Here is a 288358-nt window from a genome sequence, read left to right on the forward strand (position 1 = left end):
TGTGGTCTGAGAAGATACATGGGATAATTCCAATTTTTTTGAATTTATTGAGACTTGATTTGTGACCTAATATGTGATCTATCCTGGAGAATGATCCATGTGCTGATGAGAAGAATGAATATTCTGAGGTTGTTGGGTGGAATGTTCTGTAGATATCTGCCAATTCCAATTGGTCTAGAGTCTTGTTTAGATCTTGTGTTTCTCTACTGATTCTTTGCCTAGATGATCTGTCTAATATTGACAGTGGAGTGTTCAGGTCCCCTGCTATTATGGTATTAGTGTCTATTTCCTTCTTTAGGTCTAATAGAGTTTGTTTTATAAATCTGGCTGCTCCAACATTGGGTGCGTACATATTTATGATTGTTATGTCTTCTTGATGGATCAGTCCTTTTATCATTAAGTAGTGTCCCTCATTGTCTCTTTTTATGGTTTTTAGTTTAAAGTCTATTTTGTCAGATATAAGAATAGCCACTCCAGCTCGTTTTTCTTTTCTGTTTGCATGGTAAATCTTTTTCCATCCTTTCACTCTTAGTCTGTGTGAATCTTTATGGGTGAGGTGGGTCTCTTGTAGACAGCATATAGTTGGGTCCTGCTTTTTGATCCAGTCAGCCAGTCTGTGTCTTTTAATTGGGGAATTTAAGCCTTTAACATTAAGAGTTGTTATTGAAAGGTGTTGATTTATTCCTAGCATTTTATTGGTTGTTTGGTTGTCTTAGGTGTCTTTTGTTCCTTGCTTTCTGATTTACTGTTTGGTTTCTTTGTTTGGTGGTTCCTTAGGTTGTAGATAATGTTTTTGTTAGCTTGTTTTCTCTTCATGAGTGCCATTTTTATTGTACTAGCGGGTTTAGATTTTTCTTAGGTTTTTATGGCAGTGGTAGTTCTTTTTCAGGAACCAAACCCAGTACTCCCTTGAGGATTTCTTGTAAGGGTGGTCTTGTGATAGTGAACTCCCGCAGTTTTTGTTTGTCTGAGAAATATACTATTTGCCCCTCATTTCGGAAGGATAGCCTTGCAGGGTAGAGTATTCTTGGCTGGCAATCTTTGTCTTTTAGTATTTTGAAAATATCATCCCATTCCTTTCTAGCTTTTAGGGTTTGTGATGAAAAGTCTGATGTTAACCTGATTGGGGCTCCCTTATAGGTGATTTGACGCTTCTCTCTCGCAGCTTTTAAGATTCTCTCTTTGTCTCTGAGTTTTGCCAATTTGACTATGACATGTCTTGGAGAAGGCCTTTTTGGGTTGAATACGTTTGGAGATCGTTGAGCTTCCTGGATCTGAAGATCTGTGATTTTTCCTATACCTGGGAAGTTTTCTGCCACTATTTTGTTGAATATGTTTTCAATGGAATCTCCATTTTCCTCCCCTTCTGGAATACCCATGACTCGGATATTTGAGCGCTTGAGGTTGTCTGATATCTCTCTCAGATTTTCTTCCATGTCCTTGATTCTTTTTTCTTTCTTTTTGTCTGCTTGTGTTATTTCAAACAGCCCATCTTCAAGTTCAGAGGTTCTCTCTTCAACTTCGACAAGCCTGCTGGTTAAACTCTCCGTTGTGTTTTTTATTTCGCTGAATAACTTCTTCAGTTCAGCAAGTTCTGCTACATTTTTTTTCAGGACATTGATTTCCTTGTATATTTCCTCTTTCAGATCCTGTATACTTTTCCTCATTTCATCATGATGTCTAGCTGAGTTTTGTTGTATCTCATTCAGTTTCCTTAGAATTATCACTCGAAATTCCTTGTCAGTCATTTCAAGGGCTTCTTGTTCTATAGGATCTAGAGTATGAGTTTTATTAACTTTTGGTGGTGTACTTTCTTGATTTTTTGTATTTCTGGTGTCTTTTTTTTGGTGTTTATTCATTGTGGCAGGGGGTTTCACAGTCCACCGGTTTGAGACTAATGACTAACTAGGATGTTGCTGTGGTTGCCAATTTGGTATGGCTCCCGCCGTGACTGCTCAGTTGGCTTCTAGTGTCTTGTGTGTGTGGTTGCCTCGGGTCTTGGGCTTCTCCGGGGATCCACCTTTCTGGTCAGCTTGTACTCTGCTGGGCTGGTGGATCACGTACCACAGGGTGTGTGATCTCTGTTGAGCTTTCACTTCCTGTACAGGACTTCTCCCCGTTCCGTGTGCTCTGGCCCAGGCTGTTAGATCGTGCAGTGGCGACCCCACCGGGTGTGTGGTTTCTGTCGAATCTCCGCCTCCCTGGCCGCACGTCTCCCCCCTCTGTGCACACTGTGCTGGGCTGGGTTGTGTCTTCTGCACCCCTCGTCTATCAGCTGGGCCTTCAAGACCCTGCTCAGCACCGCCTCGCCCAGGAAGTCTACCAGGTTTCTGCTAGGCACAGACGACCGGTCTCTCTGGGTGCCTTTGTAGCACTGTGTAGCTCTTTCTCGGGTCTTGTTCACCTTTGTATCCCCCCGGTATAAACCGAGTCTAGTGCCCGCCTGCAGCCTGCTCTCCGGCAGGTTCAAGCGGACCTGGGAACTCTCCTACCACACTATTCCCAACCAGAAATTCGTTAGGCTTTTTTCCAAACTGGTGGTCGCAGAGATGTTATCTGCCTCCCAGTAACAGGAAGTTTACCGGGCGGAGTCCAGGGTGTGGTGGAGTGACAGTCGGCCTGCCCGTACTTTCTAGCCCTCCCAACACTGGTCAGGACGCCCCACACCCCCAGCCCCGCCAGAGAACCGCGGAGGGAGTGGGAGAGGAGGCCGGCCCGCAGGGTCTGGAAAGCCCCGCGCCAGGCCAAGCAAATGGGCTCAGTGATGGCTGAGCAGGGCAGAGCTGCCCGCACCTGGGAAAATGGAGGCAGCACCGGGGCAGTGAGTGGCCTGGTGGTGCAGGCAGGAGCCGCGTGGGCATCCACCCCCCGAACAGAGCTGTGCCAGGGATCACTCACAGTGCTGTGCCAGGTCGGGCGCTCGCTCTGTCTCTGGTTTGTTGCCTTCCGTGTTCTCGGCGCTGCCGCCTCGGGCTGTTCAGTCGCGGCGCCGCTCGGGCGCTCCCAGGAGTCTTCTTTAATGCCGGCCTGAAACCTCGAATCCTGGATAGGGCAGCTGGCCGCCTTCAGTGCGGCCCCAGCCTCCGGGATCCTGGCTGCATCCACAGCAGCCCTGGCGCCGTGTTCCCTGTTTCAAGACTCGCTTTTGCAGCTAAGAATCAGTTCTTTTCCTGCTCCACACTTCAAAGCTGTTGCCTGTAAATGAGGCAGCCTCTCCTGCCGGGGGCAAAGTGGCGTTGAGCCCCCACGACCGGCCAGCAGCAGCAGTCCTCCCTTAAGAGATGGCCAGAGGAAGGTCCACAAGTTTCCCGGCTGCCTGAGGCCCAGTGGCCACCTTTTCCACCTCAGCTACTCCGCGCCAGCTGCCGCAGCCGCCGCCATCTTGAAACCTCATGGATTACTTTTATTGTGTGGAGGTAAATTCCTTCTACACCTGGTTTGTTGGGTTTTTTTTTTTTTATCATGCAGCAGTACTGGATTTTCAAATGCTTCTTCTGTATCTATTGGAATAATCACATTTTTTTCTTGCATTGTGTTGACGTGATATATCACATTTATTGATTTGTATATAGTGAACCATATTTGCATCCCTGGGATGAATCTTACTTGATCATGGTGAATGACCTTTTCCATGTGTCGTTGGGTTTCTGTTTGCTAGTATTTTGTTGAAGATCTTTGCGTCTGTGTTCATGAGGGATATTGGTCTGTAGTTTCCTTTTATCATTTTGATTTTTTCTGGCATTGGTATAAGGGTAATACTGGCCTCATAGGATGAATTTGGAAGTATTCCCTCTTTTTAAACTTTTTAAAAAGAGTTTGAGAAGAATTGTTATTAGTTCTTTAAATGTTTGGTAGCATTCAGCAGTGAAGCCATCTATTACTGGGGTTTTCTTTGTTGGGAGACTCCTTATTACTGCTTCAATCTCATTACTCATTATTGGTCACTTTAGGTCTCTTGTTCATCATGATTCAGTCTTGGTAAGTTGTATGTGTCCAGGAATTTATCCATTTCTTCTAGGTTTTCCAGTTTGTTCAGATATAGTTGTTTGCAGTAGTCTCTTATGGTCCTCTCTACTTCTGTGATATCTGTTGTAATGCCTCCTTTGTCATTTCTGATTTCATTTATTTGAGTTTTCTCTTTTTTCTGCATTAATCTAGCTAATGATTTATCAATTTTGTTTATCTTTTCAAAAAACCAACTCTGTTTCATTTATATTTTGTATTTTTTTAATCTCCTTTTTTGTGTGTGTGTGTTCTGATCTTTGTTATTTCCCTCCTTCTACTGATTTTGGGTTTGGTTTGCTCTTGTTTTTGTTCTTGTTTTTCTTCCTTGAGGTGTAATGTCAGGTTGTTTATTTGAAGTCTTTCTTCTTTTTGATGTCACACATATTGCTATAAATTTGCGTCTTAGAAATGCTTTTACTGTATCCCACAGATTCTGGTATATTGTGTTTTTGTTTTCATTTGTCTACAACAATTTTTAAATTTCCTTTTTGATTTCCTCTTTGTCCCATTCATTGTTTATGACCATGTTTTTAATTTCTATGTATTTGCACATTGTCCAGTGTTGATTTCTAGTTTTATTCTGTTGTGGTTGGACAAGGTAGTGGATATGATTTCAAGTCTTTAAAATTTGTTGAGGTTTGTTTTGTGACCTAACATATAGTCTATTCTAGAGAATGTTCCAAGTGATGCTTAGAAGAATGTATATTCTGAAGCTGTTGTATAAAATGCTCTGTAAATATATGTTAGATATATGATAACATATAGAATAGGCCTATAGCAGAGACTGATTCTAATATTTCTTAATTTTCTGTCTGATGTTCTGTTCTTTACTGAAAGTGGGGTATTAAAGTCCCCAACCATTATTGTGCTGGATTCTATCTCTTCCATTAGGTTTATTAGTAATTGCTTTATATATCTAGGTGCTCCAGAGTCAGGTACATATATATTTAAACTGTTATATCCTCTTGTTGAATTGACCTCTTTATCACTATATAATGACCTTCCTTATCATATTTTACTTTCATTGGCTTGAAGTCTATTTTATCTGATATATGTATAGCTGAGGGAGGCAGCCACCCCCTCTGCCTGGAAGCAGACAAGAGAGCAGTGCCTCAGGTTCTAGGCAGGAGCTGAGGGCAGCTGTCTCCTCTGCCCAGAAGCAGGGAAGAGAGCACCCTAAAAACACCACTTTTGCACAGGTGGACTACCACAGCCAACACCACAGCCATGGCTGTTGCAAATGTGACTCGATGCCACATTAGTGGTCACAGTCACCATGCAGGTGGCCTGTTAGACACTTGACTGCACTGACACAAGGAAAGTCACCAATGGAAACTGGAAAAAGAAGAGGACATCTCTCTCCTCAAAGCCCACTCCAAGTGGTAGAAGAAGCAACTGTTCTATCAAATGACCAGACACCAATGTAGAGAAAATATAACACCACCAAAAGAATACAGTAATTCTCAAATACCAGACCCTATAGAGCAGGAACCCTTGAAATGACTAAAAAGGAATTCCAGCAACAATCTTAAGGAAACTTATTGAGATAAGAGAAGAATTTTCATTTCAACTAACCCCAGTCAAAATGAAAACCAATATAGCATTACAGATTATAGTAGAATGAACAGGAACAATCTAGCTGCTGATGGTGCTGAGAAACTGTTCTTTTGTACAACTATACTAAATTTTAAAATTTCGACTACTAAAATATGTTTTAAAAATAAAATCGTGATCATTGCAATTTTTTATACAATTTATATTTATTTCTATATACTAAAAGTTCTTTCTGTGATGGTGATATAGGCTTGGGCCATTCAACATTCTGCTGCAGTGAGTATTCTATATACCTCTAAAATTAAAACAACTTGGTATTAATATAAGAATAGCAAGATAGATCAGAGAAATAGAAAGTCCAAAAACAAATCTAAAAGCATTTGGATATGTAGTATGTGAAAGAGATGTTATTTCAAACCAGCCAAGTTGGTTACTAAATAAAATGTGTTGGGACAATTGGTAGCCCTCTGGAAAAAAATGTTGGCTCTCTACCTCTCATTATTTGCACAAATTAATTGTAGATAGATTAATAATTTAAATAAAAATATTTTTTAAATTACTAAAATAAAACATAGGTTTAAAAAATTCTTGAAATTGGGAAGACTTTCTAAGTATGACAAAAAGTCCGCAAAATCTGATATAGTCAACTACATAAAAATAAACAAGTACATTGCCAAAAATCATCATAAATGAACTCAAAAGATAATTGTAGAAAAGTATTCCATTTCATAGCTACATGGCTATTTGCCTCCATTGTTAAAGAACTCTACAAATTAAAAAGTCCAGCAACCTAATAGAAAAATGACCAAAGAATAAAGTTCATTGAAGAGGAAGTGCAAATGACTATTAGACAAATGAAAAGATGCTCAAACTCATTCACAAACAGGAATATTCAAAACCACACTGAAATAGCATTTTTCATCTATTTGGTTGGCCAAAAATGTATTTGCTAAAACTGTTAGGGTGTGGGAAAACAGGGTCTCATATTGCTGAAAAGAGTGAAAATCAATGAAATTTATATAAAAGATAATACCTAAAAATTAAAAATGCTATTTTTTGTAGCATTTCCACATAGACACTTTTATTAGTCCATTTATGATGCTATAACAAATCTCTGAGACTGGGTAATTTATAAAGAACAGAGATTTATTTGGCTTACGATTCTGGGTCAGCTGCATCTGGCACAGGCCTCAGGCCACTTCTACTCATGGAAGAACGTGGCAGGTAGCCGGCGGGTACAAGCAGATCACATGGTAAGAGGAAGTGAGAGAGAGAGAGAGAGAGGAGGTGCCAGTGTCCTATGAATAACCAGCTCTCATGGGCGCTAATAGAGCGAGAACCCACTCATTACTCCCCCCACCTAGGGAGAGCATTAATCCATTCATGAGGGATCCGCCCCAATGACTCAATCAGTTTCCAGCACTGCCACATTGCAGATCAAATTTCCACACGAACGGGTAAAGGGGCATGAAAATTAAGTACAATGTATTTTGAGAAGTAAAATAAAATAAATTAAATTTTAAAAAATTTCCACATGAGTTTTGGAGGGGACGGCACATCCAATCTCCATCAACATTTATCCTACAATTATGCTTGAACAATTGTAAGTAAATTCAATTCATGTTGCAAGGATATTCATCGCAGCAATGTTCATAAAAGGAAAAATTTAGAAATTATTGATTAGAAGCAGAATGATGCTGTGATTTTCATAATCAGATGAAAATCAGATTTGTACCTTTTCTATATCATTGATATAGAAAAGGTACAAATCCTTTATGTAGGAACATAACAATCTCACAGGTTATTCAAAAATACTTTGAAAATTAAGTGCTAAAGCAGCTGCAGTAAATAGTAGAAATAACACCTTTCTTGTACGATATATGTCTTTGATTTAACAGTGAGTGATTAGTTATTATGGTTGCTCTTGTTATGTGTCTAGCATTGTGCTGAGCAGTTTAAAAGATTATTGAACCTGCTTTTAGTATTATATGCCCCTCAGATGACTTTCCCAATGCCAATGACTCTACTTATCTTGTTCAAGAAATCATGTAACACAAATAGACACTCTAATAACTGCTTCTAGATTAACATCATTACTGTTACTGCAATCCTAATTTACCTTCCTATCTACACAATAAAAATAGTTTTTGTCTTATTCTATTTGGGTTGTTGTAAAAAACTACCATAATCTGGATGGCTTATAACTAACAGAAATTTATTTCTCACAGTTCTGGAGGCTGAGAATTCCAAGATCAAGGTACCAGCAGGTTCAGTGTCTGGTGAGAACCTGCTTACTGGTTTATAGAGAACTATCTTCTCACTGTGTCCTCACATGGCAGAAGGGGCATGGGAGCTCTCTGGGGCCTCTTTTATAAGGCAACGATCCAATTCATGAGGGCTCTGCCCCCATAACCTAATAAACTCCCAAAGGCCTCACCCCCTAATACCATAAATTTGGTGGTTTAAATTTCAACATATGAATTTGGGGGGACATAAACATTCTATAGTAGTGTCCTCTGCTCCAGAAAGAATGGGTGGCACTTTTCCTGTCAGCTCTTTATGCACTTGGGACAAACAACACTGAGACCAAGCCTAACTTTGAGAAAGAAACAAATGTGTAAAAATAGTCAAGTAGTGCTCTCCCCCAGTCATGACTCTACCCAAACCACACCAGAAAGTTGAAAAAAAAGCCAAACAAATTCCCACTTCTGAAGAACTTCTAGGATAGGCAATTCTATGTGATTAAAAAAGAATTAAGCATCTTCCATTTCTTGTCTGTAAAAAATAGCTCTTATTAATTTAGGGATTCTCTCTGATGTTGGCGAAGTTTGAATTCATTTTGAAACTGGATAGATAGGTCTATGATTCCATAATTCAACACTGGAGAGAAAAGTAGTGAATGCTATTCAGGCTGATTACATTGCAAAGACTTGCTACATAGGCAGAAAAAAGGAAACAAAGACGTTCAGCACTTACCACATGACAAGCACTATTTTTATTACGAGTGTGTGCATTTAATCCTTTCTAGTTAGTAAGATACATAACATCAGCATTCTTGCAGTTGAGAAGGCAGATGTTCAAACAGTTTAAGACATTTGTAAAAGATGACTCTGTATGGCAGAGCCAGTTCTGATGAACCTACTCATTTACTAATCCAATAAACAATTACAGTGTAGCTATGATAGTATTTCATTAAATCTGAGACATTGTAAAGCACATTATATTTTATATTCCTTTGAAAAAATGTAACTTGGCAAACCACACCATAATGTATGCACTGTACTATATTATCCTGTAACAAACTGCAGGTGAATAAAAGTTCAGCATAGCAGAATGTTTCTAACAAATTTGACATTCAATGTCTTAATGATAATCCTTCAAAAATTGATTACACCAGCTTTTCATTGTCTTTGAAATTTTTCCTTCTATTCTGAGAATTTCAGTTATATAATTAACTCCTCTTTATGTATTTCACTAGCAAGACATAACACGGCTTCAACTAGTTATGAGCATCCTTCTTTCTTAGGTTTAATAAAGCACCTGATGGTTGGTTATTTGGCAACACACATACAAATAAAATTGTGACTATTTCTTAAAAGACAAATATTTGCTTCATAAATATCAATTGTACGCCTCATTGCTATTGCAGTGCACATAGAGTAAGTTTTTATTTCAAAATAAATTTGCTATAACACTTTTGAAAAGAAGTTAAATAGCATTTAAACTCAGCACACTTAATAGCAACAATCTGTAAAACAATTATGAGTAAGTAAATCATGGATATCTGTCGAGAGCCATCCTGCTGTAGGGAACGAGTTGGGAGCCTGAGGAATGACACTCCTTGTTCAGCTAGGCTGCAGGGGATCCTGTGTGTGTGTGTGACACAGCTGCACGGGGATTCCCTGTTTGTTTCACCTTTGCTTGACAAGACTTTTCACAATTAAAGGCCTAACTTTTTGGCTTAGTGTGGCTTTGAGGGATTCCAAGGGCCCTGGAGTTTCTCAAAGCCATACTAGCATGTCCTTCGGAAGATTCCAAGGGCCCCGGGGTTCCTCGAGGGACGTGTTAAAAATTCATCAAAATTAAATGGTTTATTTAAAAGGCATTGTCAGTACTAAAGGTGTTTTTGATGCATGTTCCTAGTAAGGGTTGCCTCAATTTAATTTTGTTATTAATCTTTCTTGTTAGTGATGTGTGCATTAACTTATTGTGGCTGTGGTCATGCTCTTGTACGTGTGGAATGAAGTTATTATGTTGGATTTCTATCCACATCCCCCAGGGAGATGGTGGGCCTGAGTGCAGTGGTGTTGACAACTATTTGATCATAACCAGTTACAGTTACAGATTTCTTTGTTTCTTCCCATTCCCACAGTTTCACTTGATTTACCAAGAACATGTTCTTTCCTTAGTAATAATAAGAATGATATAGTGTGTTTTTGTTAGCTTGAGTAGGATCATTTCATTTTTCATTTTGCTCCTTGTACTGTTCCCATAGTCAATTGGCAAGGAAACAGAAAATTTTGCTGTAGAGATTGGATAGGTAAAATAGTAGATATACATAAAAAGGTTTTGATATTAATAGATTTTGTTTAGATTAATTTAAAGTGTAATAATTTTTAATAGTAGTACAAAATATAATAGAACATTATAATTAAGTTTCATTATATAAAATCATGTTATAGACATTGTGATTTGGGGTAAGAATTAGAATAATTAATATAAAACATAAAACATTAAATTGTTAGATATAAGTATAAGTAAGATTTCATAGGAATTTAAAATATAAGTTTATGTGTAAGTTTAAAAGGTTAAGAATTGTGATTCAGACCAAAAGTCTGACGTTTTAAAGCCAAGCATGTTGCTATTGTAGAGTTTCCTGGCCACAAGCCACAGGCTTTGGGGTGAACTATTGATGCATGAGTGGGTGTTTTTAATCACAGCATGAGTGCTTCGGAACGTTCTGATTTTTCTTTTTCTATAGAGACGAAATAAAAAATGTTTTGATTAAAAGATAAATCATCATGTAAAAGGTTAAGTAAAAAATATAAATAAAGCAAGATTCTTGTGGTTGGTGTCCACACTTGCACTAGACATCTGTGATCCGTCTCTTCCTTTTCAGCAAATCCGCACCACCTATTCAGGTCCAACGAATCCTGCAGAGCTGGTCTCAGACAGATAGCTGTGACTGAGTTCTCTTAAGTCAAAGCAATGACAGTCATGTTGTGTCTTCTATCTGGCTGACAATAATTGTAAGACTTCATCAATTATAACATACATCCTGATTTATTTATTTATTTATATGTTAAAAAAAGTCTTAAAATGAATGGAAAAGGTATGTGCTTAACATGGTGTTACGTACAGAAAATAGCAAAAGTAAAAGTGTCTCTTCTCTCACGTTGCTCACTGCCTGGCATGGGCAGACAAGGACACTAACAATTAGTACTCAGTGTGATGATAACAACAAACATTGATGTAATTCTTTATACACACAATTTATATATGTAAACTCATTTAATCCTTATAAACATTCCATGAGGTGAGGACATTATAGAGGTATGAGCCTGTCTGGACACTGAGGAAGAATCTCTAAACTATTCTGTGGGTGTGGAAATTTTTTTGTAGGTGGTTCCACATAGGCATGAGTGGTGGGGGAGAAGGGACGAAATGAAATTCAGGCAGTAACACTCCATAAGCATAGCCAGAGAGGTCAAGAGCCTCTCAGGAACACCTAGGGTAGAGGAGTAAAGTTATTGTGGCTCAGAAGCCTGTTGCAGGCGGTGGGGAGGAGTCAGGAGCAAGGCTTTTTGTGCCATGATGAAAGGTTTAGACTTCATCCTACAGAATGAGGAATGCCTTTGCTGCATTAGAGGCAGTTGTGATTGGGACCAGAGAGATCAGTCAAGAAAACTATTTCAAAAAATTCTAGTAAAAAAAAAATACAGACTTAGATTAGGTCAGTTGCAATTTGTGAAATATTAAAAACTGATATTAAAGAGGTAACATCAACAAGAAATGGCAGAGTAAGGAATTCCAAAGTTCTGCTCCTTCATAAACTCAATGGAAAAACTGACAAAACTGTGAGAATGTACTTTTTTGGAACTTTGGAAATTAACCAAAGTCCTGAAGCAACCCAGGAAGAATTTATTCAGGGACAACAGCTGAATCTCAGTAAGAACGAAAAGCTTTGCGACATTGTAATTTACGTCAGTCAGTCTCATCCCCTTTTCCCAGCTCAGACGTAGCCTTGAAAATAACAGCCCCTATCCCCTGATCCTGGAGGATTCAGGTCAGACTATTGGTCTTAATGGTCCCCTGGAAGACCAAGTCAAAAGGCTAGTCATTGTTTTACCTGTGAACTGGCTTAGTCCTAAAGCTGCTATTTGGGGGGAATTTGTCTAAAACATTAAAAGATAAACATTTTGGTCTCTGCTGCCTGAGTAGTGGGGCCAAAAAATAGGCTATCTAAAAAGCTAGGGAGGGAAGTCTGAGGAACAAGACCTCTGTAAGAGATTTGCAAAGCTCTGACACACTCCTGGAAATCTAGAAGGCCACACATATTCCCAGGACTGTGTGCATGCTTGAGAGAAACCTGTAAAGAACATAAGCTCTCAACTCTTGCTCTTAAGGCTCTGTGGAAGCAGAAAACAAAAGCTAAGATAGAGTTGTAAACTGCTGTGGTTCAGAATTGAAGGTATACCTCTTGGCCAAAACTGGGAGATTTTGTGATTCCAGGCATTTAAGGAAATCTCTGTCTAATCATTACCTGACCATTAAGCTAACAGAACAGATACTTCAGTGGTCACATATGACAAAGGATATTCACTTTGCACAATTAGCACAGAAAAATCATTGAACACACAAACAACTATGATAGCCAGCAGCAACAATAAACCTGGGTAGGGAGAAAAGAAAAACTGATTTCCAGATTTGCACCACTATAATATTCAAAGTGCCCTGTTTTCAACTACAACAAAATATTATACTGCATGCAAAGAAATAAAAAAGTATCTCTGTGGAAACTCTGACATTGGACTTTCTAGACAAAACTAATTCAGCTATTTTAAATATGTTCAAAGAACTAAAGAAAACCATGTATTAAAAACTAAAGGGGGCCAGCCCATGGCTCGATCTGGAGAATGTGGTGCTGATAACACCAAGGCCACGGATTCGGATCCCATATAGGGATGGCCGGTTGGCTCACTGGGTGCGCGTGGTGCTGACAACACCAAGTCAAGGGTTAAGATCCCCTTACTGGTCATCTTTAAAAAAAAAAAAAAAAATCTAAAGGAAAGGATGAGACCAATGATTCATGAAATAAAGGATATGAATGAAGAACAGAGTTATAAAAAGGAACCAAATTGAAGCTCTGGAAATGAAACTGAAATGAAAAAAATTCTTAGAGAGGCTCAAAAGCAAATTTAAGCAGGCAGAAGAAAGAACCAGTGAACTTGACAATTGCAGTTACTGAGTCTGAAAAACAGAAAGAAAAAATGAAGAAAAATGGGTCCCCTTAAAGTATACCAACAGAGGCAGAATGGAAGTTTCAGGAGGAGAGAAGAGAGAGAAAAGGCCAGAAAGATGACATGAAAAAATAATTGTCTTAACTTTTTAAATTTGACAAACAATATTAATCTGTACATATATAAAGCTCAATGAATTCTAAGTAGAATAAACTCAAAGAGATCTGTCCCTAGACATTCTAAAATCAAACTGTCTAAAGAAAAGGAGAGAATCTTGAAAGCAGCAAGAGAGATGTGTCACATCACATAGAAGAGTCTCAAAAAGATTACAGCTGTTTCTCGTTAGAGTCCATGGAGACCAGAAAGCAATGGAATGATATACTCAAAATGCTGAAGGGAAAAAGAAACAAAAAAACAACAAACTTTCAATCAAGAATTCTATATCTGACAAAACTATCCTTCAAAAATGAAGGAAAAATTAAGACATTCCCAGATAAACAAAAACTGAGAGTTTGTCACTGGCAGATCTGCCCTACAACACATGCTGAAGAGAGTTTTTGAGCCTGAAATGAGAGAATGTAATACAGTAACTCAAATCGATATGAAGAAATAACACTAATAAAGGCAACGATATGTAGGAAAATATAAAAGACAGAAGTGTAAATGTATTTTTTGTTTGTGATTCATTTTTCATGGACTTAATTTTTCTAGAGCAGTTTAAGATTCACAGCAAAATTGAGAACAAAGTGCAGAGATTTCTTATATAGTCCCTCTCCCATACTTGCATAGCCTGAACCCTGGCAACAACTCATCTTTTTACTGCCTCCATAGTTTTGCCTTTTCCAGAAAGCCATATCTTTGCAGTCACATAGAATATAGCCTTTTTGAATGGAATTCCTTCACTTAAAAATATATGTTTAAATTTCCTTTGTGTCTTTTCATGGCTTGATACCTTACTTCTTTTTAGTACTAAATAGTCTGGATTGTGCCATAATTTATTTATCCATTCACCCACTGAAAAACTTGGTTTCTCCCAAGTTTTTGCAATTATGAATAAAGGCCTATAAACATCTGTGTGCAGGCTTTTGTATGGACATAAATTTTCAGCTTCTTTGGGTAAATACCAAAGATTGCAATGGCTGGGTCATATACTAGAAATATGCATAGTTTTGTAAGAAACTGTTAACCTGTCTTCCAAAGTGGCTGTAGTACTTTGCATTCCCATCACAACGAATGAGAGTTTTTGGTACTCATTTTTTTCTATCTGATTTAAAAGATAACTGTGTAAATTAATAGGTATAAATGCATGTGAATGTCACACAATGTAATTTCTGGTAATAAAGCATGAAGGTGGGAGGCAGAGATATATAGGAGCAATGTTTTTATATACTATCGAAATTAAGTTGGCATTAATCCAAACTAAAGAAGAAATAGAAAATCTGAGTAGACTTAGAACAAGTAGAGAGATTGAGTTAGTAATTAAAAAAAAGACAAGCAGAGGACCAAATACCTGATCTGAAACTTGAACCACTCATCTTTATGAAAAGCAAAAAAAAATAGTTATGTTTGTGGCTTCTGTTGCTATGAGCAGGTTACTTGAATGACTTCAACAGATTTTTTAACTGAAAAGAAATTGCTTCCCACTCAGTCATAATTTTACCATGCAGAGGCTAGAAATTGGGTATAAATAATGAAAAAGTTCATTCAGGGTCACATTTAATGTTCTCTGTGGGATGTAGCTGATGACTGGAGAGGAACACATAACCTAGTAGTAGAAGTATCTTGCTTTATCATCTAAAGGAAACTCTAGAAGCTCTGGATTTAATTTTATATAAGTGAAAGGGAGGGGGGAGCCTGTCATGAAGGAATAAATATGGTTGATAAATCAGTGCCTTTAAAGTTGTTCTCCACAAAAAGGAGGAAATAATCACCAATAAAGAAAAGCATAAAACGTGGAGTTCTTGCAATCTGATTATGACGGTGGTATCATTTGTCATATAACAGGTATATCATTGAGATATCATTGAAGAAACTAAAGATGCAGAAAATGTTCAAGACAAATTTCATGAAATCTATAGCTTTATTTATTGACAAGAAATTTGGTGGGTGTATTAGTTGGCTCAGGATAACAAAACAGTATAGCTAGGGTAGCTTAAACAACAGACGTGTTTCTCACAGTTATAGAGGCTGGGAAATCCAAGATCAGGGTGCTGGTGTTGTCAGGCTGTGGTGGAGACCTCTTCCTGGCTTGCACACAGCCATCTTTTTTCTGTGTCTTTACTGTGTCCTCATATGGCAGAGAGAGACAGATAGACAGAGAGAGAGAGAGAGAGAGAGAGAGAGAGAGTGAGCACGTGCCAGTGAGTGAGCTCTGGTGTCTCTTCTTATAAGGACACTAATGTCACCATGAGGGCTCACCCTCATAACCTTATCCAAGCCTAAATGACTCCCAAAGGCCCTATCTCCAAATACCATGACATTGGGGGTTAGAACTTCATGTAAATTTGGGGGGAACACAATTTAGTCCATAGCAGTGAATTAAAGATGACCATGATTTATTTGTAACTTTCTCCTTTGAGAAGTGGAATTTATTTTCCCTCAGCCAGAATCTAGTGTGGCTCTGTGACTGCTTAAGCAATGGATTATGGCAAAAGTGACAACGTGTCAGTTCTAGGCATAACCTTTTTGAGGACTGACAGGCAGCTTTTGCTTCTGCCCTCTGGATACTCTCACTCTTGGAACGCTACCTCTCAGAACCCAGCTGCCATGCCTTGGGGGCCATGTGCAGGTGCTGTGGTCAACATCCCCAGCTGAGAGCTCCCAGCCTTCCTCCAGCATCAACTGACCGCCCTGTGAGGGAGCGGTCTTGGATCATTCAGCCAATAGAGCCTCCAGCTGACTGTGATCCCAGGTGGCATCATAGGACTAGATTGCCCAGGTGATTCAACTGCGAGGAATAATAAAACGGTGTTTCAAACTCTTCAATCTTAGCTGATTTGTTATATAGCAATAGCTAATCAAAATGTTCATATTGCATAAAGATTATGTTGTGTTAAAAGGTAAGTTTTACCAATGGCAGTGTGAGTTAGAAAATTAGTAAATCTGACCTATATCAACATTTGTGTCTGCAATCTAATGGTCTCCCCAGAACTTCCCCAAGAGAGTTTTAGCCTTCCTAAAACCAAATTTATATTTCACTGGGTCCTGAAAAAAAAGTACTTGAAAACTATGAATTTCTCCAATTTAACAAATTGAAATGCTATCTCCTTCCTAAACTTTAAGCATAGAGGCAAGATTTTTACTTAGAACCTTACTCAGTAAAGATTGTCCGTTCATTTTTAATGAGAACAGAAGAGTGTCGAGTTACATCGTTTCGACATTGAACTTTCATGTTTTCATTGATATATCTTAAGATAGATTAAAAACAAAAGAAAACAACCCCAACAGACAATAAACCTAGTCACCCTAAAATAAAACTTTTAGATTTTAGTAAACCGTGAACAGTAATCTCTATCCATTGAATTAATTTTTCAATTTGGTGTCTGAGTGTTTCCATCAGTATTTGGTCAGGATGAATCAGTGATATAAAACTGCATTGCTTTGTGCCTTTTAGGTTCTTGGATTTTATCTTAGATCCTTGAGTTTAATTAACTGTAAACACATGCTACTGTGGATTGATAAAACAAGTTTTCCAGCGCAGTCCACCGAGAAAGAAATACAGTGCATTTTGAATTAGGAGGCCTGTCTTTGAGGAAAAGCTATTAGCTATATGATTTTGAGCAAGTCTCCGACACGCTCTTTCCTCAATATCTGAGCCAAGGAAATAAGGAATAATAACCATCCTTGCCCTGTTCATCTAGAAGAACTGTTATTCAAAATCAAGTGATCATATATGCATGAGTATATTTAAGGAGCAGATGGCTTTTTCTCACAACTATTTTATTGTACTTTTCTGAGTTCCAAAGCTGATCATTTGGTAGATTGTGGTGTCTTTGTCTGCTTTTCTCATAAAGCCCTCTGAAGTTAACTTATATTTAGTTGGGACATAAACCATGGCAGAAATATTGAAGAAAGAAGAGAAAAAATAATTACCCAGACAAAAAAAAGACATGACATTTTAAGCATTTAAACCTCTAACAAAACCTACTTTGTTTCTAGCTCATTTCAACTCATCCAGGAGTTATAATTTATAGATCCTACCTCCAATTTACTATTCATCAGTTCCACATGTCCTCAGTTTCTTTCCACACCCAGCTTAGATTTCATGCTTTACTATTTTAACCACACTCTTTTGCATACCATTATGCCCTTGCTTCTCTTTTTTATATATTGCTCCTGTAAAAAAAAGAAAAAAAATGCACATATTTAGTGTGATGCTTAATTTTATGTGTCAACTTGACTGGGCTAAGGAATGCCCAGACAGCTGGTAAAACATTATTTCTTGGTGTGACTGTGAGGGAATTTCTAGGGGATGTTAATATTTGAATTGGTAGGCTGAGTACAGAAGATGGCCCTCCCCATTATGGAGCCATCACCCAATGCATTGAGGACCTGAATAAACAAAACAAAATAGCAGAAGAGGGGTGAATTCTCACTCTTTTCTTTAGCTGGAACATTCATCCTCTCCGGCTCTCAGACATTGGAGCTCCTGGTTCTCAGAACTTCAAACTTTGGAACTCACACCAGTATACCCCCACCCTACCCCAGTTCTCAGTCCTCTGGACTCAGACCACCAGCTTTCCTGGTACAGATGGACATGGCAGAGCCTTTAGAGAAATCTGGGAAACCAAGGACATCCAGCCACCACAGTAGGACCAAGAAGAGGAAGATCATAGAAAGGCCTACCAGAAGTTGTTTCCTCTCTGTAGCTACCACCTTTGTGTGTCCACAGTTCAGTGTCTGATGCTAGAACTGCAGCAGCTGTTCGTCAGTAGGGCCACTAGAAGATGAGTGGGAAATGTGGCAAAATGAGAACATGCTGTAACCCAACAGACTACATTTGCATTGTATATGATATGGACAATTTTTTTTTTTTGGCAGCTGGCCAGTAAGAGGATCCAAACCCATCATCTTGGGGTTACAAGTCAGTGCTCTAACCAGCTGAGCTGACCAGCTAGCCCTGATACTGACAGACTTTTGAGAGTAATGGCCACTACTTCACCTATGTGCTTTGAATCTTAACACGAGTTCCTCTTTTGGCCAAATCTAAAACAGAAAGGGAAATGCTGGGAAATGTAGTTCTCAGTTTAACCGGATTGACATAGAATAATCCAGAATGTTATTGCTGGTCTTATTTTTTAATATTCAGCACTGTAGTAGTTTTGTAGTGTATCTCATTGGGTTTTAATTTAAATTTCCCTAATGGCTGTGCTTATTGGCCACTCATATAGCTTAGTTTGTGAAAGTAAAAGTGCTGTGCCAATTTTCAGTAGGTGGTTGTCTTTATATTATCAAATTTTAGAAACTCTTTTTATTGTATATTATAAATACAAATTCCTTGTATAAACATATTGTAATGATTTTATCCAGTTGAGGCTTGCCTTGTCATTTTATTAATAAGGACTATTTTTGAAAAGAAGTTTTTGTTTTAGTGAAGTTCAGTTTATCAAATCTATTATGATTAGTGATTTCCATGTTCTAAGAAATCTTTGAATTCCCTAGGGTTGCAAAAACATCCTTCTATATTTTCTTTTGGAAATATTTACACTGAACTTTTATGTTTAGATCTAGAATATACCTTGAATTAATTTTTGTATGTGAAGAGAATTATAATCAAGTTTGTTTTTTTGTTCCCACATATTGAAAAAACACATATAATCTTCTATAACCATTATATTGTTAGTAGTGCAAAACATTTAGGAAATATTTTTCCAATCTGCAAAAACTATTACCTAATTCAACAAGAAGTTTCCCATGCCAATGATAAATGAGTCAAGTTTTTATATACATTTTAGTTGCTTCACTTTTATCTGCCTCATTAATGAAAAAGAAAATATCACCAAACATTCATGCTGCGACTACACTCACAGTTAACTGCAATCATAGTTATCTTATGGATAGGAGAGTTTGTCCACTTTAAATTTCATTGTTGCCTTTGGAAAAATAAATTTACCACATTTTATTGTGTGTGAATCTATTTCTGGACTTCCTATTTTGATTAATTGATCTATTTTCTTCTATTCCATACCAATAATTATTGTAGTTATATAGTAATTCTTAAAATAATGCTAATATTTCACATGTGTTCAATTTTTAAAAAATTATTCCAAGTCATTGGCATTTTTATATAAATACATGAATACTTCAAAAAGTTTGTGGAAAAATAGAATTAAAAGAGAATACAATTTTTTTTAATGAATTTTTTGAAGTACCCTCGTATTAGTACCAGTCGGTCAATTTTTACCAAAAACGAAAAAAAACAAAAGCTGCTTGAATTTTGATTGAAAATGTATCGAATCCATAGAATTTTGGGAAAATCAACATTCCTATAATACTGAGTCTTCTAACCTATAAAGACAACACATTCCATGTATTTGGGTCTTTGATATTAGCAGTAAAATTTTCAGGCAGGAGACTTGTACTTCTTTTGTGAAGTTTATCGCTAAGGTTGTTTGATCATTTTGTTTTGCTGGTTTTGTAAATAGTATTGTTATTTCCCCCACCCCAACCCAATCTACTGTTAATACGGCAGCCAGATTATTACTATTCAAACAAAAATTAGATAGTCAATCCTTGTTCCATTCTTCTTCATGACACCTATCAATTATCTGTCATATTGTACAATTGCATGTTTATTTGTTTTCTTTCCCCCAAAGGGACTGTAAATTCCACATGATGGTCTTTATCTCCAACCTTTAGAATATCATCCAGCACATAGTACTTCGTAATTATTTGTTGCATTAAGTAATTAATAAGTTCACTAGTTATATATAACTTTGGGAAAGTCAATTCATCTTTTGAACTTCTGTATTTTTTTTTACCCTCTCTGTAATGAGGACCTAGATTTAATGAAATCATAAATTTAAAATCCAATAATTGCTTGTGAAACCTCCCTCCGGTACAGCACAAGTTTCATTTAAGTCAACAGTTGCTCTGTGTAGAGGGAGAACATTAGAGCAATGTTTTTAATAAGCTAGAGTAATCATCTAAAGCAATAAAAGACATTGTTCAAAAGTGGAATTTCATCTAAGCAGCATCAATTGATCTAAAAATAATAATCAGTATGACTTTACTTGCAAGAAGAACTCAATTATACATGCCTATTATTTTCTGACTTAAGTGAGGTTTTTTTAATGTTCTTATAAAATTGAAAATATTTTTATGGTGTGGGTGAAGTTATTTAAGGAGTTCGTGTTATGGCAATGACCCCAAATTTCCACCCCTAGCCCAGTCCTATTCCCTGAACTACAGACTCATATATCCAACTACCTCCAAGAGACCTCTGCTTGGGTTTCTAATAGGTGTCTCTAACCTAACACGTTCAGATCTAAACTCATTTTCTGCTAAACCTTATATTCATTTCAAAGTTTTTCTCATTTCAGTGGATGGCAATTTTATTCTTTCAGTTGCTCAGGCTGAAGTCTCTGCTGCCACCTTGATTCCTCTTCTATCTCATACCCCATAACCAATCAATCAGCAAATCCTATAGGCTTTAAAATACAGCAAGAATCAGACCCGCTCCCGTTCTCCTATGCTTTTACCCTAGTGTAGCCAACATTGCATTTCTCTGGGTTCTTGCTCCAGTATTTCAATTTGCTTTCCCTGGCTTCAGCCCTCCTCACCTCTCAACACCCACCCATGTCTATTTCAAGCAAAGCATTCAGAAAGGTCACTTTAAAGCCTAAGTCAGATTGCATCACTTCTTTGCCCCAAATCCTTTAATTGCTTCCATCTGACTCAATAAATACCATGTCCCTGGGAGGGGCCTATAGGGATCTGCCACCCTGCACCTCTCTAAAGTTATCTTTTACTACTTTTCTCTTTGCTGTTTGTTCCACTCACAGAGGCATAGAACACACAATGTACCCCCTACCTCAAAAACTTCACTTGTTGCTGACCTTGCCTAGAACCTCTACTGGAATGTAAAACCATGAGCACTAGGGTTTTGTCTGTTCTGTACCTTTCCTGTATTCATATGTCTCCATCCCCTGGAACTGGACCTTGAACGTAGCAAATGTTCAATAAATATGTAGTAAAGGAAAGAATGGATGAATTGGTTTATTAGATGAGGCTTTCATTACCCGATGTTCTTCCTCTTCCAGCCTTTAACTTTAGCTCTGTATTTTTTAAATTGACTTCTTGATAAAGCAAACTCATTTTAAATGAGTTGCCTTTAAATTAACATGTATTTTTAAACTTTTTTAAAAACCTGGTTATGAACTTGAAGTCAGGCACAAACACAGTGTAAGATGCCCAATCACACTTGCAAGCACCATTCTTCAAATGACTGACATGTGCCTGGGGTTTAGGGAGATGACAAGGTTGGTTGCCAATCCTTCTCAGCCCTCAGACGGGACGGGTCGGGCAAAATCAGAGGGACTTAAATGCCTTTCCACTTCTGTCCCCAGACCTCTGCAACCGCTCACTTCTTGCTGTTTTAATTCTGCAAAGAGCCCACTGGGTGTAGGTCTTCAGGCTACCTTCTAGTTGTTCAGAATTCCCCAGTGCAGTGCCCTACTCAAGACCATTCCCACCAAAGTGCTCCTTAATCCTGGAAAGGCTGGTGTCTATATGTTAGCACTAACAGGGATCTGGAACTTTCTCTAGTCTACCTGACAATTTTCTACATGAGGAAACTGGAACTTGGAGAGGTGAAATGACTTATCTAAAACTACTCAGAGCTGAGCAGAGTCCAGGCCTCCAGTTGCTTGTTCCCGTTAATCTCTACCTCACTGTATTTCATCAGCCTATCATTCGCATTAGTTCCACACAGGAAATAACTTACTTAAAAGTCCAATAAGAGGACAATGGTTTAAGTGTGTTCATGTGATGGCTTACTATACAGCTATTAAAATTCATGATGTAGAAAGCCATTTATATGGCATGGGTAAATATTAGCAACATAGCTAAGTGAAAAAAATCAAACAGTATAATTTCAATATTATAAAATAATTGTGTATATGATGGGAAGGCTCAAAATGTTATCAGTGGCTATTTCTGGAAATTGGAATAACAGATATTTTACTTATATTACACTTTCATATTTCCAAAATTTACACGTTCATAATAAAAGAATATTTTAAACTTTTCCTCTGCTCCACATTGCTGATTAATTTTGTCAGCATTTTCAAACACTAAAATATATTTATAAATGTTAAGTTTTCTTGTATAAATATATGTGTAAGATATATAAGTATGAGATATAAATGTGTGGAACAATGAATAAGCTCCATAAGTGTAAAGAGTTGCTGGCCAGTATGTCAAAAGAGAGAATGGCTTCTAACTATCCTAACAGGTTTGTAAGGTAAAGATTCTTTGGGGAGAATAATATACCTTACTGTAATCACGAAGCTTTATTTTTTCTTTTTAATTCTCATTTTAACACAATATACTTCAAATTAATTTCTTATTCTCCCAAAAGTTTTTAGAATTCTTTGATACCCTCATAGATCATCAAACACAAAATTCTGCTAGTCTCTTCTTTGCAACTTCAGTTTTTGCCAAGTTATTTTAGAACCTTCATATAGACTAAGTAATAGTGCCTCATAGAAGAACGACTATGCTGTTTTCTTTTGCTTTGTTTTTGTTTAACACATGCATCTCAATCCGTCATCATGATAATCAGAAGAGGAGTGAAGTTTATAACCATTTTTAGATGAGTAAAATGAGATTCACCATATTTAAATATCTTGCCTAACATCATACATCTAGTTTGTGATGGAATTAGGTTGAAGCCCAAGTCTCAACACCAGTAAACTCATGCAATGCTCCCTATATATATAATTTTATATATATATAGTGTTTTAAATCAATTTGGTGGCACTTCTTTGCCCAAGTGAGAAAACAGGAAGTTCATCCTAGTGTTCTTTAATCTGTTCTTCCCCTCGTGCTAGGCACCTCGAAACACCACCTCCCACTATCCAGAACTTCTTGCTGCAGCAAGTCGCCCAGGGTTGCTCCATGATCCAGATCTGAATTGTCACTCTCATCCTCTTAGCATGTACCTGTCCCGTGTATGTGCCCCTGTCTTCATCACAGTTAGAGACTTTTGTTTCCAGTCATAATATGCTATATGTCCCCTTGGATGTCTTTACTTGGGATTGCCATATGGTTGATTCACAACTCTCTTATAGAATTCACTGCATCACTTTGTACATATCAGTTCTGGTTTCTGTTTTCTCTACTAGATTACGAGTTCTTCAGGGACAGGGACCAAATCTTAGTCATCTTTTTAGAAATACACAGTACATAAAATTAAATCTCCAGATAAACTACACCTCCAGGTGAACAGAATTAAATTAAAGCCAAAAAAGAAACAAAAATTAGTATTTATAGTGATAATATCAGCACCAAACAAGGTAAAATTCACAATGTCTTGTAGCTAATTAAAAACGTAGCAACTAAGGCGAAAAACTCATCCAATTAGGAGGAAAATAAATAAATCAACTGAAACTGACACGGAAATGACACAGATGGTAAAGTTAACAGATAAGAACGTTAGAACAGTCATCATAATTATATTTCATATTTTTAAGTTGGCAAGAGCAATCCAGTTTCTTAGTCCTTATAATTACTATTTCCCAGAACCTGTTATGGGCCTAAGATAGTATACCTGTTAGTGCATTACCTTCCAATGATATCCTATCCTAATTTACCACAAGGCAAAGTGTATCAGTTGCACTGCAATCCCATACCAGGGATGGACTTCTCATCGCCTGCTGGTCAGCTCCAAAACTGACCTACTTTAAGATCTTCTCTTTAACTGTGGTTTTAATGAATTTGATTCTGATGTCCCTGGGTGTAGTTTTTTCATGTGTATCGGAGTCGGGGTTTATTAAGTTTCTTGGATGTATGGATTTACAGCTTTTATAAAGATTCGAAAAATTCAACCATTATTTTTCCATACATCTTTTTCTGTGTTCACTGCCCTACCCCCTTCCCCAGCTTTACCCCTTTAGGGATTCCAACTACAAATATATTAGACAATTTGAAGTTGTTCCACAGTTTCCTGATGCTCTGTTAATTTTTTCAGCAGTCTTTTTCTGTGTTTCATTATGGATAGTTTCTATTGCTTTGTCTTTAAATTGACTAACTTGCTTTTCTGCAATGTCTACCACGCCATTAATCTCATCCAGTGTATTTTTTAATACGGAAATTGTATTTTGCATTTTTAGATGTTCCTAAGATGAACTCAGCATATTCAGTCTTTCTTCTAGTTTCTTGAACATATGGAGCTCAGTTATAATAACTATTTTAATGTCCTGTCTGCTAATTCTATCATCCATATTTTTTTCTGAGTCATTTTCGTTTGGTTGATTTTTTTTCTACTTTTTAATGTTTTTTAAAGATGACTGGTAAGGGATCTTAACACTTGACTTAATGTTATCAGCACCACGCTTTCCCAAGTGCGTTAACTGGCCATCCCTATATAGGGATCCGAACCCATGGCCTTGGTGTTATCAGCATCACACTCCTAAGTGAGCCACGGGCCGGCACTGATTTTTTTCTACTTTTAATGGGCCATATTTTCCTACCAAGTAATTTTTATTGGATACCAGTAATTGTAAATTTTACTTTGTTGGGTGCTGGATATTTTTGTGTTCCTACAAATATTCTTAATATTTTTTTCTGTGATGCTATTATTTGAAAATAGTTTGATCATTTGAGGACTTGCTTTTAAAGTCTGTTAAGTGGGACAGGTGGAGCATTTAAACTTTTCACCACTACGAAGGACAAAACTCGTCTGAGTATTCTACCCTATATCCTATAAATTCTGAGAGATTTTTTTTTTTTTTTTTTTTTTTTAGTCAGGCTGATAGGAACAGTCGTCCATTCCCAGCCCTGTGTGAGCTCAAAGCAGGCTGCTCCTTCTAATCCTTTCAGGTGGCTCTTTCCCTGGCCTCAGGGAATTTCCTCACACGCTGGTGCAGATCAGCACTCAGATGAATTCTGAGGGCCTACCCTCTGAAGATCTCTCCTCTGTGCAGCTCTGTCTTCTCCACACTCTGCTCGGTGAACTCCAGCCCCATCGGGCTCTGCCTGGGTTCCCCTGCTCCTTGTGCCAAGACCTAGTAGTAAGCTGGGACAATTAAAAGGCTCACCTCTTTTGTTTTCCATCTGTCGGGGGTCACTGCCTTTTCATTATCTGATAGCCAATTTCTTCATATGTTTTATTCAGTTTATTCATTATTTCATGCAAGAAGATAAATTCAATCTCTGTTAGTTCCTCTTGTTTGGAAGTGAAAGTCTTTCTAAATCCCACCTTAGAGTCTGAGTCTGCTCCTAAAATCACCCCTAATACTAATTTTTGTAGGCTACTTCCCAGGAAGCAGACTCTGGCGCTCTGAGATTTGCATGTTTGGTGTTTATTAGTGAGTATTCTCGATAACATCTATAAGGAAGCAGGACTGGGCAGGAGAAGTCACACTACAAAGCAGATGTAACAGAGGTCTTCACTGGTCATTCGGGAAGTTCTGGAGAGAAAGAATCTTTCAGAGCTGTCCCAACTGTATCTCTTCCCTTACACAAACTAGTGCAATTTATAAAACCATTTTCTTTTTTTCTTCCATTTTTTTTTTATTGTGGCAAAATATACGTAATATAAGAATTACCATTTTAAGCATTTTTAAACACACAATTGTGTGGAATTAATTTCATTCACAATGCTGTGTAACCACCACCTCTATCTATTTCCAAAACTTTTTCATCTTCCTAAACATAAACTCTGTACTTCTCATTCTCACCACCGTCCCCCCACCACCCCCGTTTCTGGTAACCTCCAATCTACTTCTGTCTCTGAAACTTTTTTCTTTTTGTTTTTTTCTTAATTGACTCATGATAATCATATATATTTATGGAGGACAATATGATATTTGGGTACATTATACAGCATGCAAAGATCATTTCAGGGTATTTAGCATATCCATCACCTCAAACATTTGTCACCTTTTTGTGTTAGGAACATTTAACATCCTCTCAACCAGCTACTTGAAGTTATATGGTAATTTTTGTTGACTGTGTCACTATAGAACACTGGATTTTATTCTTCCCATCTCTGTACAATTTTGTATCCATCAACCACCCTCTCTCCATCCCCATCCCCTCCCTTTACTAGACTCTAGTAACCACTATTTTACTCTCTTCTTTTTTTATTTCATTATTTATTTATTTATTTAGATAATTTATTATACATACACGTGAGGCGCAACACTGATTTTCAATAATTGTGTAGAATGTGTGGTGGGTAGATCAGTACAGTTAGCTTATTCATCATTACAATACACAATCCTTCTTTGTGTCTGTTGACCAATTCCTCATTAGCCGCCAGCCCTCTCCCCCTCCCCTCCCCTTTTCCATCTCTAGTTTTCTAAAAGTTCAATGAACTACTACGATTGCTGTTTCTTTCTTTTTTTCTCTGTCTCTCTTTATTTTTCATTTGTTTATTTATGAATTCAGTTCCTGGTTACGAGTCAGAACATGTGGTATTTCTCTTTCTGTACCTGGGTTGTTTCACTTATAATAATTTTCTCCAGGTTCATCCACGTTGCTGCAAATGGTAGAATTTCATTCTTTTTTCTGGCTGAGTAGTATTCCATTGTGTCTATATACCACAATTTCCTTATCCAGTCATCCATTGATGTACATTTAGGTTGGTTCCATTGCCTGGCTATTGTAACTAGAACTGCAATAAATAGGGAAGTGCAGGCATCCCTTCAACCTGATGTTTTCCAATCCTCTGAATATATCCCCAGCAGTGGGATGTTACACTTCTCACTATGTAATGAAGATGAAAAAAGGATTACTCAAAGCACCATGAATGCGATGAGAAGCCCAAAGGGACTGTACTCCAGCAACTCCCCTGTTAGAAGGAGAAAACTGGGTACAGCCCCAATTAAAAGTTAGCTTCTGTTTTTTATTGTAAAGACAAGGAAGTTTCACAAGAAAAATCAGTTGATTCAATCATTAGGAAAGGACACAAAGATATGGGCAGTGTTACAAAAGTTATCTATTGCTAAGTATAGCTTAAACAATGGAAACTAGCAACATCAGTAAAATAAACAATGTGACATTCCAAAGTACAATTAGTGAAAAGCTAAGTTGGTCAAACTGTGCTCATTATCTCAAGTATAATCTCTCCTTAAATGATATAAGCAAAAGTTGCATTCTTTTGATAAAATTTGAGTATAATTATCTCTAAAGTTTCCAACAACAGACAGCTTGCCCCTAGCAAACATTTTTTCACATATTTCCCTACAGCAATTCTTAAAATCTCTTAACAGGATCAGTATGACAACCACCTGTTAGCTCTAAAATCTTTAAAGTATACAATCCCATATCTAAGCAGTGATTAGAATTGATTAGATGGGTTGTTGCCCTCTGGCTGCAGGCTGTGGCCTCCTACTAGGGAGCTTTTGCTCCATACATGTATTTACCTAAAAACCCTATTCTAAAAATCAAATGAGAATCAAGATTTCTAACCCTCTACAGTGGGATTGCTGAGATCAATATTTTAGCTGAAAGAGTGAGAACATGTGGTATTCTCTTTTTATGCCTGTTATTTACTTATAGCGTTCTTCAAGCTCATCCATGTCAACGCAAATGGCAGAACTTCATTATTTTTCATGACCAAGTAGTATTCCACTGAATATACATACCACATTTTCTTTGTCCAATCATCCATCAAGGGACATTTAGGTTGGTTCCAAATCTTGGCTATTGTGAATAGAAGCTGTAATAAACATGGGAGTGCAGGTTTCCCTTTGACTTACTGATTTCCTTTCTTTTGGGTATACTCCCAATAGTGGATTGCTGAATCCTATGGTAGTTCTATTTGTAGTTTTTTGAGAAGCCTCCATACTGTTTTTCATAATGGCTGTACTAATTTACATTATAATATGATATTCAGTGACATAAGTAAACATTTTTTTAACTCCTTCTGTTTGAAAGAGGCAGTGCAGCACAGAGTTTAGGACGGTACACTCTGAAGACAAACTGCTCACATTTATATTCTGCCTTCACTTTCTACACACTTTGGGTTTAGGACAAGTCGCTTTGCCTTTCTACAGCTCACTTTCCTTCTCTATAAAACAGGCTGATTTTAACATCTCATACGTTGTAATCATTGAGGATGTCAGGGGCAGAATCATGGGTTATAAAGAGCTTGGGTCTAGTGCCCTAACGCATGGATTTGAATCCGTCTTACCACTTACTACCTTCATTTAACCACTCTGCCTGTTTCTTGTAAGGATTAAGTGAATTAATACAGAAAAAGAGCTTAGGAGAGTGCCAAGCATATAATAAGTGCTCAACAAATGTGAGCTCTAATTATTAGGGGTTCAAGGGCTTCAAAAGTTGGGACTGAATTTGGTGAAAGAAAAGCAGAAGAGTTCATGCTTTGAGTAGCCTTACAGTCCAGTAAAGGGGAAGGGCCAGGGCACAAGTAATAATGAAAATGAAGTAGACTATTACAGAAATTTTAAAAGATGAACAAATAAAGTTCGGTGGAAAATAAAGGAGAAGGGCGTTAATTTTTGAGGAAACATAACAATTAAAATACAGAACTTGAAATGACAGTTAACCTCAAGCTTATGCTGGACATATGGAATTTACAATTTCTTATTCAGTTGGTTAAATTCCAAGCACTTTTATAATTGAACTAATTGCAAAGAGGTGGCTGAGCAGCACCATCTATATAACTCCCTAAGGCTATGGAATCAAGTGTCTGAAACCTCTTGGAGTGCGGCTTTAAGAAACAGAAATATTGCCCCTCTGCCCCTCCCCTCCCACACACTCTCCCCACCAGACCCATTTTCAGTCATCTGGACTCCCAGTGGTGGAGGGAAAATTGGCTACCTAAGCTCACTTCCCCATTTAGGCAGATCCCCAAGCAGAGAGGCTCCAGCCTGTTTTAATCCTGCTGACTTGGGGAAGTGAGTATCGCTAACCACTTCCCTATGGCCCAGTGGCTACTGCTGCCTAAAGCCAAACATCTCTTCCCCAAAAAGTAAGTACAGATTACTGATAAGCTCTACTCTGGGCAGCTCTAATAAAAATGTAAGCCCTTGTTTCTCAGCCTTTGAAAGTTGTTAAACAGCAAGAAAGTTTGGAAATCCCTGAACTGAGACCTAGGGCAATCATCCAGAAGGTTCCAGCATGCACGGTTAGCCTGGAGTACTAGAGAGAGCAAAGGCTTTGGAGTGGCCAGTCTTGCTCTGCCACTACCACCTGCTCCATGTCAGGCAAGTCCTCTCTGCATTTCAGTTTCTTTACCTGTGAGATAATAACATTAGCTATCATTCTTTTTGTGCTTATGATATGTCAAGCACATTTGAGGTGTTATTCCTCCCTTTTCACAAATAAAGAAAATGGAAGTTTAAATAACCTACCCATGATTACCCAACTAACAAGAGCCAGTATTTAAATTCAGGCCTGTCTTTAAAGGAGCTGTCACCCCTCCCTGAACCTGGTATGCAGTAGGCACTCAATAAATCACAGCTTTTATTATTATTATTCCAAAGTGACAATGATTGTGATTATAAGAATATAGGCTTTAAAAAAAAAGACAGCTATAGAACCAATTTTACTTTTTGCACAAATGAATAAATATTCTCTTAAGCTTTGTAGGTGTTTCATAGAGGAACACATTGGCCTTTTATAATCATTGCCTGGCCAGAGCTTTAGCTTCAGAAAGAGAAATTCCATTTATGCATACTGCATTCTTAGTATAACAAAGGAGAAAGAACATTGGACTAGAAATTAACAGGCAGTTTATACTTGCCAAAACCTTTTTATGATTATCTCATTTCATTCTGATGATAAGCCCCTTATTTTTAACTTAATTTAATAGATGTTTAGAAAGCAGGCTCTGAGTGGAGCAGTGATATGTTTGGCTTAAACTAGCACTCTTGACTTTAATGCTTTTAGTCCAAACTCAGTCAATAAGTAGCCCTGCAACTTTGGCAAGACACTTTACTTCCCTTGGCCCTGAGTTCTTTATCTATAAAATATGGGGGGGGGGGGATAGATCTTTTGATTTCTAAGGCTCTTATTCTCTAATGGTCTTGGCATCTTGCAGCCATTAACAATGGCTTCAGGGATATTCCTTGGTTGAGATGAAACTCACCTGTCTATGGAGATAGCTGCTTAACGTGCTATTTTTATCCAAGTCTTTATATATGCTTATGGCTATGTTTCTGATTACTCTCTTAAGATTTGGTATTAAATAATATTTCTCATCATTTAGTCCTCTACTCTCATTCAGGAGAGTTCACTGGAAATTCCAATCATGAGATAAAAGAAGTGGAGCTCTCAAGATGTCTTCACTGTCCTCACATACACAGGAGATGTTCGCAGGGCACTCCTACGGTCATAACATTAACACTGTTGACTTTAAACTAATTTATTTTGCATATAGAAATACAATAAGGTTGTTGTCTGATTGCTATCTTTGTATCTCCCAATAGCAATAGGATTGGAATAGTCTCACAAATCATAGGTTATGCTGAGTGAAAAGGGCTGGGCATTCATTTGTCAGAGAAATTGAAAGATTTGCTTTGCAGGAAGTTGCTTCTCACCCATGTGGGTACTCTGAACATGTGCCCAGTCCCAAGAGTAGATGAGATTTCTTTTCTTTAAAGATGTTGCTTAATTACTTATAGGCTCATGGGTGAGACTAACTAGTGGTAGGGGTCCTAAACCTCAGAGATGTGTGTCGAGTATCTCTGAAGTGAGGTTACATTGGACCAGCACGATATTTTCTTTTGTTTTAATGAATTTGAAAGTTTTTCCAATCTAAGCATTTCTTAGTTAAGCATAGGATCCACTATTTTATATTTAACTGGTCGACTTCATTCATTCATGTTATCTGTCTGCTCCTTGAAAGCATTAAGGCTGTCATCTCTAAAAGAGTGGCTTCTATTTGCTGTGCTTTCATAGTGTGCTAAACACTTCACATGCTTCTCATTTATTCTCAAAACAGAACTGTGTTAGGTATTAACATCTTCTATTTACAAATGAGTAAACTGAGGCTCAAAGGGAAGAATTCGCCCAAACAACATAACTAATAAATACCACCACTGATCGACTGAGAGTTAAGCCCGAGACTTAACAGGTCTTATTTTACTTGGATCTATGTTGTCTGGTCCCAGTGTCTTTTCTAGAGAGCATATATATCAAAGGACATCTGATTCCACGACTTGACTTTATTCCTTCATATGAACAACCAAGACACCGTAATTGTTTATATCATAGACATTATCATCATCTAACCTTAAGCAAGTCAGAGTGTCTTGATCTTGCATTCCCTGGGGGGTTCCCCCTACACCCACAGTATTTATTTCTGGACCCACGGTTTTGATGCCATCGACAAATGTAGTGTGTCCATAATGCCTCCTTAATAATTATTTAAGGAACCTGTTATGTTCAGCCAAGAGACCTGGGGTGGGACTCACATAATATCCATATTCGAAGAGCTGAGCAGCCAAGAGAGAGACCATGTATGTCTGTGGATCCCAAGGGTAAGGCCAGGCCCGACAGAATTCCAGTTCCTCACAGCTGCCCATTAACCCTTCGCGGGCTCCCGATTCCTCTCCGGACACCAGCTCAACCCCTAGGACTCCACCCGGATGTGGGCATCTGCGCTCGGCCCGCCCGCGCCCCCGCGCAGCCCGCGGCCCCAGAGCCCGCCCCCTGCGCATCCAGGCGCCGGGCGCCGTCTCCTGGCAACGGCGGACGCGGAGCCTGGGGACGCCCAGCCCGCTCTTTTCTCCGAGCTCAGCCCGGCCCGGGTCAGCCTCTGCCATGACCTCCAAACAGACCAAGAAGAAGGAGGTGCATCGTATCAACTCGGCGCACGGATCGGATAAAAGCAGAGAGTAAGGGACCTCTGTCTGCCCATCCCGCCCCTGGCCTAGCGCCTTGGCCTTCCCGCTCCTTCTGGGGCTGCCTCCCGGCAGCAAACTCTGCCAGGACAGGAGTTCGGCTGGCCTCCTCGCAGCTCCTCAGTCTTCCCTGCGGTCTTGCTCCCTTCCCTACCCCAGGCCTGGCTCGTCCGCTCCGTTCCCAGAGCCCCCGTCTTCTTGCTTTGGATGCTCGCCCGGACTTGTGGCTCCCGTCCCTGAGTCTCCCACCCCTTCCCACCCTTCCTCTCCTTCGTAGCCCTCTCAGGCGGTTAGAAAGATTATAGCTTCCTTGCAAAAGGGGCACGTCTCAAAACTCAAGACTTTCAATTAAGACAACATCTGTCTGGCCCCAATAATGAGAGAGAGAGAAACAGAGGAGGCAGAGACACTTTTATCTTAGTGATACTTCCCTAGTTTGTATCTGCCCCGTCCCGCCACTAAGACCTTTAATCAGATGAAATCAGACATAGCAGGCTTCAAAAAGTTAAAACAATATAAATCCGTAGTTCATGGTATTATTAGTGTTGACTCTGAGAAAGTGCACAGACCTTAATTCATGGAATCTTTATGTTGCCCCTCTGTCCTGGGCTGACTTAGGTGTTGTGTCTTTGTGTGTACACCCTTATTATTAATATGATTTTCTTTGATCTTTCCCCCCTCTCCTTTCCAGAGATATCCAATTATCAATAGCAGAGGATTTGGGCTATTGTTGGAACTTGTGCAATTTCTAAAATTCACTCCAGCTGTGAGATAATGCCCGCTGCCAAACCCTGCATCGGTGGGATCCTTTCTGTTCTCCATGCTGTGGCTGTTGGAGTTGGGCAGTGAATGTTTTTTAATTGGATTCTCACATCTTTGATGCCTGCTTCTCTGGCTCTTTCCCTGCCTAAAGAATCCCACGCTAGGCGTCTGTTCACAGATCCCCCATAACTGGCCCTTTCCCTTTATGAACTCTTCTCCCAGACTCATTTCCATGTCCATAATTCTCTACTTCCTTAGTCCTGTCCTCTCTCATACGTAAGCTTCCAGCTACCTGGCAGATAATGCATTCATTTTATTAGTTTAAATTTCAGAAACTATATTTCATATGTAAGTGATTTGAACAGAATTGCTTTACTTCTGAGTACCAATGTAAGTCAGCATCGTTTAATGACTTTCATTCTTTATAGGTCCAAAGCCTACAAGGCCTTTCAGGACCAGGCTCTTGTTACTTCTCTGGCTTTATGTTCTGCTTGTTCTCTAGCTTCAGACACACTAGCCGACTCTCCGTTTCCTTGAGTACCTCAGGCGTGTTTCCAGCACAGGGCCTTTGCCCTTGCTGTTTCTTTTGCTGGAAAGATCTTCCTCCCATATAAACATATGGTTTTCTCTCTCATTTATTGCAGGTGTTTACCTGAATGCCATTTTTTCCGGTCAGCTTCTTTGGCCACATGATTTAAAACTGCAACCTCCACTTCCTTGGCAAAACCAAAATCAAAACAAAAAAACTCCGTGTTTTTCTTCACTGTTTTGTTTTCTTCCTTTGTTGATTTTTTTTTACTTATTTTACATACTATGTATTTCATGTTTTAAAAATTATGCTTTCTTCATTTTTCATCGCAATAGAATATAAATTCCATGAAAGCAGGGATATTTCGTTTTGTTTTATATACTGTTGAATCCTTATTACCTGGAGTTCTTCCTGGGTCATATGTAGTAGGCACTCAAAAATGTTTATTAAACGAATGAATGAATGACAGTGATTAAGAGATTTTAGCAGGGGCAAAAGAATTTTGAATACATCAAAAAAAAATCAATGATGGTTATAATTAATGCATGTGAAGGCTGACAACTATTTAGGAGCATGGGGAAAATCTTTGACTTTAAAGAGTTTATATCCTGAAAGTGATGAAATTGTTAACTCCCATAAAGAAACTGATTAAACCAGGTACAATAAAACACATTATATGGCCTGATCCTGTGGTAAATGCATCACATGATAGAGAAAAGGACCCTACTGGTAAGATGCTAGCTCTTCCCTTCCTGGGACTTCTCATTTCTTTCTGAGATGATAATGTATTTCTAACATGTTTCTTCTTTCTGGAAAACACATGAATTGAATTATATCAATAAAACATCTGTATATATTGTATGAAAATAGAAGATGAAGGGCAAACAGTTATAAAAAAGCTAGGGCTTTGCTAGAAACTATCTAGCAAGCATTAAACACCAAATCATTAGATTTTGCTGTAGCATTAAATAATAGGACATGAAGTTCATTATAAATCAAGTCTATCCTCTGACTTTTACTGATGAACTAATCATGGATACCTGGCTAGGTCATAGAAACAAGACAAAGCGTTGCCCAGCATGAGGTGTAGGGATCAAAGTCTAGCAAGGCTCTAGTGTGATTTTCATTTGAAATACAGTGGGGAGATTTAGAGTAAGATTTTATGTCATTTTGCCACACCTTGTGGTTATATATCCAATAATGCAACCTACTCTAGCAAGGTTATGGATAAGGAAATAAAAGAAAAAAGTCTTTAGAGCCTTGAAAATGGCCATTCTGTAGAATCTTATTCTCTTAGAGCTGCCTTCTGTAGCTTGTCTCTTTTTGTCCTAAAATCGTGTGTCAGACTGAGAATAAGGACCATGTCTGGGTTTTGCCTAGTATGGTGACTAGCACATAGTAAGCATTTGCCATTGGTTTATTTAATGAGTTTATAGTTTAGTTACCTACCTTGGTTTTTATTCCTTCTGAATTGATTGAAGCCCAATTCTCCTTCTCTTTCTTATGTTATCTGCTAAGGGCAAAGTTCAAAAACTGAGATGTTATAACCAATAACAGCAAAATCATCTGTTTCCAGCTATGACCAAATTCATAAGTAAACATGACCTGAATCAGAAAAAAAAAAAAGATGCCAGATAACTGAGCTGTCAGTTTTTACAATAGATTAAACTGTTTCTGTCTTATGTATTCTCTAGTTTTCTGTATCAGCCAGTATGAAAACTTTGTTCTAGGGTTCACTCTGGTACCAATTCTTCTGTGGCATTGGATGAGTCATTTTCTATTCTGACATTCGGTTTTCTCTTCTTTAAACGAAGGCCGTCTGATCACAATTGCTCCCACCCCCACACTCTCTGTCCTCCCTCCCAGTTTTATTTACCTCCAGCTCTAAACTTCCATATTCTCAGATGTTTTTTATCTCCACTGGGTCCATAATAAGTGAGGGAATTTTGTTATGATAAAGTGTTTAAAAACCTTGATTTAACTGATTTTTCTATTGTTTTTTTTTAACATAACAGCTGTTAACATATAACAACTGTCACAAATTGTAACTCTCATTATCAGTATCTGTCTTAGTTCGAGCTGCTTTAACTGAATACCTTAGACAGTGGTATTTATTTTTAAATTTATCTCTCACAACTCTGGAGGCTGGAAGTCAAAGAGAAGGTGCTAGCATGGTCTGATTCTGGTGAGGGGCCTCTTTTTGGTTCAGTGATGACTGTCTTCTTCTTGTGTCTTCACATGATGGAGAGAGAAAGGGCTAGTTCTCTTCCTCTTCATGTAAAGACACTAATCCCGTCATGAGGGCCCCACGCTCATGACCTAGTTGCCCCCAAAAGGCCCCATATTCTAATACTATCCCGTTGAGGATTAGAGTTTCAACATATAAATTTGGGTGTATACAGATGTGCAGTCCATAACAGTATCTAGTAATAATTAGCAGTTTTAAACAAATTTAAATGATTTTTTTTAAAAATCTAATTGATTTGAAAACTAATATGAACTGCAAAGATTCTCTTACCAGTTAGACTGGAAGGATTTGTACTGATATTAAGACAAAAATTTTATCTACTTGGAAGTACTAAATATAGGTCTATGTGTAGATTATGGTTAACTCAACAGAATCAAAAAAAAGTATGCAATTTAAGTATTAATAGTCATAGAAGCATTAATGCAGACACTTTATACACTAAAATATTTGGAACTCTAACGGGCACTTTGAGATAGGAACACAATTTTGTGTTTATAGTCATGAAATTTTGTTTCACTGCCAATAGCACATTCAAACCAAGATTGAAAAAACAGATAATTTGTTAAACAAGAATCATGCAACCTTCTAGATTCATAATAGTGGTGAAATATTAACCTCTTTCAAAAGCAGAATGAAATATACTTCATAGTCCTCAAGTTAACCTATCTTTCTGACTGAAATGCACATATAAATTTCATAGAATTAAAAAAAATGATCAATATATTTTTCCTCATGAAATTTGAAAACAGGACTATTACAAAATCTGACTTATAATTAATTCTATGAAAGCAACATAAAGTAGAGGAATACATATCTCATTGAGTATTAAATTAAGTGAGTTCTTGGTTTATCTGAGGTTCAAGAGAGAGTTGGTTCAATGAAACCATTCAACAGTCATTGGTAAGCCTTATATTTCTCTACCTGCAGAAGTCAGAAAAATAAACAAACAAACAAAAATTAAAGAAAGCAAGACACAGTAGCTGTCATTTATAGCTCCAGGTCCAGTCTTTATGGTCCACATTGAAAGCAAATGTAAGAGGAAGAACCGCCAAAGAAACAACCCAGGGTCACACTGACTTTTGTGATTGCCCCAGGTGACCTCTGTGGACCTCAACAATTAAGATCCATTAACAAATTTAAAATTTTAACTTTAGTGACAGAAATATCTCCAGAGGAAAACCAACTTTTTATGTTCATTTCCTAACTATTTAATGAGCACTTCTCATGCCCAAGTCACTGGTGTGTCCCAGAGGATAAGATATTGCAAAACACACCACCTTCTGTCAAGGGGTTTGTAACCTGGGATTGGGGGTTGGGGGAGGATGGTAAGATTTATACAGAAGTAACTAGGAAGTATATGGTAACATCACATTTATCAGGAAGATCTGGTTGGAAATCTTAGAAGGACTCATGCATAGGTATGGGATTAGGTTAATCATGAGACTACTAAAACGAGGGCTATATGAATTAGAGGGCAGGAAGAGCCTTTCCAACTAGAGCTGTCTTTCATCCCTCCCTCAGCTTCTAAAGGCACAGGTTATGGAGAAGGTTAGTGTAGGCAATGGGAATGTTTGGGGCACAGAAAGTCATCGAGGTTGGCTAAGGCAGAGGGTCTGCGTATGAATGTACTGGCACACAGATTATTTAAGGTGAATATGCAGCAGAATGAGAAGAATAAGTTAAGGAATTTGAACTCTATGAAGTGAGGAAGCATGGAATTTATGCTGGATTAAGAATCAGGGTAGTAAGAAATGGGTGATTGTATTAGTCCGTTTTTGTGTTGCTATAACAGAAATACCTGAGACTGGGTAATTTATAAGGAAAAGAGGTTTATTTGGCTTATGATTCTGGGACAGCTGCATCTGGCATGGGCCTCAGTCTGCTTCTACTCATGGTGGAAAGTGGCAGGCAGCCAGTGGGTACAAGCAGATCACGTGGTGAGACGAAGCAAGAGAGAGGAAGCAAGAGAGAGAGAGAGAAGGTGCCAGGGTCTTTTAGATAACCAGCTCTCGTTGGAACTAATAGAGTGAGAACTCACTCACTACCCCTCCTCCCCCAGGGAGAGCATTAATACATTCATGAGGAATCTGCCCCCATGACTCAATCAGTTTCCAACACTGCCACATTGGAGATCAAATTTCCACATGAGTTTTGGAGGGGATAACACATCCAAACTCCATCAGTGATGGCCTGGGATAATGGGGGAATGCCTGATTCTGGGCATTCCTGATGATAGGGAGGAACATATGGAAAGGGAGTGGGTGTGCAGAGCAGATGTGTGAAATGATTGTGGTCAGAGACTACACCAGCCAAGTTTCCAGTCTTCAGTTGCAACATAGTGCATGATGGTGATGTCCAGGTGATGATGCTTCCATGTCTGAAAAGGAAAGGAAAAAATGTGTAAATGAGATTCAGTGACAGATTTCTGAATGCCTCACCTTATTTATTTTGTGTTCTCTTCAGGGCCTGGCCCAGTGCGTATTTAATAAATGCACACATGATTTAATTGAGTTGAACTGGAAACCTGGTGTGGCAACTGGGCCATAATACCCTCTGATACAGAACCAGAGAGACTGAGAGAGCCCAGAGGGAACAGAGCCTGTCGCTGTCATCCCAGTGCCCAGGGCAGCATGGCACAGGTTATGACATTATATAAATGTCCGTTGCATGTTTTAAAGCATAAAAATCTCAGCCCAAACACCCTGTTTAATGTGCATAGGAATACCCTTTAATCTTAATAGGGTCTGCCTTTGAAATAATCTTAATCTGAGCATTTTTTTTTCTAATAATTTACTAAAATTTGACATGGTTTAAGAATCGTCTTTGGCAGTGAACCCTTTTTTTTAATCACTCAATTTTTAGTTTGTTTAGTTTTGAGGTAGAGATGGTTCCCTTTAAGTTTACTCCATAGAATTATTAGAGGGGTAGAAAAAGTTAGATTGAAAAGATTTAAACAAACTCATGGAATTAGTACTTCATTGTCACCTACAAACATAATTGAATTTATTCTTTGAAAGTAATAGCATTGTTGCTAATGCTTCTAGATGAGCAAGCTAATAGTGGCACAATCAAGTGATTATTTTAAAGTGTTTTAATTGACTTTAACATTACTTTCATATTTACAAGTTGCAGATTTAAATCAAAGAATTAGTTTATGCCGCTTACTGTGTGATGAAAAGACTAAAAACCGTACCCAAGACTGATTATAAATATAGCTATGACAAATTTGTATAATATGAAACATTGGATAGAAATATTACTAATTTTTCTCACTTTCACTTTTGATAAAGAAGATATGTATATGTTGTCATGACATGGTAATGAAGTACCTGACGAGGTGCTTTGAAATTTTACTGTTAACATTCCTTCCCAGGGTAGGTCCAAGCTAATTAATTCCAAGTTCTGGAGCTGTAGCCATGCTAATCTATATGGCTGAATTAACACATAGTACACTTTTAAGTAAATAAATACTTTTTTTTGGCTGGTGTCAGAATGAATGCCACAGTACAAATATTATGTAATTATTTTTATTCCATGCTTCTGACCTAATGAATTTTACATATGACTTTAGCTCAGTTTTTGAAATATCAGCTCACCTTTTAAGCCCTGCTTTCCCTTACCTCTCAATCTCCAGTCCAAGGTACCTGGCTCGTGTCCGCAGCCTCTATGGAGACACTCTCAGAGGCCAGGGTCAACCCAGTGCTGCCTCTCAGCTGTTCATCTTCAGTCTTTCTGCAGCATTTTTTTTTCCAGTGTTATTACTCAGAAAGTATCACATTTTTTGAGTATAGGGAACATTCAGAGGAGCTATCTACTGAATTCAAGGGGAGGACGTGTGTCTAGGATAGTGTATTAGTCCATTTTCTGTTGCTTATAATAGGATATTTGAAACGGGGTAATTTATAAAGAAATGAAATTTATTTCCTACAGTTTTATAGGCCAGGAAGTCCAAGATCCAGGGGCCACATCTGGTGAGGGCGTTCTTCTTGGTGGGGGCTTGGTACAGGGACCTGTGGTGATACAAGGTATCACATGGCGAGAGTGGCAAGAGCTCCTTCTTGTGCTCTCCTAAAGCCATCATTCTGCCTCCATGATAATCCGCTAAACCACTAACTCATTCATCTATGAGTCGATTAATCTGTTCGTCACGATCCAGTTACCTCTCAAAGGCCCCCCCTTTCAAATACCATAATTGGATTTTCTACCTCCTGTTACGATGTCACTTACAATGGAGATCAAGTTTTCAACCCATGAACTTTTGGGGGACACATTTAATTCATAGCAATTAGATATTAAATTAATTAAAAAGGCTACAAGGTCATCTAAACCTTGTGGATATACAGGCAGAAGGAGAGAAAGTAAGAAGTGTGAACTGTTTTGCTTACTTTTGACCCAGGTATGAGCCAGAGACCCAGTGGGACTTTAACCAGGTGGGGTTAGGGTCAAGTGTTAAGGCTGTGTTGCACAAACTGGCAGCACGGTCCTTTCTGCATACTATTCTAGTGAAAAATGCAGATGAATTAATTAGAAATTTGAGACAAAGCCACATGCTTATGCCACCTTGGATCAAGGTCTAAGAAGATGACTAGCCTGCATCACAAAGAATGAAGTTATGAGGAAAATAGTTGAAGTTGTGTAAAGAAGGGATTAGTTAGAGCCTATGCATGTACCAGACTTTGGTTCCTGCAGACCTGCTGTTTCCTTCATGGATTTTGGCTAAAGTCACTATGGATACTATTTCATGGATTTCATACCATATATTCTGTTGGCTCTTTATAAATATCACCTTTGCTGCTGGAAGGTTCATATCCAGAAAGATGGCAGTAACTTAAGATCCTAGCAGACTGTGTACATTGGCTTGGCAGCAGAGCAGCAGAAGCAGCCGGCCTCCCAGGCTCTCTCCTGGTCCCTGCCTGTCTCTCAAGGAGGTTCAGATGCCCACAGGGAAGTACATGGCACTGCAGTTCGATCTCGCCTCTCTTGTCATTTCCTGGAGTTCTCTTCTCTCTCCCATCTGCCCCCTGCCTTGTTCTTTTTTTCCTTCTGTCCCCCAAATTAAGTCATTCTCCTATTGTTCTACGTAGCTCCTCTCTTCTCTCCCTTTTGATTGTGTAAAACAATTATTCCTGATTTTAGAGGACTAAATTAACATCTCTGACCCTTATCATGCAATTAAGCTCATGTTCACATGGTCAAATCCACTTGGACGTGTTCTCTTACTCCAAATTAATTCTGTCCAAAATGGAGGTCATTATTTTCTCTCCCAAATGTACTCACTTCCCATGTTGCTCATTTTAGAGAATGTTTTTACTCTTTGCCCTGTCACCGTAACCCTAGAGACCAGTCCTCTGACCCCTCCCTCTCCTTTGCCCATCACATGCAGGTGATTTCCTTGTTCTTTTACCTCTTCACCTTGGCTCTGCATTTATTTTCTTTCCTACCATCCTCTGCTTGAGGCCCTTATTAACTCTGGGTAGTACCACTGAGGAAACATTCAAGGTATTTCTGCTGTTGGTAATCTTCTTAATACACCATTGTGCTGATAGGATGTTTCTCCTTTTCTGTTTTCTCCAGGGAAAAAAGACATTACTTTATTTAATACTGCTTTTTTTTTTTTTTCTGTGAAGCTACAAGTTTACAAGCAAGGAGAGAGCTGCCCCAGGCCCCGTGCCTCCCACCTCCCCACTCAGCACACTCCCAACCTGTCCCCCAGTCCTGCCCAGATCTTTGATGGGAGGGGTCCCCAACTCTGACAGGCTTGTAAAATCCTGAGGATGTTTTAAAATAAAGGAAGAATGAAGGAATGGAGAGAGGGTAAGAGAGAAAGAGGGAGAGCTCCTGTGAACAGCACTGCAACCAGCTTCTGCTCCCTCCTCATTAGGAGAATAGAATAGTTTAGTCAGGTCCCTCACCTTAGGGCCACTTGGGGGTGGTTCACTAAACAAATTGTGTGTGGGGGGTGGAGTTAGTGCAACTGTGCAGCGCCGCCACTTTGGCTGGAGTTGACTGCCTCAGGCAGCCACCACACATGCAGCCATGCTCTCCAACCTATGGCTTCCAATTCCATTCTTGCCAGTATGTAATAGTTCAGCTTATTTTTCTATATTATCTTGTATCCTTCAACATCGCTAAACTCAATTATCACTTACAGGAGTTTTTTAAATGTCATCAGATTTTCTACATAGACAATCATTTCATCTGCACATAAAGACAGTTTTACCTCTTCTTTCCAGTCAGGGTTTATTTCTCTTTCTTGTTTGCATGGACTAGCTTGAGCCTTCAGTAAAATATTAAATGAAAGAAGTGAGACTATATATCCTTGTCCTATTCCTGATCATATGAGTAAAGTGTTTCATCACTAAGTGTGATGCCAGCTGTAGGTTTTTGTAGATGTCCTTTATCAAGTTGAAGGAGTTGCCTTCTATTCCTCATTTTCTGAGACCAAAATCGGGTGTTGAAGTTTGTCAAACCTTTTACTGTCTGTCTTTTCAGATGATCATATGCATTTTCTTTTTCATTTTGTTAATATGGTGAATTACATTGAGTGATTATCAAATGTTGAACTAGCCATGCATTCCTGGGATAAACTCCACTTGATCATTACGTGTTTTAATTTACATATCACAGAATTTGATCTGTTCTATTTCTGCTTACAGTTTTTTGCCTCTATGTTCGTGGGCAATATTGGACTCTAATTCTCTTTTATTACAATGTTTTGTCTGGCTTTGTTTTTTGGGTAATGCTGGCCCCATGGAATGAGTAAGAAATTTTTCCTTCCTCTTCGATATTCTGGATGAGTTACTGGAGCATTGGTATTATTTCTTCTTTAAATATTTAGTAGACAACCAGTGAAGCCATCTGGATAAGGAGTTTTCTTTTAGATAAGGTTTTTAATGACAAATTCACTTTCTTTAATAGATATAAGGATTGTCAATATCTCCATTTCCATCCATTTCTTCTTCAGTGAAAATCTTTAAGCAATTGATCCATTTCATCAATCATCAGATATATGGACATAATGTCATTTTTAATATTTTCTTCTTATTTTTTAATGTCTGTGAGACCAGTAGTGATGTCCTCTCTTTGATATCTAATGTTGATAGTTTGTGTCATCTCTCCTACATCCCTGATCACTCTGACTACTGATTGACCGATTTTCATAATCTTGAAGAGAATTTTGGCTTTATTTATTTTTTTCTATTGTTTTTCTCTTTTCTATTGCATGGGTTTCTTCTCTAATCTTTATTATTTCCATTTTTAAAAATTTTCTTTAGTTTTAATTTGCTCTTCTTTTTCTAGTTTCTTAAGGTGGAAACTGAGTATGTTATTTTGAGACTCTGACTGATCTCATCTAGGTATCTTGTGCTATAAATTTCATCCTTTGTATTGCTCTAGTGGCATCCTGCAAATTTTAATGTGTTGTGTTTTCATTTTTATTCAATTCAAAAAACTTTCTAAATTCCCTTTGATTTCTTCTTTAACTCATCAGCTAATCATAATGTGTTTATATAGGTTCCAAATATCTTGGAATTTTGCAATTTTTGTTTTTGTTGTTGTTAGTGATTTCTAATGTAAATTTCTTAGGTCAGAGAACATAATTTGTATGATTTAAATTATTTTAAATTTACTGAGACTTGTTTTACAGATCAAATTATGGTGTACCTTGATAAATGTACTGTGTGCACTTGAAAGGAATGTGCATTCTGTTGTAATGGAGTGTTTTAGAAGTGTTAATTAGGTCAATTTTGATGGATAATGTTCTTTATTCTTTATCTTCTATAGCCTTACTGAATTTTGGTTGGCTCGTTATTTGCTATTCTCTACTATATTTATGAATTTGAATATTGATTCTTGTACTTTTGTGTTTGCTTCATGTGTTAACAAGCTGTTATTGGGTTCAAGAAAGTTTAGGATTGTTACATGCTCCCAGTGAATTTTCCTTTTTATCATTATGAAATCACATTTTTTTTATTCCTGGAAATATTCTTTGTTCTCAAATGTACTTTTTATAATATATGTTTTGATTAGTATTAACATCGTATATATTTTTTCCTTAATTTGTGTTTTGATATTTAAAGTGAATTTCATATAGATAGCACATAGTTAGGTTTTGTTACTTTTTATCCAATCTGACAATGTGTCCTTTTTATTGAGATGTTTAGGTCATTTACATTTAAGATATTAATATTGCTAAGTTTAAATCTGTCATTTTGCTACTTTTTTTGTTTTTGTCTTGTCTCTTCAGTGTTCCTCTTGTTTTCTTCCTGTGTTATATTATGGATAAATTATTATATTATTTTATTTATCAATATACAATGAAATTGATTTTTGTCTCCCTTTACCGAAGCCTCCCTCCCCCCTCCCACTCCGCCCTCCCTCCCATCAACCTCATATCTGTTCACTTGTCTTAACAACTTCAAGGAATTGTGGTTGTTTTGTCTTCTTCCCGCCCCCCCTCATTTGTTTGTGTATTTCTTTATTCATCTTTAGCTCCCACAAATAAGTGAGAACATGCGGTATTTCTCTTTCTGTGCCTGACTTGTTTTACTTAATATAATTTTCTCTAAGTCCATCCATGTTGCTGCGAATGGGAGTATTTGTAGATATACCACATTTTCCTTATCCATTCATCTGATGATGGACATTTGGGCTGTTTCCAACTCTCAGCTATTGGAAATAGTGCTGTAATGAACATTGGAGTGCAGGTATCCCTTCGACATGATGATTTCCATTCCTCTGGGTATATTCCCAGCAGTGGGATAGCTGGGTCATATGGTAGATCTATCTGTAATTGTTTGAGAACCTCCGTACCATTTTCCATAAAGGCTGCACCATTTTGCAGTCCCACCAACAGTGTATGAGAGTTCCTTTTTCTCTACCACCTCACCAGCATTTATCATTCACTGTTTTTTGGATATTAGCAATTGTAACTAGAGTGAGATGGTATCTCAGTGTGCTTTTGATTTGCATTTCTCGAATGCTGAGTGACATTGAGCATTTTTTCATGTGTCTGTTGGCCATTCGTATATTTTCCTTTGAGAAATGCCTGTTTAGCTCCTTTGCCCATTTTTTAATTGGGTTACTTGGTTTTTTTTGCTGTGAACATGTTTCAGTTCCTTGTATATTCTGGAAATTAATGCTTTGTCAGATGTATATTTTGCAAATATTCTCTACCACTCTGTTGGTTGTCTTTTAACTATTAATTATTTCTTTTGCTGTGCAGAAGCTTTTTAGTTTGATATAATCCCATTTGTTTATTTTTCCTTTGGTTGCCAGTGCTTTTGGGGTCGTATTCATGAAGTCTGTGCCCAGTCCTACTTCCTGGAGCGTTTCCTCTATGTTTTCTTTAAGAAGTTTTTAATGTTTCAGGTTGTATATTTAATTCTTTAACCCATTTTGAGTTGATTTTGGTATATGGTGAGAGGTATGAGTCTAGTTTCATTCTCCTGCATGTGGATATCCAGTTATGCCAGTGCAATTTGCTGAAGAGACAGTCTCTTCCCCAGTGTATAGACTTGGTGCCTTTGTCAAGATCAGATGGCTGTAGGTGTATGGGTTGATTTCTGGATTCTCTATTCCATTCCATTGATCTGTGTTTCTGTTTCTATGCCAGTACCATGCTCTTTTGGTTATTATAGCTTTGTAGTATAGTTTAAAGTCAGGTAGTGTTATACCTCCAGCTTTATTTTTTTTTGCTCAAAATTGCTTTGGCTATGCATGGTCTTTTCTTATTCCATATAAATATTAGGATAGTTTTTTTCCATTTCTGAGAGAAATGTCATTGGAATTTTGATGGAGATTGCATTAAATTTGTATATCACTTTGGGTAGTATGGACATTTTCACAATGTTGATTCTTCCAATCCAAGAGCATGGATATCTTTCCATCTTCTTGTGTCCTTTCTAATTTCTCTCAGCAGTGGTTTGTAGTTCTCATTGTAGAGATTTTTCACATCCTTGGTTAACTTTCTTCCTCAGTATTTAATTTTTTTGGTGGCTGTTGTAAATGGAGTAGCTTTCTTGATTTCTTTTTCTGCATGTTCACTATTGCAGAATAGAAATGCCACTGATTTTGGTGTGTTGATTTTGTATCCTGCAACTTTGCTGAAATCATTTATCAACTCAGAGGTTTTTTTTAGAGGCTTTAGGCTGTTTGATATATAGGATCATGTCATCTGCAAACAGGAACAGTTTGACTTCATCTTTTCCAATTTTTAAAAAATTTCTGCTTATCTCCTCTGTTGGATTTTAACTATATCTCTTTGCTTTGTTTGGTGACTTCTGTACCAAATACGAGTTTATAGTACACATCTTTCACCTATCACAGTCTGTGCTCTTATGATAGTATATCAGTTCACATATAATTAACAGAATTCTAATAGTATATTATTTGCCCCCACCTTTATACTGTTGTTGTCATACATTTGATTTTATGTCACAGACGTTTCATTACATTATGTGTCTATGTAAGTAATTAATTATACTACAAATATATTTTAAATATAAAATAGCCATGTAGTTACTACTTCTATTTTTTAAAAATTTCTTTGTATATATTCATATTTCAATCTGGCATCATTTTTTTTTTTCTGCCTAAAGGCCCTTTTAAATTTTTTTTATTGTGTTGAAGATTTTTGCTCATAATGCTACTAGCTTTTGTATGTCTGGAAAAAAGTGGTTATATTCATTTCATTTTTAAAAGATATTTTCAGTAGATGTACACTTGTAGCTTGACGGATTTTTTTTTTCAGTTCTTTAATGATGTTCCCCATTAACTCTTCACTTGCGTTGTTTTTAATGAGAAATTTGCTGTTTTCCCTTTTTTGTTCTTCTGCATTTAATAAGTGTGTGTGTGTGTGTGTGTGTGTGTGTGTGTGTGTTTTCTTTAACTGCCCTTAAGATTTTCTTTTCACTATTACCTTTAAGTTATTTTCTTATGTTGTATATAGGCATGGTTTTGTACATGTTTCTTGAGTTTGAGGTTCATTAAAATTCTTGAATCAGTGAGTTTATAGTTTTCATCAAATTTTAAAAAATTTTTGACGATTATTTCTTCAAATAATATTTTTCCTGTGTCCAATCCCTCCTTTGTTGATACTCATTACACATAGGTTGCTAGAAGTCATCTCAGAGGTCACTGATACTCTGTTCATTTTTAATTCTTTTTTTTTCTTTTGGATTATTTCTTATCTCCTCAAACTTATTCATCTTCTTCATTGTCTAATCTACCTTTAATTAATACCTTTCTTGTATATTTTTTTCCTGTTATATATTTTAGTTTTCATTTCAGGTATTTCAGCCATCTTTTTTATCTTCTTTGTCACTACTTAACATTTTGAAAATATGGAATAGAGCTATAATACCTATATTAAATCCTAATTAGGTAATTTTAACATCTCTGTCAGTTATGGGTTTAATTCAATCCATTATTTTTTCTCTCCATCAATTTTATATTCGTGTTTTTTCTCATGCTTGATTGCATGGCAAACATCGTTATTTTACCTTGATGGATATTTTTGTAGTCCTATAAATATGGGGAGCTTTTTTCTGGGATGTAGTTTGGTTGCTTGGTCCTTTCATATCTAGCTTTTAAGATTTGCTAATTGGAACCAGAATCATGTTTTATACAGGGCCAATTATTCTCCCTGACTGAAACAAAATATGTCTGAATACTTTTCCCAGTGTCCCATGGGTATAGTAACAATAAGAATAGTCTTGGCTTTATATGAGTCCTCCACTTTTTTGCAGTACTTTTTTCTCTGGCCTGGGGTAGATTGCCCATATGCACATTTGCTAATAAATACTTTGCTGGATGATCCTAATAAATACTTATGGTTGATCTTCTGAAGATCTCAGGAGTCCATTTACTTAGATAATATATTTAGCTTTGAAATCTTTTATGCAACTTGTAATTTTAATAAATTAAATCATTTACTAGTACTTGGGTATATTGCTATGTGAATAAAATAACTCTGTGAATAACTTTGATTTTTCAGTGTCCCAAGTTTGAATTTTCTTAAATTCGGCAACCTTTGTTTCATAGTATTCCCAGTTCCTAAATCTTCCTGGATTACTTTTGTGTTTTAAAATGATCTCATTCTCAGAATTGATGAGACAGGAATAATGTGCTTTGAATACTCAAAGGATTCCAACCACGCTAGAGCAGCAGGTACATTCTGCCAGAAAACTTCAAAGTCATGCTGTGCTGAGAGTTTCAAAAGCAACATTTTACATGGCCATTTGAAGTCTGCAGCATATTTGACACTGGGCTGTATTTGAGCATTCTTTATATTGTGTGCATAGCACTATTGATGATCTTGTTGGGTTGGTATAAGACACCTCTAGGAGGGTGTTTTTAAGTAATCTTCAATACAGATGGAAACAGATTTGATGTGTTTCAAGGAAAGTAGGCCAATTATTGATAAAACTTAACAGCTTAAAGGAGGATGCTAGAACATTTACTTACACTTGGCAGAATGAAGAGGAAAGGAAAGCATAATCTGAGGGGAGCCATTATTTTTTAAGAAATTAGATCTCCTTTTTAAATATATAGATTTTAGGATTTTGAGTGCCCTGAATGAGGTAACTTTATAATGATTTTGATGGATACAAAACTACCATTTCAAAATGATTGCATTGTATAATTATAAATATAGTAATAAAAAATTAAAAATCAATTTCTTTGTATCTGTAGGCTTATACCAAAGCTTAATAAAACACATTATAATGTGCTACTTCCTGTCTTGATTTTTCTATTAACATTATGAAAAATGTTCCATTTTTCCATGAAAACTACTCTAGTCATCTTTACCTCTTATATATTCTTACATGCTACTTAGGAACACTCCTTGATGATTATATATTCTCGGACATTTTTTCCACCAAGATAATGAATTGAGATTAAAAAGTAATTATAATACCTAGAAATACTTATATAAAGAATAAAAATCCTCAGGATCCAGAAATGAGGAAGAAATTGAAGAACAGAGTGTCATGGCTCTGAAGAAAGTCTTATCAGTTTTTTGAAACTGGAATCTTTTAACATTTTCAGGACAAGATTCTTGAGCCAAGTGAAGGAAGAAAGTGCCCCAAAGTTAGATAAAGGCATGGATTTCCACAAGTTTCTCTTTATAAAGGTGAATGAGAAAAATCCATCTAAGTGCAGGGAGATTATAAGAAAGCTACTTTTCTCTGCCTTATGTCAGGCTGAAAAAAAAATTCATTCTTGAGAAATGGACACTGACTGAGACTTGCACAGGTTTGAGACTTGCTTTTACAGTATCTATTGGTTCCTGGATGGCTTATTCATTTGGCATTTCTGACAAAAGAAAACTTAATATTATATTGAAAGAACATTCTTTCAGCACAGGATTGCCTTGGAGAAAGGGCACTGGAGAAGAAGAAAACCCTGATCAGGATGAACTTATACAGCAGAATATAAAAAAGATAGGCGAAAGTCATAATAAACAGGCAAATCACGTGTTATAACTTTAAGGCAATAGAAAAATAATCTGCAAATAATGTAGTATGTGTATGCTTATAATGATTAAAGGTAAAAAAGAGGAAATCCAAATCCTGAGAGAAAGATTACAGTCTTTATATCAATCGATGCTAGTACTCAATGCTAGCTGTAATATCAAACAATCCCCAAATCTCAGTGACTTACACAACAAAGGATATTTCTCATTCATACCAGAGTCTGATCACGTGTTTGGTGGTGCCTTCGCATGTGCTGACTAAGGGTTCCTGGCTACATCTATCTTCTGATATCACCATTTTGTAGGTGGTCCACACAGGATTCAGCCATACATCAAGCAGGAAGAAAGTGAGAAGTATCTCAAAGAATGCTCTATGAGCCTGAACATGGGACACAACATATCTACCCACATTCTTTTTTCCAAGACACCATCACACAGTACCAGCCAAACTAGAAAAAATGAAAACAGGATTGTTGAACATCTGATTAATCTCTACCTACACATAAAAATTGAAAATAGTTCTCATTAGAACTTATACAAATGTAAAATAAAGACATTCATTCTTTTATTTCATATAAAGAGATGATAGATTTCCTACCTTGTCCCAGCACTGTTCTGGTTGCTGGAGATAGAAGAAATGAAGAACAAAAAAAAACAATGTTCCTACCACTGTGCAACTCACCAACTTACTTGTGGAGACACACAATAAGCACATAAAGTATTAGTGAGAGAATTGTCAATTGCTATAAAAATAAAGCAATATGAAAGGATGCACAGAGGTGAGTGTTGCTTTAAGGGAGAGGTGTTCAGGAAAGTCCCTCTGCCAGCCCTCACCCCCAGGAAGTGCTATTTAAGAGAGACTCTAACCTCCTTGTTGATAAATTTAGCATTTAGTTGTTTTTACTTCATCTTTGCTTGATCTACTAGCAGTGTTTGAGTCTGTTGCTCATTCCCTCATTTTTGAAAAAATTGCTTCAGCTGGTTTCCAAGGCATCACCTTCTACTGTGTTTTTCCTACCTTACTCTATTAGTTTTCTACTGCTGCTATAGTAAAATACCCCAAACGTAGTGACTTAAAACCACACAAATTTATTGTTTTGGAATTCTGGAGGTAAGTTTACAATGGTCTTGCTGAGCTAACACCAAGGTTTCAGCAGGGCTGTGTTCATTTCTAGTGGCTCTAGGATAGAATCCGTTTCCTTGCCTTTTCCAGCTGCTAGAACCTGCCCATGTTCCTTCATTCATGGCATCCTTTCTCTGTCTTCACAACCAGCAATTTTGCTTCTGTCCATTCTCCAGTAGTTATGTTTCCCTTTGATGTCTTCTGTCTCCTTCTTGCAATTTTGAGGATCCTTGGGATTATGTTTGGCCCACCCAGATAATCCAGCATAATCTAACCATCTCAAGACACTTATCTTAATCACACAAACAAACTCCCTTTTGCCATGGAAGGTAACGTATCCACAAGTTCCAGGAACTATGATATGTATATATTTGGGGGCCGTTATTCTGTCAACCACATTCAGTGACTGCTTTTTTCTCCATTTTCTTGGATGTTTCCTCCTTATCTCTCTGATCTTTAAGTACAGAATACCAGGACAGATATACGGCTGTGCTGACTGTTAGAGTATTGAGGTATTTTTATACTTATTGGTAAGTAGCGTCAAGAATAACCTTACCAATAACTCTGAGACTGAGACATTTTTGCCTCTTGCCTTGAGTCCCTGACCCATCCTGAAAACTTTACATCCCTGCCCCCACCACTAAAAGTGAGAAATGAATCAAGTCTGGCATAGCGGGAGGCTTTGAAGACACTGGCCCAGCATTGGGGCCAGGCCTCATTTAGATCGGTCAGTGCTCAGTCCATACCAGTTGTTGGGTGTTCTGAATAGCACCCCTGGGAGTGCCTCGTCCTTAAGTAGTCATTTTCTTGGTGATATCATCCCATCTTCAGACTTTAAATACCATCTAAATGCTGATGACGCTCAGAGTTTCATTTGTAGTCCATTTTATTTCCTCCCAAACCTCAGAATCATATTTGGATGTATTTTAGGCATCTAAAACAGTTTGTCTAACACTGAACTGCTTTCTTTATCCCCCCCCCAACCTCAATTTTGCTCCACCCCATGGTCTTTTGTCAGGAAATGCACACTCTATCTACTTGCTGTACGTTAAAAATGAACACAAAATCTGACTATTTCTTGCATTCTCTCCAGTTACCAGCCTGGTCCAAACACCCATTTGTTCTCACCGGTTACTTCAAAGCTTTCTACGTTGTTCCTTTATCTTGCTTGGTCTCTGCTCAATATAGAAACAAGAATAATTATCAGATTTTAGTAATATCACGTTGTACCCCCACTCAGAGCCCTCCTTTGGCTTCCTGTCTCACTCTGACTAAAGACCAACACCAATCCCTCGGCTTAGATCAGCTTTATTACAATCCTGGCATCGCCAGTTACCTCTCTGAAATGATCTCCCTTTACCTCTCCTTCCACTCTCTTAGCTTCAGCCCCACTGACCTCTATATTATTCTTAGAATAAGCCAGCATGTTCTCTGAATCTTCTTTGCTGTGTACACTTGCTATTTCCTGTGTCTGGAACATTCTTCACGTGGATATCCACATGGTTTGATCTATCACTTTCTTTTGCTATTTATATCAATATGACCTTATTGTAGACACTTTCCTTAACCATTGTTTTAAAAATTGACTACTTTAACTCTTCAGTTCCCCTCCCTTGTTTTACATTTCACCTTAGCATAGTGAATGTATACATATATTTTCCTATATGTTTTACTTAATTTATGCTGTTTATTTTGTGTCTAGAACTCACTAGAATATGAACTCTGAAAGGGTAAAGATTTTAGTCTGTTTTTTGGTTTTTTTTTTTTTTTTTCAACTGCTTGTCCCAGGGTTTGGAACAGGGTTCCAGGGTTCTAGCCTCCCAAGTAGTTAAAACTTGAAAAATTAAACAAAGTTTCTATTTTAGACTTAAAAATTCATAAGAATAAACAAAAAGTAATATTCAAGGTTTAGAGGTATAATAACTATAATATGCTAATGGTGAGAATAGAAAACAGGTCCAACTCCAACATTTTTGTAAAAAATTTATCAAAATATGCCATAAACTTTATGTATATACATCAATAGAGTAAGGCTCTTTATTACAATTTATCCTAAGGAAATAATTAAGAATATGTGCAAAGATATAGCAACAAGGACAGACAACATAGTCTTTTATAAAGGTGAAAAAAATTAAAAATTAAAACCCTCAATTTTCCAAATATAGAAGCTTTAGTTATATGAAATGTAGTGTATTCATACAGTGGAATATTATGCAGTCATTAAATTTGTGTTTAGATAAACATTTATGGACGTGAGAAATATTAACAATAAACTGACAAGTAGGAAAAAGCAGTCTGTAAAACATATGCAGAATGATTTTATTTTTGAAGAAAAAATCTATATCCTGTATATTGGTCTGAGAAGATATAAAATTGTTAACGATGTCATATCTAGAGTGGGGTGGGTATGTTTTCTTCTTTATCACAGTTTTCTTTTAAAATAATAATCACCTAGTACTTTTACATGAGCAAAAATCAAAATTTATATTTGTACTGATATTCCAAAAGCTATTGCTAGTGTAAGTGTGAAGGATTTTCTTTAAATGTGAATTGTACATAAATATTCTTCTGTGTTTATAATAACAGACAATACTCTGTATCTATTTTTTAATGTCCTGTATCACAAAGTAGTAGCTAATGCTCAAAATTTGCTTATAGATTAATCTCTTTGGTGTCATTTTAATCTTTAGACACCTAACGTGGAAACTGTCTGGCCACAGGTATGACATTGAAAAAATGTGTTTAACATGACTCTGCCAGTAAGATGATTACATTTATATCATGCAGTTAGTTCGATATGTTAGCTCAGAGATTTTAATTAAAATTAACCCATCCACTCTCTTTCTCACTAGTCTGTACCCTTTTGACAGTTATGTACAACCTACTTCTGTTGAACAGAAGAAAGGGAAATTCCCAATCTGGCCAGAGTGGAGTGAAGCTGACATAAATGCAGAAAAGTGGGATGCAGGCAAAGGTGGCAAAGAAAAGGACAAAACAGGGAAAAGCCCTGTGTTTGTAAGTAGACTTGAATGTGACTGGATTTCACTTTCATTTTAAGTTTTATAATGGAATAAGATTTGTTAACATGAGAGTATATTCATTTTTCTTCCCCACAATCTCCATTTAAATGAGAAATTTTGTCTTCGTCCACCTGCCCTCCCTGCATCCCCAACCACCACCTCCACCTTGTCTTTCCAAGTCTTAGTCCTGAGCTTTGGTGAATCACATTTGGGTAAATGGGAGGAAAGAGATATGACCAAAAAGTCATATTGATATAAAGGGGAAATTAAGATATAGAACAGGTTAACCAACAGATTTTGGACAGAATTGGGAACCAGGCTTTTAGAGAGGGTGTTTTAGAGAATGAAAGTCCACAGCAGACTGGTAAGCTGTTACCTGGAGGTTATAGGGAAGATGTTTTTTAAAAGGGATGTTACTTTGAGATAAGAATTGGATCTCTCTTAATATCCCCCAAAGACATGTGTGTAAAAATCTGAGTGGCTATTTGTTTAATTTTGGTCATGTGAACATGATGTGTCCTTCAGATTGAAGCTATGTGGAGCTCCTACATTTTCCAATTATATTATTTTAGATTCTTTTGCCACTTTGAACATTTGGGTATGGATTGCATTCAAAATACGACCTATTTATTTGGTGCTGCAATTCATTTTAAAAATGTATAGAACATAATATAATTTTCAAAATACAAACAAACCTGCCAGTATGGCTAGGTTGAACTCTGGTGTCCTTCTTTGCACACTCTGAAATGGCAAATATTAACATTTAAATTTTGTTCACAAAATATAGAAGCACAAACTACATACTTCATATCAATGAGTTGTTTACAAAAGACATTTAATAAAGGTAACCAATTGCTGACGTTTTTAGAACTCAAACAATTTCCAAATTAGATATGTGAGAGGTGATGCATTCTTTGTACCATACCTAGAGTGATGTCGAGTGATTACGGAACTTTTAGATGCAAAGGGTTTTTGAACTCTCCAGGTTCAAATGAAAATGGTCATATCCTGTGTATTTTTAGCAGCAATTCAAAACTTACAGAGATTGTGTGTGTATGTATGTGTGTGTGTGTGTGTGTGTGTGTGTGCAGCTTTCAGAATTTATATCAGGAGGATTGTGCAAATCCTCAGTTGGTCAGTTGAGCTTTGAAAAAGACCTAGAGATGAGTCACTCCAAATTGTGAAGATACAACAGGGAAGTGAAGGGCACAAATGCTTGAAAATTTTGAAAAGGATATAAATAAGAACATTTTAGGGAGCTTGGAGTGCAAGCATGCCTTTATCAGATGACTTTGAAAAAAAAATCTTACAAACCTCTAGAAAGGCGCGTATAAAATTCTGGCACTTATCAGTGTTTATAAAGCAAAGGCAAGTCTGCTGGAAGAACATTCATTTAAGGAGAACCAGAGTGACTGGAGCAGTAGTAAGTGAGCTTGTTTCCTTATGTTCCTTTCATTTGGGGCAGTGTATACAAATTAGGCTGGCTGAACATCAGATCCCAAAGTAGAACTGTGGCCCTTGGACTAAGGAGCTCAATAAAACTGCATAGTTAGGGAAGCACTAGACCAACTTGTGCTATGAACCGGGCCTATCCAAGGGAGTGTGACACTGCAGACCCTTAGCCACCATCGCATTCTGCCACTACAGCTTTCAAAGGTAGGAGAGCACCTGTTCTAACTAGAGTGCAAAGTTCTAAAATCTGGGATAGAACCATGCTCCCCACTCCTGGTCCTGTCCCACAACCCGAGAATTCACGACTTATAAAGCAGCAGCCCCTCCACTGGAGTGAGTGGTGGACAGTGTCCAAGCCTTGTAATGGCATCTCTATGATGTGGGGCTTGGTATCTCTTAGCCCTGACTTGCAACATTCATATTTTACCAGGATTATACCAGGATTAATTGTCTTAAGCATCCAGCCATAGCAGATATCCTTGGAGTTTTGCAGAAGACCATAGATGGTGGTTAGTCATCAGAAAATCAGCCTCAAGTCCAGAGTAAGGTCTTACTTCTTCAGCTAAGTAGAGGCAACTGAAGGATACAGCGAATGAACCAAATTGAAATGTATATGATGGTACCTCACAAAGCTCATGGAAAGATTTGTATTATCTTCTAATTCTATTTTTCCACGAACTTTTTGAAGTACCCTCATATGGTGAAGAACTGTAACGTAGAGATAAGAAATACACCTGAAGCAAGATGACATGGAAAGATTACCATTAACATTTAACGTAAAAGGCTCAAATCCTGGAGGAAAGGGAATCACAAACAGGTAATTTCCACATTCTCCTTGGGATTTTGTTGTTGTTGTTTTTGTTCTCAAGAACATTTATAAATTCAGGCATGAAGATTAGAGGTCATGCAGATTGTAGTGGCCAGGGGCCTGTGTCAGTGTCTCTGGGCATGAGAGGGAGAGGATTGCCTGGGACTGCAAAAGCAAACAGAACTTAAACCAAAATCCAAGGGGTAACTGCAGAGAAGTGATCTGAAAATTCTGCATGTATTATTTTAAGGTATTTGTTCAACTCCTAAGCTCTGTGTGTGGAGGGCAAGCCTCTGAGCAAATCAGCAAAAAGCAGCAGGTTGGAGACTAAATAACAGGAAAAGATTTTATGGTGCTATGGTCAGAGACTGGAATTTAGGGTGCATGATGGTCAAGTGACCCTGATAAACGCTCCAGCCATTCAGACAGTGCCACAGAATGGCCATGGCATTCTTTATGAAGTGAGGGAAAACCAAAGTTATAGCAGCCCTATCAAACCCTGAGGCCCAGTGTTGACTGGGTAATGTTCGTCTTGTACTCTGCATACCAAAAGAGAATAAAACCCTCCTATCTGGAGGAAGACATCATTATCTAGAACCTGTATTAATCTTTATATCCAATGTGTATCATTCAATCAAAAATTACTAGGCATGAGGAAAAATAGAACAAGTGACTAAAAACCAAGAAGAAAAAATCAGGTAAATAGAAACTGATCCACAGGTGACTCAGATTTTGGAATTGTCAGATAGGGGACTTTAAAATTACTAAATTAATATTTTCAAGAAAAAGGAAAAATCAATGTGAGGGAATCCCAGCAGTCTAACATAGCTCCTGGAAACCTCAGTCAATTTTCCAGTTCTTTCGACAATCTGGCTGGATGTTGAGGTGCCCTTGCCTTTATTAAAATTATCCCAGTGTCATAATTGTGACAATAAACCACATGTTACAGATAAACATGTACACTTGTAATGTTTAAAGCTCAGACAATACCCTCAAATATAACTCATTTCTGAGTCTTCACCAAACTTAGGGTAAAAATATGATTATTATAAAAACCATCAAACAATGTTTATTTGTCCCTATTCTTATTAACTCAGGTGAAACTTAGTTAACTTTCTTTTCCCCATACAGATGGTTAATATCCCTCAAGCATTTTATTTGTAATCCTAGCACTTTTCATGTTATTTGTTGTAAGGGTATTTCCCCTCTGGTTCCTTATGAATTCTGAGAACTCTTACATAGTAGCTAACCAAAATATCTAGATTGCTAGCAATTGAGAGTAGACATTTGGATATCATTCTTTCTCCAGGGCTCACTAACTGACCTATAAAAGGGGTTCAAAACTTAATAAATTAATTGCATTTGGGGGCATTTATCCCAGAGAAATAGAGATTTATGTTCACACAAAACCATATAATCTATACATTAATGTTCATAGCAGTTTTATTAGTTAACAACCCAAACCCCCAAACAGCCCAGGTGTTCTTCAGTGAGCAAATGGAAAACAGACAAATATCTATACCATGGAAGAATACTCAGCAATAAAAAAAAAACAAACTACCAATACGTGTAACAACCTGGATAAATCTCCAGTGGAATTATACTGAGAGAAAAAAAGTAAATCCAATAGGTTTCATACTGTATGATTCTATCTATATAACATTACTAAAATGGCAAAATCATAGAAATAGAAAACCGATTAGTGATTGCCAGGTGTTAGGAGTATGGGATGGGGAGTGAAGGGTAGGCATGGCTATGAAAGGGCATAGGAAGGATCCTTGTGATGAAACTGTTCTGTATCTTGACTGTGTCAAGGACAGTATCTTGATTGTGCCACTGTACTATAGTTGAGCAAGATGTTATCATTGGAGAAACTGGATAAAGGGAAGCATGAACCCTTTGTATTATTTCATACAACTACATATTAACCTATGATTATCCCAAAAGAATAACTTCAGAAGTTAATAAATCAAAATCAAGTCAAATGTCCAAGTTCAATTTATATGAAATTCTGTTTATGATTTTAACAGTTGAAAATCAAGTAAATATTTTTCAATCTTCTCTACTCGGGTAAAAAAAAAAATATGGTGAAAAATATGGCCTTATCTGGCTCATCCAAAAAATAGTTTTCCCACCATACCTAATTTATATTCCAAAGCAAGCAGTTCATACTTATTTGGGCTGCGTCCTCTACAATTCAAAATGCTACTCACCAGTCAAGCTTCTGTTAATGATATATTGTTTTGTTAAATTCAGTATTCTCCAAACACTCCATGAATTAGCTCTGAGGATGCACACACACTCTTCTGTATTAATGCTTACTGATTGATCAATCTTTGCACTTATTTGTTTTTATCAGGATTAGATTGTCTTAATAAAACCACATAGAGAAAAAGCTCAATTTATTTTTTATATAGCATTTTTTTGAAGACCCTGAAGGAAAGATTGAATTACCACCATCATTGAAAATTTATTCCTGGAAACGTCCACAGGATATTTTAATTAGTCGGGTAAGAAATATTTTTGCTATTAGACAAAATACATATTAACTTTTGGGATATAAGATCCTGGTCATTAAAACATTTGGGGAACAATTTAGGGTAACTTTTCTTGTGGTATTCATCAAGAAAAAATAATTGCTTTTTGGCATTTAAATCAGAAATAAATGTTTATTGGTATAGTTTAATATTTCTTTTACTGTTTTCCAAGAGAGTATTGAATTTTTGTTTAGAACCTTGAGTTTTCTTCTTCTCTCCAAAATATCAAATAGTAGCATAAAACATTGTGCAAAGCTATTTCTTAATTTCAAATGGGCAGACTATCCTTTCTGCTTTTTAGCATGAACTTACACAGCGTGGAGGTCTGTTTTCCCTAATGTTTATTAGCATCAGTTTTTCAACCAAAGAGGGATTTCTCTATTACAGAGATTCTTGAAGCATTTTCCAAAGCCCACCTTCATTTCTAGACCCCATGACCAACCACTTGAATCATTTTGACTGGGACATCAGCCCAGAACCTTTCATTTTAAATAGCAGTTAAAACTTTAGACTAGTCTATCTTCTTAATAGCTGTGCCAGTTTGAGTATATTTGGTGTTTCCAAGGGCTTAATTATCACTAACGCATTTTTTTTTTTCCTTTTTGGATCTCGTATTATTTTCATCAAATACATAGAAAAGCAGTAGGCTAAATTATTTAGTGCTAGTGGAATTGATTCTTCCACACATTTATGGAATCTATGGAAGCTGTGTTTACAGAAAGTGATTTTATATCTGAAAGTTTTAGCCTCCATCAGCACTGCTACTAATGCAAGAAAACACAATTAGTCCACTATATTTTCTAAATTACCTAAACTTAAAAATATTTACCAAAATGAGAAAATAAAAAAGTGCATCTCTGCCCACAGAGTGTTTTCATATGCTTACTTGTAAGACATTTTAAATAAAATAACTCGAATATACATGAACAGTGCTTTTAAATTGCATATAACGTTAGATAACATTGACATAAAGAATATACATTTTGTGATGTTATATAATGTACTTTGTATCAATGCATTATTGATAATATTTAGTTTCTGCTTGATGTAAGTATATGGTTTACATATTATGCAAATAAAAGATAACCAATTCCATGGGGTGTGAGTGTTGTAAATTTGAATAAGTAGAAAAGTTTTATGAACCATTTCTTTAGCATATCTTAGTTCTGAGAAATGTATTTGCAATAAAAATGAGTTTATTCTTTGTTATTGATGACACTTCCACTTACGTTATCGTAATGCTGCCATCCACCTCCATACCTTTCCTCTCCCTCTGCACTACCCGCTCTCCTGGTCCATCATGCTGGCATATGTACCAGAATAACCAGAACTGAAAGTCTGGGTAAGTAGGAAAGTCCTAGAATAGTGCTTTTCATACTTTAATGTTTAGGTGCACAGCGATAGCTACCTTTTACATTAAGACTCATTAAATATGAACATACATGAAGTTGAAACCAAAATCCCACAAAATAATAATGACCTTTCTGTGTGAGACTAATTCTATTTTATTACATCTCATGTATATATATATATAGTCCTGACCCATTAAATTGATTTTATGAATCACTATATAATTCCAGCCCACAATTTAAAAAACACAGTCTAATCTAGAACACACCCCAAAATGCTGAGCAAAATCAAAGGGTATGATTTAAGTCAGAATGAAACTAAGTTATTAAAGACCTTGAAATACTGGGTGTAAAATGTCAGAGTCAACACGGGCCATTCCAACCAAGGGGGTTAAACTTTGATCACAGAGTGACTGATCAGATCTCTTTGTTTCTGAAAACTAGAAATTAATGGCCCAGCAATGATTGTATTGAACAGATGTAAGATGTCTGAAGATTTATTCTGCCCTGGGTATTGGTATAGGGAATAGAGATGCAAAAATGCAGTTGTAGAGATCTCTACATTAGTATTTTGTCATCTTCTACAAATTCAGTTCCTGCTTTTCTTCTGTCGGCAGGTGACTATTAAGTCAAACACCTCAAATTTTAGATATCTAATACTTATTTAATAAATAACTATTTAATTTTACTGTATGCACATTGGTACTTGCTAAAACTACGGACATTTTAGAAGTGTTATATCACAGTCAGTCAAACCAGAATAAACTATGTTTATAATTTATGATCACAAGAGTCAGTTCAGACCTTCGAGGTAGTTTTGGGTAAATTGTTCTCAATTATAACAGAAATTATTTTATTGACTTTTCATGATGCCTGTTGTACAAATGACTGAGAGTCATTGATGGCATTACTTTCCATAAAAATCGAATTCTGTAATCAGAACTGTTTTTATGTTAATGTGACATGTTAAATATGTAAGCTTCATATGAATTGTAGCTCATTCTTTTAAACATATACAAGTCATATTTTCCCTATTATTTTTATTTTATTATATATAGGAGCACAGTAATGACCATCAAATTAATTTTAAAATATTACAGGATTTAAAGTTGGACAAGATTTTAAAAAGCTGTCATAGCTGATATTTTTCATCCAAGATGGAGACATTTTCCTGGCTACCAGATGTTAACTAAGCTTCAGGTTTAATTTGAGTGGTTAATTTAAATTTCAAATCACTTTTTAAACTCTCAGTTTGTGTGTGTGAATGCTAAGTTTATCTGCATATATAATATATGATAATATTTTATTTGTATATTAAAATACTGTATTTTATTAGCATTACATTAAAGTAATGTCACCTACAGCTCTAACTAAGGATATTTTTAGGGAATAATATGCTTATTTTTTATTTCTTCTCATTTGTCTCATTGTGAGAAATGAAATCAGGTTTGGCCTGTTTCCAGCACATGAATCTGTGTTTCATTAAGATATATTTCCTTTATTTTTCTTATAGAGTAATCTCTCTCTTTCTCTCTCTCTTCTATTTTTTATTTCAGACTCCTGTAGTTGTGAAGGATGAAATCACATTTGACTTGTTTTCAGCAAATGAACATTTACTCTGCAGTGAGGTATGGGGGGGAAGTATGAACTAAAGTCTCATTGAAGAATGCCTTCCCCACCTGCTTATACAGTTCCCAGACAGCCAATTTCATTTCTCCTTTGCTCACCTTTAAGTTTTGGAATAATTGAGTATATATTTTTTCCAACTTTATTGAGGTATAGCTGACAATTAAAAATTGTATGTACTTACGGTGTACAACTTGATGGTTTGATACTTGTGAAATATTCCCCACAATCAAGCTAATTAACATATCCATTATCTTACATAGTTACTATTTTTTGTATGTGGCGAGAATACTTAATATCTACTTTCTCAGCAAATTCCAAATATACAATACAGTATTGTTAACTGTAGCCAATTGTTGTAAATAGATCTTCAGAACTGATCTTGCATAACTGAAACTTTGTACCCCTTGACCAACATCTCCCTATATCTCCTGCCCTCTAGACCCTGATAACCAACATTCCACTCAATGTTTGTATGAGTCTGACATTTTTAGATTCCACATATAAATGAGATTGTGCAGGATTTGCTTTTCTTCCTCTGGCATATTTCACTCACCATAACTGAGTATTTTTTACATCAGACATTCAAAAGGGAAACGAAGCAACTTTAATTGAGTTAGCAAATGGTGGGAAATCAGCACTGCTCATGCCCCTATTCTTCTGCCCAGGGTCACAAGTTAGCTGGGTTCTCACAGTCTGGGCATTTCCCATGCAAATTCACATACCTAGCAATGTACGTACAGTTGCTGTCTGTCTTGCCCTGCACTGTGTCCACAAGTAGGGTGTTGTGATGTTGTTTGACTTAGCAATGTAGGGGAAATCTTTAGGGTGCAGTTGGACTGCAACACCTTTTCTAAACAAGCAAGGTTTTCAGCCCAGAGGTCCTTTTTCCCGTGGGAGAGCGTGGGTAGGGCTTACCTCTCCACCTTTCCATCCCCCCACCTACCACCTCCCATCTCCCCACCCTGGGTTTTATCCATCACGAGCAGGTCTGTTCCACTCCCCTAAATTAGTTACATCAGAAACAAGGGCTTTTTGATCATTTTCTTGTAAGGCTCAGTCAAAGGAGTGGGCCATGGTCATTACTGATGCAAATACTTTGTCTTTATTACCTTTAATGTCTTGACCAATATTAAAAATTAAAACATTTATTTCTCCAACTAGCTTATACTGATTGGTATAAAATCATCTCTGAGTTGTTTTATATTTTGTATTATGGTCTAAAATATACCTATGTGATGAATCCTAAACTTACATAGACTTTAACTTTTCATTTTTCAATGGAAGAAAAGTATAAAACATTCAGATACAGAAGAGGAAATCTGCTTTACCTTTGTCAGCCAAACTTTAAGAATTTCCTATATAACTCAAATTGAGAAAAATTTAAGTCTTATGAGGTCAGTGCCAAGTAAATTTTCTTATGAACCAGGCAGTTTAACTTGAGAGGCATGATATAAAAAATCCGATACTACTGAGGTAATAATGGCTTTATTCAACACGAACTACGACCCAGAGATTTCTTACACCTTGTTGCTATTCTTTACAAAAATGCTGAGAAACAGGTAGTATTTCCTCCATCCTATAGATGAGGAACTGCAGTGCAGAGAGGCTGAAGTCACTTGCCCGAGTGCAGAAGCCTCTGGAGGATCTGCGGAGGATTCAAATCCTGGTCTCCATTCTACACGGAAGCCCACCTTCCCACTGAGCCTGCTGCCCGTTAAAAACATTGCACGTGGGAGTTTTACTCAGAGCATTTCGGCACCTACAGATCAACAGCACATATGAATATGGGATTTAGAGGATATGTACACGTCTGTGCAAGCATCATTCTTTCACTTCTCATTCCTTCTCTAATTGGTCCTAGTAATGTAAAAGATAATTTTCTCCTCAAGTTTCTCAGTGTTTACAGGACAGCAGCTCTCTCGTTTCTCTCAAAAGTACTCAGTCTTTCTCTTTCTCTCTGTCTCTGTCTCTCTCTCTCTTTCCCACACACACAACTCATGTGAAAGTCAACGTCAAAGGAAGGTCAATGCTAAATCACTCACAGTTGACTCCAAAAGACAACTTTTTAAGCTAAAAGCATGTTTAATATTAGACATTTTAGTTTGCCTTGTGACTATATTTCCTCCAAACAAAAGCAAAACCTGTGATTTTATTCTGTAGGTCAGAAGTCAAAATGCAGAATAAATTACATGTAAAAATGAATATTACTATTGAAAGTAAATTTTTTACTGTATTAACCCCTAAATTATAGCACCTATGTCTGAAAAGCAACCAATTAACACTAATGGTTTTTGTCTCTAGCTGATGAGATGGATTATCAGTGAAATCTATGCAGTGTGGAAGATATTCAATGGAGGAATTTTGAGCAATTATTTTAAAGGGTCTTCAGGGGAACCTCCACTTCTCCCTTGGAAGCCGTGGGAACACATATACTCTCTGTGCAAGGCTGTGAAGGGTCATGTGCCTTTGTTCAATAGCTATGGAAAGTATGTTGTGAAACTTTACTGGATGGTAAGTTAGTTCAAGTTTATGTGCATAAAATTCATGTGTCTTCCAGATTGAAATACATTCATCTTGCAAGCTGTTACCTAGACTAATTCAAGGTAAGGCCATTTACACAGGATGTCAGTTGTGTGGCTACTGGGGGAAACTGTCCCGCATATGTAATTTATGACTAATAGGAAACATGGTTGTTTCTCCTGTGATGCCAGTCCCATGTGCTTTTTAAACTGATGCTGCCCAGACCATGGAGGCATGGCCGCTCTGTGTAGAAGCTGGTCCTGCTGCTGCCTCTACACTCTCGGGCTGTGGTGAGCTGGGTGGGCAGATGGAGGCACAGAGCTTCCTCCCTCCCTCTTTCTCTGGTGTGTGGTATCAGAGTCATGGGCAGGAGAAAGTGCTTGACCATCGTCCTTTCCTTCTCCCTTGACTTTTGCTGCAACTGAGGGCCCTGATCCCATCAGTTCTTTGTCGTAAACTTGAGATTTGTCTTCATATTAACAAATCTTACTCTGGCACAAAGAAGATTTTACCTCTGCCTAAAAGGAAGCAAATGAGATAGTAAGAAACACAAACAGAGAATTCAAAACCCCTTATGAATATGGCAAAGTAGACTCACACCACATTTAGCAGTGCTAGATTATATTAAACGCCTTTGGGATTTTACTGGTCCAAGTGACTGGGAAAGGATGTTCTTGAATATTTGAAGGAATGTGAAAAGTATAAAAAAGTTAGTAATTCCATTTTATATTTCTAGGAACATGACTTTTTCCTTAATGGGCTTGAGCTACTTATCTTCCTAGGATGGGGAATGTTGAAGGGCCAATAAACAGAAATTATAGTGGGAAGGTAAAGATAAGGAAGATAATATAACCACTAATATCCAAATAGGATTTTTATTCTTTAAATATTCACAGCAAGACAATAGACTTGGAAACTTTGTTAGGAGAGACAATACTTCTAAATTCCTTTTCTCACCTTTATTTACCAATCAGGAGGCCTATTTGGCAGAGTAGGCTTTAGAGTTTTAACTGTGTGCAGAGTAGTAAGCAGGAGGATGTGGCACTAAGAAAGCAGAAAGCCCAGTGGGTGATGCTGAGTGATTATAGAAAGAAGAAGGTAAACACAGGAAGCGTGAGGAAGTCGAACGCCTGGGTCCTTGTCTCCCATCCCCCTGCATTTGCCAAAACTGGAGGTGGGAGGGAGTTCAAAACTATTAAGAATTTCAAAACATTAAGCCAACCCTGCTACTCTCTTTCTCATTCTCTGTGCTTCCTGACATCTCTTTTTCTTCTCAAATCTCTTTCTGGATAGGGTTAAACATTCATTCACACAGCATTTCATTTTGCAAGGGAAATGTGACTTATTTCTCCTTCAGTGTACTGATCCCTCACAAGCCCAAACCTACTTGATTCAGCAATTTTTAAAAAAATGTATTTAGTACACTTTGGAAATCTCAGTCTGTTCCAATGATGTAGCCCATCCCTTTAGAAAATTTAGCCATTTAGGGAAGAGCACTAGGATTGTGGCAGTCAGATATTGGACCTCAAGTCCAATGGCTTGCTCTGGCTCCTCACTGGTCTAATCTAAGGAATGGCTTGTGTGGGGTGCTGTTAAGCTGTGAGCACTGAGATACCAGTGGTTCCATGTGAATTGTTTGGAAGGCATGTGATAGACAGGTGGCTGCCTCATTTTCTGGTTGGTAAGAATCTGCTCTCTGGGGGAGGGGCGGAAATTTCTACCTCTTTCTACCAAATTCCCAGCTAGTAGGGCTGAATCAATACCTCCTATGTGTATATAAGCACTAGTAAAGGATTAGAGTAAATTCTTTCTGACAAAATATACTATATATTTTTTTTCTTTTCTTGTCCCTTTCTACACACACAAAATTTAATTTTTGATTTCTTTTTTCTATTCCAATTTTATTTCACTATTCATAGATGTCTATCCTTTGATTTTCTCTGCAAATACTTAGGAAACTTGTTCATAAGAATATGCTTTGTTACCTTCTATTGCTTGGTTCTGTATGACACACTGCAGACCTGTCTTATGCCCTATGTTTATTTTCTTTCCCCTTTTATTTCCTGTTCACCTTCAGTCTCCACTGTTTTTCTTCTTTGATTTTTTTGATGCTTCCCTATCTTTCTTACTGGGGATTGATTTTCCTTCTCTGCCTTATTACAAATATTCTTCTCCCCCTCTTCCATTGTCCAATGAAGCATTTACCTTTGTCACTTCTTTGAGGCACATCACAGAGCCTCTCTGCATGACATTTAAAATTCTGATTTTCACACCAGCATATCATTCTTCCCATAAAAGTATTCCCATTATTTCCAGTTTGGATTCTATATAAACTACATCAAGTTCTTTGACATCAGCCAGATAAAAATTGATTGAGTAGCATTAAGACCAAAGTTATAAAACAGAGAGCTGCTTTCTCTCTTTCACCTGGCAGTAGTAATGCTGATACTGGGACACATTACCGTCAGGTCAGGTACTTTCCAATTTCAGTATTCCTTTGGCTCCCTGAAAGAAACAATTCAGTCATTGCTGTCCACTTGAAATATGTATTGCTGTTGCCAGCCTTTTTCTGAGTGTTTCTATGTTTTTGTTTGCTTTTGATAAACAGAAAAAACACATATTCGACCGATAATTTTCCCTAGTTGCTATCACTATATTTATATAAAAATGTGTTAGCTTTTATTTCTGTTTGACCTTTATAGTTTTTAAGCATAATATCATTATAGAATTCAGTTTCTTAAACCGTGGAGTGCAGAAAGCCCCAGCATCAACACCATCTATCATGCTTCTTAAACCTGCTTATTGTACCCCACCCCAGGCCTCTGGAGTCAGAGTTTCTGGGGTAGAACCTGCAATCCTGCATTTTAAATAAACTATCTCTCACCCAGTGACATAATTATTTATCAAATTTGAAGAACACTGTTCTTAAAATACAAATCATAACATTATTTTTCTAGTTTTTTAGTTTAAGTTTAAAACTTCCATTTTTCCTCTCTTGTATCTTCTATTTCTTTGCAGAGATTTCTATTTTTCAATTCATTTCAAGAGTGTCTGTAATTGCTTGCTGGAGTGTTTTTATAACAGTTGCTTTAAATTTCTTATTAAATAATTCCAAACTGTCTGTCATGTTGGTGTTGTGGTCTGTTGACTGTATTTTCTCATTGAAATTGAGGGTTTCCTGGTTTTTGGTATGATGAGTAATTTTGTTTTTTTTTGTTTTTTTTTTTTTTTTTTGTTTTTTTTTTTTTTCCTTTAATAAAATGTATTTATTTTTTTTTTTTTTATTTATTTTTTTTTTTAAATTTTATTTTGTCGATATACATTGTAGCTGATTAATGCTCCCCATCACCAAAACCTCCCTCCCTTCTCCCTCCCCCCTCCCCCCCAACAATGTCCTTTCTGTTTGCTTGTTGTATCAACTTCAAATAATTGTTGTTGTTATATCTTCTTCCCCCCCCCCCCGGTTTGTGTGTGTGTGTGTGTATGTGTGTGTGTGTGAATTTATATATTAATTTTTAGCTCCCTCCAATAAGTGAGAACATGTGGTATTTCTCTTTCTGTGCCTGACTTGTTTCACTTAATATAATTCTCTCAAGGTCCATCCATGTTGTTGCAAATGGCAGTATTTCATTCGTTTTTATAGCTGAGTAGTATTCCATTGTGTAGATGTACCACATTTTCCGTATCCACTCATGATGAGTAATTTTGAAGAGTTTCCTGGACATTTTGAGGGTTATGTTTTACAACTCTGGATTCTAATTAATTTTCTATTTTAGTAGGTAGTCAACCTGTTTAGATTCAGAATACACATCCTGGCTCAACTTTGCAGTCTGTGTTTTAAATACTGATTTAGTTTATAAAGCCTCTCTGCTGGGCCACTCTTGTTTGTTACTCAAATGATAAAACTTTATCCAACAGTATCCTTAGCACCAACCAAGGAGGGCAAAGCATACTACTGGGGTATATGTATTACTGCTGGGGTAGGGGGCGAAAGTAAAAGCTCTTCCAATAGGCTCTCCCAAAGCAGGGCACCTCATCTTTATTGCAGGAGGAAGATAGAGGTAATAATTCTGCTTACTGACTCCGCTGAGAAGAACTGCCTTGTTTACTTTAGGGCAGGTATGGAAGTCAGAGTTCCACCCTCAGCTCTGCATGGGATAGGCACTACCTTGTCACTTCAGTGGAGACAGAGGAGTGAAGTCAGGGTTCCATTCCATCTGTTCAATTTTGATAGTTAAAGTATTTTCTTAAAAAATCTTTATTTACTGCATGCTCATTTATCGACCTTTCATAATTGTGATTTATGCTATTAATTTTTTTTAATTTATATTATCCTTTCAGCATGCTCACAGGAGAAAGAAAGTATGTAGCCGTTTAATTATCTTGACCTAGAATTCAAGTGTGGAAAATATGAAAATTTGAACATGGTTGCACGCTAGAGTTTTTAGTAATGTATATTTATATTAACAACAGAGGCATTCCTCTTCATTAACCTGCTAAATAATTAAGCATTTTGATGGTCTTTTAAAATGATGTGATGCTAACACCGCAAACAATTGTTAAAAACTCTAATGCATAATTTACATGCAAAAACTCATAAACAAATTTAAAAATAACTTAATATTCTATAATGAGGTCTCAAATAAATTATAAATGTGTGTGTGTGTGTGTGTGTGTGTGTGTGTGTGTATCTGTCTTAGTTCATTTGGGCTGCTGTAACAGAATGCCATATACTAGGTGGTTTATAAACAACAGAAATTTATTTTTCATAGTTCTGGATGCTGGGAAGTCCAAGATGAAAGCACCAGCAGACTTGGTGTCTGGTGAAAGCCTGCTTACTGGTTCATAGGTGGCTGGCCATCTTCTTACTGTAATCTCACATGTCAGAGGGGGAGGTCCCTGGTCTCTTCATCTTTAGTCCTTTTCAAGGACATGAATCCCATTCATGAGGGCTCCACCCTTATTACCTAATCACTTTCCAAAGGCTCCACCACCTAATACCATAACGTTGACTATTAGGATTTCAACATACGAATTTTGGAAGCAAACAAAAAAATGGAGGCACACACAAACACATAAGTATATCTACAGACACGAGTGTGTGTATATATGTGTACATATATATAATATTTATTTTCTTTATAAATTTGAAGGAAGCAACCAACCAATATATTAATATCAATGAGTCAAAAAAAAAATCCCCAAGAAAATTGTTATGTCTAGTTACATTATGTGTTGGAAATGTATGTAATACTAAATATTCATCGCTGTTTATTCTCTTTTTTTAGAATAGATTTAATGAGATACAATTCATGTACCATACAGTCCATTCATTTAAAGTGTATAGCTTAATGATGTTTAGTAATCAAAGCATTCTAAGTTAAAAATGTTATCACTGATAATCTGAAAGCAGCTGATATTTGTTGAACTGGTCTGACTTAAGTTCTTATGGCTGCTTAAAACATTATCTTCAGAGGACTGGCTGCCCCTTCAAAACTTTTATAGAAAAGTAAACTGTAGAAAGGGAACTTCTATTGCTATTTTTTTATTGTGGTAAAATATACATAATGTAACATTTAACATTTTAACAATTTAAGTGTACAATTCAGTTACATTAAGTATTTTCACAATGTTGTACAACCATCACTACTATCTATTTCCATAATTTTTCATCATTCCAAACAGAAATTCTATACCTATTAAACGATAACTTCCCTTTTTCCCTTCCCCCCGGCTCTACATAACTACTGTTTCTGCCTCTATGAACTTGCTTTTCCTAGGTATCTCAAATAAATAGAATCATGCAATATTTGTCCTTTTGTATTTGGTTTATTTCTCTGTATTATTTTTGCTCATTTCAAAATTAGGAGGGGAGTGGCTAAATACCTGTGCCTTTAAACTTTTCTTGCCCTACATCATCTGTTAAGGAAAAAAGAAAAAGACTCATAACCACTAAATAAGGTAATATAAAGTTCAAGGTTGCAAGTGTCACACAAAGAAAACATTTTTCACCTTATTGCTTCTATTTCCCTGAGAAAAATATGCTGTTACTGAAATCTTCAATTCAAAGGTCACTTTCTTTTGAAGACTTCCCCACAGCAAAATTAGTCACACTTTTCTTTCTGGTCCTAAAGCACTTTAAACATACAGTACTCTATGTTGTTTGTATATGTGCCTTTCTCCTCTAGACTGTAAGTAATTCAGTGGTATAGGCCATATGTTATGCAGATATTTGGGTTCACAATGCTTGACACCACTGCTGAAAATATTTGTTGGCAAAGGAATAGATTCATAATAAAATTTAGCATATGAGACCAAAGTTGAAAAAAAAAAACCTTTATTTGAGTTTACAATCATTAATGTTATTTGTTTCATCCTTTTAATTATGAAGAAATATGCATGCAGATAAATATGTAATAATTTTATTAAATAATATATTAATTTACTTCATTTTTTAAAAATTACATCTTTAATTAAGAGTAGGAGTAATGTGGGAATTGGAAGTGTAAGATCAGTGAGTGTATATCAGGATAAGCAATTATTACTGAAGTTATATTTGAATCATTTGTATTATGACTATACAGAGTACTAAATTGCGCCCAAGCTTATCCACGTTTTGGTTCTGCTATTTGAAACACTTTAGTTTACTGCATTATGTAGGATGGGGTACCCAAAAATGTACTCACAAGACCTCATAAATAAGAATAGGATTGATATAGATATAGATATACTATAATTATGTTAAATAAAATAGTAAGCTAAAATGCTCAGCCAGAGTAGTATTGAAAACCAGTATCTCAGTCTTTAAATGTCAGATACTAAATTAAAATTATAAGGCAGTAAATAATGTCAGTAGTATATAATGATGTATGAGAAAAAATACTATAAATCATTGATGGGTTTTTTTGTTCTTATTTTTAGGGTTGCTGGAGAAAGATAACTATTGATGACTTTCTGCCATTTGATGAGGATAACAATCTATTACTTCCAGCTACAACCTATGAATTTGAACTCTGGCCAATGCTTTTGTCTAAAGCTATCATTAAACTGGCAAATGTTGAGTATGTAGTGAGAAAATATCACTCACTTGTATAAAAAATAGTAAACAACAACTATGCATCTATATTGCATAGCTTTATTTTTTAAAAAATCAATTAAAATAAAGATTTGTTTCTAAACATTGTAAATTTTCTGGTATAAAAAAAGAATGTACCAAAGCCACTAATTTGAAGTATTGGGTTAGCCAACAATAAGACAAAACTCCCCCAAGAAGAGATACTCAAAATATTATTCTATATTTAGTGCTCTTTTAGTATTAATGGGAAGTCAATCACAGAAAATAAAATTTCAGCTTAATGGAAGAAATAAATTATTTTGTAAAGGAAAATATTGGTTCATCTAAATACTGAATAATATATACTTGAATCTAGTTAAAGTTTTAGATTCTGTGAATGCAGCAATAACTTACTGTTCTTAAAAACCCTGAACTCTTCTCAAGGATGTCAATGTGCTTCTCATGCTTTTGATAACATGGATTACTTCTGGTACATTTATGATGAGAACTACTCATATTTTCTTTAAATATTCTTGCAAAATCCTGCATGACTTGTATACCAACATATATAAGACATGCATGATATGTTATATTTCTCTCAGCTTTCACTTTCAGAGATAAGGAGTCATTTCATCCTGCCCCTTAGCAATGCAAAAAAGCGTAGCTGCTTGAGTTGGAAATGTGTGACAACTTTATGTCATCCTTCAGTGGGAGAATTCTCACATACACTGCACAGGCTTGAATTTTTATACTCTTCTGTCTCCTGCAGTGTCATAGCATCTCGATATTCCATGGAACACACCCACGTGCTTTAACAAACTATGTCAGCACTTGCTCACAGCGCAGCCCCCTGCCCTTCTATGTGCTTTGTGTGGATTTTCTCTTGGCTCAGCTTTTTTGTCTCTCCCAAGGCTACAAAACAAAAACAACGGTCTTCTTCATTTCTCTTTTCTCTTACCAGCCTTCAATTCTCTATTGTGAGTTTGTTTCACCCAGCTTTCAGCCCTTAAATTGCAATGATATTTATGAAGACTTAGAAGAGATTTTTAGGTAGCTGAATACTATTGAATATTCACATTGGTGGCAACTATGTTTATTTGAAAAAAAAAAAATAACATTCGTAGTGTTCCTAATTCTCACACCTAATTTGAAGTCCTGAGAATTAGAGTTGCAAGGCCAATGAAGCATTAAGTACATGACCTGAATAATAGGCATTTTTGTCTTTCTTAAAGCAATAGTTCAGTAAAATTTTATAGCAACATGAGTAGTAGAGTTGTTATTATTATTTAAGTAAAATAAATTCAACTTGAAAATACAGGACTGAGCTAGGTGTAATACATTTCTTAGATTTCCAGAGGAAACCTGCCCTATGTGGTACAATTTATGTTTTTCTATATTTTTTTCTCAGATTTGGTAGTATATAGCACTTATTTTCATATGAGGATTAGCTTTCAACATTAAAAAAATTAACACATGGTAGTTATTTCAATATCAATGTGAGATATGCAAAGAAAAGAGCGTGATTCCTATGAGGTTGCCAAAGTCACTTCATAAATAAAATTATCCAAAGAAGAATGTGGACTAGACTGTGAACTATCCCAACAAATATTTCATATCTTTGAGATATGTAGACACATAGAAATTCATAATCTATAAACAACAAACCAATGTAAATTTATAAATAATGGAATATGTGTCTAAAGTATTAAGTTTTTTTCTGAAGAAAAGGGCATGTGTTGGTCAATACCATCAACACCACCATTGACATATGGATTGAAACTGTGACTCCTGGGCATAAGGGAGATATGGCATTTCTGTGTATAAATGTAAATAGACTAATAACTTAGATAAAAAAAAAATTGTTTAAACTAAATGGGAGTGCTGATATTTGGTTAATCACAGCCTTGTTTGACTTTATGCTATTCTGACAGATCCACTCTTTTGTACAAGATAGAACAGATGTTTCTGGCTTCTCTGCAGTCATCTAAGGATTTCATTAAGAATTTCTGATACCCATTTTGACCTGCCAAAGAGAAGACTGATTTAATGCACAGTCTTATAGGCATCTTAAAATAATCACTGAAATTGGAAAGATAAAAGACACTGTTCTATTTAAAAAGAACATGACTGTGTATTGAATATATAAAATGAGTTATACACCATTATATTTTATGTACATGGCTGACTAATATTAATTTTAAATCTTTTTAAAGTAAAGGTTATAAATGTACTTTGTAAATATGCATGAAATTTTATCATTGGACATACATAGTGTTCTAACAAAGCAAATCATCTGGCTGTTGGGATACATCTAGCTGAATTTTCCTGTACTGTAGTGTATAACCAAATGACTCCTACATTTATTATTATACTGATATTTATTAGTGATTCTTAGTCTTTATATATCTTTCTGTGTTTTCAAATTTTGGTAACTATAGCATTGTGCATTTTCTTTTTTAGTATCCATGTAGCACAGAGGAGAGAGCTGGGCGAGTTTACTGTTATTCATGCACTCACAGGGTGGTTACCGGAAGTCATTTCTCTTCAGTAGGTTTGACCATGAAGTTGCTAATATCTATTTGTTTTTTAATTCCTTCTCAAGATTTATTTAAAATATTCTTAGTATTTATGAAAATTGCAAGAAAAATCTAAGAGTCATGCTTGATCACTCATTTTCTTCCTCTCTCATTTATAATCTCTCACTGGGCTCTATCAACAGTACTTCCCCCACTTAATCTGGATCTATTTGTTTTTCTACATCTCAGTTATTGCTATCCTAGTTCAACTCACCACCACTGCTCACAACTGGTCTCCCTGGGTCTATTTTACCCACCTCTCTTTAATTTTCCACATGGCAATTAGAATACTTTCCTAAAACATAAATCATATTATATCGATCTCCTTGCTGAAAACTATTCAGTGGTTAACCACTGTACTTGAATGAAGTTTTCAAATTTTTACCCTGGTCCTCAGGGATCTACATTGTCTGACTCTGACACAATCTCTGACCTTACCCTTGACCTCATCCCTGCCTTGGCAACCATTCACGGGCCACTCAGATCTTCTTTCTATTTCTCAAATATACAAAAATGTACAAAGCTGTTCTTTCTGCCTGAAATAATTTTCCATCAGATAACCTTTAAGTCTCACTGACCTTAACTTTCAACTCCTTAGACATTACTTCTTGACCATACAATCTAAATTATCTCTTCTTCAAGTTATGCCATATCCCATCTTCCATTATTTTATTTTGATCATAGAAGTTATTACTGCCTGCTATACTCTCTTTCTCTTTCTTGGTTGTATCCATCCACTAGAAGTTAAGGTCCATGAGAGTAGTAACCCTCTTTGTCTTGCTCAATGTTGTGTCTCCTGTGCTTAGAACACTTATGACACTGAATGACTGTCATATGGTATGTACTTAGTACATGTGTATTGAATCAATAATTTAAAAAGTATTTTTAAAGACCATACTAAAAGTGTGTAAAAGATTTTGGGGGGATTCAGAGCAGAAACATATAGCTTAACTCCTCCAGAAAGTAATACTTGAACTGACACCCCAAAATTAGCTGATTGAGGTTGGGAAGCCAACTCAGAGAAGAAAGAATAGCAAGGAAACAGAAGAGGGCAAGGTATAGTTCTGGAAAAACATGTGGTTCTGTATGACTGAATTATGTGCTACTCAATTCTAGAGGAAAAATTGATTTGGGGATGGCGAGGTAAATAAGAGCCAGATATACAAAGGCCTTTTATGCCATGTTAAGGAATTGTCACACATACTTATAGTGATAGAAAATCCTTGAGATATTTTAGACAAGAGGCTGACATTATCAGACTTGTGATTTTGGTAGGTACTCAGAGCAGTACAGCAAATGGCAAGACTGGAGCAGGGAGTCTGGTTTGTGCAGTATTCTAGTGGGGTTATCTGAGGGCTTTGGCAGAGGAAGTGGTAATAAGAATGGACAAAATGTGATCATTGCAGTGAGAGAAGGTAGGATCAAAGCAACGTTTTGTTTTATTCCTTATTTACTTGTTTTCTGTTTTCATTTTGGGCAGGCATCTATTAGGTGGTTGTATGCATGGGTCTAGGTATCAGGAGAGAGATTTGAGATGGAGCTAATGATTTGGGGATTGCATCCATGTACCGGCAAATTCAAAATATAGTTATGTTTACTCACTGAAGATATAGTATATAAAATGGAAAGAACACTGAGTAAAGAACTCCAGGGAAGCAATCCTAAATTAACAGTGAGCAGAAGAAAGGGAGAGTTTAGATGAATCTGCAAGTAATTCCTATATAATAGAACAAAAAATCAAACCAAACCAAAACAAACAAACAAAAAACAAGAATGATGTTATTGAAGCTTAGAGGAAATTTAGGAGAGAGTAACAACATGGTAGTATTGCACAGAGAAGCCAAGTAAGATAGCACCTTTTGCATAAATGATAATGCTTGGCAAAGTGCCTACCACTTAATAGATGCTAAGATACATATTCTTTTCCAGTCGTGGTTGTTAACATGCCTAGCTTCCCTGCCAGACTGAGTGACCCCTGAGATGAGGGCCATGTTTTTGGTCCCTTTGTAACAGCAAAGCCCAGCACACAGTAGACACTCCATTAAAGGCTGCTGAATAAATGAACCTATAATGATTTTTTTTTGACTAAAACTTGATGTAGCAACTGAAATTAGTCTTATGAAATAGTAAGTTGGATTTTCTGTCAGTAATTTCTTGATGTGACATTAAAAAAAATCATTCAGAAATTAATTTTGATTTCTTTTCTCTAAGCCCAGGATATATGGACAAAGTTTGGGAGCTCTTAAAAGAAATATTGCCTGAGTTTAAGGTGTCAGATGCGAACAACTCTGAAAGCAAAATAGCAGCGATAGATACCAAGTTAAAAGAACCAGGAAAAGATGTGAAAGATGGCAAAGAAGGGAAGGATGGAAAAGAAGTGAAAGACGGGAAGGAATTCAAACCTGAGGGTTCCTCGACGACACTAAAACTTCCTGAGAAGACTGACAAAGCTCCAAAGGGTGAGACATTTTACATCAAAAAGTTATTCAGTATGGACATTGCATATAAATGCTTTACAATCATTGTTGAATTTAATTTTTTTTTGTTTACATTATCATTGCTTGAGTGTTGTAAAAATAGCCATGTAATTAGCATCTTTCTTTTCTAAGACTTTAGAATTTATGATAGCATTTACTATATGTTAATTATTGTTCCATATTTTGCTTTCTCTAAAATCAAAAGCAATTTTCTGCTTTGATGGTACTGAATTAATGTATTGTTAATATAAGAAGATACATTAAGTTCTCAATTTCCATCAAACATTTCCTATGTTACCTGCAGAGTAGAATGGACCAAAGCACGCAGCAAAGGAGAAAAGTTGGCTTGTGTTTTTTATTTTTCAGTGAGTGTGAAATAAACACAGATTAGATTACAATTTTCCAATAATTCACTGTAAGCTGAAAGCTCAAATATGAAGAAAAATTCAAGTTATTTTACAAAGTGTAGAATTATATATTTAAAAATTATTTATATTTTATCTCCTAAAGTATTTCATATAGCTATGCATATGAACAATAATGCTTGTATAGTAAAATAAAATTAAATCTACTGGAAAATACTCAGCTTTTTTGTGTATGTCGTTAGTGTCTATAATGATATTTCAAATATTGACCTGGAAAAAGAAACAGGCACTGATGAAATATCTGAGAGTATATTTGAGCCAATATGAGTGACTGCAGTCTGGGAAACAGCTGAGTTGACTCAGGATGTGCCCCAAAGGGACAGCAGAGCTTTCATATTTTCATAATCACCAAAAAGAGTAACAAAGGGGAGAAAAGGGAATAGTCCCTTCATCAGTACAAGAGTTTTTCTATTAGTTACTACATAGTATATAGATTGGTGATTGGTGCCCGGCTACATTTCGCATATATATATATTTAGTAGTAAGGGTCACAAGATACACTCCCAGTTTTTAGGTTAATTTACAACTTCTTTAGGCATCAACAAGTCTGGTTTTTGGTAAAAATAGCCACGTGGTAAACATTCTCAGAATGTGGGGACATGACTTAAAACCCATTCCAGTCCTCCAGATACTTTAAAAATTTAGGTGAACTCAGTCAGTCAGAGCAGATTTTGATTTTATCACAAATATTTATGTTTATAATGTATTTATTTTTCAGAATTATTGTTATTATTTTTTATTGCGTAGTACATTTTTTATTGGTTATGAGTATTCATGAGATACAAAGGCGATTGCTACCACTCATGCCCAAGATGTGATGGCCAGATCCATACTGGCAGCATGCCCATTACTACAAATTGCAGTTATACCCTGTGTCGCCAACCAATTATCCCCGACCTCCCTCCCCATCCTCCTTTCCCCCACTCCACTTTGTACCCCTATGTATGCTCTCTCCCTCTGGAAGTCCAACATACCACTGTGGTCTTTCTTTCCTTCCTTCTTTCTCTCTTAGCTCCCACTTTTGAGTGAGTACATATGGTATTTATCCCTCTGTACTTTGGTTATTTCACTCAACATATGTTTCTCCAAGCTCATCCATGTTGTTGTGAATGTCAGAATTTCATTCTTTTTTATGGCAGAGTAGTATTCCATGGTGTATATATACCACAGTTTCCTTATCGAATCATCCATTGATGGACATTTAGGTTGGTTCCATATCTTGGCTATTGTAAACAGAGCTGTGACGAACATGGGAGTGCAGGTGTCCCTTCAACATGATGATTTCCATTGCTGGATTATATGGGTATATACCCAGAAGTGGGATTGCTGGATCATATGGAAGATCTATCTGTAGTTGTTTGAGAAACTTCCATACTGTTTTCTACAGTGGTTGTACTAGTTTACAGTCCCACCAACAGTGTAGGAGTGTTCCCTTCTCCCCACACCCTCGCCAGCATTTGTTATTCTCTATCTTTTTGATTATAGCCAGTCTAACTGGGGTGAGGCGATATCTCAATGTGGTTTTAATTTCCATTTCCCTGATGACTAGTGATGTTGAGCATTTTTTCATGTACCTCTTAGCCATTTATATGTCTTCCTTTGAAAAATGTCTATTCAGCTCCTTTGCCAATTTTTAACTGGGTTATTTGTTTTTCTACTGTGTAATTGCTTGAGATCCGTGTATATTATGGATATGAATCCCTTATTAGATGCATAGTTAACAAAAATTTTCTCCCACTCTGTAGGTCATTGTTTCACTCTGTTGATTGTTTCCTTTGCTGTGCAGAAGGTTTTCAGTTTGATATAGTCCCATTTGTTTATTTTTTTTCTTGTGTTGCTTGTGCTTTCAGGTTCATGTTCACAAAGTCTGTGCCCAGACCTAGTTCCTGAAGTGTTTCACCTATACTTTACCTTAGTAATTTTACAATTTCAGGTCTTATACTTAAGTCTTTAATCCATTTTGAGTTGATTTTAGTATATGGTAAGAGATGCATGTCTCGTTTCATTCTTCTGCATATGGATATCCAATTTTTCCAGCACCACTTATCAGAGAGACTTTTTTTCCCCAATGTAGATATTTGTTGCCTTTGTCAAATATCAGATGGCTGCAAGCCTGAAGGGTGATTTCTGGGTTCTCTATTCTGCTCCACTGATCCAAATGTCTATTTTTATACCAGTACCATGCTGTTTTGGTTACTATAGCTTTGTAGTATAATTTGAAGTCAGGTAGTGTTATGACTCTGGCTTTATGTTTTTGCTCAGGATTGCTTTGGCTATTTGGGGTCTTTAGTTGTTCCGTATGAATGTTGCGATTATTGTTTCTATTTCTGTGAAGAATGTCATTGGTATTTTGGTGGAGGATTACATTGAATCTGTAGATCACTTTAGGTAGTATAGACATTTTCACAATGTTAATTCTTCTAATCTAAGAGCATGGAATGTCTTTCCATCTTTTTGTGTCTTCTTTAATTTCTTCCAGTATTGGTCTGTAGTTCTCATTGTAGCGATCTTTCACCACCTTGGTTAAGTTGATTCCTGGGTATTTTATTTTATTCATGACTGTTGTAAATGGGCTTAGTTTCTTGATTTCACTTTCTGTTTGTTCATTATTGGAGAATATAAATGCAACTGTTTTGGGGGAATTAATTTGTGTCCTGCAATGTTACTGAAATTATTAACCAGCTCTAGGAGTTGTTTGATAGAGTCTTTACGTTTTTCTATATATAGTATTATGTCATCTGCGGACAGTTTGCCTTCATCTTTTCTAATATGGATGCCCTTTATTTCTTTCTCTTGCCTGATTTCTCTGGCTAATACCTCCAGTAATATGTTAAGTAGAAGTGGTAAGAGTGGGCATCCTTGTCTTGTTCCCGTTCTTAAGGGAAAAGCTTTTGGTTTTTCCCCATTCAGAATGATACTGGCAGTGGCCTTTACATAGATGGCTTTTATTGTGTTGAGATACTTTCCTTCTATACCTAATTTGTCAAGGATCTTTATCATGAAGGGATGTTGAATTTTGTCAAATGTTTTTTCAGCATCTAGTGAGATAATCATATGATTTTTGTCCTTGAGTTTGTTGATGTGATGTATCTCATTTATTGAATTTCATGTGTTGAACTATCCTTGCATCCCTGGGATGAATCCCACTTGATCATGATGTATAATTTTTTACTGTGTTGCTGTATTGTGATTGCTAATATTTTGTTGAGGATTTTTGCATCTATGTTCATCAAGGATATTGGCCTGTAATTTCTTTTTTTGTTGTGTCTTTATCTGGTTTTGACCTATGGGTCCAAGGGGAAATTAAACAGAAAATCAAAAAATTTCCTGTAAGTAATGAAAATATACATCATACCAAAACCTGTGGGATACTGCAAAAGCAGTACTAAGAGGGAAATTTATTGCAATAAACACTTACATCAAAAGAATGGAAAGACTTGAAATAAATGACCTAATGCTACACCTCAAAGAAGTAGACAAGGAACAGCAATCCAATTCTAAAAGTAGTAGACAGAAAGAAATAAGATCAGAGCAGAACTAAATGAAATACAGACCCCAAAAAACAATAGAAAAGATCAACAAAACATAAAGTTGGTTTTTCAAGAAGATAAATAAAATAGACAAACCACTAGCTAGGTTAACAAAAAAAAAAGAAGAAGAAGAAGAAGAAGAAGAGAGAAGACTCAAATAACAAAAATCAGAAATAAAAAGGGAGACATTGCAGCCCATACCACAGAAATACGAAGAATCATTATAGACTATTCTAAACAAGTGTGTGACAACAAATATGAAAACCTGGAAGATATGGATAAATTTCTGGACACATACAAACTACCCAGATTGAATCAAGAAGAGATAGAAAACCTGAAGAGACCAATAACAAGCAATGGGATTGAAGTGGTAATCAGTAATCTTCCAACAAAGAAAAGCCCAGGTCTGGATGGCTTTACAGCTGAATTCTACCAACCTTTAAGAAGGAATTAATACCAATTCTCCTCAAACTATTCCAAAAATAGTTGAAACAGATGCCATTCTCCCAAACTCATTCTATGAGGCCAACGTAACTCTGATACCAGAATTACTTTTATCAACAACTTGTATATTAGTAATTCCCACAATATACTTCACAGCAATTATTACTTTAGATTTTCCTCAAGAATGTACCAAGATCAAGGGTGTGAATGATATCTATAGGCCACTTTTGAAATGATCTGATGTACATTAGTTTAAAACAAGAAAGTAAATAAAGAAGCTTGACTAAATTTGTTTTGTCCAGTATATGCCAAACTAATTTTCTCCTTGAAATGCTTTCTCATGTCTCACAAATTAACATCCACCCATCCATTCAATTATTTAAATATACCACTTTCTGATGATAAAACTAGCAGTGACCCAGAAACTGGTGATATCATGGTAAATGAAGTCAGATATGGAACTCACCTGCTAGAGCTTACAGTCTAGTGAGAGAGCATAACATTAGAAATAATTCTATTTTACTTATCATTTATTTATTTATTTGTTTATTTATTTCAATTCTTATTGGATCGAGATTCATTATACGAATTTTGGTTGTTCAACATTGAGATATGTTGATCAAATCAATATTACTAGCATATATATTATTACAGATCATACTTATTCTTTATGCCCCTTGTCCAAGCTCTCCCCATCCCCCTCATCCTCCTCCCTCCCCCCTTTAATTACCCTACATTTCTTCTCTCCCTCTGAAAGAGTAATGGTTACTCTGTTCATTTGTAGCCTAGATGATATGGCCAATGCTGAGAGGTGTGATCAGATCCCCCAATACGATCATAGAGCAGATGCTTCTTCTGTCACTCTGAAATAGGCTTTGTGGAGAGAGACATCCTCTTCTTTTCTTTATCTCTGCTGGTCACTCTCCTTGTGTCAAAGCACTCCAGTGGCTGGTGGACCATCTGCATGGTGGTTGTGGCATCTAGCTGCTTTTGTGGCAGCCATGGTTCTTTATGGTGGAGGCTGTGGTGGGCCACTCACAGGGACGTGATGTTTTTGGCATGCTCCTTTGTGCTGGAAGTATGCCTAGTTGTGGGTGTGTCCGGTCCCTGAATCCATGCCTCAGGTCCCCAGGCAGGCCTTGAGGCACTCGCACAGTGTGCCTGGTTGTGGGAGGGGGGTCCGGTCTCCAGCTCCATACCTCAGGTCCTGGGGCAGGGCTCTGAAGCCCTGGCCATGTGCCTAACTGTGGAAGGGAGATCCGGTCCCCTTCTCCATGCCTTGGGTCCCCAGGCAGGCCCTGAGGTGCTTATATGGTGTGCCTGGTTGTGGGAGGGGGGGGTCCAGTCCACTTCTCCTTGCCTTGGGTCCCTGGGCAGGCCCTGATGCTCTGGTATGGTGTGCTTGGCTGTAGAAGGGGGGTCCAGTCCCCAGATCCATGCCTCAGGTCCCTAGGCAGGCCCCAAGACAATGGCACAGTGTGCCTGGTTGTGGGAGGGGGGTTCAGTCACCAGCTGCATACCTCAAGTCCCCAGGCAGGGCCCTGAGGCCCTGGTGGTGTGCCTGGTTGTGGAAGGGGGATCCAGTCCCCTTTTCCATGCCTTGGGTCCCCAGGTGGGCTCTGAGGTGCTGGCACAGTGTGCCTGGTTGTGGGAGGGAGTTCCTGTCCCCAGCTTCATGCCTTGGGTCACTGGGTGGGCCCCGAGGTGCTGGTGCAGTATGCCTGGTTGTGGGAGGGGCATCCAGTCCACTTCTCCTTGCCTCAGGTCCGCAGACAGGCCCTGAGGCTCTGGCATGGTGTGCCTGGTTGTGGAAGGGGGTCCTGTCCCCAGCTGCATGCCTCAGATCCCTGTGTGGGTCCCGAGGCACTGACACAGTGTGCCTGGTTGTGGGAAGGGGGTCTGGTGTCTGGCTCCATTTCTCAGGTCCCCAGGCAGGGCCTGAGGCCCTGGCAGTGTGCCTGTTTGTGGAAGGGGAAAAATAATTTTAAAATGTATAACCACGTACTAAAACATGAACCTCAAGAAGAAATACAAGAATCTATGGTGGGTCATATGTAGGACCCATTCTAGTCTGGGCCATCAGAGAACAATTTTCTAGGGAAATTTGAGCTTTTTTACAAAGATAAGAGGGAGTTACCTAGGGTAACGCATTAGTTTTCTGCTGCTGGTAACGGAATACCTGAAACTGGGCAATCTATAAAGAAATAGAATTTATTTCTTACATTTTTGAGGCTGGGAAGTCCAAAGTCCAGGGAGCCTTCTTGATACAGAGTCCCAAGGAGATGCAGAATATTACGTGACGAGAATGGCAAGAGCACTTTCACATGCCTACTTTTTTTCCACATAAAGTCACCAGCCCACACCCATGATAACCCATTAAACTGTTAACTCATTACTCAATGACTGGATTAATCCTCATGATCCAGTTACCTCTTAAAGGTCCTACCTTTCAACACTGCCACATTGGGAATCAAACTCCTACATGAGCTTTGGAAGGGACAAACATTCAGACCATAGCACATAAGATGGGAACTGTGGAGAGAAGAGCACTCCAGGCAGAGGACATAGGTGTAAAGATCATGAAGCAGTAGCCGTGTATTGGAGGACTTGGTATAAGACATGTTAAGCTATAGGAGAAGAAGTGAAGGGATAAAGTGATTTGAGAACAGCCTGGAGAAATAAGGAGGAGAGTGAGCAGATCAAATCTTCTAGGTAAAGATTATTGATCTTAATCATAAGAGCTACTGAAAGCCAATGGAGAGCTTAAAGTAGAATCATGATTTAATTTGCATTTTCAAAAGATCCCTCTGGCTTCACTGAGAAGAAAAGACCTTGGGTGGGGGAGGGGAGTCAGTGATGTGAGTGGATACAAAGAAATCAATTTAGTGACTGTCACATCCGCTCAGGTTAAAGACGATGGCAGATTTGAATAAGGTAATAAGGTAGTTGCTGCGGCCATGCAGATAAGGTAACTTATCTGAGAGATATTTCAGAAGTAAAAGATGGCAGGACTTGGCAACAATGATTTGTAGAATTCTGAGTTGCAAAACTGGATAGTGGTACCTATTAGGAGAGATCAGAAAATGATTTTGAACTTACTGAATTTGAGGTACCTTTAAGATAATCAAATGGATTTTTTTATGACAAAAATCCCCAAAAGTGATACACGTTTGGGAGTTATTGACCAAGGCAGGCTAAATTGAACCATAGATGATATTTTCCTAGGAGAGAGTACACCGAGAAAAGACTTTCTAGTCTTCCTAGGCTGAGACTGAGCCTTGAAGGGGCTAAACGTCTGAGAGCTTGGTACAAAACAATGAGCTGGTAAAGAAGTCTAAGGAAAGGCCAGAGAATCAAGGGAGACAGCAGCAGAGCATGTTGGCATTGAAATCAAAGGAAAAAAGTGTTTCAGGAATCAGAGAAATTGTGTCAAATATTGCTGAGATGATCTATGATGAAAACTTAAATTTCTCTTTTAGATTTGTGACATGGAGGCCACCGGGCACCGTAGAGTGAGGGAGTGGAAGATGTGTTGGAGAGCATTGAAAAGAAAGTGGGAAATAGAGTAATTGTATAAACCACCCTATGAAAACAATTGACCTTGAAGAACAGGAGAGATACAACATGGAAGCTGACAGAGAGACAGAATATATATTTGTTAATCTAATGAGGGAGAATTAAGTATCATTAAGAGACAATCGGGAAGATACAGCTGAAATGACAGCAATAAATTAAGTTTCTTGAGAAGGTGGGGAAAGCAAGATCCATGCCCAACTGGAGGACTGGCCTACTCTGGGGGAACAATGGCTTCTGCATTCTTCTAGGTGGGCACATGTCACAGGAGGGATGGTTACAGCTGTAGGTGGGTGAACAGGTTTGGTAGGGAGAAGTTGAAAATTTCTGACAGAAGACTTTGTGTTCTCTGTTTATAGGCAGGCTAGCTGTGAGCTGAGAGTGAGGTGGAGGTGTAAGATATAGATGGTCGTGGAGGTTTAAAATAGATGTGGTGAGGTTTGCAGAACTAGGGGAGGATTGTCTCCAGCAGGACTCAGCTGCCAAGTTTATTCAGAGTGGGGTTTTTCCAGATGGCTGGAATAAAATGACAGAGGAGCAACACTTATTTAGGGTATTGGCAAAAACATATTTTTGTAAACACTGTTGCATGCTATCCAAATTTCTATGTGAAAACAGTTTATTTTTTCTATTGATATATTTTTATATATTATATTATTTCTACATCAAAAATTCTGAACAAAAGTTTGAAGACTGTTAAAACCCTATTTTAAAATTATACAAGAAATCACATATTTACTGTCCAGTTACTTTTATTGAATTAAGTTATCTCTATGGGAAAACCACCAGGTAAAATCCTGACAATAACCTATTTTTAATATTTTTCCCTGTAAAATAGTTAAATGTCTCACCCTATGTTTGAAGTGGTATTTATCTTCAATTTGTATCTCATGTAGGTGTTAAATCTACTATAAAAGCTAAGATAAGAAACAGGTTTATTTTGGAGGCTAAGGAATATTATAAGTAGTGTCCATGCCCAACTGGAGGACTGGCCTCCAGTTTTTATTTATGCAAATTTTAAAAACAAATAACCTGGCTAATTATTACTACAAATTTAGCAGATGATACAGAGAATAAAATGGCAAAAATCTATAATTTCTGATTCAGAACTGGAAGGGATTTATTAGGAAATAAAAAAAGCTTGGAGAAAATTCTTTTAAGTTGAACAAGAACATGTTTCACAGAAATGTGTACATGAGTGGGAATTCAAGTGGTGGGGATAGTTCTGGGTACAGGGATTTTATTGCAGAAGCCATGTTGGCAGTGAGATGTTGGTTTGTGGATATTGAACTCTGGGCTCCACAGGAAGATATTTTGGAGAAAGAAAACTATGTTTCCTTGAGATGGATCCCCCAAACAAGGAAGTCATTTGGGACTCAACTTTTAGTACTTGCTTTGCTGCGTTTTGTTTTTGTTTTTAAAATGAGAAAATTAGCCTGACATTATGATTATATAAATAAAATATTTTAAAATAATCATCTCCAGTAAGCATAAAATTATGTATGTGTAGCAGGTAAAAGAAATGCTGCATTTCTTTTACAGTACCTGTAAATTTTCAACATTTTCTCTGGATTTATTGTGATGTTTCTAATTAGAGAGGATTATGTTTGGGGGAAATGTGGCTATAGGTTTATATTTAAATAATACAGTTGTTTTGGCCTTTTTTCTTTCAACACAATGACTGAATAAGAAACATAGCTGAGGCTTTCTGGTTAAAAGATTTATTGTGTTTTTTTAATATGTCAGAGAAAGCAGATGCAAAAGACATCGGAAAGAAGAGGAGTAAAGAAGGAGAAAAGGAAAAGGAGAAGGAAAAATTCAAATTTTCACTTCATGGTTCAAGACCCTCATCAGATGTACAATATTCTGTGCAGTCCCTATCAGACTGTAAGTTCTCAATCTTTTAGAACAATTATTTTAGTGGTCCTAAAATTCTGGAAAACATTAGAACATACAAGTATATTTCTCTTTTCAAAAAGCTAACTAAGTTTTTTCAAGGTTGCCCAAAAACGTTGGACCCTCAGATGTTATGTGTTGGGTCAAGGTCCTATATATGAGACAGAAGCCAGGTTGTTCGAGTTCATATGGTACAAATGTCACAGGAGAAGCATCCACATGTAGAGGAGGCTTCAGTATTTGTTTTCAGGTATTTTTCTGAAAAATACTTGAAGTTTAAATTTGACATTCAAATCCAAGTAAACTCAGCTACTTGCTTAGGTAGTTACATGCCAGCCACCAAATTGAACAAAAACTGTGCATCTAGCTCTTTGCTCACAGCGGGCTTCCACCTCTTTTATTATGTTGTAAAAAATACCTATGAGGCTGTAGACTCTAGAAGTAGTTGTCTGTTCATATCATGATGCTGACAATCACACTTTTTTGTGTATCACACTGTGAGAAATAGGAGATCTATTTATAAAAATCCTTTGTATAAAGGATTCTCAGGTTTCTATGTCTATCACTTCACAACATGTTGGAGATCCCTCATTCTAATAAATATATTTCCCACTTGGACTTACACATTGTCTCTAAAGATTTCTGGGTCAATGCACTTGTACTCTGTACCACTCAAAATAGTCTAGGTATAGTAACCTATAAAAAATGGTATTGGGTTGAAAGAAGATACATGGTATAAAAATATTACACCTTAGACTGTTCAGGAGAGAGATTAAAATATCTCTCTTTTAGATTTTATAGTTCCTACATTGGGCCATCTATCCTGGCGCTTCCAGAGTGTAAGTTGTGATTTTCGGTTCATCTTCATTACATGGTTGAAAACATGTCATTTAATCTCCAGCACTGTGATTTATCTGGTGAATTTCTATTTAGTCTTTCTTCTTAATATATTATGATGATTTGTATGAGGACATTTTAATAATTATTGCTTCTTATTTTTACTGAAACATATCTGGTGATATAGTAAACAGTCACTAGTTATTGTATTTTTTAATTCTATATTAAAAATTGTTCTCTGATATTGATGCCTTTTCAACAGTATTTTTGATAGCAGACAACATGACATTACCAAAGTTACTGATTAATTCTTCTTCTATGTGGAAATGGCTAAAACTTTTTTCTGAGTTTCTTTGTAAAAATATAGGTAATAATGCCTTTTTTTTTTTCAAGTCCAAGTAAAGTGCTTAGCCCTTGTTGGTAGAGCTACATTTTAGCATACTTACTGCTAAAGCCTTTGTTAATTCTTATATGTGCTAAAGACAATATTTTAGAATGAATTCTGTAGGAGTATTTTATATAGCATAAATAAAGGACCGTGGCCACATGAACTTCCATCTCCCGCAGAGTTAAATCTAAATAGGTTTTGGATGGTATTAGTATAGTTCATTTCCTTCAATGATCTGCTTTGGTTTTACCTGTAACAGATTAGGGATGGACCCTGAGCATTCAAAAGGTACCTGGGTTATAACTAAAACTAATATGAGAAAATTAACATGACATTTATATTATTGATATTTGATTTAATATTAGCAGTATAATATGTTATCATTAACTCTGAGAGGTCACTGAAAATTTAATATAAAGGATCCTGTTTTATCAATTTTCTGAAAGTAGCGTATTTATCACAGCTATCATTAAAATACAATGGCACTCAGAGTTTTAAAATGCCATAAAGAAGATATGGTTTTAAGTTGAAAGTAGTCATGTAGAGATTTGTATCTGTTTATACATGATATAATTAATATCTAATGCATATCCTAATAAGTACGTGACATTTAAGTTTTCATTTTGTTATTTTTTAAGTAAGTGTGGCATAGAATAGGAAACCCATGAAATGAATGAAAAAGAATTCATGTGTTGGATCTCCAATGCAACAGTGTTGGGAGTTTGGTCCTAATCAGAGGTGCTTGGCCATGACATTGCTGCAGGAGTGGGTTCATTATCACAGGAGTGGGTTCATTATAAAAAGGACCCCTTCTTTCTCTCTCTCTTTCTCTCCATTTACCCTTTCACATTCTGCCATGGGATAATGCAGCAAAAAGGCCCTGACCAGATGCTGGCACCTTGATCTCGGACTTTCCAGCCTCCAAAAATGTGAGGAAATAAATTTCTGTTCTTAATAAATTACCCAGTCTCGGGTACTCTGTATGATAGCACAAACCAGACTAAGACACTTATGTGATATTTTTATGTGATATTTCAGGGAGCTCCTGGTCCCCTGAATTCCGTTTATAAGATGTGTAAGACTTAGCTTAAAAATCCCTATTTCATATCATATTTCTTTCCATATTTTCCAGTGTTGAAGGTGAGGCCTAGCCTCTCCTTACTACTTATATCAAAAATTGAGAAAAGAAATAAATTGAAGGAGTTGTTAAGCAAAAAGGAACAAGAACTTGAAGATCTGGAAAATTCTAACTCTATCTATATTATAAAATATTAGAAAGCTTGTTCTGGAAAGAACACCAAGGATGTGGCTGGACAATCTCCTCATAAGGAGATGCCCCATGGAGTTTAACCACTTATCTCTTCAGAAACAAGGAATAGAAAAGGGATTATACCAGCAAACACACTGCCAGTTCGAACTAAGGAGACAGAGAAAACAGGATGAAAAGAGGAGAGGTGTTGGACTTCTGGGATTCTGCAGGATGGGACAGTAGAGTTATTTGGCTTTGAACACAAACATGCATCATCATTGAAGAAAAGGGAATCATGAACCCAAAGGTGATTCAAAGATAATCAGGGCTGCCGCTCCCACCAGAGGCCCAGGGGGCAAGGCTATTTCCTCCTCAGTTTCAGAGAGTGAGCCCACCTTCTTGGTTTCAGCAAGCAAGGTTACCCTGTAAGGAGCCACATGCCCCCCCCCCCCAAATAGCCTCATGGGTGGCGTCATTGCAAAGAGTTACTGGGCGAGGCCTCCGTACAGAGACAAGGGGATGAGACCACCATCTAAGGCTATATGAGTGATACTATTGCCACTGAACTTAGAAGGCAAAGAATTTAACCAAAGAATATTCTCAAGCCTTAAGATTTAATGAAATTTGCCTTGCTAGACTTTGGATTTACTTGGAGATTCATCACCCTTTCATCCTTTACTGTTTTTCCCTTTTGGAATGGGAATGCCTATCCTATGCTTGTCTCACCATTGTATTTTGGAAGCACAGAACTTGTTTGGTGTCACAGGTTTATAGCTGGAGAGGAATTTTGCCTCAGGTAAAATCATACCTTAAGTTTTACCCATACCTGGTTTCAATAATATTTAGATGAGACTTACAATTGACGCTGAAATGGATTAAGGCTCTTGGAATTCTTGGGATGGGGTATTTTACATGTGAGAAGGACACCGGAATGTTATGGATAGAAATGTGTCTCTTCCAAATTCATATATTGAAGCCCTTGCCCCCAATGAGACTGTATTTGGAGATAATCTCTTTAGAGAGGTAGTTAAGGTTTTTAAGGGTAGAACACTAGTCTGATAAGGGCTGATGTCCTGATAAAAAAAGGAAGAGACACCAGATCTCTCTATCTCTCTGTCTATCAATGTTTCAAAAAAAATGAGAAAGCTTGTATAGGAAATAGTACTTTAAGCCATTCATTCATTGTTTTTGTTTTTGTTTTTGTTTTTTTCCTAACAGAAATGATCAAGTGCCTTTCATGTTGCATGAATCTTATGTCTTTACCACTAAATCCATACTGTCAATCTACTGTCATCTAAGACTTTGTTTGTTACTGTCATTCCTCCTAATCTTCCACTTATGGGTCTGTAAAAGGAGCTCTTAATGGTAGATTTCAAGCCACATGTTAATGATTCTTTAACATAAAAGATTGATCATCTAAACACATTATATTTATTTGCAGGCAATACAAATCATTCAAATCCAATCCACTCTGTTATTTGCCTCACTGGAAAATGTTAGCATTTTAATTCAGTACCCTCTAGTGAAGCCCAAAACTTAGATCTAGACAGTCAATCCCAGGCTGCTCAAGGTATGACAATCATCTGCTTAATTTTTCTACTTACTATATTTTCAGTTTTGTTGTCTACAAATGTTTAAAATGATTACTATTTGTTTCCTTATGTTTTCATTTGCCTGAAATCAAAGGACTGATAGTACTGAGAGAAGCAGTGGTGTATGTTTAACATGTAAAACTCAGATCAATTTTTGCAAAGAATGACTAATGCTTCTGAGTAGCCCTGCTAAAGGGAAATCCTCACGCTTCTATTCGCCATCTCTCACCTTTTATAAATTCCTAAGGTGTAGAAGGCCAACTGGTTAATATTGAACCTGGAAAGTACCTGGAAAAAGCCTTTAATTTCTTCCCCTTTCTTGAGCAGAAAGTTCTGCAGACAGATGAAAAACTGATTTTTAAAATTTTATCCACATCAATATTTATCAGTCACCACTGTCAGGAACGTCCTCCTCTCCTTCCTCTTTCTATCCTAAAGACATTTATGAATCTTTCTTTTGACTAGAGGACTTACTGAAGGGCTTTGATTAGACGGATGAGTAAGCAAAGTGGACTGTGATTTGCTGATCACTGCTGACTAGGGCCACTCTGGTGCAATGTAGGCATAGCAGATGGCTTTATCTGATTATAGAGCATATGCAAAGTATTTCGGTTCACATTCATTCTTAAGAGGAATAATTAGCTTGTTGCATCTTTGAACCTGAGATCATTAGTCTGAGATTTAAAAACGTACTGTTTCATGCAAGGTACTTTGAGGAATAAACCAAATTATTAACTCAGACTCTGTATACACATATCTTAAAAGTTAATTGGGGAGACAGCATAGATAGACATAACGTAACTAACATCATCTAACACATGCAGTGTAGGTAAATAAGAAAAGCAGATAAGTGGTGTAGGAAAAAAGTGATACATATGTGTTGGCAAGGCCTGTGAGAAATGTACAAAGTTCAATAATTAAATGTAGAAATATGTTTCTATAAGTTTGACATATTTCACATATGCATTCTAGAGTAATACTGGGTTTTATGTAATTTATATTTTGTGACCGTAAGGTATTCTTTTTTTGTAAACATATCTAATATAGTTAAATGTAAGTATGTGAGTTTGTAAAGGAATAAAAAATTTCTAATTAAAAATATAAAGACCAAAATAAATTGACTTCTATTGATTTGTTTAGAATGTTTACAGAACAAAAGAATTCTGAATTAAATATAGTAATTTCAGGGATGTTAAGAAAAACGTGAACAAACAAGTGATGCTCAAAAGCAAATTCTACTAGCATTAAACATTTCAAACTAAATTATTCATGTTTTCCATCTTTATGAAAGGATTCATTTTATTTGTTTCTTTATTTCTGAAATAACATAGAAACACCTAGACTTTCTTTAAGTTTAAAAGAATGCTGATTCTATCTATATGTATTAGTCTGTTTCTGTTCCTTATAACAAAATACTTGGAACTGGGTAATTTACAAAGAAAACAAAATTTATTGCTTACAGTTTCAGAGGCTGAGAAGTCCAAAGCCCTGAGAACACATATAGTGCTGGTGGTAAGAGTGACCCAGAGGTCTCGTGTGGCAGGAAATGGCAGAGCAGAGAGAGGGACAGACTCTTCATGGTCTCCTTTTTAAGCCCTCAGAACCTCATCCCTATCCACCATTATTAATCCATTCACTATAGCATTGTCCTGTAATCTAATCACCTCTTCAAGGCCCACCCCCTTTCAACCCTCGACAGTTAACAGTGGGGATTAAGCCTCAATGATGTTGGGGGGCATCCAATCTACAGCACCATGAAAGCTAAGAAATGCCACAAATTAAAAATCATTCGTCTTGTATGTGTTTATTTGTGGACCATTCTATGCTACATTGACTAATAACTAGAGTATGTTTATAACTTTTTTGCACTGAGGTAAAAAAATGTCTTCAGTAATTAAACTATTAGTAATTAGTACTATTATGAACTTAAAACTAATGAGATAGTCTATAAAATAGATGTATATTTGAGATTTAACATTTGTTAAATTCATTTGGAGCCATTTACTTATTTTTCACCATCAAAAGTATGTTCCTTAAGGAATTTGAACAATCTGGGATGATTAATTGGCAAACTCATTTTGACTAGAATTTTTATGACACAATATGTTTGTCTTACAGGTTCTTCAGCAATACAGTCCCCTCACATGGTTGTATATGCTACCTTTACACCTCTCTATTTGTTTGAAAACAAGATCTTTTCATTAGCGAAGATGGTAAGCATTAAAGACCAGGAAACATAATATCATTTATGGGGGGATGGTGTGTGTGTGTGTGTGTGTGTGTGTGTGTGTGTGTGTGTGTGTGTATGTGTGTGTGTGATTATGATTACTTCTCTGGTAGAAGGTACATCAGAATTTAATTAAAGTTCTATACCTGGATTTCAGTTGCCTTGCACTCAATATTATCTTAGATGATTGCAATCATTCTAATTATAAAAAAGAAAAAAATACATATAGCCACATTTTATTTTTATAGATCCTTTTATTATATAAAAAAGAAAAGATATAGAATTTACACAGTTAAATGAAAATTATGTCAATTATTTCTGGATAATAATTAATGATCTTCCTATACATAGGTCACACCTGTTTTCTTAACATAAGATGATTTATTAAAGGAATTCACACTGAGGCTGGAGAACCACCACTATGACCTTCCTTGTATTATAAAATAATGCAAAATAAATGCTAATTGTTTTTTCTTATAAATTTAATAAATTATAGAAAATGTAATCAAAGGGAATACAATTAAAATATTCTTAGTATAAATGCCTAGGCATAGGCAGTGTTAAAATTTTGGCCTATATCCTCAATTTTTTTTCTATGCATGTATTCTATGCATGTGTGTACTTTTTCTACAGAGTGGAATTGTACTTTATGATGTTTTTGGAAGCCAGCTTTTCATTTAACAATGTATTATTATTATTTTCTCATGCTGTTAAGTTTTGTCAATATAATGTTTAATGGCTGCATAGTATTTATGCGTTTCCATAATTTTTTAAAATTATCTTTTATTCTTAGAAAAACAATTTTTCTCCTTCCCTTATTATGGTAAAGTTCATTAGGTTACTATAAAATCTATTTAGACAAATGTCCTATTGCATTTAGGGCTTATTGGATCCTAAACCTGTGTGGGACTTTAGACATCTAGCACTTTATTGCTTGGATTCCGTATGTCTTGCAGTCTCTACGTTAAATTATAAGACTAGATGGTGCAGTGAGTGATATAGTTATATATAAATATTCATTTGGATAGTTAGAGCTGAGTTTTAAACTGAATGAAAATTAGCTTAAAATGTAAATATTCTAATTGGATGATTATTATACTTTACTATGTCCTTTACTTGTGCCTTTTAGATCATGCCTAGAGGCATAATTGTTATTTTTACTCTTCTTTTTTTCCTTTTTTCCTTCCTTTTCCTCCTCTTTTTTAGATAGAAACCATTCCTTCCTACAAAGATCTACCATGTAACAGTGGTAACATTGTAAAGACAATAGGACATACGGTGCCATCATGAATATATGGATAGTGGCAGTTTCTCTATTTTTAATCCAAAATTCAATTGTGTTAGTCATGGTCAAATAGGAGAAACAGCAATTTAGACCGAATCTTAAAATCAGTAACATTCAGCAATCCAATTGTGCTTCCAAAGCCTCTATCAGATTGAGCTTCTTGTTGAAATTAGGGCTGGCCACTCATCCCTGATTTTTTTTTAAACCTCTTTACATGCCACTGGCCTAGTTGTAACCTCAGATATTCTAGAGAATAAAGACTCTACCTCCTTTGACTATTAAAGAACACCAGCCATGCTTTGTGGAGTGTCATGGTCTCACTATCTTGCCTGCTGCTTCTTTTAGGTTAGCTGTCTTCATGGTGATCTAGTTTCCTTCATAAATACTGTATCAGAATATAATAAGAATATAAAGTTTTAACGATAAACCTGTAGAAAAAAATTCTGTCTTAATGAAATTGTGTTAAATGGATTACATTGCTAAAAGTTATAGCCCCAAAGACAATGAGATCAACAAATAAAATAAAGTTGACACATTTGTTTAAAGAAGTGGTCAAGAATACAAGAAAAACAAGAACAAAACTTGGGAAGGAGCAAGATGTCATAAATTACCTTACAATATCCAACAGCTTCCTTCTCCTAGGTATTCTAAATGGTTTTAGTTTAATTTAGATGGGTGATCTGGAAGTTTTAAAAAAGCCTCCCCCACCTGCCCAAATCCCCACTCCTGCTTATTTTAGAATGTTTGAAATGGAACGGGGCGAAAAGAGTGAAGGGGGTCTTAGGAAAGGAAACTTCTAATTTAAGTCTTACACATGAATTATTCAACAAAAATTTATTGAGTACCTACTCAATGTTTCAGGCACTATTCTTAATCCTCTGCCCCTAATTCTTACTCAAGGAACTTTGAGATCCTTCAGCAAAGCTTCTTAACTTCAAACTATAACTATTATGAATAGAATTACATAATCAGAAGTGTTGCATAGTATGCTGAAAATAATATGGGGAATTGTCTTATTTAAATTTCTCATGCTTAAATCGAATTAGTACTTTGGCAGATTATTCAACGTATAAATAGATGCTAATACAATACATTGTTATTTGGACAAGTACTTTACATTTTCAAAATGCTTTAAATTGTTTTATTTTATAATGATCTATAGCTCAAAAAAGAAAGTCTTTTTAGACTAAAATGTTGGTTGCAAACATAAGGAGAAATTAACATATGTAGACTAGGAAATTATGACTGGTAAAATCTCTGGAACTTATTCCACTTATAAATATTATTTTGAGTTTGACTTCTATTTTGGATATTATTTCAATGTTAACTTTTACACTAATGCCCCTTTTAAAAATATTATGCAGAGGAATTGTCTTATTGAATAACCTCAAATTTTCCCATAAGTTTTCATTGAATAGATTACTTTCAAATGTTGACTTGACTCCTGGAAACTTCTAAAACTTGAAGTTAAGGTTAGGTTAAACTTGTAGAAAAAAGATTTAGACTTGAGATCATCTATGAAAAACTCTTTTAAAGCCATTCTAATACATAATTCCAGAAGTTTCTGCATGTTTTTTAGTGAATTGCTAAAATCTACAAAAAGGATAAAATGATGGTTTCCTTTACTTAATTAGGTCACTTTTTAAAACTGTTGAATGACTTTTTATTTTGAATACTTATGACGCTTTAAATGGCTCTGCTGGACTCACTGTGCACCGATTAACTCCTTGCAATGATTTCCGGGGACTCAGGAAAAACTGTTCTATCTCACAGATAGTGCCACCTATTTTGTGCCACAGAGAAGTACAGATTGAGCTGTAGGTAAAGACTGAGTATAGAAGTAGAATCATGAGAGCAAGGCAGTTGCCAGTTGAAGCAATAATGTGAAATAGGCTGATAGGTGGGTTTCTGGTCCTAATTTAAATGACTTTTAAAAATTTACCACCTCAATTGTTATTATTGCATAGAAATCAATGATGCCAAATCACTAGGAAGAAAAATAGTTATTGACAAAAGTGACTTTAGTGTAGTCAATATTTTATTTTATTTTACTGTAAATGTTAAAGTAAGGTATGAAAGTCAGAATTTGGCTATATTGTTAAAGGAAACCAAAAATAGTATATATCACTTTAACTTTCACATTTTTTTTTTCAATTTCTTATGGCATATTTCAGTCATCAGGAACTGAAGTTCTGCTTAAATGTTATTTTCAATTATTCCAAAGCAGAATGACTTCAGGAGATGTGAACGTTGGAATATGGGAAGTATATGCCTGGGCAAATACTCAATTTGACAGGACACAGAACAGCCTCTATCCCCTGTACTTCTATGAATGCATCCATTGTCATGAGTAATCACGGGGATTTCCTGTGGGGGAACTCACTGTTAGAGGGTGAGGGCATAATCTGTAGATAAGGTAACCTCTTACCACCTTATTGACCTGAACACACTTAGGAGAGTGGATTTTTTGAACACTAAGTAGAAATAGCTAGAATTTTAAAAGAGCAGCAACAACAGCAAAAGCACTTTGCATCTTAAGCAATAATGTTAAAACTTTAACCTTTAAAAAAATGGCTGATTAATTTTGAACCAAAACTGATATGCTAAGATTTTTGCAACCTCATAGAGTCTTAAGCTTTCAGAACTGAAAAGTGTCTTCTAGTTCTAATCTCTCATTTTGTAGGTAAGAAAAATGGGGCTCCAGAAAAATGAAAAAAAGGAAAGTAATACAAATGGTAATAGTGCTTATATTAAGAGAGGTAGAAATAGTGGTGTTTATTTTTCTTTGTTACCACTATATCACTGTTGTGGTGATAGTATTTTTTATATTGCTAAAGGTATTATTTTAAATGCAGGAGGCAATTGCAAGAATCCTTTTGAATCTACTTTCAATCTTTTAGGCAGATTCTGCTGAGAAACTTAGGGAATATGGACTTTCCCACATCTATAGCCACCCTGTGCTGGTGACTAGAAGTAGGTCTTGTCCTCTTGTCGCACCCCCAAAACCCCTTCCCATACATTCCTGGAAACTCATTCGTCCAAAAAAAGAATCTGTTATAACAGACGAAGCTCAAGGTATGTATCACATTGTCTTAAATTTTTTTTAATTAAAATTCCTCTATATGAAAGTCTGATAGTTTCATTTGTGGTGAAAGATGTATGTCAAAGTAAACCACCCAACATTGTACCTAAAACCTACATTTAATTTTATGCCCAAATTTTATATCTTTAAAGGTTTAATTCTCCATGTCTCAGAAGCCAGTTTGGTTCATGACCAGATATATCAAGACCACTTTCTGACTGAGAGCATCGTTATTATTAGTGATAGAAAAGTAGTTTGCAGTAAATAATGTAGAAACTTACATAGGATATATTAAGTCACTGGAGTAAATTTCTAATGTGGAAATAACCATAAAGTATCCCATAAAATATAATATTTGAATTACTGATTTATATTTATAACTCCTATAGGAATAGAACTTCTGCCCTGAGCTGGCTCCTGTTAATACCTTCATATACCACTGGCTGGCCTTAGAGTGACAGTTGTCCTCAGAAATAAATAGGTTCCCATGGGCTAAGGGCAATGACAGGAATGTTTCCACCTTGTTCTTATTTGCACAATTTATTTTTACATTCCTCACAATCCATGTCTAATTCTTCACTGATTCATTTTTTTTTTTTCTCTGCAAGTCTTCATTCTTACTCCTTTTTTTCATGAGCACCAAGTTTGAATGAAGGAGGGACCAAAATGGCATGGGAAGAAATTAACAAGACCATAAATGAAAAATCAGTTTCAAAGCAGAAGCATGAACAAGAGGGGAGGGGATTAAAATAAGAAACACTAATAATTTACAAATTGAAGTGTGGAAGAATAACTCATAATTTGTGTATGTTTGTTGAACATATTAGCCTTCTCATAGCTAATTTAGCAGTCGTACTTTTTAATGGAGGATGATAAATAATTGGAGTGCTATGAGTTCTATGTGTGTGTGTTGTATTTATATATTCTCATTCCAAGAGATTCAAATTATCTTTGTTCAAAACTGGCATTATTATTATTTTTTTGTATTCATTTCCTTGCTTTTCAAATACTTCATTATTTTATATTCTATTAATTCATTAACAGTATATCATGTTCTAGAGGTTATTGCATTAGGGACTGCACTCAGAAGTCTGTCATCTGAATGAACAATGAAGAAAAAGCTATGATGGACATATATGGTGCCATTTACTGAAGGCATCGCTGCTAAGCTTATAAATAAGTCATAAGTGGTTGGTCCCATGAACCATGTACGCCTATTGGTGGTGGGAATGCTTTTGAATTGCTACGGCTCCTACTACTACTTCAAATGTTGCTAAACCTTCATTTCAAGTGACAAGAGAACCTTATCCCAGTCATAGTGTAATACATAAACCTCAGTGGAGCTCAGGATCCTAGAACTGCAATAGCCACATAGATAGGAATAATTACCTGCCCCTTGGCTCCTACATCCTACCATGATTTACACACTTTTAAAATATAAATAATAACCATTAACCGTGTACTTTTCCTTACATTTGCTTTCTGCCTATATTGACACAGGCAGTACTGCTGGTCACAAAGATTTCTCTAGTGCATGTCATCCTTGCCAGACAAGAACAGAGAGTAAAGAAATACTTGGTTTGGATGGAGAACAGAAATGGTCAATTCATTTTTTTATATATAGACCTAACTGATTCTTCCCTTCCCACTTAATTATTTCAGTCATTTTTGTATGTGCCTTGAATTTCTGCAATGGACAGTTGGTACCAACAATGTGCATCTGCTGCTTTTGGTTACAATAACTTCCCAGTCTCCTTCCTTCCTTCCTTCCTTCCTTCCTTCCTTCCTTCCTTCCTTCCTTCCTTCCTTCCTTCCTTCCTTCCTTCCTTCCTTCCTTCCTTCCTTCCTCTTCCCTCTCTCCCTCCCTCCCTCCCTGTCCTTTATTGTCTTTCCTGAACCAAAGATCATCATGCAAATGACACTTGAAAGAAATTTTTTTACTTTTAAATTCTATATTTCAGTTAAATGCATTGAGCCACTTAAAACAATTGCTAATTCAGAGTATCAAGTAATGAGAGGAATAGTATTGAGCTATCTTCTAATTTTGTTGCCGATTGTTGGTGTAAATCTATGTAACTACTTTTTTTGTAAACTGGGGATGAAAATCTATTGGTGAAATTCCTTAATGGTGGTATCCCACCTAGAGGGACATGACACAATTGCCTTTCTTCTCTATTGGGTTGAGCGTTTAAAGTGAAAATTATCAGGAAATGGGAAGGGGAGATCATTTTAGAGAACAGCACAGAACAATCAGAGAAAATTTATGTATACCATGTCATAGCCTCCCTTTTTTTCCTAATAAGCACCCCTAAGGTTTCTTTTAGTGTTCACCCTGGTAATGTATGTGCTGTGTCTCTTATCCGTTGAGAATTTCTTACCTCTAGATCAGCTTCAGACTCCTTTAGGAGAATCCACAAATCTGCTCTTGGCCTGCTGCTTTCTTTTCTACTCGTGACCTTTACTTTGTTATATGTTCTGTTCTTTCACTACAATCTCCATGTATTAGTTCACATTTCCTCTTCATGTCCTAAACCATTGTGTGGTAGAGGTTAACTAAGGGCATACATTTTTTTACTAACAGACTTTTAAAGAAAGTAATTTCTGTACTTGAAATAGCAGCAAATGCCAAGCAATAACTCCGTTAGACATTGTTAACTTTCTCCCTTGAGACGCAATTGGTTCACATTTTCACATCGTAATTTGGAAAGCAACTAAGAAGCAGAAAAAAGATATCTAATATTGACAAGATCTATAAACCATTTCAATGGGAAACCTTATGTATCTTTGTACATTCCTATTTAACTCCTTTGAAATTTGCTGGGTAAATAGTTAATCTAATCAGTACTACATTAAATGTCAAGTTCTCATGCAACCCTGAAAGATTTTTTAAAATGTACAACGCACTTCCCATCTCCTACTTCGTAGATTTAATAATAAAGAAGCCTGACCAGTTTCTTGAGATTTCAAGTCCATTTTTGAATTATAGAATGGCTCCATTTACAATTCCAACAGAAACGTAAGTATATAACATTCTTTCACACAAATGCGTCCTGTTAACAAATGAAGTATTTTTGTGATGCATGTGGTTAAAAAATAACACTAAATGGGAGCATTTTGAAGAGTATTAATTTAAGAATGAGGCCAAATATATATACAAACAAATTAAAGAAAATTTTCTCAACCTTTTATTAATTATTAATTATTCACTTCATTAAGAAACATTTTTTGCTCACCTTTTATGTGTGAGTGTTATGAACTGAATGTTTGTGTTTCCCTCCAAATTCATATGGTAAAGCTGTAACCTTCAGTGTGGCTGTATTTGGAGATGATGTTTCCAAGGAAGTACTGAAGGTTTAATGAGGTCGTAAGGTTGGAGCCCTGATCTGATAGGTTTAGTGTCCTCATGAGGAGAGACACCAGGGAGACTCTTTTTCTCTTTCTCCCCTATGCTCACACACTATCGAAAAGCCATATGGACACACATATAAAAGGTGACTGTCTGCAAGCAAAGAGGAGAGCCCTCATAAGAGGCTAACCCTGCTGGAACCCACCCTAATCTTGAACTTCCAGTCTCAGAACTGTAAGAATTTTTAAATTTTTTTTAAATATGAGTCACCCAGCTTATGGTCTTTTGTTATGGTAGTTGATGGAGTTTGGATGTGTTGTCCCCTCCAAAACTCATGTGGCAATTTGATCTCCAATGTGGCAGTGTTGGAAACTGATTGAGTCATGAGGGCAGATCCCTCATGAATGGATTCATGCTCTCCCTGGTGGAGGGGGGATTAATGAGGGAGTTCTCGCTCTGTTAGTTCCTGCGAGAGCTCGTTGCTTAAAAAGACCCTGGCACCTTCTCTCTCTCTCTCTTGCTTCCTGTCACCATGTTATCTGCTTGTACCCACCAGCTGCTTGCTGCTTTTCCACCATGAGTAGAAGCAGCCTGAGGCCCATGCCAGATGCAGCTGTCCCAGAAACATAAGCCAAATAAACCTCTGTTCTTTATAAATTACCCAGTCTCAGGTAATTCGGTTGTAGCAGCACAAAACGGACTAAAACAGTAGTCTAAGCAAACTAATATAGATTTAATACCAAGAAGTGGAGTGCTGCTATGGCAAATATCTAAAAATGTGCAAGTGGTTTTGGAACTGGGCAATAGGTAGAGGTTGAAAGAGTTTTGAGGAATATACTTAAAAAAGCATTCATTGCTGTGAAGGGACTATAGGTAGATCGTTCTAGTGAGGGCTCAGAAAGGAAAGAGGAGAGTTAGACAGAAAGCCTCCATATTAGGGAATACATAATAATGGGACCTCTAAGGAACTAATTAATGTGAAGTAAAGTGATAAGGGTGGGGCGCAAAATGAAAAGGATTAGTGTCCTTATAAAAAGAGACATCAGAGAGTCTCTAAGAGCTCAGACTGAGGAAAGGCCACATGAGCACATAACTTTAATTTTCTTATGGCAGCCCAAACAGACTAACACAGATACTATTGTAAAATAATATACTATATTTTACTTGAAAATGGAAAATAACACTTTTCCCCTCATAGATATCAACTTCTGGGGAAAGCTGCATGTATAAGTAAATAATTACCATAAAATGCAATAACTGCCATTACAAAGGCATGTCCCGAATTCTATGGTTGTACCCCAAAACACCTATTCTTTAGAAAGACCTAGGACCTGAATGTAGCAACCCTGGCTTAAGTGATTGTGCAGGAGGTAGAAGAACTTGCCTTCAGCACGTGGTACAGGTGGAAGTCCTGGATATCATTGCTCCTCATCTTCCTAGTGGTTGTGAGCATATCCAGTGTTTGAATTCCATACTGTCCTTCTCATTCTCCATGACCCCTGCATAATCTTCTAATGAAAAGTTTGCACTTGAGACCAAATGGCAGCCTTGTTCTGAGGGCACATATCAGAGTCAGCTGCTGTGAAGGTGATTAGATAGCTTACCTTCCCTTGCAAACATTTCTTGCCACACTGTCCACAGCTCATGTATTTCCCTAGCCTCTGGCACCTTTAATTTAATATTCATTAAGAGATTCTGGGTGACCACACTAATTTTAAATGATATCTTTGTTACTCTAATGGAATTGTGGATTTTTCTGCTCTGCTCTTTTGCCATCAATTAGTTCTCATCTGTCTCTGAGAAATGTATTTCAGCTCTGATAATGGATTCATATTTTGTCAGTTCTGTATAATTTAGCTTTTGCTTATTAATTTCTTCTGAGCCCCAATGGGATTGTAAGAGGAAGGAGAGGGATGCATTTGTATTCAGTCTGTTACCTTAAACTGACCTCTTGTTGTGATTCTCTGCCTCGTCTATATTCTCATTTGCATTTCACCTCCCATGGCTGTTCTCTCCTGTCTTTTCTTACTTAGTTAGACCCAAAACTCAGCTTACCTTGAGTAACCACTGTTTCCTATTTCTTTCTTAAAACCAACCAACCAAACAAACCTACATTGAGAAAAATAATCATCCAAATTATTTGCATAGATAGTAGATTTTTCCGAAGGTTTGATGAAAAGTATTGTTAGGTTGAGAGAAGGATTATATTTTGGCCACATTTGAGCAACTCAAATAATTAAAAGAGAATATTAGACATTCCTGCTTTTAAATCACTTAGCCACTCCCCTATTGGGGATTCCTACTGGCACCATTATCCATAGTCTCCCAAGCTTCTCACCATGTTGAATAATCTTTTTCATCTTTTGCTCTCTCTCCTGTCCTGTTTGATTCATATTCAAGAGCACAATAGCTTGCTGTTCTTGTTTTGTTCTGCCTTCTCAGAGACTATGCCTTCAAAGCCTCAACTCTTACCTTACCTTTCCCGTCTGGTGCCTAGTGTAGCCACACCTGGGGCTTCAAAGGAGCACAGCAGTAAAGGGCAAGAATGGAGCCCATAATGTAAATCAGCATCAGGCAGTGGAAGCCTCTTCTTTGAAATTGTTCGACCCCCCAGGCCTTTACACTTTGGTTCTATGATGGGATGGTCAACCCTAATGATCTCCAGATACATTTGGGGTAATTTTTTCATTGTCTTGGACAATAGATTCTACTTTATGTTAAAATGGCTAACTAATCTCCCTATTGTCTTGATGAATAGCTTCTACCTTCTGTTAAGATGGCCAATCTATACTAATCTCCATATCAAACTTGGCCATATCTTCAGTTTTCTCTCCAAAACAGCCTTTCTTATTTTTTTCTGATATGGATAGGCTAAGAATTTTCCAGATCTTTAAGTTCTCCTTCCCTTTTGATTAACAATTCGATCTTTAATTCATTTCTGTCTTCTAGCATTTTACTATAAGCATTGAAGCCAAGACACACCTTCAACACTTTTCTTAGAAACTTCCTTAGCAATGTGTCCAATTTTATCGCTTACAAGTTCTTCCTTTCACAAAACACTAGAACACAAACATAATTCAGCCAAGTCCTTTGCCACTTTATAGCAAGGATGGCCTTTCCTCCATGTTCCAAATAACATGTTCCTCATTTCTAACTGAGACTTCATCAGAATGGCCTGTACCATCCATATGTGGACAAACATTCTGTTCACAACCATGTAGATATTCTCCAAGAAGAATAAGGATTTCTCCACAGTTCTCCTTTTTTCTTTTTGGGCACTCAACAAAATCACCTTTAAAGATTCATTCATGGCAATATAGGCATTTTCTAGCATGAACCTCAAAACTCTTCCAGCCTATACTCATTACCCAATTCCAAAGCTGCTTCCACACTTTTTGGCAGTTGTTACAGTAGCAGCCCCACTTCTCAGCATCAATTTTCTGTCTTAGACTGTTTAGGCGGCTACAACAAAATACCACAAACTGATAGCTCATAAACAACAAAAAGTTATCCCTAACAATTTTGGAGGCTGGGAAGTCCAAGATCAAGGTGCCAGCAGATTGAATGTCTGGTGAGGACCCACTTCCTCATACCTGGCACTTTCTCATTTCTTCTCACATGGTTGAAGGGGCAAATGAACTCTAGGGTCCTTTGTACATTAATCCCATTCATAAGGTCTCTGTCTTCTTGACCTAATTACCTCCCAAAGGCTCCATCTCCTAATACCATTACCTGAGAGAGTTGTATTTAAATGTATGAATTTGGGTGGACACAAACATTCAGGCCATAGCACCTCCCTTACCCCTATATCTAGCAAGTAACATGTTTTGTCAAGGTGTTTTCTAAACAAATATAATTCTTCCCTTAAGAGGAATAACCTGTGAGACAATCAAAATAATAAATTTTAGTTCTTTATTCCCTTTCTACATGAAAAATCTTCAAATATTTGACAAAAATTATATGTTCCACTTCATTACATTTTTATTATCAGGTTTCTAGATATGTAAACTAATATTGTATTATTTATTTTCCATTTTCATTGGGCATTTTAGTTAAAATAGCCAAAGGAATGTTTTTTTTTTTTTTTTCCTATTAAAGATATGATGAATTAGGCATTTTTTACTTGGGACATAAAGAGTCTTAACTGATACTGAAATATAAATAAAATGCAATGTTATCATCACTGTCATTAATTTGGTCAAAATCTGTGTTATATTAACTACTTGTAATGCATGTTTTATAAATATAATAAATAATGTCTCTCCTTCTTAAGTAGAGTATAGTCAAAGGCTTTTTTCCCTTGATAAATCATATTAAACATTAATAGCATACTGTCCTTTTTATGTCAGAGGAACTTCAAGGACTTTGAAGAACTACATTTATGCTAACATTCAGTGGCCCAAGACTACTGCCCTTTCTTGGTTTTATTTTTTTGGTTTGTACTTTTGGTTTTGCTTTCACAATATTAATAAATTTATTATCAGTGCTAACTATTGTCTGCTTCTAATAGCCTTGACTCCTCCAAATTTTATTCTTATTTTCTGGTGCAATGAGAAGCATCACCAAATTTTTAGAATTAGTTAATGTTGGCTTGTATGTACTTATAATAAGAACCTTAAAAGTTAGTATATGTGTCTATATTATACCAGTTCAATATTTAGCATAGTAACTTGGATATAACAGGTCTTCAGTAAATATTAATTGAATTAAAAATATTTTGAGGCATCTAAATTATTCAGGATTATTTTTAATGTTCTTTCCAATATGGTAGCCACTAAGCACATGGGGCTATGTAAATTTAATTTTTAAGTTAATTAATACAATATAAAATTAAAAATTAAATTCCTTAGTTGTATTATCCACATTTTAAGTCCTCAATAATCAAATATTTTAAATGCACATTTTCATTATTGCATAAATTTCTTCTAAATGTTAAAGGGAATGAATAAGTGACCTGCCTATAATTGTAGTATTTTATTATAATATTATTATTATAAAAGTTTTAGTTTTCATTAGTTTGACCTACATTTCTATTTATAGATTAAAATGAGAGAAGCTAATCCATTTATATAATACAATATAACTGGTGGAATTTTCTTCATCCTATTAAAATGGCCAATTGAATTTAAGTGTCCTAATGTGATAGTCAACACATTTTAACTTTTTCAGCCCATTTACACTTTGATGACAAATGTATCAAAATTTGTGTTAATGCAATGGTTACAGAAAAGCAATATTTCTTAGGGTCTTCATTATAGTAATAAATATTGTAAGATAAATTTTGAACTGGTTAAAATAAGGCCTACTTTGAAGGGTTTTATCAGCATAAAACTTAAAAAAAATAAATTGAATGAGTGCTTATATCCCAGGGACATCTAAATTAAGGGTGGGGGATACTGAAGATGTATTGGCAAGAGCATTACTCTTCTTGTAAGAAAAAAGCACTGACCTATTATAATCAATAAAAATTCTTACTACAAAAATAAAGAAATATGAAAACACTATACGTAAAACAAAGACACTAATGAAAAATACCCTTCCTTTCCTTCTTTACATTGTTTTACTGCTTTCATGAGATGTCACAGTTGCTAGTACTATTTTTCTAAAAGAAGTAAACAGAATGGGAATAAAAGCTGATGAAAGATTACAGCTGGGAACACAAAATTGGGAGATGGCATCTAGGTAGACGAGAGCCAGAGAGGTTTAGTATATTTAATATTTGGAATTATTCTAACAAGTAATTTTTTTTTTTCATTTCTAGTACTTTTGCTGATTGAAAAATCTGTCTTGCTTTACAGCTTTGGGTATTGTTTTAGAACAACAAAAATGTATCTTGTTTTACTTAAACATTAGCACTCATAAATATTTTTGGTTTCTACCAGCTGATTGAATTGCAAGATCAAATGGTTGACATAGAAACCTAAAAGATGACGTGTGTCACTCTTAGGAAAAAGAAATATAACTAAATTCAGCTACAGAGACCATGAAGAAGAAGGAAGAGGAATGAAGAGGAAGAGCAGGAGAAATGCAAATTTATTAATATTTGAACGTGACAATAGGGATAGAAAGAAAGACTATGAGTCTGGGCCAAAATTTTTATTGAGTCAGGAGAAGTGAGCAGGAAGTCTACAAAGAGCAACAATGAGAAGAAACAGTGGGTGATGTGAGTGCAGGATTTACAAGTGCCATTAAATTGTGGTGATTTTTTGCAACAATAGGTAATTATTACATGGATATATATATATATATATATATATATATATATATATATATATATATATATATATATATATATATATATATACACATTAATTTGTACTTTGAATTTGTGCAGTTAAATTGTACTTAAATTATTTCTTAACAGAGTTGCAAAAATATTTTAAAAACAGATTACTTCATAATATGGTTTTTAGAAGATAGAAATTCTACAACCAAGAAATATAATAACTGAAATTAAGAGCTCAATAGGTGTGTTTAATAACAGATTAGATACAAGCAAAATAGAAAATACGTCCAAAGATAATATCCAGATTGAAGCATGAAGACAAAAAAAAAAAAAAGAAGGAATAAAGTACAGTAAAAGGCATATGGAAAAAGTTGAAAATAACCAACATATTTGCCCATGATTCTCAGAAGTAGGGGATAGAGGAATTTGGAAATAATCAAAAAATAAAATTATAATGGCCAAAAGTATACCAAAAGTAAAAAATCTGAGTCAAGATTAAGGAAGTTCTGAAAACACTAAGCAATATAAATGCAAAGAATACTGCAACTAGACACATCATAGTGAAACCAGAGATGAGTAGAATGGAATAATATACAGATATAAAAGTGAAAGAAATAATACAAGAATACTTCAAAAAGTTCGTGGAAAAATAGAATTAAAAGATAATATAAATATTTTCATGAACTTTTTGAAGTACCTTTGTACTTCTACACAAAACAACATGGATAAATCTCACAAAGAAAAATTAGATTGAAGAAGTTTGGTACAAAAAGTACATTTTTTAAAAAAGTTTATTATTATTATTTTACATTCTAACATGTTGCAGTGCACTGGAAAGGGGAGGGGAGAGGGCAGTAGGGGGACAGAGGAGAGGTGGGCAGGGCTGGCCTACAGTTGTCTCCTTTGCTGACCTGGTTGTGGGGGTTGGGGGTGGGGGACATGGCTGAGGCCCGAGAGCCCCCCAACACTGACTCAGGGTCCCATGGGGTTTCCAGCCCAGCTTGTTTGTTGCTGGGCTGGATTTGAACATGGGGGTGGGACATGACTGAGGCCCTCTGCCCTCCCAGCTCAGCTCAGGGGCCCAGGAGGCTTCTGGTGGCAGGTCAGTCATCTCTGGGCTGGCTGTGGATGTCAGGGGGGTGTGGCTGAGGCTCTGGCACCCCCACTCTAGCTCAGGACCCCAGGGGGCTTCCAGCTCTTCTAGGTTTTATAGGTGTTCTTTGGTAGTGTTAGACCTTTACTGGTTAATATCAGAAATTTGTCTCTGGCCTGTGGGTGTTTTGTGTTTTCTTTCAGTTCTGTGTTGGATTATTAGCTACCCCCACCATGTAAGCTCTCCACTAGAACTAATTTGATGTTCTTTGCTTACTTCTAAAATGGAGGAACTTCCTGTGGGGACCCTCACTTAAGCCTTGTGGTTAAGCTGAATTGCTGCTTTGCTGCTGATTTTCTGGGGAAGGCTTTTTGTGCAGCTCAGGTTTTAATTGTTGACCTTTTAAGCACTTTTAGGTCTTGTGAGGTCCAGTACATCTAGGAGGTGTGGAAGCTCTGGTGTGGGCCTGAGTCTTTACAGCAAATTGCACCTCCTGCAGATCTATATTCCTGACCAGTCTATACTGAATGGACCTGTGCTGATTGGAGGGCAGATCAGCTGTCCATGCTATACCCTAATGTTCCCCTAGTGGGCCCATCTCCTTCACCCCCTGCACTCCAAACACTTCCCATAGGATGGGCCATGTGCCAGTCCCTTGCGATGACTCACCAGCCTTTGAGTGGCTCCTTTTTTCAGTTGTCTGTGGCCGCTTGCTCCTATGTGGGTCCATGGGAACCCTGTCAGTGGTCTTGCTGGCCTGCGGGCCACCAAGGCTCTCCTCTTCCCTGCAGTATCCAAGCAACTTCACACAAAAGGCACAGCTGCAGTTTTTGCCAGCTTTGGCTCCATGTGCTCATCAGGGCCTGGCTTGAAATGGCCAGGGCTCAAAACAATCCCTTTTTTCTCCCACCTTCATGAAGGCGATAGATCTCTCCTCCTCTGCCCCTGAGCTCCTGCAGCCCCAGCTTGGCTGTCTGCTTTTCAATAGTTGTGAATTTGTCGACTGTGGGAAAGAGTGATTCTGGGGACCATCTATTCTACCATCTTAATTCTCTAGTACATGGTTTATTTGTAATTATTTTACTAATACACATTAGGAAAAAAAATTAGAAAGCAATATATGGTGTTGGAAGACATGCCAGTGGTTTCCTGTAGTGAAGAGTATTTTCCATGATTGGAAAGTGCCTCTGGCAGGGTTTATGGGGACATATGAATATCAAAATCCCTTTATCTGAATAATGGTGATATGATCATGTTTATTTCGTGATGTTTCAGCAAGTGTACATTTATTATTTGGGCACTTTTAAAAATGTATTTTAAACTTTAAAAAAACTTTATTAAATTTTTTGAATGACTTATAAGTCACATGTGTAATGGCCATTAGACATGGTTTTAGCCTTCTCTTGGATATACTATAATTCATGATAGGAATATCAGCTGATGAGAAAAGCAGACAAAATTTAGGTCAGTATTCTATTTACTGTACTTCCCTATGTTTAGATTCTCTTTATAACATAGCTAGTTAATTTACATTTTTATTTGCTCTATTTAAGTTGAGAATATTGGAGATATTTTTCTAATCTTTTACCATTAAGGCTCTGTCATTTCTGTCCATCAGCAAGTGAACACTAAAATTTTGGTGGAGAGACCCCTAGCAGCTCTAGTACTCAAATATTGGCACTTAGCACTGTCAAGCCATGAGAGACAGCTTCATAAATAGAAAAAACAATTTGCTGCTACTTTTATTTTAAAAATTTGTTTTTGTTACAAATTTGTAAATCTAGTTTTGCTCAAACTTTTGTTTTCATTTATAATAAATCTTATTTTATAATCTATTAATTTCTATAAACATTTAACTAGCTAAATTTATTTAAACATTTAAAATTGCATTTACAACTTTACTGTATTTTATTTTCTCTTTAAGTATTTTAAAAACCAGAAATGAGAGCAAAAGAAATCTTGCGTATTATTAAAATAATCACTGACTAAAAAATGTAAACTCATGTATATGTAGAAACTTAATTTTTCTGTACATTTGATTAATATTTATAAACCAAAATTTTTTTAATACTTTTTAACAATTATATAGCTAATCCTAATTTGTTAGATTATGTAACATGCTAAATTCTTTCATATATTACCACACATAAGTATTAATCTTTCAAAATACCATACATAGTGTATTAATCTGTTCAGGCTGCTATAAAAAAAATACCATAGCCTGGGTGGCTTATAAACAACAGAAATTTATTTTTTGCAGTTCTTGAAGCTGTAAAGTTCAAGATCAAGGCACTGGCAGATTCGGTGTCTAGTGTAGGTCCATTTCCTCGGTCATAAATAGCTGTTTATTCTCTGTAACCTCACATGGCAGAAGGAGCATAGAATCTCTCTATGGTCTCTTTTTTAAGGGTGCCAATCCCATTTATAAGGGCTTCACCCTCATGACCTCTCACTTTTCAAAGGCTCCACTTCCAGATACCATCACATGGGGATTAGGTTTCAACGTATGAATTTTGGGGGGGACACAAACATTCGGTTTATAGCATATACACAGAATTTTTAATGACAGCATAAAAATTTTGAAGCATTAACATTTTTAAAATTAATTTTATGCTTAAAGCTACCCACTGTAGTAGGGTTCTCCAGATAGACAGAACCAATAGGATATAGGTAGGTATTGATATAGATATATAGATATATAGTAGGATATTTGCTGGGGGAATTGACTCATACAATTATGGAAAGTGAGAAGTTCCAAGATAGGCCGTCTGCAGCTGGAGAACCAAGGATGCTGGTAGTGTGATTCAGTCCAAGTTCGAAGACCTCAGAACCAGGAAAGCTGATTCAGTAACTCTAGGTCTGAGGCTGAAGCACTGAGAACTGAGGGGGCTGCTGGTGCAAGTCCCAGAGGCCAAAGCCTGGAGAGCCTGAAGTTTTGATGTTCTAGAGCAGGAGAAGGGCATTTCAGCTCCAGAAGCGAGAGGGAATTCGCCTTTCCTCTGCCTTTTTATTCCATTCAGGCCCCTAGATGATTGGACAGTGCCCACCCCCAGAGAGGGTGTATCTTTCCCATTCAGTCCACTGACTCACACAACAATCCCCTGAAGAAACACCTCTGAGACACCCAGCTGTTTTATCACCTCTCTGGGTATCCCTTAATCGACTCAAGCTGACACCTAAGATTAACTATCACACTCACTAAAGATGATAATTTTGCCATTTTAAACAATTTTTGGTTCTCTCAGCTGGGTTTGCATACTAACCAGAGATTTCATGGGTTTTAGGAATTGGGAGCTGCAGACCACCAGAACAATTTTTCTCACAATTTAAATTGTGTACCCAGCCTTTAAGAATCTCTATGCCACTAGGAACCACTAATGGGTTGGTTTCATAAGCTGAGTTACTTCCTTACTTGATTTTCTTGTACCTTCTTCCAGGTTTATTACTTGATTAAGGTGGATGAAATTCTAATACCATATGCAAATGACATTATCACTTGATTGGATTCAACTAATCTATTCACTATTTGATTCTGTTATGAATTCATTTGCATATTCATTTTGTCTGGCAGAGCCAAGTGCAAAGATAGGTGAATGGCATTTCATCCTATGTAAAAGACATGCTCGTTGTCCTGCTTTGCTGTACAGTCAGAGTTCTCAGGTCAACATAAGAGCATGCATTTCTTTGGCTAGCCCTTGAAAATGACTATTATCACAATTTCCTTTCATTGGATCACTTCTGTGTAGAAACACATCAGGTTTGCCCATTCTTGGCTCCTGGCCTTGTTTGATAGAATTGGAGCGTCAAAAATATGTTTGTGCTACCCTCTAGTGGCAGACTTATGTAAATCAGACAAGTTTAGTTACGGGTGAATTAAGTTTTACGGAACACTAACTGGAAAAAAATTCAAGTTTATGAATTCTGTATACATAGAGTTTAATTTAACCTTTGAAACACACTTACCTAAAATGTATGCACTGCAACAAATGCCTTTTTTATTTTGCCTATAAAATTCTAGCTATGGTGATACTGATTTGGGGTCATATCAGCAATTACTTGAAAGGAAGTGTACAGTACACTTGGCTACCACAGTCATAAACATCAGTGCTCAAGACTCATAATTAAATGTCTGACTTTAAGCTCTATTTCACTGACATACTACTTTGATACTTAATTAAATTCTAAATGTCAGATTTCTGTGTTTTGATCACCAACATCCGAAGATGACTACTATAGTTTTAAAACAGTGTTTCCAAAATCTTTTTATACTAATACATTGACTGATATAGAATATTTCTTCAGTAATTTATAAAGCTATTTAGTGTTTTGATATGAAGTTTAAAAATGACTGGTGGCAAAAGAGTGAGAATGACAAGATGAAAAAAAATCAGAATTTCTATTGTTGACAAAATTGCAGTTATTGATTAGTAACTTTAAACAAGATTAAAATAACAGAAGTTTTTGTTTTTGTTTTTGTTAGGCATAATGTACGATCTTTTATTAAGAAAGGGATGACTCCACAATCTGGTTTATCTTCCCTCACTGAAAATGATGAAACTGCAACCTTTAGCCAGTCAGACTTGTGTCAAATAACAGGAGCTATATGTCAGGTAACTATGTCGTTCTTACCATTTTAGTTATAGACAATTTTTCTTGAATTATGAAATATTCATACAAGGAAATGTATAACATGCATCTGAACAGTATAAAGAATACTACTGAAATAAATATATTATGCATCTATGACCAAGGTTAGAATATGGAATGTTCATCAGCTATGAAAGTCCCCTGTGTGTTTCATCTGGGTTGCATTTCCTGTTTGCCATTCAGACTTTGTTATAATCAGTTCCATACTTTTTAAAAATTTTGTCAATTGTGTATATGTTTATATACAACTCATAGCTTAGATAATTGTTATATAATTTTAATGGACTCTTATTGTACTAATTTTTTTGTGACATCTTTTACTTAACATCATGTTTGTGAAATTACATCTCTTTCGTCGCATGTCACATTTTATTTATTTCACTGGGTGATGGCATTTATTATACAAATATGCTACAAATTTTGTAATCTATCACAGTATTAATGGCTGTGTCTGTCACTTCTTGTTTCTCACTATTGCAAATGATGGAACCATGATTATTCTTTTCCACTGTGGTTGTAACAATATCCACTCCTGCCAGCACTGGAGGAGAGTTTGTTTTGCTCCATGTCCTGGCCAGTATTTACTACTGTATGACATTGGCCAGTATGGTAGGTATAAAAGGATATTTTATTTTTTAATAGATAATATATTCACATATACAGAAATAAAAAAATATATAAACTGTATTTAGGAGTATTGCTTCCCCTTACCTACCCCTCCATCCCATTTTCACTGTTTTGCCCTCTGTAGGAAACTTTCAGGATTGCTTTATGCAAATGAAAAGTAACACAAGCACATCAACACACACAATATTCTGTGACCTCTTTTTCTATTCAAAATTTAACAAATTGTTTAAGGTGCTTAACATATACTGGAGGTGATTTCTGTCTTTTCCTAAATACTATCTTCACTCTTAAAGTTGCATAATTTCTCATTATGTTAATGAACTGCAGTCTATTTCCACCAGCCTCTATAGATGGTCAGTTTGTTTTCAGTCTTTTACTATTATAATTCTTTTATGAATAAATTTATACATTAAGTGAAATCATTTCATCAACAAATAAAATAATATTGAGAACTTTCATAGCCAAATATACCCAATGGGACAAGTACTATTTGACATTCGTACTCAGAATGTATGAATGTTCTCTTACAGTTTCACAGAATGTGTGGTAATTTTTTCTTTCAATTTTTGCCAAGCAAATTGGTAAGAAAAAGTAGTTTGCTGCATTTTGAATTTTCATTTAACTGATTTTTGATATGACTAAACATCTTTTTTTACATTTAGTGCCAGTTTTGTTTGTGCTTCTGTGCAATACCTGCTTATGTCTTTTGCTTAATTGCCCTTTGGGTTGTATGTCTTGTTTTATTAACTCATAGATGTTCCTTGTGAAATCTAGATACCTATCCTTCAGTAGTTATATGGGTTGTGTATGTTTTATCCAGGTTTATGTCCTATCTTTTCACTCTTCTTGCTGTCTTTTTTTCTTTTAATTTATTTTAATCAATAAAATATTGTATATATTTGTCATGTACAATGTGATGTTTTGAAATATCTATACATTGTTGAACACCTAAATTGAGCCAATTAACATAAGCATAACCTCACATGCTTATCATTTTTTCTTTTAAAAATGATTAAAACCTACTCTCAGCAATTTTCAAGAATGCATTATTAACAATAGTCATCATGTTGTACATTAGATCTCTTGAACTTCTACCTTCTAATTGAAATTTTACATCCTTTGTCCGACATTGCCCCAACCATCCCCCACCCCAAGCCTCTGGCAACCACTATTCTGCTCTCTGTTTCTATGAATTTGACTCTTTTAGATTCCACATATAAGTGAGATTTATGTGGTATTTGTCTTTCAGTGTCTGGCTTATTTCAGTCAACATAATGCCCTGCAGATTCATCCATGTTGTCACAAATGACAAGATCTTCTTATTTCTTAAGGCTGAATAGTATCCCACTGTGTATATATCTCATGTTTTCTTTACCCATTTATTTGTTAATGGACATTTAGGCTGATTCCACATCTTGGCTATTGTGGGTAATGCTCCAGTGAAGGTGGGAGAGGATATATCTCTCCAGCATACTGATTTCATTTCCTTTGGGTATAGACACCCAGAAATGGAATTGCTGGGTCATATATTAGTTTTATTTTTTTTTTTAAGAACCTTCATTCTGTTTTCCATAGTGTTTGTATCATAATACCTTCTCATCAGCAATGTATAAGGGTTGCCTTTTCTCTACATCCTTGCCAATACTTACCTTTTTGTCTTTTGATAATAGCCATTCTAATAAGTGTGAGGTGATAACTCACTGTGGTTTTAACTTACATTTCCCTGATGATTAGTGATTCTGAACATTTTTTTTTTCAAATACCTGTTGGATGTTTGTATGTCTTCTTCTGAGAAATGTCTGCTCTGATTCTCTGTCCATTTTTTTAAAAAGTTATTTGTTTTCTTGTTCTTTAGTTGTTTGAGTTGCTTACATATTTTGGATATTTCTTCCCCCATTTCATAGGTTGTCTCTTCACTCTATGATTGTTTCCTTTGCTGTAGAAGCTTGTTAGGTTGATGTAATCCCATTTGTTTATTTTTGCCTTCGTTGTCTATGCTTTCAGTATCATATCAAAGAAATCATTGCCTAGGCCAATGTCTTGGAGGTTTGCCCTCTGTTTTCTTCTAGTAGTTTTACAGTTTCAGGTCTTATATTTAAGTCTTCAATCCATTTTGAGTTGATTTTTGTATATGATGTGAGCTAAGAGCCTAATTTCATTATTTTGCAACCAGCTTTCACAACACCATTTATTGGAGAGACTGTCCTTTCCTCATTGTGTGTTCTTGACACCATGGTTGAAAATCAACAGAGTATAAATACCTGAATTTATCTCTGGGATCTCTTACTCTGTTACATTGGTCTATTGGTCTATGTGTCTGTTCTATGTGTCTATTTTTATGCAAATACCATGCTGTTGATTATTATAGTTTTGTAGTATATTTTGAATTCAGGTAGTATGATGCCTCCAGCTTCGATCTTTTTGCTTGAGATTGCTTTGGTTATTCTGAGTCTTTTGCAATTCCACACAAATTTTAAGAATTTTTTTTGTCCATTTCTATGAAAAAAATATTACTTAAATTTTGATAGGGATTACATTGAATCTCTAGATCACTTTGGGTAGTACAGACATTTTAATAATATTAATTATTACAATCCATGAACATGAGATATCTTTCCAATTATTTGTGTCATATTAAATTTCTTTTATCAGTGTTTTAGAGTTTTCGGTGTACAGATCTTTCACCTCCTTAATTAAATAAATTTCTAGGTCATAGCTATTATGAATGGGATTGTTTTACTGATTTATTTTTGAATAGTTTGTGGATAGTGTATAGAAACGCTACTAATTTTTGTCTGTTAATTTTGTAATTCTAACTTTACTGAATTTATTTATTATTTCTAACAGCTTTTTGGTGAAGTCTCTGGGGTGTTCTATATATAAGATTCTGTTGTCTGCAAACTGCTTTCTTTCCAATTTGGATACCTTTTATTTCTTTCTTTTGCCTAATTGCTCTGGCTAGGACTTTACGTAGATGTTGAGTAGAAGTGGCTAGAGTGTGTATCCTTGTTTTATTTCTGGTCTTAGAGGAAACCACTTTTCACCACTGATTGTAGTAATGTTTACTATGGGTTTGTCATATATGACCTTTGCTGTGTTGAAGTACCGACATACTTCGTTTTATTGTGCTTCGCTTTATTGCACTTTGCAAATACTGCATTCTTTACAAATTGAGGGTTTGGGGCAACATTGGGTTGAACAGTTCTATCAGCTCCATTTTTCCAACAACATATACTCACTTTGTGTCTCTGTGACACATTTTGGTAATCAAACAACATTTGAAACATTTTTCACCATTATTATATCTATTATAGTAATCTATGATCAGTGATCTTTGATGTTGCTATTGTAATTGTTTGGGGGCACCATGAACCAGGTCTATATAAGATGGCAAACTTAATAAATGTTGTGCGTGTTCTGACTCCTCCACCAACCAGCCGATCCCATCTCTCTCCCTCTCCTCTGGCTTCCCTCCACCCTGAGACACAACAATATTGAAATTAAGCCAATTAATAACCTTATGGTGGCCTCTAAGTGTTCAAGTAAAAAGAAGAGTTGCCTATCTCTCACTTTAAATCAAAACCTAGAAATAAGCTTAGTGAGGAAGGCATGTTGAAAGCTGAGATAGGCTGAAAGCTAGACCTCTTGTGCCAAACAGTTAGCCAAGTTGTAAATGCAAAGGAAAAGTTATTGAAGGAAATTAAAAGAGCTACTCCATTAAACACACAAATATTGAGAAAACAAAACAGACTTATTGCTGATATAGAGAGTTTTAGTGGTCTGGATAGAAGATCAAACCAGTTACAACATTCCTTTATACCAAAGCCTAATCCAGAGCAAGGCCTCAACTCTCTTTAATTTTATGAAAGTTGAGAGAGGAAAGGAAGGCGCAGAAGAAAAGTTTGAAGCTAGCAGATGTTGGTTCAGGAGGTTTAAGGATAGAAGCCATCTTTAAGACATAAAAGTGCAAGGTGAAGCAGCAAGAGCTGTTGTAGAAGCTGCAGAAGCTATCCTGAAGATCTAGCTGAGATAATTGATGAAGCTGGCTACACTAAACTACAAAATTTTGATGTAGATGAAATAGCTTTCTATTGGAAGAAGATACCGTCTACCACTTTTATAACTAGAGAGAAGTCTATTCCTGGCTTCAAAGCTTCAAAGGACAAGCTAACTATCTTGTAAGGGGCTAATGCAGTTGGTGACTAAAAATGCTAGGGCTGTTGAGAATGATGCTAAATCTGCTCTGCTTGTGCTCTATAAATGGAACAACAAAGCTTGGATGACAGCACATCTATTTACGGCATAATTTACTGAATATTTTGAGCCCACTGTTGATATCTCTGCTAGAAAAAAAGATTTCTTTCAAAATTTCGCTGCTCATTGACAATGAACCTAGTCATAACAAGAGCTCTGATGGATATATAAAGGAAATTAATGTTTATTTCATGCTTGTTAACACAGCATCCATTCTGCAGCACATGGATCAAGAAGTAATTTTGACTTTCAAATATTGTTACTCAAGAAATACATTTTATAAGACTATAGCAGCCGTAGATAGTGATTTCTCTGATAGATCTGAGCAAAGTAATTTGAAAAAACCTTCTGGAAAGGATTCACCATTCTAGATGCCATTAAGAACACTCATGATTTGTGGGAAGAGGTAAAAATATCAACATTAACTGGAGTTTAGAAGAAGCTGATTTAAACCCTTATGACATTGAAGGGTTCAAGACTTCGGTGGAGGAAGTAATTGCAGACGTGGTAGAAATAAGCAAGAGAACTTGAATTAGCAGTGGAGCCTGCAGATATGACTAAATTGCTGCAATCTCAAGATAAAACTTTAATGGATGAGGACTTGCTTCCTATGGATGAGATAAGAAAGTGGTTTCTTGTGGTGGAATCTACTGCTGGCGAAGATGGTGTGAACACTGTTGAAATGACAACAAAGAATTTAGAATATTGCAAAGGATTTAGAATATCAACTTAGTTAATAAAACAGCAACGGGGTTTGAGAGGATTGGCTCCAATGTTGAAAGAAGTTCTACTGTAGGTAAAATGTGCTATCAAATAGCATCACATGCTACAGAGAAATCTTTTGTGAAAGGAGAATCCACTGATGAAGCAAACTTCATTATTGTCCTATTTTAAGAAATTACCACAGCCATCCTAACCTTCAGCAGCCATCACTCTTATCAGTCAGCAGCTATCAACATCAAGGCAAGATCCTCCATCAGAAAAAAACGTTATGACTCACTGAAGACTCAGACTGTTAGCAGGTATTTTTTTTTTTTTTTGCAATGAAGTATTTTATAATTAAGGTATGTACATTGTTTTTTTAGACATAATAATCTTGCACGTTTAATAGACTATAGTGTAGTGTAAACATAACTTTGATTTGCATTGGGAAACCAAAATATTTGTGTGACTTGCTTTATTGAAATATTCATTTTATTGGGGGTGATCTGGAGCCAAATCTGCAGTATTGCTAAGGTATGCCTGTACATACCTTCTATACCTTGTCTGTTGAGAGTTATTTTTATGAAAGGTTGCTGAACTTTGTTAAATGCTTTTTCTGCATCTATTGAGATGATCACTTGTTTGGTTTTTTTTTTTTTTTTTCTTCTTTCTCTTAATGTGATGTACCACCTTTTTTGATTTACATATGTTAAACCGTCCTTGTATCTCTAGGAAAAATCCCACTTGATCATGATGAATGATCTTTTTAATCTACTGTTGAATTCAGTGATCAAGTATTTTGTTGAGGATTTTTATATCTATGTTCATCAGGGATATTGGCCTGAAATTTTCTTCTGTTAAAGTGACCTTCTCTGGCTTTGTATCAGGATAATGCTGGCCTAGTACAATAAGTTTGGAAGTATTTCCTCTTCTTCAGTTTTCTGGAAGAGTTTGAAAAGAATTTGTACTAATTCTTCTTTAAATGTTTGGCAGAATTCAGCAGTGAAAACCTGAGATTTTCTGTGGTAAGAGACTTTCTATTACTGATTTAATCTCCTTACTCATTATTGTTCTGTTTAGATTTTATATCTCTTCGTGATTCAGCCTTAGTAGGTTGTAGGTGCTAAGAGTTTATCCATTTATTCTCATTTTAAAAATATTTTTGTCATATAATTGTTCATAGTAGTCTCATCATTCTTTGCATTTCTATGGTATCAGTTATAATGTCACCTCTTTCATGTCTAACTGTATTTAATTAAATCTTCTCTTTTTTTCCCCCAATTAGTCAGGTTAAAGATTTGTCAATTTTATTCATCTTTTCAAAAAAACCCCAACTCTTAATTTCATTGATCTTTTCTATTGTTTTTCTACTCTCTGTTTCATTTATTTTTCCTCTTACCTTTGCCTTCTACTAATTTTGGGCTTTGTTTGTTCTTCTTTTTCTCGTTTCTTGAGGATTAACATTAGGTTGTTTATATGAGATTTCTCTCTCTCTCTCTCTCTCTCTCTCTCTCTCTCTCTCTCTCTCTTTTTATGTAGACATTTACTGCTCTAAAATTCTCTTAGAACTGCTTTTGTTGCATACCAGAAGTTTGGGTGTGCCGTGTGTTTATTTTTGTTTGTCACAAAATTTTTGTTTAATTTCCCTTTTAATTTCTTCTTTGATCCATTGGTTGTTCAGTAGCATGCAGTTTAGTATCCATGTACTTGTGGATTTCTAAAAATTTTTCCTGTTTTTGATTTCTTGTTTTATAATACTGTGGTTAGGAAAGATACTTGACATAAATTTGACCTTTTAAGATATTTTAAGACTGGGTTTGTGGCCTGACATATTATCTACTCTGGAGAATGTTTCATGTGAGCTTGAGAAGAACATGTGTTCTGCTGGTGCTAGATGGATGGAATGTTTTGTATATGTTGGCTAGGTCCCCTGGGTTTAAAGCATAGTTTAAGATCAATGTTTCCCTTCTGATTTTCTGTCTGGATGATCTGTTCATGCTGAAAGTGGGGTTTTGATGTCTCCTGCTATTATTGCACCACAGTCTATATCTCCCTTCAGATCTATTAATATTGTTATATATATTTATGTGCTCCAACATTGGGTGCATATATATTTATAGTTGTTATATCCTAAATTGTTTTATTGCTAAATTGACTCTTCTATAACTTTTTTGACTAAGTCAAAACTTATTTTATCTGCTATAAATATAGCTACCTTTTGGTTTCCATTTTCATAGAATGATTTCTCCATCCTTTTACTTTCAGTCTATGTGTGTATTTAATGGTGAAGTGAGTCTCTCATAGGCTGTATACAGTTGGGTCTTTTATTATTATTATTGTTATTATTATTATTATTATGCTTAAACCATTTACATTCAAAGTAATTATTTATAGGCAAGCACTACTGTTATTTTGTTCATTGTTTTCTGGTTTTGTATATCCTTTGTTCCTTTCTTTCTCTTTCACTGTATTTCTTTGTATTTAGGTGATTTTCTTTAGTGGTATGCTTTGATTCATTACTTTTTATCTTTTATGTGTCTACTATAAGTTTTTGCTTGGTGGCTATATATGAGGCTTACATAAAATATTTTATAGGTATAACAGACTATTTTAAGGTGATAACAACTTGACATACAAAACTACACTTTTGATTACATATAAAAACTATACTTTAATTCCACCCCACACATATTTTATGTTTTTGGTATATTAAATTTGTATATTTTTGTATTATGTATCTCCTAACAAGTCATTGTAGCTATTATGCTATTATCATTCTAAATAGTTTTGTCTTTTACCTTCATACTAAAGATACAAGTAATTTTTATACACTGTTTCAGTATTGGAATATTCTGAATTTGATGGTGTGCATACTTTTACCAGTGAGTTTTATACTTTTATATGTTTTTGTGTTACTAATTAGTCTCCTTGTCTTTCAGCTTCAAGAATTCCCTTTAACATTTTTCTGAAGACAGTTCTGATAGCGATGAACTTTCTTAGCTTTTGTTCATCTGGGAAAGTCTTTATCTCTCCCTGGGTTCTGAAGGACACGTTTCCTGAGTTCAGTATTTTTGATAAACAGGGTGTTTTTTCCTTTAGAATTTTGAATATATAATTCTACTTCTCTCCTGGTCTATAAGGTTTCCACTGAGAAGTAAGCTGCTAGCCTTATTGGAACTTTCTTAATATGTTATTTGTGTTTTTTTCTCTTGCTACTTTAAGAATTCTCTTTGTCTTTAATTTTTGACAGTTAAACTGTATGTTTTGTTGTAGACTTATTTGTATTAAAATAGATTGGAGACCTTTGACCTGCCTGTATTTGGATATTTATAACTTTCTTCAGATTTGGAAAGTTTTCTGCTATTATTTCTTTAAATAAGTTTCTACCCTTTGTCTCTTATTTTTGAACTTCTATCACTCCAATATTTACTTTTCTAATGCCATTCCATAAATCTCATAAGATTTCTTCATTTCTTCTTAATCTGTTTTCTACTCTGACTGTATATTTACAAATATCCTGTCTTTGAGTTTATAGACTCTTTCTTCTACTTGGTCAATTCTCTGTTGACATTTCTATTGCATTTTTCATTTCATTTTTTTTTATTGTAGCTTTTGACTCCAGAATTTGTTGGATCTTTTTATATATAATTTTAATCTCTTTTAAATTTTTTTCTTTTGATTATTTATTGTTTCCTTGATATTGTTGGATTGGTTTTGTATATGTGGTATTTTTCTTTTTTTGTATTTTTTTTTTAGTTCATGAATTTTCTTAATTATTTTGAATTATTTGTGAGGCAGATTATAAATCTCCATTTTTTTAAGGGTTAGTTCCTGATGCTTTATTTTCTTCCCCTTTTGGGGTCATGTTTCCCTGATTGTCCTTGATTCCTGTGGCTACACATTGATGCCTGCACATTTGAAGAGATTTCTTTTGGTCTTTGCAGACTGCCTTTGTCTGAGAAATCCCTTCACCTCTTCATCTAGAAGTTCTGTAAGCTCATTTGGTGTGGTCCATGGGCACTCTTGCTGTTGGATTTTTTGGGCAGGCTGGCCTAGTGACTGGGTCATGAGGTGGGTGGGCCTAGCACCTGAATCTGCAGGACTGGGCCTGGAATCTATATCCATGGGGGCTAGCCTGAAGTCTGGGTTCATAGGGGCTGACCTGGTTCTGGGATGGGCCTGATACCTGGGTCCACATGGATAAACTTGGAGCCTAAATCCCTAAGAGCTATTCTGGCACTGATGCTGGAAATGGACCTGGAGCCTTGATCTGTGTGGGTCACCCTGGCACTGGGACTACTAGGATGTCCTGAACCCTAGATCTACTGGAGTCTGGGACCATGGGACCTGGCTTGGAGCCTTGGTCTGTGGAGGCCAGCCTGAAGGCTAAGTGCAGAGTTGTTGGCCTGGAAGCTAGGTCCACAGGCCTGACCTGGGTGTAGGTTTCAGGTGCTGTTCTGGAACCTGGATCCATAGGGATTGTCCTTGAGCTTGGGTCTACAGGGATTGGCCCAGCACTGAGGTCTACTGGGATTGGCTTGGACCCTGAGTCTGCTGAGCATAAGTAAGCCCTTTCCATGAGGGGCTAGCATAAAAGGTGGGGCCACAGGAACTGAACTGGCACTGGGCAAGCCTGGAGTCTGTGTCCACAGGTGTCCACCTAGTGCCGAAGGCTAGAGTGGGCCTGAAGTCTGGGGTTATGTGGTTTTGCTTATTCATCATAATACAATAGTTTAGAATTTTTTTAAAAAAGACTTAAAAAATGTTAAAGTGTATTCATTTTCCTTAATATATTTCTCATCTGTTAGTCTCCACTTTCTAATACTAAAAAAATTGTTCTTTATATATTCATTATATTTACACATTATCAGATAAATTATTTGCTCATATTTTCTCCCATTCTGTAGGTTGCATTTTCATTCTGTTGGTTATATCCTTTGATGCACATCAGTTTTCTTTATTTTGATGCTCAATTTATCTATTTTTACTTTTGTTGCCTATGCTTTTGGTGTCATTTCCAAGAAATTATTGCCAAATCCAAATGTCATCAAGCTTCCTCCTATGTTTTCTCCTAAGAGTTTATAGTTTGTCTCTTTGTCTTTTGTATCAACTTTACTATCTAAACTTTCTATTAAGTTTATTTCACTCATCCTATTTCTAGTTTCTAAGAGTTCTCTCTTATTCTTTCTTAATTTTGGTAGAAATTTCTTATTTGATAGGTGAATATTCTCTTATCTTTCTAATATAACTAATTTTTTAAAAATGCTCCCTATATTATTGTTTCATTTTTCTCTGAATCTCTCCACCCACACCCATTAGTTTCTTTCTTTCATATAAGGATCTTTTCTCAATTGTCTGGTGGTACTTTGTTCTATGTATATATGTAAGGGACTAACGAGCTGCTGATTAAGCAGCTTTATGGCATAGCTAGAGCTTATCAACTGATGCTTTTAACTTAGGATACTTGGGGATGAGTTGGTTCATTTGGAGGTGGTGCTGTCTCCAAAAGTCAGTGTCACTGGGCTTTTTCCCTGGCTCTGGTCGGTTTCTCCAGTTAGCCGTTCTCTGATCTTCCTCCAGGGATAGGATTACTGAGCTGGGAATTGCAATATTCTGCATGTGGACTTTCACTTAATTTCTCTCCTGTCTGTACAGTAGCCTTTCCTGCTTTCCACAGTACCTGAATTCAGATCTAGAGACTTCTCACTTAATTTATCCATTTGAAGCAATTTTTAGTGTTCTGATTAGGCAGAATAAGGCTAGATGCTAAACCAAAAGGAATTTGGGAGAACATGGGAGTTCCTTATATAGACATTCAACCCATTTCCATGTTTTCAGCCCATACCTCATTCCTTACATGCCTGCTAATTATTTCTGGGATCCTAAGGATGGGTAGGCTTGCTTCACACTAGCACTTGGTATTCAGTTATCTCTACTCTGCTATCTCCTATATCATCCAAAATATTGTTGACATCACCCATAATCAGTCTGTATTGGTTTATACCATTTGATCATTTACACTTATTTTGTGTTCCAGAGAAAACAGATTTGTATACGTAAATTCACCCTTAATTTCCCTGTTAAAATTTTCAGAAATCATTTTTGTAATTGAAACTACGCTTTCTAGGTTCTTTATATTAATTGCCAATCATAATTTATCTGTTATTAATGACAGGTACCTCATGTAGTATTTCTACTTAGGGATAGTATTGTTTTAATTTTGTTATCAGATTATATCATTTAATAAATTTACATATTCCATGTTTTAATGTTACAAACTTAACCCCTCAGCCAATTATTTAATTAAATTCATGTCTATTGAGTTTTAATGTTAGAAATAAATTCCTTATTTTACTGAATGTTTTAACGTTTTTCCAGAAATCCATTTTTTGAATTTAAAAAATGTATCAACTCTTAAAAACTTTGATGCTTTAGATAGTTATAATGTTTTGTTGAATTTAAAGTGTTTCTTTTTTTAATGTGTTCTTTTCAATTTACAGGGTAATACTGCTTCAGTTATACCTGGGAAAGGTAAATTAATAATATTCTCATAATTTTTTTCCCAGTGGACATCATGACACACCTGAGTCTCTGCTTCTTGACAGCTTTTAGCTCTCCCTTCTGGCTCTCCTCAACGTCTCCTCTGATTTATTGAGTCTAATCTGCTCTGAGCTAAGCAAAAGAATAGATAATGTGACTGTTAAATTCAAGCTAAAAATAAAAATAAAAGAGGATCTGATTAGGGACCCATGTGTAAAGTTCATGTGTTTTAATGAATGCACATTGTGATCAAAAAAATGAAACCATTCCAAATTCCTCACTTCCAAAACAAACACTAGGCCAAGACTATAATTCAAAAAAAGGTAGTGTGGCATGACTATATATATAGTTTTGGTCCAAGAAGTCTGCATGAAATTTTATGACATTACTTGATAAATATAAAATAAAGCTACACAATTACCAACTGTGTTGAGTAATTAAATGGCTTACTGGAGCACATTTAGATTTTTCAGGTTTTTATTTCCCCTTCTGTTGTGTGAACCATCTTATATAAATATGTCTGTCTATAGCAGATTCTAAGTACATGAGCTAGTAATTTTTGTTGTGATGTCACACTCTCTAAAGAATGTGTACACACATTTGTCACAGTGATTTCAAAATTTCTGAATACTGTAGTATGCATAGAAGTTATGATTAAATTCTCCTAACTGTATGAAATGTGTTTCTGTATAGATCTCCCTAAATTTGAGGCTTGCATGTAAGTGATTATATCAGTAAATGTTTCCCCCAAAATGGACTTTGATATTTGAACTCCTCTCTATAATTTTCAATATGTTAATAGCTTATTATTTAACAACAGAAGATATGTTTGACATGTTTGTGTTCTACTGTGCACAGATGAACAAATAGACTCTGGATTGAGTGACTTCCATCAAGCTGATGGATTTAGCTTGGAAAGAGATTTGGTCAGCCCAACAGCAACACAGGAAAAATCACAGGAAGAACTTGCAATAATCAATAACGGTGTTTCTAAGGAAATATGGGTAGATTTTGAAGACTTCTGTGTATGCTTTCAGTACGTATCCAAATTTTATCCATCTGACAATGTTGTAGTGTTTAAATTCTGAGCTGCATTATTTTTCAAATTCACTTCAGGATATACTTCTGTGTATTTAATACAATGGTTATATAACCTATTAATTCTTAGCTATCATTCAAAGAGTTAAGCTAATTTTAGCCTGATGTTGGTATAATATCAAATAAAAGTTTTAGAAGAAAAAAATGGATACATTCATTATCCAAATAGCACCAATAGCCAAATCAATCTCATTCCAGTTTCAGGTTTTCCTCAAAGGCTTGTTTGTTAATTAAAATGAAGGCAATTTATTCACTGAGGTCATTTTTGTCCCTTTAGGGCAACTAACTCAATATAGTTGTTATTTATTTTAACTTTCCACCTAAAATTATTTGATCCTAAGAAACTTAACATGGTAGTCTTTGCATATAGTGACAATAACCTGTTACAAATTATTTTTTTTCAGGAATATATATATTTTCCACAAGCCAAGTTCATACTGCCTTAACTTTCAAAAAACAGAATTTAAGGTAAATATATTATGATCTCTTCTCTTTTCTTTTTTATACTTAAATTTTTGGTAGAATCACACTAGTAAAAACATTCCTCCAAATTTCTCACGCATTTCTAAACTTGTCACATAATTATATTTAAAAATTTAATTTTCAGTATTGTACTAATCTCTTGTCCAGACAATAAGCAAAATTCTGTTAGCTTGTGTCCCCAAATGTGATCCATCTGACTATGTTGCAGAGTTTAATCCTGAGCTGTGTTGTTATATAAATTCACATCAAGAAAATTTGATTTATGAATAAATGGAGATGCACAAAATAAACTAATTATATTTGGTTCCAAATAGTATTTTTTGAATAGTGCACAGTTCAAGCATAGAACTTTTTCTTCACTATGTCTGTTTAGTTTTGGGGGGGTATTTTTGGTGTTTCTTGTTTTTTTGTTTCTTTTGCACATGTTCTTCTTTCTTCTCTCTGCTTGGAAATTTTTCTTTTTCTTCCTTATTGCCTTCATCCAGCTAATGTCTAGAAGTCCTGCAGAGCAGCACACAAGTCCTTGGCTCTGCTAGGCTCCTTCTCTGGCCATGGAGTCTGGGTTGAGTGGCTCTCTGTGCTGTGTCTAGTCAAGCAATCACCTCCCACTGTCTCAGATGCCTGATTGCTCCCCTCTGCCCTCTCTGCCTCCTACTTGATGTTAGCATCTTTATAAGAACTGTGCCCTTTTGTTTACTATTGGAAGACCATTCCTGGCATAAGGTAGGAACTCAATAAAAAATGGTTGGACATATTAATTAACAAACTTCACACTAAGTGGAATTTTGGAGGAAACAATGAAGCACATTCTGGCAAACTAAATTGTAGTAAAACTTGCATGTTTTTCTGTCTTAAGACAAAGTCATACAAGCCCCTAAAGATAATCCCACACTTCCATGAGCAGTATGCAGAAGTGGGGGAAGTCAGGAGTCTTTGAAATTATTTTTCCCATACGCTTATAACAGACGAAAATGCAGGCAGAGAAAACCTTTTCAGCATTCCTCAAAATGTGCTCTGTAGCTGGTTGGTCTGCCATAGTGACTGGGGCTGGGGAGGGTGGGATCATTCTCTAGCTGTTCCACTGATGCTCAGTGTGAGCATGGAGCAGGGGCCTTTCAAAGGTGCCATATGCTGGCACCAGGGCAGAGTCCCTCTGTGTGGACTTTGGCACCACCCCGTGCCCCCAGTCTCAGACCTTTAAATATGACAACAAATGAGGTCAGTGCAGAAACTCCTCCTTGGGTTTGCATGCTGGGCTGGCAAATTCGGAGTCCTTCACAGTTTTAGGTAGTGAATATCTGAATGACTATCTACACCACCAACATGTTACAGCTGAAAGGAAACAAATGAAATAAATGGTCAAATGATAACTAATGGAAAATATTGAGGGAAGCAATAATTCAAAACACTGTTGCATTGTATCAAGCCTTTCTAGCAGTCTTGTTATACCTTATTGAATAACAAGGTTTCCTTTGTCCCAGAATTACTAGAGATTTTTCTTTCATATATCAACTGATTATTTAAATATTGTGGTGAAATAATATGAAAAGCTTTTAAAGTATAGCAACAATTCAATTTACTGAACACATTTACCACATATCATCAGTCAAAATTATATTGAAGCACTGAGAATGTGAGAGGTGATTATAACACAATAGTGAAGAATACCTATTATAAAAGTATATAAGTATACAAAAGTATAAAAATATGTAAGATATAAAAATAGATAATACCTACTTTTGAATCTCAGCTTTGCTACTTACAAGCTCTGTGACCATTGACAAATCACTTATCCTCTCTGTTTCAGTTATATAGGATGAATTGAAATCGCATATATGTAATCTGTGTGTGGTTGTCTTTTAAGGGAAGTTCTGGTTTTACTCAGCACTTTATTGTATCTGCAGAACAAAACTCCACAGTCTTGTGCATTGGCAAGCAATGAGTATATTTATGAAGATTTTGTAGAAAGGAGGAGGGGGTTTATGCCACACACCATCCTGTGAAATACCTTAATATATCCCCATTCTCTGCCAAAGTTACTCCATGGCCTCCCTGCCCAGAGGGACCCATTCTCTGAGCACCACTCAGTTAGGGTCCACTCCTCTCTTTTCATTTCTGAAACAAGCATACCTATTTTCTTTTCTCATAAAGAGGAGTGTTGCGCATCTCTTATATGGTGGCCAGTCACACAGCCACTGCACATCCAGCTACCATAGACTATTCCCCAAATTCTCCCGGTCTGATTTTCTTCACATTATTAAACCCATACTTATTATGGTTTCTAAAACATAGTAAGTTTTCTGTAAATGTTAGGTATCGTACTATTATCATTAGAAGTGGAAAATAATAGCACTAATGGGTTGGCATTAAGTACAATAATGGTCTATTTATTGCAGTTCTCAGAAGAACGTGTGTTCTACCATCTATTTGTGGATAGTCTAAAACCTATCGAGCTCTTTGTTTGCTTTTCTGCATTGGTACGCTGGGGTGAGTCTGGAGGTAAGAAGGCTCTGAGAAAATGATAGTCTTAAAGCTCAGATCACATTCATGCTGGGAATCATGCAATGGTCAGATTTTTAGTTCATGGAAGAAGGAAGCTCTTTCCTTACCAGAGTTTCTCAAGAGTCACACAGGACCACCGGTGCTGTTTCCTCTGAAGCTCCTGCTCCCCAGGCATCAAGGGTTGCGCTCCCTCTTGCCACCTGCACCTCTCCTGGTTGCGGTCACTTGTTCCCCTCTTTGGCATCCCTTGTTCTGTTTTCCTTTTCTGTACATGGCATCACTCACTCCTGATTGTCTCAAATCTACTGAAAAACATGAGCTCTTTCTTTTTTGATATGCCAATTCCAATGACCTTTTCCTCTATCCCACCTTGGCTCCCTACTTCCATGGACACGCTGTAGACCTGATCCTTACCAATTAACGCATCATCTCAGACATCTCAATGTCACCGCCCCTGACTCTCCAGTTCATTCTCTCTAGAACTCCCACTCCTACAATTTTTGACTCCACTGGGACCTCCATCCATCTACCCTACCACTCTTTCTCTGTCCATCTTTCTTTTCATGTTTTGTTTTTTAAATCCTTTTCCCATTTCCAGCATAGTTTCTATGGTCCATGACTATAACTATATCCTTGCATATACACTCAATACTTTGCCCTTCTTACCATCTCATAAGATGCCAGGGACAGTTATTTTTCCGGGAAAGTAAAAATTTCCTGGAAAAATTCCAATATTGGTTAAACTCAATTCTGCTCCTAACATGTGATTGCAATGGAGCAGCTGAATGTGACTGGAGAGGGAAAAAAAAAAAAAGTCCTGCATAGCCCCATTAAATGGAGGAGCACAAATCTCATCAAGGCCCGTAAGCACTGCCACCATTTCTCTAGTTCATTCGTTCTCCCAGTGTCATTCTCATGGATGGCTACTTCACCCCTTCAAATTTTCAACACCCACTCATGCACACTCATTTTCAGCTGATGATCTTGCTGCTGATTTTACTGAAGAGACAGAAGAAATTAGAAATGACCCACCTCACCCCTTACATGATGAACTCTCTCAAGCTCTCGTCTGCTTTCCCTCTGGTTCTAACAGATAATCTGTCTCTGCTCCTTGCTCCTCTGCAAGTTAGCTAAGCCTTGCACACACATGCACACTCACAAAGCATTGTTCTTTCATTCTTTGGCCTGTTTTGTTAAAGCATTTATCTTTAGCTCAAATTAACAGTCCCTGGCACTGTAGGTAACCAATAAATATGTGCTGAATGCTTAATATTGAGTGTTTTGCCAACATTGAGGCCAGGGACTTTTATTTTTCACCGAGGTATCCCCAATGTTTTGAATGGTGTCTAGCGTACAGCAGTTGGCCAAAAATTACATGTTGTATAATAAACATTCAAAAGTTTAGTGATGTTAAGTTTAGTATGTCTACCAAGACAGTACCCACACCATGTCCTAGAACATTTAAATTCTATATTTGTGAAGGTGTTTCAGGTCATGTTGTGGTCTTAGGTCCTAAGCTCTAGTGTTTCCTGGAAATAGGGCAAAAAGTATTTTGCCCTTAGTCATTGATAAAGAATATTCCGTTCTATTTATTTAAGAGAAAAACTTGATATTAAAATTAAATTTTTGTTAATCATTTGCTATTTATATGTAAAGTCAAAGACTCTGAGAATCAAAGACAGATATTAGATATTTAGATAAGCAATAGGATATTGTGACTTGCTTTGACACCATCTTAGAGAAATCTCTTACTTTCCCAGATATGATGTGCTTCCTTCTCTTAAAATTGCATCTAGAATGATATAGTAACTAACACCATAGAGATAATAGACATGATCATATATTACGATAACATATACCTGTCTGTCCTCTTTTTCCCAATTTTCCCATTCCTGGTTACTTCACCTGAGGGGACAGGGAGGAGGATCTGGGTTTCATTTGAGTATTATTTTCAATAATTATTTACCTGGTGTAATTTCTAATATTTTATGAACATTTTCAGAATATCTCTAATCCTTATTATTATTATTATTATTATTATTATTATTATTATTACTGGATACAAAGCAATATGAGTGAAGGCCAGCTATACTTTCACAATCAAATTTCAATATTTTTTCACTTATCCTACAGCCTTGACCAAAGATAGCCCTGCTGTAGAGCCTGGACTCCTAATAGCAGAAACGTTTTCTTGGAAATCTCTCAAGTCCCGCAATCTTGTTCTGAAGATACATACATATGCTACCAAGGCTACAATGGTTCGCCTTCCTGTTGGGTATGGAGTGACTTCATTTTTCCATATTAAGAATTTTTTGAAGACTTGTAAACTGTTGATTATTAAGAAGCAAACCATGTGAACTCTAGGATATTGTTTTCTGAATTGAGTTCATAAGGCACAGGTCTACTATTATGATTCTTGAGAAAAATAATGTCATGAACAAACAAATTGAAAAATGCTGTACACTGAATACCCTTTTGGAAGATTCATAATTGTTGAAGATTCTGGGAATATCTTTAGTAAACAATACTGTTTAAACTTGTTTAACCTAGCATTTTCTAAAATTAATTTATTGAAGAATGTTCTTTTTCTCATAAATCTTATTATATCCTCTAGCAAGAACTTTGATTTCATTTAAACACAGATTGAGAAATATAGCATCTTCCCCTACCAACTTATAGTTTTACATGTCGTTAATTTTGTAGGTATTATGTTTAATTAAGATAAAGCTGATTAAACACATCACAGTTTCCATTTTAAGGAAAATATGTGTAATCAATTTTTTTTTATTTTGATGAGTAAAATTCATATTTTAGATAAAATAAATATTTTCACTGGATTTTTTTCCCTAAGATCAATCATGCTAATTCTAGTGCTCAAGGAGAAGCTATGGCTCTTGTGCAAAAGCAAAGCCTGAGCAACAAAATCAAATGTTAAAATAATGTATGGTAAGCATTCAGTATTTCTAGAAAATAATAAATCTTAAAACTTCAACATTTCTCACATCTGCCCTAAACACTTTGGCATGGAAAGATTCTCCCAGACACCAAGTCACTCTGTCCAAGTGGTCATTCATCGAGACAACCAAGGACAGGAGATTAATGAAAAATTCTCTTATGTCCATGCTTTCTCCCCCAGGAGAAACATATCAACATATGTGTTTTGGACATGCTCTAAATACTCAATAACTGCGGGAAAATGCTCTCAATGATACTGTAACCTGGTAGGAGAGACACAGTTAACATATCTGAAATGGTGCATTTGTGAGAAAAAGACTATAAAGTCTTCAAAGCCCTACAGTCACAAGATTACTGCTGTTGTTAGGGAAACAGCCAGACAGTCTTTCCATGCGAGTGCAGTGTGTGGGAGAAAGTGCAAGTTTGTCATTTAGCCTGACTATTTTTACCCTATGTAATTAGTAAAATATAGATTCCATGATCTCTTAGAGTTCTTTTGGAGTAAAAATTCAAAGGTCTTTATTCCATCTGTGTTAAAAAATTCAACTCTTCACTAACCTTTGACATAGTTTGAGTTCCAAACTTTTGTTAAGCAATTAAAAGAGGGAAATACTGCAACCAAAGAAGCACTTGGTCCTCATACGGTACCCATTGTCTTTAGCAGGCACATGCTGCTCTTCACTGTTTATTCCCCAGTGGGACATTCCATACACATCTGCAGCATGGTGACTTTTGTCATTGGGGATGAAGATGTCGTGCTGCCCTACTTTGAGCCGGTAAATATTTTAGCAACCATGTTTTTGTGTATGTTTTATTTCCAAAGATTTTGAACTAAATCTTATTTCTATTTTTTATTCAACTTACCCATTTTTTTTTTAAGCTTTTAAAACTATTAAGTATATTTTGCAGGAAATTGTTAAATGCACCCTGTAAAATGAACAGTCTAAACTCTGTAGGGATGCGAATAAAATTTCTCTTCTCCAACAACCACCTTCACCTCTACTCTGGGGAATCTCTGTTTACATCTGTTAACATCTCAGGTAGATCTCATGGAACTATTTGTCCTTTGAGGTACAGTCCTTTTCAGTACAGTTTAAAGTTTTGATTTCTTTTTCTCCCTTCATCCCTTCCTTGGTCTAATTTGGTGTGTGTGTCTCTGGGATTCAGGGGTAAAGGGTGGCCCGTGGGAGGTTCCATCACTTCCCCTTTATCTCCTCTCTCTTCTTGGTCTCTTTTGGTTTCTCTTGTTCCTCCACTCTGACAGGGTCTAAAAGAAGAGGCCAGCATCTCCTCTGAGGTCTCCTCTTGGTTTTAGATGTGCTTTTGGGGGAAGATTTGCATATGACCTTCCTGCTGCATAATTCCTGACTTCCTCAGCTGTATCCCCTTCTCACCAAAAACAAACAAGTAAACAAACAAACAAACACAAAAAATAACTCCAAGTGGCATGACCTTGTATTGATGGATTCTCTAAGGCAACCAGCAAATCTTGTAGCAACAAGATGGCTCCAGACCTTACGCTATGTCTCATGCCCAGACGTGCCCCACTCATGCATTCCTACCCATCTAGACAGTGGCTGAGCAAGGCTTCCCCTGGCTGTCTCTCTATTTGCTGCTCCATCTCTCACTATTTCTTTTCCCTCCTGCTCAATAGGCACAGAAGAAAGATCAGCAAGCCTACCTCCTAAGCAGACGTGCCTTGTTTCTCTTACTTTGTTTATTCTGCTTCTTTCAAATTCTTGTCTTTTTTTAAAAAATAAGGCTGTTTTAGATGGTATGCATTATCCAGTTTTCTTCCTTTAGGTGATTTAACTCCCCAGGTGTTTACTTATTTTGGTCTATGAGCTCATATTTCCCTGGAGATATCACTCCTCTATCTTGTAAAACTTATTGTGGCTCAAGTTCAAGCCCCATTGGTCTTTGATCTTAATGAAGAAGCAAAAGAGGACAGAGAGTGGCCCAAGAGCAGAGAAACTCAAGCTCTTTAGAGCCATGACTGATCAATCCCAATGCTGCCCCCATGACCAAACAACATTTCTGCTCATGATTCAAATTAGGGAGATGAACCACTGAGATGAGGCTTTCCCTAGGCTTTGGGAGGACTTGGGGGAGGTAATGGAGAAGTAAATACATTAAGGTGGCAAGTCAGTTGCATCTGTTGCCATCAGCTTCTTGCCCCAGCAGGGCATATGTGCCGTCCATTCCTCAAATTGCCTGCAAGGAACCCAGCAGCAGCAGTCGCACCAGGGCGCCCCCTAGGGATGAGGCAAAGACAGACTTTACCAGGTTTTCCTCCAACTTCATGCTGCCTCCAAGCATCTGCTGCTCCTCTGGGCAACTCCACCACTACCCACTACCCGCCAACCGAGATAGTCTTCAGACACTTCAAGGGTTTCTTGGGTTTTTTAAAAATTGCTCACTTCCCGAAATCCCCATTTCCTTCTTGCTTTTATTGTTTCCTCAGCGTTGACAGCAGGAGGGAGTCAGCAGCCTGTGCCAGTGTACCCTCTGGTCTTTTTTATCTCTACGTCCCGCTCCCTCAAATCTTCTCTGCTCCACAGTCCTCAATTCCCACAGAGTTCTTGTCAGACTGATCCTAGACATCTGTCAGAACTAAGTCTGGAGATCAGTCCTCTGGGGAAATTTTCTCCACCCCCCAGTACGAAGTAGGTGTTCCTCCCCCGCGTTCCCACCCGGATGGGAACGGCAGTCCTTGTTTTATATCTCTGAGGCCACAGCACCTAGGAAGATGCTTTGATCAAGTCAGTCCTCCGTAAGTAACTGTTGAGTTAACCATACAGCAGAGGTTTAGTATTTTCACAGAAATTAAATTTTGTAAACTTTATAACACTTCACCCAAAGGAGGACGTCTGCTATGCTCTGTCTTCACAGGAGAGCTACCGATTTACAGAGCAGGCTCTGACAATTCTGAAAGCTGTTGGGAATGTGATTGCTTATTTCAAAGACAAAGGTAAACTTTCTGCAGCTCTGAAGGATCTGCAAACAGCTCACTACCCTGTCCCCTTCCACAATAAAGAATTAACAGCACAGCACTTCAGGGTAAGTTTGCTCTGGATGTGATGTTCAGAGGAGGAAACTTTCTATTTGACATGAAATATCTTATATTAGGGGACCTCCAAAATCAGAGCCTGAGAAAATATTTTGGATGTAGATCATTTATTTGGGAAGTGATTTTTAGGAAGCAGAAATGAGGGTGTGGGTAGAATGAAATGAAAAAGAGAAAGAAATTGGTTAAAGGATGTGATAATTACCAGGGCTCAATTGTCTAGAGGATCCTGATAAACTGTGCAGGAAATCCCTCAGAAGGGGTCCCCTGAAGGATGGGGAGCTTGTGGCACTTATCCACCAACTCTTTCTGCCACTGATAGATTGTTGCCCTCAGGGGCTTTTACTTCTTCACACATGTGACTTGTGCTTCTGCTAGGGCTGAGTAGCATGCTGGTTTTGCAGACAACCTTGAGGCTCTGACTTCCTGGTAGCCCCTTGATGAGGGAAATTTATAGGGTGTATGGACTTTTCCACCACTACTGCACTGAAATCAGGTGGACCTACATTTGGGTTTTTTTTAACCATCACACTATTGACATTCCAGGCCAGATAGTTTTTGTTACAGGGCTGTCCCATGGACTGTAAGATGTTTAATAGCATCTCTCTGGTCTCTACCCTGTAGACACAAGTAGCATACAACTGTGACAACTGAAAATGACTTTATACTTGCCAGATGTCCCCTGGTGGGGAGGAGTAGCATTTGCCAGATTTATCAAATAGAAATACAGGACACCCAGTTAAATTTTAATTTCATGTAAATAAACAGTATGTGCAATATTTCAGACCTAACTTATACTAAAAATTCAGTTTATCTGTTATCCAAAATTAACTGAGCGTTGGGTGTTGTTGGGGAAATATAATTAAAAATAAAATCTCCTTATAAGCTAGAATTTTTTACAAAAGTAGAAGAAAACAATTTTATTGTTGAGTCAGCATTAAGCAGGAATCCGACGTACATTGCAGGCAATCCACTGAGGGATAGCAAAGACAGAAAAAAATCTCACCCTTTTACATAAAATGCCAAGCAGGTACAGTCTGTTACATACACACTCTCAAAATCCATAATAACTAGTCCTCAATTTAAAGGACTCAACAGTACCATTTGCCACATATAGTTCATCCTAAATTCGCTCCTCATTAGGAGTGACCGTCTATGTTTGGTAATTAGCTTTATCCAAAGGAAAAATAAGCTTTTCACACCTGTATGACAAGATTTAGTTTTGCAATTTGGAGCAAGTTGCCCACCCACCGAAGTTAGGTTCCTACCCTCCCGAAGAAATGGGAAACAGAAGCTCTATTTTCTTTGATGATTACATTTCAAGGAGATAGTTCCCAGGACCTTGAGAAAAACATTCCTGGATTGTAAAACTGGCAAGAGGCTTACTTAGCTTTTAAAAAGATTTACATACATTTAAAAGAGAGAGAGAAAGAATTATAATTACAAATTTTCCAAAATAAGTGCTCTAAGAAAAGAGGTGGGGGCAGTCTCTTCCCTTATGTTCCACAGGGAAGATTAAATCTCTTATTTTTAATTTGTGTTTGCCTTTACAGTGTCATGTGTTTTATCTGGCAACCCTATCTGGGAACAAATCATCCCCAGTTGAAAACCACTCACCTAGGTGTTGAGTAATATACAAGAAATATTTGCCATGATTCACCTTTAGAACTAGTCTGATAGTGCCCCCATCCTTAAGTAAACTCTGTCATCCATTCTACAAGGCGGTAACTGGTCACAAGCTCTAAAATTAAACAAATAAATAATAAAGTCAGCATATGATGAGAAAGCTGTACTCTGAGGCCATAACTGGCGTTCAACATCTCTCTCCTCTACAACTTGTTCTAGATTTCCCTCTTTTCCAGCCAATGCTTCCAGTTGCTTGGCTGGTAAGTGATTCAGCTCTTCAACCCTGATGGGTGCAAAATCTTGGTTGTCTTATTCTTATCAGGCCATCTTATTTGTTTAATTTGTCAGTAATTGTTGCTGCAATTATTCACTCACTGTGGAAGCACCAAGAAGTTCCCAGTCAGTTCCAGACAAAATTCTCCCTTTCCCGATGATGTAGGAGGAACCCTAGTATCTCATGACAATCAGTGGGATTTCTTTCCCTACCCTGTTATATTAATTCATTTTTTTCCTGCTTGGTCACCAGGATGAAGAACCCAAAACAATCATGCATATGTCATATGACTCTATTGTACATTAAATCACACTGTAAGAGTATTCCCTGATAGAAGCATTCCCTGCCTCGCACCCTCAGGAATTAAGCCCTCCAATCCAGCAAACCCCTTGTTGTGGGAAAGAGCACAGATTCTGCAAATGGGTCACTGCAAATGATGGGGAGAGAGGCCAATTCTCCTTGCAACTTTTGAATCCCAGGCCTATATGTTTTAGCTCTGCAGACATAGCACCACATAAGGTCTTTGGTTCATACTTCCATACTGCATATTTCCAGACTGCAGGGTGCCATCTCCAGGCTGACTTCTTAGCTGAGTCTTTCGTATGCCATTTCACTCTACCAGTAATTTATCAATTCTATTTATGGTATATGTTATAGTTTAGGTTTATTGTAAGTAAAATAAACCTTAGGACTAGTGGGTCCCAGACTATTCCCAGTGCTTGAATTCTCAAAGGTCACAACCTTTGGTCCAAGGATACGTTAGGCTAGATCTCTGTTTGTAAATCAGATTTTCTATCACATTTTATAATGATGCTGGCAGAGGTACTGAGGACAGGGAAAGCAAACTCCTATCTGAGGTGGATGTCAATTCTAGGAAGGATGAATCATTGACCTACCTGGTTAGAAGTCCACTGAAATCAACTTGCCACCAGGTGTTTGGCTGGACTCCTCAGAGGATGGTATCATATCAAAGCATCAGCGTCAGTTTCTGCTGACAGGTTAGACGACTGATCCTGGTAGTCACCATCCCTGCTACCAAGATTACTCTGTGCAAGGGACTGTTGTGATCAGCCATGATTTAGAATGTAAGGGGTTGCTGTGCATGTAACAAAATGGGGGCTGTTTTGGTAGCAAAACATTGCCATCTTATACCCTGATAATTACAGAGCTATGTGACATAGGATGAAAAAGCTTTGTCTAAATAAATCTGAAAGAGCTTTTTCAAAATGAAGTACTCTGAAGTGATAAGAAAGTGATAAAAACTCTAAGTAACATATTTTCTTATTTTTCATCACATCAAATAATAGTGCATATTACAATGAACGACATCTTGGAATTGATGTAATCTGATTTTTAACTTGCTTAAGCACAAGGATCATATTTTTTATGTTACTCTATATCTACTCAACCTGTTTAATGCTGTATTTTGATTGAATATATATTATCAACATTGTTGTAGTGATTAAATATTATTAAATTAGAAATAATCAAATGATAATTTTGATCTCTTACTGGGTGAGTGATGCTTTGAAATATCTTCTGTTAGACGGTATATATATATATATATATATATATATATATATATATATATATATATCTGAGAAATGTTTTATTTTTGTTTTTATTTTTTGCTTTTTGTGTTTAGAATATATAAAGATTTTAAAGCCTCTCTGGTCAGGTAATGGTATTTTCTTGGTTTAGAGAATATATAAATGTATTTTATCTTTTTCAGGTTTTTCATATTTCTTTATGGCGTTTAATGAAAAAAGTTCAAATAACAAAACCTCCTTCAAACTTCAAATTTGCATTCCGTTCTCTGGTTTTGGACGTGGAGTTACTTGATTCCTCCTTAGAGGAGGTTTCTTTAGGTACTGATTAATTTTAGATATTTGATCAGGGAATTCCTAGCCTTATATAGATAAATCATTTGAGAAAAGTGCACTTTAAAGTTTTTGTGGAGTAGGTAGAGCAGGTCCGCGGGGACAGCGTGGAATCCCAGCTGTGCTCTGGGAGGTTGAAGGGGTCCCAGAGACCTGCCAAGTATCCCCTAATCTCCAAGTCCCTGCCACATGCACATCCAGGGAAAACCAGAGTTTTCATTTTATTTGTTCCTAATTAAAAATTTGAAAGTCACTGATCTACATGGTATGATTTGAGGAACTCTGGAAAAGATCCTGCAACTCAGGAAACCCTGCTGATCTCCCTTTCCCATGCTCTGTTCCCACCATGTGAACATTTCCTTTCATGTTTGAGAGAAATTTCTGGCTATTTTCAGAGAGGAATCAATACGAGTTCACTAAGAGGTCACTACTTTGTGTGTTTGTTTCCCTCTTTTACATTCTAAAATGGACCACCTACAGTGGGCAAGGTTAAATATAATAATAAATCTATCACTGTGTCATTTTAGTGTCAGAGGGTTTTAGTAGCTAAAGGCGTTGAACTTGGTGAAGGGACTAAAATGTAACTTTCAGCACAACATTTGTCTTTTTCTTTTCAGTGGAATGGGTAGACGTTAAATATTCTTCACCAGCAAGTGAGAAAGAGTATTCTCCTGAGGAAGTAACAGCAGCAATTAAAATTCAAGCCATGTGGAAAGGGACTTATGTTAGATTACTTATGAAAGCCAGAATACCAGGTATAACTTTTCAGACATTTATGAAATGAACTTGTGTATGTAAGAATGGATATTTGTTTATGTGTGTTAATTTTAGAATCACCCTAAGTTATGGTGCAGCTAATTAATTTTAATCCTATAAATATTGAAGTTTCTTGAGTCAGGAAGCATGTCAATACACTCATTCTCTTGTTCCCACAATTTAGTACAGTGCCTGGCATATAGAAAGCACACAATAAATACTTGCTGGGCTGACCCCGTGGCTCACTCGGCTGAGTGCGGCGCTGGGAGTGCAGCGGCGCCGGGAGCACCGAGGCTGCAGGTTCGAATCCTATATAGGGATGGCCGGTGCGCTCACTGGCTGAGCGCGGTGCAGGCGACACCAAGCTAAGGGTTACGATTCCCTTACCGGTCACACACACACACACACACAAAAATACTTGCTGAAAGAATGAATGGTTAAATGAGTGAATGAGTTTTCCCAATCTTTTCTGAGTTCTTTTAAAACAGGGAATTGGTCTTTTTCTCTGCATATCCCCAGTGCCTAGCAATATGCTGCATCAGTTAACTTCAGCCAAGTCATAAATATTTTTACATTTCTAGACCATTTGTCAAATAAATGAATGAATGAATTAATAAATAAATAAAACAGAAGTCTCCATATATATGTATGGTAACATATATTTATAAGGCGGAAAATGCATTTTAAGTGTGTTCTTAGATTTCTTTAATCGAATATATTTTGTATATAAAATAAAATATTTTTGTGAAAAAGGTCTATTTTACCAGCTTAAAGTAAAACATAGCAGATACAGAAATTAAATTCAATTATTTTCATTCTGCAATTTTCGTTGACATTTGATAAGAAAAGGCTTACCTTCAATAGAATTCTTTTGAATATATATTGAAACCTTTTTTTTTGTAAAAACATCTCAATTTGAAACATTTAATGATAATAGTGAAAATGTTCATCTAAGCAGTAAAAATTATGGATAGACAAGGTAAAAGAAACTATGTGGCATTGTTCTGTGATAGAAAAATATTACAGTTGCCTGATTTTAATGTTTTCTTCTATTACAAAAAAAGTATGCATTTATAAAACAGAATGTATGATAAAATATGCTTTTTGTTCATATATGTTGTAAAATTATATTCATACAGTGATTTAATTTTCCTTTTAAGAGACTGAAACACTTGAGCAATTTAATATACTTAATAGAATTTGCATTTCTTTCACTCAACACACACCTATTGAATAACTCTTGTATGCAAAAGCACTGTTCTAGATTCTGGCCTTGTAGAAGTCAATAAAACAGACAAGGTTTCTGCTCTGATGAATCTTATGTTCTAGTTGGGGAAAGCATACACTAGACAAATAAATATATTAAGATATCCGTTTCAGAGACTGGTAAGTACTATGAAGAAATCAAGAAATTAGAAAAATAATGTCAGTTTCCGACATGTTAAATTTGAGGTGCTTAATATGGGTTTGCATTTTTCCTGCCAAATCATCTATTTCTGAGTTATTTGTGGATAAGGCAGTAGATTGGGCTTTAGTGGGATCCTGTTAGCCATGGTTCTTTATAACAATTGGATGGATTAATTTTTCTGAGATAAGACCTTTCATAAGGAATTTTGGGAGTGATGGACGATGTCCTTAAGTAAACTCTTTGATGAGTACCTTAAATTATATCAAAGATCATTTTATAATTTCTAACTAAAGGTGAAGGGAAATGGCATAATATGGTAAGCAGAGCTCTCTGCTACAGGTTTATAGCTTTATATTTTAAACATGACTTTTCTGTAAATAAAGCCTACAGCTTTATGTACCATGTTACTTGTGAGTTTCAAGTTCCTCAATGTACAATGAAGGCTTTGGATAAGAAGATCTCTCTGGCATCTCACAGCTTTAATATTGCTATGCATTATTATTTTTTTTAGACACAAAAGAAAATATCAGTGTTGCAGATACTCTTCAAAAAGTTTGGGCTATGTTGGAACTGAATATAGAACAATATGCACTTTCTCTCTTAAGGTAAGGCAGTGCAATGATGATTCTTATTGTAGTATATTGTTACCCTTCAAGGTCCAGTTCAAATGCTACCATATTTATTGATTTTTCTCTAATCACTGCTACCAGAAACACACCATTGCTTCTGAACTTCCACAGTATTTTACCTGAAATGATGGTAAAATATCTATGGTTCTTGCTATTTTTTGTTTATGTCTTAATGGCACATAACTAAAATTCTAAGCAGAAAACCTCTGAAAAGCAGAACAAAGTTTCCTGAAATCTTATGCTGCTGAGAAGTCAAAAGTTAGAGTTTAGGACCTGATTGGAGATGGGACCCCAGTAAACAAATAGTCAGGTGAAATCCCTGGAGAACAACATTCTCTAAATAGGGACAAATCAGAAGTAGGTTGAACTTTACAGAAACTGCATTCTAGCCTCAAACCATGACCAGGAGAGAATGATCTGAACCAAACCAAGAGAAAATTTTATATATTCTTATGTTATATATAAATTTTATATTTATATATTATATATAATTGTATATATATAATTTTGAAAGAAGCAGACCCTCTGATGATCCAAAAAAAGAAAAAAACAAAAACTTCCAAAGGTAACTATTATAGAAATGCCCTAGAAAATAAAGAATAAAAATAAAATAAAATAAAACAGATAAAAAGCTTGAGAATTTAATTAGCACAACACATTCAAATGGAAACTACATAAATAAACATTTTGGTACCTGAAATTAAGAACTAATGAATGTGTTTAATAGCAGATTATTCAAAATAGAAGAGATTAGTAAACTAAGAAATAAGTCAACAACAAAAAAATCCCAACTGAAGCATAAGAGGAAATGAGTGGGAAATAAGGGACGTGTCGAATATGCTTAGAAAGACTAGCATATATATGATTGGAGTTCCAGAATATAAAAAGAAAATAGCCAAGAACTCTCCAACACTGATAAAAAGGCATCAACCCATGTTTTGCTGCTGACTACAGTCAGGAAAGACACAAAGAAAACCACGCCTAGACTCATCACAGTTAAACTGTTGAAAATCAGACCAAAAGACAAGCCTTAAAGCAAACAGAGAAATAAGATATATTATCTTCAAAGGACAATGAGACTAATAGCATACGTAGGAGTAAATTCCTGACAGCAGTAACACAAAATTCCGGAGTTGGGTAAAACGTTGTAAAACATTCTAAGATTCTAGCATTATTAGCAGAAGTGGTGAAAGCAATAACTTAGATGAGACTTTAATAGGGCAAGGCTGCTTGATTTATTCTCTGACATTATACAATATGGCTTAACTACTGAATTTAATAAGAAATAAGATTAATCTTATACATCTCCCAGAGAATAGAAAAAGAGGAAATGTTTCCTAACTCACAATCTTGATACAAAAACTCAACAAGGAAAGTACAAGAAATGAAATTGCAAATAAATCACCCTCTTGAACATAGATGCAAAAAATATGTAATAAAATATTAACAAATCAAAATCAGAATTATCTGAAGATGATAAATCTCATAACTAAGTGGGTCTTCCCAACCCCCAGATGTGCAATGGTGATTTAATATTAGAAAGTTGGTAATTTTAATTTAGCACATTGACAGGAGAAAAGGACAAGACAGTCATTTGGATAGGTTCAGAAAAAGCATTTGACAAAATTTAAAACACATTCAAATTTTAAAAATCTCTTACCACTAGGATTAGAGAACACTCTCCTTAATATGTTAGGGTAGCTAGTATGTTTTCTTTTTTCTTTCTTTTTTTCTTTTTTGAAAAGAACCTACTGCAAACATGATTGGTGGTGAAATTTTTGAAAGCTTTTTCTTGAGTTTAGGAGTGAGACAAAGATGCCTGTCCAACGCCTTCTACTCAAGATCATACTGAAATCCTAAGAAGGGAAAACAGGCAATAAAGCAAAATAAAAGCCATTAGAGAAGGGAAGAAATAAAAATTCCACTGTTAACAAATGATATGATTGTAGACATAGGAAATACCAAAAATTCTAAATAAAAACTATGAAAATTAATAAAAGAATCAAGAAAAAGTGCTGGATACAGAGCCAATATAAAATAATAATTGCATTTCTATTTATAAGCAAGAGACAAATAGAGCATTCTATATAAAAATATATAAAATGTGAAATAGCCTAAAATTAATGAATAAATTCACAATGAACCAAATATCAGAATTTTAGCTAAAGACAGAGTCCAACTCTGCACTTGCCCAACTCTGAGAGTGAGAGCCTCCCTGTCCTCAACCTAATCCTGGCCCACAGATACTGTTATTGCCTGATCACTCCAGCTTGATTCGTTTTTGCTACAGAACCCTTAATTGGGTATACTTTTACCTAAAATTCCAATTGGATGGAAACACACAGAGCATAAGCCCCCTTATGACACCTATCTCTTGTGGTGTCTGTTATGGGAAGATCTCTAGGTCAGATCCTACACCTAATTTTCATATAAATGATGTGCTAAAAAGTGAGCTCTCCTATTAGGGAGTCAGATCACTTCACCACGGAGGTGTATTTGGAATACAATCATAACACTTCGGGGGGCTGGAGTCCCTCTCCTTGTGATCTTCCCGCCATGGTCAAGAGCATTTCCCAGAATCTCAGCTAATGTACAATACAGAGGCCATGCTCTTTCAGTAGTTCAAGTTCTATACCCAAACCCGCTGAACAGATAAAACCAGCATGTCTGACTGTTATTTAAGCTCACATGCTAGGAGCATCCAAAGCTACCTTATCCCAGCAGGAATTAATTATACCGTTCAGAGCACAGCTTTTGGCATAAGACCAAATGCTAATTAATCTCAGCTGTACTAATTACCAGATGTGTGACCCAGAGTACGTTTTTTAATCCTCTCTAAATTTTTTTTTTTAAATCTGTAATATAGGGATAATAATGTCCACCTTATAGTACTATTCCTTAGAAAAGCTGTAAAGATAAATTAAGGTAACACAGGAATGGTACTTGGCACAATGCTACAGATTGGACCACTACAGAACACTGGCTATGATAAATACTGGTACTGTCATTACTACTGCATGTAGAACTTTGAGGTCCTGAAGCCTAGCCTTGCATTCTAAACTCTTAAGGGGCAGAACTTCCCCAAGTCTACTTTGTGGAAGACTGAGTATACCAAGTTAACTTTCTCTCTGTCCAATTAAAATTTAGTCTTAAGATTCAGTCCAATTGTATGGATGTATACACAGAGCACAAACTCTCTTATACAATTTGCTCCTCCATTGTGGGGCCTACCACAGGAAGATCTCGGGGTCAGGTCCTACGCCTAATTTTCATGTAAATGCTATGCTAAAAAGTTGAGAACCCATGTTAGGGAGTCAGATCAGACTAACTCTGACTAAATTAAGATTAAATCTTAATTAAGACTAAATTTTCCAACTCTGTCAGGGATGTCTCTCTGGGTCATTCAAGATATTCCACATAATATATGAGGATTTTGATGACCCTGTGCTTATTAAAATTTCCTGATGTTTATAAAAAAGGGTAGAATAGGCCGGCCCGTGGCTCACTCGGTAGAGTGCGGTGCTGATAAAAAAGGGTAGAATGTTTGAGGGGGACAGTGACAGTCTGCAAAAATTGTAAATTTGACCCTTATTTTAGGATGGTGGTGGTGAATTCCCTATATGTGTCATGTTTAGATTAGGCCAGCTCCCATGTGCTTTCCAGTGGTGCTCTGCTGGAAAATGATTGACCACCAAATTTTAGTTCCCAGTTAGGATGATCATTTTTTTTTTTTTTTAATCATCCAAACCAGGACAATTTGAGAAAGAGAGATGGAGAACTGTTAATAATTAAGCCATGACCATAAGCATAAACCCCTACTGCTTCAGTCATACCAGGATATATGGTCACCTTACTCTTTGTTCTTGTCACCATTTTGAAACCCCTCCACGTATGACCCTGTTAATTTCCTCCACCACCACACTAATGATCGAATGGAGCATGTGAATTCTGTCCTCCCCATGAGGACCTCCATGGCTTTGCTTCCCACTGACAATCAGTGAAAACATCTGTCTTCTGGAAGCCGAAAAACACCTCTAGCTCTGTTTAGACCTCTAATAGAGAAACACTTTCTACGGCCATAATGGCTTTCATCCCACCTAATATCTGAAACATTGTATGACAGACCGTATATTCCAGGTGCTACTAAGGCCAGATCCAATTTTGGTTCTGATTTTCCACCTATAAACTTTGATTACTACCTCAGTCATAAATTACACTCTCCTCTGACTTCAGATAACCTTGAGCACCCTTGAGAGACATGGTTTAAGGCTGACTTGGAATGGGACCCTCTACCACGGCACCATGTACCATGGGCCACACTCCCACCCTCTTTGATCAAGAGCTCAGTCCAACAAGCAGTGGTTCTCAATATTTTATGCTTTTTTCTTTCTTTTTTTGGCTTATTTCTTTTTTAGTGAGTAAAATAAAGTTATGTATCAATGGCAAAAACCACTTTTAAAATAAACCCTATTTTTACATTTCTAGGCTAATGTTTAAAAGCAAGTGCAAATCTATGGAATCTTATCCATGCTATCAAGATGAAGAAACTAAGATTGCTTTTGCTGACTATTCTGTGACCTATCAAGATCAGCCACCAAATTCTTGGTTCATAGTATTCAGGTCAGGTTATCATTAACGGGCAAATGATGTAATCTTTCAATGGCATGCAACATTTTTATATCTATAGAGCCCTATGGATATTTATGATAGTAAAAACATCAGCTTCTAGGTTGCTTTCATAACTTACTTAATTCTTTCACACGTACTATAAATGGTAAGATATTATAGAAAATTGTATCTGTTCTTTTTATTAAAATATGAAGAATATGAAGTAATTATTGGAACTTTTTAGGAATATGATAAAAATAATATAACAAATTAATATGCTTTCAGTATAGAAAGAGATCCTTCCATTTCTAAGCAATAGCATATTAGTTAAAAGTCACAAATTACTAACAAAATGGAATTTCTTAACAGTTTGCACTTACATGACAAAATAACATATTAACAGTTTTTAAAAAAAATAACATGCATACCTTGTCATTATTTGAAACTTTAGATTTTTTTAATTTTTTGGCATTAAACCTAATTTAAAACTTTCTTTAAGATTCATGTCAAGATAACGTTCATGCTTTTGTGATTACAGAGAAACATTTTTGGTTACTCAAGATATGATTTTGGTTCCCAAAGTATATACTACACTTCCAGTGTGTATGCTGCACGTTATTAATAATGATACCATGGAACAGGTGCCAAAGGTGTTCCAAAAAGTGGTGCCTTATCTTTATACCAAGAACAAGGTAGGTGTAAAATTTATTTTTTTGATATGATAGAATGGCAGTGAAAAGCCATCAGCTTGTAGAGGGTCCAGAAGAAAGAAAGGCACAAGTTTAACAGAGGACTAGGGCCCTGGTCTCATTTACAGCAGGAGATAGTTCATGTGAATGCTAGAACATTCTTTACCTCTCAGCCCTCCTTTTTCTTCTCCCTAAAGAAAATATGACAAAAAGAAAGCATTAGAAATTCTAAGTATTGAAATCATAAAATCATACAGACCCTTAAAAGAGAAATAGTTTTAAAGAGCTCGTTTAGTCCTTTCCCTAAATCAAATCAAATGGTTGTCTTTGCTTCCCACTGGGTTTTTATTCTATTCCTGAATATTTCAGAAGATTGAGATTACACAGTCACCCACCACCCACCACCCACCACCCCATAGACTTTTCCAGGCTACCTACGTTCCATGAGTGGCCAGAAGCATTTGGCACGTTCTTCTTGCTGAGTGACAGAGCCTGATCGCTGACCTTCACTCGAACCATGTTGCGTCTCTATTTAAATCCCATCTTTCTGTTTTCTGTCATCTCCTCTAAGAGGGAATCATCACAAAAGATAGTGTATACCTGGACTGGAAACCAAGAGATCTGTTTAACCTCTGATCTTGCATTTTTTTTTTTTTTATTTGTTGTTTTTTTATTTTTTTTATTTTTATTTTTTTTTAAATTTTATTTTGTCGATATACATTGTAGCTGATTAATGCTCCCCATCACCAAAACCTCCCTCCCTTCTCCCTCCCCCCCTCCCCCCCAACCATGTCCTTTCTGTTTGTTTGTTGTATCAACTTCAAATAATTGTGGTTGTTATATCTTCTTCCCCCCCCCCCCCCCGGTTTGTGTGTGTATGTGTGTGTGTGAATTTATATATTAATTTTTAGCTCCCACCAATAAGTGAGAACATGTGGTATTTCTCTTTCTCTGCCTGACTTGTTTCACTTAATATAATTCTCTCGAGGTCCATCCATGTTGTTGCAAATGGCAGTATTTCATTCGTTTTTATAGCTGAGTAGTATTCCATTGTGTAGATGTACCACATTTTCCGTATCCACTCATCTGATGATGGGCATTTGGGCTGGTTCCAACTCTTGGCTATTGTAAAGAGTGCTGCGATGAACATTGGGGAACAGGTATACCTTCGACTTGATGACTTCCATTCCTCTGGGTATATTCCCAACAGTGGGATGGCTGGGTCGTATGGTAGATCTATTTGCAATTGTTTAAGGAACCTCCATACCATTTTCCATAGAGGCTGCACCATTTTGCAGTCCCACCAACAATGTATGAGAGTTCCTTTTTCTCCGCAGCCTCGCCAGCATTTATCGTTCATAGTCTTTTGGATTTTAGCCATCCTAACTGGGGTTAGATGGTATCTCAATGTGGTTTTGATTTGCATTTCCCGGATGCTGAGTGATGTTGAGCATTTTTTCATATGTCTGTTGGCCATTTGGATATCTTCCTTAGAGAAATGCCTACTTAGCTCTTTTGCCCATTTTTTAATTGGGTTGCTTGTTTTCTTCTTGTAAAGTTGTTTGAGTTCCTTATATATTCTGGATATTAATCCTTTGTCAGATGTATATTTTGCAAATATTTTCTCCCACTCTGTTGGTTGTCTTTTAACTCTTTTAATTGTTTCTTTTGCTGTGCAGAAGCTTTTTAGTTTGATATAATCCCATTTGTTTATTTTTCCTTTGGTTGCCCGTGCTTTTGGGGTCGTATTCATGAAGTCTGTGCCCAGTCCTATTTCCTGAAGTGTTTCCCCTATGTTTTCTTTAAGAAGTTTTATTGTCTCAGGGTGTATATTTAAATCCTTAATCCATTTTGAGTTGATTTTAGTATACGGTGAGAGGTATGGATCTAGTTTCATTCTCCTGCATATCGATATCCAGTTATCCCAGCACCACTTGCTGAAGTTAGGTATAGAGGGAAAGTATCTCAACATAATTAAAGCCATATATGACAAACCCACTGAATATCATCCTGAATGGGGAAAAGCTGAAAGCTTTTCCTTTAAGAACAGGCACTAGACAAGGATGCCCACTCTCACCACTCCTATTCAACATAGTGTTGGAAGTACTAGCCAGAGCAATCAGAGAAGAGAAGGAAATAAAGGGCATCCAGATTGGAAAAGATGAAGTCAAACTGTCCCTGTTTGCAGATGACATGATCCTATATATCGAACAGCCTAAAACCTCTACAAAAAAACTGTTGGAATTGATAAATGATTTCAGCACAGTAGCAGGATACAAAATCAACACACAAAAATCAGTAGCATTTCTTTTCTCCAATAGTGAACATGCAGAAGGAGAAATCAAGAAAGCCTGCCCATTTACAATAGCCACCAAAAAAATAAAATACTTAGGAATTGAGTTAACCAAGGAGGTGAAAAATCTCTATAATGAGAACTACAAACCACTGCTGAGAGAAATTAGAGAGGATACAAGAAGATGGAAAGATATTCCATGCTCTTGGATTGGAAGAATCAACATAGTGAAAATGTCCATACTACCCAAAGTGATATACAAATTCAATGCAATCCCCATCAAAATTCCAAAGACATTTTTCTCAGAAATGGAAAAAACTATTCAGACATTTATATGGAACAATAAAAGACCACGAATAGCCAAAGCAATGCTGAGCAAAAAAAATAAAGCTGGAGGCATAACACTACCTGACTTTAAGCTATACTACAAAGCTATAATAACCAAAACAGTATGGTACTGGCATAAAAACAGACACACTGACCAATGGAATAGAATAGAGAATCCAGAAATCAACCCACACACTTACTGCCATCTGATCTTTGACAAAGGCACCAAGCCTATTCACTGGGGAAGGGACTGCCTGATCTTGCATTTTTTAAGTTTATGGCTTTGAACCTCTTCATATTTCTTTTAGTGTTGTGGCTGTACTTGACATCTGAGGTTCATTTCAGCTTATTTTATTTTATTTATACTTATTATTTTTCTACACATTATTTTGTGTAAATTAAGACTTACCTATCTAAAGAATGCTGGTGTTACAGAAATAAAGGGTAAGTTAAAAATGCATTTACTCCATAAAAACCCTAATAGCTCTTTTGAACTGTTTTAGGAATTTTAGGAAAGTTTTTAAAAATCAGGGCAATTAAATTATTGGTGAAATCATTTAATCCAATTGATACATATACACATATATATGCTACTATTTTTGAAACTATTTTATTGATATATTATTATAATGTTAAAAATTTGTGTGTTTCATTAAACTCTTAGCATTTTTTTCTCTTATTTTTCATGAGATAAATTTTCTAGATATTGCAGTCACATTTTACTAAATTTAAAGACATTATCAAATTATAACATGGGCTTAAATTATTTTTACTTTGTATTAAATGTGGCAAGTTTCACAGTTACATTTAATGAGAGAATCTGGAAAACATTAATTTTTTGTGTGCAGTTACCTATATTTGGAACGTATAATGTATAACAAACATATTTTTTTAATTCACTTGATTAATGTCAATGCACCAATATGTTATTTTTATTTATATTTATATTTATTATTTTTCTTAATTGCTTTTGAAAGTGCATTTCACTTAAAAACAGAACAATTTGCTAATAAAAGTCTGTTTCAATATATGAAACATTTGTCTGCAAACTTTATTTGACCATACAATTTCCTTTTTCTCTATACTTAATCTCCCATGTCCTAATAAGTGACATTTTATTAAAAATTACAATATTATGAAATTTATCTATAAACTTTACCTCCCTACAGCAGAATACCCGAGTTAAACACCATAGAGAAGCACTTGCTCTTCAGTTATAAACTTGCCTTCAGACCTCTTCTCTTTACCTCTGTGCTTACATAATTTGGCATAGCCCTTATGAACTCTCTTGATATGGTCCCACCCTCATATTCCAGAGGTGGTCTCAAGAGACAACTGAACATCTTTGGCTAGATAGATAATGTCTAAAACTCTAATGAACAGTTATGGAACTGGTAACCTTAGGTGGGAATTTTATGGTTGCCTCTGCCTGGCAGGCTCATCAAGGACATACTAGCCTATATGAAATTCACCAGAGGCCTTGACATATGCCTTTCTGAAATCCATAAACAGCAAGTCTGCAACATTTACCTGATTTTGTGTCTTCTAATCTTATCAAAAAGGAAGTGAAGTACTTGTTTCCTATAAGCTCACACTGGCTTTTAAGAATCTTTTTTTGCTTCCTTGAGCTCTCACAAGGCATCCTTTTTATGATCTACCTTGGTAAGGAATGTTATTAAACTTATTAGTCCCTGGTTTGCAGAGTACATACTCTTCTGGAATTTGAAAAATCAGAATGTTTTGCTCTATTTTTTAAATAATTCCTGAAAGGCCATGCATTGTAGTTCAGAATATTCATGTATGAGATTTCTCAGTACTAGGTACTCTATTTTCTAGCTCTTTTGCTCTGAGAGTCCTGAATCCAGTTAGAATAGCCGGGTCCTGTCTTATAATTCTATCCCTGGTTTAGCTTTAGGTTTTCACGTACTGATATCTATCCTACCATTTGGTAACTCTTTTTCCTCTTAAAATTATTCTCTGAGTCTGGACAGATACAAAACAAGAGTCACGCAATTTTGTTTTGCTTCTTTAATGCATTAGTTCTATAATATCAAATAATAATGAAAATAGTGATAAATCCATGCATTATAGTTTGCAAATAAAAATGCTTTAGCATAAACAATTTATCTTCCTTTTTTACTTGCCCCAAACATAATGTCTAAAGGTCCATACTGGTGTTGCAATTCTCATCTCATTATGGGTATTGGAATTCTGGTTAATATGCCTAGATGTCTATTGAAATTTTATGTTTTCATTCTGGCTTGTATATATCTAATTTTTGTTTCTGGAAATCTAAACACATCAAAGAGCTTCCTCTGCAACAGAGAACAACTGGAAAACAAATCTATCTTTTTATTTCTTATTAGGAGCATCTGGAATTATAAACTCAGAATTATTTTGAACCTTTGGATGTTGTTAAAATATCATGCTCATGCTTCACTGACTTCCTGGTCAGATATCCAATTATGTTGAACCAAACTATTACCCACCCTGAAGTAGTTACTTTCTCAGATTCTCCAGCTGCCTCTTTTCTGCAACCTAAAGAGCTCATCTCCAGACACACATCTGGGTTTTGTGGAATCAGATCAGTTGTTAATTCAATAGCTTTACCTGTCACCCCAAGGAAACCACATTTCTATAAAGTCTTTTGCTTTCCTCACTTCAGTATTTCAGAAAGATGAATATGGGAGACAGAAAAATCAAATAAGAAGCTATTGGTCTACTCTAGGATATGCAGTGATAAAAACTTGCCTTAGGAGGCATCAGAAGAATGCCTAATTAGAAGAAAACATAGTCAATATCTACTACAGTTAAGCACTTTATTGTATAGTTAAAGAACCACACAAAGAAAGATGTTATAGTCAGTCATTTTCCTGGAAACATAAGATGATGCTTTCTAAGAGGCATTTCAAAACATAATGCTAGCAACTCTACTTTTATTAAGAGATTTGGAGATCTATATGTATATCAAGATACTAAAGCATTTAATCCTATATCCTATATTGTACATTTGAGAGACTAGTAGCAGTGCGACTCACTTCTGTGTAATTGCTCTTTCTTATAGAAGGGATACACATTTGTGGCCGAAGCATTTACTGGTGACACGTATCTGTCAGCTTCACGATGGAAACTGCGCCTCATTGGTCCTTACACTCCACTGCCATGCCTCTCTCGAGATGCTCCATGGAATGCCTTTGCCATAAAGGAAATAAGAGATTACTACATACCTAATGATAAGAAAATTGTATTCAGGTATAAGTATATGGCATAAGGGAAAGTGCATTCTTTCTAAACTATTCATATTTTAGGATAAAAATAAATCCTGCAGAAAAATCCTGAGTCATTTTCGAATTTCAGCTTCTACACTCATTTGGAAACAATTAATTCAGAGTAATATGATGATGTGTGTATTATATAGAATCAAACCTATATGGTTGCATTTAATGGTAGTGATATTTTCTTAGTCTTCATCTTACTTGACTTTTATTAAACATTCTTCATGACACGTCTTCCTCTTATGACTTTCTCCTTTTTCTGCTCTATCTCTGACTAGTCTATTGTGGGGGCTTCTCTTTATCTGCCAACTCATCCTTCTTTTTATGCTCATCTATACACTGTACTCTCCTTGTATAGCCTAATCAGGGACTCTGCTCTCTTTCATTAATCAGTCCTGTTTGTTCTAAGTCTGATATACTTTTCCTTTCCAAGCCCTCCTCTCTATGCTTGTGCTGCTTCAGGCTGTCATTATCTTTAGTCTACAAAATTGTTGCATTTCTGGAATCCATGGTTCCATTATAGTCCCTTTTTAAAACTCTACTATTTCTCTCTCTCTCTCTTTCTTTCTTTTCTCCCTCTTTTCCCTTTATCATTGACATACCCAACCTTTATTACCACAGTAATTACCTTTCTAAAACACATTTTTTTTTTTTTTTTTTGTCTTTTTCGTGACCGGCACTCAGCCAGTGAGCGCACCGGCCATTCCTATATAGGATCCAAACCCGCAGTGGGAGCGTCGCACGCTCCCAGCACCCCACTCTCCCGAGTGCGCCACGGGCAGGTATTTGTTTGACATGATGATTTCCATTCCTTTGGGTATATACCCAGAAGCTGGATTGCTGGATCATACGGTAGATCTATCTGTAGATTTTTGAGAAACCTCCATACTGTTTTTCATAATGACTATATTAATTTATTGCCCCACCAATAGTGTAGAAGAGTTCCCTTTTCTGCACATCCTCACCAGCATTCGTTATTCTCAGTCTTTTTGATAATAGCCAGTCTAACTGGGGTGAGATGATATCTCAATATGGTTTTGATCTGCATTTCCCTGATGATTAGTGATATTGAGCATTTTTCCATGTACCTGTTAGCCATTTGTATATCACCCATTGAAAAATGTCTGTTCAGCTCCTTTGCACATTTCTTTAATTGGATCATTTGATTTTTTTACCATGTAGTTGTTTGAGTTCCTCGTATAATCTGGATATTAATCATTTTGTCAGATGTATAGTTTGCAAATATTTTATCCCATTCTGTAGGTTTTCTTTTCACTCTGTGCATTGTTTCCTTTGCTGTGCAGAAGCTTTTTAGTTTGACATAATCTCATTTATTTATTTTTTCTTTTGTTGTTTGTGCTTTTGGGGTCTTATTCATAAAGTCTTTGCCCAGTCCTATTTCCTGAAGTGTTTCCCCTATGTTTTCCTTCAGTGGTTTTATAGTTCCAGGTCTTAAGTCTTTAATTCATTTTGAGTTGATTTTGGTATATGGTGAGAGGTGGAGGTCTAGATTCATTCTTCTGCATATGGGTGTCCAATTTTTCTATTTGCTGAAGAGGCAGGCTTTTCCCCAATGTGTATTCATGTTGCCTTTGTCTAAGATCAGTTGGCTATAAGTCTTTGGGTTGATTTCTGGGTTCTCTATTCTATTCCATGGGTCTGAGTGTGTATTTTTATTTAATACCACGCTATTTTGGTTACCATAGCTTGGCAGCATAATTTGAAGGTGGGTAGTGTAATGCCTTCAGCTTTATTATTTTGCAAAGGATTGCTTTGGCTATTCAGAGATTTTTGTTGTTCCATATGAGCATTAGGATTTTTTTTTTTCCATTTGTGTGAAGTATGTCATTGGTATTTTGATGGGGATTGCATTGAATCCGTAGATAGCTTTAGGTACTATGGACATTTTCACAATGTTGTTTCTTCCAATCGAAGTGTGTGGAATGTCTTTCCACCTTTTTGTGTCTTCTTTAATTTCTTTCCATAGTGATTTGTAGTTCTTTTTGTAAAGATCTTTCACTTCCTCAGTTAAATTGATTACTAGATATTTTATTTTGGGGGCGCTATTGTAAATGGGCTTACTTTCTTGATTTAATTTTCTGCTAGTTCGTTACTGGAGAATATAAACACTACTGATTTGGGGGCATTAATTATGTATCCTACAACATTACTGAAATTGTTAATGAGCTCTAAGAGTTTCTCGGTAGTCCTTATGTTTTCCTAAACATAAGATCATGTCATCTGCAAACAAGGACAGTTTGACTTCATCTTTTCCAGTCTGGATGCCCTTTATTCCTTTCTCTGGCCTGATTGCTCTGGCTGATACTTCCGATACTCTGTTGAATAGGAGTGGTGTGAGTGAGTAATCCTTGTCTTGTTCCTGTTCTTAAAGGAACAGTTTTCAGATTTTCCCCAATCAGGATGATGTTGGTGGTGGAATTGTCATATATGGCTTTTATTTTCCTTCTATACCTAATTTGTTCAGCATCTTTTTCATGAAGGGATGCAATTAACTGATCTTTGACAAAAGTGCCAAGAACATACATTGGGGAAAAGACAGCCTCTTCAGTAAATGGTGTTGGGAAAACTGGAGATCCATGTATAGATGAAAGAAATGAGACCTACACCTCTCATCATATACCAAAATCAACTCAAAATGGATTAAAGACTTAAGTATAAAACCAGGAACTATAAAACTCCTAGAATAAAACATAGGGGAAACAATTTAGAATGTAGGACTGGGCAAAGCCTTTATGAATAAGACCCTAAAAGCAGAAGCAAAAAAAGAAAAAATAAACTAATGGGATTGAATCAAACTAGAAAACTTCTGCCAGCAAAGGAAACAATCAACAGAGTGAAAAGTCAGCCTGCTGAATGGGAGAAAATATTTGCAAACTATACATCTGACATGGGATTAATATCGAGAATATACAAGGAACTCAAAGAACTTCGCAATAACAAAACAAATAATCCAATTAAAGAAATGGGCAAAGGAGCTGAACAGACATTTTTCAAAGGAAGATATGCAAATGGCCAACAGGTACATGAAAAAAATGCTCAATTGCTCAAGATCGCTAATCATCAGGGAAATACAAATCACAATCACATTGAGATATTTCACCCCAGTCAGACTGGCTATTATCAAAAGACAGAGAATAACAAATGCTGGTAAAATTGTAGAGAAAAGGGAACTCTTCTACACTGTTGGTGGGGCTGTAAATTAGTACAGCTATTATGGAAAACAGGATGGAGGTTTCTCAAACAACTACAGACAGAACTACCAAATGACAGCAATCCCACTTCCGGGTATATACCCAAAGGAATAGAAATCATGGTGTCGAAGGGATACCTGCACTCCCATGTTCATCACAGCTCTATTTATAATAGCCAAGATGTGGAAAAAAACATAAATGTCCATTGGCAGATGACTGGATATTTTAGTCTGTTTGTGTTGCTTATAACAGAATACCTGAAACTGGGTGATTTATAAAGAAGAGAAGTTTATTTGGCTTCCGACTCCGGGTCAGCTGCATCTGGCACGGGCTTAGGGCTGTTCCTACTCCTGGCAGAAAGTGTCAGGCAGCCAGAGGGTACAAGCAGATCACATGGCGAGAGGAAGCAAGAGGTGCCACGATCTGTTAAACAATCAGCTCTCAAAGGAACTTATAGAGCAAGAACTCACTTATTACTCTCCCCTCCCCCAGGGAGAGCATTAATCCATTCATAAGTGATCCACCCCCACGACTCAATGAGTTTCCAACACTGCCACATTGGGAATCAAATTTCCACATGAGTTTTGGAGGGGACAACACATCCAAACTCCATCACTGGATAAGGAAAATGTGGCACATATACACAACTGAATACTACTCAGCCATAAAAAGAATGAAATTCTGTCATTCACAACAACATGGATTAACTTAGAGAAAATTATGTTAAGTGAAATATGCCAGACACAGAAAGAGAAATACCACGTCTTTTACTCATAAGTGGGAGCTAAGAAACAAAGAACAAGAGAAAGACCGTAAATTGAACTTTGAGAAGGAGTTACTAGAAGTGGGAAAGGGGAAGGGAGAGAGGAGATAGGGAGTGACTGGGTAAGGGACACAAAAAGTAATTACTATTTGTAATGGTGAAAATGCTAATAATGTTGATTCGATCATCACACAGTATACACAAATACTGACAGTCAACTCTGTACCCCATCACTATGTATAAATAAAAAAATAAAGTGTGTATAAAAATAAATGAAGGAGGAGTTTGAAATCATGTATTAAACTGCATTTCCAGTCTTTTTGTGAGAGGTTTCCAAACTGCACAGTAAAGAGTGAGGGTGGAAGCAGTGGGTACTACTTTTCATTTCTCTATATTTTTGTGAATCAGTTAAAACACTATTAGCAGTAAAGCTTTGAAGGGTACTGCATCAGTCAGCTACACTCTTTGTCCAACTGTAAAGAAGGGTGTAATGGAAAAGGTTGGTGAGGCAGTAAGTCTTCAGATCCATTAGAGGTTAATGACTTTTAGGTCTGTCAAGTTTTATAAGTGACTTGTTTATCATATAAACAAAAAGTTACATTTCCTATTTGGAATTGGATGTTAACAAAAGTCCTATACTCATTTTGTTTTATTGTGTTATGTTGTGATCCTTTGCCAAAGTCTATAGTAACCCTAATATTTTCAGGATGTTAGTGGACTTTATAAAGTGGTTTTACTTTTAGATTATCACATTAGAAAATTATACCATTTCTTTTCCTGACTTGAGGGAAAGACTTTCTGATACTTGCTGATAAAGTTAATTTTCTTTTCTTTCTAGGTATTCAGTTAAAGTTGCATTACCACATCCTGTTACAATACAGGTACGCACATCCAGACCAGATGCATTCATCAAACTGCAGGTCCTAGAAAATGAAGAAATCATGGTGAGCTCCATTGGAAAAGGCCAAGCTCTAATCCCAGTATTTAACTTCTTGGGGAATGAAAAAGCTTTGAGCTCCCAGTGTAAGTGTGTCTTTTTGAATTGGGTATTTGGATTCATAAATAGATGCTTATGTTTTTGTGACATTTTAAATATGTTTTCTTTAAGGGAAAATGACAAGTAACCACTTAAATCAGTTAAACTTGATATTATACTAAAATATTAAAAGATACTATTGCATTTGTGTGTCATATTAGGGCCTGAAAATGGATAGATTTGTTATCATTGCCTTTACAAACTTTTCACCCTGGAAAAAAATTTATTTTCTTATTACATGAGTCTTCTTAATAAGAAGTTGAATTTCTGTTATTTTGAAAGAATTTTTTACTTTTCTTTTATTCCCACTTTATTACTATTAGAAAATATTCTACTTATTAAAATGAACAGAAACTTTAAGGTTGTTACTCAATGTAATATTCTCAATGAGTTACTAAATAAAATAGATTATTTCTGAAATAATGGTTAACAGTGATACTCTGAGGTATATTATTTATTTGTTTATTTCAGTAACTTGATTCTTTCTATAAAAATAACACATGACCAATGCAGAAAATTTGAAAAAATGGAAAATTATAAACAAGGGAACAAGAAATCCTTTATAATCATGCTACCCAGAAAAAAAAATACTGTTACTATTTTAGCTTTTGTGCCTTCATTCTCCATTTCTGCATTTACATTTTAAACAAAAGTGGGATCTTAGCTATTTTTCCAATTTATATTTCTTCTTAAAACTTTACCTTTTTTTTTCTTTGTGACATTGATTGGACTCTCCAAATGAATACTAAATAAAAGAGATAATGCTGTATTTCCTTTTCTTAAATAGGAAGGCTTATAGCATTTACTATTAGGTATTATGTTTGTTGTTGGCTTCTAATAATTGGCCTTTATGAAATTTGAGAAAGTTCTTTCTATTGATGGCTAAGAATTTTAAGATAGAATGGGTATAAAAACTTATCAATTTTTTGTTGTTGTTTATAGAAACCATCAAAGTTTTTATCAGACTTGTTACATGTGTGTGTGCATGCAGTTTTAATTTTGCTGCACATTGAAAAATTGCCCTCCATTGAGTTTGTATAAATTTATCCTCTTTTATCCATACTCCCCTGATTGACAGACTAAGCTGTATTTCTTGACTTCTGTCAATCTGAATGCTAAAAATATTAATCTATATTTCACTTATCTTTAGCGAGGTTCAAGCATGTTTTTATATGTCTTACATTTCCTCCTTTTTGTTTTTTTCTTTGTAAACTTTTTTGTGTGCTATGTGTATTTCTGAGTTCCTTTGAGCTCAGATACTCTGCTCTGGCACCCTACCTCCAAATTTAATTTGTCTCAGGAGCTCCAAACTCGAATCTCTGTTTCCTGAATCTGGCAGCACTGCTCTTCACTGTTTGGACTGTACTTCCCTGTGCCACAGGCAGAACTCTGGGAAAATGCAGAGAATACCTTGTATGCTTGCCTTCTCTCGAGGATTACAATCCTGGGCTGTATATTTCCAAATGACTTAAAACAGTTGCTTTATACATTTTGCCCAATTGTATCATTTTTCATGGTTAAAAAATATGTCCAAATTGGATCGTTATTCTGTCATAGCTGGCACTGGAATTTCCCTGTGGCATTTACTTATATTCCTTCAATACATGTTTGATGAATTAATTAATAACATTTAATACATTTCCATTTTTATCTCTTCCAATGGCACTTATATGCCAATTACAAAATAATAGATTTAGAGATTAAAATTTTAACTGAAAGTCTTTTATAAGTGTGATAACATACATACACAGTGTTAAACACTAAGAAAGTGAGAGTGTGTGGTGTTAGCTTAGTGTCATTTCAGTGGCACAAAATGAATGATAAATTGTTGAATTATTGTATATTCTTCTAACAATGAGTGGTTGCTCAGAATGTGCATTGCTTTATTTAGGTCAAATACTATTATAGTAGGTATCTTTAACACCAGAATATTTCCAAGAAGACAGTGATGCTGGGTTTTATCTCATTAAAACAAAAGGTATTGACCTATTTTTTGAGTGCTTTATAAAGAATTCTAAATAATTTAGTCAATAATAACTATGCATATCACATATTTTAATTTAATGTTTCTCTTACTCAGCTAGCAAGCAAGTTCTATCTCATGCTGCATCTAAGAAAGAGCAAGAAGTGTATAGTAAGAAGAAATTTACCCAGGGAAGTCAGAAATCCAATAGAGGTAAACCTGGAAGTTCAGTACAAGACACTGGTCTATCTCTTTTGGAGGAGGAAACTGTCAGTGTGCCTACTACTATAGAAGAAAGTTCTAGCATGCCACAGCAGGTATATTTACATTAAAAAAGAATTATTTAATTGAATTGCTCCTAAAAAATCTAGCATAGAATAAAACAATTCTCTTCCTAAAAGTTGTCAATGTATAATGCTTTCTATATGCAGTGCCACCAGTGTATAACCAGAATTGAATAAGACTTTACTGAATAGTCTCACTGTGCCAGGTCTTTAAATACATGGTAAATTTAATCTGTACACTAACCCTATAATGTAGATGTAATTATCATATAAGTTAGTCATAAGTGTTACAAGAGTTTAATCAACTTTGAAGGTCACATAATAAAGGTCACATATTAATTAAAAAAAACTGGTTCATATGTTCTTAAAGCTAAAGGGAAAAAGGACAATGCATATATTATAAAGCACCAGAAGAAAACATGAACTAACCATTGGCAACCCCCCCAAAAAAGAAGAAAAAAATGTAAAAGAAATTCAAAAGAAAGTAAGGTACCAAAAATACCAAAAATAAGTCCTAATATGATAGCATTATAATAAACCCAAACAGGTTAAATGAACCAATTATAAATTTAAAAATTTAAAGTTATATAAAAAATAAGATACACCTGTAAATAATCCAAAAGTGATACTTTTAAACAAAATGCCATGGGAAGTTTAATAATAAAAAGATAGAAAAACATATCTGGCAAATAAGAACCAAGAGGGAACTAAGATGATGATTTCAATATTTCAATATGTGGAGTTCATAAAGGTTATTATATAAAAATAAAAGGAAGAATAAATCAAGTAGATATGACCATAACTAACATATCCATACCTAACTACTATGCAGACTCAATAAACAAAGAGGAAAAACTATTAGAACTACAGAAAAAAAGATAAGACAACAATTAATAATTGAAGATTTTAACACATGCCTCTCAGAAACTGATCGATCAAACTGGAAAACAAAATAAATGGGTAAAATTGTGAGTATTTGAAAATGTTAAGTATAAGCTTCATCCTTTAGATATCTATACAGAACACTTCACCTAATAAACAGAGAATATACTTTTTCTTAGCACCCGTGAGATGTTTTTAAAAATATAGAACATGAGTGATAGGCAATAAGTGGAAGTCTCAATAAAATCCAAACTATCTACATGATATAGATATGTTGTCTGAACATAATGCAATGAAAAAAAATTATTAATTAACATATAGTTTAAAATCCCATAATTTTAAAAACACAATAAAATATACTAAAAAACTTTTAGTTAAAAAGAACATCTAAAAAGGAATTCTGAAATACATAGGATTCAAAAATGATAAAAAAAATCTACAGATCAAACTTTGTAAGCAATATCTAAAGTAGCATTTAGTGGAATATTGACTCTTAGATTAATTCATTAGGAAGCATGAATGATTAAAAACAAATGAGCTAAGGTATTGAAACCAAAAGTTAAAAAGCAAGAGAGTAACTCAAACAAAAAATAAATAAATAGAAGGATTTTACTTAAGATGAGAGCAGAAATCAATAAAATGGAGAAAAAATAAAGATTAGAAAACGGTGTCACTTTTTTAAAAAGATTAATAAAGTAGGCATGCATCTAATAAGACCATTAAGAAAAAAGAGAGAAGATATAAATTAACCAAATACAGAACAGAAAAATAGTGTGGCAGTATAAGTACATACAACAGATTTAGAAAAAATTAAGAGCACCATAAAAAATTTTATGCTAGCAAATTTAGAACCTGGGGATGAAAATAAACATAAGTTCCTGAAGGAGATGGGGGAGAAGAGAAATTAAAAGCTTATTCACAAGAAAATAGAAAATGTCAATAAAACAATAAAGAATAATAAATCAGTCTTTCCTTTCCAAAATGCTATAGGCCCAGCTGGCTTTATAGAAAAGGTCTAACAGCCTTCCAGGAAATAAACTGTTCTAAAAACAACAACAACAACAACAACAAAAATACAAATATTCCAATTTTTTAAGGAGATTAAGTAATCTTCAACCTAAAATCAGATAGTAGTAACATAAGAAAAATGAATGCATTTCATTTAAAAATATGGATGAAGTTTTGTTTTTATTTTTGGTTTCTTTCCCCTGGCAAGATGGTTGCCTGGAGTTGCTAGCCCTTGCCTCTAATGTAAAGAAAGCCCAAAGCAACAAGTCAACAAGTAGATAGTTGCCTATAGAGTAGAATGTCTAGGAGAAAACAACACAACAGAATCCAGAAAAACAGTAAGGGGAACCCCCACCACCCCTCAAGGTCTGGAAACTCGAAATAGTAACACAGAAAGACAGCAGAAGCATCTGACCAAGATGGTGCAAAGACTGGAGAGATCCTGCACTGTTGGGACAAGGTAGGCAGGGAAGGAGGCCTGTGTCTGGTGGTCCCTCTGCAAACACCTGCAAATCAGACAGCAAAGTAACCTGTACAGCCCTTGGGGATAGTGAGCCCAGCATGTGAACTTCTAAGAACCCACATTACTGCATTTTTCCATAGGGGAAGTGCAAGCTGAGTCCCCCCACCCCCCTCAGTCCCAGTCTGCCACTGCCATTTTGGGATAGAAGCCAGGGGATCTTCAGGTCCTGCTGATCTAGCAAGCCCACTCACTCCAGCAGAGGGCATGAAAGGAGCATGCCAGCCACCTGGATCCATGGCTATCTACCCCCTGGAGCTTGGAGCCCTGCCAGACCCAGCATCCCTCCTCTCTGCCCGATCATAGAAAAGAAATTGTGTCAATCACCTGGATCTATGCCCACTTTCCCCAGGAGCTCAGAGTCCTGCCCAACCCAGCAGGCCCACCTGCCCTAACAGGGAGCATGTAGGACTGCATAGGCTACCCAGCTCCATTCCTAAATTCTCTGGGAGCTCAGAGTTCTGCCCAACCCAAAAGGCCCCCCTGCTCCAGTGGAGAGGGTGCAGGAACAAGCCAACACTTACTGCCATGCTCACCTAGAACAAAACCTACCACACCCAACCTATCAATAATGAACACTTCTACAGGTAAGAGTCTCTCCCATCAAAAACTACTCCAAAAATTAGGAGAAGCAACTATACCACCAGATGCCCAGACCTCAACATAAAGATATGAGAAACACACACACACACACACAAAAACCAAAACAAAAGAGGGAAACATGACACCCCTGAAAGAAGACAATAATTCTCCAATACCATACCTCAAATAATAGGAAACTAGTGAAAAGTCTGAGAGGAATCCCAAACAGCAATCTTCAGAAAATTCAACATGATGCAAGAAAAAATAGATAGAAATCACAATAAAGTGAAAAAAAGAAAAACCCCAGCAATAATCTGCGACATGTATGAGAAATTCAACACAGAAATGGAAACCATGAAAAAAACCCAAGCAGAACAGAAGAATTCTTTCAATGAAATAAGAAATACAATCAAGAGATTAAGCAACAAGTTAGAACAAGCAGAAGAAAGAATTTCTGAGCTAGAAGGCAGGCGTTTTGAATTAAGGTAGACCAAAAAAAGAAAAAGATTTTAAAAAATAAAGAAAGCCTACAAGATCAATTGCACAACCTAAGTGTACAAACATCTGTATTATGGGTGTACTAGAAGGAGAAGAGAAAGGAAAAGGCATCAAAAGCCTATTTAATTAAATAATAGCTTAAAACTTCCCAAGTATTGGGAGAGATACGGTCTCCAAGATCTAAGAAGCTCAAAGATTCCCAAACAGATGTAATCCAAAAAAGTTCTCCCCAAGAAACATTAAAGTCAAACTGTCAAAAATCAGACAAATAAAGAATGCTAAAAGCAGCAAGAGAAAAATGTTAAGTTGACCTATAAGGGAATCCCCATCAGACTAACAGCAGACTTCTCAACATAAACCTTATAGGCCAGGAGAGTGTGGCATAACATATTCAAAGTGCTAAGAGAGAAACCTGCAGCCAAGGATACTATACCCAGCAGAACTATCCTTCAGAATCAAAGGAGAAATAGTATCTTTCCCAGACAAACAAAAATTGTGGGCATTCACCACCACAAGGCTGGCCCCACAACAAATCCTCAAGGGAGTTTCTATATCTGGAATCAAAAGAGTGATAACTATCATCATGAATACATGCAAAAGAATAAAAAACCATTAGTAGAGCAGGTACCTGAAAGAGAAAGAGAAAGAAAATGTATCTTATGACTGCAAAAAAACACTAAACAGCAAAGACAAACAATAAAAGGGAAAGAAAGGAACAAATGAAGTATAAAACAACCATAGAGAAATTAATAAAATGGCAGAAATAAGGCAATATTTTTCAATAACAACCCTGAATATAAATGGATTAAATTCCTCACTTAAAAGACATAGACTGAGTGAATGGATTAAAAAACTAAACCCAACTCTATGCTACCTGCAAGATACCCACTTTACCAATAAAGACACACATGGGCTACTAGTGAAGGGATGGAAAAAGATATTCCACACAAATGGAAACCAAAACAAGCAGGAGTTACCATACTTAGACAAAATAAACTTTAAACCATGAACTATAAAAAAATACACAAAGATGGACATTATGTAATGAAAAAAGGATCAACATAGTAGTATAACAATCATAAATATATGTATTTATATACATATATATAAAGCAAGTGTCAATGGAGCTAAACAGAGAGGCAGACCACAATACAATAATAGTTGGGGACTTTAAATGCCTCTCTAACATTCAGCAGATCATCTAGACAAAAAATTAGCAGAGAAATATTGGATCTAATCAAGGATATCAGCCTGTATTTTTCTTTTTTTGTTGTTTCTTTGGTTTTGGTATCAGGGTGATGCTGGCTTCATAGAATGAGTTTTGGAGAATGGTTTCTGTTTCAATTTTTTAGCATAGTTTGGAAAGAACTGGTATTAATTCCTCTTTAAACATTTGGTAGAATTCATCAGTGAAGCCATCTAGTCCTGGACTTTTCCTTTTTGGAAGATTTCTGATTATTGCTTCAATCTCGTTGCTTGTTATTTGTTAAGTTTTTCTATGTCTTCTTGGTTCAATCTTGGTAGTTTGTATGTGTCAAGAAATTTACCCATTTCATCCAGATTTTCAAATTTGTTGGTGTATAGTTGTTCATAGTAATTTCTAATGAATCTTTGTATTTCTGCAGTATCAGTTGTGATATCCCCTTTTTCATTTCTGATTTTTGTTATTTGGGTCTTTTCTCTTCTTTTATTAGTTAGTCTGGCTGGCGGTTTGTCTGTTTTGTTTATTTTCTCAAAAAGCCAACTTTTTGTTTCATTGATCTCTTGTATCATATCTTTGGTCTCTATTTCATTTAGTTCTGCTCTGATTTTAATTATTTCTTCCCATCTACTAATTTTTGGATTTCATTGTTCTTGTTTTTCTAGTTCCTTGAGATGTAAAGTTAGATTGTTTCTTTGAAATCTTTCTATTCTCTTGATGTAAGCATTTATTGCAATAAACTTTCCTCTTAGTACTGCTTTTGCAGTATCCCATAGGTTCTGCAACAAAAGAAAAATTATACCAGTGGGAGTATATTAAACTAAGAATCTTCTGCACAGCAAAGGAAACATTAGAGTGAAAAGAGATCCTACAGAATGGGAGAAAATATTTGCAAAAATGTATCTGATAAGAGATTAATATGCAGAATATACAAAGAGCTCAGACAACTTTACAGCAAAATCAAATAATCCAATTAAAAAATGGACAAAGGAGCTGAATAAACATCTCTCAAAGGAAGACATACAAATGGCCAACAAGTATATGAAAAATTCTTAACATCAGTAATCATCAGGGAAATGCAAGTCAAAACCACTCTGAGATATCACCTCACTTCAATCAGACTGGCTGAAAGAGAGTAACAAATGCTGGTGAAGGTGTGGAGAGAGAGGAACCATCCTACACTGTTGGTGGGTCTGTAAATTAGTACAGCCATTATGGAGAACAGTATGGAGGTTCCTTAAACAACTACAGATAGAACTTCTATATGATCCATCAATCCCATTCCTGGGGATATATCCAGTGGATTGGAAAACATCAGGTCAAAGGTATACCTGCACTTCCATGTTTACTGCAGCTCTATGTACAATAACTAGGTGATGGAACCAACCTAAATGTCCATCAATGGATGACTAGATAAAGAAATTGTGGCATATATACCCAGTGAAATACTACTCAGCCATAAAAAAGAATGAAATTCTACCATTTATAACATGGATGAGCCTAGAGAAAATTATCCTAAGTGAAACAACCAAGATACAGAAAGAGAAATACCACATGTTCTCACTCATAACTGGGAGCTGAATCCACAAATAAACAAATGAACAATAGAGAGAGACAGAGAGAAAGAAATAAACAACAACAACAACAACAACAACAAAAAGAAATGTTGGATTTAACTGGCACTTTAGACCAAATGGACTTGACAGACATTTACAGAACATTTTGTCCAGCAACTGCAGAATGTACATTCTTTTTTATTTATTTATTTTTTCTTTTTACTAGCCAGGCAACCTGAACACCTTGTAAGTCAGATTAGTAATCAGAATGTCGTATGATGAGCACAAAATAAGAGCAAATGTAGACAGCTTTAAGGGACAATTTACTATGACACTGGTGGGGCATGGTGGCTCATCTCTGTCCCATCTTCATACACTTCTCTACTGATCAGAGTCTCCCACTGTGACTCTACTTTTCTAAGTCTTTGACCTAACTCTGACCAACCCACCTTGAGACTGGCACATTCTTTCTTTATGTATACTAATATATTTGATCAATTGTTTTAAACCTTTTTTACTCCCAACACACTTAAGGAATAGGACACCCTGTCACCCCTTAGCGATTCCCAATGCGGAAGCTGGAGTAACATGTATCAGAATTTGTAAATGTGTGTCTGTAAACATTTAAAAAGCTCCCTTCATCACCTCAACCCTAAATCTAACACATGCTATCTCCTTCTGTCCTTTGGGAATAAGCCCAAAAGCCGTTCTATCATTTCAAGATTGCTGCTCTGTTAGGCCCTGAATTCATTTATGTATTTTTATTGTAACATAGTTGATTGTATACAATGGAATACTACTCAGTCATATAAAAGAATGAAATTTTGCCATTAGCAGCAACATGGATGAACTTGGGGAAAATTATGTTAAGGGAAATAAATCAGGCACAGAAAGAGAAATATCGCACACTCTCAGTCTTGCATGGGAGCTAAAGAAAAAAAGATAACAAAAGAAAACAAGCAAACAAAACAAACCCAAATAAATAATAAGAAGAATAAGTTGAACTGTTAAAAGGAGAGAGCAAAACTGTTCTTACTAAAGGCAGGAAAGTGGAGTGGGAAGGAGAGGTAGAGAGGCTGGTTAATGGGCACAAAAATACAGTGAGATAGAAAAACTAAGATCCATTGGTCTATAGTGAACCCAAAAATCTACAATCAATAATTATTTATTGCATGTAACTAAACACCTAGAAGAGAGGAGATCAAATGTGCACATCACAAAGAAATGGTTAAGCTTTGCAATGATGAATAGGCTAATTATCCTGAATAGATCAGCACACATTGTATATATGTATTTAAATATAGTTCTGTATTCCATAAATATTTACAATCAATATGTTTCAATAAAAAATTTGAGAGTACAAAAAAATAAAAACATGGATGAAAAATTATAAATAACATAATAGATAAGCAATTTTAGTAATGTATCAAGTGCTCAGACAGCATTCATCTCAGGAATTCAGAAGTGGTTTTCCATTAAAAAGTCTATCAGTATTAGTCACCTCAGTAATAGACTAGATGAGAAACATTGCATATCACTGAAACATTTGATGAAGTTCATCACATGTATATTTATGGATTCTTTAAAAAGTGCTCTAACAAACTAGGCATAGAAGAGAACTTCTCAACTGTAAATGTTACATGCTAAAAATTATAACCTTAATGGAGAAATTTTATATACAAAAACATTACATTAATGTAGAAAATTAAGGTATATTCCTTAATTAAGGTATATATTCCTACTAAAAGGGAATAAGAAAAGAATGCCTACTAGTATTTAATGAAATTGAAACCTTATCACAGTGGACATTCTTTTCTTATTCCTACCATCTCTTGAAGTAAGTGTTCTTATTGTCTCTATTTAATAGTCAGGGAACCTGGAACACAGAAAACTTAAGTGATTTGCTCAAGACCAAACAGCTGATGTGTTCTAAAGCAGGATTTAAAGCTAGATAGCTCCAGCTCATGAGGCATACCCGTAATCACCACGCATTGCTGCTTCTGTAACTAACAGAAATCAGTAGACTTCCTCTACACCAACACTATACATTGGACAATAGAATACGGTGCCTTTCATTAATAGCAACAAAATTTTAGAATACCCAGGAATTAACTCAACCAAAATGCACAAGTTTTCTACAGAGAAAAACTTAACACTATTATAGGACATAGAAGGTGATCCAATTAACTGGAGAATATAGATGACTTGAATAAACAAAGAAGCATTTCATGCTTTTCAGCGAGATGACATAACAGTATAAAGACATTAGTTATCCCCAATTAATCTTTAAATTCAATGCAATCCCAATAAAAATTACTACTGTATTTCTCAAAAATTTTCTAAACTCATTTTAAAATTAATAGGAATGAATAACAATTCACAAATAGCTAAGTTAACTTTGAAAAATAAGAGCAAATATACGGAACGTCCCTACCCAAATACTAAGACATACTAAAAAGTCATAGCAGTAAAAATAGCATTAATTAGTGCAAGAAGAGTTAAATGGAGCAATGGAAAAAAGTATATTAGAAATAGATTCATGTTTATACAGAAATTTAGTATAGAATAGAGACATCATGAATCAATGGACAAAAGGTGGCCTATTGAGTAGATGGTGCTGAGCATATTATGGAGAGAAATAAACCTGGACCACTAGACAACGCCATAAATAAAGTGGATTTCAGATGTACAGGAGATTTCATTGTGATATTCTAGTCCATAAATGTAATGAGACGATTTTTTTGTGCCCTGGGCACAAAGAAGAGAAAACTCTAAAGGCCAGCAGCTTTGAAAAATACTCAAATTCTTCAGTAATTTGAGAAATTCAAAATATGATAGTAGTGAGATTTCACTTTATATCCATTGCACTGGCAAAAAAATCAGAAAGTTGGGTAATGGGACGTATTTGAGGGGGTGGATGTGATAATAATAAAGTTTTATAAATTATAGTGTTATAAAATTTTAGAGAACCTGGGGCATTATATAATTAAATTATGATCATATAATTCAGAAAATTATACATTTATTATGTGCCAAGCATAAAAAATTATATTAAGCACATACTGTATTTGTTCTTATTGTTTCTTCTTAAACACTGTATTTTATTTCACAGAGTTACAAGTATATTATACAGTGTTTGGTGTTGTATGACAGCTGGCCTCTCACTGAAAATCAGCTGTCATTTGTTCAAGCACTAAAAGAGTTAGAGAAAAATGATACCAAAGGTATGTCACCTTAAATGTTTATACACACACTTTGCATTTTATACAAATATTTAATAGTAAATTGATGGTGTAATTATTAGAACATTATTGTTTATAATTTATAATCTATATTCTGTGGCATTCCCTATTGTGTTGAGTATATGTTCCAACATTTTTACTGCCTGGTTTATGAAAAACAAAAATATATAATTATTTAGGTCTAATTCAAGCACATTTTGTCTAGTTAGTAAAAATTACTTTTTGACATTTCATGCAATGTACAGAAAACTTTTCTATTTATAAAATTATATCTGCCAATAGTTGTTGAGAAAGTGTAACCCTAAAATTAATCTCTTAAAATATTTAACAAATCCTTCAATTCCAAAAGGGGAATCTCCTAGTGAAAGAGGACTCTGGTTTATTTTTTTCAAAATATAAACTATTCTCAATATTTCTGAGCAGGAAATGATAGCTTGACATTCTTGAAAAAGAGAATAAAAGAGAAATCCCAAACAGTTTCTACCACTAAGCTTTATATCACATTATGCAATATGACAATTGAATCTGAAGGAATGTGTATTTTCTATTTATGTTCTTTTAAAATTTAAGCCAGATGATCTAATCATAAAAATAATATATGCACATTATTTTAATAAATAAAACCACATAATACAAAAGAGGGTAACATAAGAAGTAAAAGCCTCCATTCCTTTCCTGAACCCCATAACCTTAATCTGAATACTCCATGGCAGCCACCATCAAAGCCTGCTTTGTTCTCTTCTGGAAATTTTAATGCATATATATCATACGTATGATAAGGTACTAATTCTTAGTTCTTATCCTCTAACAAAGAGTATATTTTACTTATTTATTGTTAATACTCCCCTATTAGACTGCAAGCCCCTGCAAGGCAGAGAGTTTGGTCCATTCTTAATTATCTCTAATTAGACACTGTACACACAGTAAGCCCTGCATAATGCTGTCTGAATGAATGAGTGAAAGGATACGTGTAAGCTACTCTTATTATTGCTGCAGTTGTTTACCAATTGTCAAACACTCTGCTCAGGTGTTTGCTTGCTTGTATTATCTCCATAGACCTGATCAGGAAAAAGTTAATAGAGGTTTGTTTATACAGAAGTTAAGAGGAAACTATTATTCCTTTATTGGGAAAAACAGATTCTAGTGAGGGTCATAAAATTCAAAGAAAAATTATAAAAATAAAAGACACTGAGTCCCCATTTCCATTGGAATGTATTGAATGTGCTTTCCTAGCAACACATCGCACTGTATGGACATCCTTCCCTTTGTATCTCCTTCCCTGGAGATACAAATATGAGGCTGAGGACACAGCCCCATCCCAACGACCTCTGCTGGTCCCCTCTCGCTGGGCTGGGGCTGTGTCCTCAGCCTCATCTTTGTATCTTCAGGACCAGATAGAAGATTAAGCAAATGTGTTTTGAATGAATGCATGCACGTGCTATGCCAGCGACAGTAGCTGTGTGTAAGTCCTAATGGCTTCTTGGCCCACTGTGTTGACAGGATTCTGAGTCTGTGCTCGGGCTCAGCGTAAATGCGTTACAATGTTTAATCAGAGTCTAGCACAGACAAGAGAACAGGAAGTGGCAGCACATGAGCCACATAGTCGCCATTTCTTTGCTATTTACATGTGTTATGTGTATAACCCCAGGAGTATGTGCTCGGGTGCTCAAACTTTTTTTGAACAAGTGGACTTGCTACTGCTTAATAGTGATATAAAGACCATTTCACACATTCCCTAGGTAAAGTCACGGAATATAAATTTTGCTAAAACGTCTCTTCATTCTACCTCAACCTCCCCTCCCACAGCCAATGCCCCCACCACACAACACTACTGAGAATGTCTGAAATGCAGAGTAGAAAACACTTTGATCTAGTGTTCTTGTCTGCTTGAAGAGAATACAATTATTGCATGAATAAATGTCATGTGGATGCTGCAAACTGCTTGCAGGCCACTTCCCAAGCTGCATATGGTCACTGATTCTCTCACTGTGGCTGCACAGGTGGCTGGCTTTGGCTCCCACTGCCCTTGCAGCTGCTCTTTGAGCCAGTACTTGGAGCTCTATCCCCTTCACTGGGTCCTGGGATATAAAGGCTTCCTGAATCCACATAACTCTCCTTAACTCTGGCTTGTGGATGATCTATGGCTGTGCATTTGAGCCCTTTGTTTTGGAATTGACCACCCACACCCACAAAGTTCTAATGAAAAATAAATGAGAAAAATCTGATAAACTTATTTATTTATTCCTCTTTGCATGTTACTGTGTTCTCTTTTCTCTCTCTATTCTTTTTTTGTCAGGCTACTACTTTTGGTCTCCCTTAAATTAGCCATTACTCCATCTCCACCTTCCCTGTGGTCCAAATCAAAATCTCTTAGAGCATACTGTGAAAAAAAAAAAAAAAATCTAGATCTCTTATTTCTATATAAATCAATGGAAACCTGCTTGAAATAATGAATGGTACAAATCATGTAGTAGTTGTGTCCCCCTCTTGCAAAAAAGTAGATACACAGTATGTGCTTAATAGCAATGGAATTAAATATTTTATGATAAATATCTGTGTGCAAATAAAATATTCACAATTATAATAATAAATCAAATAGAGAAACAGCACAGTTTTGGTTTTGCTTGTGTGTTCAGCAAAGCTATTCTCTTTTCTTTTTTGTTTTTCAAGGACAATTCACAGAACAAAATTTTACATTACATTTCTAGGGAGTAGGAATTTTGTAGATCAGAGAGTAAGGGTCAAACCCTAGTTTTTTGACAATGTGGGCTCTTTCATGGGGTGTCTGTAGTTTTTTATACTTCTGATTTCTATATTATAATATTCCGTTATGCCTGTCACAGTAAGTTCAAAATAGTCATGTTACTGGTGTTTAGAGCAATTATAAATATGAAGCCAGGTCCATATGATGGGTAATAAATAATTTCAGCATAAATCATAAAAACTACAGAACAACCTAACTAAATTCAATTGAAGATCTTGTTCACAAAGAAAATCTGTTTCTGAATAATGTTCAAATGAGATTTACAAGAACATGCAATGATTAAGGAGGAAATATTTTTGAAAATATTTTGAACTTTTCAGGGAAAAATAGTTAGCATCATATAGTACAGTGCTATTGGAATAGCAGATGGAGTTGCTTTCTTCCCATCTCTCTAAAGTAAACTTCCAATATCTAAAAAGGTGCAAGAGATAATGCCTCAAAATACCCTTAAATTTAGTTAAATATGTACACATGTACTTAAATATCTGTGTACTTTTTTTTTTTAGTGATTAGAAATATGATTCCAGGACATATAATTTGAATGCATTATGGAAAATTATGTAAACTTATGATATTTAGAAAAATAAGAAATGAGACTTTGAAATGTGGTGGGGGAGGCATTTGTACAATGAAGTCTTGAAGAATACCAAGCATGGAAAATAAAGCCTAGCCTTGGAAGTATAGGTGTTAAGAAGGAGAATGTGTCTCAGAAGATGCCGTGGAGCCTGCCTGGACTCACATGACTCACAGGACTGTGCACTAGGCATCATATATCGTGACAGAGGGGCTGATTCCTATCAGAGAACCATGAGGGACCAAGCAACCAATATGCAAAACTCTGTGCACATGTCTCATTATTCAAGGCAATTGCTCTTCTAGGTCAGGAATAGTGGGGAACAAAGATTCAGAAAGGTTTACTCTCACTTAGTTCACAGAAATTCATGATTGTAAATATTAGGACTTCATAGTCTTAGGCATTGACAACCCTAAATTGCCTCTACTCTTCAAAAAACATTTATGTGTGTAGGAGAAAAAAAGGGATGCACACAGAAAAAAAACGAAGTGATTATTTCTGGGTGTTGGAAGTATAAGTAATTTTGCTTTCTCGTTTATGTTTTTCTATTCCTAAAAACAAATCTAAGTCAAAAATGAAAATGTATAAATCAGAAGTTTTAAGTGAGCATGTACTATTTTAATCAGAAAAAAAAGAACTGTACTTCTATTTTGTAAGCAAAAAAGAAACTCTGCAGAGACGTAGAAGTTTAATTTTTATAATTACTATACTATCGTTTGAGTGCTATTATGTGCCTCTTACTCTACACAGAACTCTTCATGCATTATTCCCAATCCTCACAAAATCTCTGGGAGGTGATTATTACCACCCCAATTTTACAAATGAAGAAATGAGGTTTAGATGTCATAAATAATTTGCCTAAGTTTACACAGCTAGAGAGAAGCAGGGTGAAGATTCTAACCCGAGTCTGACTTACTCTATAGCCCAGAATCTTCCCACTATATCATGTAAGCACTTTAGAGACTTTGTAACTAGTATTATTGCCTTAGTAGGAATGGTAGTACTGGTAGTATCTGCTATGTCAGATACTTTCTTTTTTTTTTAAATTTTTTAATTTATTTTTTATTTATTTATTTAGTTATTTATTTATTTAAATTTTATTTTGTCAATATACATTGTGGCTGATTATTGCTCCCCATCACCAAAACCTCCCTCCCTTCTGCCTCCCCCCCCCCCAACAATGTCCTTTCTGTTTGCTTGTCGTATCAACTTCAAGTAATTGTGGTTGTTATATCTTCTTCCCCCCCCCCCCCGGTTGTGTGTGTGTGTGTGTGTGTGTGTGTGTGTGTGTGTGTGTGTGAATTTATATATTAATACTTTCTAATGGCTTTACATATACTGACCTAATTAGTCCTCACAATAAACCTACTAGGTAGGTGCTATTATTCTTTTACAGATGAGGGAATTGAGGCACAGACAGTTTAAGTAACTTGCCCTTGGTAACACAGCTAGTTGCTGGCACATCTAGGATGCTGTATGATGTATTTTAGAAAAATTCAGTTACTAATGTCTTCAAATTATTAATTCATCTTACGTTTAAAATATAAATACTTTGTATCAGATAGAAACTGGTCAAGATTTTTGTTAGTATATTGGTGACCTAATTTAAAATTTTATGTTCATCCTAACGTCAACGGAAATGTTACCTCACTTACTCAAATGCAACACTGAATTTCTATGAGAAATAAACTATATACAGGCAATTTGATTTTTTCAAAAATTCGCATCTTTAGAACCCATGATAGAAGATAAGGCATGAAATATGTTTAACCTAGGATATTTCTGTCATGAATTTTCAGGAAACTTGGCCTCTGATTAACATGAGGCAACAGTGCCACCTTTAGTAAATTTCAATATCTAACTTTTAGTAAAAACTGCTTACTGAGATGAATTTCACTTAAGGAAATAGAAGACGGGAAGATCTTGAGCTGCTAGTACTTAGTGATGTTATCTGCCTTCATATGTAATTAGTAGTGATGTGATTTTAAACTTCATTTGCTAATATGTTACATTTTAATGTTTCTGGCCTGTGCATTTGAAGTTCTAATCCATTTGCAAAGACAAATATAAAATTTTTAATTCTCAAAAATATTTGATTTCAAGTTTCACCCAATTGTATTAGCAGGATTATAATACTATTTCCTTAATTCTAATTAATATTATACTGTTGTTCTTTCTTTGGCACTGTGGATTCATGGTGTATCCAATTCAAGGTTTTGTGGAAACCACACATTACTACATACATATTATATATATCTTTATATATATATTTCTGTTTATATTTAACAAGTGGAATTGTACTTAATAAATGCACACTTTGTCCTAAATAGTATTACAGTTTAGAAATTATGTGAATGATCAAATGCCAACCAGATTTTAGTTCCTGAATATATAAGTCTAAGCACTGAATTTTAATCATAAAAACAAAATTGCCTTTCTGTAATTTTTATAAGTTTTATTGCCCGCTGAAAATTTCTGTCTACTGTAGTCTGGATACAAGTAGGATAATGTAAGAGGAGGCCTAAAGACATAACGTTAAAGGCCTTTTAAGTTAATTTCATCAATAGATACTCCCTGAGTGCTTCCTCTCTGCAAGGAGCATATTCGTTTATTCCAAGGGTCATTTCCTCTAGAGGTCTTCTAACTACATGAATATACAAAGTGGGGTCACATTTTTCACAATTTCTGAATCAGTAGTATGTTTTCCTTGTGCTGTTATATATGCTGCCAACACATACAGATTTCCTGTAAAGCTTAACATATTAAGCAATCTGATAATGATTTATTAGTTCATGTGACTCTAGGTGAAATTAAGAATTTAAATGAAGTATACAAGTATAATGATATTCTAGCCTTTGAAGAACTTGTAATTCATGGGAGAAAAGGTAACCACACATTATGCCATTAAATAATATGAAAATTATTGTATACTATATGTTAATAACATAAAGAGAATGGCACACATATGCCGTGGGCCTGACACTGTAGTATGTGCTTTGTGTATGTAAATTTAAATATTGTATGTTTATTTCAATGCAAGAAAATACACCTGAATGTATGACTCAAACACCTAAGGACTATGGGTAGTAGGAAAAGAGTGCCCCAGAAATAATCCATGGGGCAGCTTGACATTCAATTTCAGCTGACATCTGTTAAGCATCTTAAAAACCCAGGATGTATGATACTGGGTATGGTGTCAGTATCTCTATTATAAAAAGGAGGAAACTTAGGCTCAAAGAATGTAACAAATCTGCCAAAGTTAACTTATCCAGTGGCTGAGCCAGGATTCATCTCCAGTCATTTGATTATTTGACCAAAGAATTTTCCCCAAGACAATACTTCTCAGCAGTTGGGATTATTGACAGGAGGGAAAGTTCCCTCCATGTCCCTTGTCCCTTTGCAGTCTTGCAGGGTGATCTGCCCCCAATCTGAAAGTAGATTATAACTGGGCACCGAGTAATTGATAAGATCTCGGTTCTTTACAATTACTGTTTTACTTTGCTAATGGAACGACTTATAAGACTCCAATTTTGAAGGGAACTGACAGGTCTTTTGAACTCGTATTTGAATGTTGATGCAACTCTTATCAGTTGGGGAACCTTGGTATGTTACATAACCTCTTTGAATATACTCTACTGGGATGCTTTGAGAATTTAAAGAGAAATGAACATAGTAGACTCAATGAATATTATTTGACCCCAGCCACTTGGATATTTAGTTGCTAGAAAAAAATTAATAGAACATAAGGAAAATATACTTCAGTTTGAGGAAAGGCAATTATACTCCCCTAAAAGTAAATCGGTGGCTCTCAAAGTGTTGTCCTTGGACCAACAACCTCAGCACCAACTAGGAACTTGTGAGAAATTAAAATTTGGGGGCCCCACCAGAAACATTAAATCGGCGACTTTAGGGATGGTGCCCAGAAATCTGCCTTATCACAAGCCCTTCAAGTGATTTGGATACAAGCTAAAGTTTGAGAACCACTCTCACGAAGGTACCTTCAGCTTCTTTGAATTTTACGTCATTGGGATTCTTTTCTTCAGCCCATCCCTATACAACACTTGCTTCTTATAAAAGGAATCTGTATAGTTTTCTTAAAGCAGTGTTTCTCAAAGTACGATCCACAGGCCACTCGAGTCAGGATAATTTGAGGTAATTTTTTAAATTGTAGATTCCTAGGCCCCACACCAGACTACAGAGTTGGAATCTCTGAGGGGTGGACCTTGAGATCTGCATTTTATAGGCTCACTGGATAACTCATACATTCACCAAAATTTTGAATTGCTGTGTCACAATAAACCCAACATTACCAGTAACAGAGTTGTTCACACAGTAGTGTTACTGATAACAGTTGTCCAGCAGCACAGGGTGAAGAGAATGAATTCTTCTACCTCAGTGTTTATGAGGTTCTTTTATATATTGCTGGCCACAAAAGGGGCTCTAAAATACAGTTAACCCTGTAATCTATTGGAGTTGAGATTTATGGAATCTGGATTTTACTGGAGCAAGACACTAAGGTGGTAGCTGTGGCCAGTGAGTTTGGTTGAAAGCCAGTCACCTCATATTTTTCTTGGGAAAAAGGGCTGGTATCGCCTCATCTGTGAGAGGCAGGAGAGGCCTGCGGAGACTGCAGAAGGAAGCAGCACGGAAACACATGGGCTCCCATTTCTGTGCAAGTAATGTCCAACCCGAGGGGTTTTGGCTGACCAATGATACCAAAGACCATAGGAGAAAATGGGTCTTCTGTGGCCTCTCCTGCTTTTTATCCTGGAGTTCTAATTAAAGGTGATTTTACTGTATGGCTTCCTCTAAAAATCTTTGCCTTCATTTCTTCTTTCTTCTTTTCTTGATCCTGTTTCTAAGGTTCATCATTTCTAACCTTAGGCCTCATCTTTCCTCTCATTTAGATAAACTTGTTCTCTTTCTGTGGGTTCATTTTTCTCACTTTTCTGCTCACAAGTTAAAGCAGTCCATTTTTGTTTTGTCCTACTCATCACACTCAAGAGTCAAGCTGCTTAGAATGGAATCTCACCTTCCTGCACAGTGCTCTTTGTAATTCCATGCACTGGTGTCTCCAGGAAACAGTGAGAGACCCAGGCTGTGTAAATTCTTCGTTTTCTCAGGACCCTGCCCTGGACAAACAGCATGCACAGGTCCTCAGAAGGTTCAGATAAGAAAACAAATCTAGGAGGACATCTGTGGAAATGGCAGAGTAAAGATTTGAAAAATTATCTCCTTCATAAAAGCAAAGAAAAAACTGGCAAAATTATCACAATCAACTGTTTCAGGTGTCTGGGAATTAACAAAAGCTTATGACAACTGGGAAATGTTTATTCAAGAAAACCAGCTGAATATCTGTAAAAACCAGGAAACTTCACGGTGTTTTAACTTTTCCTAGTCCCATCCCCTAGTTCTCAGCAATAGTCTTGAAAAATGACATCCCATATTACTGGTGCAGGTTGGCAGATATCAGAAGGACTGAAATGGATCTAGATGTCTTTCAAGGCAATATTCTTTAAAACTTATTTGACTTTTCTGGTGATTTCTTGGAAGATCCCATCAGACTTAAAGCTATCACATTGTGACAAACCTTCTCAGAGACTGTGAGACAGCTCAATCAAGATTATCCAGTCTGAGAATATAGAATGAAGAAAAAGAAATATGTCCTCAGAGACTTGCGGGACACCATACACATACCAACATATATTTAACGGGAACTCCAGAGGAGAGGAGAAAGGAAAAGTGGCAGAAAGGCTATGTGAAAAAATTATGTCTTAAAATGTCCCAATTTGATGAAAAACACTAATTGGCACATTCAAGAAGCTAAACCAACTCTAAGTAGGGAAATTCAAAGAGACCCAGAGCTAGATATGTGACATCCAAACTGTCTAAAGATAAAGACAAGGAATCTTGAAAGCAGCAAAAAAGAAGTGGCTCATTACATGCAAGGGATCCTCAATATGATTAACAGAATATTTTTTAATCAAAATCTGTAAAGACCAGAATCCAGTGAGATGACATATTTGAGCACTGTGAGGGCAGGGTATTTGTCAGCTGTGTTCACTGCTATTTCCCCAACTTGGCACCAGGCTTGGCAAAGGGCGTGAGGGCTCTTTAGAACCGGGTACAATCCTCCCCAAACAAGCAACCCTTGTTCTGCTCTGAGGTGTTTTACTGACAGCAAAGACTTGAGCTGGAGGTGGAATGGGCCTGGTACCTACGGGAATTGGGGTTGATGGGGGACTTGAGCCCTGGTCACCCTTAAAGTTCAAGGGTTCCCTGGGGCGCGGGGGTGGCGGCAAACCCAGGTACTCGAGGGAGGCACTGCTACTTCCTAGGCATGGGTGGTGGGGCTGGGCCAAGTCCACGTGTGATGAGTCTCTCTTCCTCCATCTTCTGTCTTCTGTTCCATGACATTGTCTGTCCTGATCCTCATGCACTGGGGTCTGAGTGCTCAGGAACTCAGACTTGGCATCCAGTGTTGGAGATGCTGGACCTTGGGCAAGGACCACAGCCATGTCAAGCCCTCCACAGATGATGATGAATGTTTGAGATTCCTCAGGTCCAGGGATGAATATTCATATTTGATGAATAAATGAAGTAATAATAGTTAAATTATAAATTAATTTAAAATAATTAAACTATAGATAAGTTAAGGAATAAAGAATAAATTAAGATATTCTCAGAAAAACCAAAACTGAAACTATTTGCCAGTAACAAACCTATCCTACAAGAAATACTAGAAGTCCTTCAGGCTGAAAACAAACAAACAAACAAAAAACACTAAGTAGTAACTTGAATCCACATGAAGAAATAAAGTGCACCAGTAAAAGTAACTGCACAGATAAATATGAAAGTTAGTATAAATGTAATTTTTGTTTGTAGCTCTTTGCATCCTTCTATCTGATTTAAAAGACAATAGCATAAAGTAATAATTATAAGTCTGAGTCGATGGGCATAACATGTATAAAGATGAAATTTGTGAAAATAACAGCATAGAGGGAAACATAACTAGTTAAGAGCAAAGATTTTGTATACTTTTAAAATTAAATTGACATTAATCCAAAGTAGGTGGTTATAAATTAATATTATAATTATAACCCCCAGGGCAACTACTAAATAAGTAACTCAAAAATGTATAGCAGACAAACAAAAAACAAGAAAATTAAAATGGTACAGTGTTCAATATTTATTTAACTCAAAAGAAGGCAATAATAGAGAAATAGAACAGAAAAAGATATAAGATATATAGGAAAACAAATAGTAAAAGAGCAGACAAATTCTACCTTTTTAGTAATTATATATAAATTAAATAAACTCTCCAGTTAAAAGGTAGAGAGTAGGGACAACAAAAAATGATCTGCTTTCTATAAGAGACATGCTTTAGTTTCAAAGATACAAATAGTTTGAAAGCAAAAAGATAGCAAAGGCAATGTCATTAAAGTTGTTACTAAAGGAGACCTGAAGTGGCTATACTTCGGACAAAATAGACTTTAAGACAATAAAAAGTTAGTAGAGACAAAAAAAGGGGGGGGGGATATTTTATGATGGTAAAAGGGTCATTCCATCAAGAAATATAACAATCATAAATACCCATGAACCTAACAACATAGTTCAAAATACATGTAGCAGAAACTGACAGAATTGAAAGAAGAAATGGACAATTCAACAATTGGAGACTTTAATTCCCCAATTATAATAATGAATAGGTCAATAAAATGGAAAATCAGTAAGAAAATACAAGACTTGGACAGTGTTGTAAACCAGCTTGGCCTAATAGATATGCACAGAATACTCCATTCAACAACAGCAGAATACATGTTCTTCTCAAGTACACTTGAAACATTCTGAGGCAATTAATAAATGTAAAAGGATGGGAGGTCATACAAACATGCTTTCTGATCACACTTGAAGGAAATTAGAAATCAATAAAAAATAATTTGGGAATTTTGCAAATTTGTGGAGATTAAACACCACACTCTTAAACAATGCAGCAAGGGGAAAAAATCAAAAGAAATTAATAATTGGATATGAATTTTTTTAAAAATACAAAAACTCATGAGATGCAGTGAAAGCAGTGTTAAGAGTAAAATTGATAGCTATAAATGCTTATATTAAAAAAGAAAAATCTCAAATTAATAATTTAACACTTCTGTTAAAAAACTAGAAAACTATTTTTTAAAAACCTAAGGACAAAACAGCAGACAGAAGGAAATAATAAAGATTAGAGCAGAGATAAATGAATTCAATATTGTACTGGAGGTATTAGCCAGGGCAATTATGCAAGAAATGAAATAAAAGGCATCCAGATTGGAAACAAATTAGATAGTGGTTATGGTTGCACAACCTCATGAATATATCAAAGCCCACTGGTTTATACAATTCAATGGTGAGTTTATAGTATATAAATTATATCTCATTTTTATAAAAGGAAGTCAAAACTGACTTTTATAAAAGATCTGTTTGTTTGTTTAAAAAAAGAAAATTAAATCCCTTCTATTAACCATTTTATTTTTCCCTTGACTTGCTTTCCTTGTCCCTACATGAAATGATTTTATTGCTATATCATGACTCACTGTTTTCTATTTTTATGACTCTCCAGCTTATGGTGAGAAACATGACGAATTAATTACCTTGGGAAGCCCAGATTTTCATACTACTAGTGAAGGGCAAAAATCTTCAGGAACTTCCAAAACAAGAAAAGGCAAAGAAAGATCTTCGGAGAAAGAAAAGTTTGCCAAAGAGAAGCAAGCTCAGCCTCGCTTTGAGCCTCAGGTGGGTGTGATATTTTTTCTTACTGGAGTCACTTAATGGATTTAGGTTCATTGGATTTCTACTTGCTCATCTCTTCTGAGGGAAAAAAAAATGTAAAATTCCTACCTCCCTGATTCCAGCAACCATCTAGATACCTTGAGGACATTCCGTGGACACTTTGCCCAAGCTTCCTTCCCCAGTTCAGTATCAAAAAGCATTAATTGTACTTTTGGTACGTAAGTCAATATTCTTGGGACTTGGGCTTCTAAAACTAATATGATACAGTCCTACCCTCAAAGAACTTACAATCTAATGGAGGAGACTTGAAGGTAAACAGAGTTTTAATGTTAGGTATTGTGAGTGCAGTGGTAGGAAGAGTGGATATCTAATTCATCCTCTTCCAGGAGGTACTGAGCCCTGAGCTGAGTCAATGTGCAAAGACATGCTGAGGCTAAAACAAACTCAGTCTGGTTTTTCGAAGCATAAAAGGATGAAAGAGGAGGACAAAGGGATTTTAAAAAAGGGTCAGATGGAAGAGGGTCTTTAAGCCTCATTAGAAGACTGGTCGTGACTCTAAACCCTGTTAGGGCCAGTTAGGTAATTGCCATGATTAGGGGTAAGAAAGAGGATGTGGATGACAGATTTCAGAAGTGCAAACACAGGTCTAAAGGCATTCAGATTCAAGTTACTTAAAAAAAAATACTGTGCTCAAAACAAAATACCTATGAGTACAAAATCTTGCCAACATTCTCGATCACTGCCTAGATTAAGCAGGACTGGAAAATGGGGGATTTAAAAAGTGTATTGACATGATCAAATTTACACTTCAGATCCACCCTGGTGGATTTTAAGGGTATGAATTTAAAAGGGAAAAGATTAGACAGGGGAAAATCATTCAAGAAAGTACTGAAGTCCAAGCAAAAGTGTGCAAAGTGTACCAGGAACAGGTAAAAAGAGAGGAAGGAGAAAACAGATTAAGGACTATCCAGGAAACAAAAAGGGGGTGCTATGATTTGAAAGTGTCCCCTAAAGTTCACATGTTGGAAACTTAAACCCCATGCAACAGTGTTGACACCTGTGACCTATTACAGGTGATTAGGTCTTGAGGGCTCTGCCCTCATGAATGAATTAATGTTGTTATCAAGGGAGTGGCTTAGTTACCCTGGGAATAGTTCCTGATAAAAGGACGAGTTTGTTCCCCTTTTTCTTGTGTGCGTGCATGCTCTCTTGCCCTTCTGCCTTCCATCATGGAATGACAAAGCAAGAAGTCCCTTGCCAGATTTAGGCCCCTCAACTTTGGACTTCCCAGCCTCCAGAACTGTAAGACATAAATTTCTGTTCTTTATAAATTACCCAGTCTCAGGTATTTTGTTATAGCAGTACAAAACGAACTAAGACAGGGGGTGTCGTGATTAGTCTGAAGTAGGTGTTAAGGAACAAAGTATAGCTCCCAGGTTTCCAGCAGAATTAACTAAGCATAATGTCAGTATCCTGAGTAAAACAGACAATAAAGAAAATTAGCAAATAAAGAGAAGATACGATGACTCAGTCTTCAGACTCCAGGAATGGAAAAACCTGTTTACTTGCATTTGAAAGATTTTATTTTTTTACTGGAGTCTGTCCTTAGAGACACTGTGAAGTAAACAAGCTTAAACCAATCCATAGACTTTTATAAGATACAGAGTTCTCCCTTAGTATCTTCATGGTGCTCCCTTTCCTGATCAAAACTTGGCCCCAAAAGTTTCTGATAAACGCACTTATTGAGTAGCTTAAAAGATGACAAAAGTTAATGCATACTAAAAAAAAAAAAAAAGAATTTCTGATTGTGAGATTCAGTACTTATTGGAATGTTAGGGGAATATATTGTATAAAGCAGTCTATTTGGTAACACTGAAACCAAATTACACGTGAAAACTTTATTTGGTATGTACACCAATCTACACTTCCCCAATTGCATTATTTGAAATGGATAATTGAGGTAGTCTCAATTTCACGTAAAGTGCTATGTAACCACATCAGATTCCAACCTCTCTCCCTACCCAATTGCCACCAATGATCCTCACCTATGTAGAACTTATCAAGCCCTGTATCAATCTGCTCCCAGCTTATAGCCCATGCAAGGGATCCTACGAGGCATAAAAGTGTTGCTGACTTTCGTAATGAATATATAGCAAGTACACCCAGACCTGGAAATGATCAACTATCCTGCTCCCGTTTTTGTGAAGAGATGCTGTGAATGGGCATAGTAAAATTTAAAATTTAATGTGTATAATTTTTAAGTAACGTTTGCATACAGTGAAATGCACAAATCTTAATTGTATAACTCAATGAGTTTTGACAGGGGCATTTGCCGTGTAATTCATGCCCCTATCAAGGTATAGATTATAGATCACTTCCTTAAGCTCAGAATTCCCTCAAACCTCCCTGCAGTCAATTCTGTCATCCTTGCACCTCACCTCCAGGTAACTATTGATCTGTTTTTGGTCATTAAAGATTAGTTTTGCCCATTCTGGAATTTCACACTAAAGAATCATACAAGATGTATGTGCTCAACTTCCTTATCTCAGAATAATTTCTGTCTGTGAGATTCATCCACACTGTGGTGTATATCAGTAGTTTATTACTTTTTAATGTTAAGAAGTACCCAATTATATGAATATGCTATGATTTGTTTATCAGCTGATAGACATTTATGTTGTTTACTATTTTTGTTGTTATTAAAAAGATTGCAATGAACATTCTTACACACGTCTTTTGTGAATACGTTCTCATTTATCTTGGGTATATACCTAGCAGTAAAATTATGGACCATAGGGTAAAATCTAGACCCTTTTGAAAGAAGAAAAGGATCTGACCCGAAGATTTTTATTTTATCTTATTAGATGTCCACTGCCCACTCTCAACAAGAAGACCCAAATAAACCCTACTGGATTTTGAGATTAGTCACTGAACATAGTGAATCAGACTTAATTGAAGTGAAAAAAGACACAGAACGAGCAGATGAAATCCGAGCCTTGAAGCAAGCCTGGGAGACAACTGAGCCAGGAAGAGCAATCAAGGTCATCTGAATTTGAAAAATTCTCATTTTTTACTTTTCGTCCTTAGGCATAGTCTCAAGGAAGAGGCATGTTGATGAAAACACATAGTCTTTCCTTTAAAAATGGTATCTGGAGTTTTATCAAGCATTGATTAATTAAATGTTAAGACTACATTTGGACATACGGTGAAATGGTCCTCTCGTGATACCCAGATGACTTGCAAAAGCAAGGCACATAATGGTGTGGAGCTACCTCCTTCTTTCAACACAGCCCAGGCTATATCCACAACTGCCCTTAACACCCTCAAGTAAGAAAGCATAAAAATGTTTAATATTGGTTTCCTGTACTTTTAACAGCCTGATAGGTAAAAAGCAAATATATTCCCTTTTGGAATATATGTATATATCATCTTTTTCTCCCTACTATATTCAGTACAACAATTACTTGTGTGTTTCATGTCCCTATTCAGGAGCTAATGAATCTAAGATAGCATGCCCAGTGTGTTAGTTTTAGAACAGCATCTTCATTTGTTCTCAAAAATAACTCTGTCAAAATCATGGATGGCTCAGAATTTGAGTTTATTTGATAATTAAGAAGAGCTGGCCTGGACCAAACTGCCCTATTCAATTCTCATGTCCCTGTTTTGCTTGAGTGCCATTAACATGTTGTGGCCTGTACTGCTTGTTGATTTTCAAAGAGCTTAAAAATCAGATACGGTTTCTTCTTTAGGCTTCTCAGGCTCGCTTACTTTACCTCAGCCGGTTCATTAAGAAAATACCTGATACTGAGGGTGTGCCTGTCCCTTCATCTGAAAGCCAAACAAAATCAGTGGAAGAAGGTCAGTGAATCCCACCCCAGATGCCTCGAAGCACAGAACTTGCAGCTCTTAAAAAATAGTCAGTGGATCATGGTTGGTAAAAAGGAAAAATTCCAGAATCTCTTTCTTTGGGATTGTAAAAAGTTGCACAATTTCAGATAACCATATGAACAGTGCTTCAGTTATCAAATCACTTTTACTCATTTTCTCATTTAAGTCCTACATCTCCCTCCCCACCCAAAGTAGGTATGATTTCCCCATTCAAGAAAAGATGAAACCAGAGATAAGAGTGCAATCTAGTTAGAAGGTAGCAGCATGGAACTTGAAAGCACTATAAATCTGCCACCTTTTCTAACAACAATAATGACAAATAATAACAAAAAGACTCTTCATAATAAAGCTAACTACTTTTATTGAGCAATTGCCTTGGGCCCGGCACTGTGCTTTATATTAATTATTTCATTTAATACCCACATCAACTTACTGAGGTATGTAATATTATTTCCAATTTATCAACAAGGATACAGGCCCAGAGAACCTCAGTAATTTTCTAGATTTACAGAATACCCAGAGACAGAGCCAGTGTTCAGACAGAGTCCTCCAAGACCTCAACGTCTTTTGACAGCCACTTCGCTGCCTTCATCTGTCATCGCCCTGGGCTGTCCACAGAGGCAGAAAGCATTCACCTCCCAAATCGTGCTCTTCCATTTTTATATTTACACAGGTGTCTGTGGGGGGATTGGTTCCAGGAGCCCCATAGATACCAAAATCCACAGAGACTCAAATTCCTTACATAAAATGGGGTAGTATTTGCATATTACCTATACACATCCTCCTGTAACCATCTCCAGGTTACTTATAATACCTAATACATTGTAAGTGCTATGTAAATAGTTGCTATAGTGTATTTTTTATTTATATCTTTTTTATTGTTGTATTTTTATATTGTTTTTGAACATTTTCAATTTGTGGTTGATTGAATCTTTGGATGCAGAACGTGCAGATATGAAAGGCTGACTGTAATTCAATAACTGTTATAAAAATAATGTCCCTTAACTTTTCATATGAACAATACAAACAGCAAATATCAACCCAGTCCTATTATCCTGGGATGGGCACTGCGCGAAGAATTTTATATTCATTACTATCACTTTAACCTACAGCAGCTAGAAGTAGACATTACTATTCCCATTTTACAGATAAACAGACAAAAGCTCAGAGAGTCACGCTATTCTTCCTAAGTGATATATCTAGAAAGTAATGAAGTTGGAATCTGAAATATTTCTATCCTCTTAAGTACCCACTCCTCTAATTGTTGTAGTCTAATGTAATGCTAAAAAAAAGAAAGGTGAACAGGATCCCGTTCTAGTCCTTTAGGCTATAAATTTTATTATTATTTTTTAAATCTTGTATTAAGATTATGTAAAAAAAAATCTTACATTGGACCCTTGTTAAAAATGATAAGGAAGACTTTATTCAAGACTACTGAATTAGGGGAGAGAGATTGAATTCAACCCTGACAACAACAGGGACAAGTGGGGATTCATAACCAATATGCCAGGTGACAGAGTAGATGGGAAATTACTAAGAGGAACTTGGTTAGGTATCAAGGGTGGGAAGAGAAGCTTGATTGGATATCAAAGGTGGTAGGGATTCTGGATAAACTGGCTTAACAGAATTCTTTGCTAGAATTGAGATCAGAAGGCCTAAGCTGAGAAAAGTGCTCAGAATAGGCTGTGGAAGTGGTTGGTAGATTTTATAGTTTTTCCTAGGCTTGGAGATCTGGAACAGTGGGAGTAGAATTATAGTGTTAGGAGAGAACTTCACAAGCAAGAACCCTTTCCCTCTGCTTTAAGACAATTTTAAATACATGCCTACACACAGGGCTCCCTCTCAAGAGGGGAGTATCCCATTCATGCACAAGTGCCAGCACAAGGCTGGCTGCACTTGCTCTAGGACCCACCTTAACAGTAGCCCCAATAGTTCAAAGATCTCATTTCAATTTATATTGTCTTAGCTTCAAAAAGCCTCTATTTTTATGTAAAAATTTAATATCCTGAGGCAGCTTTCTGATACACTGCCTGCCTGAGTCACCCATGACATCCTCTGAGATATCAATTATTGTTTTTGCTAGTGCTCCAGTTAGAAGTTGCAGAGCTTTTGAGTCATCTGCTGCAAATCTGTGCTCCCCTAAGCAAGCCCTGTTACTCTTTGCATGTGATTTCATAGAATGCAAGCTTTTTGGTAATGCACATGTCATGTTGTAGTAGAATCATCTGCAATTGATGCAAAAGAGCCAGAGGCAAAGAGTTCTACAAATCTGGAGAGCAAAGAAGGATCGGGGAATATGGTATGGAAGAAACTGCAATCGACCAAGGGCCTGAAAGATCTGACAAAATCCGCAAGCAATGAAAGTGGAGGAGCGTCCTCATCAGAGCGCGAGCCAAGTGTGCGGAGGGAAAATATCAGTAAGTACAGATTTCCTTGGAAAGATAAATGCATAATTTGAAGTAAATAGTCTGAAAAGATCATAACATAAACATATGTCATGGCTAGGGTTATAAAAACAGAGAAATAGATATTTTGGATTCATATGCATTCATTTTACTTATCAGAGTTGATAATTTGCTCAAGAAACTGATTACTAAATACTTCACCTAAAGATAAAAGTAGGCACACAGACAAAAAATTTGCAGGTGTATTTTTTCTGTTTCTAGGCTTTCTGTGTATACAATACTGAAAAGAAAATGTCAGCATTCACTTATACAATTGTCATTAAACACAAGTCCTTTTTATTTTATTTGTAGCATGCTACATGGTAGATTTTCTTTTTATCTATTATAAAAAAATTAAGCGTTTAGTTTTTAAAATGTTGGAAAAGAGCAATTTTCAGTGGTGCAAAAGCCACACTGACTTGATTTATTTCTATATGGATTTGTATTTGTTCACTAAAATGAACCAAAATCCTTGATGGAAGATCTTACAGGGAAATGCTTTTCCACAGTCTTGGGTTCCATGAGGAAGGATTATTACTAAGCAACTTCTGGACTCTTTCTATCCCAAAGGGGCTAATTGTCTCATATGATTGACACATTTGGAAAGAATAAATTGGGCTGCCCATGGGAGCCTGAGACCACTGCTTCTGAGCTGGGAGCACATCCTGTGTCTGGGCTGGAAGTGTTGGTCAGCTCTGGGTTTTCTTGATCATGGCCCTTTTGCCTCTCACATGTACATCCTCCAGTTAAACCAGTATCACCAGTAAACTCTTACTCTTTATTTCCCTACTTGTTCAGGACCCAGGCAGGAAAGAAGGATATTTTGGAAGGAGGCGTTCTCAGAAACACCAACAATGGTTCTCATCAAAATTGCTAAACCATTCTAAGAATTTTAAATTTAAGAAGTGTTTATGACTAAAGCATATCCTTGCATAATTCCCATAGTAAAGAGAAAAATTACAAAATTGAAAAGACTCTTTTGCTATAGTAACAGGAGATTCTGATATTTTCAAACTGATATTTTGAAAGTAAGTGGCGTGGTTCCAGTCAAGATGGTGGAATAGACAGTCCTCAGTGTCACTCTCTTCCACAAGTCAACCAATTTACAACTATAAAAATGTAACATCAGCCAAGCTGGGGCCACTGGAGCTCAGGGGAAGAGAAGGAGAGACCTACGAAGTTCATGAAGGCAGGAGAAGCCATGATGAGAGAAAGAAAAAACTGCTCTGAGGGTTTCATGCTGCAGCTGCTTTAAGGCTGGAACTGCTGAGTGCATGGAGCAGGAGCCCACAGAAGCCGCAGCTGTGCCCTTCAGATGGAGTTACTTGGAGGTGGCAGGGGAGAAGAGGGCTTTGCTGGCCCCCAGGACAGCAAGACCACTAATAGGGTTCCCGTGGACCCATGCAGGAGCGAGGAGCCAGAACAGCTGAAAAAGGGGAGCCACTCAGAGGCCAGTGAGTCATCACAAGGGCCTGTCCCATGAGAAAGTGTTTGGAGCACAAGTGGTGGGGGAGACAGGCCCACCAGGAGAACACTAGGACACAGCAAGGACAGCCGACCAGCCCCCCAATCAGCTCAGGACCACTCAGAGGAGACTGGTCGGGAATGCAGAATTGCATGGGGTGCAGTTTGATGAAAAAACTCAGGCCCAGATTAGAGTTTGAACACAACCCAGATCCACTGGGTCTCTGGAGAACTGAAGTACCTATAATGTCAACCATTAAACCCTGAGCTGCACAAAAAGCCTTCCCTAGGGAAACAGCAGTAAAGCAGCAATTCAGCTCAACCACACAGCTCAAGTACTAGTTCCCACAGGAAGTTCCCCCATTGTTGCTTTGCCTCCCACAGACTTGTCACCCCTTTTCCTCTGGGTGACAGAGCCACCAAAGATTACTCAAAGCGCATCTCTTCTGAGCAGTGAGAAGCCCCGAAAAGGAGTTAATCTCCCATAACCCTCAAGAGTGAGGCATTTCTTCCATTTGGGAAATTAACCATGAATTGGGGTTCTCTTCCCACATTTATTTTCCAGACCAGGGAGTTACAGGAAGAGAACATAGGTGGGGTTTTTGCTAAGTATAGCTTAACAAGCTTAACAATGGGCATTCCATAATGCAATTTTCAAGAAGTTAAGTTGATCCACCAACAAAAGCTTGATCTTAGCAAACGTTTTCTTCTTACAGCAATTTCCCAGCATCGTTACATATCAGTCAGTAACCTGTCTGTCTTTGAGCCAGCAACCTCGCTGTATTACAATTCTTTATCTTACAACAGAGACTATTGCCTGCGGAAAATTTCCTGTCCTTTGCAAGTCAATATTTGAAACTGCAATGCTTTGGAAAACCAGACCCTGTGAAGTACCTTTGCTTTATGCATACTCCACACCCCATTTTAGAAGTAAGCAAAGGACAAAAAAATTAGTTCCAGCCCAAGCACATCACCAGCATCTTGGGGCCTGCCTGGGAACTGGAGGCTTGGAGCTAGGGACCAGACCCCACTCCCACGTCCAGGCACACCACGTCAGTGCCTCAGGGCCCACTCGAGCTCCCAAGGCATGGAACTGAGGACCAGAGCCCCCCTACCACAACCAGGCACACCATGACAGCACCTTGGGGCCCACCCAGGGACCTGAGTCATGGAGAAAGGGACTGGACCCCCTCCCACAACCAGGCACACTGTGCCAGCATATCAGGACCTGCCCCATGACCCAAGGTATGGAGCCAGGGAACAGATTGCCCTCCCACAACTGGGCTCACTGTGCCAGTACTTTGGGGCCCACCCAGGGACCTGAGGCATGGAGAAAGGGACAGGACACCCCTCCCACAACCAGGCACACACTGTTAGCACCTCGGGACCCACCTGGAGACCCAAGTCATGGAGAAGGGGTCTGGACCACCCTCACACAACCAGGTACATTGTGCCAGTGCCTCAGGGCCCACCTGGGGAACCAAGGCATTGAGAAGGGGATTGGACTCCACTCCCACATTCAGGAGCACTGCACCAGCACCTCAGGGTCTTCCTGGGGACCCAAGACATGAAGCAGGAGACCAGACACACCCCACAACCAGGCAAACCACCAGTGCCAAGGAGGATGCCAAAAATATCACCTCCATGTGGGTGGCCCACCACAGCCACCACAACAACCATAGCTGCCACAAAAGTGGCTAGATGCCACAACCACCATGGAGATGGTCCACCAACCACTGGAGTGCATTGACCCAAGGAGAGTCACCAGCAGAGATAAAGAAAAGAAGAGGATGTCTCTCTCCACAAAGCCCATTTCAGAGTGACAGAAGAAGCATCTGCTTTATGATAGTATTGGGGGACCTGATCATATATAGTATTGGGGGACCTCTCAGCATTTGACAGAGTAACGATTATTCTTTCAGAAGGTGAGAAGAAATCTAGGGTAATTAGAGGGGGGAGGGGGGAAGGAGGGGGAACGGGGAGAGATTTAACAAGAGGAATAAAAAATAATTATGATTTGTAACAATATATATGCTAGTAATATTGATTTGATAAACATATCTCAATGTTGAACCCCAAAAATGTGTATAAACAATTTTGATTTGATAAAAATTAATTAATTAATTAGTAGAATAACAAATGCTTACCACACTACATACAGATACAGATATAGATTATTTTTTGTTGTTGTTGTTGCCCACAAAATGGACTTATATTGTACTTAATCTTCTGCAAATTATTTCTTTCAGTTAGTTATATTTAACAGCTATCTTTCTGTACCAGCCTATATCAATCTGCTTTATTCTGTTTAGGATATAGAGCCATTTATATGGTTGTACTATAATTCATGAATCACTTCTATATTGATGTTTATTTAGGTTGTATCCATTTTTACATGGTACATACAATCATGAGATAATGTATCCTTTTACATTAAAAAAAAAGAAAGAAAGTGGTGCCCATTTAACAGGTAATAACACACACAACAGTAGCACTAAAACTTGTTAGAATACCTTTTATTTAATATTAATATCTGATTTGTATAGTGATTTTGCATACATATCTCACTTGACCCTCTATAAATTAGAGAAAACGTATACTGCTACTTCTGCTTCAGAAATGAGGAAATTTTAATAAATGACTTACCCAAGGACAGGAAGCTGATGCAGTTTGGATAAAGCTAGGACTCAAACCCAGTTCTTTGGACTCCACATACTGTGATCTCTAACTGAACACAAACTATTTCTCATCCTTAGTTAATCTGAAGATCTGTAAAATAAAAAAATGTAACTAATACTGTGCATTTTAAATTTTGATATCAAGTTGTTTATTTATATGCTAAAGTAATCTTTTTTATAGTTTTATTTTATTTTTAGTTAAGTAATAAAAATTGTATAAAATTATAAGGTACAATGTGATATTTTGATCGTGGAATGATCAAATCAGGTTAGTGAACATATCTATCACCTCAAATACTTATCATTTCTTTCTGGTGAGAACATTTAAAATCTACTCATTTAGCTATTTTGAAATATACATTTTACTATAGTCACCAAGATGTGCGAAAGATCACCAGAACCTGTTTCTTGTATCTAACAGAAACTTTGTACTCTTTGATCAACATTTCCTCTTTCTCCATCTGTACCCCCTACCCCGCCACCATCTGCATACCCATTGTCTGGTAACCACCATTCTATTCCTTATTTCTATGAGTTTGACTTTTTAAAATTCCACATATGAGTGAGATCTCTCTTTGCCTGGCTCACTGCACTTAGCATAATGTCTTGCAGGTTCATCTGTGTTGTAGCAAGTGACAGAATTTCTTGTTTATCTAAAGCTGAATAGTATTCCATTGTATGTATGTATATATGCATATATATACATACAATGTGATATATATATATACACACACACACCATATTTTCTTTATGCATTCAACCACTGACGGACACTTCAGTTGTTTCCATACTTTGGCTATTGTGAATAACACTGCAATGAACGTGGGAGTACAGACAACTCAGTATATTAATGTCAATCATTTGGATATTTACCCAGAAGTGGGATTGCTGGATCATATGATAATTCTACTATAAATTTTTTGAGGAAACTTCATACTGTTTTCCAAAATGGCTATATTAATTTGGATTACAACAAGAGTGTACAAGGGTTTCCTTTTTCCTCATCCTCACCGACACTTGTTATTTTTTGTCTTTTTGACAATGGCCAATCTAACAGATGTGAGGTGATATCTCATTGTGGTTTTAATTTCCATTTCTCTGATGATTAAAGATGTTGAGCATTTTTTCATATATTTGATGGCCTTTTGTTTGTCTTTTTTTGAGAAATGTCTGTTCAAGTCTCTTGTCTGGTTTTTAATCAGATCATTCATATTCTTATTATTCAGTAGTTGGAGTTCCTTTTATATTTTGGATATTAGCTTCTTATCCAATGCATAAGTTGCACGTATTTTCTTCCAATACATGGGTTGTCTCTTCACTGTTTTTTTTTTTTTTTTTTCCTTTTGCTGAACAAAAGCTATTTAGTTTAATGCAATTTCATTTGTCTATTTTCGCTTTTGTTGCCTATGCTTTTGGGGTCATAGCAAAGAACTCATTGCCCAGGCCAATGTCATGGAGATTTCCCTCTATGTTTTCTTCTAATAATTTTACTGTTTCACGTCTTAAATTTAAGTCTTTAATTCTTAAATAAGGGATAAGATAAGGGTCCATCTTCATTCTTTGATATGTGGATATCCAGTTTTCCAGTATCATTTATTAAGAGACTGTCCTTTCCCCATTGTGTGCTCTTGTCACCTTTGTCAAAAATTAATTGACTGCAGGTGTGTGGGTTTATTTCTAAGATCTCTATCTTATTCCATTGATTGGTATATCTGTTTTTATGCCAGTACCTTGTTGTTTTGATTACTCTAGCTTTGTAACACATTTTCAAATCTGGTAGTGTCATGCCTCCAACTTTGTTCTTTTTAGTCAAACCTGCTTTGATCCTTCAGGGTCTTTTGTGGGTCCATACACATTTTAGATTTTTTTTTCTATTTTTGTGAATTATGAAATTCTGAAATTTTGATAAATATTGCATTGAATCTGTAGATCACTTTGGGTAATATGGTCATTTTCACAATATCAATTCTAACAATCTATGAACACAGTATATCTTTCTATTTATTTGTGTCATATTTAATTTCTTTCATGAATATTTTGTCCAGTGCCACACCAATCTCTACCTACATGGTCCCCACTGTACTCTGAAGCTAACAAGGTAATTTATAAATTAAAAAAACTGAATGTGGTCATAATTCTTCACTTGACACCATCCTCGGGAAAATCACATTGTAAACTTCATTTTTTTCCCAGAGCCCAGACCAGTGTTGTGAGGCACTGGAGCTTCTGTCCTAGTGTCACCCTTCCCACTGAGATCAAGAACAAGGCAAGGATGTCTTCTCTCACCACTTTTTTTTTTTTTTTACAACATTGTACTGAAAGTTTTATAAAATCCAGTAAGACAAGAAAAAGAAATTAAAGGCACACTGATTAGGAAGGAAAAAATAAGACTGTCTTTGTTCCCAGGTAACATGATGCTTTATCTGGTGGAGAATGTTGATAATGGGAAGGTAGTGCATGTGTAGGGGAAAGGAGCATATGGGATATCTTTATACCTTCCTCTCAATTTTGGTGTGAACCTAAAACTGCCCTTAAAAATAAAGTCTTTTTTTTAAAAAAAGAGGAACTTAAGTGGGAGGATTTTTACTTCGTGATTTCAAAATTGATTATGAAGTTAACAATGATAATCAAAACACTATGGTTTGACGGTTTCTACAAAGTTAAACATAATTTTACCATAGGACTCAGCAATCTACTCCTACTTATATGAAATGTCCAGGAAAGACAAATCTATGAAGACGTAAGTAGATTAATGTTTGCCTGGAGCTTGTGGTGGGAATAGATGGGGACTGTAAAAGAGCACGAGAGATCTATGTGAATGATGGAAATAGTTTATGACTGGATTTTGATGATGGTCATGCAATTTGATAAATTTACTGAAAAACATTGAATTACGTCCTCAAAATGAGTAGGATTTGTGGTATGTAAATTATACTTCAATATGTTTTTTTTAATAAAAGGCTTAAATTGTCTGGAAGAGCTGAATGATTAACATCCTTGACTCTAAAGTCTCTTAAAAATGTTCTTGTGGGCTCACTATGGGCCTATGGAATAAAAGGCTGTTGCTAATTTGATTTTCAGTATTTTTTATCTACTCCATTTGACTAAGTTTCTTGAAAGTAGGATAGTGTGTCTTAAGCATATTTATATCCCAACACCCGTAGTGCTTATTAGTATAGCTTTCGCACATAGTCCAAGCTTTTAAATATTGGATCATTTAACTTGTTTTTAATGAAATTCTGTAACTTAAAGTAAAAGTTTTTTGTCTCTTTCTTTATTTAATTGTGACTAGAATAACAATTTGTTACTCCTCAAATACAGTATATTCATTTTTTCATCTCCTTCATTTAATTATAGGTATAGTGACACCAGATAAAGGATAAACATGAAATATAATTATATAATTGTACCTTTAATAAAATTATATTGAAGCCAAGCCCAAGCAATAGTTGTTTTTTAACAGAAAATAAATATTGTTTTTAATTAAAATGAGATATAACAGTGATTCAGTTAGTCATTGTTAGGTATGTTTTGAAAGTTTATGTCCTTTTTTTTTTTAAATAAACAGGGCCTCATTCGCAATCCCCAACAATTTTGGAACTGTCTCCACAACTTATTCGAACACAACTAGAATTTATAAACTTAAATCAATATGTACGGTAAGTTTCAATAGACATAATTAATGCAGACAACCGTGGTCATAAAATTTTGGATATATTGCCAATAGGCAGTTGCTAAACAACTGAAAATTTGAAATGAATGTTTAATATATCTTCAATGTGTCTAAATTTCTTGAAGTAAATAATTGTACATCTCAAGTTTAGCAACTGTTTTATTAAATCAATCACAAAAGCACTTTAATATTTTCTGTAAAGTTTTAATTTGAAGCCTGATTAAGGTGAGTCGAGCAACAGAAAATTTCCATTGTACCTGCTGTCATTATTTAATTAGACTCAATTTCCTTAAGAATTAGACAATGGGATTAATAGACAGAGGTGGTAATTCAAGCATATTTATATGTTTGAAAGCATTGTCAAAATTATTTGGCTGCATAAATTCAAAAGGAAAACCTACAATCTATCCTCGTAGGTTTGAACACCAATTCCAAAATCACTTCATCAAGTGGTGCATCCAAATTTACTCATACTTTTCTAAAATACCAGTGATTCAATAAATAGAGCACAGCCCATCTAAAAAAAATAGTTTATTCTTTGTATCCCAAATGTTTTACTAAATTCACACCACCGTCCTCAACAAATAATTTTAAATTATTTGAGGTCTAAAGTAAAGTTTATTCCAGAGTTTCCAAATGATCTATAAGATAACTCTCTGATAATTTTATATTAAGGAAAACAGGTAAGGAGCCTCTCCTGCAAACAAACGAACTGAATCAGCAACAGGCAATGCAAAAGGCAGAAGAAATTCATCAGTTTCGACAGTATAGGACCAGAGTCCTTAGCATTAGAGATATTGACCAAGAAGAACGGTTCAAGTCAAAGAATGAAGTCCTGGAGATGTATGGGGAAATGCGGGTGAGTCCAAAAGTACATACATGGGTCATGGTTGACAAATTCTTTTATAAGATTAAAAAAATCATAAAATCATATGATGTTCATGTAGAAAGAAGTCTTGAAAACATTGTTTCTACAATTCACTTCTCAGAAAAGATGGCAAATTGATTACACACCTGTCACTTCACCCCCTAAAACCCTTCTAAAATGCAGTATTGGGAATATAGCCTCAAAGATGGGAAGAATAGGAGAGAAGACAACAACAAAATTCTATGCGAAGTTGGAAAAAAACTGGATAAGACCACATTAGCAGACTTGAGGCAACCAAATCCTAAACTGGCACAAGTTGCTCCATAGAATCCCTATGGAATCCCCAAAAGGTATGTTAGAAAGTTAAAGTGAACTGGGAGGAAGATAACATAGTTAGGTTTGTTTGGTTTAAAGCTATTTAAGAGTTTCAGATCATCCCCTCAACTTTTTTGCAGCCAGGTGACTGGCATTCCCCCACTTCAGCAGAAGAATAGAGGCACTTTATTTGGATATGGCCAAAAAATAAAAGGAAAGAAAAATAATTTCTATACTTTAGAAGACTAAACTTCATTGAAAATTGAAGTACCATGCTAGAAATGGGGAAATTCAGTGCATGCATATGAATGACTTCCCACTATGGAGGATGAGGATTAATTCTTTCCTTGCTCTTCCCTATCTCTCTCTCTCTCTCTCTCTCACACACACACACACACACACACACACACACACACACTCATACACGCTCCCAAAGACCCTGAAGACTACAGGAGTTTCTAAAATTTTAGCCACAGTGATACTGGGTTCTCCATGTCATTTCCAATATTGGCCCATCTGAAGAATATGCCAATTTTACATCTTTCTTGTTTGTTCAATAGGTACCTCAATAGGCACCTCAAACAGATCCTCTCCAAATTCAGATTCTAGAACCCTCCCTCCCATCTCAGCACAAATATGTCATTCCATCAATATTCATCTCAGTAAATGGCAATTGCACTCTGAGTTGCTCAGAGCGAAAACCTTGGAGACGCCCTTGACTCTTCTTACTCCTTGCATATAATCCATTGTCAAAAGCTCTCAACTCTTACCTTGAAAACACACACAAAATTCAATCATTCCTCGCTGTCTCTATCCCCACCACCTTCATCCACACCATCATCGTTTTCCATTGAGTATTGCCGCAGCCCCAGCTGATCTCACTGCTTCCATCTTTGCCCCTCCACAATATGGTTTCTGCTCAGCAGCCAAAACAGTTGTATCCATCAGGATAAACTGTGTTATCCTGTGATAACGAAAACCTCAGTGCCTCAGTGGCTTAACACAGGGTTTGGCAAACTTGTTTTCTGTAAAGGGCACTAGTAAATCTTTTTGTTTTTGCAGGCCATATTGTCTCTTTGTAGGCCATATGTTGCATCAGCTTAAAAGATAATACCTAAATGAATGGGATAATACATACATAAACAGAACTTTACAAGCAATGAGCCAGATTTGTTCCACAGGCCTTAGTTTACCAACCACTTGCTTAAAACAATAAAAGGGTATTTCTCATTCTTGTTACATGTCCAGTGCAGTTCAATTGGGGGTCCTTCTTATCATATTTATTGATATTCCAGGCTGAAGGCGAATCCATAGGGACACTTCTACCATGATAATTATAACAGGGGAGGAGAACATGGGGTTGCACATTGGCTATTATTATTTCTGCCCAGAAATGGCACATTCATTTCCACTCACATTTCATTGGCTGAAGCAAGTCACACAGTCACAACTTCAAAGAAGCAACCAACCTTGGTTCCTTCTAGCATCAAGAACTGTGAGACAATACGTTTCATTTCTTTAAACCACTTTGTTTCTGGTACTTTGTTATGGCAGCCTAGGAAACTAATACAGAGGGCAATAACACCATGTATCTGGAAGGGAACTAAAAATATTTTACAAATTGTAGTAATGGTAATCATAATACATCTTTAAAATGGGGAAAAGATCATTTCAATTCTCTAAAGTCTTAACATTTCTTCAGAAAAATAGCCAAAGTCTCGATTATGACCATTATAGCTCCACATAATCTAGTGCCCACTTTCCTCTCTGATGTTTTCTTTTATGATTCTGCCTCTTTTGCTCTTTTTTGCTCTTGCCAAACTGAATTTGCCTTTCCTCTAACAACCAGGCATGTTTGTCTTACTCCTACTCCTTCCTAGAAGATCCTTTCCCCAGAGAACCAAATGGTTTACACCTGCATTTTATGAGATCTCTAATCTACTGTTGCTTCATTAGAGAGATCTTTACTAACTACCCTTTCTAAATTAACATCCTTAAAAATTTTATGACTGTGCCTGGCCTTATCTTTCTTTCAAGAACTTATCCTGTATGTGTGTTCATTTATTGATTAAATATGAAAGTGTAGGGATATGTACTATGTGATTTAGTCCATGTTGTGCTTCTATAGCAGAATATCTGAGACTGAGTAAAGAACAGAGATTTGTTTCTTATAGTTATGGAAACTGGGAAGTCCAAGGTCAAGGGGCCCACATCTGGCGAGGGCCTTCTTGCTGTATTATCCCATGCAGAAGGTGGAAGGGCAAAATAGCCTGTGTAAGAGAGAGAGAAGAGGGCCAAACTCATTTTTTTATCAGGAACCCCCAACCCCCTGTGATAACTAACCCACTCCCACAATAAAGGCATTCAAACCATAGCACCATACACACATTTTTAATCAGACTATACTAGAATACAGACTGTATGTGAACAAGAACTTTTGTTTTGATTCCCCGTTGTGCCTGAAAAGCATGGGAGGGATGTCTGCTTCACATAAGTTTATTTAAAAAACAAATCAGTAAATAAATGAATGAATATTAAAATTGCATAGATTCAATTTATCATATAAGAAATAGTTTAAATTATAAGACAAAAAGGAATTTAAGGATTGCTGTTTTTGTTTTCTCTGCATGCTTTTTTTTTTCTTGATTGTTCATAGCATCTTCATTCACAGTAGCCAAAAACTGGGATTGATACATGCAACAACTTGAATGGATAATATTATACTGAATTTTTAAAAAAGCAACCTCAAAGGGTCACATACTGTGTACTTCCATTTACATTACATTCTCCAAATGACAAGATCATAGAGATAAAAAATAATTTATTGGTTGCCAGTTGCCAGAGGTTTGGGATAGTTGTGGGGAGAGGAGAGCAGGGAGGAATGGTGTGACTATAAAGAGGTAGCATGAAAAACAAACCATATGTTCATCGACTGGTGACAGACAAACAAATCCAGGGAACTTTACTATGCCTTTTTAAAATTTTTTAAAAATTATTTTTAATTGACACATAATAATTGTATATATTTATAGGATATTGTGTGATATTTTGATATATATATATGCATATGTATAAAATGTGTAGTAATAAAATCATATTACTTAATATATTTATCACCTCAAACATTTATCATTTCTTTGTGTCAGGAACATTCAAAATCCTCTCTTCTAGCTAATTGAAAGTATGCAATAAATCACTGTTAATTATAGTTAATTAGTAGACCAGCAGATGCAATAACTGGGGAGAAGATGGGAAAGAAATATTAACTGGAACAGCTTTGAATTCAGACCCCATTCACTTAAGTGTGAGGTACAGATAAACACCCTGGTTTTGACCGAAGTCATTTTAAGAGAAACATGATCACTAACATCATTTATCAGATAGGAGAAAACATACACATTCCTCAAGGGATCAGTAACATGTATTAAACTTATTTACACAAAACCCTTAAGATGTCTGTCTCTCTCTCTTTTAAAAAAAAATATGTCATTGCTATAATCTTGCATGTGTGTAATTGGTTTAGTGAATCCAATTTTATTATGGTAGATACAGTACTTTTCTTTTGTCAAAAGCTTTGGCAAGTCTGATTATGACATCCAGCTGTTCCAACACCTTAACAAAATCATCCCAGTTGCAAAAACATGGAAAATTTCTTAAGGAATTTAAGTATAAAGACAAAGCAGGCATTTCTAGAAAGTTCTTTTCAGGCTAGAATCAGTTCATTAATTCTTATTCTTTAATTATATTATTTTGAAACAGTAAACCACCAATATGGCCACTTCCACATTAAGAGATAAAGGACAAAAGAAAAGTCAGCAAAGGTCACTGAAAAGGAACAAATAGGTAGAAGAACAATTAAGAGGGCGTGATGTCCAGGAAGCCAGGCGAAGTTGGTTGATTTAGGAGGAGAGAGTGTGGTTAAGCAAGAATAGGACCAAGAAATGATCTTGGATTTAGGTGCATGTAAGTTGTTGACCTGAAAAAGAAACTGAGTCCAAATACATATAGCAAGGATTTATCGAGCCAATATGACAATTGCAACAGGGGTGACACATAGATCAGATCACCCTGAGAAATGTGTTCCAAAGAGGGCCAGGAGAGCTTAGCATTTTTGAATCACAAGAAGGCGGAGAAGTAAGAGAGAGGTAAAAGGACAGCCCTCCTAATCACTTCATCAGCTTTTCTGTTGGTTGTACATGACATGGAGATTTGGGATTGTTATTAAGTTACATCTGCATGCAGGGTTCTAGGGTAAGGTTCACAAGAAGCATCTCAGGTTACTTTCTGGTTTTTCTGGCTGCTTTTAAGTAAAAAGGTCTTATGAGAACGTTATTCAGGACAAGTGGAAATGATTCCTGACTTATTCCAGATCTCAAGGCATTATAATTTAGCTGACCTGGTCAGAGCAGATTCTTTTGGTTGTCGAGGTCATTGGTGTCCTTAATAAATGTACTTTTTTCGGGAGTGGTGAGAATGAAAGTCAAACTGACAATAACAAAGATAACTAATGGATTAGGTGATATTAAGAAGCTCTTAAAGAGCAGTTCAGATATATTTTTTCAGGGTTAAGATACACATGGGAAATTGGTAACTTACTGAGGACAGTTACTATACGAGAGACAATGGGCTGAATATTTAATATAAATTATATTTGAACTCATTTAAAATAGTTCCTTTGACAAAATCTCTAACTATTTCTTTCTTTACCTTTCTCTCTTCTCTTCTCCCGCCAAGGCTTTTCATTGCTGTCTCATACTTTGAGTCCTGATAAACATTTGAGACCATAACCTAATTTTCATCTTCACTAATTTTCCACCTGAATCTATTGGCATAAGGAAAGAATAAAGGGATTGCCTTTTTTTTTCTGGGACCATGAACTTTCATCAGTGGAACTTGTGTTTGGGGTTTTGTTTTGGAACAGGACTCCTTGGATGAAGCCCGACAGAAGATTTTCCATATTCGAGAAGAGTACAGAACCAAGGTGCTGGAAGCTGAGCGCCTGAGGTTGGAAGCACTGGCCGATCAGGAAGCAGCAACGCGGGCGGAGACAGAAAAGAAGGCCCTGGCCCCTGACACACAGAAAAAAAAGAAGGGAAAGAAAAAGTAACCAGGAGTTGCCCGATGCTGCCCTTCTTCTGGAGAGGGAAAAAAACTATTCTTAATCATATGTAACTTTGCCTGTTAGTAAAATAAGATATTAGGCCAATTGAAAATAGAAGTTTTCTTAACTTAGAAATAATTTCTATATTTTAAAGTTAACTTGTTAGTTTTCTCAGAAAGCTACTTTTTGAAGCTATTAGAGTTCAAAATGCTCTAATTTCAATAAAACTGCTTGTCAGATATTTAGAATGTAATAAAATATGTGTGTTGCACTGTGAATTACCTGCATTTTTAATTAGTAGCAAAACAAGATTATAAATGAGCCAACAGGATGATCTTTGAAAAATTCAATAATGAGAAAAATATCTGTTGCTCTTAGAAGAAACAGTGTCTCAAACTTTAAATGTTCTAAACTATTAGTATATATGCTTCAGATTTGTGTCATGATTTTATAGCCAAATCTCAATAACCCACATTCATTGGGCAACAACTATTCTGGTTCAGCCTACAGGAAGTGTTAGGACTGTAAATCTTAACAATGAGCCATGGTAACCCAGCCATGCAGAATGCAACACATTCCTTTTCATGCCCACTAGCATCATATTTCTTGGAAGAAAGAGAGCAAGTTTTTATACACCAGCTTAGAAAAAATACAGTGAGTGGATTAACAGAGGCACATGGTACGAAATTGACTTTCTTCAAAAGCACGCTTCCAATTCATGACTGTCTCAAATAAAAACTCTCTTTTTTTTTTAACCAGTCAAAGCTGTTTCACTTCAATAGGGGATTTTATGCTTTTTCCATTCTCATTCAAATCTTTGTTATTAAAAACATTTAGTTTAACCCGCACATATATGGTCAACTAATTTTTGACAAGGGTGTCAAGAATGCACAATGGGGAAAGAAAAGTCTCTTCAATAAATGATGTTGGGAAAACAATATCCACATGCAAAAAAAAATGAAATAGGACTCTTGTTATATACACCATATACACAACAGAATTAGTAGGCAAGGCTGCTAAATGAAGTATAATAAGTAGACTCCTTTTGTTCAAGAAGATAGAGGAAAGAATGAACATGACAAGCAAAGAAATGAAGGAGATACACACAACCAATATCAACTTCTAGGAGTTAAAATTACACTGGGAAGGATTAAAAACAGATTAGGCACTGCAGAAGAAAAACACAGCAATAGAATCTACAAAATTGAAATAAACAGGAGAAAAAACAGAAAGACAAAAACAATTTCACAGCAAACTTGTGAGCTGTGGGGCAACATTAAGTTGCTAAACAAACACACATTTAATTAGAGATCCAGAAGGAAAGTAGAGGGAGCATGAAAAAAGATTTTAATGACATAGTGGCCAAAAGTTTTCCAAATTTGCTGAAAACTATTAACACTGCAAGAAACTCAAACAATTCCAATCTCATAAATGTAAAGTGAAACATACGAACAAACATCATGATCACAAATTGATCAAAACTAATTATAAAGACAATAACCTTAAAAGCATCAAGAGGAAAAACTACCCATTAAATACAGAGAAATGATAAGAATTCTATCTGATTTCTTATCAGAAACTATGCACAATGGAAGACAACAGAATAACGTATTTTAAGTAATGAAAAATGTGAAGTAAGAAAACTAATGGAAAAAAAGTCAACCTAGAATTTTGAGCCCAGTAAAATTATTATTCAGAAACAATAGGTAAAATAAGTATTTTTTTTAAAAAAAGCAGATAAAATTAATCACCTTAAGACTTTTACTACAATAAATTTTAAACCCAGTGTTTCAAGTATAAGAAAAATTATACCCAATGAAAACTTAAATCTACACAGGTAATGAAGAAATTAAGACCCACCATTATCACTACATATGTGAGCAACAGTAGAAACCACCCATTTTTTAAATCTTTGGAAAATATAATTGACTATGTAAAGCAAACATAATTACAGTGCATTGTGGATTTACAACATACATAGAAGTGAGATAAATATCAACAATTACCCCAAAGACAGGAAGGGGGAGATGAAAGTACACTAATGTAATGCTCTTAAACAATACATAAAGTGATAAAATTTTACTTGAATGGAAGCTGTGATAAATTTAAAAAGTTCATTGTTAACCTTAGAATTACCACTAAAAACCAAAAAAAAAAAAAGAAAAAAAGAAAAAACCAAAAGTAACAAGTCATTAGTAAATGAAATATTAAAAATAATTAAATTAATACAAAAGAAGGTTGGGAGGAAAGCAAAGAAAAACTGGTAAAAACAGGAAAAAAAGTAGCAATATGGTAGATTTAGCAAAGTATTTTCTCATAGATAAAAAATAATATATAATATAGTGTCCAATCTTTCAAATAAAGAAAAAATAAAAAAAATATATTTTCTAAGAAAATGCTATAAATTCTTGGAGTGATTACTCTAGAAATAATTTGATGCTTGCACCTTCGGTTGGAGTCATTGTCACTAACAACGCAATAGGTACCAATGCAGACTAACTTAGAGGTGGTTTGCAATCATAATTCAAATATTTGGAATGGCGTTGCCATTGGCAACACATTTTCCAAAATGATGAATAGCCCTGGTATATTTCCAAATACCACAATTTATAGTCTGCCCTTACTGTACATAATGATTTAATTCCTGAAATGTTCCATGAACATTAAAACCATACAAAAAAAAAATACTTTAGTTTTATGTATGCTATCAAGAGTTAGGTTCTGGGATTATTGCTTGCTTTTCAACTGTGTAAACAGTGAACCATTCAAATCATATAGTTTTTTATTGCATGTGACTCTCAAAAATTGCAGGATATCTAACATCGATGGCCTCAATCACTAAATAGCAGTAGTTCTTTCCATTATTGGGACAACCAAAAATGTCCTCACGTGTTTCCTAAATATTCCCTGGAAGAAGCACGGTCCTCACTGGGAACATCATCCCCATGTAGAAGAATAGTAAAGATTGTCAAGAAGCTGAAATAGTAATGGCAATATATCATAGTTAGTAAATGATTCTATTGGAATACATTGTCATATAAGTATTGATTTAGTTATATGTTGACTGAGTTAACCAGGGTGCTATGGGTTGAATGTTTGTCCCTTCCAAAGCTCACATTAGGAGCCTGATTCCCAATGTGGCAGTGAAGAAAGATGGTACCTTCAAGAGGTGATTGGATCATGAGGACTAGGCCCTCATAAGTGGATTAATCCATTCACGGAGTGCTATGGGTGAAATATATCCCCCAAAGTTTCATGTATTGGAAACTCATCCTGCATTGTATTAGTGTTAAGAGGGTGGGAAATTCTAGTTGGTAATTGAAAAGTGGAACCTCTGAAAGGTGACTGGATCCTGAGGGATCTGCATACATGAATGGATTAATTCATTGATGGTTTTATGGGTGGTCATGGGCATGGTTCTTATGGCTTTATAAGGAAAACAAGTGAGCAGGTTAGCTCTCTTGCTCAGCGCATCCATCACATGATAACCCAAATCGCTGTGGAGGGCCACCCCCAAAGGACAAAGCCCTCACCAGATAATTTCTCTGGACTTTGGACTTCCCAGCCTCCAAAACTGTAAGAAATAAATTTTATTTCTTTGTAAATTACCCACTTTTAGGTATTCTATTATATACACAAAAAATGGACTAATATGTGGAGTGATGGGTAGATGGTTTAATGGGTTGCCATGGGTATGAATTAGTGGCTTTATAAGGGTCTCTACAAGACCCTGTTGATAATTCCCACCCAGAAGAATGCCTTCACCAGATACTTCTCCTCAATTGTAGACTTTCCAGCCTACAAACTGTAAGAAATAATTTCATTGCTTTATAAATTATGCAGTTTAAGGTACTATGTTATGAGCAACAGAAAACAGGTGACTACACAGGGTATATCTATAAAGCACATCACAGTTCCTACAATCCCTATGCCATTGTCTTTGACAGAGGGTCTGGCCTACCATTCAGTTTCTTTCTCCTTAGTCTCCTATCATCTACCTCTTCACAGCCCCCAAGTCCTTCAAGGTCAATCTCTCCCTCCTCTGGGGCTAGTGTAAAGGCAGAACAAACAGTATTCCTCTTTTGCAGTCACAGGCCTGACTCTGAGACAATAGGAATAATCCCCAGGGTGGCTGCCAGTCTGGTGATAATGAAACATCGTTATCTAGGGCAATCTGACTCCACATTGCCTCCAACTTCTCCACTGAGGAATAGGATTGTGGCGTCCCTTTTGCATAATTTAAAATGACCACTAATGTGTTTTTTGAAATGTAACAGTCTTCATTTAAATAAATCTGAGAACTGCTGATAGTTTAATAAACTTTTAATTGGCTTCTAGACATCAAGTTTTCGAAACAAAACAAACCACTGAATTCTAGTCTCAGAGCCCCTTATATTATATATAGATTATTTGCACACAGAAAAAAATGTAGCATAATACTCTGATATGTCAACTGATATGTACCTTGTGTCCCTAACTCATTCAGAACAAATCCTTATATCAATTGCCTCTCGGAAAATAGGAAAATAAAAGTAGAAGTGGCAAGAAAAGCCATATAGTCATAGAACTATTCTCAGACAAAAAACCATGTTACCCCGAGTCTCTGGCTAAGGCCCTATCTCTGGTGGGTTTATTTATATCAGATTAATGAAGGTTTTCAATGACCTTTAGGGAACATTTCTAAATTTAACATTACAAAGAAACTTTGTTTTAAGCTGTTATAGAGCTTTTTGTCTAATCAATTATAAAACAGATTTTATTCATTTTAATTTACATAAAATTGTTTCCAACCACAGGTGTGTTTTCATGGAATAGCTTTATTACATGTTGAATGTGTCTAGAACTTTAAGCTAATCATCCTTGTTTTTCACTTTTTGGTTGGGCACAGATGGCAGTATTACCACATGTATGATTTATTTTTGAAGTGAAATTATATAACAAATCATATGTATATTCCTATAACTTTAAACAATTCCAACCTTATTTAAATAAACCAAACATTTAAAATTAATTTTGTTAATTATAAAAATTCACCTATCTTATCTGTAAATCCCTTTCCTATCTGGTGTATAATATAATGACACTATTTTTACTACAAATCAAACTGTTGATTTCAGAATTACCAATTGAGATAGGATATGGATGTATCCTTCATTCCAGTGTAGGTGGTTGATCTATTCAGACAGATACAAAGAAATCTCACAAAAAAGATATTTGACTTTGTGGGAAAAAGTCCAAATAAATATATAATATAGTAAAGAATTATCAGTCAATATTTAAATGTCTAAATAATATAAATCATGATTATAGCTCATTGGTGAAAATGGGCTACCTTTGTTAACATCACTATAACATTTTAAAGAGTAGGAAAAGACAATTTACATGCTATTTTCACCAGGAAGATTAAACTTGTGCAAATGGCCAATATCATATGAGATACAATCTGATCAATGACCATTCCATTGACTAACATTAATATGATACAAAATTGTTTCTATGTATTTTTTCTCAAGGAACTCTGAAGTGTTCATGTATTTTTCCATGAATTTATCCAAATTTTAACTCAGATGCTTCTGGAGTAGCATGTGCCAAAGTCTGCATATTTTGCAATAAGATGTGTAGGAAACAACCTTTGGAAAAAATACTATTAAAGTTTTTCTAAGGATCATCATTTCTCTAGCAAATCACCTATAACCATTAAACAATTGAAAGTGGACTGCATGAAAATAGTCAACTAGAATTCAGAGACTGATTTCCAACTTATGATTCATATTAACTCCATATTTACTCTTCTTTTTTAATTTATCAACATTAAGTCACCTCATTATTCATTTCCAGCTCCATAGAGACAAAGATGAAGAAAGCAGAGTAAAATCCAAAGAGTTTAACTTATAATTTGCAGATATGATAAAACATTTATTGAAGGAAGTTAACATTCCTGATGAGATGCTCATATATATTTGCAAAATTCAATTAAAAAAAAAAAACCTTAGCTTTCAGTACTGTGGATGCTTCAAATTTGACTGATACACTTTATTTCTTCAATTGTGCCATTATTGTTTAACTTGTTTGTCACACTGAAGATCATTTTATAAGATTTTGTACAAGATTTCATTTCTCTGTTAAATAATGAGCTATTATCTTCTTGAATGTAAGGAAATAAGTATATCATAATTGCCATGCATTATGCATTTTTAATCACCCACCAGTACAGAGCACATGACCTCACAGAATAGGCTTTTAACAGATTATAGTTGATATACTATGTTATTTGCATTATTTGAACTATTAGACTGTTAAAGTGGGTCTACATCTATACTGATGATCATTTAAAATAATCCACCAGATTGGTCTTCAAGTGAAAATACTGAATAACAGTTTATAGAACTTAAAAAAAGGATCACACCCTTAAGAAACTGTAATAATACCAGATGGCAGATTGTCAACAATGGTATTTTTTAGTGTTCACAGAAGACATACATCATAGCTTCATTTTCCAAATATGATCTTAATTTATACACTACTAAGGCAAACAGGGAGTCATTGATCTGAAAGCTTAATTGAAGTGAAAATATTCCAAATTTATGACGGTATATACCTTTTACTACATTTGTTTTATGTCAGGAGGGTGACTCTCCCTTTTTTTTACCCATTTCCTCCACACAAATTTAATATACCATGCCAGATCTGAGAATAAACAATAAACACGCGCCTTTGAAAAGAGAGAGAATGGAGAACATCACTGGTCCATAGCAATTCTGAAATCTCTCAGGGTAGGCATTGGGAAGGCCCCCACCAAGAGGTAGGGAAAAATCCTCCATCAGGTCCCATCCTGTACTCTAAGAGGACCTCTCTGTTCAATTGATCTTCGTAGCCCCTGTTTCATCTTCTAAGGATTTCTTACTGTTATACTAATTGGCCACATCTGAAGTTGCTGTCTGAAAATATGTTCTTGGACACTGCAACCTAGTTCTTCAGAATTCATACATCTCTGTTGTATGTAGACATAAATTAATGAGGTGGGAGAATAACTGTAGCTATAATAAAACTATATAAGACAATTAAAATAATGGAAAACAATGGCTTTCATTTTTATCTTCCCAGAAATCTGTGGCTACTATAATAGGTATTTCTTGTTTCTTTCTGCTCCACATCCCTTCTACTGTTTTTGTTCATTTGTTTGTTTGCTTGTTTTTAGTAGGAACAACAAAAAACCTGAAGCTGAACCATCATGAATAGCATCTCAAAGAGACTCATCATCACATTAGTATCACGTGCTGTTCTTTCTAGTTTGGGTTTTTCTTTAAACCTATGAGTTACTCAAATATATCTCTAATACCTTTTTAAATTTTTTTTAAGTTATCCGGAGTTTGTTTCTGTTAAATAAAACCAAAGAATCATAATAGATACACTCAAACCTAATTTTGGATTCTACTGCCTGAAATGGTCCATATTTGAGGAATTCTGAAATTTAGAAGAAATACCTCAAGAGTTTTGAGAAAAAATTACCTATATACCAGAGTGAGGGCTCTTAACCTGGTTATCTTTGAATAGGCTTCAGGTGGCCCCTGAACTGCCTGCAATTATATACACTTTCTTTTAGAGAAATTTACAGCTTTTGTCATATCCTTAAAGAGTGTATAATCCATAAAATGCTAATAACTACTGCCTTAGAAGTTTATTTTCAGTTTTCAAACAACATAAGGGAGAGCCATAGTAAAAAATTTTCTTTATTGCAAGTTTTTTTTTTTTTTTTTTTTTTTGGAAGAATGGCTTAATACCTAGTCAACTTGGAAAAATTTACTTGGAAATAATTAAATCTATTCAATATTAGAATATATCTGCAAAAGATATTATGAAATTTATCTCTCTGAAGGTCCTTAAATATAATCTAAATTCTTTGGTTTAAATGTGTACTTCTTTAAAAGACAGAGGAGGATATCTTGCTATTTTTTTTTTTTTTTTTAGAGTTTTTTGTTTTGTTTTGTTTTTATTGAAGCATAGTTCTGATTATACATATTTGGGGGATACAACACTGACTACCATCACCAGTGTACAACATATGTTGATCAAATCAACATTATCAGCATACTCATTATTATAAATAGTAATTATTCTTTATGTCCCTTATCCAGTTCTCCCTATACCCCTCTTTTTCCCTCTCCACACCTCCAATAACCATAGATTTGCTCTTTCCTTCTGAAAGATTAACTTGTTATTGAGGTTTCTTTCTTTCTTCCTTCCTTCCTTGCTTGCTTTTTTTCTTTCTTTCTTAGCACCCACTTATGAGTGAGGACATGCAGTATTTCTCTTTCTGTGTCTGGCTTATTTCACTTAACATAATTTTCCCCAAGCTCATCCATGTTTCTGTAAATGACAGAATTTCATTTATTTATTTATTTTTTTATGGCTGAGTAGTATATCTTGCTAATTTTGAACACTTTTCAATCGTATGTTTTTACGATTCACTTCTGTATTAATCCGTTTCTGTTGCTTATAACAAAGTACTTTGGACTGGGTAATTTTTAAGAAAACAAAATTTATTGCTTACAGTTTCAAAAGCTGGGAAATCCAAAGTGCAGTGAACACATCTGGTGAGGGCCTTGGTGATGGCGACAGTAACCCAGGGATCTCACATGGCAGAAAATGGCACAGCAGAGAGAGAGAGAGAGAGAAAAAAAAGAAAAGAAAAACTCTTCATGTGCTTTCCTTTTAAAGCCCTCAAAACCATGCCCCTGGCCACCATTATTAATCCATTCACTGGGCATGGTTCTCCGATATAATCACCTCTTCAAGGCTCCACCTTTCAATTACCATAACAGAATTTCCCACCCTCAAAGCTATAGTGGGGATTAAGCTTCAATGACGTTGGGGAGGTATCCAATCCTCAGCATGTTCTTGGAACAAAAATAGGATGACATCTAAATACAAAATAATTTATGTTGGCAGAGCTCCAGTCCATCAGGTATTGATAAAAAAATGAGAGCAAAGAGATTTAACTGTGTGGTTTTCAACTGAGAAGTAAAGGGGGAGACATTTTGTGCAGTAGAATTGTTATGTGGAAGGGAAAAGAACTGAGGTGAGCACAGATCCACTGGCAGAGCTAGTACCCTCAGACAAATGCTACACTTGTAAATGTCAACCTGAGTTTTTCAGCAAACAGATCTCTTTATTTTCACAAAAGTATCAAATAGATTAAAAAATTATGGCAAGGAAAAAAGTATGTTTCAATTAGGAAGCAAAACAGTGCTGATTTAAACACACAGCTTTGTGGGCTTTGGTGTTCTTGTAAATCTAGTGGAATAATTAATTGAGAAGTGTTCTTGGCGGAACTCAGCATCTATCTTAATGTACACAAATATCCTGTTCCACCAGTTAAAGACAGAACATGAAGAAAAGTGCGTGTGATTTACACTGCCGAGGGAATCTGAAAGATCATTATACTTATTCAAATTGGAATTTAGCCCAGACTCTATTTTTGACAAAGTAAAAGGAAAAAAATAATAATAAATATTTTAATAAAGTACAAGAACATTGTTTAGTTGAGGGGTATGATGCACGTTTTTCCGGTTCTGAAATTTCTATTCAATCCTGCATAAAGGGTCAAGTGCTGCTCTTGATATACTAGTATATCTTTTAAATTTAACTAAGCAGTTGCTTATCTATTTTTTTTTAATATATTTGACAGACCCTGGCTTCCATTCTGGTGTTTACTCCTCCCCACTAAGGACAGTTATAAACCCTGGAAAGGATGTAACAGATAAATGAAGTAGAACTCTGTTAGGTGATAAGAAGGTGAGCTGGTATTGGATCCCAGGACTGGAGGAACAGCACAGCAGCAGAGCAGCTTGCTTCCCCACCCCCAATAGAGGAAGGATACCCAAACCCATCATTTTTTGACCACCAACATAGAAAAAGAAGGAAGCCTAGGTAGGTTTATTCTTCTCCTACTTAGAATGGGAGTCTCTCTGACAACACCAGGTGAGCTTGGTTACCACTAGAATAGGTAAGCAATTTGGAGCCCCACCATAAATATGCAGTCAAAGGAAACATCATCCTTTCTTGCATTTCCTGAGACTCTCTTTTTCCACTGAGAGATACTAAGCAGGTCAATGGGAGGTGGCAGGATGGACCCAGCTATAGCTGGTGCCTGGTCAAGAAAGCTTCTTTGTACCCATAAGCCCAAAGTTCTCCTCCCACCCAAAGATACCAGGCAAAGAGGCAAATAACCCAGTCATAGCAAGTGGCCCCATTTAGGAAGCCTTTTGTGCCTTAGCCTGAGATTCTTTTTCTCTAGGCAGATATAACAGAGAAATCAGGAGGCACTGGTAAGGGATTCCCATCATATTCCACTCCCACTGAGAGACATCTGGAAGCAAACCCTAGGAAATCTCTTTTAGCCCCTCAGGCAGCACCAGCAAAGGCCTAATGGGAACCTCAGAAGCATCAGATAAATCAGGTAGATGAAAATAGAAACACAAAGGCTCTGAAAATCAAAATGACATTATACAAACAAGAACAAAAACAGGCAAAGTCCTGAATGCTAAGACTAAGCAGTGAGATGGCCTTCTAAAATGAAAGATTAAAATAGAAACCAGAGTTTCCAGACATACTGGGAAAATTATTTCCAGAATACAATTGAAAATAAACTTTCATACCAAGAACCAAGAAAACTATGACTCGAACAAGAAAATGAATTGATGCCAACACAGATACATCAGATGTTGGCATTATCTTATGAGAACTTTATAGTAGTTATCATAAAAGTGCTTTGGCTATCAATTACAAATTCTCTTGAAACATAAAAAATAGGTAATCTCAGCAAAGAACTAAAAGTTATTAAAAAATGTCAAATAGAAATTATGCAACTGAAAATACAATAACAGAAAGAAAACATTTCTGGAAGTGCTCAGTAGTAGAATAAAGATGACAAAAGATAAAATCAGTAAATTAGAAGACAGAATAAGGTAATTCACCCAGTGTGACCAACAGAAAGAAAACAAAAGAGAGTGAATATAGCCTCATGGACCTGTAAGACAATAACAAATAATCCAACATTTAAATCATTAAAATCTCAGACAAACAGGAGAAGAGCAGAGCTGAAAGAGTGTTTGAAGAAACAATGGCTGAAAACTTTTCAAATCTGACAAAAGACATAAAGAGACAGATCCAAGAAGCTGAGTGAACCCCAAACCAGATAAACTCAAATGAATCTATACCGAGACACATAATTAAACTTTTGGATAGTAATGATAAAGTCTTGAAGCCAACCAGAGAGAAATGATACATTACCTCTACAGGAACACTAATTTAAAGAAGAATAGATTTCTCATCTGAAACCATAGAGGCCAGAAAGAAATGGCACAATATTTTCAAATGCTGAAAGAAAAAAAAAAATGTCAACCTAGACTTCTATATCTGGAACTGCCATTCACAAATGAAGAGGAAAGAAAAACATTCTCACAAGGAGGAAGACAAAAAAAAAAAAAAAATTGAGCATAGGCAAAATTACCCTTAAAGAGTCGTCAAAGAAAATTCTGCAAAAAGAAATGAAATGCTAAAAGAAGTAATCTTGCAGCATAAGGAAGGAAGAAGGAATAACAGAAAGAGCATTTTCCTTATGAGTTTTATAAATTAATTGAAACAAAAATGATAACACTGTCTTGTATCCAAGATGATAATATTTAAAGGTGGGGAAGGTAAAGGGACTCAACTAGAAATGAGGCTTGTGTACAAAATTCAAAGTGGTAAAATGTTGATACCAGTAGACTGTTATAAATCACACTCATATTGTATATTGTAATACCTGGAACAACTACGACAAAAGCTATACAAGGAGATACATTCAAAAACACTAAAAATAAATCAAGGTAAAATCTTAAAAATTGTTTTTCAAGGGAACCACAGGAAAGCAAGAAAAGAGAAACAGAGAAGCAAGAACCAGAGGAAACAAATAGTAAAGAAATAATAAAACGACATACTTAAGTGCAAACGTACCAATAATTACCACAATGTAATTTGTCTAAATAAACCAATCAAAAGATAGATATATTGGTAGAGTGAACACAAAAGCACAGTCCAACTATACTGCTTTCGAGAAACTCACTATAAACTCAACATGGGTAGAAAAGTAAAAGGATACAAAAAATATCATGCAAAAATTAATTTTTAAAATCATGAGTGGTTATATTAATACAGCAAAGTAAATTACTAGAGACAAAGAGAGATATTACACAATAATAAGAGGATTAGCCCGCCAGGAAGACATAATAATCCTGTGTACGCACCAGATAACAGAGTCTCAACATATATGAAACAAAAACTGATAAAACTGAAAGGAGAAATACACACAATCACAGGAAGGGATTTCATTAGTCCCCTTCAACAATTGATAGAACAACTAGAGAGAAAATCAGCAAGGATACAGAATATCTGAACATCATCGTCAATCAATAGGATCTAGTTGACATATATAGAACACTCTACTGATCAACCACAGAATACACAATTCTTTCAATTGCCCATAAAGAATCACCAAGATAGACCATATTCTTGGTCAACAAACCTCAACAAATTTTAACGCCTTGGAATAATAAGAGTGTGTTGTTCTCTGACCATAATGAAATCAAAATATAAATCAGAAACAGAAAAAAAAATGAAGAAAATCTCTAAATACATTAAAATTAAATACACTTTTAAATGGTACGTAGGTTGAAGTGGACATCTCCAAGGAAATACAATAATATGAAGAGCTGAATAAAAACAAAAAATACAACATATCAGAATTTGTGGGGTGAAGTTTAAGCTTTACTGAGAGGCAGATTTATAGCACTAAAATCATGTAAATCTCAATACAATAAGCTAAGTTCCTACCTCAAGAAAGTAGAAAAATAAGAAAACAATCCACAGAAGAGAGTAAAAATAATGAATATAAGTTCAAAAAGCAATAAAATTAAAAATAGGAAAATAACAGAGAAAACCAATAAAACAACAAAGTTGTTCTTCAAAAAAGTAAATTGATATACCTCTGAAAGTGAGATAGGAAGTGCTCAGTCTCCCTGGGTTTGGGTTTCAGGCCACTCCTCTGAGTTTCAGGCCATTCATCAAGGACTCAAGGCCCTCCTCTGCATCCTAAGCTATGGTGGCCTATAGCACTCATTTTCAGCACCAGCAAGCAGAGATTGAGACTACAGTGGGGAGAATTATGGAACCACACTTGCTAAGCATGCTCAGCAAAAAAGGAGTTTATCCCTTGAATGTCCTCCCACTGGAGGTGCTAGAGAACACCAAATATGTTTGAATATATTTGGTGCACATGATGGAATTTGACCAATGAGTATGTTCTAAAAAAAGATCAACTGAGCATGTGCAAGAGTAGGTTACATAACTGGGAACCACCCCCTTAATTGAATATTCATTAGATACATGAATATGTATTAGACAGCAAAACTGTAAAGGTTGAATTGCAGCAGAAGGCAGGGTCACTGCCCACTTCTCCTGGGGCCAACCCACACCTCGCTGGCAAGGTGTGCATACTTTATTTTTGTGTTAAGCTTATTTCTAATGGGCAGCTGCTCACTCTCTTGAGACAACCTATACTTTGTACTAAACCATAGTGTATATTTCTTACTTTTGTATTAAACTTGGTGCAGGCCCTGCTCAAGTCTCTGGACCTAGGCCACACCTTTCTCTATGAAGTCTGTGTTCCTCACTTTGCTACATTAAACCTGCTTTCACTTTCTAGGGTGACTCTGCTCTTGCATTTTTTCCTGTTGTGGAGTCAAGAACATGCTAGAGGGTAGGGTAGGCTGAGGCCAGCTATTGGTCCTCCCCAGACCTTCTCCTCTGGTCCCAGAAGGATTGGCAAAAATAAGAAAGAGACACAATCAACCACATCAGAATGAAATAGGGGTTATCACTACAGATACTGGAGTCATTAAGAAAAAAGAAGCAGGGAATACTATAAACAATTTTATGCTCATACATTTCACAACTTAGAATAAATGGACTAATTCCTCAAAGATCACAACTTTCAAACTCAACCAGGATAAAATAGACAATCTGAATAGTCCTGTAACCATGAAATAAATTTAACTTACAATTTAAAAGCTGCTAAAAAGGAAATCCCCAGGCCAAGATGGTTTCACTGGAGAAAACTTCTAAACATTTAATGAAGGTTTAACACCAATTTTATGTAATCTCAACCAGACAATAGAGACAGGGAACACTTCTGAAATCATTTCATGATATGAAAACCAGACATAAATAGTACAGCAAAAGAAAACCAGAGACCAATATTTCCCATGAACTTAGACACAAAAACCCTCTACAAAATAGTAGCAAACTAAATCCATCCATATACAAAAATTTATAAAAATATTTATTCCCCATGATAAAGTGGGAATTATTCTAGGTGATACATCATTTGAGAATCAATGTAATCTACCATATCAACAGAACAAAGAAGAAAAATCAGGTGACCATATCAACCAATGTAGCAAAAATACTTGGCAAAACTCAACACATATTTATTATAAAAACTTCCAAAACATAGAAATAGAGGATATAGAAGGAAACATCTTCAACTTAGTGAAAAGCATCTCCAAAAAGCCTATAGCTAACATTGTACTCAATGGTGAAAGGCTGAATGCTTTCCATCCAAGATCAAGGATGTTGTCTCTCACTGCTCTTATTCTATGTACTATAAATTCTAAACACTGAGATAAAGAAAGAAAAAAAAATAAAAGGAACATGGATTACAAAGAAACAAAAAATTTCTTTCTATTCGCAGATAACATGATTGTCAGTGTAGAAAATCTTAAGGAATCTATCAAACAAACGAAACTTCCAGACTAATAGGTGAGTTCAAAAAAGATACATGATCAAAATGAAAAAATCAATTGCATTTTTACATACTAACAATGAACATACAGAAACCTAAATTAATAACACAGTAAAATTTATAATCTTTCCACAAAACAAAATATTAACAAATCATGCACAGGATCTATATACTGAAATTTACAAAATGATGATGAAAGACATCAAAGAAGATCTAAATAAATGGAAAGGCATACTGTGTTCATGGATTGTAAGAAAACATAATAAAGTTATCAGTGTTCTCCAAACTGATCTATAATTTTAAGGTAACTACCATTAATATTCCACCAAAACTGTTTTCGTGTGTGTGTGTGTGTGCGTGTGTGTGTGTGTGTGTGTGTGTACATAGAAAAGTTTATTCTAAAACTTGTGTGGAAAGACACAAGCCCTAGATTAGCTAAAACAATATTGACAAAAGACAATAAAGTAAGAACAGGGGTTGTACCCAATTTTAAGGCTTACTTACTATCTAGCTATTGCAACACAGTGTGATATTGGCAGGATGATGGACAATGATTAATGGCACAGAATAGAGAACCCAGAAATATATTCATGCAAATATGCCCAACTAATATTTGACAAAGGTACAAAATGACTTCAATGGAAGAAAGATGGCCTTTCAAGTGACTGGTGCTAGAACAATTGGCCATTCATAGGTAAAAAAAGAAAAAGAGAAAAGAACCTCAAGCTAAACTCACCCCTCTGACAAAATTTAACTCAAAATGAATTGTAAATTAAAATTTATAGCATAAAACTATAAAACTTTTAGAAAAAACATAGGAAAAATCTTTGAAATTAGATAAAGAATTCTCAGACTTGACATCAAAAATCACAATCCATAAAAGAAAAAAAATGGATAAATTGTGCCTCATCATGATCAAAAACTTGATCTGTAAAATATCATGTGAAGAAGATGAAAAGTCAAGCTACACACTTTGAGAAAATATTTGCACACCAATTGTATGACAAATGAATCTGGAATATACAAAGAATTTTCAAAACTCAACAGTAAACAAGCAATACAATTAGAAAATTAGCAAATGACATGAAGAGACATTACCAAAGAGGACATAGGATGGCAAATAAGCACAAGAAAAGATGTTTATCATAATTAGCAATTAGGGAAATGCAAATTAAAACCACAATGAGATATCCCTATATACCTATCAGAATGGCTGAAATAAAAGATATAGCGACAACACAAAATGCTGATGAAGACACAAAGAAACTAGATCATTCATATACTGCTGAAGTTCATACAAAATGGTAAAGCCACTCTGGAAAACAGTTTGACAGTTCCTTAAAACACTAAACACACACCTACCAAACAGCTCAGTAATTGAACTCTTGGGCACTTATCTCAGAGAAATAAAAACTTACATTCCCATAAAAACTTTTACAAGAATGTTTATAGTAGTTTTATTAATAATTGGCAAAAGTTGGAATCAATCGAAATGTATTTCAACAAGTGAATAATTAAACAAACTATAGTGTGTGTGTGTGTATATACACACACACACATATATACACGCCCACATGAAATTATAACAAAAAAATACACAAAAAATTATAACAGTCTTGTATCCAAGATGATAATATTTAAAGGTGGGGAAGATAAAGAGACTCAACTGGAACAAGTTCATGGAGAGATACATACTATCTTTTAATTCTACTTTTCCATGAACTTTTTAAAGTGCCCCCATACACATACCATAGAATACTACTCAGCAATAAAAAGAATAACTTGCTTTATTCGTGGGTGTGAATGGCGAGGCTGATGCCGGCAGTGCCAGCTGTTCTCACACACAGTGAGTAGCACAATGCACGAGCGAGAGCTCAGCACCTGTAGTGATGGTCACGATAAGCAGGACGGCGATAAAGAAACATCTTGGAGCCGTGAGTTTTTCCTTGAAGGATTAAAAGAAGCACTGATGGCTGCTTGAATTCTCAATCCACATACCTGTATTCTAAACACCGAGGAATTGAAACGTATCTTTAATTACTTGAAATCTGTACACTAATCTTGGCTTTCAAAGAGAAATTAAAACTACTTCACTAGTGTTCTTTTCCAGATGACTTTTCCCATCTGTTATATTTTAACTTGGCTGGAATTTTGTGTGTTAAAACACAGAGTGAAGACAAGTCAATTGTGAGATAACTTGATGCTACATTTAAAGATCTGTTGAGGTGAGAAATCATTACCAAGCCTCAGCCACCAGCCTGGGTAATGGAGCACCCAGAGTAATCCTAATCTGTGAAGACCTAAAACCACAGAAGCCCAAGGTGGGGAAAGTTTGATGCTGCAAGTTGATTTACTTCAATTTCCAACAAAATTAAATTTTATTTTTACATGAAGAAAATAGGAAATGAAAGCTATGTCTTTATAAATCTGCAGTGTTTCAATGTTCATCCCTCAGTTCTCCCACATTCTTCCCTTTTTAATTTTAATTTTCATGTTCTGTTTTTTCTCTTTCTCACAATTACTAGGAGACAATGCACTTGTTTGTATTTCAAGCGAAAGGTCTGTCTTCTCGGTGCTCTTTAAGTACGTCTTAAGTAGACCACACTCTACCAAAGAATGCTGTCACTGGCTAGTTAGCCTAAGTCCAGCTTGTTGTTATTTTGCTTTGTTTAACCCTTGTCAATTTACCGATGAGGGACTTCCTGGGTCTGCTGTGGCAGTGGACAGAGGTTTGATATCACATTTCCAGAATCTTCCCACTTCCTTATTCAACTCCATTTACCAGTGTCCCCAGAAAGGCAGGTGATGAACAACATGAATTCAGGGTGTCCTCATGAAAGAATTCTCATCACCAAGTCTCTTCTCCCATCCGAAAATGAAAATAAAAAGCAACATGAGAAGGAAGCAAGAATTAACAACTGATAGATATTAATTGCCATTTTGAAGAGAAAAAAATTCTTTTGTTATTTAAAATTATGGTGCTCAAGGTGAAAAGGCTTACTTTCTCTTGGAGTCAAAAACTAGAAAAGCATCTCTGTTAGGCAGCAGCAAGAGGATGGAAACAAAACAAGTAAAAGACCCAGAAATCTATGGTCATGTCATTAAGCATTTATCCAAGTTTATTCAGATATAAGCATTTATTCAAATTCTTTAAGAAAGGGCAGTTGCATGTGAAATAGGAAAATCTATTCCAGAAGCTCAGCACACCTTATAGATTTATTTTAACTTTTTACAAAGTTAATACATGTTCATTTTTAAAATTTGAACAATACAGATATGGTGTGTGTATATGTATACACATATGTATATATCAACTAGCAGCAATGTATGGGTTCTCTACTATATCTAAGTTTGTTACTATATTTAATTATCAGAAGCACCCAGTAAAGTAGAATAAATATTATCTCTCGTATTCAGGTTAAAAAAATTGAGGCAAAGGAGTAGGGGGTTACGTTGCTCAAAGTTTTAAGGTTAAAAGTTATGGAGATGGATGTGATTCTTTGCATTGTGTCCAAAAGCCAAATAGTATTGCTGTTTAAGCCCAGACATAATCACTATTAATAGGGCTATTCAAGATCATTCCAGATCTTTCTTTCACAAAAGTGAAGTCATACTTATATAATATTCAGAAACTTGCCTTTTTTCACTCACTAGTCATAGATAAACTTGCACATTATTATGCATACATTTAATACACTCACGCCTTGCTTAACAACTTTTATTCATTCCTGAAATTGTGCCACTATGTGTAAAGTCATTAAATTGGAAAAAAAAATTTATATCAATTGTAAGGGAAAAATTGATTCCTTTCAATGCAAAACTGTTTTCACAGAGAAAAATAATCATCAATAGAATCAACTTAGTATAAGCAATAAAAAATAATGTGAAGAAAAATGAAGTCAGCTTTTCATAAATGAAATAATGTAGTGAAGGTTTAGTGTATTCACTAAGGAGGATGAGATAGCATGTCATGGTGGAGGAGAGGTGTGAGGAAGTCATTCACAGGAAGGTGGAGGAATGGTCAGCCATCGACTTTCAGCCAGGCATTTAATATCCGATACTAAGCACAGTGAACTACCGTAAAGGATGGCAGAGTCTTAAATTCCCTCTCCCTCTTCGATCCTCTTTTATCACACCCATCTTGTTCTCCACACTTAAAGTTTTTCTCACTTTTCTTTCTTCAACATTTACTTTATCAATTTTTGAGCCATTTGGGAGCTTGTATTAGTCTGTTTTTGTTGCTTATAACAAAATACCTGAAACTGGGTGATTTATAAAGAAAAATGACATTTATTGCTTACAGTTTCTGAGGCTGGGAAGTCCAAAGTCCGTCTGGTGGTGGTGACAGTGGCCCAGGGGTCTCACATTGCAAGATGGTGGAAGCAGAGAGAGAGCAGAGAGAGAGCAAGAGACAGACTCTCTTCTTCTTTTAAAGCCCTCAGAACCACACCCCTGGCCACCATTTTTAATGCATTCACTACTGCACAGTCCTACAATCCAATCACCTCTTCAAGGTTCCAACTTTCAATGACCATAATAAGATTTCCCACCCTCTTAACGGTCACAGTGGGGGCTAAGTTTCTAATACATAAAACTTGGGGGACACAAATCAAGCATCAGTGAGTTTTGGGGGGGCATAATTTAATCCACTACAGGGCTCATGATTACCTTTAATTAAAAGCATACTTTAAAAAGTTACAGTTCAAAAACTTTAGGGCACAGTAAAGACTAAACACAAAAGTAGGTAAAAAACATTTGGAAATAGCAGTACATGTGCGTAAAAGACCAAAGAGTCACAGAAGTTGCTTTCTCTCTTTCTGCCTTCGCTATTCCTCATCCAGCAGTTTTACCGTTTCCTTCTAACTGGCCCAGGTCTTAACCCATCAGCTTAGTGTTCCTAGCCAGCAGTTATGCCAGAGACATTAAAGATCTGTGCTTGGAGGTGGAGGGTGGCTTGTCCCAGGTACTGGTAATAAAACCATGTCCTTCCTACCACTGCACAGCTTAAACAAGTCACAGCTCCCGACAGCAAGCAGGCTCGTCTCCCAGCCTTCATTTACGGGAGAGAGAATTCCACCCCAGCTCCCAATTTTGCACAATGACTCTGGCTTGGGTTCTTTGCCTTCTGCAGGATATATCTAGTCTCCATCACACTACAGAAGTCAAATGCTTGTTTCTGTTCTTGGAAGCCAATATGTCCACAGTTTCAGCTCTAGTTTCTACCGTGTGTTTCTGTTCTATTTTTCTTTCACAGAAAATGTAAATTTTGAGTGGGCCACATTCTTTTTATTAATAATAAAAAAACCTTTTATCTATTTGTCTATCATTTCTAATTATTTGTTTGTAGGGAGAGGATGGTAGTGAGGATATGTGGGGGTAGGTACAGTAAAATTTGGTTTAATGCAGCTAAAAAGTAAATGCTAAACACCATCATGACTAAAAAATGCCCAGAGCTTGTGACTAAGGACTTCCCTCTGTGCCAAAACCAAATTCACAGTAAGAAAAGAGAAGTCCCGTTTTGTGAAGCTAAAAATCCCAACATCATTCCAGAACCATATAGCAGAGTTCTCCTTACAGAGTTAGATGCAAACAAGCATGGTTTGCTGCCATGTTAACTGCTTTTCCCTTTCAGTCTTTTATAGGGTTTGGTAACCTGAGGTGGACAGTTAACATGGTTCTTCACTAAAGATTAGTGAGTTTTCTTTTTATAAACAAAAACAGCTAATTGGCATAATGTTCAGCAATTAATTTTGTAGGCTTTTTGAAAATGCTCATAAATTAGACATTTTTCCTCTCTGTATTTTGCATGTACTTGAAGTTTTAGGGCACAAATAAAAAAAAAACAAAGCCACTCTTCTTTACCCTTATTGAGTACTAAAACAAGCTGAGAAAAGAGACAGGAATCAGAGAAATGGGGCTCCTAACAGCAGCTTCTTAGAGAAATGACTGAGTTGGGAAGGCAACTGTGCTCACCACTATACCAGCAAAGCAGACAGGACTGAGTTGGGAAGCAATTATACCTACATCTATATATGTATATGTATATGTATATGTATATGTATATGTATATGTATATGTATATGTATATCTGTATCTATATATATCTACAATCAAGTTAGCTAAAACATCTAACTACCATTGAGCTTGCCAACCACACATCTCAGGCCTTGCCCTTGCAAAGGCCGAGATAATGCCCCTGGATGAGCAGAGAATGTGGACATCCTGAAGACAGGATACACGCTGAACCTGAATTTGCATCTCTGAAGAAAAGGAGCCCAGGCTCACACATTCCCAATGCACATTCCTTCTGCCAAACTCGCCAATCAGCTAAATCCATCCTACTTAAGGGAAGAGTGTGATGGGGGCAGAGGGAAGGTGACAAGTTGGGCTTCCTCAGAAGCAGACTTTGAGACAAAATTTGAGAACAAATGATTGGCGTGGGAGATGATTCCAGGAAGCACTGGCAGGGAAGTGGGAAAGTGAGACATGTAGTGGGTTAGAAATCTTTATTCTCCTTTGATCTTAGAATAGGATTTTTAGGTAATGCATGGATGAGCCAAAAGGCTCTTCAGTAGGGTATGAAAGTCCACAGATAAGTTTGGCAAAAGCCATCTAATCAATTCTAATCACTGCTTAGGGATGGGATTGTGCTCTTTGTTTTAGGTTGCTGGTTTGATTCCAGCTTGAATGACTATTGACTATTTAACCTACTGATTGTTCTTTAGATATGTTAAGAAAACTGCTTGAATGCTATTTAAATATGCTAAAGAAATTGCTGTAGGAAGTATGTAGAAAAGAAAACGTTTGCTAAGATCAAGCTTTTGTTGATGAATCACTTTAATTGCCTTATAGAATGTCATCTTGCTTGTTTTACTGAAAGTTACCAGCCTATATTGTAAACTATATCCCCACCTATGTTCTGTTCCTGTAACTTCCTGGTCTGGAAAATAAGTGTGGGAAGAGAACCCCAATTCGTGGTTAATTTCCCAAATGAAAGGAATGCCTTTCACTTGAGGGTTCTGGGAGATTAACCATTTTGGGGCTTCTCTCTGCTCAGAAGAGATGGGCTTTCAGTAATCTTTTGTGGCTCCGTCACCCAGGGGAAGAGGGGTGACAAATCCATGGGAGGCAAAGCAACAGAGACATAGAAAGATCAAAAGCCAATATAGGGTATCAACAAGTGAGTTACCACCAAGGGCAAGTGGGGCTCAATCTTGCTGGCAGCCCTGAGTTACTGTGCAGAGTATGTCTCAAGCTGTGCCACACACTGGGAGAGGCTGCTGAGGCCCTAACCCACCAAGCCTTTCCACCATTGGAGGAGAGCTGCTGCTGAAGGCCACAACTCACCAGGACATCCAGTGCATCCCATTCAGGGGGCAGGCTTCTGCAGCCAGAGGAAGCCCCTAGATGGAGACTCACAGTTGCTTGCAGAAAGAAGCAGGAGCACTGAGCCGAATGGAAAGTGCTGTGGGGATATCACTGGGCATCAGCAGCTTTTGTGGGTCAGGAATTTGAGAGCAACTTAGCTGGGTGGTTCTAGCTCAGGGTCTCACAAGGCTTCTGTCAAGATGTCGGCAGGGGATGCAGATGTCTGAAGCCTTGCCTGGGGCTGGAGGATCCATTTTCAAGGAGGCTCACTCAGAGGCTGTTGGTAAGAGGCTTCAGTTCCTTTTCACACGAGCCTCTCCAGAGGGCTGTGTGAGTGTCCTCACAATATGGCAGCTGGCTTCCACCAGAGCACACGATCTAAGATAGAGAAAGAGGACAAGCAGGAAGCCAAAAAGCCTTTTCATGAGCTAGTCTTAGAAGTCTCACACATCACTTCCTTTTTATTCTGTGCGCTAGAAGCAAGTTACTAAGACCAGCCCAAAGTCAAAGTTAAAGGAATTAGACTCTACTTCTTAAAGGGAGGAGTATAAAAGAATTTATGACCATCTTTTTAAAGCCACAACAGGTGCCAAGCAGCCTTATATTCTAAAGTGAGGTGCTAGGTCTCACTTGCAACTTTCATGAGAGATTAATGTGGAAAGGTCCAGAGAAGTCTCTGAAGTCAGTTTTTGTGTTCTCCAAATCTCCCCAGCACAAGGAAAGGATGGGTCCCTTCCCTTCCTCCACCAACTTAAGCCCAAGTGAGAGGAGTTTTAAGGAAATTCTTTGGAGAGTTTCACCTATGTGCCCTGGAATGTGGGGAACATAAAGACTAAGTTGCTTGAAAAGTTGAAAGGAGAGAGGTCATGTGCACAAGCCTTAGGTAGCAGAACGAGGGAAGTCAAACCTCAATGAAGCTAGGTTACCCTCACGTAAGCAGGCAAAGGACTGAGTTTGTCAGAAGTATGAACATATTGAGGGAATTGACTTGACATAATCAAGAAAAGACTCACCCATAGGAAATGCCTGGAGCCATGGTATGACCCTGTCTTAGCTCAGATGGCTATAGCAAATCACCATAACCTGGGCAGCCTAAACAACAAACAACTATTGCTCATGGTTCTGGAGGCTGGGAAGTCCAAGATCAAGGTGACAGCAGATGTCTGGTGAGGACCCGTTTTCTGGTTTGCAGATGGCTACTGTCTCTCCCCATCCCCCTGGTCATTTCATTTATTCATTTTTATTTCATATGTTTTATTTTTTTAACATATAATTGACAAAAAAATGTATATACTTAAGGTGTACAACATTATGTTTTGATGGACACATATATCAAGTGATTACCACAATCAAGCAAATTAGCATATCCATCACCTCACATAGTAACCTTTTTAAAATTTGTGATAAGAATGTTTAAGATCTACTCTCTTAGCAAATTTCCATTACAAAATATGTTATTACTAACTATAATCACCATGCTGTACATTAGGTCTCTAGAACTTATGGATCTTATAACTAAAAGTATGCACCCTTCAACCAATGTCTCCCCATTTCCCCCAGTCTCCCATCCCTGGTAACCACCCTTCTGCCCTCTGTTTCTGTGAGTTGGACATTTTAGAATCCACTTCTAAATGAGATCATACAGTGTCTGTCTTTCTGTGCCTGGCTTATTTCACTGGCTGTAATGTTCTCCGGGTTAATCCATGTCATCACAAATGTTAGGATTTGCTTTATTTTTAAGATTGAATAATGTTCCATGAAAATATACACATGAATATATGATGAATATATATGTGTATATATATGTATGTATATTATCACTTTTTTTTATTCATTCATCATCTCTTTTACAAAGGCACCAATTCCATTCATGAGGGCTCCACCCTCATGACCTAATCACCTCCAAAATGTCCCTCCTCTTAATATCATCACATTAGGAATTTAGGCTTCAACATATGAATTCTGGGGGGACATAAACATTTAATTCATAGCAGACCCTAAGAGAGGGGTGGAGCACTGTGATTCCAGGGACTGAACTAGGAGTTACCCCATCTGCCAGATGACAAGTGACTGACCTTTCCCACTTCTGAGGAGCTGTAGGTCAAGGACCTCCAAAGACTCATAATAAGCATCCCATAAGAGAAATTGGAACATCTAGTGTGGCCAGAGGGCAGCAGCCCTAGAGGACAACTGTACCAGCCTCTAACCCTTTATCCCTTCCTCATATTCAAGTGACTCCCTGGACCCAACTCCAGAGGATTAAAAAGTAGCAGCTAGCAAGTGAGCAAAGATGCAGAGCCAGGAAGCAGGGAAAAGGCCGACCGTACTTCCAGTCTTCCCCAGTCTCCCAGGCCTGGGTTAGGCCATGCCAGAAGAAGGGAGAGGCTTCCAGCTGTATGAGTATCCAGATTGTATATTATAACAGCGACAGGAATTATGTAATTATTAAACTGGACCAGGCTTTTGAATGCCACATTGAAGAATATTTGTTAGTATCCAATACCTCACCAAAAGCCCCCACCTCTCTCAAGGTGGAAAAAGAGCTTTCTCCCTGTGTTTTAGCTTTTACTAACAACTCTAGTATATTAAATAAACTGATTGGATTCAGAATGTTAGCTAGGGAGAGAACTGATTCTTTAGAATTACAAAGCAAACCATTCTGAAGTCATTAATAAGAAACCTTGCTTTGCCCTAACCATTAAGAGAAACTCTATTGTTAAATTCTATTTTGAAAATGGAGAATCTAAAAATGACAAAGGAAACCACCCTTGGCTGTCTGTGAAAATCGGTCAGCTCAAAGCCTGGAGATACAATTTCTGAGGGCCAACCTAGTCCTACCCTGAGATGGATTTTCCTTCCGGTCATGATTTCATCACTTGGCTCCTTCCAGTAATAAACCTGCCCCAGAAGGGCTCAATCTGGTGCCACCTTTCACTGCACGGACTTTATATACCAATTTGCAATCCCATTGAATTTTAATTCTGGCCTTAACTTTTCTGTCGGTTCTCCTGCTGCTTACACTTAACTTTACAAGCCGGTCCATTCCCACATGCTTAGAAAATAGAAACTTTCCAGAAAGGATCTGGGAAAGATACTATTCCTGGGTCGTGGAGTCCACCTTCTAGTTAGAGTGGGAGACTGGACTTGCCTAGACTTCCCAAATGTGGATTCTAGCTCCTACGTCTCTTCGTTGGGTTTGTGTCCTGACTTCTGTAAGTGCAAGGTAAGCTGGTCCTCTGTTTCTGCCTCCCAGGGTACTCCACGTCCCACATGCTCCATGTGCTCAGCAAGGGTTTCTGTGGGACAGACTCCCTGAAACACAGGCAGCACTGCCATCCTCTCTTCTCATTCAGTTACGGGAGCTCCAATTCTTCCTTCGGGCCCACTCCTTCTCCCGCTGTCCTCTAAAAGGAGCGTTTTACCAGACCAGTGCTCAGGCGGCTTTGAGGCCTTTTCCCACAACGTTAGCCACCCGGCCCAACCCCTTTATCCTATCCTTTGAGATTTCCACTGCCAGTCTGGGGACTGCCTTTACGGTATGGCCTCCTTTTAGTAATTCATAATCACAGTAGTTTGGAATATTTGTCATAAAGCAGTACTCATCTGTTTTTGCTCTTTGCAGCCTTTATTTATTGATTGATTCATTCCCTCAGTCATTCATTTACCAAACAACATTGAGTTTCTGCTTTAAGTTAATGTCCTATAAGCTGGGGGATTACAGCTAGGACAATGGTTCTCAACATTGGCTGATCATTATAATCATATGAGAATACAAAAATAAATAAGTAAATAAAATACAAATGCCCTGGCCGCAACCCCAGAGATTCTGAATTATTAGTCTGAGACAGATCCTGAGCATCAGTGGTTTTAAAAAACTCTCTGGGTAATTCTAAAGAGCAGCTAAGCTTGAGAACCATGAGAAAACAAGGGCATAAAGAACTTGGATTGGAGTTAAAAGGCAAGGAGACGCTAAACACTTCTGAGAGAGCGCTCTGACCAAAGCACCTCTGCAGGCCCGTGTGCTTGGCCTGCACGGTGCCGCTAGCCCCTCAGTCTCTGCTCAGTCCCCTCACCTCAACCTCACCACAAATTTAGCCACAGCTCAGGTGACAGATGTGTCACATGTGCCTTAAACTGAGCAAAGCAGTGTCACTAACTTTTTCTCAGCTGAACAAGAAAGCTACCACTTTTCTCTAGTGAATCTGCTGCTACAGCCTCCCAGGCTCAGGGTTCAAAAAAGAGATTCGAAAAAGATTTAGAGGTAAGTCTGAACACCTCTGAAAATGTTATGGCTAGGTGAGGGTAGCAGCTTATACGTCAAGGGAGGTCACTGTAATACTATAGAAGTGACAGACAGTTTGTTGTAATTTTTAAAGGAGTAAGGGGAGTAAAGAAAGAACTTTAGGACATGCCTGTGTTCTGAGGATCTTTTTGCTTCTATGGTATGATGCTGTATTAGTCTGTTTTCTGTTACTTAGAATAACTGAAATTGAGTAACTTATAAAGAAAAGAGGTTTATTTCTTACAGCTTGGAAGACTGGGAAGTCCAATGCTGAGGGGGCTCAGCTGGTAAGGGCCTTCTTGGGGACTCACTGCAAATTCCCGAGGCAGCTCAGGGCATGACATGGTGAGGGAGCAAGAGTCCAAAAGTGCTCTCTTCCTTTCCTTACAAAGCCACCAGTCTGATCCAATGATAACCCACTAATCCATTAACCCGTTAATCCAGAAATTGATTAACTCATTCGTGAAGGCATGGCCCTTATGATCCAGTCACCTCTCAAATATCGTGCTGGGAATTGAGTTTCAACATGAGCTTTGGCGGTGGCAAACATTCCACTCTTATCAGATGCAGAGTTAAAAGCAAGAAAGCCTGCAAACCTGGCCCCTTCCGACTCCCCCAGGAATTAAGGAATCATCTCTGGACCTTTCTCTGCTCTCTCCAACTCAGGCCCAGCCTCTGCAGCCTGCGGTGCACACGCTTAAGAAAAGGATTGGAGCCCATGTGGGGAAACTGCTGAGAATCAGCCCTTCCTCCCACGGAAATCACATATTGGCTGATGCTCCAGGATGTGCTTTGTGCTGCGAGGTGAAAGCTCATTTTTTTTTTTTTTTTTTTTTTATCTTTCTCTGCAGAACATTCCCTTCTCAGGGTGGCACAGCGAGAAAATCATGTGCTAAATAAAAGTGGAGAAAGCCCGGGGCAAGGAGATGTCAGCAAGAGCGCCATTTCCCTATGTCGCCAGCAGGGGGCTCCGACGACAAACGTTCGGGCGGAGCGGCGACGCCGGGACATTATGCAACGGTGAGCGCGCAGCCTCCGGGCCCGGGATGCTGACGCAGGCCTGAGTCGGGAAGACGGGCACATCTGGGGCCCAAGTGGCCCATTTCCCCAGAGGGAAGGACGGCCTCCTAGGAATCGACATCCTTCCCATGAAACCCTGGAAACCGCTTAGTTGCTTTTCTGGTTGACTTGCTGCTGCCTACGGCTGTCAGCTGCCTGTGAACCGGGTGACGCTAGCTCAGTGCTCATGTTTGTTTTCCAGAAGAAACTGCCCTGATTTTTTTTTTTTTAAGACTAAATGATAATAGTTATTATAAGCCTCTATATGCTTTCACGGTGCTGGGGTTTGATGCATTGCTATTTCCTTCTGAGCATTTTGTATCCTCCCATCCTGCAGCAAGGGGTCCTACCGGTGCCTTACAACAGGCTCCCTGCTGTGTTAAATGCAGCCTGTCTGAAAAGGGGAAGAAGACAGGGAGGGAAGGAGGAAGAAAGGACATCAGTCTCTTCCCAAATTTATTCGACCAATCAGAGAAAGAGAGCTTGTGTTTAGAGAATAAACAGAAAACTGAACATTATTTGATTTTCTTAAATCAGTTGATCTTGTTGCCATTTTTAAGGCTTTTGTTTTGTTTTGTTTTCGATTTACTTCAAATGTATTAGTGATCTTTTTGGATACGTACTCTGGAAGATTCTACTTAAAAGCGAGAGAAAAGCTATGGAGTTCTTTCTGGTAGGGAAATAGGGCTGCTTTTTAATCCTTGTTCTCTCTTAATTATGTTTTAAAGAAAACTATTTTAAAAGGAAATATAAGAGGTCAAAACCAGGCTTGTTTCATGAAGACATTTTAACTATAGAAAATTTGGAAAATATAGATCTAGAAAAAAAGCATAAAATGCATTTATAATCTCTAACCTAGAGATAATTGTTATTTAATTTAGTATGTGTCAACTGATGGTCTTTTTTTCTAACATTATACATGCTTATGCATGAAAGTATTATAATATTAGACATATCTGTTAAAATATATTTTTCCTCACTTGAACTATTATGGTAATTTTTAATACTTCTGTAGTGTTCCTTCTCATATGTCATATAAATGTAGCATGCTATATTTAGTTAATCCAATAAGGATGGACATTAAAATTATTCCCATTATTTTTACTATTTTACTATTGTAAATATCACTAGGATAATAATTTTTGCATGCATTTGTATTTCTAAGGAAAAATCCCTGGAAGAGAAATTGAAGATCATTGGATATTTTGAGATACTCTGTGTTTGCAAATGCTCTTCCAGAAACACTGTGCCAATTCGTATTTTCACCAACAGTTGTGAGCCAATACCAGTAGAGTCCCTTTCCATATGCTTTGCCAATTTTATAGGTTACAAACAGTATTTCATTATTGTTCTAATTTGCATTCCTGTGTCTTTTTCTCTTGAATTTCTCAGACTTTAAGGAAATTTCCAAAGGGCTTAGGTTCTTATGTAAGCAAAAGATAAGACTGAGTAGCAGCCAAAGAAACAAGGGAAATGAAATGGTAGATGGTAGCATTTAAGGTATTTGAAACTTGAAACAATGTCCCTTGCATAGACTGTTGCTTTTACAGACACTCCAGACCTGCAATGGACTGGATGTTTGTGTCCCCCCAAATTCATATGTTGACAGCTAATCCCAATGTCATGGTATTGGGAGATGGGGCCTTTGGGAGGTGATTTGGTCATGAGGGTGGAGCACTCATGAATGGGATTAGTGCCCTTATAAAAGAGGCCCCAGAGAGCTCCCTCACTTTCTACCATGTGAAGACACAGAGAGAAGACCGTCCTCTATGAACCAGGCAGTAGGTCCTCACCTGATGCTGATTCTGCCAGAAACTTGATTTTGGACTTCCATATCTGTGAGAAATAAATTTCTGTTGTTTATAAGCCACCTGGTCTGTGATATTTTATTACAGCAGCCCAAATGGATACACACCCAAGAAAATTAGAGAAAGGCTGTTCATGGGGATAAAGGTTGGAATCATTCTTAAATTTGACTACTCAGCTATGATGACTAAAAGATCTACCATACTCAGAAAGTCTAAACACAAGAATTCTGTTGATGTTTGCTCCCAAGGGTGCCTGACATAAGGCCAGATTATAGCATCCAGGAAAGGGATGACTTTTGAGAAGACTGTCTTTCACCTTTGACTCAAACCCAGGAAGTGGGTTGTACATACAGGTGCGCACATGTCATTCTGTTGTGTGCACATGTGCATGTCCTCACGGATGTCATCCCTTTTTATCTGAACTGAGTGGGAAAGCAGCAGGAACCTATGCTAGGAAAGAGAGACAATTAAGAGATAGCTGTGTCTTGGGAAAGCAAGTCAATTTACTGAAAAACAACTTGCCAAATGTCCAATTTGCAAAATTTCAAGAATGTTTAGAAAGTTTTAGTTTTGCTCTCACCCCATGCTTTCTGCTGTTTCTACCCCTGAATCCAAGATAAAAACTGCCCTGCCACACACTGAGCCTTAGCAAATATTTAAGTTCCCATTATTTTCAGTGCACCGTTATGTTCTGTATGGGAAATGTCAGGTTTAAGATATTTACTGTGTACAGGGAGATTTAAATGTATTTACAAAAATGCCAACACAGGGTGTTATGTGTTAAATGGTAAGATGCCAGAAGGCTTATAAACTTGACCAGAACAACAAAGATGTTGACAGAGGTGGAGTGGGAGGAAAAATTGTGAGTCAGCTGCTGAAATGATTAAGAAAAATGGGAGAATAAGCTGAAGACAGTGTCAAGGGTACATTAATGCTGTATGGCTTCAAGGGTAAAAGAGGAGATACATTTCAGTGATGAATGCAGAACACTTTCGTCTATGTTGGAAATACAGCAAAATCAGAGACCAGGTGCCTATTTAAAGTCAACTCTTTAGAACTCTAGAGCTGGGGATGCTTTATCTGCAGGGACAAACCAGATTTGCTCTGGAGCAAGCATAAAAGCATATAAAATATGTAATCTTTTAAAGACTCTTACACACTCACACATACAGTGAGTTGAGGATGGTCATAAAATAATAAACATCAAACTATGTGTGTTCGTTTTTGCTTGATCCTCATTCTGCCCAACAGAAGGAACAATTTCATGCTTTACAGAAAGTAGCGTCACCTCTGATCTATGAACCATTTTATTTCAAACACATATTACTGTTACAATTTTGCCTACTGCTTGGTTGAGAAAAGGCCTTTCCATATTTCACTCACTGCAGAGCAATCCAATTTTCTTGTAATACCCATCTGGTGTTTATATCCATCTCTTGCAATGTAGGGACTATTAGAATTAGATCAGAAATAACCCATGTAGAATGGAGCAGAGATTCATGTCACTGACAATGAGAGAGAGAGAAAGAGAGAGAGAGAAAAGATAATAACATCACGGGGACAGAATGGACCCCCTTACAGATCTTCAGAAGGCTAGCACCATATTCTTCCAAATTTACTCATTGCAAGGCCTAAAGTCCTGGGTGGTGGTCAACTTTGGCCTGAGGCATCCCCTGACCCACTTTGATATAGACCATGTGGTTAGTTTCCTCTGGAATTACCAGAAGAGCCGGATTGGTTATACTGTGTCATTTAGAATACCCACCTCAACCCTCACCCCATCTGTTTGTTGACACTAGGAATTCATAAGAGGAACAAATCTTTGTGTTCCAGTTAGAAATAAAGCTTAAAGAAAAATAGTTGGGAATGGTGATATGTTGCTTTAAGTTCAAAAGTGGCTCTCTAGAGGCGAGGATAAGAACCAGGCCTAGGAGCTGGTTTTTATGCAGAAAAACAGCTCAAAGGCATTGTGCCATGGGCAGCTCACAGGAAAGAGAGAGGAAAGGCTGGAGGTGCCAAACCCACTGCGGCCTCAGCACTTGGACTAGGACCTACCTACCTCCTTTGCTCTCTAAGCACCTTACAGTTCTAGGAACTCGATTAAAGCCCAAACTTAGTAAAACTGTAAATATTTAACATTAATAATTTGAGTCTTTAAGCTTTTAATTCATTGAGGGACTATATGTTTTAAGTTTGTATTTGAAAATCGAGTGTTTTTCATTCGAGTCAGGCACTAACACTGTCTATGCCAGCCCTCCTGCAAGTTATGAGTTACGTGTCCAAACAAGAAGGATCATCTCACTATACAATAGTGGCATTATCTGGTCAGAAGGGAGCTTCAAGGTCACTTAGTACAGCCTCCAAGCTAACACAGGATTTTTTTTTATAACATCCCTATCAGGCAGCCCTCAAGCCTCTACCTATATGAGTACGTCCATCCAGACCTGATCTGTCTACAACCTGTAGAAAAGCCCTTGTGCTGCTCAGCAGACTCAATTTTAGGAAAAGTTTTCATTATTTTCAGACAAAACATGTCTTGATATAACTGGTTGATTGGTTCTCCTCTAGTGACCGAGAAAACTGAGCTCCCATTGACATCCACGCCCTTTGACAGAAAAGCTGCCATAAAATAGAAAGAACACTGAAGCTTCTGGACTCACACACTTGCTGCTTTGGTCCACTGCAAATCAAATGCGTGGCCTGAGCTTGAATTCCAATCGCCTTTTCCTAAGGGTTTCATTTTTCCTGTTCTTGTGAGTTCCTTTTTTAATGATCTGCAACTGTATATTCCAAGTGAAAACACTTGTTTAGCAAACCGAAACATTTTACTTTAAACTGAGAAATATGGTTTAATTTTTACTTTTTATCATGGAAAATTTCAAACGCATGCAATAGTAGATATGATAAAATAATGAATGTCCTTGTGCTCATCATCCATTTGTTAGTATATCAACATGTGCTCCATCTTATTTCATCCTTATACTCACCCAGTTTTCCTCCTCCCTGGTTTGTTTTGGAGCAAATCCCAGATACTGTACAATGTCATCTATAAAGATTCACTGTTTCTGTAAAATATAGGAACTCTGGATTTTAGGAACTACAATTCCATTAGCATTTACCTCCAAATTAAAAATAATTCCTAAATATCTTAAACTATACATTTCCCCAACATCCTTCCCCGAACACACTCTCTCTCTCTCTCTCTCTCTCTCCTTCTCTCTCTCTCTCCTCCCCCTCCTTTCCTTCCTCCCTCCCCCTCTCTCCTCTTCTTTGCTTCTTTGAATCAGGATGCAAATGAAGTCATTACCAATTGATTAATAATTTATTACTTAAGTCTCTTTTAATCTACAGGTGCCCCTGTTCACCTTATTTTTAGTTTTTCCTTACAATTTTATTTGTTAAAAAAAAAGAAAGAAAGAAAGAAAGAAAGAAAGAAAGAAAGAAAGAAAGAAAGAAAGAAAGAAAGAAAGAAAGAAAGAAAGAAAGAAAGAAAGAAAGAAAGAAAGAAAAACTAGGTTTGTCCTGGAGAGTGTTTAGAGTCTGGATTTTCCTGCATATTACCATTGTATTGTTTAATGTTTTCTTTTATTACCCGATAGAGGATAAATTGTTAGCTATATTTAGAGGTTTGAACAGATTCCAATTCAGGATTAATTCAAGATTACCTCCTGCGGGGTGTTGTGTACTGCCATCAGGAGGCACAGAATATGTGGACGCCTTTCTTTTCACAGTGGTGGCAGCCATTGATTATTTTTGTCTAAATCCATTAATTCAATAAATGTGTCAAAATGATATTTGAATTGCATCATTCCTTTCAACTTTCAGCTGGAATGCCTCTCTAAAGAGACATTTCCCTCGTCAGTTATTTGCAAAATGCTGCTTATATAGGAAAGGTAGATAACTGCTTGATTCTTTACCTTTATTTACCAGCTCTCAAAATAACAAGTTAGTTCTCTAATATACTCATCAAAAAGGGTGATCAATAAGTGTTTTTAAAAACATATTATTTTGGGCCGAGCCCGTGGCGCACTCAGGAGAGTGCGGCGCTGGGAGTGCGGCGACCCTCCCACCACGGGTTCGGATCCTATATAGGAATGGCCAGTGCACTCACTGGCTGAGTGCTGGTCACGAAAAAGACAAAAAATTTAAAAAATAATAAAAAATAAATAAAAATAAAAATAAAAAAATAAAAAAATATTATTTTGAACTCATGGGTATAAACATACATGATATGTTTTACCCCACTGCAATTATCATCTTTAATGATGCTCAGTTTGACCCAGCTTTCACTAGTGGGGGTCTATTTCTATTGAGTTCCCTCTTTAGTTCTTTCGACGTAACTCTAGTAGTCTTTAATAGCTTCCTTCCTTTCTGGTATGACAAAATTCTAGAATTTGCATATATATTTCTTAATCCCATGTCTGGAGTCAAACAATTTTCTAAGGAGGTTGGTCTCATTTTACTGGGCAAATAGGATTTAGAGACTACAGTCTGGATGCTAAAGTTGCTTGTCGCTATTGGGGTAGCCATTGTTTCTAGGTCTTTAAAGATAGTAAATACATCATGCATGCAGACTCATACTTTCACTTTGAATTTAGGACTACAGAGTTTTACCTGGTTTTATATATACACATACACAGGTATAAATTTGTATATGTGTATATATGTATTATCTATATGTGTGCATGAATCCTTCTCTGAAACTGAAAAACCCATTCACAACACTGACCTGCTTTATTTTATTATACACACAGCAGTCTTAGATTAACAATACCTGCACTAGCTTCAACAATATGAATACTTAAAACAGCTTAAGGTATTTTTGTGGAGTTCTTGTTTATTAACAATGAACAGATGAATGAATGTGTTCTGAAGTCACTTGAATTAGTTCTTCTGCATATGGTAACGCCATCAGCTAGATGCATGGTTAATATCATTTGTTCCGTTTTCCTTTTAGTTGTAAGTGATCACTTTTTAAATGTCATTTTATTTTATTGTTATGTAAAATATTTATTTGGCTTAGAAGGACAAATGTGTAAACATGCCATATTTGGAAAACTCTCATATCTTTTCCTGTTTCCTCCCTACCTCTATAGAGAGTCTTTTCAATAAACCCTATGATCTGTCCTTCCAATTTTTAATCAGCAAATATCCCCCTTCTCTACCGAACCTTTCTCAAAAGAAGGTAGCATGCTATAAAAACTTTTCTGCACTTTGCTTTATTCTCTTACCCTATATCTTGGAGATTATTCAATGAAGTATATAAAAATATTCCTCATTTGTTTTTACAGTTCTGTGGTGTAAGCATACCACAGCTTCTCCAATGAGTGTCCAGTTGATTAACTTTGGGGTTGTTTTCAGTCTTTGCTTTTGCAAATTACTGTACAGTGGATAGCTTGTGAATTTGCATTCTTTTGTTTTGTTGCTTTTTTATACATATATAATTTTTCACCAGGGTATTTGCCATAGTGTCTTAGAAGTGGGATTTCTGGTTCAAAGAGTAAATAGATATGTAAGTTTTCAAAATATTGTCAAATATTGTGATATTGCAAAACATTCTCTCCATAGGTCTTGCACCACTTTGCTTTCCCACCATCCCTGAGGACCATGAAACTGATGATGCTGGAGGCTGCTAAGCTCTTTAATTATAGAATAAGTGTTTGACAAAGCTACCATATCTCCATGAGTCTTCTCTTTTCCAGGCTAACTTCTTGCACACTTGATAAATATATCTTCTATATTTACAGCCATTAATAAAATTTTTAAACAGGAGCCAATTGAGTCAGAAACTGTAGCAAGTACCAGGAGACTTCCCTCCAGGTTGACGTTGGTTGAGCATCTTGAATTTATCTAAATGCACACCTCACATTTCTCCACTCTGCTATTATAAAACTGAGTCTAACTACCCTAAAATCAAAATACGCTATGACAATCCTCTGAAAAACTGTGTAGTGTACTAGTTAAAAGCTCCAAACTTGTATTATTTGAGTTTGTACCCTGTCTCTATCACTAAGTAACTGTGTTGCATTAGATCAGATATGTCATTTAAATTTCTGTGCCTCTGTTTCATCATTTGCAATATGGGGATTTTAACACCACCTATTGGGACCACTATAAAAGATAATACATGTAAAGTACATAAAACATCACCTGGCAAGTAGTAAGTCCTCCAAAAATGTTGGGTATTAAATGAAAACTACTAATCTGATAAGATTCAAAAACTATCACTCAGTGGGCAATATTGATTCTCATTAATTGTATTTTGTTTGCTGTAAATCACCTTTCTATCCCTAAGTACTTTCAAGGTAACAGAATTATTTTTTAAGCGGATTTTCTCGGATTTACACACACTTATTCATCCAGTTCCTGAAGTCCGTTTATAGTCTGTGGAAATTTTATTAGTTAAGATTGGGTTCAGCTTTATATAACAGACACCCCACAATAGCAGTGTTTTTTCTTTCAAGTAAAAAAAAGTCCAGAGGTAGACAGTTCATAGTTGGAACCAAGGAGCCATCAAGAATCTAGGTTTCTGTCTTTAACCTTCACTAACCTCAGCACAGAACTTCCCTCATTTAGGCTATGGACTGGTCTAAGACAGCTGCTTGAAACCATCCATCATGACAGTGTTACAAGATGACAGTAGTCAGAACAGCAAAGAGACAAAAGGACCACTCTTCCCAGCTAAGCCATCTCAATCAATCTGGAGGTCACATTAACTCCTGCTGGTATATTTTATTGACCAGAATTTAGTCACATGGCACTATCAAGTCATAAGGGAGACAAAAATGTATGCTGTTTGTTGGATGCATCCCCACACCCCAAATGAAGTCAGAGTTGTGTTACTAAAGAAGAAAAGGAGACTAGCTAAAGGGGTAGGCAACAAGGTGTCTCTGCCATGAGAATTTTGCATCTTTGATGCCTCTCACATTCTGCATGTTCCATCACATGTTATCTATCACATCAGCAACTTCGTAGACAGACGTGGGATAAAAGTTCTCCAAACTGTAGAATCAATGAAAGAAACTTGGTGACCCTTAGTATTATAGTAGGTGCTGGAGTCACAAAGATGAATAAAATAGTGCCACATTTCAGTCTATTTGGAAAACACTACTCCTCATGAGTGTGTAAAAATTGGTTCATTATGCACTGACCCTTCCTTTATTTGTCAAAATTCTTCTAAAACTACCTAGAGAGCTGCACTAGTTTTCTTGAACAGCCTTCTTATAGAGGTCATCCAAGTTTGTACACTTAGAATGTTTTGAGAATCTCATTCCTTTTGAGGTGTCTTTATTTTTTAAAGCCTCCAGTCATGGAATTGTACCTACTTTTCCCTTTGATAATATAAAAATCAGTACAGTGTGTTATTCTATGTATTTTCTTTTCTTTTCTTTTTAACCTGGCACACAAATAATCAACTTATACTTATTGTATTACTAATCAATTGAAATTTCACCATATAAATATTTGGCAGAATAGTATGTCATCATATTATGACCTTCATTGCCTCATAATATTAATAGGTATTTTTTTATTATACATACATGTGGAGTACAACGTTGATTTTCAGTAATAGTGTAGAATGTGTGGTGGGTAGATCAGTGTAGTTAGCTCATTCATCATTACAACACACAATCATTCTTTGTGTCTGTTGACCAGTTCCTCATTCGTCCCCCTTCCTCTCCTCATCCTCTCCCCTTTTCCACCTCTAGTTTTCTAAAAGTTCAACGTATTACTGTGATTCTTGTTTCTTTCTTTCTTTCTCTCTGTTTCTCTTTGTTGTTCATTTGTTTACTTATGGATTCAGCTCCCAGTCATGAGTGAGAACATGTGGTATTTCTCTTTCTGTACCTGAATATTAATAGGTATTTTTAATGCAATAATAACTGAATAAACTTTGTTCTTTTGGCTGGGTTTTACTGTGGTAAATTTTGATGTGGCTGTAATTTTATTAGAATTTCTTATTGTTTACAAGTCTCTTTTTCAGATTCAGTCTTCAAAATTTATCTTTACCTTTAAAAAAAAATCTTACAAAAACTCAGACTGCAATTCAAAACCTCTGTCACCAGGTTATGATTAGCCAGGCTTTTTAAAAAAATTTTAATTGAAGCATAATTAATTATATATATTGTGGGGTTCAGAATTAACTATCAGTATTTGTGTGCAATATATGATCATATCAGGATGCTTACATATTCATCATTACAAACATAAGCATTTTGTGTGTCCATTAACCAATTTCTAGTTAACCTCTTTCTATTCCCCCTTTCCCACCTCTAGTAACCACTGTACTGTTCTGTCCTTCTGAAAGTTTAACCTATTATTGTGATTGTTGTTTCTTTCTTTTTCTCTTTATTTATTTATTTATTTATTTATTTATTTATTTTTAATTTTTTTTTTTAGCTCCCACTTATGAGTGAGGACATGGTATCTATCTTTCCATGCACGGTTACTTTACTTAACACACTTGTCTCCATGTTCACCCATGTTGCTGTGAATGGCAGAACTTCATTCTTTTTTATGGCTGAGTAGTATTCCACTGTGTATATATACCACATTTTCCTTATCCAGTCATCTGGTGATGGACATTTAAAGTGGTTCCAACTCTTGGCTATTGAAAATAGAGCTATAATAAACAAACACAGGAGTGCTGATTTACCTTTGACATGATGACTTCCATTCCTTTGTGTATATACCCACTAGTGGGATTGCTGGTTCATATGGCAGTTCTATCTGTAGTTGTTTGAAAAACCTCCAAACTGTTTCCCATAATGGCTGCACTAATTTACAGTCCTACCAACAGTGCAGAACAGTTCCACTTTTGACACATCCTCAAAAGCAGTTGTCATCCTCAGTCTTTTCGAAATTAGTGATTGTAGTGGATTGAATTATGTACCCCCAAAACTCACTGAAGCTTGAATTGTCTCCCAAGTTTATGTTTTAGGAACTTAGTCCCCACTGTGACTGTTAAGAGGGTGGGAAATCCTATTATGGTAATTGAAGGGTGGAGCCTTGAAGAGGTGATTGGATTGTAGGACCGTGCAGTAGTTAATGGATGAAGAATGGTGGTCAGTGGTGTGGTCCTTAGGGCTTTAAAAGAAGAGAAAAGTCTGCCTTTTGATCTCTCTGCTCTCTCTGCTTCCACCATCTTGCAATGTGAGACCCCTGGGTCTCTGTCACCACCACCAGATTGACTTTGGACTTCCCAGCCTCAGAAACTGTAAACAATAAATTTTGTTTTCTTTATAAATCACCCAGCTGTGTATATTTTGTGTATTTTGACTAATGCAGAAAATTGACTGATACAAAAGTGGGGTGTCGCTTATAAAAAATGCTTGAAAATGTGGAAGCAGTTTTGGAGGACTCAGAAGAAGAAAAAAAGATGAGGGAAAGTTTGTAATATCTTAGAGACAGATTCTGTGGTGGTGAGCAGAATGCTGATAGAAATGTAGACAGTAAGATCTCAGATGTAAATGAGAAGGGACTTATTGGAAATGGGGGCAAAGATAACCTTTGCTATGAACCATCAAGGAACTTGGCTGCATTGTGTCCATTCCCTGGGAGTTTGTGGAAGCTGTAACTTAAGAGTTGTGAACCAGAGTATTTGGTGGAAGAAATTTCTAAGTAGCAAAACATTCAGGAAACTGCATGGCTACCTGTCACAGTCTACTCTGAGTTATGGCAGCAAAGGCACAACATAAAGCTAGAATTTAGAAGGGAAGCAGAGCATAAAGATTTGGAAAATTTGCAGCCTCACCATGTGGTAGAGAAGCAGAGAGCATTTTCAGAAGAAAAATGCAATGGTGCTAACAAGATTAATACAAAGGAAAGGGATTATCAAGAGAAGGGAGAAAAGGCCCTGAAGGCATTGCAGAAGCGTTGGGGGCCAACCTTTCCATTTCAGGCCTGAAGACTTAGTGAGACAAAATTGTCTTGGGGAATAGGCCTAAGGCACCCTCCATGAGCTTGCTGCCCGGGTCCACCTCGGGAAGCTGCTTCCTGCATTCTGGCTGCTCCAGCCTTGGCTAAATTGGCCCCAGGCATAGCTGGACCAGCAGCTTTGAAAAATATAAGCCAGAAGCCTTGGTGGCATCCATGTGGTGTAAGATCTGTAGGCTTACAAAATGCCAGAGCTGTCAAGGCTTGGGAACCTTAACCCTGATATCAAAGGATGTATGGAAAAGTCTGAGAGCCCAGGAAGAGATCTGTCACAGGGGCAGAGTCACCACAGACAGCCTCTGCTAGAGCAATGCTGAGAGCGTGGAAACATGGGGTCAGAGTGGCAGCAGAGAAGCCCTAACAGTGCCATGCCTAGTGGAGCCGTGAGAGTGGGACTGCCATGGATCCCTCAGACCTGTGGAGCTACCAGAGTGGAACACCAACCTGTGAGAGCTAAAGGATCACCTGAGACCAGGAACAGTCATAGGAGTGGAGCTGCCCAAGGATGTGGGGAACCAACCCCCACACCAGCATGCAGAGGAACATGGAGTCAAGTTACATCATTCACCAGCTTTGAGATTTAATTTCTTCCCTACTGGGTTTCAGACTTGTTTGGGACCTGGTACCCCTTTCTTTTGGCCTATTTCTCCCTTTGGAACAGGAGTATGTACCCCTATGTTTGTTCCACCAAAGAATCTCGAAAGTAGATAAATTGTTTTGAATTTCACAGAAGGGACTTTGAACTTTGGACTTTTGAATTGAAACAAGTTAAGACTTTGGGGATGGAATGAATGTATTTGTATGTGAAAAGGACACGAGTTTTGGGGGACAAGGGGAGGAATGTAGTGGATTAAATTATGTCCCTCCAAAACTCATTGAAGCTTGAATTGTCCCCCAAGTTTTATGGATTAGAAACTTAACCCCCACTATGACTGTTAGGAGGGTGAGAAATCCCATTAAGGTAATTGAAAGGTGGAGCCTTGAAGAGGTGATTGGATTGTAGGACTGTGCAGTAGTGAGTGGATTAAAAATGGTGGTCAGGGGTGTGGTTCTGAGGGCTTTAAGAGAAGAGAAGAGTCTGTCTTTCTCACTCTCTGCTCCCACCATCGTGCAATGCGAGGTCCCTGGATCACTGTCATGACCATCAGATGGACTTTGGACTTTCCAGCCTCAGAAATTGTAAGCAATAAATTTTATTTTCTTTATAAATCACCTAGTTTTGTGTATTTTGTTGTAAGCAACAGAAACTGGCTAATACAGTGCTCTTCTCTGTATTTTCATTCCAGTTTATTATGAACCCTTAGATGACATGATTACTTTCTCCAAAGGTTTTTTACCTTTTCTCTTTACCTCATGTTTCTTCCAGTTGCTCAGACTTACATCCACAATGATAATTTTCTTTTCCTTTTCTTCTACCTTCTGAATGTTGAGCCTAATGACAAAGTTTGTCAACAATTGCTCAGAAGACCTGCATCCACCAGAAAGAAACCTTCTGCTAATATTAATATGATCAAATTTTAAAATTCAGCATGGACCATGATTCAGTTACACCATTGACACACACAAAAACAAGGGAAAACCACCAGTGTGCATTGGGGAAAGAGATCATGCAATCATTATGTGATAGTGTATTAATAACAGGTGGTATAATGTACCAAAAATGAGCTGGGCAAAACTTCCAGGTACTTTCTATAAAATAATTTCCAATATCATTGCCTGTAGGAGTAGAACACAATACTCCACGTTTACTTGGGGGTGACATGGTTGTTGTGGGTCCAAGGACCAGCACAGTAACTCTGTGCTTGGCTCTACACCTCTCCAAAGTCCTTGGCCTCTCCCGCATTAGAGTGTATGTAGCTGTGGGGAGGAGCCTAAAAGCCCAGATCTGCTTTACAGAATGAACTCTCATGGCCTCAAGCTCTTCCTAGCAAATATAAATGACAGCCCTCCTGCCAGCTGCAGAAGTTCAGCTCCTGAGAAGAAGGGATGGGTTACTGTTTCCCAATTTTTGCACAGAGCAAATTGTATGAGAACTGATGGTGTATTTCCCAGCTACATTATCCAGTGATATAGTTCTCAGGCTGACCAGGGAATAGGACTGACCTTCAGAGGTCCATGCTCGGCAGGAGACACAGTCAGCGTATAAGAGAGAGGTCACACAGTTACAAAAGGTTAATCTGGGACATGCTTCTCATTGCAAATACTATACAACATAGCAGGATTTGGCACCTATTTAGGTTATAAATCTCAGCAGGGCCTCTGAGGAGCAGTAGCATATGTCACTAAGTCTTCTGAGTATGAATTTATGTGTTAACTTAATGACACAGGGCCATGCTCAGCTCACTCTTTTCCCATCTCATCTGCTGCCACTTTTAATGCTCTTTCTGGAAGACAGCTGACCCAGGCTTTCAGTCTCCATCAGTAGTGGACCAAGAGTAAGGAAACCTGGCCTCCCCCACTCATTCCGGTATGATCTTGGCAATTCATCTGAGTTCTCTGAGGTTTAGTTTCCCCATGTGTAAAATAAAGAAGTTAGACAATCTCAAATCTTCTCTACTTCTGAAATTTTCACTGGGTTTGCTGTGCTTATTATTACCTGTTACAGTGATCTCTGGACATCAAAGTTTTGCCTTTCACTCTAAAGTCACCAACACCAGGTATTGCAGGACCAGTCTAAGAACTTGGGTATGAGAATAGAACTGCATTGGAAGGTCAGACTAGCAGACTGGGATACTAGTTCCACCTCCAGAATGCTTTATCTAAATGCTCCTGGTTTAGTCACTTAAACTTTTGTGCTTCATTTTACCACCTGTAAAGTGGACATAACAATACATTCACTACCTACTTCATGCGATTGTTGCAAAGTACTGAGTCCCAGAATCTAACCCACCAAACCAGCGCTGCATTCACTTAATTACCTGCCACCAGGCTTCATATTCAGATCACCCCAGCTCCAGAAAACCCATTATTCCTGTCAGAGAGTTGTGACATCATGGAGGCTTTGGAATCCTATTTTTATCCCAGTTTACCTTTGCAGCTTAATCCCTCCCCTTCCTGAAGATAAATTCTCTAGCATTCATTTTATCTAATATATATGAGGGTACTTCAAAGAGTTTCTTGAAAAATAGAATTAAAAGATAATGCAAATCTTTCCATGAACTTTTTGAAGACCCCTCGTATGTATATCACCTAGCACATGTCAGTACTTTGTCTATTTCATCTGATATATGCATAGATATAAAACCTAGTACATAGTAGAAAATGTAACTTAATTTTAGTTTAAAACTAAGATTACTAAAATTATTTTTTAAATTAAAATTATTATAATAGCTAACATTATTTTTAGTATCTTCACACCTTTGTTTATGCCATTTGCTCCTTCTTGAGAACTCTTTCTTTCCATGCATAATTCTCCAGCAAAACCCACACAGTTTTTGTGGATAAAGTGAATTTTCTGAGTTCCTGTTTTCATGTAACTCTTATAGTAGTTCTCACACTTACTTTGTTGTTATTTTTGCAATATTTTTCTTACTATAATATGTTTTTAGGGATCACCAGACTGTGTCTAATAAATTTTTATATAGTCTCAATGGAGCTAGCATATAACACTTCACATATAGAACTCAATAAATACTCCATACATAATTGATAAAGACTTAATGAAAACAGACCCAAGAGCCCAGAAATCATTTCTTGTCTGTGTAGCTTGCTTGATTTTGCCTTGCATTTGGTTTAGACAGGGTAGAGGGTATTTTCAGACTAATCTAATGTGGGCATCATATATAGCTGATGTCATCAAATCCATAGCCCCATCTGCCCCCAAATCCACTCCATTTCTGAGCATGTCTGCTGGGCTGAAAGCAAAAGTCTTTATAATAAGACTCAACATTTTAATAGCCCCCGGGGAAACAGAAGTACTTCTTAAGGGTTATTTTTTTCTAAATAAAAGCAGTCTACAAATATAACAGCTAGAAAATGGGTAAATTAGAAAAATATTATTGTTTCCCTGAAATCATGATACTGATACATGACATTTATTGAATTTTTATCCTATATAAGCTTCACAATGACCATGTTGTAGGAATCATTATTGTCCTCATTTTACAGATGAGGCTACCTGTGATTGAGAGATGGCAAGTTGCTCAAGGTTATACAACTAGCAAGTGATAGAACAATTTGGCCACAACCAGTGCTTTCCCAATGCTTAGGAAAAACAAGTTGGCTTTTTGCCAGGGATTTTCCATGCGTGACTCAGGCATTGTCAGCAGTAAAAGCTCAAACAGCAAGAATGTCTGTTGTCACGTTGCACTGTCCTAGGGAGATGCAGGGGCCCCTGGCTTGCTATAGTGCTGTGCCCAATGCTTGAGGTATAAGGTCCTTTATGATGACAAAACTGTGTCACTTTCACATGCTAGGAGAGGCACCAAAGAGCCCACTGGTAAGGCCCCTGTTCCCCAACAAGAGAAGCCAAGGGTCAGTGGCTAGTCAAGTCAAGTGGGGAAGACCAGAGAGGAAGAGAGGCCTCTGATGGAGGGGGAGGGCAGTTTGGGTCAGGAGTGGCAGGGAGCAGGCCCCTTCTTTCCAATCTTGGTGTACTTTTTATGGAAAAGAAATGCACACTGGGAATTCCTATCAATGAAAAGTCCATGCACACCACAGAGAAAACATAACTAGTTTTTGAATCCTACACCAAAAGAGGTCAATGTGACTGAGTGACCTGCAAGCCATCACAGCAAGAAAAACTGCCCCTGTCACCTACCCTAGCCCTGACCAGCTGAGAGCTGGATGCAGTGTGTCTATTCTCCAGGCAGCTCCAAGGAAGATCCATGTATTGTAACTGATTTTTGTTAAATCCTTACCTGACAGCTCCATCTGTTACTTATCCATAAGAGATGTAGATTTTTGCACATTCCCTGCATTTTATGGACATTGGCAGCACTGGGCATTTTCCTGTTTATGTAACTCTTTTCTTTTTTCTTTTTCCCTTACTTCAGTTCCTAGGCAGATCCCCCTTTCTTCTGATAAAACAGACAAGGCCCACAATATCGATCTGACTGCAGCATAGAATCCTCCTGAAATACTGAAAGCCAATTATCTTTGGCTTTTTAAGATAGCCTTAGCAAAAGGAGTCAGTCAAGTGTTTTGTAAGAGAAGAAACTATAAAAAGAATGTTCTTCAGATTCTTCTCTTGCTGTAATCCAGTCAGGTCATATTTTATCGGTGCTCATTACCAAGGCAGGGAGTGATAAGTGTGGAAACCATGGAAACATATTATGGTCAAATTGATGTTGCTTCAAAACACCGGTGGCTCATGCTGTGGAACCACCCATGATCCATTAAGGTGCCTCTTGGACTTTTGTCAGGAGGGCCTTTTACATGCGCATTCAAGGTACAAGTTCAGTTATGAGCTCACTGGGAGACTGAGTGAGCTATCTGAAGTAAATAGCACGCCAGCCACTAGGCTTTTCCCAGAATTAATAAAAAGATAGCACAAATTGCACATCATCCTCGATCAATTTTATTCAATTTAATCTCTTGAATTATAAAGCATATTTAAATATGCTTAAATATTTAAGACACTGAGCAGCACACAGTAGCTCACAGGCTCTCCCTCTCTTCCTCCAAGGCAATTATTTCCCTCCACCGTCTAAAACTTCAGATAAGAAGATGCATTGTCGATGTAATTATGTCCACGAAAATGTTAGATTTCAATATTCGACATTTGATTAAAAATAAATAAACCTCAGTAGGTGATTAAATTTTGTTAAGTTCCCAAACCTAATAACACATAAGGCCACACCCCACTTCAGAAAATGCCACTAAGACTGTTTAGATCAAGAGTCCCCCTGTTATTTACAGTCCTGAAAGTAAATGTATTTATTTCTGAACTAATACGTGAGATCAAAGTATAGCATTAAATAAATACAAACTTTCATAACATAAACATAGATGATAGTTTTAAATTTTTTATTACGATGTTTGTTGGAGTAAATGATGCAAAGTTTCTGCAATGTCAGTGATGAAGATTAGAACTTTACAAAATTATCACCATTTATCACAAATTATCAAATATTTATTGGCTGTGTACAAGGTGTTTCTTACTCGGGTGATGCCATCTCAGTAGGCTGGCAAAGCTCTAATCGGGGAATACTGACTAGTGTCCAAGTCCCATTGAGTATTTTGATCCTATCTCATCAGGCCATCTTCTAAGATGTGTCGATTTTCTGTGATTGCAACAAACCAACAATCAGGACATGGATTCTTCTGGCAATGCTAGCTCTGATATGTGGCCAAAGATTAAATCAGTCGCTTAAATCATGCTTGTATATGCATGGTTGAAATGGAATAAACCATAGCATTTTCATTTTTTTGTATTTTAGTAACATCTATCAATTAAAAATAGTTACAAAAAGAATGCATGTTCAGTGAAGATAACTTAAAGAAAAGAAAAACTCCAGAGAAGAAGCTATAATTGCTATAGCCAGCACTGATATATAATCATCATTGACATTTTGCTGTCTGCCTTTCTGCTATTTTTGTTGTTGTTGTTTACATACTGTTTTATAGAGACAGTGTTGTACCCTTACAACTTGCATTTTATTCTTTGGCCTTATTTTGTGAATATTTTCTCTTATAAGTAGATGAGTGTTTTCTGTAATCCTTTCAATGACTAAATAGAACTCCATTGCAGATATATAACAAAACTTTTATAATCTCTCACTTAAAGAACTTCTAGATTTCTTTAAATTGTCCCTTTTATAGATTATGCTGAGAGGAACATCCTTTTATATTGAACTTTGGCCCCCATCTTTAATTATTTACTTAGGATAGATCTCTAAAATTGCCAGGTCACAGCATATCAACATTATAAAGACCTAGGAAATCTATTTTTAAATTTCCCTTCAAAAGTTTATTTTAATTCACCAACTTCTCACAATGTATGAAAGTACTCAATGACACACAAGGTAGCCAATCCTGGGAATTATGAATCTTTTTATTCTACCCATTTGATACATGAAAAGAGAATCTAACTTGTTCTAATTTGGATCTATTTGTTATTAATGATCTTCAACATTTTTCATAAGATTACTAGTCTTTAAAATTCATCTGTATGAATTGCCTGTCCATGCCTTTTGCTCTTAAAAGTACGTAGGTATCTATCTTTTTCTTATAGATCTGTAGAATCTTTTCATTCATTCAACACCTTGTCTGACACATTTTTTCCAGTTTATCACTTGCCTTTTGATTCTGTTAATCTTGTACTATTGAGGTTCAGAAATCTTTATTTTAGCTCATTAAATCTCATTTGTTTTCCTTTATAATGTCTATCTTTCATTTTATTCTTCCAAAGGCCTTCCTGGACCCAAGATATTTGTTTATATTTTCTGGTAGTTCTTTTATAGTTTCATCTTCATTTAATTTTTAAATGTATTTTGTTTATTTCAATATACAGTAAAAGACAGTGCTTTCTAGCACATATTGCATCACAGGATGCATTCAAAATGTTTATTTTCATGGCACTTTGGGTAAACAAATGAGGCTGCTCACAGCCAGAGTTTAGCAACCACCCGGGGAAACTAAGAGGATCTCATCCCAGCTCATCTGCAACCCTGTCCCAGTGCACAGTTGTGCTGTGGCACTTCTGGTATAAGGCAAGTAAAGACATGAACTTTTGAAAAATAACCAATCATTAACGTTATTGAATAACTTCATTCTTTCCCCCACTCATTTGAAATGTCATTTTAATTATATACTAAAAGTTTCTATGCATGTGTCTTTTTTCTATTCTACTCTGTTTCATTGATCTTAGTGTCTATCCTGACACTAATATCACACTGTTTCATGTTTTGTAGCTTTCTAATATGTTCAAATCTTTGGCAATGCAAGTTCTATCTTATAATTTTCTTTCAAAAATGATGCTCCCACCTGTTTATCCTTTCAGATGAACTTTTAAAAATCTCAAAAATTCAAATGTTTGAAGGGGATTGCATTAAACATAGACAACATTTTGAAGCATATTTTGTTTTCCACACAATATTTTGTTTTCTTATTTTGAAGACATTTATTCAAATCATCTATGTGCTTCTCAGTGAAGTTTAGTTTCCTCCTTATAGGTACATACTTCTTTTAAGGTAATTCCCCATGATTTTCTATATTTGTTGCTATTTTTAATGATATGTTTTTCTCATATTTTCCAGGTGGTTATTGTTGGCATAAAGAAAATCTAGAAATATTTTATTTTCAGACAACCACTAGACTATAAATCGTAGTCCATCTTTGTCATATTCCATCTGTAAGTACACTTAGTATGGAGGAATATACTCTCCTCTTATTGACTTTAGAATATACAACATAAATTCAGAGAACAATTCCTTATTATTTGATAGATTCTTTATTTAAAAAGAAAAAAACATATTTGTATAAAGGGCATATCATTGACAGAGATGCAGGACGTTCTCTTCATTTTCTCATTTTGATTTTAGCTTTATATCTAAAAATGTTACTGAGATGCATTCTTAGAGAACAAAAGGTATAAAGGCTGAAATACTCAATATAGTTACGTTAGAATTTACAGGCATTTTAATTTTTAATAAATATCTCTGCTTACAAATTTCCCCTATTTCCACATTCAATAGTAATTTTATCAATGGTACTTATGATGGCAATGGAGAGATAGAGTCAAATCAGATATTTTAATACACATTTCAAAGCATAAAGCCAAATTGCTAAATCATGAAACAAATGACTCTGTTATTTCTTCTCCAGAAATTTTACCTAAAGAAAGAGACAAGAGTAGAGAAGGTTGTGAAATGCTGTCACCACCTTGTGTGCTGAATATTTTCCAAGAAAAAGAGAGAAATCAGCAGACCTCTGACTTTTCTTGGGACTAGATGAAACAGATTGTTGAACCAGTTACACTCAGCACTTCAGGTACATGAAAACTGCTCTTGGGCTTTATTGAATTGCTGGTTAATATACAGGAACTAAATTAGGTCTATAATTTCAAATGCCCTTTTTTAATGACTGATTTTTCTGTCAATAAAATTGACAACAGAGATCAGCACAGTTCCTTTGCCCAACTCTGATCTGTCCTGCTGAGTCATGTGACACCATCAAGTGTTGCCAGATATAGGCAGTCACTCTCCACTGGAGTTTTCATGGAAATAAGATTAGAGAAATGTGTCCTGCACAAACCGAGGGAGGTTTTCAACAGACATAAGGAAGAACATCAATCATTCACCAGAGGTCTCACATAGGGCGTTTGCATTCACAGCACAGACTCCATTTGTGTATTAAAGTCTCTTTTTTCTGGTAAAAGTCATCTCCTTTTGGCATGAGGCTTTCTTTCCTGATCTCAGAACCTTCTAAAAGATTCAGATAGCTTATCTCCCTTTTATTCCTGAGAATAGAGAAGAATATCTAAGATGAAATTGGGAAGTTTAAGTCTAACCATGAGTTGAAGTCATGCGAAGAATTTACAAAATGTGCTCATCACAAGAAAACAAGATTCCAATAATCCTTTTATAATCCTTGTCAAGAAAAAAAATGGATAATCCTCACCTTTATTGTGGCATTTTCCCTCATTGATGCCAATCTAGTCATTTATTCTTTAATATACCCAGACAGACTGTACTCATGAATAGTTTGACATTTCAAGACAGATAACAAAGGGATAGATATAAAGCTTGCCAAAAGAATAAGTTGATATGCTGAATAAAAATCACCTTGGTGATGACCCGTTTCTCTTTCTCTCTCTCACACACACACATGCACACACACATGCACACGCACGCACACACGTGCACACACCCCTCCACTTTCACATGAGAAAAAAAGACACAGAGAAAACTATTAGGAGTTCAAATGTGAATGTGGCAGCTGTCATCAAGATATAAATCATAAATACATTTTAAAGTGTTGTTAAAAATTTTTAACTTGGTGAATTTTATCAGTAATTAAACTTAAATTGAGATATGTCAAGAAGACTTTTTAAAATGGATGCTGGCTATTCAAGAAAAGAAATAAAATGATTTTTAAACATATGATGAGATGTTCATTTTCATTCAAAGTAAGAAAATTACAACATAAAATGTTGAGATAATATCCTGCATGGATAAAATTGCCAATGATTAAAAAAAGCTAACATGTTCTTTGACAAAGGTTTGAGAAAACTGGTATTCTTATCCACTGTTGTTGAAAACATAGGCTGGTAGAAGGTTTAAAGACAGCGGCCATAGCCAACAAAATTACAGGTGCACCCTACCATTTAATTCAGCAAGTTTCATTTGCAGAAATTAACCCTATTGATATACTCACACTCATGCAAATTGCATTTTAACGTTCTGCCCCAGTGTTCTGTAGTAACAACTAAATGTGCACTGGTAGAGGGTTGTTAAATACACACACACACACACACACACACACACACACACACACAATGAAATATATAACTCATAAATATGTACAATGAAACATAAAGCATTTGAGAATAAGACAGACAAACATGTAAATGTTTATATGGTACAAGTTTAATTTAAAACCAAAATGCAGAATAATGTACAAAATATAATACTGTTTGTATGTATATGCTCATCAGTGCACAGACTAACTCTAGAGAGATGCATGAGAAACCAAAAATAGTGGTTAACATAAGGATAAAAATAGAAAAACATTTTAATTTATATCATGTGCAGGTTTTATCTAGACCAAAAAAAAATTGAATAATTAATAAAATAATTTAAGAAGGAAAGAGGAAAGAAAAAATCTAGAAACAGAAGGAAAGAACATAAAATAATTTCCTATGTACCATGAATTCAACACAGTGACTTAAATGTTTACTATGTGAAAGGTACTAGGCCTTTACTGGTAGTTACTCTCTCCAATAATAGTTATTTTCACAGGAGTTTAGAGTTTTCCCAGAACTGAATCCAAGAGATCTATATTCCAAAACCTGGATCCACTCTGACTCATCATTAACTATGGGAAAGTCATTTTATCCTTTTAAATTTTATATTTTACTCTTTGTACAATGATTAGAAGACTTCTATCCCCTTTTCAAATCACTGTAATGCTGAAAGATAAGCCACAGAATTGTAGGCACATAATTCTAGAACTATGCATTTATTTTACTTTTTTTTTTTTTTTTAGCAAGCATGCTTTATAATGCTAAAAATTGTTTCCTTAGTTCGGATCCTTAGAAAAAGAGTATTTTGATCCCTGTACTGGCTAGACACAACCCACCCACCCCACCCCACCACACACACACAGAGTATAATATTTTAATGTTAATCTTCTTAATTCTAAAAATTAATTTCTTAAACCATTTCTTTCTCTTGTATTTTCTCTTATTTAAGTTAACATATTTTAGATACTTCTCATTTGAGTTTTTGTTGACAGACTATAAAAACAGCATTTATTTAGCTGTCAACACAGTGAGCTACTTAACCTTTTGACCATTGTTGATCTAATCCATGTAGCTACTGTGTACTTATTAGCCACTCCCTGGGTTACCCCAAGCACTCTGGCTTCTTCTGGCTCCACTGTATTTTCTTTTCAGATTCCCACCAAGTCAAGTCCTCACTCACACAGTTAGTTCTGCTGAGGCTAGGAGCTATTGTCAGCTCTGATTAGATTCTATTTCTCACTACAAGCATATTACAGAATGTGCTCCCATAATAAAACTTAGTCTGAAATAGACTGTATGCTAAAGGTCAAACTACCATAGCCTTTGGCTTCCCCCTAGATTCTAAATTAATGTTCCAGTTTGTGAATCTCCTGTTTTACATTTGTCTGCAGGGTGGCATAACCTTAGAGAAAAAGAGTCCTGATAATCCACCTATCTGCCATGGTTGTCTTTTGGTGGCTTCACTTGGAATGGGTTGGATTCTGGGAGTCTGACATCCTTGCTGCACTAAAATTAGGTAATTGAGGTCATTATATCTCATTGCCAGTGCCTCCTCTGATACTCACTCTCTCTGTTATTGTATCTGCTGTCAGCTCTTTCCCCTCGGTTCATATTCCAGCACTAGGGTTCTGCTCTTGAGTCAGTCCTCAGCACATTCCTAAAACACAAGTACTACAGAACAGTGGGGCAAATCTTCAGGGTATTGACTAACAAGACATAATCAACACCCTAGTGAGTTCCCCAAGATTATGGAATTGACTTTCAGTTAACAGGCCTTTATTAGGTACATATTATGTAGCCTCAAATAGCATAAAATGAAGTTGGGGAGATGAAACATGGACATGTGAACAAGTGATAGAAAGCAGTAAATGATGATGCTAAATAAATGGTACATAAGTTAAATGTCATGGGAGAACAGAATTTGACAGCAATCACCTCCCACTGAGATAAGCGTGGAAGACTTGTAGAACAGTTTCAATTATGTTTTAAGGGTCGGTAGGATTTAGGCAATTGAAGTGAGGGAAAAGACACTATCAATGGTGGACAAGGCGTAAATCAAATAGTTAAAGCAGTAGCAAGGTACAAAATGGGTTTGGGGTGCAGTAAGTACACACATTGGCTGGGATAGAGGTGTTTTAGATATGCACATCATAGGGCTTGCATACTCAGATCTCTTTTTGCAGAAACTGTCCAGTCCAGCCTTTTTCTGAGGGTGGGTGGAAGGGTGCAAGTGATCTAGAAGCAACCTGACCAATTACAACTGTGGTGTCCTGGCATGACAGCCTCTGCCCAGAAGAGGTAAGAGTACTTAGCTGAATTATTTATACCAGCTATTTTTAGAACTTGAAGACTGACCATGTGATAGCAAAGGGGAGCAGAGACAACGTGACTGCAAGACCATGATATGACCTCTCATCCATACCCCTTATATCTTGAGTCTCTCTTCTCTGAATCCACAAGTGGTCAAGGATCCCAAGGATTGGTATATAAAATGGGTAGGTTAAGGGTTTGGGGCAGGTCCCTGGGCATCTTTTATTTCCAAACATTCTATATAAGTAAACTGAGTACTGTACATCACAGAGTTGGGTTGTTTTGTTTTGGTTTGGTTTGGTTTTTTTACCCCATCCCTGGTCTTTATGGTCTTATGTAAAGAATTGTCATTTTCATGATTAATATATCATGTGATAGCATAAGAAGTCCTGTCCTGTTGGAGTACCTGTTAGTGTAGGTACAAAAAAAAACTTGTGTGGAGAGTGGAAGCCCCATGCAGGGACAGCAGCCTGTTCCTCTGCTCCGTGCACAAATACATATGATCGTGCCACACAACACATATGAGTTGAGAGAGAACATTGCAGGGGATTCAATTTTTTCTTTGCAAGGAAAAGGCAAGAGCGAGCAATGCAGAGGTTAGACCAATGAGACATTTTAAAAAATCATTTGTCATTAGAAATTCTCTAAAACAAAACAATAATAAAGAAACAAGAGTAATGCCTAGAATGCAGGCCTCAGCAAGCTTCCTCCAGTAATGGGAGGCTGCAAGCAGGCACCTGCCACCCTGCAGCTCAGGATGGAGAGAATCCACAGCAACCCTGGAAAGAATGAGAGCAACTAGAGAGTAGAAGCCAGCGATCGGCTGTTTTCTGATGATGATTGAAGGTGACAAGAGCTTAAAAGCACCAGTTTGTAATGTTAGTCTGTTTTTCTGTCTCATCTAACACACTTCAGGCTCACGTAGGACCCTTCTTCTTCCCAGGCCCCCAGTGGGAGTCTTTTGTGACTTCAGATCATTTTATTCTTTTGTTTCCCCAAACCCAACGTCCATCGAAGCCTTCCTCTGAAGCCCAAGCTGCAGCTGTGTGCTCAAAACATCCACAGTCTAAGTCTTAACATGCTTAGCTATCAAAGCAAGTTCTTTACTTCCTTGAATCTGCTCTAACTTAAAAACCTCCTTTCTCTTCTGGTTTCAATTGTCTACCGTCTATTCAAAACACTTGGAGAGACTTCAACTTCCCAAGCATCACTTTGTCACATTATTTCCTTTCTCAGACTCCTAAATTACTTTTTTTGCTTCCAAGAGCCAATTAAAATCAAAGACCATGGGCTTTATTACCTTCCAGCTACTGGACTTCCTATCCTTCCACATTTTATCCCGACCCTGACTGCCATATTTCCTATTAATTTACCATTCTGCTGCAGAGGGTTTTGTCTGTCATCCTCTCTCTTGTGTCTTACCACCCATGCTACATTTCCCATCTTGCTCCTCAACGCGCCATGTCTTTAAAAATCTTCAGCATGATGGTTTTTACCCAAGATTTCCCTATAATTAGTTTTTCCAAACAGTAAATTATTTTTCTTCTTTCCCCTCAATTCCTGAGAACTCCACAGTTATAAAAATAGAGGATGTTGAAGATAATGGTGATGAAGAATTGGATGAATAAAATAATAATGACAGCTCACATTTCGGCAAAAATTTACAGTTCCTATAGTAATTTCATACATATACTAACTTATACTATTTTATTACTTAGAAGAAACCATATCCTAAATTCTTTTCCCTTTCACGCCCTCCTATATTTCACATAGTGCTTTGCACACGTGGAGTGAAACAAAAGGTTGATGAATAAACTGAGTTTTCATTACATGGTTTTAGAAAATAAGTTCTTCTGTTTTGTTATCTCACAAGTTGGGACAATAAATAATTGGCCACTCACTGCCCTCTATCAGGATAGCTTTGAGAGTTAATGATGGAGTTATGAAAGGGCTCATTTTACAAGGACACCGCAAGAAGTGGAATTTGAGAGGATCATGGCCCACACAAGCACCCAGAGAAAGTATATTCCTCCATTTCTTCCCTATTTCCTTCCCAGTTTTACTGCTATGAAGTAGACTCAGCAAAAGAAGAAATATCCCCAAACCCTGGAGTGTTTATCCTAAAAATCAAGATTGGCATCAGCCACTAGTTAAGTTGGCCAGTAGCTTTGGCTGAAATATCTTTCATGGGCATATTATTGTCTGTGCACACAATTCAGGCCCCTGACGCAACTTCCACATAAATGCTCATCATTTCCACAGGCATTAAAACCTGTTACCTTGGAGAAAAAAAGCTCTAAGAAAATACAATCATGGTTTTGCGTTACTAAATCAGCACTCTGAAATAAATATTTGCTCTATTTTTGAATTTATTGAGAAATGACAATATTTGGGGCACTGGTTTTTCTAAACTACTGATTTATTTCCCTTAATTCTGCAAAGTATTTAACTTGCAATACCATGGATGCCCCTTTTGGAGAACAGAACCACTTTGCAGAGCTGCCAATTATCACCACTCCTGGCATTTCTACAGCACTCTGCCTTTTTTGTGCTTTAGGCTTTTTCTGAAACTACTTTTTTAAGGGCAATGTAACTAGTCCCAAGGAATATTTAATAACATAGTAGTAGTACTCATCATGATTGCAGAAAAGTGAACAAGCCTGGCAGAGAAAAAAGGAAGAAAGAGGAAAAAGTAATCAACATGAAAAAAGTATCGGCAGGTGTCTAAATGTGATGCTAGGTGTTTTACCTATAATTATTTACATATTAAACATTTTATTTTGAAAAACTTGAAAGAATAGTACAATAAACACTCATATTCTCTTCACCTATATTCACTGATCGTTAATATTTTGCTCCGTTTGCTTTCTCTAGATAGGTAGTTTTATGTGTGTGTGTGCATATACAGTACATTTTAGAGTAAACTGTAGACACTGTGATACCTCATCTTTAAATATGCCAGCATACATCTCAAAAACAAGGATGCTTTTCCACAAAATCTCTGTACCTCCTCACTATTGGCGATGTTAAGTTTGATCACTCGGATAAGGCACTATCTGCCTGATCTCTCAATCATAGGGAAATATTTTCCCTTAAATTTCAAAAGTAATATGAGGGGGATGCTACTTACCCCTTTCTTCAACAATATTTCACCAAACTATGTTAGTATCCATTGGTGACCTTGAATCAATTATTACATTGGGAGTTACAAAATTATTATTCCCATTTTACTGATGAGGAAATTTAGGCTGCAAATTGTACCTCGCCCATGCTAACTAGCTAACGTGTGGCTGAGCCAGGCTAGGGACCTGGTCAGGGACACAAAGTCTTAACCTGTTACTACTTGAGGTCATGCTGTCCCATTAAGATCATGATAAGACTGGCCCCAATTCCTGTATCACAACCCAGAGAAAATCCATTGCCTTCCTTAAGGTTCCTGTAACTTCCTCAAGGATTTTATTCTCACGGACACTCCTGGTTCCACCTTCTTGGCCCTAATGAATCAGTATTTCCTGTCCTGCACTGACCCAAATGATGAGCTCAGGCTCTTTCCTTGATTTCCATACATGAGAGAGCCTCTGTGTGGACAGCAGACTTTACTGAAGACTTACGGAAATGTTAAAGAAAAGGCTTACTTTAACTGTTCACCAAAAATTTAGAAATCGAATATTAGGCATTTATAATGTTAAAAGCCATTTGTCTTGCCCCATGTTTCCAGCCTCACCCACCCCAGCTTCTCTGTACTCTTCCTCTTATGAACAAAAACATTAACTTCCTCGCATATTTTTATAGAAATCAATTCAACACTCACCAACCAACACTAAACTCAGCGGCGCCTCCCTGTGTATATCCAGACTTAGCCAAAGCCTTAAAATTACACTTGGTAATGTTCTGATTAAGCCTTTAGCTTCCAATTCCTTCCCAGCCATTGTGAGGAGGACAGGGGAAGGTAGGAGGAGTGGAATTCCTATTACGCAAAAACCTAGATCAGGACAAGGAAAATCAATCAATTTGCCAAAGGCCCCACAATACATTCAGTGCTAGGCTTATATGCCTTGAGTTTCCCTGGGGGTGAAACACTACCTGGAATTGTTCACAGGAATGATAAGAGGCTGACAGTTGCAGTAGGGATGATTTAAGTGTTGGATTTCCAATATACAGTGACTGGTTTAGGGATACACATGAAATTACTTCTTTCCATAGAAAAAAGTGACCCTTGCATGTATAAGCAGAAAAAGAGAAAGGTCAATGTTTTATAGAGACATTAAGAGTAAATATAGATATTTGAGAAACAGTATTAAACTAAATGAGTTATTTTCTGCTTTTGAAAGAATCAAAACAGGTTCATAAGAGAGAGAGACCACATGTCTCCAAGCCAGACCAAAATTTGATTTAACATAAGAGCAAAGAAAGCCTTCAGGATGATAGGAGAATTTGTAATGTTGCCTTCATTTTGTAAATATTTTTAGAAAGGATTACGAGCTTAGTTATTTTTTGAGTGGATTTTATTTTATCACAAAGAATATCATTCAGGAAAGAATCCAGAACCTTAGGCCACATCTATGCATGCTTTAAATTTTGAATACACACCTGAGGAAATGCTCATGAGTGTTAAATATTACATTTTTATTCAAGGAATATTGTCAAAATGTTCCACCAAATAGGAGCTGTTCCGAAAACAACAAACTTTCCCATAGTAAGCTCTTACTCCAGCTTTTCCCTTCGTACTGTCCAGCTTTGGGTCATGAGACTATGGGGTACCCAGTTTATTTCACATACAATCTATTACTCTTTTGAAATTGGAAACAACAGTGTTGATTTCTGCATTCTGTTTTGGAATGGAAGGAAATATGGAAGATTTTCCAATAGACTACTGTGTCAGTTTGTCACAGGAGAGCAAACACGACTCATGAAAAGGGACCAGTTCCCTGGTTCTGTCTGCACAGCCCTGAAAGATGCCACTTTGAGATGACTCCATCTTTGTACCCTGCAGCCTGTCAACACCTACTGCCCACCCTCCCCGCTGCTCATTCTTCTATCTCTATTTTTCCCAACCACCGACTGCTTTCTAGCTTTATTTTATTTTTTATTTTTTGAATGCTCTTAATTAATTAATTAATTAATTGATTAATTTTTATTTTTACAGTCTAAGACGTTGTGGAGCAGTGGGGGGGAGGGGAAGAAGAGATGGGGAATGAGGATAGAGAGAAGGAGGAAGAAGGGGGACTATGATTGAGGCCCACGGCACCCTCTTCATTCCAATGGAGGAGCCCAGGGTGCTTCCAGCCCCAGCCTAGCGGTCATTGCTGGGCTGAATGTGGTCACTGGGGGTGGGAGGCATCGTTGAGGCCCTCATCCATCCCCCACCCTGGCTTGGGAACCCAGGGGGCTTCGAATCCTTCTAGGTTTTATAGGTGTTCTTTGGTGGTGGTAGACCTTTACTGGTCAACATCAGAACTGTCTCTGGTCTGTGGGATTTTTGTGTTTTCTTTCAGTTTTATGTTGGATTATTAGTTATCCCCACCACTTAAATTCTGTACTGGAACTAATTTGTTGTCCTTTGTTTACTTCTAAAATGGGGGATCTTCCCATGGGGACCAGCACTTGAGCTCTGTGATTGAGCTAAATTGCTGCTTTGCTTTTGATTTCCTGGAGAAAGCTTTTTGTGCACCTCAGATTTTAATGGTTGACCTTACATGTACGTCCGGGTCTTGTGAGGTCTGATACACCTGGGTTGTGTGGAATCTCTGGTCTGGGACTGACTCTTTTCAGCACACTGCACCTCCTGAAGTTCTATATTCCTGATCAGTCTCCACTGAGATGTGGAGATTGGGGCCTTATGCTGATTGGGGGGCAGATCAGTTGTCCATGCTGTGCCCCAATGTTCATCCAGTGGGCCTGTCTCCCCTACCACCCACACTCTAAACATTTCCCATGGGGAAGGCCATGTGCAAGTTCCTTGCGATAACTCACCAGCTTCTGAGTGGTTTCTTTTTTCAGTTGTCTGTGGCCCCTCACTCCTATGTTGGTCCAAGGGAACCCTGTTAGTAGTCTTGCTGGCCTGAGAGCCACCAAGGCCCTCTTCTCCCCTGCATCCTCAAAGCAACTTCCTAGGAAGGGCACAGCTGTGGTTTTTGCCAGCTCTTGTTCCATGCGCTCACCAGGGCCAGGCTTGAAGAGGTCAGGACTCAAAACAGTCAGAGTGGTCTTTTCTTTCTCTCCCTGCGGCTCCTCCTGCCTTCATGAACCCTGTAGATCTCTCCTTCTCCCCCCCTGAGTTTTAGCAGTCCCAGCTTGGCAATAGTTGCTTTTTAATAGTTGTGAATTGGTTGATTATGGAAGAAACTGATGCTGGGGACCTTCTATTCCACCATCTGGACCAGAAGTCTCTGCTTTCTAGCCTTAAAACTGTTTCCTGCCCTGTTAACAGGCTGGTGCCAGGCTTAATAAAAGTTTCTCCACTTCTGAGCTACTCTGCTGATACCGTCTCAAGAGACAACCAAAAAGGACTGCTCCTAAGACGAAAAAGATGAACAGACATTGAGAAATAAACTAAATTTAAGGTGTTGGGCTTTAGAAGATCTCTCTTCTACAGGGTCAGGATAACTATTTCTCCCCCCTCAATGCCCCTTCTCTTCCCTCCATTGTTATGATCTCTTTGGGACAGACTCCTCCATTTTTATCTCCTCATAGCTTTCATAAGTTATGTGGACAATAAGAAGAAGGCAGAAGGAAAGTGGTGACCAAGTCCAGGTTCAGCCAAAGGAATGACTCTGGAAACAAGGGAAGACGTATGGAAATGTGGGTAGCTCATCGCAAGGGAAGTTCAGAAAAAAAAAGGAAGACTAGGCGTAAGAGGTGGCTTAAAGCTGGATGGATACCGTTTGCTGTTGGCAACAAAATTGAAACAGCCCGAGGGAACCATAGGCAGGCCACTTTTTGTTCTTAAGAAAGATTGTGTTTTCTTTAATATCTTTCTAAGAGTAGAAACTAAAACAAATTGTGAACATTTTTCACAAAAAAAATTCAAAGGAACTCATTCGCCAGATAAGAAGATTGAATTTCTTTTCATACATTATCAAACTATGATTGCTATGAAATAATAAATGATAGTTCACAATTTTTTAATGCTTGGTATTACCAATTAAGTGTTTTGCTCGGATTGACCCCATTTTGTAGATGAAAAACTGAAACTTAATGAAACAAAGCAATTGTCTCCAGTTTTTGAATTTACATAATTATTAACTGGTAGAACTGTGCAAACCTACACAACCTACTTAAGATCCTACACTCTGATGCTGAAGTGATACAAGCAGGTAAACTCCACAAAAAAAGTGTGGGTCCATGGGGAATCAAGAATTACACAATCTTAATATCCTATCTATGGATCTACAAGATCCTTCAAAATCAAATTCTGATTAATTTCATTGTTGCTTTGTGTTGCTTTGCCCCCCATGGATTTGTCACCCCACTTCCCCTGGGTGACGGAGATGCAAAGGATTATTCAAAGCCCATCTCTTCTGAGCAGTGAGAGACCCCAAATTGGTTAACTTCCCTTGGGAATGCTCAAGCGAGAGGCAACCCTTCCTCGGGAAACTAACCCTGAATTGGGTTCTCTTCCTGCATTTATTTTCCAGACCAGGAGGTTACAGGAAGAGACATAGGTGGGGTTATAGTTTAACAATATAGGCTGGTAACTTTCAGTGAAACAAGCCAGATGACATTCCAGTAAGGCTATCAACAAAAGCTTGATCTGAGCAAACACTCCTTCTTACAGCAATTTCTCAGTATCTTTATATAACAATCAAAAACTAGTCTGTCCTTGAGCCAGCAACCTTGCTGTGCCACAAATCTTTATCTTACACCAGAGACTTATAGCCTGAGGAAAATTTCCAGTCCTCCACAAGGTCAATATTTGAAACTGCAAGGCTTTGGAAAACCAGGCCCTGTGAAGTACATATGCTTTATAGCATATTCCACATTTCATTGGTGTCACTATAGTGCTCTGCTAATGTCGGAATCCTGTTTGCGATGCCAATTGTACAGCTACTTGACCACGACAGATGTCAGGCTAGGGCTGGGTCTGGAGCTCACAGACCCCTCAAGCTCATTCACAGATGGGGTCACAAACCCTTCACACACCAGGCTGGGTCATCAGACCCCTTACACGCAGATCTATGAGCTAGGTAACCAGCAAACAGGTCCTTGGAAGCCACAGGTTGGAAAGCATGGTTACTCACTGCAGTGGCCACCCCAGGCAGTAAACTCCAGCCAAGGTGGCGGCCCCACGCAGGCACGCTAATTCCACCCACACACAACTTGCCCACAAAGAATGCTGCACCACCTCCAACCTGCCTGAGGCAAGGGGGCCTGATTAAATTATTCTATTTTTCAAACAGTCACTTTTAGGGAAGCCAAACAAAAATGTCTAAGAAAGATCACCAAGAAAGGGTAATAGGGTTTTATTGGTCATAGGAAGCTAGGTAGCTAGCCAGCTATTCTTACACAGCAACTAATACATTTGACAGAAAGAGATTTGTGAACAGTGGGGAGCAATGCAAACCTGCCCAGTATGCAAATGTCCACCTTGAGGAGGTCCCATTATGACTAAGGCAAAAAGAGAACAGTTCTGAAGAAAGCAAAGCTTTCTCTGTCTCTCCAGTGGGAAAGACCCAAGGAGCTCCTTGTGCTATCCACAGCTAGCAAAGGGTCTGGCATTATAATTGCAGTGTTAAAGTGGAAATGCATATGGGGCTCTTAAGATCTCTGCTTCATTTAAGCCTTCTAGAGTAAGTAAACACCAGCAACCCTTTCCAATCAAACTGGCAAGTATTTCACCTTTCTATTGCTCACAGTCAACAGTCTCTTTGATAGTTCAGCTGAATCAGTGTCCAGAAATGTGACCATGGAGAATCAAGGACCTTCACCTTGCGTGAATTCCTCTGCCTGCCTAATAACAGAAATAATAGTGCACTCTCCAGGGGGCCTACTGCAGATAAATTAGCTAATGTCTATGAAGGATAATGAAGATTAAAATGGTACATGTACAATTGTCATGAATAATGAACACATTAGCTATACTCCAAACATAGGTATTAAAGCTTATTGGCTATGAAACCAGTGACATTTTACTAGATGATGGCTCAATTTAAAAGGAGGCCTTTTTGAAAAATGGTTTACTAGCTTTAAATAAGACTTTTAAATAATTTAAAATTTTTAAACTATGAACTGTTTATTTAGGCTCCCATTTTACATAGTCACTTATTACCTGCCATGGTCATTCTGAGTATTCCACAATGGTTTCAAACAAGACCTTTTTTTTTTTTTTTCAACCTAGCTAGTAATGGCCTTTTCTCCTTGAAAGAAAAATGCTGATGTATGGAGATCTACCCATTCATCAGATCCCTAAGTCCTGCTGCTGTCATTTACTCCACTCACTACTGTGGCCCACCTGGGTGTGCTTCTCCCAGCCCCTCCATTTACCTGCCTAACCCATCCCAATTCAAATTTCTGGATCCATGATGACTCTTTTCAATTTTGCTTTTTGAGTTATGTGATCCATCAATCGATCTATGGATTCTAGAGTACCTACATCTAGGTAACATTGTCATATTTTTACCTGGGACTTCCTAGCAGCATGATGTCTGTACTCCAATGTCTATGCATACAAGAGATTTTAGGCACGCCTTCCTGATATCTATGGACTGTGGTCCCCTGAATTCTCACCACCCTAGGACACACTCTACGCTCACCTCACAGCCCTCCCTCTGGGTTTCTTCAGCTCTTTAGTTATTGTGCACACTGTAAATCTGCTGTGGCATGTCTCATGACACTGTCACTGGACAAGCTTCTTTACTAGAACAAAATTTAAACTAATCTGCTCTCTGTGGTGCTAGTTGGGAATTCTATCACTCTGAAAGACAGAACCACAAAGGAGAAAGCGAGTGAGAAAGAGAAGCTCCAGTGACTCATTTCTGAACATAATCCTAAAATAACCAAGCTTCCCCAATGTGCACCAAATTTCTGCTGCGTCTGGATGACCAGCATCTACAGTGAATTGTGTGTTCTGCTTGTCTCTGGTACAATGAGGCACATTGAAATTGGCTTCTGAGGTTTCTTCCACCCTCCAGTAGTTGCAATGCCAGTGCAGTAAGGCAGGGCGGGCGTCCTTGTGGCGAAGGAGATGGAACGTCTCTGGAGGGCAACCTGGAGGATCTGTCCCTTTGACACTGCTTCTGGACATTTGCAAATGCAGAGCTGAGTTTGGGACAATGGAGGTGAATGAAGGAAAACAAGGCTGACAATTATTTATATGTCATTCATGGAGGACCAGAAAGTTTCCCAAAGAAAGTCGTGAGCTAGAAAGGAAAATCTGGGAAAGGTGTTTCTTCACTCTGTGTTACATGAGGCCTCTTAAACCGGACTCTATAGGACCTCTGGGGATTCATGGATGGAGTTCAAGTGGGGAAATTCTACAGTTGGATGCAGAATCATGTAGGGTATGGGTGTGTGTGTGTTTTCATGTGCACACTAGTATTAAATGAGAAGAATATTTCAGGAATAAGATTCATCAAATGGCTAGAAGAGAGAAGATTGAATGTCCTCAATACAATGAACGGATTACATTTTGTAATGATGAATATGCTGATTATCCTGATTTGATCATCACACATTGTACACGGGTATTGATATTCAAGTCTGTACCTACAAATATGTACAATCAATTAAATTTCAATAAAAAAGCAGAAATACAAAAAGTTAGGTGAAAATTTTTTTTAAAAGATTCTTAAATGTTATCAGTGTCTCCAAGGATAGTTCATAACCTCAATACATTTATAAAATTGAATAAAAATTATACACTTAAGAAGACCCAAAGAGAGACATTCTGAATTACTGTGTGAACATATTATATCTAGGTATTGTTTTATAGACGTATAGTAAATGATGTCCAAGGTAAGTGACAGACACTACTATTTTTTCTTCTCATTATTATTTATCACTCCCTTTCTTATGCACAAACCCAGTGAAAGTGGGGTGCCTCATGGAAGACAGAGTGTAAACAACAGGATTAACAATGTGCTGGGATCCTAGGGAGCCTGTTTTTCAATTCTGAAAATGTATTAGGTCTGATGATATTTCAAGGGTCCTCCACCTCTAAACTTTTATGGCAGAGACTTTTTCTACACCAGGGCTTAAGTGTTTGTTCTTAAGTATACATTCAATACAAAATAAAATGTTACAAATAACAAAAACAGAAGGAAAAAAACAAGTTTTTGTATTCTTCTAAACCCTCTCCAGGAAAAGGACAATCAAATGTCAAAAAAACCCACTTTAGAATATGCACAGAATTTTGCCCAAAGCACTGATTGCTTATGATTTGGTGACAGTCATTGAAAAGAGAATTGAAGTTTTGAGGATTGGCTATTTATTGATAGTTAAACACTAGCAGTGATTCTTAAACTTCAGCCTTCACCAGAATCACCTGGCGGGCTTATTAAAATACCAATTACTGGGCACCACCCACCAGAATTTCTGGTTCAGTATGTTTTGTGGAGCCTGAGAACTTGTATCTCTAACACGTCCCCACACAATACTGACCATTCCACACAGCACTCTATACCACCTGCCCCTACACTGGAGGGTTATCTGGGCTCAGGAATAACCCATTTGACTCACACAGGAGGCTTAGATCCGTTTTGTTTTTAATCTCTGAAATCAGTAAATAATGTTCAGAGATTTATTAAAAACCTTGCTCCCTACCTCCAGGTATAGACTCATTTCCTATTAACTCATCCGTTTCATTGACATATTATTCTGTGTGGCAGCAGCTTTAATCTCTCCCATTTCCTCAAAAGGCAGAAAAGGGTCAAGGGTTAAAAAAAAAAGAAAGAAAAAGAAAAAAGTTAATACCGCAGAGACTTTAGGTTTTGACCAGGCAATGACAGAAGACCAGCATTCCATGTCACGGCTTAGGAGGCGTGAAATGAGTAGCACCTCGGGAAAACCAACTGACTGAACAGCATATGCTTGGTGTCGTGGATTTGCCACCTAGTCATTACAACTCACTCAAAATAAATTGAGACTTTTGGGTGGTTGTCCTGGGCTTGAACCTAGTATTTTCTTAGCACCTGTTATTTAATTCCACATAAGACGCTGCTGCTTCTAGGAAGGAGCCACAAGCACAGCGGATGGTGCACTGAGTGCAGGCTGCTGCAGCCTGCTACCTGACCTTGTTGAGCTTCCATTTCCTTGCCAGCAAAGTGGGACTACTGCGATTGACCTAAGTCCTTCAGGAAAATTTGCAGTTTCCTTTCCTTCCAGTTCTCTATAGCCAGATCTTCACTCACCATGTAACCTATGACCTGCTTTCGAGAGTCCCAATACCAATTAGAACAGCTTGGATGATACTTACACACAAATTTGTCAACTTTTAGAGATTATATACACTCCAGTTCCCTTCATATTCTGAAAGGAAAACCATCATATTTATATTTTTGGATACACTGCTAAGAGTCTTAATAAAATATCTTCTAAATTTTCAGTCAATAATTATGACTTTATCACCTAACCAATTATCCAGTAAATATTTGTTGAACCTATGATGTTTGAGGCATTATACTAGATCCTATAGTGCATAGGTTTCCCAAACAGAAATATCAGCAATACCTGCAAACTTGCTGGAATGTACATACATTCTTAGGCTCTACCTGAGAACTACTGAATCAGAAACTCTGGGGCGGGGTCTTGCCAATGTGTGCTTTGACAAACCCTCCAGTCATTTTGATGCTTGCTGAAGTTTGAGAACTGCTGCCGTAGGAGATTGAAGAAAGTATCAAACAGCCACCACACAAGGCACTACACTCCCAAAAGTGGAAAGTCATTGTAGGTTTTTGAGGTGGAAGGTTACTCAAGCTGATCTGTGTTTTAGAAAAATAACTAGCAGCACGGTGAGGGATTTGACACACAGTAGTTTGGAGGCAGATAACGATGTTTTGCAGTCCCTTCTATGAGTGACTGTGAGTTCTAATTTAAGATCCCCAAGATTGTTTTAAAACTGCAGTATTAAAACAAGGAGTGCATGCTTAGTTTAAATAAGAAATGCTACCAGTCTGGTTGGATTCTGATGCATACCATGCATTGTTACATACCTCTAAATCATTTGATTAAATGAACACATGCTTATTTGCATTTTTCTTCTGCATTACAAAACGAATAAAATTAATAAGATTATGCAAGAACGGTTCTGTTATTCCCAAACTTTCTTGTTAAACAAAAAATATGCTTTCAAGTCAATGGTTGTGTGCTCATGAGTCATCCTAACTTCCTTTTCTGATGAGATAACCCAGCCTTCCTGTTAATCATCTCATCTGGCTCATTGTCATCTCCTCCCACCCTTCACGACATGGGTCCAGTTTGGAATTTCCCTACTGTTCTTAGCATACACGCCTCTGCAAGCAGCTCATTTCACACATCGCTTGCGGATCACCCATGACCCCACCTCTTCTTTGCTAAATATTGATACATCCCAACCCCCCAAAAGGCATTTTTCAGATAGGAAATATCTTTGTGACTTGGTAGGATGAGTCAATTCAGTGGGACTTGACGGATGGGTAGGACTGGGTAAACATCGGGGGCGACACAGTTATTCCCTCCCCTATCAACATGTTGGCAATTGCACTTGGGATTTTTAACGCTACTTCTTGTGAGTGGGAATCTGCAGTGTGTAAATGTTGATAACGCTGTTTTTAAATCTCAGCCAAACTACTTTTGTATGATCTTTCGGTTTCCCATTTTCCCTCAGTTTACTCATATTCAAAATGGAAATGATGATATCTACTCCTTGTAGCAAGATATGATGGTTAGCCCAGGAAATATTATTATAATTTCTGAATTGTTGCAAGCAATTTGAAGCCCTTTAGTTTGAGAAAAAGTATCAATCCTGATCATTAAGTTAGTTAATCATAGAGAAGATATTCATTAGCTATTATAACAGTGATCTGTGTATTATTCCAGGTATGTAAAAGGAGAATGGAGTATAGTTTGTTCAGTAAATACAAAGAATTATTATTTTAACTCTAGTCACAGAACTGAAGCACAAAAATTCTCTTAAACGACAATGTGCACTCACTTTAATTGTTATGTTTCAAATAAAAAGAATGCAATATATCAAATTATGCAGAAAGTAGGTTTCAGGATTTACTTTTATAAAATAAAGGAGAAGCATAATTTGCCTCTAAAAAAATAATTTAAAAGTTGCTTTCGAGTTAAATTTTATCCTAGAGCCAAAGAATTTCAACCAACACTTTGAGCTGCAGTGGAAACTATATCATTTCACATGAAGAAGTTAGAGCACTGTACTTTGAGTTAGACTAAAAAAAAGAAGTTTCTCATACTTACATACCAGAGGAGTGTAATCTCACAAAAACATTAAAACTGAGTCTCTATTTTTTTAGGATAGAGCTGGGGTTGATTGGATCAGAACGAATCACTTGGATGGAGCAGAGACTTTGAAGAAACTCAAATTAGAGAAGAGAAAAAAGCAGAGGATTCTGCAGGAAATCAAAGCCTATTGATGTGACCATGGTGGTATTTTAGAACTATTTATTTATATGTAAGAATATTAATGTTAATACTAATTAAACAGTGTTCACTTAGTGGTTAACACAATTCTTGGCACATAGTGAATAAGGCAGCAGATGAGAACCACAGAGAAGTACTCATTGGGAACTTGAAAATGAGAAATATATGACCAGAAGTCAATCTAATGTATAAAACCACATATCAATCTATAATGGATCATAGCTGTGAAGTTTAATTCTAAGTGTCAACATGATTAGGTTAAGGAATGCCAAGAAACCTGGTAAAGCTATCTTTTTAGGTGTGTCCATGAGGGTGTTTCCAGAAGATATTAGCGTGACAGCCTGATTAGAAAGGGTGGGAAAGACCCAACCTCAACATAGGCAGAAACCATCCAAACTACTGAGGACAAAAAATGGAGAAAAAAGGTTAAATTCTCTCTCTATCTGCTGGAGCTGGGATACACTTCTCTCCTGTCCATGGACATCAGAGCCTGAGATTCTTCAGCTTTTGGTTTCCGGGAGTTATACCGAGGACACCATCAGCTTCCCTGGTTCTGAGGCCTTTGGACTTGAACTGAGCCATGCTACTGGCATCCAGTTTGCACACAGCCCATTGTGGGATTACTCTTCACAATCGAATGAGCTAATTCCCCTAATAAATCCCCTCTCATATATATAATATATCCTATTGATTCTGTTTCTCTGGAGAACCCTGACTAATATAATAGCAGATATATCAAAATTGCCTTAAAAATCTAGAGTGATCCCCAGGCTGTGGAGACTATACTGAAACTTCATATGAACTCATATCAGACCTAAAACAGGTTCTGTGAGAAGCAGAGGTGACGTGTCATGGAATCAAAGAAAAGAGAATCAGCACTTAGAACAACACTGAAAAGACAAGAGTGGGGTTGGAGACCATGACATTTGAGCAGCAAAAATACACGTGGTTGTGTAATATTTATGAGGTGTGAGGTGGGAACAGAGAAGACCTACAGCTAGATTGATCCCAAGGTAGGGATTTATCTGGGCAAGTGAAATGGGAGGACAGGCAGACAGAAGAGTAAAAGAAAGTGACGAACATGGTGTTCCATGGGATCTAAATTGCATGAGAAAGGAGAATGGATGGGAAGGGGTTGGTGGACAGAAAGACTGAGGACAAATAGAGAGAATGGAGCTCTTGAAAAGGCTGACAAATGCAAGCTGGGAACCTCATGTTGAGAAGGCTGAGATTGCAGACATTGGGACCAGAGAAGGGTATTGGTGAGTGTACGGCCATGAGAATACGGAGTTGAACAGAAGGGTGAAGGCTATCAGAGTTGAGAAGATAAAACAAGTTCAAGAGGCCAAGGAGATGACTGGGTGATCCACGTGGACAGGCACATAAACCCAGGTGGAAATGGGACTCTGGAAGGAAAATAAGGCAGCAGGCTGAGTGCTTCCAATGCAGGAGGAGGAGATCTAGGAATCTGGTAAGGCAGTGAGGAAAGATAGTGATTTGATGGGATGTCACAAGTCTCAAACGAGCATGGATTAGTGCATGAGAGAGGAAGACTCATGGCCTAGAAGTAGCTTTGAGGGTGAGGGGTGTGCTGAGCCGAGTTAGTGGAGTTGGGGAACTGGGCCACCTACACTGTGAGTCAACCACCAGCTAAGGTAAGAGTGTGAAAGGAACGCTCAGTGAAGCAGCTGAGGGTACAAGGGAGTTACGGGCATGGGAAAGGAAGGGCACAGAAGAAAAGTTGCTGGGGTGAAGGATTGAAAATTTGGGTAAAAGGAGGAAAAGCATAGAAGTGTTTGGAAATGAAAAGATGGGAGAGGACAGAGGAAGAGGAGCTTATGTTATGGACAGTCACCAACATAGGAGGGACAGGAGGCATTTGTTAGATCTGTCCCCAGTGAGTGGGGACAAGATGTTATCAGGGAGCAATGGTGAAAGTTCCCATGGTGGGGAGGCTGGGCTAGGTTTGTCCAAAGAGAACAGATATAAAAGGAAGGGGAAAAGGTGAATAGTGGCAAGATATCTACTTTATTTATGGTCCAGCCTGAAATAACCTTAGCCCAAAGACATGCTCTGTGAGCTCCTGCATGAGAAAGTTTAGCCCACTCTTCATTCCCTCTGGGGTCCACTCAGCTCAGAACATTCCCTCACATGAGTATGATGTGCAACTTGGGTGTGAAAGAAAATAGATCAAAGAGCAGTGCAAGCAGCAAGGGAAGGAAGGAATCTCACAAGATGTCCATAATGCTATAAATATTTTAAAGTTCAGCTACCAGGGGATTAGTGTCTTGAATCCAGGGGTAAAAATGCAGTATGTTGTTGTAGCACTCCATAAAATTGCAAAGCAGTACCTCTTTATGTATTCTACTTTAGCATTCTTTCAAAAAGATAGTGGTTCTCGTTGGATATGCTGCTGTTCCTGACGCCCGTCTGCTTAAAACAATATCTGGCGAACAGCAGACATTTGAGAAGAGATAAGAGGATTTGGGATTGTCCAAATGTAGCCTGTACAGACTTGGCTCTTCTCTGTTCAGATTCCTCTGGCTTCATTAACTATTAAATGCTAACCTTTTCTGTCTAACAAGAGGAGACTCTAATTTCCCACAGCCTGATGGGACAGATGTGGAGGTCTATCAAGGCCATGTCTTTCACATTTCTGCCTTCTGGAAGATATGAAAAAAAAGAAAAAAAACTCATTTAACATTTCTAAGCACTGTCGTGACTGTATTTGTCCTTCTTTTAACTTGGAGCTAAATCTGATATTCTCTGTATGTAAAGCAACTGTGTCTGCAGTGCTCATGTAAAATGTCGGAAACAGTTCTTGTAGCAATTCTAGCCACACAGGGTTGGTCGAGTCCTCCAAGGGATAGTCTTTCTTTGCCCTGGGGGTGTCCAGTGGAGTCCCTGAGCTAGGACTCAGCCAACTGACCTTGGCATTTCACTTCTTAGTTGTGAATTTTCTCCTCTGAAGTCTTTGAACACTGAGTGCTGAAGACAACTGAGTCCAGACATGAACTATTAAAATTCCAAAGCAAAATGAGGCAAAATCTTTTTTTTTCTTTTGTACAATAATATGTTCTTTATTTCTATCCTTTTCCCATAAGATTTTATTTAATTTTTTTTAATTTTTGCTTTTCAACTTTTTTGTTAAAAATTAAGACTGAGGGACCTCCCCCACACCATCTTGAGAGTTAGATCTTTTGCATGGAAATATTTCTTTACTTTCCAATATTCTGGTTTTAATTTTAATTTTTGCAAATTAAGTCCCCTCCCCACGGTCTTAACAAAGTCATCCTTCCAACCACTTTTCCCTGGAGGAATTCTCGTAAACATGATTTCTTCTACTTGTTATATTCCCATTGACATCCTTGCAACCAGTGACATTTAGCTCTCTTCATAGACTGATGCCCAGGGTTGTCTACCTTTTGATTCAGCTCTGTTAATAATTAAAGTCCCAAAATGTATATAAATGACCAATTTTGATGTTTCGGCAGGGATAAAATTACACAGCAATATTGTTTTAAGTAACAAAGTAATGTCCAAGATTAGAAACAAAACTAACAGAGATCTTGATAATTTTTAAATTTTCTTTTTCATTTATGTTTTAATGTTTATTTCCAATTTTAGCAATTCTGATAAATTACCTATTAAATACGAGGGATATTTTTGAAATAATGTATTTTAACTTCAGCAAAACACTGGGCAAGTTTTCTGCTGTGTTGTTAGACAAGATGGCTAAGATTAAGTACAAGCAAGAAGATAATGCTTTGGTAATGAGTTTTTTACTTTTCATTATGGGAAATTTCAAGCATATACAAAAAAAAAAAAAAAAACAGGATAGTAGGATGAACCCCTATGCACCTGTCATTTAATTTCAACCATTTTCATCACGACTTATTTATTTCATCAGTACCATTACTTCTCTCCACCGCAAGGTTCAAAAACATCTCAAAAGGCTAAGAAGATACATTGCTACAAACAAGATGACATCTCATCAGCAAAAGTAGAAAAGTCTTCTTTTGAGGATTTTTATTTAATTTGATTGATTTTAAGGTTGGAGAAAAACTGGCTTTAAATGGGATTTTGTGAGGAGATCTTGAGTGGATTAGCTCAATAAAAACCAATTCTGTGAGAAAACTGCTGAACAAGTGGATACCATCTAAAACAGCATAAAAAGTGGTTTTCAGATAAAGGGAAGCATCCTGAACTCTTGTCTCATGAGTCCATATCTGAGATAAAATCTTTAACCCTGGACATCACATGTTAAGAAGGAGGAAGTCTAAACGCAGGGCACCTAGGAGAGTCACAGAAAAGGGGAGGGGTCTAAAAACTGCCCCATGCAAGAAGCAAATGAAGAAATCAAACATGGCTCATTTAGATTAAAAATAATTAAAAAGTTTAAAGGCAACAAAACTGCCTTCAGCAACTGAATCAATGTCCATGGAAAAGGGATTTATTTTGTTAAAGATATGATGCTTTTTTGTGTGACCTTTCGCAGGCTCCAACTGGTTTAATTTGGTGATAAATCTTAGACTTCCAATGTCTTTTATTTCAGTTTAAGCTATGTAATAGGCATACTAAAAACTACCTTCCAAACGCTTACTGTTTCCTAAAGGAGGAGCAAATCAAATCTAAATTCAAATATTACAGTTCAATACCAGGTATGGATATGAAAAATTTAAACATCCCTAGTAACTGATTTCACATGATTCTGTTAAGTTAGAAAGGAAATTATTCTTAATAAAAAAGAGAAGAACTAGGTTCTGGGAGCATTGTGCCAAACTTGAACTTTCCAGATACGAGGGGTAAGTCATCAGGGAAAGAGAAGGGAACCGTGGCTTATAACAATCCTGTTATTATTTCCAGAGCCTCAAACAGAGCTTGGCAGATATACATGCTTCATAAATGCAATTGAACTGGCAACGTGCTGTATCGGGGACCTGTCTCCAGGACAGACACTGGGAAGACAAAACCCAGCGCTGTTTTACTCTCATCCTCTCCAGTGTCTGAAGATTGGCCTTGGAACCCATTCCTTCATGTTTTGAATGTTGCTCACGATTAAAATGCAAACAGTTCCAGGACAGCTCATCACCCAGGCAAGAAATGATATGTAAGAAAGGTGGGCTTCAGAGTCTACTTGATGTGGGTGTAATTTCCAGCTCTGCCATTTAGTGGTTGTGTAACACTGGACACAGTTCTTAATCTTTTTGCATCTCTTTAATATATGTTGAATGCAGGATTTTTGTGAGGATTAGCAATAGGAAGCACTTAACTATCACACTTGCACAGGAAACGGTAGCTATTGTTGGTATGATTCCTTATCTGAAAACTTTGAGAAAGGTAGAAAGGAAAGCTCCTGAGGAAAGCAGATCTAATCTTAAGGAGGGGGGCAGGAAGGTGTGCCATCCAGGAGGAGAAGCAAAGGAAACTTGGGCCAACAGTCACCATTTTGGAGATCTGTAGTGGATTGAATTATGTCCCCCCAAAAGTCACTGAAGCTTGAATTTTTTCCCCAAGTTTTATGTATTAGAAATTTAGCCCCCACTGTGACTGTTAAGAGGGTGGGAAATCCTATTATGGTAATTCAAAGGTAGAGCATTGAAGAAGTGATTGGATTATAGGACCATGCAGTAGTGGATGGATTAAAAATGGTGGTCAGGGGTGTGGTTCTGAGGGCTTTAAAAGAAGAGGAGAGTCTATCTTTTGATCTCTCTGCTCTCTATGCTTCCACCTTCTTGGCAATGTGAGACCCCTGGGTCTCTGTCATCACCACCATATGGACTTTGAACTTCCCAGCCTCAGAAACTGTATTTTTGTTATAAGCAACACAAAACAGACTAATACAGAAAATTGGTACCAGAGAAGTGGTGTGTTGTTTGTAACAGACACTTGAAAATGTGGAAGCAGCTTTGGAACTGGGTGTCAGCCAAAGGTTGGAGAAGTTTGGAGGACTCAGAAGAAGACAAAAAGACGAGGAAAAGTTTGGAATATCTTAAGAGACTGGTTACGTGGTGGCAAGCAGAATGCTGGTAGAAATATGGACTGTAAAGACCATTCGAAGGAGATCTCAGATAGAAATCAGAAGGAGTTTATCCAAAACTGGGGCAAAGATCACCCTTGCTTTGAACTAGCAAGGAACTTGGCTGCATGTTGTCCACACCCTAGGAATTTGTGGATGTTGGAATTTAGGAGGTGCGAACCAGGGTATTTAGCAGAAGAAATTTCTAAGCAGCAAAGCATTCAGGAAGCTGCATGGCTACTTGCAATAGCCTACACTGTGTTATGGCAGTAAAGGCACAACATGAAGCCAGAATTTAAAAGGGAAGCAGAGCATAAAGATTTGGAAAATTTGCAGCCTGGCCATATGGTAGAGAAGCAGAGAGCATTTTCAGAAGAAAAATGCAGTGGTACTAAGAAGATTAGTACAAAGGAAAGGCCCTTAAGACACTGCTGAAGCCTTTGGGACCAACCTTTCTATTTCAGGCCCAAAGACCTAGGGAGACCGAATGATCTTGGGGAACAGGCTTGAGGAGCCCTCCATGGGCTCACTGCCCAGGACCACCTCAGGAAGCTGCTTCCAGCACCAGCACCCCAGCTGCTTTGGCTACTCTTGCTGTGGCTAAATTGGCCCCAGGTGTGGCTGGACACACAACTTTGGAAAACACAAGCCAGAAGACTTGGTGGCACCCATGTGGTGTTAGGTCTGCAGGCTTACAGAATGTCAGAGCTGTGAAGGTTTGGGAGCCTCCACCCCTATTTCAGAGGATGTATGGAAAAGCCTGGAGGTCCAGGAAGAGATCTGTCACAAGGATGGAGTCACCACTGACAACCTTCACTAGAGCAATGCTGAGTGGAAATGTGCAGTCAGAGTTGCAACAGAGAAACCCCATCAGTGACATGACTAGTGGAGCCATGAGAGCGGGACTGCAATGGAAACCCCAGACCTATGGCGCTACCAGCATGCAATGCCAGCCTGTAAGAGCTAAAGCATCACATGTGACCAGGAAAGCCATAGAAGCGGAGCTGCCAGAGGACTTGGGGACCTAACCCCCACACCAGTGTGCAAAGAACATTGAACATGGAATTAAATTACAGAGGATTCACCAGCTTTAAGATTAAATGCATGTCCTGCTGGGTTTCAGACTTGTTTGGGACTTGTTACCCCTTTCTTTTGGCCTATTTCTCCCTTTTAGAACAGGTATATATACCCTATGTTTGTCCCACCACTGTATCTTGGAAGTAGATAACTTGTATTGATTTCACAGATGTGACGTTGAACTTTGGACTTCTGAGTTGAAACAAGTTAAGACTTTGGGGATAAAATGAATGTACTTGAATGTGAAAAGACATGAGTTTTGGGAGGCCAGGGGAAGAATGTAGTGGATTGAATTATGTCCCCCCAAAAGTCACTGAAGCTTGAATTGGTGTCCCCCAAGTTTTATGTATTAGAAACTTAGCCCCCACTGTGACTGTTAAGAGGGTGGGAAATCCTATTATGGTAATTGAAAGGTGGAGCCTTGAAGGTATGATTGTATTGTAGGAGAGTACAATAGTGAATGAATTAAAGATGGTGGTCAGGGGCATGGGTCTGAGGGCTTTAAAAGAAGAGAAGAGTCTGCCTTTTGCTCTCTGTGCTTCCACCATCTTGCAATGTGAGATCCCTGGGTCATTGTTGCCACCACCAGATGGACTTTGGACTTCCCAGCCCCAGAAACTGTAAGCAATAAATGTCAATTTTCTTTATAAATCACCCAGTTTCAGGTATTTTGTTATAGCAACACAAAACAGACTGATACAGAGGTCCCACCTCTAAGGCAGATCACTTCCCCTTCCTTCCTCCCTTTCCTGTGACCCAAACAATTTCCCTGTATCACATCAGCCCCGCACCCCAAACCACTACTTCTTCCCTCAGTCACCACCTCTCATACAAACCATCTGGCTGTAACTGCACTTATGGCAGATCGTTCATGCTAAAATTATGAATAGTCCTTCAAATAAGTAGTGATTCTTTAAATAATGGGGAATTCATCTATAAGAGATAGAAAGAAGCCAATGAGATAAGAGAACGAAAAAAAGAAAAAGAAAAGAAGGAATCCAGGAAAGAAAAAACACACTTAACATCTATCACTTTTTAAAGCAGAGAGCATAAAATGTGTTTTCTAGACCCTGCTATGAGGTGAAACCAGATTCTTTAGAACAACTTAATGGTTTTGAGTAGTCAAAAAATTAACACCAGAAACTGTGACTATTCCTTATCATTCAAAAATAAGAGGAAAAAGAAAAAACAACTAAGGTCTAATTCAAATATAAAAATATGGAAAAACAGAAGAGATTCCACGCAAATTCTATACCTGGATTTATGAAAAGAACATAGTCTGTAAAGAAAGTACCAATTATTTTTTACAAAATTAAAGAAAAATCATTACGTACTTCTAGGCTCTGCCCCCAAAACATCTTTTCCTTTTGATCTCACTACACTTACTCACTCTCTAACCTCCATGAGAGACCCATCTGGCCAGCCCCTTGGCCACGGGGCTTACTCTGTAGAAACATCAAGTCCAGGGCTAGGCCAAGAACCAAGGTAAGTCCACCATGGGTCAGCTTTGGCACATTGGGCAATCTCCTGGTGCGCTGGTCTTCTGCAAAATGCAATTTTCATCAGATTCTACTTCATGGTGTTACAGAGAGGGTATAACAAGATAAAAAGTGAAAAGGAACCTAACCAAGTACGTGATACTTGGAAAGCTGTTTCCTGACATGCCAGGCACAGGTCTGCCCCAGGGCCTTTGCTTTACTGCTCCTCTGCCTGGAGTGCTTCTGCCCACCAGGTGTACAAGGCTTGCTCTCTTCTCTCCTTTAAGTCTTGACTCCAGTGTCACCTTCTCAGTGAGGACTTTTCTAGCCACCTCATCTAAAATCATAACTCCCCTCCTCAGTGTTGTCTCTTCCCCTCCCTGCTTTATTTTTTCTCCTTAGTTCTTGCTATACTACAATAAACAGTGCATTTTACTTATGTATTATCTGTATTTCCCTTCTAGAAGGCAAGTCCCTTTGAGAGCAGGGAGTTTTGTCCATTCTTGGCTGTTAGGTCTCTTGCACACAAGGTTACATGTGAGCCAGTCTTACTAGTAATGACCTTTTTCACTCGTTGTCAAAAACTCTGACATGGCTACTCTTTTCCATTCTTATCTGTGCAGTAGCTATTAAAATACCGCCTTCCTCAATGCTGAGTAAATGCCTCCTATTAGTTAATCATATTCATATAGTATTTAGCAGAACCCTGTTTTCCCATGGAGTTGCGTCACTTCCTGGAAGGTGAACCTGTGTCCCTGATCATATTTGCACTGGGAAGAAGCAAGTTCAGCTTCTTATGCATATCTACCTATAACTGCACCAACAGGCACTCACCCACGTGTGCTGCTCAGGCAGTTGATCCAACAGTACATTACTATTGCTTCTTGGACTACACATGGAGACAGGCTGTCAGATTGTGATGCCAGTCTACTGAGAAAAAGTAAAAATATACGTCTTCGGATCAGTTGAGCTTTTGTGCATTTGTGCACAGAGTGTGAACAATGTGATGGGACCACATTGTGGGTAATGGGGCTGTGGCATCAACAGGTCACAAGACAGAGTCTATCATCAAAACACTGTGAGTTCTGGAGTCTATTATCCTGTTTCTTACTGATTGTCACAGCTTTTGAGACTTTTGCCCAAGCTGGGGTTGGTAGTGAATGCATTTTCTACTCATTCCCATTCCCATGAGCACAGTTCATTCCCTGAGTTGTGTCCTGGCACTTTGGACCATGGCTGTATTTATTTAGGACATTTGGTATCATTTGGACGAAGAACTTTGAAAGGTATGAAGAAAATGTTTATTCCAAAGAGTGTTGGTTTGACACTTAAAACATGTTTGAAGCAGGGACAATTTGGAAAATGTAGTGGAAGGTCTTTCCACGAGATGGCACTCACTGTCTTCCTGACCTTTTATTGAAAGTTTTAACACATTCATAGTTCCAGAATATGTATGTACCTATAGGCATATACTGCACATGTACACATATATGCATGCACATATATATGTATGTACATATACATACGTATATACATGCGTGTGCATTTTTCTTAGGTTTTATTATTTACCTAGATTGCTCATATTCTTTTAATCATTCGATTGCATTTTAGACAAAATTGTCATTTAGGTTGGGTCCTTGAGGACATTGGGACAAACACTATGTAGGGTGCCATGTTGGGGGGTATAGGGAGGGTATAACTACCTTGGACTTCTTCACTCCTACCCCATGCTCTGCTTATGGCAAAGGACAAAAATACAAAGTTGTGTTTAAACCTGGGAGTCTCCTCACAGTAGGCCAGGATAAAGCACATAACCGCATGAACAGAGAACAAACGGGAATGTATGGGATGAGCTATTTATAGAAAGGCTACCTATCTAGGTTGTTAGGGAACTTAGCAGGCTAGTAATCTGAAAAGCTGGTAACATTTTAGAAAAAACATTAAGCTTCACTCCCCCCAGGAGGAGTCTTGCTCCTGTCAGCATCCAAGACCTGAGTAACTCTCTTCTTTCTTAGTAAGGTCTAATGCAAATTAGAATAAGTCTCCTTCACTTGACGTTTCTCCCACTCTCCATGCCAGTCCTGTGCTCTAGTCAGAAAGCTTCAGCAGTGACAGAATTCAGTACGGATTTTGAGGTCAGAAATTCAATTGTAGTCAGCTAGATACTCAGCTAGGGCTCTGGATCATTATGAAATAATTCTGTTTTCGATACATTAGCCCTAAAAAAGAGAAAAGGTCAGAAATTTAGACTATAGAGAAGCATATCAAAATTGTATGAAGGAAATACAAGTATCTTAGCAACAACAACATCAATGCACATTAACAGATTGGAAATTTAACTCAAATTGACCTTGTCGACACTCAAACCAAGTGGGCACCTGGGAGACAGAGATGGAAAAGGCACTTATAGGACTTGTTCTTGCCACATGCCTTAGACAACGACAGCCAGTACCCTGCCTCTGCAGGAACCCCTCCCTTCTAGGAGGAAGCTCTGCTTCCTACTTGCATGCATTAGTTTTTCTCCAAGCAAATTCCCAGCATCATAGCTCATATTTATTTGTAAAGCACTTTGTTCATTTCAAAATAATTCAACATCTAAGAATCTTTTTTGTTCTTCTCAATCACAATGGTATGGAGGTTGATATGTTCAGACTAATTTTACAGATAAGAATCCTGAATAGGGGAAGCGACTTGTCCACGGTCACAAACTAGAAAGAATCAAGGCCTGAAATGGAGAGAACCTGGTCCCCAGTCCCATAGCCCACTCTTCTTTTTACCTGATCATGTAAAAAGTCCCAGATTAATATATTACAGGAACTTACGACTCCACTTTCTTTTCTAGCATATGCAAGAGTATTGTAAGTTAAAGCTGTCTTCTCAGTGGATATTTTACATGTTGTGCTTTTCACTCCTAAATACTGTTTGCTATATTGAGGATAAAGTCATGACCTCAGAGAAAAGAAACAGTACATTAAATTTCTTCTTGTCCCCAAACTGTGTTTTCATTAAAGCCAATTCCTGATTCTTTTTTAGTACTGCTGCAGGCATATGAGAAAATGCTTATTTTCATGGGTAGTGAGGGCATCATTCAAAAGGCAATTTGAATGTGGCCATTTATGTATTTTTTTCTAAGCTACTGTTTGGATAACCTGCAGGGAAATCTTTAAAACACTCTGAAAATGAATGCCATTTCCAATGTGGTAGATACACCTATATAGAATAGATGATAATTCTAAGTGCATGTGTGTATTTGTGTGTGCACGTGTGTGGGGGTGTGTGTGTTTTGGGAGGAAGAAAAGATTTGTTCTCTGGGAAATAAGTGATCCAGAAATTCTTATTACTTCATAGGCCAATAAGCTAATCTCCTATTTTGCAGCTCTTTCCCTCTGGACTTAAGGAGTCTGAGGATACAAAGGCAAACCAAGAAAAAAGAAAGAAAGAAACAGAAGTCTGAGTTATAAATATTTCATGAGGAAACACTCAAATCTGTGTTCCTCAAAGATTTTGTTCTGACCTACCCTGGACAGGCTGAGACATGTCAGATCGTGAAGTGGCTAGATCCACTCTACCATATAGCTTTCTGCTTGAAACCCAGGCAAACAAAATGTCATGTGCATGTGTGTGTATAATATATATGCATCTCTCACAGTCTCATTCTTTACATGCTGTCTATGTATGTGTGTGTTTGCATGTATGTGCACGTACATGTGTGTCATATGCATGTATAAGGAGTTTTGTATGCCATTTGAATTTTTCTCCTTCTTATTTTCAAAGACCAATGGGAAAGTGTTTGAAGAGAGCAGATTGCATCAAAAATCTGTTTCACCAAATTGGCATCAGACACCATGTACATGTAATTATGTTGTGCACACACACGCGCACACACACACACACAAACCTCTTCCACCTCCTCTGCAATGACTTAAGTGATTAATAGTTGCTTTCTGTTAGGTCCTTTTAAAGATGCTTTCTTAGGCACTATCCCTCTGCCAAAATGCAGTAGATTCCTCTTTGAAGCTGTGACCTTGTTGATTTGGTTCACTGCCAAATTTCACATCATGAAAAAAAAAATAGCTTAATATTGGAGTGATTAAATTTCAGGGACAGCTGACAGAATAGAGTTCTTCAAAGCCAAAACTCTGCCAATTCTGATGTTCCTAATTTATTCTAACAACCATTTAAGTCTAAATGCCTCCATTTTAATCACATTGACAGTATATTACAAAGAGACTGAACACCCAAAGAACTCCAGTTGCAAAATGAATTTGGCTTTTCCCCTCCTCTTTGTGTTTGGAATGATCAAACATTTGTTGGCAGAAACTTTTAGCCAGAGCCAGCCCTTTTGTAATTTCCCTTGGACTCTCTCTGCTTCCTTAGCCAGAGGCCTGGACTTTGGTGCCTGCCCAGGTATCATAGGGGAAATAAACACACCTGTTATCCAAGCAACAACAAAGGTACCGAGCTGCCCATTGCTGGCATGTAACTGGCCTTGAGAGCTCACATTTTCCATGCATTGACTGGGGTCAGAGAGAAGTAGCCAAATGAAACTAACCCACATCCATTCCTATCCACCCTGAGCCACAGACTCATTGACATCATGCGCTCACCAGGGAGGCAACAGCAATGACCCCCAGGAAACACTGTGCCCCTGGTCCCCCTCTTGATCCCATCAGTTGATAGCACATCAGGACTTTAGTAAGGCCAGTGTAGAGATGTGTTTGTGCCAAGCCTGAGCCATTACCAGTTGGCCCATTCCTCTAGTAGTGTACTCACCTAAAGCTGCAGGAAAACTGAGTATTTGATACAGATATTTTATTTGAAACCAAGTGTTTCTGTTCTCGAGGGTCTACTTTTTGTTACCAGCCTACATTCCAGGAAATAGAATAAACATTTCTCTGACCTGCACAAGCCAAGCTATTTCCATATTTAGTTTCTCAGTAGCCATCAAACTGCATGTGTGCACAGCCTCTGAAAACTCAAATATCTTCTTACCATTTTGCCAAAATCACATGGTGGTTGTAAGCTAGGGCTTTCCTTTCAGACAGACCGTGCTAACCTCTCAGCTCTGCCACTCACTGTATAATTTTCAGCAAGTTATTTAAGCTCTCTGAGATTCTGTTTTCTCAGATATTAAGATGAGAAAAATAATTGTTATATGCTTCACGCGGTGCTGCTATTATTGAGATAATGCACAAAAAGTACTCAACAGAGTCTGGCCTATAGTAAGTGCTTAATACAGTAGGTGTTTAAGTAAGTGCTTAGCCAGTGTTATTGATAATATGATCATTATGAATAGTGTCCTCTTATAAATTGCTTGAATTTGAGGTGAATCACTACTTTATTACAGCTCAAGAAAAGAGATGAGGAAGCTACAAGTTATTTTGAGCTTGGGACAGGACTTCTTAAGAGGTTTTGCTCTTATTATTAAGCTCCTTTGCATTAAAAGATAATTTCCAGAATTTCATCAGAGCTAGAGCTAGAACAGGTTCTTTTTCTCCCTACACAAGTGGCCCTCCACACAGAGACCCAGACTCAAAGGAATGGACAAAACACAAGCAAATATTAACACCACCTCTGAGCTTCCTGAAAGGGAAGAATCCTTAGCCAACGAGAGGAGTGAAGTGTTCAAGTTTCCCACCATCTCCGAGGAAGATTCTGATGTTTTCGTTTGAAAAGGGAGAGTGGAAGTTTTTGGACGCTTATGGGTCCATGAGAAAGCAAAGTCCATTCTTATCTGGTTGGAGAACAGACAGCGCTTTTGTTATTGGAGCTTAGTGGTGCTAAGAGCAGTAGCAAGTCATTGAATGTGTGTCCTGTTACCTTAGGCTGCCTTAGAATTACAGACACTGCACTTCCTTTCTTCTTGGGCCAGCAAGGTACATCCTGACTGTATTAGGTGTAACCAGCAATAAGAGAACAATCAGCCAATTGTAAAGAGTAACCAGATATCTGGGTTAGGTTGTTGAAAAGCATAAATAGTGTCGGGGTATTCAGCCACTGAGGCTCCCTAGGGAAAATATTACTCTGATCATCTTTGAAATACAACTAAAAGCCAATCACACTTATATTACAAGTGTAGCATGCCTGCATATTGTAATGAAGTGACTTGAGCCAGCTGAAAGATGGTACTTTAAAAAGTTCATAGACAAATAGAATTAAAAGATAATAGAAAACTTTCACGAACTTTTTGGAGTACATTCATGCGTCTAAGGTCTAAAGAGAACAGTCTGGAGACGAAAGACCAAAAAAACCCCAAAAACTTAGTTTTTCTTGAAGGATTATTATTCCCAGGGACCGAAAACCTTTCCAACACAGAATGCGAAATAAAAATAAAATATACATCTGCAAACATCTTTAATGAATGTGGGATTCTGAGCACTAAATTCATTATTTTTTATAGCAATTCATTTTATGAAGCTGAAGATATTGGAAGATCCTGTTTCCTACAGATTAGTTTAAGTACGAGTAACTTCAGTGTATACACAAGAGGACATGAGTAGTAACTGGTTACCATTTGATATCAGGATTCATAGTTTAGCTCCTTCAAGACAGTCTGCAATAAAAATGTAGTGATACAATAACAAAAGTAGAGAAGTGACTTTACTCTTTTACCCTTTATGACATCATTTCTGCCAAGATGGCTTCTTCTTAGACACATACACTGATTTTCAGTGTTTATTTCCTTACTAGTATTCTAAATCCAGACCTGGCTAGAGATTGCTCCTCTAAATTTTTACTTCCATCCTCTTGGCTTCAACTACCTGAGATACTGACTGATCTCTTACTGTCCTGTCATTCTCTCTGGCTTACAGAGCTTGAGGCATTTATGTGCACTTAGAGATATCTTTAGATTCAGACCTGCTAAATCACAAGGCAGTCTGATGATGAAGTACCTTACCATTTACATTTGTATAGAGGAATACCATCCACTTATCTGCAGTGTACTTCTCAAGAAAAGCAAGTTAGAGATTTGTTCCTACGTTGGCCTTTATGTGCAGTTCTCTTTTCACTTAATCATTCTGGCAGCAAGTGCATTTGACATTAAGCATGCTGCACACTGTGTCTTTGTGCATGGTTTCTCCAAGTATTTGGAAAAATCTCAAAGTCGATGCCAGAAAAATTAATGTTTTAACCAAGTTTGAACAGAACAAACCAAAAAGTCAGTTACTTACAGCAAAGTATGTACAATTATAATATAATCTGCATAATATGTACTATAGTATTTCAGAAATACTTATTTGGAGAGGGCAGCACTGTAAGGAAGGAAGAGCACGATCCTGGGACATAAGTTTTTATTCTGCCTCCTCATAGCTTATGTGTGACCGTGGGTGAGAAGCGGTCACATGGACCATAGTAGTTTTTTCAGCTGTACAATGGAGAGTGGGCCTTGATGATTTAAGACCCCTTCAAGCTCTAAAGATATTTGTTCTCAAGATGTTGTTAAACATTTTTCTTTCATGGAATAAACGGAGGTAGAAATTCAAAAGATGGAATTTCCAAGTCGTGGTGATATTTTGTGTCATATCATGAGGATATCTTGGGAAACAGGTGGTCAGCTGTCAGTTCACCTCTCCAGACATGTCTGGGTGACACACACAGCTATTGGAGGCACAAGTGAATAGATTCCAAAGCCACCTGATAGAAGCCAAGTAGGCAACAGGTTATTTCTCAGGCTGACTTAAATCTATTAAATGCCAGTCAAACCACTATAATAAAGGTCATCGGAATGAACTTAAAGGTAAATCTGTGCCAGGGCCATGGTCCAAGTAAAACACTTAAGTTGCTAAGTATGACAGTTGATACAGAATCCAGACTATCAAGTCAACAATGCTTGTCTATTTGGAGGGCAAAATGCTGAAACTAAATAGTTAGAGTGGTCTGGGGAGCAAATGTAAATAAATGTACTGACTCTGAAGATCTTGGCACAGACAATACAATAATGAGTTGTTCTGACAAGTCTAAAAAGTGTTTCTGTCTCTACTCTTTCCTATGACTTGGCACTTACTTTACCTTGTATTGATTTATTCTTCATTTCCTTTGCGACAAAATTTAGCTTTTCGTTTACTTTCCATATGATGTACTTTCCACATGATGTTCTTTCCACAAAGACTATTTCTAGCACTTCTACCTTCTTCCTAAATGATTTGCTACTTTTTCTTTCCTGCCCTCTATTATTCCTCCCTCCACTGAAAAACTAAAACCCCAAATGAAAATTTAACCAGAGAAGAATGAAATGTATTTTCTCAATTATTCAGAAAATGAAGGCAAAGATGGGCATGGAGCCGTGAGTGGGCATGGAGCTGCCTCAGCTGTAGCATGAACACCGTCAGACCTCCTCTGCACTTGACGCCTCTGTCTAGAAGGCTTTATCTCCATGTCTGTCTCATAACTGGATTTTTAGTAACGCTCTTCCTGCACCTACATGTCACTGTGTCGACACACCTCCTTCTGCCGCTTCCCATTTCTGACTCTGGCCACATGTTCAGCTGCAGCTGAAAGGCAGAAGACAAGATGCACTTCCAAGGGCAGATGATGAATTCAGTCCACAGAACTGTGAGAAGCAAGGCCCATATCATCATTGATACTTAATCCTTAGAACACACTTTCCTTTTTAACATGTAAATTCTGTGCAGTGTTCCCTGATCAAAAGTTCCATTCCTTTTTAAGTGCTAAGTTTTTTCTTAGGGAAAAATTCTAGATCATCTTACCGTCACCAAATGTTCCTCACACGTGTGAAGTGCTGTTGAATAAAAACATGTGTATCCTCCCTGTGGATTGCACAGCAGGGTGCCAGGTCCCTCTTATGCTTTTCCTTTTCCTCTGGATCAATCATATTCTTTACGTGAAAACCAGGAGTTTTGAGAAAGTGAAGCTGAATTGAACTATTTTCTCCTGATGATTATCAGGACTTAAACTATATTAAATGATCTACCATTTTAGAAGGTAAACTCATTACATTTCTTTTAATATCACAGCTTTAAATCCTGCAATGTGCTCCAACCCAAAATCCTATGTTTTATAATAAGAAAAACAGGTTAGAAAGGTTTAGTGACTTACCGAAGCTTACAGAGATAGTTTATGGAATAAAGTGAACAGGATCCTAGATTTTCTGATTTTATATTCACCACTGCACAAATGAAAACATTTCGCTGTAGTTCTACAGACGTATATGTAAAGATCAGACATACCCATTGAATATGTTTAAATCAATCTTGATGTTGAAATTCTTCTATATTTCGACAAGTATGATTCTCCCATCAGAGCGCAGTAGCCCACCGATGCTGTGATGACCTCTTTGTTCTCTGGTTAGAAAAGATAGCTAATCTTTGCACAGCATTCTGCACTTATAAAGGGCATTCACAGTCACGACAGCATTCTACCCTCACTGTAACTAAAAGAGGTTGATTTTATTAATAGTTTTACTTTGTAGACGAAGACACCAACTTCCCAAAGTAGCAGCCTAGCCATTGCTCAAGTTGCATAACTTCACTTTCAGGCAGACCTGGCTCTAATCTTAGGATCCATTTAAAGTCCTTCTAAACCAGGGGTGTGTGTACATACTTTCTTAGTTGGAGTGCTCTGAGAGAGAAAAGCTCCTATGTATGAGAAGCGACAAGGGCACAAATGGACTTCACATTTCTGCTGCACCCTGCACACCTGGCCAAGCTTACAGGTATCCTTACAAATCAGTTTTGATGAAATGACAGTGTAATAGTTGGCCCCCAAAGCTCTAATGCAGATGATGATAAATCCTACATGTGGTAATTCATTTTTTAAATATTGAATTGGATTTTAGGAAAAGCAGTTCCTATTAAATTTTTTTGATCAAAAGTATTTTATAAACAAGCATATAAACGTATTTGTTTCAATTTCTATTTTATGAATTATTTAAGAAATGCACACAAATCATGGCATTTTCTTTGCTGCGGATGACTTTTATTTATACTTCTCTGTCTTTAAGAAAAATTTTAATAATTCATAATCACATTTTAAAAGTTGCTTTGCTACTGAGAGCCAAGATAAAGGTACACGTGATTTAGCTTTAGATATTTTATTTCTCTCTTCACTCATAAGAGGCCTGGTCTTCCAGGAGGGCTGTGCTATATCATGGAAGGGTATTCTGATAAATCTATTGAAGAATACGAAAACCAGTTTTTCCTAAAATGAAAAAAAATGTCAGGATGGCAGTTTTTGATATACAAACTGATAGTGATGCCCATCAGTGTTTTGTGCTCATTATGGGAAGAGGACCAAAATATGTCCATATGATTTGAAAAGAAATAAAATCTCCCACAGCTCCACAGAACTCCAGTGTAGGAAAAAGTTTACACCCAATGTGAATCAGAAAATCAATAGTATTTCATTAAAAGGAGCATTCTGCTTTGTGCAGATCCATCAAAATAATCCCATCAGCACAAAATAGTAGACATTAGAGAATCACCTAGGGGAGCCACAGAAAGATGACAATTTGCACAGATTAGGGAGAGAAGGATGGCATGGCCCAAGCATTGCTCATCTCCCTTCCCCACTGTAGGGGGGCATAGAAAATTGTAGTAGAACTGTAGAAAAACATAACCTTAATGTACGCAGTCTTGTAACAAATGCTTAAGCAAAGCAGCTTCTAAGGGGCCATACAAGGGTCAGGCCCGAGCACACTAAACATTAATAGCCCCCACCCGGTTCCAGGAAATGACTGGTTCCTTATCTAAAGGCCACCTGGCCAGGCCCTGGGGAAGATAAACGATTGAGAAATGCACTATTGGGGTGCCAGCCTGCTAAAGCCCACCTGTAAACCTAAAGGCGCCAGAGATAACCAACAACTCATCCTGTCACAAGATCTGTTCAGAAAGACTGTATAAAAGCTGCCTGTATTGTAAATTTGGGGTCACTTATGTCTTGAATGCTGAGTGACCCCAGCATGCTGGAAATAAATTCCTCTTTCTTGATTGCATCGGACTCTGTCTCGTGGTCTTTGTGAGGTGAGCTATCCCAGCATGTGGGGTTTGCGCATGGTGCACGGATCTTACATTTTTGGGGGCTTGTCCGGGAGGAAGCTCGCTCTCTCCAGGACCAGAGACTAGAGAACGGAGGATTGCTCGAGCAGCAGATACCACGGTTGTCTCTGTCTGTCTGCTGTGTCTGTCTTTGTGTCTTTGTTGTCTGCTGTAATCTGGTTTCAGTTTCTCGGTGGCTCCAGGAGGGAGTCACCGGTCTGTTTAGCTTTTTGGTGGCTCCAGGATGGAATCACCGGTCTGATTTTAGATTGTCTGAGGCTCCAAAGCAGAGCCATCTGTAGTGGTCAAGTGGCTAGGCAGACGTGCCGGCACGTCGCGGCCACGGGAATCCTGGAGGATGCTCCAGATTCCTCTGTGGGAGATGAACAGGTTCGGCTCCATGGGAGATCTCTAGGAAGGAGACCCCTCCCGAGTTCTGTGATAAACTGGTTGTGGCGCCCATGGCAGGGGCGCATCAGTGTTTTGTTTTTTGTTTGTCTGGTTGTGTGTGGGGGGAGACTGATGATTTTCTAGGGGAACATGGGGCAGACTGTCTCAACCCCTTTAAGTCTGACTCTAAAATACTCGACTGATGTAAAGGACAGAGCTAATAATTTGTCTGTGCAGGTTAGAAGGAATAAATGGGACACACTGTGTTCTTCGGAGTGGCTGACTTTCCAGCTCGGCTGGCCCACTGAAGGTTCCTTCTCTCTGCTATTGATTACAGCAGTAAAAAGGAAAATTTTCAGTTCTGAAAGCCACCCAGACCATACCTTATATCGTTGTCTGGGAATATCTAGTCATGGATCCTCCTCCGTGGGTCCGTCCCTTTGTTCCCTTAACAGGTCCAACGGCTGTATTTGCTCTCCGAGAAGTAAAAAAGAGACCGGAGGTCCTGCCGTCCACCAACCCAGACTGGCTTCTTTCTGATCCTCCTCCCCCTCCCTATCCCCCTGCTCTCCGATCACAGGCAGCCAGCCCATCAGCCCCGCCAGAGAACCCACCAGAAAATGAATCCGAGGGGGACCTGCTCAAGGGACATGCAGTAAACGAGTGGCCTCTCCAGAGGCAATCCATATCTTCCCCCTGTGGGCTTATGGCCCTCCTGATGAAGAGGGCAACCAGCCTTTACAGTACTGGCCTTTCTCCTCTTCTGATCTTTACAACTGGAAAACTCAAAATCCCCCTTTCTCTGAAAACCCCCAAAGTCTCACTAACCTTGTAGAATTCTTTCTCTTTACTCATCAGCCCACCTGGGATGACTGCCAGCAGCTCCTCCAGGTCCTGTTCACCACCGAGGAGAGACAACGGATCCTCCTGGAGGCTCGAAAGAATGTGCCAGGAGACGATGGGTGACCTACCCTCCTCCCTGATGTTATAGATGCAGGATTCCCGTTGATTAGACCAAACTGGGATTTCAACTCGGCAGAAGGTAGGGAGCACCTGAAGGTCTATTGCCAGT

General features: G+C 36.9%; 1 protein-coding gene across 1 annotated transcript; it reads left to right on the forward strand.

Annotated features, from left to right (window-relative positions):
* Window positions 1-31976: 31976 nt before the first annotated feature.
* Window positions 31977-200744, forward strand: ADGB (androglobin). Its single transcript, XM_063098032.1, has 36 exons — window positions 31977-32050; window positions 53048-53210; window positions 57893-57985; window positions 60918-60989; window positions 63292-63501; window positions 70432-70571; window positions 73025-73111; window positions 75352-75599; window positions 85336-85476; window positions 91670-91764; window positions 95964-96138; window positions 99071-99161; window positions 111291-111420; window positions 123541-123575; window positions 124437-124616; window positions 125083-125146; window positions 127558-127660; window positions 129797-129938; window positions 131280-131394; window positions 133511-133678; window positions 137318-137453; window positions 138083-138220; window positions 140141-140234; window positions 144744-144878; window positions 145405-145558; window positions 151240-151427; window positions 156264-156448; window positions 158542-158741; window positions 168068-168179; window positions 180138-180310; window positions 183172-183348; window positions 184057-184165; window positions 186412-186612; window positions 194344-194440; window positions 195130-195313; window positions 200559-200744. The coding sequence occupies exons 1-36, from the start codon at window positions 31977-31979 to the stop codon at window positions 200742-200744; spliced, it is 4995 nt and encodes a 1664-aa protein (XP_062954102.1).
* The last annotated feature ends 87614 nt before the right edge of the window (window positions 200745-288358 follow it).

Source organism: Cynocephalus volans, chromosome 5, assembly GCF_027409185.1.
Source record: "Cynocephalus volans isolate mCynVol1 chromosome 5, mCynVol1.pri, whole genome shotgun sequence".
NCBI lineage: Eukaryota > Metazoa > Chordata > Mammalia > Dermoptera > Cynocephalidae > Cynocephalus > Cynocephalus volans.

Bases quoted from the DNA above. Each gene is read 5' to 3' on its own strand.
- ADGB (XM_063098032.1), top strand. From the start codon at position 31,977: ATGACCTCCAAACAGACCAAGAAGAAGGAGGTGCATCGTATCAACTCG. The intron at 73,112-75,351 runs GTAGGTTTGACC...CTTTTCTCTAAG, and splicing joins CCGGAAGTCATTTCTCTTCA to CCCAGGATATATGGACAAAG. The intron at 194,441-195,129 runs GTAAGTTTCAAT...TTTTATATTAAG, and splicing joins AACTTAAATCAATATGTACG to GAAAACAGGTAAGGAGCCTC.